The following is a 270,898-nucleotide window of genomic DNA, read 5'->3' on the forward strand; positions in this document are numbered from 1 at the left end:
TAAACCAGGTCTCTAGTAAACAGGTTGATTTCAATGGGAGCTAGGCATCTAAATACCTTTGAGGGCCTGGGCCCACATGTAACCTACCACAGGCACTAATGGGAGCTGAGGTTAAGCCCCAACCCTGCTTTAGGTGAACTTTTTTATGCAAAGCAGTATACGTCTTGCTATTTTTCATTCTTGTTAGTTTAAAATGAGTTATTCCACTTGTCTACCTATATTAATCCCAACACCTCAGGTACCCTGATACATTAGATTATTTTGTTTGTTGCAGTGTTGTTGCAGCTGTGTTGGTTCCAGAATATGAGAGAGACAAGGTGGGGGAGGTAATATCTTTTATTAGATCACTTCTGAACCCACCTTGTTTTGCTTCTGACATTCCTATTTGTGATTCAGTATACAGTTTCTTTGTGATTAGTATTCTGTCTGAATGGTCTTTCTATTTATCTACAAAGCTGCCATGCGAATTTAATCTTTTTCCTTGAGGTCGAACCCCTTTCATCTTATAGGTGAGCAGAAGAAAACTGATAGCTTTAAACTCTCTTTGAATTTTGTTGCCCAGCTGGGGGGAAACTAACCCTCTCTTTATAAATTGTGAAGCAGAATTGTCTTCACTGTAAATTTATGCCAATCTTGCACACTGAACTCCACATAATGCATAATGTCAAATGTGCAGACAGACTAGAAGATAACGACCGTTGTTTTGAATGAGTATTAGTGATACTATTATCAATTACTATTGCCCCCAAACATTTCCTGTCTCCGTTCCTTAAGGTGGTATTTTCCAAAGACTTCGGTTATTGGCCTAACTCTGCTGCCATTAAAATCAATACGAGTTTTATCACTGTCTTCAATGGGAGCATATTTAGGCCAATGCTGGATGGATTTGAAAATCTCGTCCTGGTGACACACTGATATTAAGAACAGCCCCACGGCAGAGGGCCAGGGGCACAAAAATATCTGGTAATTAATTGCAGCTGGCTTAACCAGTTCATGTGTTCCCCAAATCTTTAATGTGATGAAATGTATCTGGTAAGTGTCACGCAAGGTGTCAATGAAAAGCTCATGACTCACTGATTATTAATATCATCGTTTTGCATCTGATGCAAAGTTATGGACATCAACTGAAGTTATAATTCTTAAAATGTGTTTTCCAGCCACGCAGGAATTACCCCACCTTAGACAAAGGAATGTTATTTCCCCACCTGGAAGTTACTTCCAAAATACTTGGAAAGATAATGAGAATGTATTTACATCCCACATAAACAGACCCATCAAGCTAACAAGGGGTGAAGGCAATTGTCACACTCTGGTGTGGGGGGAAGGACATTGGCAATCACACGTCTAATGTTCATTCAATTGCACCAGTGGGGGCAGAAACTAAATAATTTGCATTTTAGCAGACAATCCAAGCAGGGGAAGATGCAGCAGAACACTCCCTTCAAGACAGACTCCATGTTGCCTCCTTCACAGCTGGAAATAGACTTTTGTCTGGACGTCTCCTTCAGAAGAATCCTCTTCAAAGCTTCAATGGACTATAAAAGAGAGGGGTCGAGAAACCCAACGTATCTATCTTTCACCTAAGAAGATAAGGGTACCAGCCTTTTGACTTTGGAGGATAGATCCTGACCCAGGCGCTCCGTCAGCCATATTGATGGAAACATGGTGAGGATTTTACCTTGAACCAAGTTTAGCGTGCTAATTTTTAGTTAGTAGAAAGCATTTTATCTATATTTCTCTTGTAACTATTGCCAACTTTAATCCTTATGCTTGTACTCACCTAACACCTCTCTCTTTGAAATGAAAATTTACTTGTTTTACTTTTAATCCAAGCCAGTCCAGAGCTGTGTTTGAACTGAACTGTTTGGTAACTCCAGTTAAAGTAACAAACTGTTGGATGTTGACTCTTTAAAGAGCAATGAATGTTAACATTCCGCTGATTGTCCGGGACAGGGCCGGACATTTCAGAATACGTGTTTTGGGGGAAATTCTGGGCTGCAGAGAGTGTGAAGTCACCTTAATAGTTGTTAACCATGGCTTGTGGGGACCAGTGGAAATCTGTAGTATTGCAGGCAGGCTTCTGGATCCAAAACATTGGACCAGGGCTGCCCAATACACAGACATAAAGCTCATGTTTGTTTCTGACTGTGGACATCCCCAGCAGAGAGCTACAGGAGCAAAGTTTTAAGGCACTTAAAGTTTATAGGGACCGAGTTGACAGCTCTTCACTGGTCTGGATTGCACCTCAGAATGTAACACACATCACATCAATGCTATTTCGTCTAATGAAGGGTCCTAGTGTAACCCCCCCATAAATCAATTGGCCTTCCCCCTCGGACCAACTTAAGACCTGGTGTGCAGGGCATAACTCCTTGGATTTCACTAGCTCCATGTGTGCTGCTCCAAAATTTAAGAAGAAAAACCACAAAGACTAAATTTCAGACATCGGGGAGGAAAAGAGAATCGTAACAGAGGCCCAGATCCTCTCCTGCTTTCTGGTTGTTTGTACTGCTGAGGTATTGCCACACAGTCAGCAATATGCCCTAATGAGCTGGCTGGAGATTTATGCCTGCTTAGGGAAATCCCCGTGAGGCATAAAGGAAATATAGCCAGCTTTATGCCAGCTGCTTCTGCCCCCCTGCATAGCAGGCATGTGGGCAGGCTGGGGAAGCTGGGAGTTGGGTCACTGGAGCACGCTGTGCTGCAGTGATCCTGAACCTGATCGAAATTCTACCTGAGCCAGCCCCTGGATCGAGCACAGTTTGAGCAGACGTCAGGCTGTGCCCCATGTCGCTCCGAGGAGAGAATTCTTCCAGACTGGAGCCAGGAATCTGAGTAGGGGAAACAGTAGGGCTGGATTAACTTGTAATTCCTGGCATGAGTGTGAAGGATACACTGGAGAGAACTGAGAAATCATAGCAATGTGTGCTTATTTTTAAAGCAAAATAATTTTCTCCATTCTTTACAGAGCCATTTGGGTTGCGGGTGGATAAGTAGCAGGAGGAATTACAGCTGGGCTGATTCTTCTCTCACTTATCCTCATGCAGGTGCAGAGCAAGGAGAAGCTCCACTGTAGTCAATGGAGTTACACCAGTGTCAGTCAGCGAGGGATCTGGCCCTATACGGTGCCTAGAGGATGCAGGCATTTTATCACTATCTATAGGTATCATTTAAATAATTAGTTGATGATGGTAAAGCACTTTGAAGATGACAAGCACTGGCTAAGTGCCAGGTATTATTATTTATTATTAGCTGTCAGTGATCACAGGTTTTGAGTTTCTTTCAAACTTTTCTTTTCAAAACTCTGCCCTCCTTCTGTCTCTCCTCCACCCCCCAAGAACTCCTCCTTCTCGGAGTGCGTCATCAAGGATGTGCAGATTATAGAAATGTACTAGTCCATTTTGTTGCTCAGAAGGCCAAACCCATGATGAATGGTTGCAATTGCATCACATCTATCATTTGGTTACATTGCTTGGACTAGTATTGAAACATTTTTCATCAAGATCACTTTTAAAAAAATGCAACCGACAGAGAAAAACTAAAGGACTAAATCATGTTAAATAATAAAAAAGAAATCTTGGATTCTTTTCACATATCGGAGACTTTTCTTATTGAATTTTACAGGGAAGGGAGGGGTATTAGTTATTTTTTTAAGAACCAAGAGTAAAATGTTCAAAAATGCCGAAGTGACTTAGGAGCCTATAGGCTTGTCTGCATGAGAAAGCCACACTGGTTGAACTAAAGGTAAGGTGTGATTTTAAACCAATTTAGTTATCACTGTGCAAACCCGTTTGAATGAGTGGCTTATTTTTGTTTAGCTTAAGTTGATTAGGAATCAGCTTAAGCTAAACAAAAATATGCCACTTTTAAACCAAAATGAGTGTCCACACAGGGGTAGAAAGAAGGACCACATGGGGAAATAATCTAGGTGGGTCAACACTTCCCATCAGAGCTGAAGACAGGACAGTGAAGGAATGGAATGGTTAACCTTTTATCTCTAGACCGCCGCTGTTACATGCAATTTCTGTGGTATATTTCCCTGTGTTCTCTCATTACTGATTCATTCAGGTGTCAGCAGTGTTTTCTGGATATCCATAGTATGTCTCCAAGGCATTTGTGCTTTTTTACATTTGGAGTTAATAGGTAGGCGATTGCCTACCCATCCTCTGAAAGTCCTGAGTTCTGAACAGTACCTTCAGTCAACATTAGTAGCACTGGGCATATTAATGTTCTCGAGGTCTGTGAGCTCTTGTATGCTTTATATTCATTGGCTTCTTTAAATATTTACATGTATCATTAATAATTGCAGCTGGCTCTGTATTTACAGCATCCGTCATGCTGTATTTGTTTTTGTTCTTAGTGGTGCAGTGGCTGACTGAATTCCCATACTCTTCTCCTCCCCTTGACTAATGGGGAACGGACTGCTCTGTGACTGTGTTCTTAACGACATGCTCAGAAGCACTTTGCCTAAAGAATAATTACGGAAGGAAATTACTGTGTTGAATCTTTCCTTTGCCTCCTCTCAGAAGAGTAATGAGGCATAGGTGATGCATGGGAGGTCATGGGGGGGTCAATTGCCCTCCCAGATTTCTTGGCTTGCCGGAGGCAGGGCTGGAAGAGGGGCTCTGTCCTCCTACTGGGCCTTCCCCCTCCCCCCAGCATGCTTGACTCCCATCCCCACCAGCATGTTTTCGGTTTGCTCGGCTTCTGTCCCCGGCAGCCAGGCCCGGGCGGGGAGTGGTGGGAGCGGGCCACTGCCAACTCCCCAGCTGGCAGCAGCCACCCTGCACAGAGTCCGCGACTTGCAGTGTCCATGAGAAGCGGCTCCATCCTGCTCCCTGCCCATGCCTGGCTACCTGGGACAGGGGCTGAACATGCTGGGGGAGGCTTGGAGGTGCAGTGGGCGGACAGTGGCCCCAGGTAACTCTGGTGCTAGGCACAGGGTGGGAGGGTACTAGGGAAGGCTCTGGGAGCAGGTTCCCCGGCTTCTGCTCAGCCAAGGCCAAGGCTGGCCCCAGCCAGGCCCAGAGGCACGTGCTCCATGCTCCTGTGGCCCCAGGAGCCGGCACGATTGGCTGCCCTGGCCCAGGGAGGTAGGGCTGGAAGTTCCTCCCAGAGGAGACACATTGAGCGGTCACAGGTCCTCCCCTTTACATTGTGCCCCTCCAGTATCAGGAGGCACCCATCGTCTGTGTAATAAGGGAAAGTCTCAGTCCTTGGCAACAGGAGCTGACCCCACAGTCTCAGGAAACACTTTCTAAAACATGCACTTGGTTGTTGTCAGGGGCGGTTCCAGGCACCAGCGCACCAAGCACGTGCCTGGGGCGGCAAGCTGCGGGGGGCGGCCTGCTGGTCTCCGTGAAGGCGGCAGTCAGGCTGCCTTTGGCGACATGCCTGTGGGAGGTGTTGTCAGATTGCACAGTTGTCACACCAGCAACTTTCACAACAACCAGGGGCGGCTCTATGTATTTTGCCGCCCCAGGCACGGCAGTCAGGCTGCCTTTGGCGGCATGCCTGCGGGAGGTCCGCCGGTCCTGCGGTTTCGGCGGCAATTTGCCGGCAGGTACGCCGAAGGCGCGGGACTGGCGGACCTCCCGCAGGCATGCCGCTGAAGGCTGCCTGACTGCTGTGCTTGGGGTGGCAAAATACATAGAGCCGCACCTGGTTGTTGTGAAAGTTGCTGGTGTGAAAACTGAGCAATTTGACAACACCCCAGCAGCAATGAAAGATTCTCCCACAAGGTCAGACCAAAGTGTATCAACACAGACCGCTAGTGGTTACAGAGAGCACTTCAGCTTCTAGGCCTGAGGGTAAAACCGGAGTAATGCCTCAAGGAATCAGGCCTGGGGATTCTGTGAAGATTGCCACCTTGACTGCTGGCGGTCAGCAACTATTCTGCTAATCATTTTGGGGATGAGGAGACAAGTCCATATAGCTCCAAATCATTCCATTTAACCTCCAATCAGCTGCCAGACAATAACAGAATTGGTCACTAGCACCCTAACCATGACTGGCACTGTAGCAATAACCCACATAACATGCACTGTGACTGGCTTCTTGCTCTAAGTCAGAAGGTCAAGTTCAAAGAGACGATGACTCCAGTCCAACTTAAATTAGGTGTGAAAATGCTTGTTAAGTTATACATGACAGCACCTATCGGTAAGTAACTTGGCTCTGAGAATCACGATGTGTAGCTGATTTAGGCCACCTGGGTTTGTGGGCCTGGAACAAGATGGCTGACTTGCAGGAGATGTACTAAGCACACTGAGGAGAGGCAGCTGCCATTAAAAGTGGCAGAAAGCTGATATAAGATGGTGATACAAATAGAACATGGACTACGTGTTGGGCTATGTATGGGTTAAGTAGAGACCTGGGAACAGGGCCGGCTCCAGCATTTTTGCCACCCCAAGCGGCCAAAAAAAAAAAAAGAAAAGAAAAAAAGCTGCGATCGGCAGCACTTCGGCAGCAGCTCTACCACCACCACTTCATTCTTCGGCGGCAATTCGGCGGCCGGTCCTTCCCTCCGAGAGGGACTGAGGGACCCGCCGCTGAATTGCCGCCGAAGAGCCGGATGTGCCACCCCTTTCCGTTGGCCGCCCCAAGCACCTGCTTGCTGCACTGGTGCCTGGAGCCAGCCCTGCCTGGGAAGCTGCTAATGTGCTGACATGACATTAGGGGACAAAGGCATAAGAAGGCTGGAGTTCTTTGTTTAATAAATAAGCTGCCATATTTTGCCCTTCCCTGTTGCTTGTAAGAATTGATAAGTGTTGCAGCTGCATAAGAAATGTGGGGATCTAAAGGATACCTTTTGGGTAAAACAGTGTTATCTCCTTCTCCCTTCCTTTCCCAGCTATATAAACAAGCCCTGGCTTATGGCCCCTTCCTCCCTCCCCTGAGAATTGCTCATGGCCCCTTCCTCCCTACCCTGAGAATTGCTGACCAGGAAGATTCGAGGCAACAAATTGTTGCAAAGAAATATATTTTCAAGGTAAAATGCCTGTGTAATATGTGTAATGCTGTGCACAATAGCTAGGGTGGGTTTACTAACAAAATGGGTGTTTTTATTACTTAATAAGGTGTTTTGGGGTGTTGTAATGGATGTGGGCGTATACATCCTAACAAACAAAAAGGATGTGCTGTAACTAATTCGGGGTTTACCGGACAATTGGGTCCAGGGGAACAAGTATCTCAATAAAGAAGCCTGTACTCATATCCGCCTCTGGGTCTGAGGTGAAGTTCCAGTGTGTTAACAGAGTGAAGTACAGAGTGCCCAATTGCACTCTTAATAAATTGTGTCTGGTTGAACTTTAACTCGATGTACACAGTGAGTTAAAGTTTAATCACTTGCAATTTATCATGAGTGGCTATTAATGCCATGTTTTATCAGCTTCTTATCTCCACAAGCCAGCCTTTCCCTAATGTGAAATACTGATGCAATTAGCAAAGAACATCTATTAGTTAAAGCATTTCAGGTTGGGCCTCAAAGTTTCAGAAGCAGAGCTATTAAAGAAAATTTAAGGCAGAGGCCAAAAACATAGGGTCCTTTTTTCTTTTGCACTCTAGCCTCTTTGTGCACTGCTCTGAGGACACGAAGTGTCTGGAAAGGTAGTAGCTCTCCCCAGTTAGTGATTCCCCCAGCTGGCAAAGCTAGCTCCTACACCACCCCTTTCCACAGACCAGGGGACAGGAAGGTTGGAGGACAGGTATAGACAGAACCTACCCACGCTGCTGAGGACCATAGGCAGCCAGCCAAACTTAGAGCAGACCCTAGATGGCTCTAAAGTATCTGGGGACAATATGTTTCTAGTCCCAGAATCAGAGGGCTGCAAGGGGCTTCTTTGCAATGCTTCTTTTCCCAGCTGCAGCCAGAAGATAGGAGTGAGAGAAAAATCTGGCTTACTGTCTTCAAAGCGTGTTTGAGTGTGTGGCTTGCTTTCTTCAAGGAGCGCTGCTCTTCGTCACATTGCTTTCACTGCTCTTCCCTTTGTGGTTTTGTCCCCAGCTCTCCTCGATGTCCTCCCACAAACACTTCTGCAGACAGTGAGAAGCTACAATAGCCCCAGTAATTTAAGCAAGGCTAATGCCAGTCAGCAGAAAACATTTGCTAATGGACATAAACTTTGTTTGATGCCTGTTCTACCAGGAAGGGGATGTGGCCATTGCAAAACTTAATGCCACTGGCTAACTGGGCCATGTTCATTGACTTCACCAGCAAATATTTGCTTTGTGGGACAAATTAGTTTTTTTTTTCAAGCTATTACAATTTTGAGTTTAGCTGAATAATCTTTTATGATGTTGATCTACATTGTTGACTTGACTATGTTGTTTAGTTTGTTCCCCTCTGATCATAAACTGTTCCCTTGATTGAGCAATAAAATGAAAGCTCTCATGTCACTGGGGTTTTTTGTTTTTCTTCTTTTCTTGTTGGTTAATTCAATTCCCCTGCTCCATGAAAGATGATGTCAACTTCTTATTAACTAATCAATGAATGTACAGTGCATCCCAGGACTCAGCAGTTGCACCCCCATATGTTCATTTTCCCCACGCCCGGTGCTTGGTAACAGATACAGTAAAACCAGGCAGATGTTCACTCGAGCACGGCATTTGGATCTGGCGTTGGTTGTTGTCTCTAGGTGGATGTTCTGCACTGTTATAAGAGAGCTCAAGCTATGGCTGTCAACTGGCCAGCACAGCCTAGGTGGGGGCCAAAACCCGCAATCTCTGTCACAGGGAGGCTGACTCTTTAAAGGGATATGAGCCTCAGCCCCATCTGGGACACAGCCATCTTGCCTCCCCAGATGGGGAAAATGGGTCATGTGACCCAAACAGACTTCTGGGGTGGATGAGGAAGAGGCCTGGGCAATGAGTGGGGAGACTTTGGTAGAGGCCGGGATAGAAATGCTGAAGGAGATGGACTTCATCTCCAGCTGTCTGATGTGCCCGGAGCGCTGGGAGAGAGGGACCAGTTATTGTCAGAGATCAGACAGCTGAAAGGGGAGGGGAAGGACTGTGGAGTGAAAAACAGACTGGCACGGGGCAAAGGAAGAAATAAAGTTTGGACTGCAGAGAGCTTGCCTCGGGGTGGGCAAGGATCTGGGGAGGGGATGGTCACAGGGTGACTGGCCCTTTGAAGGGAGATGATCCTCAGCCTCACCAGTGTGCCTCCCCCTGTGAGGGAAATGAATCAAGTGAGTCAATCAGGGAGAGACTTAGGCAGTGACAGAAACGGGAGAGAGACTTCCACAAAGGCCTGGAGAAGGCATGTGAGGAGACTCTGAGATCCCAGGGGAGAAAAGATTACAGCTTGGCAGGTCTGGGAGTGGCTGCTCTGGGAGGAGCAGTGAACAACCCAGAGGAGCCCAGGAGGAGCTGAGAAAAGACGATTCTATGGCCAGAAGGATACTCAGAATGGTGCTCACTAAATAATCTAATGAGCCCTTCTGGCCTTAAAATCCACGATGAAAAAATGTCTCTGGAAAACAGCTGGGAAACGGAGTTGAAAGGGAGAAATACATCTCTGGTGGAGCATCACTGACTTCACTGGAATTACACCAATGCATTTTTACATGTGCAGACCCCAAAAATACAGGAAGCCTTTCACCTCCCAAGAGCCACTTTCCCACAGGGAGGGGAGACTGACAGTCCAGCCGCAGGAACGACTCACGCTGGTTTGCTCTGATTTTTGTTTGTAAGCATACGCGATCTCCTGACTAGGACAACTTGTGTTTCATGCAAACAGCCGGTAGACAAAAAGAAGAGTGCAGTGCTCTAGAGTACTCCACAAGCTTTCTGCCAGTCTGGTGTCAACAGCTGACAAATCCAGCCACTGGAGCCTCCCACTAGAGAGGAAGCTTTTGGTGCTGTAGAGACACCATAAAGGTCCTATGATAGCCCTGTGCAGGAGGAGTGACTGGAGGAAAAGTGGGTGTGGCCAGGACACTTTTGAATCCAGCGGAGCCCATCTGCCATAGCAGCCCCTGGGGGCCATTAACCTTTTGGTGCTGAAGAATCTGGCATTCTCTGTCATCACCATAGAAGCAGACAACCACAGCTGTCCAGTCCCCTTACTACTTCCATCCCCTTTCTCTTCCCACGCTGAGACACATTCTGTCCCTTAATAAAGGGAATGCAAGGGGTGCCCTGTGATGTTTTCTCCTCTGTTGATTTGCTGTGAAGTTGCAGTGAACTGAATAGCCATGTGTTTGCAGCAGTTTTTGAGCAATGTGTTCAGTACTGAAGCATCTGCCTTGCCAAATGAGAAGAGACAGCTCCTTAGAGGAGGCAGAGTCTCATTTTCCCACCGCCTACCCTGTAATTTGCAAAGTACACTTCACTTTTCATGCCTTCCTGGGATGGTGAGTTTGACTCTGGCTGACAGCAGCTGTAATTGCCCGGTCCAGAATAAAGTGAACTGTTGCAAAAGTTTAACTCAATTTGCTTGCTCCCTTTTTGCATTGTGGCTTGTGTTCCCAGAGATCTATGCAGAGGACACATGAAACAACATGCTATGTTTCTACATGCCAGAGCCCGCAGAAGTCCAATGATCCCCTTGGTGAAGGTGAAAGTGAGAGTGTATTCTTTTTGAGACAATGAACCTTAACTCCCATTTCTTAGTCTCTTTCACGCTAGGAGACTTTGCTAGTAATTTTAAACTTTCCTGCTGTTTTGCAAGACAATCAATTGTCAGTGTTACTAATCTAGTTTAAACTGGCAATTTAAATTGAAGGTGTTACCCAACCATCCTTCTGCTGGGCCAAAGACATGAAAAAATTGTAAATCTAACTTCTAAAAAAGCAGAGTTATTTCTATGCTGGTGCCAAGAGACAACAAGTGGGACTTTGGAGACCTGATTCAATTTCCTGCTCTGTCACAGAGGTCCTGTGTGACCTTGGGCATGTCATGGGAGTTAGGTGCCTAGGGGCTTTTGAAACCTAAACACCGTTGAAAATCTGGTCTCTGTGTGCCTCAGTTACCCATCTGCAAAATGGGGATAACAGCATTGCCCTACTTCACAAAGAAATTGTGTGAATAAATACATTACAGATTGTGGCGCACTCAGGTACTATGGGGATGGGGCCAAATAAATATCTAAAATAGACTCATCTCTCCAGCCAAGCTCCTGAAATTGTTGGGTACAAAGAGAATGTCTATGCTGCAATAAAACACCCTTGGGCTGGCCCGTGTTATCTGACTTGGGCTTGGACTGTGGGGCTATAAAATTGCAGTGTAAATGTTCAGGCTCAGGGTGGAGCCTAGGCTCTGGGACCCTGCCCCTTGCGGGGTCCCAGAGACTGGGCTCCAGCCCTATCCTGAACATCTACAGAACAATTTAATAGGTCCGCTGCCCAAGCCCCACGAGCCTGAGTCAGCTGACATTGGCCGTCCACGGGTATTTCATTGCAGTGTATGTTACCCAGTGTTCTTTCAAGCCAAAGCTCTTGGTAACTTTTACTCTATGCGAGGTGGTGTCAGGAAATAAATCAGGGGAGACACGGCTGTCTGACTGATAGATGGCTGTCACAAACAGGCTGCTTTCACTTAAAGTTAAACTTTACTTAGTCTCAAGCGCTTACCCACGTCCCCAACCCTTGATAATTACCGAAGCTGAGTGTCGCTCTCGAGTGACACAGCAGCAGCCTTCCGGTGGCCAAATCTTCCATCTCCCAGTGGGGACTGCAAGATGTATCCAGAGAGAGAGCCTAGAAGAGTCCAATTATCTCAACCTTTTCCCCTTATTTATACATTAGTAATAGAATGACATGTCCCTTAAAGAAAACTTATTAAGTAAGCAGTTTCAGTGATCAAGCAAGAGGTTCCATCTGATTATTGATTAACCAGGTATGGGTTTTTCCAGAGTTTGCAGCCTTGAGGCCCCAATAAAAATTCCTAGGGCACATCCTGCTCTTCTAAAATGCATGTATCAGCAACTTCAACACAATTCTTATCAGGAAGGAAGTGGGGTCAAGCTGCCCTTTCTGTGGCACCCAAAACTCCCCCCCCCCCACCCGCCTTGGTCAAGCTCAGACTGCTGAATGGCCAATTTACAGTCTGCTGACTTGGCTGCTTTTAGCAATAAGCCATAGTGGTTTCAGGCACTTTACTGGTTTGCTGGCATCTCCCCGTACATAGAGACATACCCTAAGGGCCCGTAAGCTGCAAAAGGAAATTATTTCACCATTCATACACATGCTCACAGCCAAAAGCAGAGCAATATAGCAGTGAAAACAAAAATGATCCCGCTTAACCGACATGGGGCATAGAAGCCCAGAACCAATGTAACGGACCAGGTCTCTACGCGAGAGGAAATAAGCTGATCTGTTACAGAATTACAGAATCCTAGAACTGTTGAGAGTAGACGCTGCAGGACCTCCATGGCCTGGTGGCTGGGGCTGTTACCTCGCACTCCCCCATCTGGCTGCATTGATTTGTTGTCTTCTGAATGATATTTAGGTTGTAGATGCACAGAGATAGGGACCACTGTTTTGTTCTGGTTTTGTTCAGCACTTAGCACAATCAGGGCTATGACCAGTGACATAAGTAGTAACTAATAACAAATAGGACTCTGACATGAATGTCATTGTGGCATTCCCAATCCTAGATTCCATTTTTAAGTTGTTTCTTGGGTTAATTTCCTGGGACAACTATTATTTCTAACCTCTGGTCTGGAAGGCTCAAGAACATAACAACGGCCATACTGGGTCAGACCAAAGGTCCACCTAGCCCAGTATCCTGCCGTTCCGACAGTGGCCAATGCCCCAGAGGGAATGAACAGAGCAGGTAATCATCAAGTGATCCATCCCCTGTCCCCATTCCCAGCTTTTGGAAAACAGAGGCTAGGGACACCATCCCTGCCCATCCTGGCTAATATCCATTGATGGGCCTATCCTCCATGAACTTATCTAGTTCTTTTTTGAATCCTGTTATAGTCAAAGGAATGAGCCTCATGTACCATATTGAAAGCATTCATGATCTGGATCATTGGCACAGCGGCTGGCCAAGTCTAGTCTCCACAAAAGCATGTGTTCCCATTATAGGGATCATCAGTGAGGTTAGGGATGCCCCGGGTGGAAATGATAGTTTGACAGCCTATATGAGTCCTTTTTATCTGGGGTGGCATAAATACAGGCAACGTCAAAAAAAGAGAATCCTTTATAACTGGACTGATTGTGAAACATCTATTCCTGGCTATCCCATAAGGACATCTTCACCACCATCCAACTCTTTGTGCCATCCTGACTTCTGATTTACTGTGGAGAAATGGCATCCTTTCAGGAAGGAGGAGAAGCAGTGAATTTGCAAGGACAGCTGGTGATATAAATTCTATCCAAGCTGTCTTTTCAACCACACTTGTAAGGCAGGCGACGGACTGCAAACAAAGCTATAACTTCTCACATTTAAGTGCTGATGAACCTGCCTTTCTAATTGCATAAAACATGTCTTCACAAAATTTGTCACTGGGTTCTGTGCATAAAGTCATAGATTCGAAGGTCAGAAGGGACCGCTGTGGTCATCTAGTCTGATGTCCTGAATAACACTGGCCATAGAACTGCCCCCAAAAGATGCTTAGAGTAAATCTCTTAGAAAATAATCCAACCTTATTTTCAAAATTGCCCATTATGGTGAATCCACCACAGCCCTGGGTAAATTGTTCCAATGGCTAATTACTCTCACCATTACAAATGTCCACCTTATTTCCAGTCTGAATTTGTCTAGCTTCAATTTCCAGCCATTGCATCATCACTTTCTCTACTAGATTGAGGAGCCCATTGTTAAATATTTGTTCCCCGTGTAGGTGTTTATGGACTGTAATCAAGTCACCCCTTAGCCTTCTCTTTGTTAAGCTACCTGGTTTTCTAAGCTCTTTGACACACCCACATATGCTTGCCTGTGCATTTTTGACATTTTCCTCCTGGAAAATGCAGGACCTTTGTTATGTATGCTTGTAAAGCCGGTTTGCCATGAATCAGCTTTTAATCAGTGTCCCAATGAAATCTTAGGCCTGGTCTACACTACGAGTTTAGGTCGACTTTAGCAGCGTTAAATCGAATTAAGCCTGGACACGTTCACATGACGAAGCCCTTTCTTTCGACTTAAAGGGCCCTTTAAACCGGTTTCTTTACACCACCTTCGACGAGGGGATTAGCGATAAAATCGGCCTTTGCGGGTTGGAATTGGTGTAGTGTGGACAGAATTTGACATTATTGGCCTCCGGGAGCTATCCCACAGTGCTTCATTGTGACCGCTCTGGACAGCACTCTCAACTCAGATGCACTGACCAGGTAGACAGGAAAAGACCCGCGAAAGTTTGAATTTCATTTCCTGTTTGCCCAGCGTGGAGAGCACAGGTAACCACGCAGAGCTCATCAGCACAGGTAACCGTGATGGAGTCCCAGGATCGCAAAAGAGCTCCAGCATGGACCGAACGGGAGGTACGGGATCTGCTCGCCATATGGGGAGATGAATCAGTGCTAGCTGAACTCCGTAGCAGTAAAAGAAATGGCAAAGTATTAGAAAAGGTCTCCAAGGCCATGAAGGACCGAGGCCATAACAGGGACACACAGCAGTGCCGCGTGAAAATTAAGGAGCTACGGCAAGCCTACCACAAAGCCAGAGAAGCAAATGGAAGGTACGGGGCAGAGCCGCAAACTTGCCGCTTCTATGCGGATCTGTATGCCATTCTAGGGGGCACAGCCACCACTACCCCAACCATGTGCTATGACTCCATCAATGGAGAAACACACAGGGAAGAGGGTTCGGGGAACGAGGAAGATGAGGATGGAGGTAATGTAGGTAGCTCACAGCAGCAAGGAAGCGGAGAAACCAGTTTCCCCAACAGCCAGGATATGTTTGTCACCCTGGACCTGGAACCAGTAACTCCCGAACTCACCCAAGACCCTGAGGGCACACTGGGGACCTCTGGTGAATGTACCTTTGTAAATATTACACATGGTTTAAAAGCAAGCAGGTTTAATGATTAATGATTCATTTGCCCTGGCAATCGCAACCAGTACAGCTACTGGAAAAGTCTGTTAACGTGCATGGGGATGGAGCGGAAATCCTCCAGGGACATCTCCACAAAGCTCTCCTTGATGTACTCCCAAAGCCTTTGCAAAAGGTTTCTGGGGAGGGCTGCCTTATCCCGTCTGCCATGGTAGGACACTTTACCTCGCCAGGCCAGTAGCACGTAGTCTGGAATCATTGCATAACAAAGCATGGCAGCATATGGACCCGGTGTTTGCTGACATGCAAACAACATCCATTCCTTATCTCTCTTTGTTATCCTCAGGAGAGTGATATCATTCACGGTCACCTGGTTGAAATGGGGTGATTTTATTAAGGGGACATTCAGAGGTGCCCATTCCTGCTCTTCTGAACAGAAATGTTCCCCGCAGTTAGCCACGCGGTGGGGGGGAGGGGTGAAGTGATCATCCCAGAGAATTGGGTGTGGGGGGGGCGTGGTTTAGTTGGGTTTGTGCTGCATGTTAACCCGGAAACCGCAGCCCCTCCTTTTACATTGAAAACCCATTTTAAATGGCCAACCCAATTCATCCTTGATATGGGAAATGAGGGCGCTGCTGTTTGAAACCATTCCCACATGTTACCATGGCTGCCTGCAAGCTGAAATCTGTTGCCTGGCACTGCGTGAGTGAGCTCTCATACCAAACCGGCAGGCCCTCACTATAAGAGGAAAAATGCGACCTTGTAACGAAAGAGTGTACCCATTGTTCTCTAAAATGTGTCTTTTTTAACCACCTCTCCCTTCTCCTCCACCAGCTGCAAATGTTTCTCCTTCGCAGAGGCTAGTGAACATTAGAAAGAGAAAACGGAGGATGCGGGACGATATGTTCACGGAGCTCCAGATGTCCTCCCACGCTGATAGAGCACAGCAGAATGCATGGAGGCAGTCAATGTCAGACATGAGAAAAGCACAATATGAATGAGAGGAGAGGTGGCGGGCTGAATCACGGGATGAAAAGAGCAAGTGGCGGGCTGAAGATGATAGGTGGCGTCAGCTTGCAGACAGAAGGCAAGAGTCAATGCTCCGTCTGCTTGAGCATCAAACTGATATGCTCCAGCGTATGGTTGAGCTGCAGGAAAGGCAGCAGGAGCAGAGACCGCCGCTACAGCCCCTGTGTAACCAACAGCCCTCCTCCCCAAGTTCCATAGCCTCCTCACCCAGACGCCCAAGAACACGGTGGGGGGCCTCCGGCCACTCAGTCACTCCACCCCAGATGATTGCCCAAGCATCAGAAGGCTGGCCTTCAATAAGAATTAAAGTTTTAAAATGCAGTGTGTCCTTTTCCATCCCTCCTCTCCCACCCATCCCAGGCTACCTTGGCAATTATCCCCCTACTTGTGTGAGGAATTAATAAAGAATGCATGAATGTGAAATAACAAAGACTTTATTGCCTCTGCAAGCAGTGCTCGAAGTGGGGAGGAGAGGGTGGGGTGGTTGGTTTACAGGGAAGTAGAGTGAACCGGGTGGGGGGGGGTGGAGGGTTCATCAAGGAGAAACAAACAGAAGTTTCACACCGTAGCCTGGCCAGTCACAAAACTCATTTTCAAAGCTTCTCTGATGCGCACCGCGCCCTGCTGTGCTCCTCTAACCGCCCTGGTGTCTGGCTGCGCGTAATCAACGGCCAGGCGAGTTGCCTCAACCTCCGACCCCTCCATAAATGTCTCCCCCTTACTCTCACAGATATTGTGGAGCGCACAGCAAGCAGCAATAACAATGGGGATATTCTTTTTGTTGAGGTCTGAGCGAGTCAGTAAGCTGCGCCAGCGCGCTTTTAAATGTCCAAATGCACATTCCACCACCATTCGGCACTTGCTCAGCCTATAGTTGAACAGGTCCTAACTCCTGTCCAGGCTGCCTGTGTACGGCTTCATGAGCCATGGCATTAAGGGGTAGGCTGGGTCCCCACGGATCACGATAGGCATTTCAACATCCCCAACGGTTACTTTCTGGTCCGGGAAGAAAGTCCCTTCCTCCAGCTTTCGAAACAGACCAGAGTGCCTGAAGACGTGAGCATCATGTACCTTTCCTGGCCATCCCACGTTGATGTTGGTGAAACGTCCCTTGTGATCCACCAGGGCTTGCAGCAGCATTGAAAAGTACCCCTTGCGGTTTATGTACTCGGTGGCTTGGTGCTCCGGTGCCAAGATAGGGATATGGGTTCCGTCTATGGCCCCACCACAGTTTGGGAATCCCATTTCAGCAAAACCATCCACTATTGCCTGCACGTTGCCCAGAGTCACTACCCTTGATATCACCAGGTCTTTCATTGCCCTGGCAACTTGGATGACAGCAGCCCCCACAGTAGATTTGCCCACTCCAAATTGATTCCCGACTGACCGGTAGCTGTCTGGCGTTGCAAGCTTCCACAGGACTATCGCCACTCGCTTCTCAACTGTGAGGGCTGCTCTCATCCTGGTATTCTGGCGCTTCAGGGCAGGGGAAAGCAAGTCACAAAGTTCCATGAAAGTGCCCTTACGCATGCGAAAGTTTCGCAGCCACTGGGAATCGTCCCACACCTGCAGTACGATGCAGTCCCACCAGTCTGTGCTTGTTTCCCGTGCCCAGAATCGGCGTTCCACGGCATGAACCTGCCCCAGTAACACCATGATTTCCACATTGCTGGGGCCTGTGCCTTGTGAGAGGTCTATGTCCATGTCAATTTCCTCATCACTCTCTTTGCCGCGCTGCAATCGCCTCCTCGGCTGGTCCGGGTTTCGCCTTGGCATGTCCTGGCTCTGCATATACTCCAGGACAATGCGTGTGGTGTTCATAGTGCTCATAATTGCCGCGGTGATCTGAGCGGGCTCCATGATCCCAGTGCTAGCTATGGCGCCTGGTCTGAAAAAAGGCGCGAAACTAGTATCTGATGGACCAGGGGAAGGAGGGAGGGCGGGCCAAGTGACGACATGACGTACAGGTACAGGGAATTAAAATCAAGAAAGGTGGCTGTGCATCAGGGAGAAACACAAACAACTGTCACACAGAATGGTCCCCCCAAAGATTAAACTGAAAACCCTGGGTTTAGCAGGCCATTGATTTCACGGAGGGAGGGGGAAGCAAATGAATACAGAACAAATCTATTTTTTACATCTTAAGACGACGGTGCAGCGTGACTGATAGCCCTCGGCATCTTCTGGGTGCTTGGCAGCAAATACTGGGCGCTTGGCAGTTAGTGTACTAAGACTGATAGCCACATTTTTCCTGTATGATGACGATGGCCTTCAGGCCTATTGCACGATCTGCTGCTCAGGGAAGACTCTGCTAATGTGCGATGATCCAACTTGTAATAGGACGGTTACCAGTCGTAATACACCATCTACTGCCAAAAGGCAAAAGGCAAGGGGCTGGTGCAATGCAGCCCCACAGCTGCCAGCCCCACAGCTGCCAGCACCCAGATCGCCGATGAAGGCTACCAGTCATGCTGCACCGTCTACCGCCAAAAGGCAGTTAGCTGCTGCTGCTGTGTAGCAATGCAGTCCCACGTCTGCCGGCACCCAGAGGACATATGGTGACGGTGAGCTCAGCTGAGCGGGCTCCATGCTTGCCGTGGTATGTTGTCTGCACAGGTAACCCAGGTAAAAAGGCGCGAATCTATTGTCTGCCGTTGCTCTGACGGAGGGGGAGGGGCCTGACGACATGTACCCAGAACCTCCCGCGACACTGTTTTGCATCATTCGGGCATTGGGATCTCAACCCAGAATTCCAATGGGCGGCGGAGACTGCGGGAACTGTGGGATAGCTACCCATAGTGCAATGCTCCGGAAGTTGACGCTAGCCTCGGTACTGTGGACGCAGTCCGCCGACTAGAGCACTTAGAGCATTTTATGTGGGGACACACACAATCGGCTGTATACAACCGATTTCTATAAAACCGGCTTCTATTAATTCGATCTAATTTCGTAGTGTAGACATACCCTCAATCCATCCACTTTTAAGCCCTGGGTATTAGATACATTTATTCACTAACAGAAACCCAGTTGCTGTATCTCCGGGGTTCTCAAACTGGGGGTCGGGTTTGTTCTCCAAGCATTTGAAGGATTTATTTTCTCCTCACGTAGAAGGGCTAACCCCGAATGTAAGGCCCATTGGAAGAAAAGTTTTACTTTTTGTCGCATTGGCACTCATCAAAAGGGCTGTTCACATAACTGCTGATTCAGGGAGTTGCTTTTTAAAATAGGACTGAGCCCTTTACCTTTTTAGTGGAGCATTTAGTCTTCTAATATTTAGAGAGACAAATACACTTTGAGAGCAATAAGCCATCATCTTATGGCACCATTTCACATGCTTTCATTCTGGCCACTTCAAATAGCAAGGTAATAAAGAATCTCTGTAGAGCGCATTTCATTTTCCGGATGCATCAAGTGATGAACAGTCAAGTTCTCTTATTTTTCAACCAGCTTAATAAGTTTAGTGTGAACATCGTACATTTCCTTGCCCACTAAAACGCCCAATTGCAATCCCCCAGCCACCACAATATCAGACTGAAATTGCTAAATCTGCTATTTTCCGCCTACAATCCTTTCAGTTAAATCTTTATAGCACAGACAACTCAATTAGCTTGTTAAAGGGACCCTAACTTAGGTACTGAAGAAATGTTTCTGTTGAACAATAACTGCTCTGAGGACTTTAGCTCATTGCATAGTCTATTTAACTATCCAACAACAACATAGATCTTGAGTAGCCCATGCATGAAGTTATGCTGGAGTCTCCACTTCACTAAGTGATTGTTACTTTTCTTACTCATTTACCTATTTTTAATCAGTGATAAGTCATGCAGGGGACTGGACCAGATGACCTTACGAGGTCCCTTACAATCTTATGATTCTATGTGTGTTTCACAGACTCTGGGATCCAAGCAGTCATCAGACCCTGGGCTGTCTTGCCTAGATTTAGGCCTGCTCTACACTTAAAATTTAGGTTGACAAAGTCCTGGTGCACAGAGGTATGTATGCATCGTAAATAGATTGTTAACTTCTAAGTGATGGGACAGTGTGCGCTCAACAGAGAATCCTCAATCACATGCTGTGCTCAGAGCACTTGAAAAATCTGCTTCAGCTATGAAGAGAAACCTTGGGCCTGATCCTTTCATCTCTAGTCCCGTGAATTTTAAACAGGGAACATTTAAGCAGTGAACTGAGATCTTCCAAGTAATTATTTGGAATATCCTGGAAAATGCATGGAAAGACTCTAATTTTACCGCTCAGCTGCATTTTGGATTCTATTCTTTTGGGATGACTCCACAGAGATTTTTGCAAGCCAGCAGACTGATCCATCACTGCTCCAAATCTGATATAAGGACCTTGTAAGTATTTATAATGTATAATCAGGGGGTTTCAACCTCTTTCTTTCTGAGGCCCCCACAACATGCTATAAAAACTCCATGGCCCACCTGTGCCACAACAAGTGTTTTTCTGTATATAAAAGCCAGGGCCAGTGTTCAGAGGTAGCAAGCGGGGCAATTGTTCGGGGGCCCATGCCACAGGGGAACCCAACAAAGCTAAGTTGCTCAGGCTTTGGCGTCAGCCCTGGGTGGCAAGGCTCAGTACCAGCAGAGTCAGCCCTGCACGACTGGACTTCAGCTTTCTGGCCTGGGTCCCAGTGAGTTTAACGGCAGCCTGGCTTGGTGGACCCCCTGAAACATCCTTGCAGCCTCCCAGGGGGGCACCGGCCCCCTGGTTGAGAACTGCTGATGCATATAATCTTTTAACCATTCAATAATTCCCTTCTTTCCTTTTATTAATAAATCTTTAGTTGGTTTACTAAGGATTGGCTGACAGTGTGGTATTTAGGTATGATCTGAGATACCTATTGACCTCAGGATAAGTGTCTGATCCTTTGCGATTAGTAGAACCTCACATATGGTGAACTGGATTTTCAGTAATCCCTCATTATATTAGACGTGTTTGCCTAGATAGAAGTCAAGGACTGGAATGCCTAAAGGGGAATGTGTTTGGCTTCCTATTCACCAGTGTGGTACTGCAGAAGCTCTTTTGATCACTGGTTTGCTGACTATTATAGAATAAACCCCCAGTTTGGGGGATTGCCTGCCCTATTTCTTGTTCCCTGAGTGTGGCGTTCTCAGAGTGGCCCATCCTAGGCACTGGTCACAGCCCCTATAGACCTAATTACCATTGCACAGGGAGGTAGTAAAGTGATGGAAAAACCTCTTCTGTCTCTGTAGGCTGCATGCGAATGACGTAGCCACAGGTGGGCCTGAGTGGGCCGCAGCCGATCCACTTAGCATATGGACCCACCCAAATATGGCTCTCTCTGCCCATGTCAGACTGGCTCCGTGGGGCTCTGGGATCCAAAGCCCGGCTCCCTCTGCCCATGTCAGGCTGGCTTCGGGGGGATCTGGAACCAAAGCCCGGCTCCCTCTGCCCGTGTCAGGCTGGCTTCGGGGGGATCTGGAACCAAAGCCCGGCTCCCTCTGCCCGTGTCAGGCTGGCTTCGGGGGGATCTGGAACCAAAGCCCGGCTCCCTCTGCCCGTGTCAGGCTGGCTTCGGGGGGATCTGGAACCAAAGCCCGGCTCCCTCTGCCCGTGTCAGGCTGGCTTCGGGGGGATCTGGAACCAAAGCCCGGCTCCCTCTGCCCATGTTGGCCAGTTCAATGTGAAGTTCAAATACATTTATACCATGATTTTTTTTTAATGATGCATTTTATTGGGCAAATAGACAATTTTTGAAAAGACTTTAGCCATGCCTGTAAGGAAATGTGTGGGTGGGATATTGCCCGTCCGTAATAATTTGCAGCCCATACAAACGTACATTCCTAGCTACTCCACTGATGCCATGGAGTTATAGCGGCATAGTTATGGTGCCATGGCTATGGTGTTATATTCCCCCTAATGTAAACATGGCCCTAACTAATGCACCTTGTGTTAAATGATTGGGTAAATTAGCATTCTTTAATCACAGAGAATAGTTCCATCTCCTTAATGGACCTTCAATGAGGTATGGCATGTACAGGATTTAGGGTTGCCCAGCCTGGAGTTTCCAGGAATTAAAGATTGCCATGTGATGAAATCTCCAGGAATACATCTGTCATAACTATAAAGGGAAGGGTAACAGCTGTCCTGTGTACAGTACTATAAAATCCCTCCTGGCCAGAGACTCCAAAATCCCTTTCCCTGTGAAGGGTTAAGAAGCTCAGGTAACCTGGCTGGCATCTGACCCAAAGGACCAATAAGGGGACAAGATACTTTCAAATCTTGGGGGGGGGGAAGGTTTTTATTTGTGCTCTTTGTTTGGGAGTCGTTCGCTCTTGGGACTGAGAGGGACCAGACATCAATCCAGGTTCTCCACATCTTTCTAAACAAGTCTCTCCTATTTCAAACTTGTAAGTAAATAGCCAGGCAAGGCATCTTAGTTTTACTTTGTTTTCTCAACTTGTAAATGTACCTTTTACTAGAGTGTTTATCTTTGTTTCCTATACTTTGAACCTGAGGCTAGAGGGAGGTCCTCTGAGCTCTTTAAGTTTGATTACCCTGTAAAGTTATTTTCCATACTGATTTTACAGAGAGGATTTTTACCTTTTTCTTTAATTAAAAACCTTCTTTTTAAAAACCTGATTGATTTTTTTCCTTGTTTTAGATCCAAGGGGGTTGGATCTGTATTCACCAGGAGTTGGTGGGAGAAAGAAGTGGGGGATGGTTAATTTCTCCTTGTTTTAAGATCAAGGGGTTTGGATCTGTATTCACCAGGGAATTGGTGAAAGGTTTCTCAAGGCTTCCCAGGGAAGGGAATCCATTTGGAAATGGTGGCAGCGGACCAAAACTAAGCTGGTAGTTAAGCTTAGAAGTTTTCATGCAGGCCCCCACATTTGTACCCTAAAGTTCAAAGTGGGGATACAGCCTTGACAACATCCAACCAAAATTGGCACCCCTAACAGGACTGCATGTTATGACCAATCCTAGGTTGTAGCTGACTCTGTGAATTAAATAAACAAGGGCGAGACAAGATTTACCTGAGTTGGGTTGCAAATGGGTAGAATGGCACAGTGGAGGGGAAACTGAACTGCTGTCTTCTCCCGACCAATGGGAAAATAACCATTGAGTTCACCCTAGCACAAGAGCAGTGTGTAAAACATCTTTTTGCCACTGGTGAGACCCCAGAAGAAACAAGTTTCCCTCATCCCAGCTTCATGGGAAAATGCCAGCAAAATTTTGAAGTAAAGGGATTGCGATTCTTTGATGGTAAAACAACTGTTGTGACCCTCTAGGGCAGGGGTCGGCAACATTTGGCATGCGGCTCGCCAGGGTAAGCACCCTAGCGGGCCGGGCCAGTTTATTTACCTGCTGACGCGGCAGGTTCGACCAATCGTGGCCCCTACTGGCCACGGTTCGCCATCCCGGGCCAATGGGGGCGGCGGGAAGCGGTGTGGGCAAGGGATGTGCTGGCCGCGGCTTCCCGCCGCCCCCATTGGCCCGGGATGGCGAACCGCAGCCAGTGGAGGCCGCGATCGGCCGAACCTGCCGTGTCAGCAGGTAAATAAACTGGCCTGGCCCACTAGGGTGCTTACCCTGGCGAGCCGCATGCCAAACGTTGCTGACCCCTGCTCTAGGGGATCAACACTAATTACTTGACTGAGTTTAAATACGTTGACAACTTTTATTGGCAAACTTTTTAATTGTTTTAAGAGGAATTCATTGCAAGTGCAAACTTGCATCATGAATAGGAAAGTTGAGCTAGGTTCCTTGAAAGTTTCATAAACCTTTTGGGGAAGCCAGTGTCTGAAGGGTTTTTGGTTGGTCGGTTGATTGGTGTTTTTTGTTTTGTTTTTTCCCTATTTATTTAGCCATTTGTGAATCTACTGCTTAATCTTTGGGTGTACTTGCAATAGACACAACAGGCTGGATGCTGTTCTCAACTATGCTCCTGTAAATCCGGAGTAACTCTGCATTTACTGCTGGAGTTATTTCTGAGTTATCCTGGGGTCACTGAGATCAGAATCAGACCCAACAGCACTAAATGTGAACTAATGCAATCAACATGACTCTTCTCCATCACACAGAAACACAAACCCCCACCCCTGCCCAAAAAGCCCTCCTGACGATCAATAAACTCAGGGTCTGTCAGACCATGGAGCAGCAAGTCCCGGTGCTCTGCCATCTGAAGTTACCCCAGTATAGTACAGTCAGCTTGAGCATCTTAGCTGATCCCACCTGCTGTTTGGAACCTGAGTCTCTAACATATGTAGGATCCACCCATAAGGGCTTCAGCCAACACCCTGACTTGCCTCTAGAAATGAATCGGACGCTAGTGCCATCCCTGCAGTACATCCTCCTGAGAAGCACTGATAAGCAAACAGGCTGCTGAATTGTTGAGCAGCTGAAGTTTGTGTGGTCTTCAGGTGTCACCCAAGTGGCGCAAATAGCAGTAATCCAGCCTGGAGCTGACAGAGACAGAGAGAATAGTGAGTCCCACAGGTAAAGTAAAAGCTTGTTCAGTGCTTCATACTGCCACTATCTATTGCCTTGCGCCCATTGTGGCCTAAAGTGGCCTCTGTATGGTATAGCCCTTCTTGTCAGTGACACTGCTTACAGTGGCGACATTGCACCATGGTCAAGTGGTCAAGTCAGGACAAATAGCAAAGGGATCATGTACTTTCACAAAGGCTGGAAAGAAAACAGCTTAAATCCAAGAAAACCAAAGTCTTAGGGATTGATTTTCACCAATAGAACTTCACTCCTGCAGGAGATAAGAATGACTGACCGTTGGACCTCAACATTGATGCAACTTAATGCAAAACTCGCTTATTTGATCTAGATATCCCTGAGTACATCCTACACACAGTACACAAGTTCAAGTTCATTCATTCCCTCCATACACACGCCAGCAAAAAAAAGGAGAGTGAGAGAGTCCCTATGACCCAGCCGCGCTATTCCCCTTATAGGCTGGGAAGAGAGCGCTTGTTATATATTTTTAATGTTGGGAAGGTGTCCAGATACTGTGGTGATTGGGAAGTTATAGAAATTCCTAGACAGAAGATGTCCCTACGATGCGCTTGGCACACCAGCTCTGTTTTCTGGAAAGTTGGTAGGAGTCAGGTTCTTTTTGGAGTTGGGTCATTGCTGCTTGGGCATACGTGCCTTTAAAGAATTCAGCCAACACGACTTGAGATTGATTGCCGTGCAACTGTGTGTTTTGAATATGGCCAGTCATTATGTTGTGAGCATGGCTGTCACCACGTCCCATGTGCTCCTCAGCAATATGTGTTAAACTTGCAGGCTGACCATACTCATCTATCTTGTTGATTTGTTCCCTGTTTAAACCTTTTCCCGTCCTTGAGAGTTCTTGGAAGAGCCTTGGGGTGCAGTAGCGATATCGCAGGGTGATATTTCCAAGTTGCTATTTGTGTTTTTTTTATAACCCTCCTTCTTGTGCTGATCACCAAGTCCTCACCCCCTCCCAGGGCATTAAGCTGTTACCAGAGGTCTTGGGGATAGGAGGTTTAAGGGATATTGGGCTCGTGCATGTGCATATGTTTCAAAGGAGACTAGAAAAGAGCAGGCTTCCTGCATGAATTTTTAACAAGATTTTCTGTGATAAAAAAGATTTGGAAAAGTGCTGAATTTTTTAAATCTCCTATTAGTCTTCTAATTCATCTTGTCAGGCACCCAGCAGGATTCCACAGCTGCATGTATATATATTAAAGGACAATAATTAGATCATATTTGTATACTTTGGAGCCTTTTCTTCATCGTCTTTTAATTAAATTAGCCCATCAGGAACTTCTCCTTAGAGCTATGAATTGTGTTTCTGTTGGAAATTAAAAGCATGACGATACTTTCTGAGATATAGAATCATCTAAATGAAAGACTGGAAGGGACCTCAGTAGGTCAGCTGGTCTAATCCACTGCACTGAGACCGGACTAACTATTATCTAGACCAGGGGTCGGCAACGTTCGGCACGCGACTCGCCAGGGTAAGCACCCTAGCGGGCCGGGCCAGTTTATTTACCTGCTGACGCGGCAGGTTCGGCCAATCGCAGCCCCCACTGGCCACGGTTCGCCGTCCCGGGCCAATGGGGGCGGTGGGAAGCCGTGGCCAGCACATCTCTCGGCCCGTGCTGCTTCCCACCGCCCCCATTGGCCCGGGACGGCGAACCGCAGCCAGTGGGGGGTGCGATCGGCCGAACCTGCTGCGTCAGCAGGTAAATAAACTGGCCCGGCCCGCTAGGGTGCTTACCCTGGCGAGCCGCGTGCCGAACGTTGCCGACCCCTGATCTAGACCATCCCTGACACGTGTTTGTCTAATCTGTTCTTAAAAGCCTCCAGTGATGGAGATTCACAACCTCCCTAGGTAATTTGTTCCAGTGTGCAACTACACTTACAACTAGGAAGTTTTTCCTACTTTCTTCAATCTCCCTTGCTGCAATTTAAGCCCATTGCTTCTTGTCCTGTCCTCAGTGGATAAGGAGAATAATTTATCACGCTCCTCTTTATAACAATCTTTTACATACTTGAAGACTGTATCATGTCCCCCCTCAGTCTTCTCTTCTCCAGACTCACTCAAACACACCCAGTTTTTTCAGTCTTTCCTCATAGGACTTTTTTTTATGCCTTTAATCATTTTTTGTGGCTCTTTTCTGGACTTTCTACAATTTGTTCACGTCTTTCCCAAAGTATGGTGCTCAGAACTAGACACGGTACTCCAGTTGAGGCCTTATCAGTACTGAGCAAAGTGGAAGAATTACTTCTCATGTCTTGCTTATAAAACTCCCATTAATAGATCCCAGAATGTTTGACTTTTTTGCATCAGTTTTACATTGTTGACTCATATGTAGTTTATATTCCACTCTAATTCCAGATCCTTTTATGCTGTACTCCTTCTTAAGCAGTCATTTCCCATTATGTACTTATGCAACTGAATATTCCTTCCTAAGTGGAGTACTTCGCATTTGTACTTATTGAATTTCATCCTACTTATTTCAGACCATTTCTCCAGTTTGTCAAGATGATTTTGAATTCTAGTTCTGTCCTCCAAATAGCTTGCAATCTATCCCAGCTCAATATTGTCCACAAGCTTTAGAAGTGTACTCTTTATTCCATTACCCAAATCATTTATGAAGATATGGAATAAAATTGGGCCCAGGACAGATCCCTGTGGGACCTCATTCAATATGCGCTTCCAACTCGACTGTGAACCATTGATAACTACTCTCTGACTACGGTTTTCCAAACAGTTGTATAGCCACCATAAAGTAGGTTCACCTAGGCTATATTTCCCTAGTTTGCTTATGAGAAGGTCATGGGTGATAGCATCAAAAGCTTACTTAGGTCAAGATTTGCAGGGCCGGCTCCAGGCACCAGCTTAGCAAGCAGGTGCTTGGGGCGGCCACTCCGGAGGGGGGTGGCACATCCAGCTATTCGTTGGCAATTCGGAGGAGGGTTCCTCACTCCTGCTCAAAGTGAAGGACCTCCCGCCGAAGTGCCGCAGATCGTGATCGTGGCTTTTTTTGGGGGGGGGCGGGGGAGGTGGCTGCTTGGGGCGGCAAAAACCCTGGAGCCAGCCCTGAAGATATGTCACATTTACTGCTTCCTCTCCATCCACTAGGCTTGTTAGGTTGGTATATCATGATTTGTTCTTGACAAATCATTGTTAACTCTTGCTTATCGCCTTATAATCTTCTAGATCTTACTAACTAATTGTTCAAATATTTGCTCCATTATCTTTCCAGATAAGTTAAACTAACTGGTCTATAATTCCCTGGGTTGTCCTTATTCTTGTTTTTATAGATAGGTGCTATATTTGCCCTTTTCCAGTCCTCTGGAATCTCTCCCATCCTCCACAAGTTCTCAGAGATAATCACTAGTGACACAAAGATCTCTTCAGCCAGTTCCTTAAATACGTATTTCATCAGAACCTGAAAACATTGCTTATCTAAGGCCTGGTCTACGCTACAAGTTTAGGTCAAATTTAGCAGCGTTAAATCGAATTAAGCCTGGACACGTCCACACGACAAAGCCCTTTTTTTCGACTTAAAGGGCCCTTTAAACGGGTTTCTTTACTCCACCTCCAACAAGGGGATTAGCGCTGAAATCGGCCTTTGCGGGTTGGATTTGGGGTAGTGTGGATGGAATTCGACGTTATTGGCCTCCAGGAGCTATCCCACAGTGCTTCACTGTGACCACTCTGGACAGCACTCTCAACTCAGATGCATTGACCAGGTAGACAGGAAAAGCCTCGCGAACTTTTATATTTCATTTCCTGTTTGCCCAGCGTGGAGAGCACAGGTGACCATGCAGAGCTCATCAGCACAGGTAACCATGATGGAGGTAACCATGATGGCTCGCAAAAGAGCTCCAGCATGGACCGAACGGGAGGTACAGGATCTGCTCGCCATATGGGGAGACGAATCAGTGCTAGCTGAACTCCGTAGCAGTAAACGAAATGGCAAAATATTAGAAAAAGTCTCAAAGGCCATGAAGGACAGAGGCCATAACAGGGACGCACAGCAGTGCCACGTGAAAATTAAGGAGCTAAGGCAAGCCTACCACAAAGCTAGAGAGGCAAATGGAAGATCCAGTGCAGAGCCGCAAACATGCCGCTTCTATGCGGAGCTGCATGCCATGCTAGGGGGTGCAGCCACCACTACCCCAACCGTGTGCTTTGACTCCATCAATGGAGAATCACGCAACAGGGAAGTGGGTTCGGGGTACGAGGAAAATGATGATGAAGACAATGAAGATAGCTCACAGCAAGGAAGCGGAGAAACCGGTTTCCCCAACAGCCAGGATATGTTTATCACCCTGGACCTGGAACCAGTAACCCCCGAACTCACCCAAGGCATGCTCCCAGACCCTGAGGGCACACCAGGGACCTCTAGTGAGTGTACCTTTGTAAATATTACACATAGTTTAAAAGCAAGCAGGTTTAATGATTACTGATTAATTTGCCCTGGCAATCGTGGCCAGCACAGCTACTGGAAAAGTCTGTTAATGTGGATGGGGATGGAGCGGAAATCCTCCAGGGACATCTCCACAAAGCTCTCCTTGATGTACTCCCAAAGCCTTTGCAAAAGGTTTCTGGGGAGGGCTGCCTTATCCTGTCCGCCACGGTAGGACACTTTACCACGCCAGGCCAGTAGCACGTAGTCTGGAATCATTGCATAACAAAGCATGGCAGCGTATGGTCCCGGTGTTTGCTGGCATGCAGACAACATCCATTCCTTATCTCTCTTTGTTATCCTCAGGAGAGTGATATCATTCACAGTCACCTGGTTGAAATGGGGTAATTTTATTAAGGGGACATTCAGAGGTGCCCGTTCCTGCTCGGCTGAACAGAAATGTTCCCCGCTGTTAGCCACGCGGTAGGGGGGAGGGGGTGAAGTGATCATCCCAGAGAATTGTGGGGAGGGGGGGAGTTGGGTTTGTGCTGCATGTTAGCCCGGAAACAGCAGCCCCTCCTTTTACATTGCAAACCCATTTTAAATGGCCAACCCAAAGGGTGCTTGGTATGGGAAATGAGGGCGCTGCTGTTCGAAACCATTCCCACAAGTTATGAAGGTTAAAAAAGCCAAAAGACTGTGGCTTACCATGGCTGCCTGCAAGCCGAATTCTGTTGCCTGGCACTGCGTGAGTGATCTCTCACACCAAACTGGCAGGCCCTCAATATAAGAGGAAAAATGTGATCTTGTAACGAAAGAACATGCGCTGTGTAATGCGAACAGCAAAATTTAACGTGAAAGAGTGTACCCATTGTTCTCTAAAATGTGTCTTTTTTAACCACCTCTCCCTTCTTCTCCACCAGGTGCAAATGTTTCTCCTTCACAGAGGCTAGTGAAGATTAGAAGGAGAAAACGGTGTTAAAGTTTTAAAGTTTTAAACTGCAGTGTGACCTTTTCCTGCCCTCCTCCCCCACCCCTCCCGGGCTACCTTGGCAGTTATCCTCCTAGTTGTGTGATGAATTAATAAAGAATGCATGAATGTGAAGTAATAATGACTTTATTGCAGGAGTTGGCAACGTTTGTCACACGGCTCACCAGGGTAAGCACCCTAGCGGGCCGGACCAGTTTATTTACCTGCTGATGCGGCAGGTTCGGCCGATCGCGGCCCCCACTGGCCGCGGTTCGCCGTCCCGGGCCAATGGGGGCGGCAAGAAGCTGCGCAGGTGAGGGATGTGTTGGCCGCGGCTTCCCGCCGCTCCTATTTGCCCGGGACGGCAAACCGCGGCAAGTGGGGGCCGCAACTGGCCGAACCTGCCACGTCAGCAGGTAAATAAACTGGTCCGGCTCGCTAGGGTGCTTACCCTGGCGAACCGCGTGCCAAACGTTGCCGACCCCTGCTATAGTTGAACAGGTCCTGACTACTGTCCAGGCTGCCTGTGTACGGGCTTCATGAGCCATGGCATTAAGGGGTAGACTGGGTCCCCAAGGATAACTATAGGCATTTCAACATCCCCAATGGTTATTTTCTGGTCCGGGAAGAAAGTCCCTTCCTCCAGCTTTTGAAACAGACCAGAGTTCCTGAAGACGCGAGTATCATGTACCTTTCCCGGCCATCCTACGTTGATGTTGGTGAAACATCCCTTGTGATCCACCAGGGCTTGCAGCAGCATTGAAAAGTACCCCTTGCGGTTTATGTACTCGGTGGCTTGTTGCTCCGGTGACAAGATAGGGATATGGATTCCGTCTATTGCCCTACCACAGTTTGGGAATCCCACTGCAGCAAAGCCATCCACTATGACCTGCACATTTCCCAGAGTCACTACCCTTGATATCAGCAGGTCTTTGATTGCATTGGCTACTTGGATCACAGCAGCCCCCACGGTAGATTTGCCCACTCCAAATTGATTCCCGACTGACCAGTAGCTGTCTGGTGTTGCAAGCTTCCACAGGGCTATCACCACTCGCTTCTCAACTGTGAGGGCTGCTCTCATCCTGGTATTCTGGTGCTTCAAGGCAGGGGAAAGCAAGTCACAAAGTTCCATGAAAGTGTCCTTACGCATGCGAAAGTTTCACAGCCACTGGGAATCGTCCCACACCTGCAACACGATGTGGTCCCACCAGTCTGTGCTTGTTTCCCAGGCCCAGAATCGGCATTCCACACCATGAACCTGCCCCAGTAACACTATGATTTGCACAGTGCTGGGGCCTGTACTTTGTGAGAGGTCTATGTCCATGTCAATTTCCTCATCACTCTTGTTGCTGCGCTGCAATCGCTGCAATCGCCTCCTTGCCTGGTTTTGCTTTGGCATGTTCTGGCTCTGCATATACTCCAGGACAATGCTCGTGGTATTTATAGTGCTCATAATTGCCGCGGTGATCTGATCCCAGTGCTATGGCGTCTGGGCTGAAAAAAGGCGCGAAACTATTGTCTGATGGAGGGAGGGAGGGGCAAGTGACGACATGGCTTACAGGTACAGGGAATTAAAATCAACAAAGGTGGCTGTGCATCAGGGAGAAACACAAACAACTGTCACACAGAATGGCCCCCCCAAAGATTGAACTCAAAACCCTGGGTTTAGCAGGCCGTTGATTTCACGGAGGGAGGGGGAAGCAAATGAATACAGAACAAATCTGATCCATCTATTTTTTACATCTTAGGCTGGCAGCAGACGGTGCAGCATGACTGATAGCCATCGGCATCTTCTGGGTGCTTGGCAGAAGATGCTGTACTACGACTGCTAGCCATCATCGTCAAGACAGTTCAATAGGACTGCCGGCAGGACTGAGTCTCCAGGAGACAAAACATGCCTGCCCAAGTACCTCTGACCGAACTCACTGAGGAATATGACGATGACGGATATCAATCGTAATACACCATCCATTGCCAAACGGCAAGGAGCTGCTGCTGTATAGCAATGCAGCCCCACGTCTGCCAGCACCCAGATAGCCGATGACGGCTACCAGTCATACTGCACCGTCTACGGCCAAAAGGCAATTAGCTGCTGCTGTGTAGCAATGCAGTACCACGTCTGCCGGCACCCAGATGACATATGGTGATGGTGAGCTGAGCTGAGTGGGCTCCATGTTTGCCGTGGTACGTTGTCTGCACAGGTAACCCAGGTAAAAAGGCGCGAATCGACTGTCTGCTGTTGCTCTGACGGAGGCGGAGGGGCCTGACGACATGTACCCAGAACCCCCGTGACACTGTTTTTGCATCATCAGGCATTGGGATCTCAACCCAGAATTCCAATGGGCAGCAGAGACTGAGGGAACTGTGGGGTAGCTACCCACAGTGCAACACTCTCGAAGTCGACGCTAGCCTCGGTACTGTGGACGCGGTCTGCCGACTTAATGCACTTAGAACATTTTATGTGGGGACACACACAATCGACTGTATAAAACCGATTTCTATAAAACCGGCTTCTATAAATTCGACCTAATTTCGTAGTGTGGACATACCCTAAGTAATTCTTAACTTGTTCTTTTTCTGTTTTAGGCTCAAATCCTACCCCATCTACACTGATGTTCACTATCTTAGTTATCTTATCACTGCTAACTGTTTTTGGTGAAAACTGAAACAAAAAAGACATCTAATACTTTGGCCACTGCTGCATTTTCTGTTATTGACTTTCCCTCCTCATTGAGTAAAGGGCCTACCCTGTCCTTGGTCTTCTTCTTTCTTCTCATGTATTTGCAAAATGTTTTCTCGATACCCTTTATGTCCCTAGCTAATTTAATCTTGGTTTGTGCCTTGGTCTTTCTAACTTTAGCCCTACATGTTGGTGTCTTTTTTTTATATTCATCCTTTGTAATGTCCACTTTTTGTATAATTCTTCTTGAGTTTCAGGTCCTTGGTGATCTCCTGTTTAAGCCAGGGTGATTTCTGACAATACTTCTTATCTTTCCTACACATTGGGATAGTTTGCTCTTGTGCTCTTAATAATGTCCCTTTAAAAAACTGCCAACTCTCCCAAACTGTTTCTCCCTTACTCCTGCTTCCCATGGGATATTACCTACCAATTATCTGAGTTTAATAAAGTCGGCCTTCTTAAAGTCCACTGTATTTATTCTGCTGTTTTCCCTTCTACCATTCCTTAGAACCAGGAACTCTATCATTTCATGATCACTTTCACCCAAGCTGTCTTCCACGTACAAATTCTCTACCACTTTCTCCTTTATTTGTCTGACCTAGAGCAGCCTCCCTTTGTTGTTTTTTCACTTTCTGTAGTTTAAAGTTGTCTCTAGTGCATACCAATAACTAGTTGAGTAATCTGTGCCCTGCTGTTTTATTTTCCCAACAGATGGCTGGGCAGTTGAAATCCCCCATCACTACCAACTCCTATGTTTTGGATGATTTTGTTAGTTGTTAAAAAAAGCCTTATCCATCTCTTCTTCCTGGTTAAGTGGTCTATAGTAGACTCCTACCATCACATCACCCTTGACTCAGGGCAGCACAACTCCACACTGAAAACCAAGGAGACAGACCCAGCACTTTGCCAGTACACTTGCCTCCCTGCTGCATTGAGCAGAAGTTGGGCACAATAGAGACTCTGCACCAACAGGGTCAACTTATTCACGGCTCCTGAGAGCCTGAGCATAATAATGCTGTGCCTTGAAGAAGCATGGTATTTGCTTCTAGTCATACTCCCAACTGATAGGGCAAGTTAATTTGCAAAACTGTGTGTCGGCAGTTTGCAACGCAACGCTCATAAAAATTGTTGGAAAACTGACGTCATAGCTAAATCTCCAGGCAGCACATTGAAAATAAAATTCCCAGAGAATATATCGGCCTTCAACCTATTTTTGTCTTCACTTCCGCATGCAGTATTCATTTAATCTAGCTTCAAATGCAGCACACACACACAAATTCTTCAATGCCCTTGACCCCATCACCATCGCCACTTAAAATTGCAATGCCTGAAATAACCACAGAAGCACATTTTCTCCCCCTCCATCACCACCTAACAAGGGTCAGTCAGTCAGGACAAGCTGCCACTTGCTTTACATGGAATGCTAAGGTGATATAAGCAATTAACTTCTAATGTTAGGGCTACAATAGGTCAGGTTAAAATGTCCTACCATTTATATATATAAGGTGCTAAAAAAGTTTATGGCGTTGCCAGGAAGCTATGGAAAAAAAACATTCTAGGTTAGCATGACATGGAGCATGAGGTGTGAACACAGCTAAGCAGGTTCAAACATATTGCAGCAATGTCTATTTTAAATGCCTTGTTATCTTTCATCTTTAAACATTTCTGTGTTTTAAATTTGTTTTCTTTATGGTTTAATCCTTTGATCTCTGTTTCATCTTTCGCTGTTATTACCAAGCAGGAAATGCATGCTTTTTAAACTGTGAGATTATAGGGCCAAGTATCCTTGAAGGGTGGGTGGTTATGGTTTTGGGGAGAACTTTACCACAGAATAAATAACCTAAAAGCAACCTTGTTTTTGCCTGATGAAAGACCCCATCATTAGTATGTCAGGAGCAATCTCCAACGCTGAATTAACTTTGCTGAGGCCAAATCAGTGAATCCAGGTGGGAGAAGTAAAGAAGAAGGGCAAAAGAGTTGGACACAGAGTGGGAGGTTGGCAGACAATTTTGCCATACAAATGTATGTGAAATCGGGGTCCTAATTTATGTGTGACTACATATGTAAATGCACCCAGTTAGCTGATTTTGGTGGTGGCTGATTCTCCCAGCAGATGGCAGTTCAATCTGGATAAATTATCTGTGCACAAAGAGTCTAGAAATCTGGCATGAACAAGTTCTTTTATGAGTCCAGGTAGCTGTTGACAGTAATAAATACTGTAGGGTCAAATGAGCCTTGTTCATAAATTTTCAGCACTTACACAACCAGCTGCAAGTGGGAAATATAGAGTTGCACGCACATACACAAAGAGAAAGGACAGTAAAGGCCGATGGATAGGGCACTGGCCCAAGAATAGAGTGCTATCTCAGGGCAGGTCTACACTACAGCCAGGATTGATGCTCTGAGATCGACTCACCGGCAGTCGATTTAGCGGGTCTAGTAAAGACCCGCCAAATCTACTGCAAATCGCTCTCCAGTTGACCCCTCTATTCTACCCCCGAGGGGAAGAGTAAGGTAAGTTGACAGGAGATTTTTCTCCTATCGACTCACCCATGGTGTAGACCCCGCAGTAACTCGACCTAAGGTACGTCGACGCCAGTTGCGTTATTCACAAGCAGGTCACTTCACATCTCTGCTTCCCCTCCCACTGTTGGCTGTCTTGTGTATTTTGACTGTAAAATCTTCATGGGGAGATGGGGGCATCCCTTGTCCACTGCCTAGCACAGCAGACTCCTGATATTGGTTGACTGTGTTACATCTAATTCAGATAGGGCAAGAATAACCACCTGAAATGGGGTAAGAGTACGGGGTTTTGGTAGAAGGGTTAGGCAAGTGTGGTGACCAGGTCGTATGTTACCCAAACTAACTTACCATGTCTACTGAATGTGCAAATATCTAGTCACTTATCATTCATTGTTACGGTATGCATTGTTTACCTGATGCCACTGAGCTTGCCCAGAGGTCAGTAGGTATTGCCATTTTCAGCAACATTGAGTCTGATCTGTGAGGCGTCTGAGGCATTGCTGAGAAAATGATCCCAAAACCCTTTAAAAAAAACAAAACATACCTCTCAAATGGGGGCGGGGGGGAGGGGGAGGCCATACAATGTATACTTGGTGGAAGTGAGAAGGCAGAGTGGAGAGCGGAGGCTGCCGGCCAGCTCTGAAGGCACTGTTTGAATCAATGCTTACTGCTTTTACTGAGAGTGGCATGTTGATTTTTTTAAAATCGGTATATGTGCTTGTGTGGCCTGGGTGTGTGTGTAAACTACTACAGACAGCAAGAAGGGGGGAGCAATCAAATAAGTTTGCGAACCACTGGTTTAGCTGCGTGTGTGTATAGACAGGACCTTCCATGTTAAAGGGTCCTAAAGTGACCCCTTCCCTGTTTACATTGCCATGTTGAAGTGTGTGAGGAGAGGCAGCATTGCCTTGGGGTTCCAATCTGGGTCCATGCGAAAGTGCAGCCATGATTTCAGGTGGGCGTGGATGGCAGTGGGTGCCTAGCACAGAGCATTCTGCACGATAGACAGGAAAGGGGAAAATATGGCCAAGCACAGTAGGGCAAACGTAGCTGCTTTTACATAGCCATGTCAGTGTCTGAGAAAGGGAGACCAGACCTCTCGCCTTAAAAACTCAGCTGAGAGCCCTACACACACTGAAGTGAATGGAACTCAGTTCACTTGCTTTGCCAGGATGGAGGGCTGAGTTGGCGTGGCTGGTGTACTGTGACCCTAATCCTTAGACACGAAGCCTGCTCCACTTGCATCCTTCTCAATTGGTGTGGAGACAAATATTTGGCTCTCATGTTCCTCCTTGTACTGTGTTCTCAATTGAGCTGAAGGCTTACAGATGCCTGTAAACTTGTTTAACTTAGATGCCTAGGGCATTAAAACTGCCTGGGTTGCGGTTTGCATCATGATAATTTACCCTCATGAAGGAAGTAAATGCCGGAATCATTAACTCAGGTTATGATGACTTGTATAACATATTTGAAAACCACAATTACTCCTCCATCAGAGAGATTCACCGTTTGCCTCCTTTCACAGCGTGACAGAGATGCTTGGTTTATGCATTGGGCCATGCTCTAAAAATTAAAGCATTACGTTTATTGCTATGTTTGGAGCCCAGTGTCCTCAAGGTTTTCAGAACACAACTCTATTTGAATAATAAGCAACTGTTATCTTCAGCATAAATGGCAAATGTAATGACCATTGAAATTTTGCCTACTTTGTTATCAGCATTCCAGGCAGAAGTAGATCAGCTGACAGTGAGTTTCTGGACTTGATCTTACTTATAATCTGATTGCTTCTGGGTGATTGCATTGCTGGTTATCCTTCCATAAATTTCAAAGCCAGAAGGGACCTTTGTGGTCATCTGGTCTGACCTTCAGTATAACTAACAGGCCACAGAACTGCCACAAAATAATTCCTAGAGCAGCTGTTTTAGAAAAACATCTAGTCTTGATTTAAAAATTGCCAGTGATGAAGAACTCCCCACAAAACCTTGGTTAGTTGTTCTCATGGTTAATTATCCTCACTATTTTAAAATGTACACCCTATTTCCAGTCTGAGTATGTCTAGCTGATTGCTTGATTTATTTATTTATTTTTATTTTTAATTTGCACTAAGAAAGAAGGCACCCATTCTGTTAAGCGTTGAATTTTTTCTGTCCTGGAAATGGGGTTTAATTCAGAAGTGGATCAGTGGCCCTAATATACCCTTACAGGTTGTTAGGCCACATTCCCATTGGATGAGAGACAACTAAGGAGGTGTGCTCTTTATCAATATTCAGAAAATATAAATAAGAATAAATGAAACTAAACAGATATATCTGATTGATTGATTTGTATATTTTCAACTGGCTTAGGGAAATTTATAACAGTGCAATGATCAAATGAAAGTTACAATTGAGATTCAATTACTAAATCAGGGAATTAACAATAACATGAAATAAGATCAACAATTGAGCAAGTCATCTACTCAGCACAATCAATTATCAGATTATGAGGTCAGTGTAATACATCATGAATGTCACAAAAACTAAAATAAAACAAACCAATCAAATAGGCCTTGTCTCTTTCTCAACCCTGAAATACCACTACACTCCTTTGGAGCACTGTAGCTTGATTGATGTACTCTTGTTTGCTCCCCTTCCAGCTTAACTGCTCTACTTTCAATACAATGGTGAGCAGCAACTCACGATTCCCTTTGCGGTGGGATTTGTTTAAACTTTAGGTTAGTAACTAATTAATGGTGCCATTTTGAATAGCTGTACCCACATACTACTACTTAAACAGTCATACATTAACACTTAAAAAAAGCTTAAACGGCTCAATAAATTGGCAGATGTCTCTGGACAAGTATATTCAAAATAAAGAAATAAAAGGGAAAAAAATCTTATCTAGAAAAGAAAAAGGAACAGCTCTTCAGCTTGCTTGGTCGAAGTCAGATGCCATCTTGCTTGATACCACATGCTGTATGGCCTTCTCCTAACAATGTTCAATTTTTGTTTCAGTGTATCCATCCAGCTGTGTAACGCTCTCCATACTTTAGAGGACATTTCACACTACAAGTATCAGGGGGTAGCCGTGTTAGTCTGTATCCACAAAAACAACAAGGAGTCTGGTGGCACCTTAAAGACTAACAGATTTATTTGGGCATGAGCTTTCGTGAGTAAAAACCTCAGCTGCAGTAACTCATGCAGAAAAGCTGTTTCCCATCGCTTTTGGCTACCAAGAAAGGTTTCATCCTGTATATAGGAAAGTGACATGTCCTTGGGGATATAGGCACTGCTTGGGACAAATCTATCTCTGATGCAAGTCTGTTGAATACAGCTGGGGATGAATTAGGCTCCTTGTGCTTGGTCACTGCCTATCATTTTTTAAATTCCCTTCTAGCCAGCACTGCATGGCAGATCTAAGAGAACAAACCGTTTGGTTGACTCAAGAAGACAGAGACCTCAACTACCCTGGGATTTGCTCCGATTCCAGCCGTCAGTATAGCTGCACAAGTACACATGCCAATGTAGATGGGCACAGCTGCCATTTGTGTCAATGTGGTTTCCCCCTTTCAAGCAGAAGCAGCCTCCACTAGTGCAAATAGCAGCTTTGCCTGTCTACACTAGGGTCTGCTGTGGTGGAGATACACAAATGACTGGAACCAGGGCAGGCCCTTCATCTGTGCAGTTCCTAAGAAGGGGCCCACAGCTTGTCACATGTCAGAATGATACACTGGAAAATTCTTAGAAACATATTTATATCATCTTGGTCAGGTCTGCTGCGCCTGGGTGTATCCATTAGTGGAGTTTCACTATGTACCTTGTAAAATGTCAGGTGCTATTGTTACTACCATAACACTGATTAAAAGTGCAGCAGCTAAGAGGAAAAACACATTGCAGACAAGTTCTGGACTGACTTTTGCTAAATGAGTGTTGACATGCTTTGAGACTCTGACATGCCCAGGGGCTTACCTGCCTGGAAATGAGGCTATGAACCATGAAAATTGAACACAGTGTGTGTGGTGGGTGTGTATGTATATATTTTAATAGATATTGTAGTTGCTGTGCTACACCAGCCATACGAAAGAAGAATCAGCTTACATGGGGTTGATAGATAGATAGATAATTTCTTCTTCTTTCGTATGGCTGGTGTAGCACAGCAACTACAATTTCACCTGAAGTTGATGGAACTAAGTGGCTACATCAGGAGTAGCAGAATTTATTGCAGTGATGCCTCCTTCATATTTATAAATTGGGCAGTAGGTAGCGATATGTTCAATGGTCTGTCAGGGGGACCCACACTTGCACACCAGATGTCCTTGATTTTCCATTTGTGCATTCAATATCTGCATCTACCATGGTTGGTTCGAATTCGGTTCAGAGTTGACCAAGATGACCATGGAAGGTCAAACCAAGGAAACTTCTGCATGGGATCTGGCACAAGGTGCTTATTTTTTAAGTCTTGTTTAGCCCAATCTGCTTTCCAGGCCTCCTTCTGATCATAGCCTGATTGCATGAGGCTAAATGGATATTCCCAGAAAGGCTTGTGGGACTTAAGACATTGGGGAAGGGGGTAATGTCAAGGTCTTGGTGAATAGAAAGACATGTTTTCCTAGATTCACTGAGCTTCACAGAATCTTGCAGCAGTTTGGCATATCGGTGGGGGAGCGATGTTAGATAGGACAGGTAGCCATGGTGTTGGAGTCAACTTAAGGGGTCCCGTGATGCACCGCATCACTGTATTTAGCTGGGTATCCACAAGACGTGTGTGGCTGCATCTGTGCCATACCCGTGCACAATATTCAGCTGCTGAATATTAAAATGCTATTGCAGATGTTCGCAACACAGATGCTGATGCACCCCAGGTTGTACCTGCTAGTTTCTGGATTCTGTTGGCTCGTTTTTATCTTTGCAGCTACCTTCTCAAGATGATCATGGAAGGAGAGGGTGCAGTCGAGTTTCACTCTGAGATACATTGGAATATAATCGTGTTGAACGTTTTTACCACAGAAAGCTACCTTCAGTGTGTTTTTGGCACTCTTATTATTAAGATGAAATGTGCTTACTATTGTTTTTCTGGGGTTTGGAAATGTAATATTATTACCTTTGAAATGTGATTCCCCACCCCACCCCCCCCCAAGATTGAGTCTGAAGGTGTTTTAGGTTGGATATGACTGTGACACCAAGCTGGGAGGGGGCATTGCTAGCACTTTAGAGGTGAGGATTAGAATTCAAAATGACCTTGACAAATGGGTCTGAAGTGTACAAGATGAAATGCTATAAAGACAAATGCAAAGTAGTATGCTTAGAAAGGAAAAGTCAAATGTACAAGTACATAACTGGCAAGGGGGTAGTACTGCTGAAAAGGCTCTGGGGGTTGTAGTGGAGTCAATAATGTGATGCAGTTGCAACAAAGCCTAATATCATTCTGGGGTATATTAAGAGGAGTGTCATTTGTAAGACACAAGAATGTTCCACTCCACACGGTACTGGTAAGTCCTCAGCTTGAGTACCAGGTCCAGTCCTAAGGTCCACACTTTAAGATGTGGCCAAAGTGGAGCGAGTCCAGAGGAGAGGCACAAAATGATTAAAGGTTTCGAAAAACCCTGACCTATGAGGAGAGATTAAAAAAAACTGAGCGTGTTTAGTCTTGAGAAAAGACGACTCAGGGAGACCCCGGTAATTCTTCAGACATGTTAAGGGCTTTTATAAAGAGGACAAAGACCAATTGGTCTCCATATCCACTGACCATAGGACAAGTAGTAAGCAGCTTAAGCTGCAACAAGAGAGATTTAGGTTAGATGCTAACCGAGAAGCTGTATAACGATAAAGGAAAGTTAAACACTGGAACAGCTTCCTAAGGGAGGTTGTGGAATCCCCATCATTGGAGATTTTTCAAGAACAGGTTGGACAAACATCGGTCAGCAGTGGTGGATTAATCACTGGGGCGACTGGCTGAGGCCCTGGCCAACTGGGGGGCCCTGGAAAAAAATCCGCCACCGGGTGGCAGAAGCCCAGAGCCCCAGCAGCTGGGGCTGGGGCAGGGGAAATGCTCGTGCCCTGACCCCCATCCCCATCAGAAATTGTGGGATGGGGGAGCCCCCCCCAGCTGCCCCCCAACTGTGGGATGGGGCAGAAGCCGTGGGATGGGGGAAGTCCCCCCCTCAGTGGCCCCTGACCCCATCCCTGGCAGAAGCTGCAAGGTGGCAGGGAAAGCCCTGGGGTGAGCAGAAGCCCTGGAGTGAGGGGAAGCTCCCAACGGCCCTCAATCCTGCCAGTGTCTCGACCTCATTCCCAGCAGAAGCCACGGGGTGGCAGGGGACGCCCCCATGCCCAACCCCATCCCCGGCAGAAGCACCAGGCAGGCAGAGCAGGAGAAGCCCCAGTACCTGGACCGCCGCTGTGGCCCTGGGACTGGAGGAGCTCTTTCTCCTCTGTGTAGTCCGGTCTTGGGGCTGCAAGGGGGTGGGGACAGAAAGGAGCAAACAGGTTGTGCAGGTGCAGTGGGATGGGGGAGAATGGGGGGACTCTGGGTGGAGCAGGAGCAGGTTCCTGGGGAAGAGGCATAAAGGGGTGGGGCTGTGGGCAGGGATGCAGGTGGAAGGGGTGGAGTGGGAGTGGGACCACAGGCAGAAGAGGTGGGGAGCGGGACCACAGGCAGAAGAGGTGGGGGACCACAGGCAGAAGAGATGGGGAGGGCTCCCCCCCACACTTGCTCTGGCCTAGGTCCCCTTAATCTGTCTCTGCCAGTCATGGATGCCTAGGTTTACCTGGTCTTTCCTCAGAGCAGGGAGGTTGAAGTTGCGGCCCATTGGAGCTCCATTTCAGTCACACATTTCTATGATTCTATGATTGAGGGCGACATCCTGGCCCCTCTGAAGCCATGGATGTTTTTTCTATTGCCTTCAATGAGGCCAGGAGTTCGCCCTGAAACTGCTTTCCAACCAGGGACGAGACTGTGAGGGGCAGACCCTGAGCTGCTGGAAATCAGCAGAGCTGCACTGCCTCAAGGCCACTTCCACATTAATCCAGTTTAAACTATAACAGACACAAGGAAGGCCCTAGGCATGCTTCGTAATTCACTGTTCCTTTGATAGGCTCCGAAGCTCAGTCATTTTGAAATCCAAGCATTTACACTGTTGTCATGCAGACATACTGCGTATTTGGGTGTTTGTTAGAACCAGCTTGAGTCAGTGGAACTGGTTAAGTATCAGCAAAAATTAACAGGACCATTCCAGTTCGAATGCGCCTGGCTCTCGCTGGTATGGAAGCAACACAAGAAAGGCCACCGAGCTTCTTTTACCAGTTCCAGGCACTGTCTTTAGGGCTGCAGGTTTCCCAGGAGTCTTATTTCAGTAATTAGTCAGGTGCTTCAAATGAATGGTTTCAGGACACTACCCAACTGAGTAAACAGTTTCATCCACAGAGTGTAATTATATATATATATCTATAGCTTAAGGATGTGAACAGGCAGTAAGGCATAGGTGTTAACAGACCATTGTTATCCTAATAGTTGGAAATTAGTGTAATAAACCATTTGTAAACAAGTAGAGGGCAGACAGCCAGATGAGTTTCTCTATACACAGACCCTGGGTGAAATCATGACGCAGTTGAAGTCAATGGGAGCTTGTGAATTCAGTGGCGGCAGGATTTCACCCATAGGGTTGGGTGTAACTATGATAGACTTCCCTGGAAAGTCAAAAGCATAGTATGGTATGTTGTTACTTACATTTTGGTTCTTTTACATATTTTTCCTCCAAGCAATGTTGCAATTGGGAGAGTCAAGCTCCCTGTATTGGTTTCCTGTCTTATATTCTATCTGTTTTTGCCTAGCCACATCTTAACCACAGAGCTCGCTTTTGAGAGTCACAGCATGGTCTAGATACTAGACCCAGCAGCTATCACATTTTGCACAGGTGTCAGTCATATTGCTCTGAAGAATATTCAGACGTTTATAGATATTCACAGTGTAGGTTGGCTTTTTATCAAACTCTGCCCTGAAGTTACTTGCAGGCTCCCATGCATGAGTAACCAGAAAAATGTCAGTTCCAGGTAATGTGGATATCTCGTGCCAGTAGAGATTGATTCTGCTAGTGATCATTGTGTGTAAATGAATTGCGTGACTATTCACTGTTGTTATTTGCTCCACAAAGGTGAGGACGTGGTGGTGTGAAGCCAGTTGAAGGCTGGCTGTGGCACTTGGTAATTCTAATTCTCATTTCTCTTTTACTAGCATTATATGATTAATCAGTTACTGATTTGTTTGTCCATCACTTAGAGCTGCACAAAGTTTGGCTGTTAGGCCTTGTCCATGTCTGAATACTCGAAGGAAGGGTGTTGTAACTTACACAACCAAAATGATCATCTTAAGGGTGCAAATGGTTGTTTAAAGGGCCAGCTACATCGAGAGTATGTTGGAAACAGCTCTAATGACAGAGTAAACCTAAATTTGGAAGTTCACTGATTACCAATCAGTTGCAAAGCAGAGAACTGTAAGAGAAATCAGGCTGAATTCACACCTTTCTGACCCAAGTGTCTGGGAAGAAGAAAGATTTCTAAAACAAGCACCGACTGGGCTATGTATTTGATGTAGTTATATCTTTCTGTTGTGACAGAAATGAGCCTAATCCAAAGTCCACTGAGATCAACTGACATCTTCATGTTGGCTTCAATGGATCAAACCGTATGTTTGATCAATGGATCAAACCATGATCCCTTTAGGTATCGCTGCTTTCCTTTGCTCACCACATTAACAATGAGATTAGGTAGGCAAGAAGAGAAAGGGACCAAGTGACCTTCTCCGTTGGATCATATGAACTGGAACCATAAACTCCCTAAACATTAAATCTCACCAAATGAGGGTCAAGCCATCCTCATCATCATATCCATTCATTATACTCCACACCCGAACACAACCAGAAATGAACTTCATACCCTCATATCTCAATGTCTGTACTTTGAGCCATCAACCTTTTACCCCCAATCAGGGATATTGCAGATTATGTATTCCTCATGCCACCTGATCTTAAGCCAAACTTTGCACCCTCGATAATCTGTATGTTATTCCCTGATAACCAGAAACGTCTATGCTCAAACTCTGTTCACTACTTATTTTTTTTTATCATCATCTTAATAGAATTTTTAATTCCTCCCTCCCCCTCTCCCACGGTTTCCCCCCGTCTGTCATTTTTTTTACTTGGGTCACCTTCATGAGAATATGATGTTGATGGTACAGGCAGCTCCAGAGTCATGTGTTTATCAACAATGTCAAGTATAACCCTGTCCAGTTTGCTTCACTACACAACACCAAAATCTGCTCCAAGGGCCATCTATCCCACCCAGCTATTTTTGGTCCGTCAGGGGGAAATAAAATCTTTAGGCCTATCTGTAGAACACCTAGCACACCACCCATGCTATGCAAATAAATAATACCATGTATCACAAGTGCAAACCTGAGATTAAATGCGTGTATGAATAAAGTCAAGTAATAGGGCAAGAGTAAAAACGATTGTAATTAGGACTGTGTTTAGAAGGCTTATGTGATAGACTGGAAGCTACTTATCGTTGGTGCATGGGAGTTTTGAAAGAGCCTAACTGATTTTTGTGCTACTGTCCCTAGATGTGTTAGGTAATCAAATAATTTAGGAACACAAAGCCAATTAATTTTTCGCATGAATAACAGTCGCATGTTTGATCTTCAACAGGACTTGTGCTTCTCAGTGATGTAGCAGCAGGTTTTTTTAAAAGGTATTTAGGTGCCCAGGTTTTTTTTTCCCAAAATATCTAGTTGCCTAAAACTCATTGATTTAATTGAGTGTTGCACGCTGAGACGATTTTGACAATCTGACCAGGCACCTTTTAAATACCTTTAAAAATCTGGCCCTTGGTCACATGTTGGACTTTCAGTAGGACTTGCACTCTCAGGTCATTTATTGTCTTTTGAAAATCCATGCATCAAGGAAGCACTTATCAGGTTATCATATAGGCCTGCTAAAAACAGCCTTGGCTCCAAAAGTTGTTATTCTTGCTTCATTACTTGGCTTTGTTCACTGAAAATCAGCGTCACACAGACACAGAGTCTTTTGAAAATCAAAAATCTCACTTGCCAGTGAACACGTACAAATGTTGAAGGTGTTTTTAAGTCCTGATGGGGAAACAACATTTCCACTTTAATTTTTAAGCCCCGAAAACTTTCAGAAAAATTACCCTTGAGGGGGGCCAAAATTTGTCATACATGTTCTGAACCCAAAGAGAGAATGTTTTAAAGTAAAATTTAATTTGACCATGATTGAGTTATCCCATATATGAGAAGCATTTGATCCCCAAGTACTTAAACAAAATAACTTTTTTTGGCACTCAAATAAAATGAAGTTATTTTTAAAACTTGCCAAGAAGCTAGTCCTCAGCAAGTGCAGTCGACATCGCATAGTGTGGACCCCGCGGTAAGTAGCTCTAAGTACGTCAACTTCAGCTACATTATTCACATAGCTGAAGTTGCATAATTTAGATCAATCTCCCCCCGTAGTGTAGACAAGGTCTAAAATACACAAAGCTTCGAGATTAACCTCAGCCCCAATTGCCCAGCAGCTGGAATGCAATTTGACGAGCAAAGGACCCCAGTAAATTGCAATGTAGCAAACGGTGTCTTCACACAAAACCTTGCCCTGTTCTCCTGGTGTAATTTAAAATGCTGACGGAATTCCACACTCTGCTTACGTGTTCTTGTTTTTGGCCTCTGATGCCCTTAAAGCACTGGGTACACTTTTGTTACTTTGCATCTTACCAATGTACAAATCGTAAAGCCAGAGAGGAAAATAGCAAAAGGTACACAGAGCTAGGTAAGCACTTTTGCCTGGAGTGTATAAACCATGTGGACTCTTTGCCAATAAAGCATTGAGAACATCATCTAGTACTGGAGAGAGGTCAGGAGCACAATGAACTGGCATGTGCAGGAGGAAATATTTCAGTGCTTCAATGTAGTCTTCACCATAATCTTTCTTCACGTCTGGTGTGAGATTCTCCAGAAGATGCTTTTCTTGCTTAGCCCACAGCTCAGATGTACCTTGTATGCCTGGAATAACAAAGTAAAGTACCTGGGCTTTGTACATTAACTTGACAATCCAATTCAACTCGTAAATAAGTACATTGGGTCTTTTTTCCTCCCTATCTTGTTCTGCACATCTAAACTGCATTAAAAAGTTTCATTATTTGATGGTAAGTCTGAAGTTCTTAAAAATATAACAAAAGTATTGCTAAGTTTCAGCTAGAACAGGACAGGACAGCCTACTCTAAAGTATGGATTGAGGGACTTCACTCCTTTTTCTTTGCTATCAGGCTTGTACTTTGCTAACATAAACCATATCTAAACACAAAGGAACAACCAGGAAATTTGAGAGCCCTATCCCTTAAGAAAAACTCTCTCAGTAAGAAAACAACAAAGAGTCTGGTGGCACCTTAAAGACTAACAGATTTATTTGGGCATAAGCTTTCGTGAGTAAAAACCTCACTTCTTCGGATGCATCCGAAGAAGTGAGGTTTTTACTCACGAAAGCTTATGCCCAAATAAATCTGTTAGTCTTTAAGGTGCCACCAGACTCTTTGTTGTTTTTGTAGATACAGACTAACACGGCTACCCCCTGATACTTGACATCTCTCAGTAAGGCCATTCCAAGTTATTTTCCATGGAACGTGTAATGGGGGTTTACAGATAAAGAAAATTCTCTTTGCTTTTTAATGGCTTTGTAAACACAATTTTTAACTCTAATAAAAGGTGTTGGATAGATTGCACTGGAAACTCACCCCTTCCATTTTCATCACCAGAACAAGCACATCCACAGAGACTGGGAATGCGGGGTCCTCATAATGCCCTTCTACAGGCCCTCAACTGTGTTCTGTAGGGCCCATTCTCCAAGTACTTAAGCTAGCTAGCTAGTACCACTACTTTGGTCTCCGCTGAATGCCTGAAATCTCTTCTGTGACTTGCAACTTTTGTGACATGGAAAGGAATTCTGCAGAAACCTGGTTTTCTTCTCTAACAGCGCGGAGAGAAGGAGGATTTAGAGTTGAAAGAGCTACTGGAATGTGGGCCGGGGAGATTAAAAAGATAGGAGCCTCAGTTGCATAGTAAAAATGAGTAGCACCTTGAAACAATGCATCAGGACACCCATTATGCAGATGGAACCCATTACACAGGAAACCAGTTTGATAAAGAGAATCAGATCACTGTGTAGCATGCAATTGTACCTATTATTGGCCAGATTTGAAGTTCTTAATTAGTTCTTGTGACTTCCTTAATCAAGTCAAACCCACACCGAAGTTTGCTTTCTATTTTTGGCAAGACAGGTAAAAGCAAAGAGAAGAAATGATTGCCTCCCCCATCAGGAATGACTGACAAACACTTAGACGTGCCACTGCTAGTCATTCACTACATTCTATTAATTGGGAAAGGCAAACTAAGGTTTTCAATCATCCCTTGATAAAGATCATTGCCTAAAGGTTGGCTGCTTGGAAGCAAAAAAATCACTCACTGCCTATGTAGGGGGAGGTTGGTGGGGTATTTTTAATTCCCTTAAGAAAGCTGGATCTTAATTTGAGTAATGGAAGTGAAGGATAGGAAGTAACTGTGACTGCCGAGAATCGTTCACGACTTTTACTTGAGGATGTTGGTCTATAGGGAATAATCTGAAGGAAGAAGGAGAACTAGCTGAAATGTCAAATACCTACCTGTTCTGAAGCCTCCTGGATGAACTGCAGCAACTTTAATTCCCCATTTGGCAAGCTCCTGCCTCATTACTCCGGAAAACATGGACAGAGCTGCTTTTGATGCACCATATGCGGCAAACCTTGTCATCGGAATGCCTCCTACAGGAGCAATATAAACCATGATAAAGTTTGACTCCAGTGCTTTCTGGGCAACTGAAACTTCAGTTCAATAATTTAAAAGAATGATCATAGCATAACCCAAAATGATGCAGCTCTCACTGAGGTTAAAGACAAGACGTTGCGGAACTCGTTTTTTTCTGGCACAAAAAAATCTTAAATCAGCAGTAGCTCGAAGCAGCTGCAGTCAGAGTCACACCCGGCCATCAGTCACTTTTAAACACAGGGAGAGTAAATTGTATTACATTTTGGGATACAATGCAGAGAATCACAATTGCTGTTATGTTCAGAAAGGGAAATCACACAGCTAACATGTTAGATAGTGTTAATAATTAAGCAATCGTGTTTTGTTCTGTTGTTTTTAATGGGTGAATAAAGGCAGTGGATTTGAAGTCCCTGTCAGTTACACAGTCTCAATTCCAGTTTTAGGCCATGTCTACGCTACAGAATTATGACGACTTAACTTATGTCGGCATATGGCTACCACAGTTATTAAATCACTTGTATATGTCCACATTTGGCTCCTTATGTCAGCAATGCATGTCCTCACCATGAGCACTTGTATCAATTATAGTGTCAGTGTGTGAGGCAGTGTGGGATGGCTCCTGGAGGCCAGTAACAGTGAATGTAAGTAACACAGCGTCTACACTGACACTGCATCGTCCTAATTACTTTGACCATGTGTGACAGGTTAGATCACAGAAACCCCCTTGGGAGCTGCCACCCAATGTGCAAAGACTACCCCTGCTTCTGTTTTCCCTGCCAGCTCAGGACTCCAGCACCCTGTCTTGCTGAGCCAGACACTCCCGTCTGGCTCCAGACGCAGACCCAGGGTCTGAATCACTTGTCCCAAAGCTGCAAGTTTACCTGAAAACAGCTCGCAGTAGCGTGCTTGTCTTTAGCACTCAGATGCCCAACTCCCAATGGGATCTAAACCCAGATAAATCCGTTTTGCCCTGCATAAAGTTTATGCAGGGCAAACTCATAAATTGTTCGCCCTCTATAACACTGATAGAGAGATATGCACAGTTGTTTGCTCCCCCAGGTATTAATACATACTCTGAGTGAATTACTAAATAGAAAGTGATTTTATTAAATACAGACAGTAGGATTTAAGTGGTTCAAAGTAGTAACAGACAGAACAAAGTAAGTCACCAAGCAAAATAAAATAAAATGCGCGAATCTATGCCTAATCAAACTGAATACAGATAATTTCCTCACCAGTTCCAGAGTGCTCCCTTTTACAGGCTAATCTCCTTTTAGCCTGGGTCCAGCAATCACTCACACCCCCTGCAGTTACTGTCCTTTGTTTCAGTCTCCTTCAAGTATCCTGGGGGGGGGGGGTGGAGAGGCTCCTTCTTTAGCCAGCTGAAGACCAAAATGGAGGGGTCTCCCCTGGGTTTAAATAGACTCTCTCTTGTGGGTGGAGACCCCCCTCCTCCCTCCTCTGCAAAGTCCAGCTCCAAGATGGAGTTTTGGAGTCACCTGGGCAAGTCACATGCCCCTGCATGACTCAGTCTTTGCAGGCCGACGCCATTGTCCACATGGCATCTTGCATGTCTCCAGGAAGACTTCTCATGTGGATTGGAGCATTCCAAGATGCATTGTTCCCCAAGTGTTTCCTGATCAGGTACTTAACCTGGTGAATTCCTTCCTAAAGAAGCTGACCAAATGCCTCACAGAGCTTACTTAGAAATCAAGCAAGCATACAGCCAGTTATATCATACATACATTTATAAACGTCCCCCCATAAAGCCTTATGGGGTACGCTGTCACACCCTCCCCCTGAACTTACTGCCAGAGACTTGGACACTGTCCATGGTGGAGGCAGTATACCTAAAGTTCCTCTTTTCTGGACAGGGCATCTGCTACCCAGTTCTCCTTTCCTTTAATATGAGTAATCTCCATGTCAAACTCCTGTAGGACCAGGCTCCAGCGTAGCAGTTTGGAGTTGGTGCCCTTAGTTCGGTGGAGCCATACTAAAGGTGAATGGTCAGTTAGAATTCTGAACCTCCTATTAAAAAGGTAAGGTCTCAATTGTTTGACGGCCCACACAATGGCATAGCATTCCTTCTCTATGACAGAGTAATTCTGTTCGGCCGGGGACAGTTTTTTGCTCAGGAAGGCAATGGGATGCTTCTTACTGTCTTCCCCTGTCTGCATCAGCACAGCACCCAACCCTGTGTCTGACGCGTCAGTGCACAGCTCAAAAGGCTTTTCGAAGTCAGGGCTGGCCAGCACAGGCTTCGCAGACAGGAGTGCTTTCACCTTGTTGAAGCCTTTTTGGCATGCCTCTGACCAAATGACCTTATTAGGTTGATGCTTTTTACATAAGTCCGTGATTGGGGACACAACGTCACTGAACCCCACCACAAACCTCCTGTAATAGTTTGCCAAGCCTATGAAGGATTGGACTTGCCTTTTAGTCTGGGGTACAGGCCATTTCACGATGGCTTCCACCTTAAGAGGGTCGGGGGATATTTTACCCCCCCCACCCAGTGCCCCAGATAAGGGACTTTGGCTGCCCCTATCTTGCACTTGGAGGGCTTCACAGTTAGCCCAGCCTCTTTGAGCTTTGATAGCACGACTTCCAGGTGCTCTTTGTGGTCACCCCAGGTGTTGCTGAATACAGCAATGTCATCTATATACGCCCTAGCATAATGCTGTAAGCCATTTAACACTCTGTTGACCAGTCTCTGGAAGGTGGCACCCGCATTTACCAGACCAAAAGGTAACACTGTGAATTCATAGAGCCCTATGTCCGTGATAAAAGCTGATTTTTGTTGTGCCTCTCCCTCCAGAGGGATCTGCCAGTAACCCTTGGTCAGATCAAAGGTACTAAGGTACTTGGCTTGGCTCAGCACATCCAGCATGTCATCAATTCTTGGCATGGGGTATGCATCTGTTACAGTGACAGCATTGAGTTTTCTATAGTCTACACAAAATCTAACGGTGCCATCTCTTTTGGGGACCAAGACCACAGGGGAAGCCCATGCACTGTCGGAATCCTTAATTACCCCCAAGTCCAACATGCTTTGTATCTCAGCCTGAATTTGCTCCTTCACCTTGCCGGTGGCCCTATAAGGCCTGGAAGGAGGAGGTTGAGCCCCTTTCGTGAGGATCCTATGGGACAGCAAGTGCGTCCTCCCTGGTTTGTTGGAAAACACCTCGCTGTACTTCTGCAGTGTTGACAACGCTTCCCTCCTTTCGAGTGGTGTCAGCTCACTACAGATTTCTATACTTTCAAGGGACGACCCGTCTTGGCATTCAGCCATCAGATCAGTGAGTGGGTGTGCCTCAGTTTCCCCTTCGACACAACAGATCATGTTTACCTCGACCACTCTGCTGTGATAGGCCTTGAGTCTGTTTACATGTACCAACTGGGGTACCGCATCATCCAGGGGCTTTTTAACTTTGTAAGTGTCCTCATTCGCCACTTCAACCACTTCAAAGGGCCCCTCCCAGGAGTTTTGCATCTTGAACTTTTTGGCAGGGCCGAGTACCATGACCAAATCTCCTACATCAAAAGTGCGTTTACAAGTATTTTTATCATACCACGCCTTTTGCTTGGCCTGACTGCTCTGGAGGTTGTTTTGTACAATCTCCATCATGTCTTTCAACTCCCTCCTGAACCTCTGGACATACTCAGTTACAGGTTCCTCCCTTACCGTGTTGCATCCTTCCCAGGTATCCCTGATGAGATCGAGGGGTCCTCTCACTTTCCTCCCATACAGAAGGTCAAATGGGGAAAAGCCTGTGGACTCTTGGGGTACCTCCCTGTAGGCATACAGCAGGAACGGTAATAGTTCATCCCAACTTTGGCCCCTCTTTTTGGCATACATCCCCAGCATGGATTTTAGGGTCCCATTGAATCTTTCCACCAGCCCATTGGCCTGGGGGTGGTAGGGGGCCGTCTTAAGCTGTTTCACTCCACACACCTTCCATAGCTCATTGAACAACTGCGACATAAAGTTTGCCCCCCGATCAGACAAAATCTCCTTAGGGAAGCCCACTCTGCTGAATATGGTGAGCAGAGCTCTTGCCACTGTCTCGGCTTCTATGTTAGACAGTGCAATTGCCTCAGGGTACCGAGTGGCGAAGTCTACTACCACCAAGATATACTTGTTCCCTCTCCGAGTGGGGCGTGGCATAGGACCCACTATGTCTATTGCCACTCTTTGGAATGCCTCCTGGATGACGGGCAAGGGACGCAGCGGAGCCTTCTGGGGTCCCCCCGGCTTCTTCCTCTCCTGACACACCGCACAAGTCCTACAATAATCCCTCACATCGTTCTGTATCCCTGGCCAGTAGAAATTCCTCCTCAGCCTGTCATATGTCCTCTGTACCCCCAAGTGACCAGCAAAGGGACTGTCATGCGCTACCAGCACTAATTCCCCCGGTGTTGGCTGGGTACAACCAACTGCTTATAGGGTTGACCGGGACCCTGGTTTTTACCTACAGGGGCCTGCCTGTACAGTTTCCCGTCTTCTTCAAAAAACTTCTCCCCCCCCTCCCTTCCTGGAGTTCCCTCCGAGATACACTGTCTTATACTTTCAAGGGAGGGGTCCGCCCTTTGTCTAGCTGCAAATTCCTGACAGACAACCCTTGAGATAGCGTCCCCGTCCCTGGGCATTGACTGCATCTCCTCTGCCCCCACCCCTGGGAGCCTGTTGTCCTCAGCCAGACAGAGGCCTGGCTCTGTCTCTCCCATATTTGGAAGTACCCCGCCTCCCTGCACTGTCTTGTCACTGAGACCTTCCCCCAACTCCCCTATGGGTTCCAAGGTCCCCGCCCCATCCCTGGGGGCTCCCTCTGAGTCACCCACTACCATGTTCCCTGGGGCAGGAGGGGTTGGCTGTTCAGCTGCATCAGACCTACAGTCATCAGCCGGAACAGCCTCCCCCTCACAGCCTTTCTTCATGCTGCGAGTTACCACACTAACAGTCCTAGTTCTGCTGAAAAAATCATTTCCCAGCAACATGTCCGCGGGGATGTCCTCGAGCATCCCCACCAGTAAATCCCTTTCCCTACCTTCCCATTCCACATGAACCTTAGCCAGGGGCACAGGGAACCTCTGTGGCCCCACCCCCTTAATGTGGGTCGTCTGCCCAGTCAGGACACTAGCGTCGGGGACCACACTCGGTCGAACCAGAGAGAACTGAGCCGCCGTATCCCTCCACCCCAGACACTCCATGCCATCAATCTTGACGACCTTGATGTGTTCCCTGTCCGCTTCACCAGGCCCCATGTCCACCAAGCTGGTGTGATAAGAGGTGGGGGTGCCCTCTGGGCCCTCAGGGCTGAAGGCAACCGAGCTAACATGGGACAAGGGAGGTTTACTCTCCTTCAATTTGGGACAGCTACTCCTCAGGTGCCCTGGGGAATTGCAGTGAAAGCACCTTCTGGGATCCCCGGCTTGTGTAGGAAATTTGGGACGAGTAACAGGAGAATGGGGGGGTGACTGACTCCTTTTTCCCAGACCCCGGAGTAAAACGGTGATTCTGCTTTCCCCCAACCTTATACCCCTCTGCCAGTGGTTTATGTTTGATCGCGGCTTGGGCCTGTTCATAAGAGTCAGCATACTCAGCTAATTCGCCCACTGCATTTACCTTTTTGTCCCACAAATACTGTTTAACCTCATCACTGCACATATTCAGGAAGTGTTCCTGAGTAACCAGATCACACATCCCTTCAAAGCTGGTAATGCCTCTCCCCCGCACCCATTTATCTACCAAATCTCTCATTTCATTGGCATAAGCCACATTACTTAATCCAGATCCCCTCTTAAGGCTCCTGAATTTAACCCTGTAGGTTTCAGGTGTAACCTGAAACTGTTTCAAAACCAGTTCCTTAAATTTACCATAGTTTGAAGCATCATCAATAGGCATCTTATTGAATATGTCCAGAGCTCTGCCAGTCAATTTTGCTATCAATGTGGTCATCTTCTGATCTTCAGGGATGGCATGGAGGGTGCACAGTCTCTCAAAGGACTCATCATACTGTGGACATAGCCGCTCCCATTTATGGATTTTTGGGGAAGTGGAGCCAGCAGGGGGAGGGTTTCGTCTCTTTGACTCCATAACAGCCAGTTCATGCTTCCGGGCCTCCCTCTGGGCCTCCATAGCCCTCTCGTGGGCAGCTGCCTCTGCCTCCACTCTCGCTGCCGCCCTCGCTGCCTCTGCCTCCGCCCTCGCTGCCTCGACCTCCATAGCTCTCTTGTGGGCAGCCTCTTCCCTTGCATGTTCTGCCTCCATGGCACTAATTTCTAATTGTCTTAGTTCCAGCCGTCTCTTATGTTCACTTTCTCTCTCTTTTGCTTCCAACCTGGCCAGCTTTAGTTTAATAGCAGCGTCACTGGTACTCATTGTCCTGCTTTCTCGTGCTGGGCTACAACCACTCTGCAGTTCACTGGAACTGAGATCACTAGTACTCATTGTCCTGCTTTCTTGTGCTGGGCCACAACCCCTCTGCAGTTCACTGAAACTGAGATGCACTCAGCTCAGGGGATTCTTAGTTAACAGAGAGCTTCCTTTTCTGTCCCTACTTCCCTTGCCCGAAATAAGCAAACAGAAAATAACAAACCAGTAACCACTTTGTCTGTTCTCCAGCCACCACACTTAAAACTCACTTAAAATCACTACCAGTATCTCAAAGCAATCAACTATGCACAGACCCTGCTCGACTACGCCACTGTGACGGGTTGGATCACAGAAACCCCCTTGGGAGCTGCCACCCAATGTGCAAAGACTACCCCTGCTTCTGTTTTCCCTGCCAGCTCAGGACTCCAGCACCCTGTCTTGCTGAGCCAGACACTCCCGTCTGGCTCCAGACACAGACCCAGGGTCTGAATCACTTGTCCCAAAGCTGCAAGTTTACCTGAAAACAGCTCGCAGTAGCGTGCTTGTCTTTAGCACTCAGATGCCCAACTCCCAATGGGATCTAAACCCAGATAAATCCGTTTTGCCCTGCATAAAGTTTATGCAGGGCAAACTCATAAATTGTTCGCCCTCTATAACACTGATAGAGAGATATGCACAGTTGTTTGCTCCCCCAGGTATTAATACATACTCTGAGTGAATTACTAAATAGAAAGTGATTTTATTAAATACAGACAGTAGGATTTAAGTGGTTCAAAGTAGTAACAGACAGAACAAAGTAAGTCACCAAGCAAAATAAAATAAAATGCGCGAATCTATGCCTAATCAAACTGAATACAGATAATTTCCTCACCAGTTCCAGAGTGCTCCCTTTTACAGGCTAATCTCCTTTTAGCCTGGGTCCAGCAATCACTCACACCCCCTGCAGTTACTGTCCTTTGTTTCAGTCTCCTTCAAGTATCCTGGGGGGGGTGGAGAGGCTCCTTCTTTAGCCAGCTGAAGACCAAAATGGAGGGGTCTCCCCTGGGTTTAAATAGACTCTCTCTTGTGGGTGGAGACCCCCCTCCTCCCTCCTCTGCAAAGTCCAGCTCCAAGATGGAGTTTTGGAGTCACCTGGGCAAGTCACATGCCCCTGCACGACTCAGTCTTTGCAGGCCGACGCCATTGTCCACATGGCATCTTGCATGTCTCCAGGAAGACTTCTCATGTGGATTGGAGCATTCCAAGATGCATTGTTCCCCAAGTGTTTCCTGATCAGGTACTTAACCTGGTGAATTCCTTCCTAAAGAAGCTGACCAAATGCCTCACAGAGCTTACTTAGAAATCAAGCAAGCATACAGCCAGTTATATCATACATACATTTATAAACGTCCCCCCATAAAGCCTTATGGGGTACGCTGTCACACCATGTCTCTACACTGCTCGGGGAGGTGGAGTTATTAAATCGGCTTAGAGAGGCACTGACATCGTCAGGAGTCAAATGTAAGTGAAGACACTTCCACAGGTAGGTCAACGCAAGGCAGCTTATGGCAACCTAACTAGGTAGTGTAGACCAGGCCTTATAAAGCCACCTCATATACTGGCTGTAGATTCTCCATCTGTTTTTAACATCTGCTTGAAAAAGGTGAGACTGGATCTAGGAGAAATCTATTAGGCCAAACCAAACTTCATCCAACTAAAAACTACATCAGTAAGGTGCCGAGAGCCCAAAGGTCACAATTACATTGCATAAAAGGGAACAGATATAACAGAGGCAAAGTCACAGGTCCCAGAATGCATTGCTCTATTTCAATCCAACAAGCCTTCCTTAGGATCAAGAAAACGCAACAGTATACTGCATAATGGAAGAGCTGGAAAACAACAAGAATTTTCTTTAAAAACTCCAAAAGCAATTACAAATTTTCATTTTTAACAAAATTTCGGGGGAGAAAATTTCCAGTTTTTCTGAATTTTTAGTTTTTAAAAACTGAAAAATTTTAGAAAACGAAATTTTTCTGTGAAAATTTTCCTTTTGACAGAAAAATTTCAACCAACTCTCGCAGGGAACTTTAGTCTCCAAAGGCCATGCTTTTACAGTGAAGAAGAGGATGGCCGCAGGAGAGTATAGAACTCCCTGCGTCAGATTAGAATCCTCTTCCAATAGGTCATCAAGCCCAACCCCCTGCTGCACCCACAGTTAGTTTCACTGGTACTTGCAGTACATGCTCAAAATAAGACACACATAATGTAATGCATTGTTATTAAAAGGCCATTTTAACTTTTTTGATGTCTTCTAAAGGAAAAGACATTGACGAAATCTAAAGCAGATTTACTATAAACCGCCTAATCATCTACTCAGTTTCTTACTGCAATGACACAGGTTAGCCTCAAATAAAAGCAGAGAGTCCTTGTTTTTAAAACAGTCCAGTAAATTACTTATTGTCATCTGCATAATCTGAACTGACATTAACTCCTCCTTTCTTAAACCGACAACATTCCTTTCCTTTGACGTCAGTCTAACCTTAACTCTAGTTAAAGTACACCCTTCCCCCAACCAAGCACAGGGAAGCACAGACTGCATAATGCAACTTCCCTAACTGTTCTGCTAATGTTTTACCAAAAGAATGCGCACACCTTTAATATAGGCACACATTTACCAGAACTGGCCAGGGTATAAATGCAGCCATGTAAATATTTATAAGTAAAGCAGGTGTGACCAAAAGCACTCCTGGATTATTGCTCCTGTTTCCAGGTGATCACCCAAATTAGAAAAGTCAGTTTTAAAATGCTCAATACACTGTTTCCTTCACTGTAAAATTATAAGATCTCATATATATGAAAACGTGACCGGGAGATAAGTCCATCATTGCACAGAAATGTGACTTTTTTCATTGGCTTGCTGAGGGAGTACTTAATTTTTGGGTAACTAAAGTTAGGTGGAGCCACACACACAAAAAAGGGTGAAATCCTGGATCCAACAAAATCAATGGCAAAATTCTCATTAACTTCCATAGGGCCAGGATTTCACCCAGAGTACGGGCACCTGAGTTTGCTTGTACCGGAGCCAATGAGAATTTGCCATATACTTCAGTGGGAGCCAGCTAGTTGAAATACAGATCCCTTGTTATGTCACATCATCTCCAAATTTATACCAACACATTTAAAATTTGCATAAGCCAACAGTCATTGCTCAAACTAGTAAGGTGGATGATAGCCCTGACGTGGGTTCTCAAGTACCACTTACATGCATGAATTTGTCTCTTCTGTAACAAATAACTGTGCCCACAAAACTGTATTCGCAAACATGAAGGCTGGGATAAAAATACGTCCCTCAACGTGAATTGAAATCTTTTTAATTAAAAAAAAAAAGAAAGATATTTCAAGCCGTAAATTGTTACCAGGCTATTCTGCATGAGTGGACTTCAACGTTGTCATACACAGAACCCTCCTGAATGGACCCATCAGTTGTGTTGTGTTTGGGGACCACCTCATTGGATCCCCTGTGTTCTTTAAGCCCAGTGTGTCTAAATAGTGTCCAGGCATTGCCTGTGGCTGGGGTCTCTAGGCACACTCCTGGGCAGATCTTATGTCTAGCAGCCTTTTCAGAGAGCTGGGACACTGTAGTCCAATTGCCTAGTCCCTCAGACTAATGCTAACCTCTCAGAGTTCTCCGTAGCTTAAATACACCCTATCCCAGAACTCCACCTATGGGGGCACTCGGGGTCTAACTGTCCAGTGGCACACAAGTGAAAGCCAACAAACACTCACACTCTGCACCTGACTGTGTTTAACACGTGGTGTACACAGATCTAGACAAAAATCATAAACATCCTGTCAAGGCTGCTTCCCTACTTTGAATTTTAGGGTACAAATGTGGGGGCCTGCATGAAAACTTCTAAGCTTAACTACCAGCTTAGATCTGGTCTGCTGCCACCACTCCCAAAATGCTAATTCCCTTCCCTGGGTAGCCTTGAGAGACTCTTCACCAATTCCCTGGTGAATACAGATCCAAACCCCTTGGATCTTAAAACAAGGAGAAATTAATCATCCCCCTCCTTTCTCCCACCAACTCCTGGTGGATCAAGATCCAACCCCCTTGGATCTAAAAACAAGGAAAAAATCAATCAGGTTCTTAAAAAGAAGGCTTTTAATTAAAGAAAAAGGTAAAAATCATCTCTGTAAAATCAGGAGGGAAAATAAATTTACAGGGTAATCAAACTTAAAGAGCCCAGAGGAATCCCCTCTAGCCTTAGGTTCAAAGTTACAGCAAACAGAGATAAACACTCTAGCAAAAAGGTACATTTACAAGTTGAGAAAACAAAGATAAAAACTAACACGCCTTGCCTGGCTGTTTACTTACAAGTTGGAAATATGAGAGACTTGTTCAGAAAGATTTGGAGAGCCTGGATTGATGTCTGGTCCCTCTCAGTCCCAAGAGCAAACAACCCCCAAAACAAAGACCACAAACAAAAGCCTTCCCCCCACCAAGATTTGGAAGTATCTTGTCCCCTTATTGGTCCTTTGGGTCAGATGTCAGCCAGGTTACCTGAGCTTCTTAACCCTTTACAGGTAAAAGGATTTTGGAGTCTCTGACCAGGAGGGATTTTATAGTACTGTACACAGCAGGGCTGTTACCCTTCCCTTTATAGTTATGACACATCCCAATACACATTTGCCTGCCTCAGTTTCCTCAGCATCCTGGAGAGTTCTTTGGATTTGGGCGGAGTCCTCTTAGGTGCCCAGGATCCTTTCCCTACAGAATCATGGCTCTGCTCTCCCTTTCCAGGTCAGCTAGTTTTCAAGGACCGTGGTTGGTCCCACAATTAGACAGAAACCCCCCACTACAAAAGCTTGTCCCTCGCTCCTGCCCAAAGCTTCTTGATGTCTTGCTCTGTGAGTCCCTCAAGTTTATATGTGCCATGGGGCACAGGTGCCAACTTTTGTTGGCGCCGGTGTATGCTCACGCCCCCCTGGCCCCGCCCTGACTCCGCCCCCTCCCTGCCCCATTGGATCCCTCCCCAAATCCCTGCCCTGGCCCCGCCTCTTCCCCAAGTGCGCTGCGTTCCTCCTTCCCGCCCCCGTCCCTCCCAGACTGTTTCACGGCGCAAGTGCTGGGAGGGAGGGGGGGAGAAGCAGGACGCGGCGTCCCGCTTAGGGGAGGAGGCGGAGGTGGAGGTGAGCTGGGGTGAGGGAGCGGGGTGGGGAGCTGCTGGTGTGTGCTCCACACTCACCATATTTTCCCTGTGGGGGCTCCAGCCCTGGAGCACCCATGGAGTCAGCGCCTATGCCATGGGGTGCTGGAACAATTTCTAGGGGTGTTAAGAGCTATTGATCCAAACTGTAAACCCTGCATATGATAGAAACCACTTCAAGCCGTGGGTCCTGCAGTACCCCCCTGCACCTCTAGTTCCAGCACCTACATTTGTGCCCCTACCAACACCTGATTTCCTTGTTCTCCTGCTGGGGATTTTCCACCTATCATGTCCAGATCTAGGCATGCTACGTTATTATATTTGTTTCTATGGAACAAGAGTTAATTTCTCTAGGATGCTACTGTTTTTATCCCTATAAAACTCTTCTTCTTTATGGGTTGGTTACTGGAGGCAGTCACTGGACAAAATAGATGTTTCATTACAGAGGCCTATAGATAATGAAATAATAAGCAGATATGGACTTCTGAGAATTAGTAAACAGAGATGTATTGACCAAAACCTTATTCAATATTTACATCAGGTAAATGCTAAATAATTATTGGTACAGCACCATCAACTTGGAACTTTAGTTTAACTCACCTGCCATACTAGAGATATTAATTAGCCTTCCTTTGGATTTCCGAAGTAACGGTAAGAACATTTTGGTCACCTCTACATGCCCAAAGAAATTCACATCCATACACTGCTTGTAAACACTCATGGGCAGCAGTTCACCATCTGCAGGAAACCCCAAGATTCCAGCATTGTTGACAACACCCCATAACCCTGAGGAAGAGAAGGAAACGTACACTGCTGTTACAGAGTCCCTGCTGCCAAAGAAGGTTAAGTAAATATAATTTCCCTAACAAAGAGAAAGCATGACTGTTAAAATGCCAGCTTCCAGTCTGAACGGCCAAAAACAAAGTTAGGATGCTGTGTAATTGTAGGTACATGCAGGGGTGAAAGTAAAATTGAAAACTTACCAGTACGGGGGCCGACACTCCCTGGAAGGGGCGGGGCCTCAGGCAGAAGGGGTGGGGCTGGGGGTCAGCATCCCCCAGCCAGCCCTTCTAGACTGCCTGGCCCGCACCACCCGGGGCTCCAGTGGCGATTTAAAGGGCTGGAGCCCCTGGCCCTTTTAAATCGGCAGCCCCGGGGCAGCTGCTCCTTTTCTCCCTCCCCTCCTGTTGGCAGCCTGGGGGGGCAAAAGGGGCAGCGATGATAAAGCGCTGCTGGGGCAGTGCTTTAAGCAGGGTCTTTTGCTGCAGCAGCGCTCTAACGTCGCTGCCTCTTTTGTGCTCCCCCGTCGGCGGCCCTGCCACTAAGGACCCGGCAGGACTGCCGCTGGGGGGTGCAAAAGCGGCAGCACTTTAAAGTAAGGTGGTAGGGGCCAGTACCGGCGGCCACTTTTTACCGGTACGCCGTACCGGCCCGTACCGCCTTACTTTCACCCCTGGGTACATGTACCCACATTGTACCTTTCCTCCTCTCGGCCCACTTGCTTCTTGTAGGTGGCACACTAGTGTCATTTGATAAGGATCCTGTTTTTGGAGTGCTCCATAAAGGAAAAGTCTCATCATTATAACAATATAAATATCCTTACTGGTACAGAGGTGGGGTGGGAAATGCAGAACACACGCACGCACACACATACCAGGACACATTTTCAAACAGTGATGCAATGGAAGCCCCTTGTAAGAGGTATAGGCACACCACCCCATAAAATGTCACAAACTATACCTGTATTTTGCACCATCTCTGAAATTTTAAGATAGGCTTCCTTAATTTGTGCAGAATTGGTTATATCCAGTTGCAGGACACAAAGTCTCTGGGAACAGCTTCTTTTTAATTCTTCAGCCCCAGCTCCTTTTTTATTTAAGACACCAGCAAATACAACAAATCCTAAATTATCAAGGTACTTCGCCAATGCATGTCCAATCCCGGAATCGCTTCCTGAAAGCACCAAAATCAGAAAGACACCTTAGGCAAAATAAAATACAAAAACTTCTTCCTAAACAGAGCTGTAAGAATGTTTGCCGCTGCTGTTAGTTTTTTTGGTTCACTGACTGTTTAGGAAAAATAATTATTTTGAGTTGGTCTGAAATGATTTTTTTTTTTTAATTTTCATTGAACTGAAACATTAAAAATCATTTGTTTGGGTCAAATGAAACATTTTGTTCCACCCTAAAAGAAACATTTGGTTTTGTTTGAGGTGTTGTTTTTAATCTTTCAAAATAAAATTAAGATAAAACGAAGCAAATTTCAAAGTGAAACATTTCATATTGGGTTTTTAATTATTATTGTTTGGTTTTTACCATAAAAAAAATCAGTGAATTTGACACAAATCACTGACATATTTTGGGTCAACTCAAATCTGCGTGGTTTGGCCAAAAAAAACCCACGTTGACTGAAAACTTTCACCCAGCTCTTCATCATCTATTAAGAATGATATGAATGTAAAATGACTGCTGGGAAAACCATGCATACATGCACGCAGCCAAATGGAGGCTGGGTAAAGGATCCTTAGAAAATGGGTCCCTTAGTGCATCGGTGTTTAACATGCAATATAAGTAGGGCTGGCAGAATTCAAGGGGTTTTTTTTTTGTTTACTTGTTTTTAATAATTTTGATAGGTAACAGATGTTTATTTCTAAGCATTTTTTTAGATTTTGAATCTGTATAAGTTCTCACAGCTGCAGGAAATTCTGTGGCTCGGACAATTATTTAATGACAGTGTCCACAGAGATTCAAAAAGATAAACCTTTATAACCTTTCAAATACAAACTGTCAACATCACATGTCAAAATATACAAAGCAATTATCCTTCAAGCAAACTACGTTCTCGAACAGCATTTTTCATACTTTACCTCTCTGCAAATTTTGATTATTGATGACAGTATTTTTTGTTGGTTTCTGTGTGTGCTGCGAAATTGACATTTACTGATAAAAATCTAATCTACTGAAGCCAATCTGGGAGATTTTAGGCCGCTCAAAGTACGGCAGTGCAGCAGGGCTAAGGCAGGCTCCCTATATGCCCTGGCTCCATGCCACTCCCAGAAGCAGCCGGCATGTCCAGCTGTGGCTCCTAGGCAGAGGCATGATCAGGGAGGTCTATGTGTGCTCCCCCACCCCGAGCACCAACTCAGCAGCTCCCATTGGCTGGGAACGGGGAACCGCAGCCAATCGGAGCTGTGGAGGTGGTTCCTGCAGTAGGGGCGGCAGGTTTGTATAATTTTTGGTGGTGCCCAGAACGGGCCCAAGTCCCGTCCCCCCGTTTCCCCCCCCCCCCCCACCTGCCTAAGGCTCTGAGAGGAAGTTTGGGTGCGGGAGGGGTATGGGCTCTGGGACGGAGTTTGGATGCTGGGTGCAGGCTCTGGGGTGGGGCAGGAGGTTGGAGTGCAGGAGGGGGTGTGGGGTGCAGGCTCTGGGGAGGGAGTTTGGGTGCAGGAGAACAAGTGCTGCCCTTAAATCTGGAAGGGAAGCCACTGCCCTCCTTCCAGAGATCATGCCTCAAGATCCAGCCGAACGGAGTACTCAACACAGGTAGGAAAATAGGTGACCGGCTAATCCCACAGCAATTTCCCAGCCGGAGCCTGTGGCGATTGAGCAGCCAGAGGAGCAGTAGCCTTCGGCGAGGGCCGCCACACCACAGCAAGCCGCTTGGATAGGGGAGTTGGCAAGAACAGCCTCCTTCGATGACTTTGACCTCCTTGTAGACAGACTCATTAAAAACCTGTCTGCAGAAATCGTATCTGGGAGGAAGGGAACTCAGGAGAACACACCAACTGCGCACAGAGTTCCTGCATGGCGACGACATCACCACCACCACCACCACAGGAGAGAAGCCAGGAGAAGGAACATCAGTCACTGCTACGACCCAGCAGCAGCATCTGGAAGCTCTACTGGTCAAACCGCCCTAAGGCTATGAGAGAAATCCTCGACAGGCCCTCATCCTGCTGCGCAATCCTGTCAGAGAGACCATTCTCGTACTTCAAGGGGGTGTTTGACCGTGTAGCTCAGAACGACGCACAGCGTCCAGAGTGCCTTCACCCTCTACCCCGCATTGACTGTGCAGAGGACCTGGAACAAGACTTTACATCATGGGCAGTAGAGACCAGACTTACAAAGACCAAAAACACAGCCCCAGGAAAAGATGGCAATTGCTGTAGCGGTGGCTCTCAAACTTTTGTACTGGTGACCCCTGTCACATAGCAAGCCTCTGAGTTCGACCCCCCCCTTATAAATTAAAAACACTTTTTTATATATTTAACACCATTATAAATGCTGGAGACAAAGCGGGATTTGGGGTGGAGGTTGACAGCTTGCAATCCCCCGTCTAATAACCTCGTGATCCCCTGAGGGGTCCCGACCCGCGGTTTGAGAACCCCTGCGATATAACATCCTGAAAAAATGAGACCCCAGCTGCCTGGTATTAACTGCACTTTTCAACAAATGCAAACAGTTCTGCTGTACTCCCAGGTCCTGGAAGAAGTCTATGACGGTGCTCATCTACAAGAAAGGCGAGCGAGACGACCCCATCAACTGGAGACCCATCTCTCTGCTCCACCATGTAGAAGCTGTATGCCAACTGCCTCGCAGCTAGGATCACAGACTGGTTGGTGAACGGAGGAGCCTCCAGCTCCATCCAGAAAGGCTTTACGTCATGCGAAGGCTGCTACGAATACAGCTTTGTCCTTCAGACTGCCATCCACACAGCCAGGAGGGCGCAGAGGCAATGTGCCATAGCATGGCTCGACCTGGCTAATGCTTTTGGATCGATGCCCCACCAGCACATTTTTGTCATGCTGCGAGAGTTCAGGATGCCTGAAATCTTTCTCCAACTGATCGGAGAACTTTATAAAGGCTGCACCACCACCATCCGCTCCATGGAAGGAGAGATGCCTGAAATTCCTATCCATAGTGGCGTGAAGCAAGGTTGTCCCCTCAGCCACATTGTTTTCAACTTAGCCATGGAGTCACTCATTCGAGCCATCTCCAGCGGGCTAGGCAGTTTCCACATGTACAGCAACAGCGGGAATATCCTGGCCTACGCAGATGATCTGGTCCTGATTGCAGACAATCCCGAGTATCTCCAACAAATTCTCGACATCACCAGCCAGGCTGCCAACTGGATGGGACTCCACTTCAATGCTAGAGAATACACATCCCTGCATATCAACGGCAGTAGAGGAGATTCAGTCCAGGTGACGTCTTTTCAGATCGAGGGTGAACCCATGATCTTCCTCGAGGCCAGGCAAGCATACCAACATTTCGGCAGGCTGACGGGTTTCCGCGTCCAGCCATCAGGCAGCTGGTGAAGAAGTGGATGTTTCTTCTCCAGAAAGCCAGCAATGAACTAGTGTGAATCTCGCACAGGCAGGGCAGTGCCAATATCCCTAGAATGGGTGATCTGTGCAATGTGGCAGTGATCACTTACACCTTACGCCTTTTGACATGCCCGGACACCACGGTGAGGATCATCGCAGAAAGTTCTATGCGGGAGGTCATCAAAAAGCCAATCACCAGAACCCCTTACAATCAAGATGTTGCCACCTACCTGAATGGCTCGCTGGAAGGCGAATTTGGAAGAGACGGGGGAGACTTTGCTTCGCTCTGGACTTGTGCCTGCAACTCTACGCAATAACTGGAGAATCGTATCGGCTGCCGCTGGACGTGGTGTGAGGAATGCCAGGAGTTGGGAGTCCTGGTGCCAGAGGTGAAGAACACGAACCACACAATCCTCACTCTGAAAGCTAGAACCATGCTGGAGAGGACCCTGAAGGATGCCATCCACTGCCAGTATGTGGAAAATCTGAAGCGAAAGCCGGATCAGGGCAAGGTGACGTGCAAATGGGATGCCAGCAACCACTTCCTCCCCGGGGGGCGGCTTCATGTAATCCACAGGGCCCAGCTTAACTGCGTTCCTCTGAACAGAGCTGTCTGCCCTGGGAATCGGGACAAGCAATGTAGGAAGTGTGGCTATGCCAACGAGACACTACCTCACGTCCTGTGTAGTGGCAAGCCCCATTTCAGAGCCTGGCAGCTGTGACAATGGTCAGAGCCTCCCACTACTCATAGGAAAGGTTGCCATGAACTCCCTGGAACCATCTGCCAACAGCGGACATCGTTCCTCATTGGTTATGATGAAAGAAGATCATCATGGTGGACATCACATGCGCTCGACCTTCAAGAACAGGTCACCAGCCTTCCAATGCCAGAGCTCGAGAGGTGGAGAAATATGCACCTCTGGCCAACACCTTGAGAGCTAGGGGTCACCAGGTTCAGACACACGTGCTGATTGTTGGAGCCTTGGGCGCATGAGACTCGTAAAGTGTTACGAGAATGCGGAATCGGTCAACGCTACTCTCGGCTGATGCGGCAACTCATGGTGTCAGATGTCATCAGATGGGCAAGGGACATCTATGTAGAACAAATCAGTGGATATCGACAATACCAGGAGGGATGAGCTGTAGTGCCAATGAGAAGTGCAGTAAGGAAAGTAACTGAAAGACTTCCCTGATAGATGGTATTTCCTAAATGGACAACCTACCTTAATTCTCAATTACTGAGGGACAATCTCCACTTATTGATATATTTTGCTTTCAACAACCAAATCTCTGTACAACTTTAAATGAGTGATGTACCCCAATACTTGGATGCTAATATCTAAACTGTATTCTTAAATGTATTCACCTAAATGTGGGTTATTGCTGATTATGTATCATATGACTTTTAAAAACAAACTCTGTAGGGGCATTAGGGGAAGAGAGCTGAGGAAGCGTTGTTCTAAGTCAGCCATAAAAATGTTGGCATATGGTGGGGTCATGCGGGTACCTATAGCAGTCCCGCTGACTTGAAAGTATAAATTGTCCCCAAATGTGAAACAGTTGTGGGTGAGGACAAAGTCACAAAGTTCAGCGACCAGATTTGCTGTGACATTATTGGGGATACTGTTCCTGACGGCTTGTAGTCCATCTTTGTGTGGAATGTTGGTGTAGAGAGCGTCTACATCCATAATGGCCAGGATGGTGATCTTCCAGAAAACACCAATGGATTGTAGTTTCCTCAGGAAGTCAGTGGTGTCTTGAAGATAGCTGGGATTGCTGGTAGCATAGGGCCTGAGGAGAGAGTCTACATAGCCAGACAATCCTGATGTCAGGGTGCCAATGCCACTCTGAAATCTATAATATGTTACATGTTTATCATCGTCCATCCCAAAGACCCAGAAAAAGTATTTTACGAAACCTTAAACTGAAATACAAAATATGTACAAAGATCACTTCCTCCTCTACTGCAGTGCAGCCATCTCAAAAGTGGAATGTGCCTTGACTTCAATGGAAGCAAGGCTGGCCCCAAATCAGGTTTGTATGGGACGGAGGTGGATTGGCTGGAAGCTTGGTTGGAAGCGAGAGAACTGCCTAACAATCAGGTGAAAGAAATGTTGCCTTTCCTCCTTGTCATTGCTAAACCTGTCTGCTTTCCGCAACACTTCATCCTCTCCCTCCTTAAGGCTGTGCTGTAAACCTCAGCTAACAATTGCGTTAATCACAGATCTCTGTATTGTATGTTCTCACTTAACAGGCAGGGCAGAGGAGAGGGCAGGTGGAGCATTCAGCACAGATATGGGAATTCACTTCAAGAAATCGAAATAAGAAAAACCCTGTTTGATCTTAGTGACATCTGCAGCCTCTTTCATGTTTGCCTAGAGGGAATCCCAAGAACGCATTGTTCTGGCATGTCAGAGAACAGATTTAAAAACGTTATTACAGCTAATGTTAAAAAAATTATGTAATACATCGGTCGAGAAAAGAGTGTCTGTACATCTGGGCATAGTGCTTAGATTATCCACAAATGCAGAGTGTTTTTAAAAGTCATATGATACATAGTGTACATAGGAGTGTAACAGCATACAGCAACATTCCACAACAATTTAGGGGGGAAAAGTGAAGAGAAATACAGCGTGTCATTAAAGCTCTCCCTCTGGTCTTCTCTGCCTTGGAGAAAGCAACACTGAAATTGACCTTGCATCTACACTGGGGAGGCAACAATTGGTGCAACTTAACTTAGAAATGTGTTGCGGATAAACCCTGCTTTCAAGTGATTGTGTGCCAGTTGGCATTGGAAAACCTCCTCCTAGGTCAAAGAGGACAGCCTATACCTTTATTGGTTTAGGGCAGCCCTAGTGTGGATGCAAAGGCAAATCTTAAACCAACTGATGGTGGCCTGGAACTTGATTCAGTGCAATATAATCAGCTGAAGCACAACAGATTAATCCACGCAATCTAGTGGTAGATAAACCCTGAGAAACTGACGGGTTTTTAATCAAGAATGACAAAATCTAAACGTCTTGCAAAAGGTATTAGAAAGAAAGAAAAGAGAAAAGAAACTCTCCAGAGCCCGGAGTGTAAGCCTACACGTATTGCTACGGATAATCAATTCACGTTTGTGCATTCATTCACAATCATGTATTCCCTATTCACCCACTGCTCACATCCATCCTCATTCCATACACCACTGCACATGAACCATGACTGGATGCAGCAGACAGAACTTGGCTGAGCTACAAGAAAAGACGTGACCTTTCTGCTGATGTGGTTTTATCATTTGTCTTTTTTCATCTCAGTAATAACACTTGTCAATCCAAACTAAATTACTTTCCAAGTTTCCGTATAAACTCGTAGCCAAACAAATCAGCTTTACAACTCAGATTCAATCCACCCTTTCAGTGACAAAAAGAAAAAAAAAAACCAAAACCAAAAAGGCTACTAAGGCAAATGAGCAGCAGGAGATTGCTCCAGAGAAAACAGCAGATTGAAATATTTAAATGACAAAATAAAAACATTTAGCAAAAAGCAGATGAGCAACATGTCACAGCTAGTTCATACATGAGCAAAGCTCATTAGTAATGTTATGTATATGAACTTTCATTGTTAGGACAATCTCTTGTTCATTAATAATTTCACAGAGATGGACAGATAATGTACACATTGTGTATGTATATTATTTTACTGTATTGAATTGGATATTCTTTGGGACTATGTATTGTTTAAATGTATAAGTCAAAAATAATTGTATACATGTGCATAGTTTAATAAAAACATTTTCCAGAAGTAAACAAAGGCATTGCATTATGGTAACATTTAAAATGCATCTACTCATTAAAATCTTAGTTCTAAAAGATTAACAATCATAAGCAACATAATATGTATTTCACTAATAAATATTAGTTAAAGAAACTAGCAGCGCATCTTGAAAATCTATCTGTAAAATTTCTTTTCAAGAGACAAAGCCACCAAAATAATAAAATAAGCACAAAGAATGTTTTCCTATATGATTTCAGAACATTTAATTACCTGGAAAAAGAATTCTGGGAAAATTAATAAAAAGAGTAAAAAGAATACAAGATATTTAGTAAATAACCTTTAAGATTACACAAATTTGTACAGCATATCTGTTTCATGGGGCAGATTTGACTTCCCAAACTTTGCATGTTCCCTCTTACCTGTGATCAATACAGCTTTGTTGTCCACAGGTAACATTGTTTGAACTGATAAGTGAATGTAACAGATGAGACATGCCATGGAGAACAGGATTAAGCCTACATAACTTTTCAGCGTGGCAAAACAGAGTATTCCCAATAAAAGCAGAAGGAGGAGACCACGGGCAAATACACACTTTTTCCCCACCTGGTTCTTCTTGGTTTTGTAAAAGGTGATTATTCCAAATGCTGCAGTCATACTCAAGCAGAGCAAGACAGAAGGGTCAGCTATAGAGATGTAAGTGTCCATTCTCCCAGAGAGAAGGCAGACACTCATGCAGTAACAGACAACAGCCTAGCAAGGTGTTGCTAAAGGCAGAGTGAGTTTTATATGAACTGGCTGAGGGGGTGGGGCAGGGAAAGGGGAATTGGTTTAGGATCCTGAAGTAGGAAAGAAATATTGCAAAATGTAAGACTGGTTTATCTGAATCACTTCAGGTACGGGTGTAAATACTAGAACACTTCCCCTTCTCACCTCTTATTTTTATTGCCTTTCAGCTCCACCCCGATATACTGGTTGGATAATGATTGACAGAGTCAGGAATGGACATGAAGTAGCAAGCCCTGGCCTAGGGCAAAATGTAACTTTGACATGTCTGACACACTTAAATGGAGTTTCACTAAATAGAAAAATTATTTCTACTATAGTTAAAAACAGGAGTGTCCTTCCTATGAATTTGGGGGCCTGACTTCAGTGGATTTTTTCTGATTTACACCGGCATATGTTGAGAATCAGGCCTGCAGTGTTTACTCTTTCTAGTTCAAAATACGTAGTTGTTGTTGCACTAATGTTACCTTCATATTTTCTATGTTCCCATCATGCTATCATCACCCACTTTATCTCAAGGAAACACCAAAGCTAAACAAGATTGCCTTTCCTGGATTTAATGTGTTCCTTTGGATATTGACACATTCCGTACCCATATTCATCTGTTTTTGGTTGATTGAAATTGGAGGGGGTTTGCCTCATGTTTCTGAGAATATGATTCCAAATGAGCACTAGTCAACTAACTTCAGACCAAATCTTGGACTGAACTTTAAAGGTTACGTTAAGCAAGTTTTGGCAGGTGCTTGCTGTTCAAAATTCTGTTCCGCAACATGAAACTGTCATACAGTCAATAAATTAGATGAGAAATATTTAATATCTACGCTGGGGTACTTTGAAGGTTTTTTTAAATTAAAAAAAAAGTGTAGGCTAAAACAGAATTAGCTAAAATGACTGAAACATCACTTAAACCTATATCTAAGTACTAACACTTTTAAAATCATATTGGTCAATCGTGTTATAAACAGGGATTACCCCAAGGACCTGCTAACACGGTTTGAAAGGTGTTAAATTTGTGTCTACTACAAGTGCTAAGTGGTGTTTCAATCTTTTAGTTAATTTGATTTTAAGATGTACCTTTTTTTCTAGTCCATACAGAGTCTGAGAGATTACTGGGTATTAAAGTACAGCTTGGTGGCATGTGAATCCAACAAAAGATACAAATTTTTCTCCATTCATGACTTTAGTTTTAGGAGATAATATTTCTATTTGTCATAAATTCTTTTAAAAGCTAATAAAAATTTTTATGTATGGCCATTATCTAGTGTAAGTTTCAGATGAGGTCACTATTCCTTAGAAGACCACAAAGAGTCTTTATGGACAGAGCTTGAATCTCTTATTTTTGTTCTTCTGGGAGATTAATGTCCAAGTGGGTTCTGAGGATATGGAAATCTTTAATCTTCCCTTCTACTGAGTAAATGGCGTTTAGTCACCTTCACTTCCCCTTTGCTATTTTAAGGACAATTTTAAATAGATTTTGGATGGAGTTTTGAATGGTAGAGGTAGTGATGATTTGGAGGGTCATTTTAAAGCTCTCCTAGAGGGGCCATGGGATTGATTAATATCACAGCTGCAATTTTAAACTGGTCTTGTTTCTCAGGTGCTTTAGTGGTTTTTAAACTGGACTCCTTCTAAGTAAATTTCTGCCCTCTGGCTACTTTTTCCCCGAATGAATTTTGGCCAATTACATCTAAACTCCCGATTTTTGAAGCTATAAATTTGAAGCAAATTGAGATGAATCCATTAATGGTCTAAAATCAGAGAGAACTTGTATCCAGCGATTTGTTAGTTTTGAAAAACCTGCTTTTGGACCTTAGTGATCCATCACAAGCCCCCCCCTCCCCCCCCCCCCCGAGTATTGACTGAAATTATTTAAAAAAAAAGATACAGGATAATCTGACCATTTGAAAGAGAGATTTTATCCTTCAAAAGATTTTTTAAAAATCCTGTTTTATTCAACTTGCTTCAATCATAAGAAATGCCTTCAGTAGCAATGCCTGTCCGAAATAATGGTTCCCCTAATCCTATTTTATATATTCCTTAGGAGGGAATATAAAAAAAATTCTGAATTAGAAAAAGTTGGATAATCAAAGAGCCCTTTGAAGGAATTTGAATTTGTGGCCAGAGGAAAAAATTAATCTGTATTTTGGACATTGGTGACAACTACCTATGATACATGTAACTAGCTATGATTATAGTAACTAAAGAAGCCCTTATCCTCAAGCATGCTTGGGAGAGATATTTTTTTGCCTTTCATGATACCCCATTTATCAACCATATGGTACAGTCTAACTTCATAGACCCCACCTGTTGTCCCTTTCCAGAAAGACCCCAAGGCAAGTTAGAGTTTTGAGAAACTAACCACATCATAATAAAACTCCTCAGGAGGATTTTCCCTCCACAGAAGTTTATGGGGACAATTTTGATTGGTGGGCCTCATTGTTAACAAAATTATTTACTAATATAAATAATATAGGAATTTTTCCACCAGGTTGGTCCACCAGTATTATTGTTTTTCTTTATAAAAAAAGGCAATAAATGATCCTGGGAACTGACCAATTAGCCTCTTAGATATGGGTTTTTAAATCTATATCTGGGGAGATTAGAGGATTGGGTGAAGAACTGTAATTTATTTGCAAAGGAACAAGCCAATGTCAGGAATGGCTACTCTACCATTGATAACTCATTCTTCGGTCTTTTTCTCATTTGATACATAAATATTGCTCCACAGTGGAGATAAAATTTTAACAGGTGTTGCTGACCTGAAATTGCCTTTTGATTCCATTGACAGAGGTCACCTCAAGGAGCAACTTGTGAGGACTGAGCTAGATCTGGGGCACGGGTCACTTGCAGGTTTAAACTAGTGTGAATGGTGGATTCCCCGTAACTTGATTTGAGGACTTTTTTTTAAACCATGATTTGAGGACTTCAGTAACTCAGCCAGAGATTAGGGGTCTATAGGAGTGGGTGAGTAAGGTTCTGTGGCCTGCGATGTGCAGGAGATCAGACTAAATCAGGGGTCGGCAACGTTTGGCATGAGGCTCGCCAGGGTAAGCACCCTGGCAGGCCGGGCCAGTTTATTTACCTGCTGACGCGGCAGGTTCAGCCGATCGCGGCCCCCACTCACCGCGGTTTGCTGTCCCGGGCCAATGGGGGCAGCAAGAAGCGGCGCAGACGAGGGATGTGCTGGCCACAGCTTCCCGCCCCCCGCATTGGCCCAGGACGGCGAACCGCGACGAGTGGGGGCCGCAATCAGCCGAACCTGCCACGTCAGCAGGTAAATAAACTGGCCCGGCCCGCCAAGGTGCTTACCCTGGCGAGCCACGTGCCAAACGTTGCTTACCCCTGGACTAGATGATCATGATGGTCCATTCTGACCTTAAAGTCTATGAGTCTAGAACATGGGCTACTTTCTGGAACCCTTCATAGCCAAAGGGTAGCTGTTAGAATAGAGGGGCAAGGTAAGCTAATTGACCCTATTTCCACCTCAAAGAATGTCCATCAGGGTTGTTTATTAGCACATTTCCACTTAAAATTTTACAGGCTGTGATGGTTTTAGAAGGGGTGCAGCATTTTCCTTTCAAAATTGTGAACTGGTGTGTATTGGTCCCTCTTTATGTACACAACCTGGTTTTACTGTCCCAAACTCCTCTGGGCTTAAAGCATATGTTAAAGGATTTTGGTTCTTTTTGCCAGAAATCCTTGTCCACAAATTACCAGAAAACTAAAGTAATTTCCTTTGACCGCAAAGCAAGGCTGCACAAATGGATGACTGATGCTCCACTAAATTTTAATAGGTCATGTTTTTCCCATATGTTTGTTTTACATATAATAGCCAACAGGATAAACATCTGGAGGAAGTAATAAAAGAAAGTGTTAAGTTCTAGGCAAGCAGATCCTGAGGGGCAATTTAATCACTCTTTCCTCTTAGACAGTTCAAGGCTACACTCCATGACCAAATATTACGTGGTGTGGAAATCTGGGGCTGGAAAACACATAAGGGTCTTAGAAGTTGAGCAAAACCAGTTTTTAAGGAGAATGCTCAGCCTCTCTAATTTCACACCAGCTGCTCTACTTAGAGCACAGGTAGCTTTACTCGAAATACCACATCCCCCTAAGGGAATTTATATTAATTCTTGCCTGTGTATTCAGCTTATGAAACCATAGCATCTTCCAAGGCAATATCTGAAGGAACAATTTAACAAAACACATACAAAAGGCAGAGAAACTTTAGGGTAAGCCCCCGCTTCTCTCTATCTTTGGACTTCTTGGAACTTGACCTGGCAACACCTGGACAAAGTGTGAAGTGTTTAAATCACGTTTAGAGCAGAATCTATTTACAAACAATTGGATATGGAAGATATTCCTACAACAAATATCCCCTTGGCTTTCTGATTTAAAACAATATTCAGTTCTGAGAAATATTTGGACATTTTTAACAACAACATTTTAAGGAGAACTTTTGCATTTCTCTGTTTTCAAGCTATGATAGATAAATTCATGAAGGATAGGTCCATCAGTGACTATTAGCCAGGATAGGCAGGGATGGTGTCCATAGTCTCTGTTTGCCAGAAGCTGGGAATGGGTGACAGAGGATTGATCACTTGATGATTACCTCTTCTGTTGATTCCATCGGAAGACAGGATACTGGGCGAGATGGACCTTTGGTCTGACCCAGTATGGCCATTTTTATGGTTTTATGCGCTCAGCCTATCTGAAAGGGAGCTACTGTATGCTGGTATTGAGAGACAATCATCTTTTCCTGTGTAAGTGCGGCCAGATCAAAGATGTAGCACACTGTCAACTTTCCTGTAACCTGTACTGTCACCTAAGTAGTAAATGCTTAGCCCCATTCCTAGCTCAAATGCCTTTTACCACACAAGCTAAAAAACAAAAATACTTGTTATGTAGTGAAAATATCTTAATTATATGGGCTGATGCGCTATTTGCCTGGTTGGCCACAAAAACAAGTACAAGTGAAAGAGAGGTTCCTTGTGCTCTAGATCGGGGTTGGCAACCTTTGAGAAGTGATGTGCCGAGTCTTCATTTATTCACTCTAATTTAAGGTTTTGCGTGCCAGTAATACATTTTAATGTTTTTAGAAGGTCTCTTTCTATAAGTCTATAATACATAACTAAACTATTGTTATATGTAAAGTAAGTAAGGTTTTTAAAATGTTTAAGAGGCTTCATTTAAAATTAAATTAAAATGCAGAGCCCCCTGGACCAGTGGCCAGGACCCGGGCAGTGTGAGTGCCACTGAAAATCAGCTCGCGTGCCGCCTTCGGCACGCGTGCCATAGGTTGCCTACCCCTGCTCTAGATGAAATTATGTATTTTTAACTCTTGTTAGTTTATTTTCATAGACTGTGTTGGTGGGGATGATGGGTGAATTTTGTGGGTTTTTAAAATAGTTGTATATTAAAAATATGTATCCATTTTATTGAACTTTGATTTTAAAACAATGGCTATCTGATATTCATTATTACGTAACGCTAAGACGCTATACTAATCAATTGGGTTTGATTTACAGTGAATAAGCAACTGCAGATGCCCACTTTTGATATTATAAGATCTAATACTTCAAAAGGGAAAATCTCCCTCCCTTTTCAGGCCCATCGAAACTGAGCTTTGTGCCAGTTTAACTATTAGATGAACACTTTGCAAATTTTGTGCAACAGACCAAGACATCCTGAATCAGTGAAACCTCTGGTGATATGAAAACTCCTTCCTGTTTCCAAAGGAGGTTTTCATCTCTAACTCTGCAGATAACTGTCTCCCAGCTGCACGCTTTTATGAAAGCTTAATTTTTTATCAGCCCAACTGTCGCTATCCTCCAGCAACAAGGGATTAGAATTAAGGAAGTCAACGGCAATCAGGCACCCTTAAAGAGGCTGGCCAAGAATCAGCTCTGTGTCATTCTCATAAGAAATTACATTCTCCTGCCTCTTTCCTGGCAATGTGAAATGGTTTTCACAGAATTGTCATAGGTAGAGAAAGAACAGGACATATTAGCTTATTTTAGTCCACTTCCTCTGACAATGGCCAATTGCTCCAACAAAATACATTTTCTAGCACTTTGTACACATGGAGTGTACCTTGAAGCCCCCTTGAAGTCAATGGTAGCATTTAAATGTCCCAAATAATTGGGATCCCACCAGGGCAGGCCCACAACATTTTGGCACCTGAGGCGGGAGCTCAAATGACGCCCCCTTGCTCCCTCTCTTGGGCCAAAACTCTGGAAGGTCTCAATTCTGCCTTCTTCCTGTTCTACTCCTCTCATGGTACTCCTCTGCTACCTACCCCAATAAAGGAGAACTAACTACTTAAAATGCCTTGTTCAAAAATTTTAAGTAACATTTAACTTTCAAACCCCTGAACAGCAAATGTAACTTTTCTTGTCTGCATAGTAAACACTGGCTTTTTTATCTGTTTGAATAATCAAAGTGGTGCTTTCTGTGCTGCCTTGGTTGCAAAGATTTGAACTGCTTTCTGAAGGTCCAGTCTGGCCAGCTCATGCTCTATTGAGATGGTTGCAAGGCTGACCAGCCTCTCCTGTGTCATTGTGGAGCGTAGATTTGTTTTTATTAACTTCAGCTTGGAGAACATTCTTCACTGGCAACTGTTACAGGAAGTGTTGCACAGAGCAACAAAAGCATTTGGAAAGAGGGTGGTCATCTTATCTGTGCACATATATTCCAGAATAGCCTTTGGAGTTGATCCTGCTGAAATGTATCTTGAAAGGGCTTTCAGTTCATCATCTAAATCACTCGCATCAATATCACGCATGTCATCATGTGTCAACACTTTCTCTAGTGCCCTGCATTGCTGGTGTAGGTTTTCTTCAGGTATAGTGAGGAGTTTTGGAATATCATACAACATCCCAAATATAGTGCAGTGTTCCTTGAGCTGCATGAAACATTCTTCAACTGACTGTACTGCACAATCTAGCATCTGGTTAAAGAATTCAACTTTGAATTGGTGTTTGAGGTCTCTTATGGGATTATCCCATGCCTGGTAATCAAAATGTCTTCTTCTTCGGTGACTCTTGTATTCTTGAATGGGTGGGAAAATAGCTTCAGTGTGACGTTTCTCTCCCAACTTCTGTGCACTCTTCAGAACGTTTTGAAATCCCTCATCTGACCGTAAGACTGTAGGTATGATTTTGCTTTGTCCAGTTCCATTGCTCCAGATATATTAAGGTCAACACCTTGGAGTCTCCTGCTTACAACATTTATTTCAAACTGTATGTCATGCCACAACACTAAGCCACACAGAAATTTGAAGTTATGTATGTTTCTGGTGATTCCATTTTCTTCTGCCACTGTTCTCCCATGAACAGTTTCTGTCATAGCATTATCCTCCATAATGGCAACTATGCCATCATCTATCTTCCCAATTTGGTGTTTGATAGGCTTTATCGCCTCCACTCGACTTTCCCATTGTGTGGCACTTAGTGGTTTCAGTGTCAGAGAGGATATTCCCAGATGTTGCTTCAAAATTTGCCATCAATGAGTTGATGCAGAGAAAAATACATAGATGCTTTGAATTACATTAAAAAATTCAGCAGCCTCACTGGAAGCTGATGCTGCACCACTGTCCACCAAGTTCAATGAATGAGAACTGCATGGGACAAAAAAGTTTGAGGGTTTAACTCTTGGATCCGTGTCTGCACTCCTCTGTTCTTTCCTCTCATGTTAGCACCATTACCGTAGCCCTGACCTCTCATGTCAGCTATCGCAATTCCCATATCTTCCAGCTTTTTAAGAAGCACATTTGTCATACCAGCCTCTATAGTATCATCAATGCCAATAAATTCTAGAAAATGCTTTCTGATAGTCACCATTGCAGGGACATTTTCACTAGGTTCTGTTGTTGTTACAAAACGCACCATTAAAGTCATTTGTTCCGTATGGCTGATGTCAGGTGTGCAGTCCAGAATAACAGAGTAATATCTTGCTGACTTCAAATCTGCCACACTCTTCTGTTTGACTTTTGTTGCCAGGAACTGTATGATCTCATTTTGAATTGTTTTTCCAAGGTAGTGTTGTGTGTACGTTTCTTGGGTGGTGACTCTTCTTAGATGCTCCTGGAATACAGCATCAAACTCAGCCATCAGCTCCACAATTTTAAGGAAGTTTCCAATGTTTGGCACATACAGCTGATCTGAAGTGCCACGCAGCGCTAGGTTTTGGGTAGCAAGCATTCTCACAATGGCAATGAGCCTTTTCAGAACATTTTGCCAGTAAAGAGACTCTGATGCAATCTTCTCTTGATGCTGATCATCTACGGTGGCCTTTGATCTTAGTCTCATGTCAAGCTCTTTCCACCTATGGAATGCTCTCTGGTGATTTGCTGCCAGATTTCTAGCCAGATTTTTCCAGTCCTTTGTTCCTGTAGAACCCAATGTGGCTGGAATATTAGACTGGAAGAGTTTGCAACAAAAACAGTATGCAGCATTCTGGATTTTTGAGTACATAAGCCATGGCCTCTCCACTTTGTCACCATTGGGGATTTCACACCAGTAATGTGTTGGATGGAAACTTCTATTTTCATTGTCTTTGGGGAACATGAAGTTTTTCACTTGCTGTGGCCCATGCAGAACAAGGAAGTCCCTCAGGCTACTGATAAAGTGGGTCTACAGTCCTGGACCATCTAGACCAGGGGTCGGTAATGTTCGGCACGCGGCTCGCCAGGGTAAGCACCCTAGCGGGCCGGGCCAGTTTATTTACCTGCTGACGCGGGAAGCCATGGCCAGCACATCCTTCAGTCCGCACCGCTTCCCACCGCCCACATTGGCCCGGGATGGCGAACCGCGGCGAGTGGGGACCGCGATTGGCTGAACCTGCCGCGTCAGCAGGTAAATAAACTGGCCCGGCCTGCTAGGGTGCTTACCCTGGCGAGCCACATGCCAAATGTTGCCGACCCCTGATCTAGACTTAAGGAACAAGTACACGCCTCTCAGACCTATTGTTCGAGGTCCTCTGCAGACTCTCAAACATCTCTGCATCCAATAAACACAACACCATTTTTTTAAAGACTTTCCTCACAACCAGGATAGCTAGACACTTAGGCTATGTCCACACTACAGAGCCTATGTTGCAATAGCCCGGTAGTGTAGATACAGTGTACACTGAACAGAAGGAGTTTTTCTGACAGCGTGGGAACCCCACCTCCCTAAACATTAGCTGTGCCAACAGACGCACTCTTATGTTGATATAGCTGCATCTACACTGGAGGTTTTGGCCATGTAGTTATGTTGGTTAGGGGTGTGGTTTTTTCACACCTCTGACCAACATAGCTATGCCAGTTTAAGTTTTTAGTATAGACAAAGATTTTGTTGTTGTTTTTTTGTTTTTTTTTTTAATGAAAGCTGGGAATCGAGAACAAGATAGCATCTTGAGAGAGGTGTCATTATGCCAGACTGCCACATGGGTCAATCCAATCCAAGCCCTGGCAAAAGATACATCGGCACGTCTGTGGTGGCATAAGGAATCAAAGCCAGATTTCACAAAGCCCCTGGCAGCCTTCTATACAGTGAAACATCATTCCTCTTTCAACTGAAGTGGCCCTATTGGATATAGGATTAAGTGTTCAACTGTGGCAAAATGGAAGTTATCTGACACACAATCTGTTTCCTCTCACTTGAAAAACAAGTCATTTGGTTATGAACTGGGAAGTAAGCCAAGGTACATACCCTGTTAAATAATCATAACCTCACCCTGTCCATATTCATTGACTTACCTTATTATTTGTATTAAATACAAAGTGCTCCATACAAAGCATCACCCGCTATCCTTTAATGCTATTGATTTGATTTTGTTATTTTTAACACTAGTTTGTGCTGCTGCATAACTGTTTCTAACAGTGTCAATGAGAGTAAGAAGAGTTTTAGCTAAATACCATTTTTCAATAGGAAAATGCTCTGGCTGTAGCAAATATTAATGTTCCTAGTTACAATCTCTGAAATAAACCCATTTATTTTTTTGCAAGTGTAGTGACTTGTGCACATTATTTTCTGGGCTTACCTATAAGCTGAACAATAAAAAGTATCATTGTTAGATATCTGGGTTGTTGTTTTCTAATACTTTTGTGTTCCTTTATCATACTGTTCATCTTAGATCTTGTATATTATGGGTTCATCTAATGGCATGGCTACACTTGCAGATGTAGAGTGCTGTGAGTTAAACCAGCCCTTGGAAAGCACAGTAGGGAAAGCGCTGCAGTGTGTTCACACTGTCAGATTCAAGCACACTGGCTTGAATTAGCAGCTCTTGCAACGCCACAGAGAGCAGTGCATTATGGTAGCTATCCCAGCATTCAAGAGGTTGCAACGTGCTTTTCAAATGGGGGGCGGGGGGTGGAGTGGAGTGTGTTGTGTGTATGTGGGGGGAGAGAGAGTTGGTTTTTGGGGTGTTGAAAGTGTGTCAGCATGCTGTCTTGTAAGTTCAGACAGCAGCAGACCTCCCTCCCCACCGCCTCTCTCTCACACACTCACAGCAGCAACATTCCACAGTAACGGTTGCTTTGTTCCAGAGCAGATAAGCATGCCCACTGTCAGAAATGGAGCTTTGAAGGGGCATATCCACATTCCTACAGCTGAGTTCAAAACAATGACAAGAGTGGCCACTTGACTTAAGGGGATTATGGGATGTTTCCGGTGGTCGATCACAGCACAGTAATGCAACACCTTGTTCACACTGACACCTGGGCATTTCAGCCGAGGCACAGCAAGCATTATGCTTCTCGTGGAGGTGGATTACCAGGAGCGCTCCAGCTGCAGAGTCCAGGCGCTCTAAGTGCCTTGCGAGTGTGGATGGGGCTGGAGTTAGGGTGCCTGGGGCTGTTTTAATGGGCTCTGACTTGCAAGTATAGCCAAGCCCAAAGGCCCTGATTCAGAAGGTGTCTAGCTATAAGCAGATGAGTAGTCCCGTTGAAATCAAGGGAACTATTCACAAGCCTGTGTGTAACTTTAAGTACATTGTTGATTTGGGGCCTAAAGATATGTCTACACTGCAAAAACAAAACAACCCCCCCTACACACAGGGCAAAAAGCCAGGGTCAACTTGCACTTCCTTCTCCCTCTCTGATTTCAGAACTCAAGCAGGAATATCTAACACTGTTAATTTTAGCCCTATAGCTGGCGCCTGAGTCAGCTGACCTGGACTTTGAGCCTTGCTACTGCCCGTTTTCTTTTTTTTTTTCCTATTGCAGTAGAACAGGGGTTGGCAACGTTTGGCACGCGGCTCGCCAGGGTAAGCACCCTGGCGGGCCGGGCCAGTTTATTTACCTGCTGACGTGGCAGGTTCGGCCGATCGCGGTCCCCACTCGCCGCAGTTCGCCGTCCCGGGCCAATGGGGGCGGCGGGAAGCGGCGCGGGCCGAGGGATGTGCTGGCCGTGGCTTCCTGCCGCCCGCATTGGCCCGGGATGGCGAACCGCGGCGAGTGGGGGCCGCGATCGGCCGCGTCAGCAGGTAAATAAACTGGCCCGGCCCGCCAGGGTGCTTACCCTGACGAGCCGCGTGCCAAATGTTGCCGACCCCTGCAGTAGAAGTACCCTGGGGTACCAAGCCACACAAACTAAATACACACTAAGGCCTTCATCCTGCAGACATATATGTACTTAACTATATGTATTAAGTAGTCCCATTGACTTCAGTGGAATTGCTGAAAAGCTTGGTGAAGCATGTGCATGCTTGCAGGATTGGGACCTGAGAGAAGAAAACTGCCTGAATTTGATTTGATTTCTTCCCATATTGTAAGTGTTCCTCTCTACCATGACATATTCACCTTATTAAACCCATATAAAAAAATGCATGCCTCAGAACCCAATTGCAACCATATTAGGTACTTAGATGTCTATGTGAAAAAATCTGCGGTGCAAAAAAAACCCTGAAGCTAGCTTTTCTGAGGCTTTTTACATGTTTTTATGGAAAGGACTGAAATATTGCAAAGCTTTGTGGGGGGAGGAAGGGCAATCATATCTGTGTGGGTACAGAGAAGAAACTTTTCTGACTACACGTCTATACTTCTAACAAATCATTCATGGAAGAGGCTTCCTGAACTGTGAATAATCCACCATGAACAGTTTTAACAATACCATAAAGTATCACTTGACTTTTAAGTTTCATTTCAAAATTGCATTTTAACACAGTGTACTGCGACCTCACGGCCTGACTCTGCCCCAGGATCCTTGCATATAACTCTTACTGGAGTCAATGAGGGTTGCAACATGCATCTTCAAAAGTGGATTCTGACCCTATAGCTTTAATTTACTCTTAGAATACAGCTCCGTGATCCATTAAACAAAATATATCTAATAACCATCTGTCTTTATTCATCAGGCTGAAAGCAGTTAATCAAACAGACTTTTTACTTTCTTCTTTTTCTCAATTGCTTTGAACACAGATGCAGCCTTTCCGTAATTAAACTCAGCACTGCAGCTCCCAGACATATTAATTCTGGAGAGCTTGTCAGGCATGTCAACTGATATACATGTTCTGTGTCTTGTCTCCAGGCTTTTTTAAAAACATGGAGAAGCTCTCTTAGAAGTGACTGAATTAACCCATGAAAAGTGATGCCAGAGTACAGCTCTGTTCTGCAGTTGTATGCAGGTTCTCATGGGCTGACATGTTTTAGGAACTCCTCCATTTACTGTAGTTTAGCCCAAAGGCAGCAAAAATAGGTGAAATTTCAGTCTCCAGGGATTATTTCCTGTGGGCAAAGTAAATAAAGTTTAAGTGGTCCTGCCGCACTCATCATCTGCTCTACAGCCTCCTTGCAGGAACATCAATAGATTCTTCTCGATACATTTAATGAATTTTAACCCTTCACCTGAACCCTGCCATATGGGGAGTATCTTTAAGGTAGTTCATTTCCCCTCCTTTGGCTCTCCTGAGACTGCAAATAAGGGCATCAATTGTACTGATAAATATCCCTGTGGAACAAGACTGAGACCATCTGACTCATTTCACTCTTTTGCTAATTAGTGAACAGGATTTTTACTGGTTACCAGCCACCTGAATCATGTAAACATCCTAGAAGTTACATACCAAACAATAAGACCCAAGATACGGTAGATGAATTCAAACAATTATTTAAGACAGATTGTTTTAGATAGAAGTTCTGATCTCAGACACATACTATTAACTTCAGTGGGAGCAGCATACACATCCAGGGACAGAGTATAGCCCTAAATTGCTATCAATAATGAGATGCTAGCTGTTTTTATTTTCCCCTCTTTCTAAACATACCCTACAGAAGTGGTTTGCAAACTAGGGCCGCTGCTTGTTCAGGGAAAGCCCCAGGCAGGCCGGGCCAGTTTGTTTACCTGCCGCGTCCGCAGGTTCGGCCGATCGCAGCTCCCACTGGCCACGGTTCGCCGCTTCAGGCCAACGGGGGCTCCAGGAAGGGCGGCCAGCATGTCCCTCGGACCTCGCCGTTTCCTGCAGCCCCATTGGCCTGGAGTGGCGAACCGTGGCCAGTGGGAGCCGCGATCGGCCAAACCTGTGGACACAGCAGGTAAACAAACTGGCCCGGTCCGCCAGATCCTTTCTCTGAACAAGCGGCGGCCCTAGTTTGAGAACCACTGCCCTACAACACATTATAAATTTTAAATCAGAGACTACAACTATAATTATCAGAGGGGCAGCCGTGTTAGTCTGAATCTGTAAAAAGCAACAGAGGGTCCTGTGGCACCTTTAAGACTAACAGAAGTATTGGAAGCCTAAGCTTTCGTGGGTAAGAACCTCACTTCTTCTTGCATCTGAAGAAGTGAGGTTCTTACCCACGAAAGCTTATGCTCCCAATACTTCTGTGCCACAGGACCCTCTGTTGCTTTTTACAACTACAATTGTTAGGGTTAAATGTTTCCCATTTTAAAAAACCTCTTATTTCATGCCTTTCTAACTCATCTATTAAAACATTTATTCTGGGCTGAAAATTGGCATCTACAGTCTCCGCCTAGGAGCAATTTTTAATTTAAGCAAAGTTTCCATTTCAATTAGATTTTTTTCAACTGTTAAAATAAAACTGCAGTGTCATAAAAGATGTTTTAAAAATTCCAATTATTACATTTTGTTACAAAGAAGCATTAATTATCATTAATTTTAAACTAAGATTTAATTTGAATTATTTATAGTCAAAATATAATAAATTCATCACATATTGACCACCTGATGATGCAGGTCAAGACCCAGGAAAAATCCTGCTGCTTACAAACCAGGAAGAATTAGAAGGGGAAGCAAAAGTGGATGGGAACCTGGGAGGCAGTAACCATGAGATGGTTGAGTTCACAAGGAAGAAAGGAGAGCAGCAGAACACGGATCCTGGACTTCAAAAAACAGACTTTGACTCCCTCAGGGAACTGATGCGCAGGATCCCCTGGGAGAATAACATGAGGGGGAAAGGAGTCCAGGAGAGCTGGCTGTGTTTTAAAGAATCCTTATTGAGGTTGCAGGAACAATCCATCCCGATGTGTAGAAAGAAAAGTAAATATGGCAGGCGACCAGCTTGGCTTAACAGTGAAATCCTTGCTGATCTTAAACACAAAAAAGAAGTTTACAAGAAGTGGAAGATTGAACAAATGACCAGGGAGGAGTATAAAAATATTGCTCAGGCATGCAGGAGTGAAATCAGGAAGGCCAAATCACACTTGGAATTGCAGCTAGCAAGGGATGTTAAGAGTAAGAAGGGTTTCTTCAGGTATGTTAGCAACAAGAAGAAAGTCAAGGAAAGTGTGGGTCCCTTACTGGGGAGGCAACCTAGTGACAGAGGATGTGGAAAAAGCTAATGAACTCAAAGCTTTTTTTGCCTCTGTCTTCATGAACAAGGTCAGCTCCCAGACTGCTGCACTGGGCAGCACAGCCTGGGGAGGAGGTGACCAGCCCTCTGTGGAGAAAGAAGTGGTTCAGGACTATTTAGAAAAGCTGGATGAGCACAAGTCTATGGGGCTGCATCCGAGGGTGCTAAAGGAGTTGGCGGATGTAATTGCATAGCCATTGGCCGTTATCTTTGAAAACTCATGGCGATCGGGGGAGGTTCCGGATGACTGGAAAAAGGCTAGTGTAGTGCTCATCTTTAAAAAAGGGAAGGAGGAGGATCCGGGGAACTACAGGCCAGTCAGCCTCACCTCAGTCCCTGGAAAAATCATGGAGCAGGTCCTCAAGGAATCAATTCTGAAGCACTTAGAGGAAAGTGATCAGGAACAGTCAAGGATTCACCAAGGGCAAGTCATGCCTGACTAACCTAATTGCCTTCTATGACGAAATAACTGGCTCTGTGGATGAGGGGAAAACAGTGGATGTGTTATTCCTTGACTTTAGCAAAACTTTTGATACGGTCTCCCACGGTATTCTTGACGGCAAGTTAAAGTATGGGCTTGATGAATGGACTATAAGATGGATAGAAAGCTGGCTAGATCGTCAGACTCAATTGGTAGCGATCAATGGCTCCATGTCTAGTTGGCAGCCGGTATCAAGTGGAGTGCCCCAAGGGTCGGTCCTGGGGCCAGGTTTGTTCAATATTGTCATTAATGATCTGGAGGATGGTGTGGACTGCACCCTCAGCAAGTTTGCAGATGACACTAAACTGGGAGGAGTGGTAGATACACTGGAGGGTAGGGATAGCATACAGAGGGATCTAGAAAAATTAGAGGATTGAGCCAAAAGAAATCTGATGAGGTTCAACAAGACAAGTGTAGAGTCCTGCACTTAGGATGGAAGAATCCCATGCACTGCTACAGACTAGGGACCGAATGGCTAGGTAGCAGTTCTGCAGAAAAGGACCTAGGGGTCACAGTGGACGAGAAGCTGGATATGAGTCAACAGTGTGCTCTTGTTGCCAAGAAGGCTAATGGCATTTTGGGCTGTATAAGTAGGGGCATTGCCAGCAGATCGAGGAACGTGATCGTTCCCCTTTATTCGACATTGGTGAGGCCTCATGTGGAGTACTGTGTCCAGTTTTGGGCCCCACACTACAAGAAGGATGTGGAAAAATTGGAAAGAGTCCAGCGGAGGGCAACAAAAATGATTAGGGGGCTGGAGCACATGACTTATGAGGCTGAGGCAACTGGGATTATTTAGTCTGCAGAAGAGAAGAATGAGGCGGGATTTGATAGCTGCTTTCAACTACCTGAAAGGGGGTTCCAAAGAGGATGCATCTAGACTGTTCTCAGTGGTACCAGATGACAGAACAAGGGGTAATGGTCTGAAGCACTGGAATGGGTTACCTAGGGAGGTGGTGGAATCTCCTTCCTTAGAGGTTTTTAAGGTCAGGCTTGACAAAGCCCTGGTGGGATGATTTAGTTGGGGATTAGTCCTGCTTTGAGCAGGGGGTTGGACTAGATGACCTCCTGAGGTCCCTTCCAACCCTGATATTCTATGATTCACGCAGTAGCCACATAAAAAAGAATGGCAGTATGCTTTCAGAACAGCCATAAAGCAAAGTCTCACAGTTATGCCAAAACTCTGCCAAATGAACACAGATGGAATTTAGTTGGTACTGGACAAAAAAACAATGGGATAAATTCTGCCCCCAGCAACCCCCAATGTTCTTATGTACCCGAGAGCATAATTTTAGCACCATATATTTAAGTGCTGCTAAATGGTTATAATTATGCTTATCTTCCTCCAGGGGAAGATTTCCAAAGGCACAAATGGGAGTCAGGCACCCAACTCCTATTGACTTCCCTTTGCGTCCTTTTCAACTTTTAAAATCAACCTCTACCAAAAAGAGCCATTTTATACATAAATGAAAAAGCTTTTGAGAAGGGAAACTACATGGTTAATTATTCCAAGTAGTTTGCATTTAAATGATGTCTTTCATTCAGGAATGTCTTTTATAACCATAAGTGACTGAATCTTCACAAACTCCCTGTAGTCCCATGTACAGATGAGTAAAATGGGTCACGGAGAATCAAACAGCAAGCCAGCAACAAAACTCAGGAGTCATGGTGCTCTCACGTAGGCAAACATCACCTCCACCAATGTTCCCTCAAATTTTTTCCACCCATGTGCAGAATACATTTTGTTACGTGCACCAAGGTAATGTGCGGATATGCACCAGCAGTAGAAGCAAAAAACCTGGATATAATAGATATTTTTAAAAAGTTAGCAATAGGGATACTTACACCAGCCAGGACAGGTTAGGCATTTTAGAACTCACTACACAAAGAATTAAATTGAAGCGTAAGAGAGAAATAAAAATTATGAAATGCATAGACCAGTCAAAAAAATAAAAAACACAGTTTGAAAGAATAAAATTACAGAGAATATATATGCATTGTGGGAAGTACCAAGAACAGTGTTGGGAGAGAGGGAGGGCGTGTGTGTGTGTGACACACACACAGACACACAGAGACAGGGCGTGTGAGAAATAGAGGGGGGGAGGGGGAAAGACACTGTGTGTGTGTGTGTGTGTCACTTCTGAGAGACGCCCATCTGCTATCTCCCCCGCTCTGCAGAGATGGGGTACATGGGCGGGGGGGGGAGGGAGGAGAGAGATTGAGATTGTGTGTGCTGGCTGCTGGGGAAGTCTCTGAGAGACAGTGCACTGTCTTTTTAAGGCACTCACCCAAAGCCTTGTTCAGACCTCAGAGCTGCTGTGAGTCCTGATGAGCCCTTCCCCCTGTACCCTGCTCTGTGGAAATGGGGTACAGGGGCTAGGGGAAACCCTGACATCAGCACCCTCCCTTCACATCCCCCCCTCCCCCCACTCTGCACAGCCAGCAGGAGGGTCCTGGAAGCAACTGCAGTAGCAACGTGGCTGCAAAGCGGGGGCCACCCAAACATACGCTGCCTGCTGGATGTGCGTGGCTCTGCTAATCAACTGCGCGGCTGCTCAAACACAAACACAGACCTCCATTCCTTTCCACTTCTTCGGGTGCAAAAAAGTATATGGTGATTCTGCCTTAGGCAATTACTACTTATGACACCCCTAGCATGTTTGGCTTCTCAGTAATGTGTTGTAGCGGCAGGTTTCATTCGAAAGAAGAAGATGTAACTTTTTTATATTCCGTTTCTCCTGTGTACTTTCTCTTAAACCTTCATTCATATTTGCTTCACTTGCATTACTTATTTGCTATCACAAACTCAAGTATCTCACTTTCAGTATTGCCAACCCCACTATTCAAAAACCATGAATCTGGCAAAAAAGCCTAAGATTGGTTTAAAGATAATGAGAGATCTTTAAAGTTAATAAATGTGAGGGTCTCTTTAGTTGCGGTCTTGTTTTTAAGCCTTTAGGGTTATATTTTCAAGCTCTTCTTCTGAACCCCAAGTAGGGCCTTATGTAAATCACAATTCCACGAAGGGCATGGAAATCATGAAGATACCCCACACCATGATCTTTTAAATATTTTCTTTTGAAAAGGAAAATGTCTACCACAAAGTCTTTAATACAAAAAAATTAACTTAGCTAGTCAATTTCAAGGACAAAATGAATTTTACACCTCAATTAAGTCAGTTTAGGACAAATGATTACTTGTAAAAATCATTCCATCCTTGAAACTGACCGACATTACTTGTAAAATTCATTCAATGCCAACTCTGTGAAATTCAATACTTTGCTATTTACACTGTCATGCATTTTCTAAAAACGAATTGTGATTTACACAGGGTCCTAACCAGGAGGGGTAGAAACTTTTCTTTTTTAAATGAAAGATCAGGTTCTCATGACCGCAAGAACTGAGATTTTAAGAAAAGTATCAAATATTATGAGACTGGCAATAAAATCATCAGTTAGCAACAATTAATTTTGATCCACTGATTTTTAAGTATGAACACTATCTTTTATATAGTTTTGTGCTGTCTTACTATAAATGAGTCTTTTGTAAAAATGCAGGTAAAGCTCAATTTTACTAAAGTCCCAGGGAACACCCAAAACTTCTATTAAATTGAGCTGTCATAGAATCAGTGGGAAATGCCTCTATTTCCCAGAAAGATTAAAAAAAAAAAAAAAAAAAGTGTGTGGGTGGGGAATTAATTAAAAGTGGGATTTTCCTCGGACTACTACTTAATAGAAAAAATACCCCATATAGCTATTTTATGGCAAGATATAGATAATAAAGACTTGTCTGAATACTGAAGGGTTAATGTCTCCCCTCCCAGCAGGTATATACAATCTGATAACTAGCAAAACCTAAATTACCCAGCTCCACTACCCAACCCAACCCATGTCCTGAAGAGAGTGCTGGAGGCTGGGAACAGTACAGCTGGCACCATGGCTACTGCAAGTCTAGGGCTGCAGAAGTGCCACATAGCACAGCTCTGGAAAGATAAAGAGGGGGCAGATGTAATCCTGCCCCAAAGCATCCTTGTCAAGCCCTTTTCCTCTGGCTTGGTGCAGGAAAGAGGCCGGGCGCCCTTCGTACGTGCTGTAGTTTGTAATGTTCACAGTGGTATGCTTCCTTTTTTGTATTAAACTTTTCTCCGTTATGCTATTAAAAAAAGGAGCAAGTACAAGTTTCTTTTTCATAGCTTCTTTATTCCAAACACTTATCAGACTTATAACTAGTGGTCTAGGGACCAAAATGTTTTCAAGTCCATTAATTTTGTGAGCCTCACTCTTTGGTGGCTCAGCTTAAGCTACCTCAGGAGTTCTTTGCTCTTGTGTGGAGAATGTTCCTGCCAGAGGATAGTTGGAGTGTGTTGATAGCTTAATAAACATTCATGTTTATAACCTGAGAAACTTCCTTTAAACACTTAATCTAGAGGGAGAGACTGCCTCTCTCCTTATGCAAGCCTGCCACAAATGTAATTAGGGGAACTCTTGCACTGAAGTTCTCTTTGCAGGTAGAAGGAACAAAGGGTACTTTTGTTTATGAGGGCTTTCCCCCTTCCCCCAACTTTGGAATTCACTCTCATTTATTGCCTTCAGGGCATGCAGCAAAGCACATATTTTTGGGCAGATAGGTGCAGAAGGTCGAGGGATTAACAACAGGAATTTTTGTTATAAACTGGGGCTGTATCACTTGGAAGTAACAGAGGAGGAGAAGGACCTTGGAGTATTGGTTGATCACAGGATGACTATGAGCCGCCAATGTGATACAGCCGTGAAAAAAAGCTAATGCGGTCTTGGGATGCATCAGGTGAGGTATTCCCAGTAGAGATAAGGAGGTGTTAGTACCATTATACAAGGCACTGGTGAGACCTCATCTGGAATACTGTGTGCAGTTCTGGTCTCCCATGTTTAAGAAGGATGAATTCAAACTGGAACATGTACAGAGAAGGGCTACTAGGATGATCTGAGGAATGGAAAACCTGTTATGAAAGGAGACTCAAAGAGCTTGGCTTGTTTAGCCTAACCAAAAGAAGGCTGAGGGGAGATATGATTGCTCTCTATAAATATATCAGAGGGATAAATACCAGGGAGGGAGAGGAATTATTTAAGCTCAGTACCAATGTGGACACAAGAACAAATGGATATAAACTGGCCATCAGGAAGTTTAGACTTGAAATTAGATGAAGGTTTCTAACCATCTGAGGAGTGAAGTTCTGGAATAGCCTTCCAAGGGGAGCAGTGGAGGCAAAAGACACATCTGGCTTCAAGACTAAGCTTGATTAGTTTATGGAAGGGACGGTATGATGGGATAGCCTAATTTTGGTAATTAACTGATCTTTGACTATTAGCGGGAAATAGCCCAATGGCCTGTGATGGGACACTAGATATGGTGGGATCTGACTTATGACAGATAATTCTTTCCTGGGTGTCTGGCTGATGAGTCTTGTCCACATGCTCAGGGTTTAGCTGATCGCCATATTTGGGGTCGGAAAGGAATTTTCCTCCAGAGCAGATTGGCTGAGGCCCTGGGGGTTTTTCACTTTCCTCTGCAGCGTGGGGCCCGGGTCACTTGCTGGAGGATTCTCTGCACCTTGAAGTCTTTAAACCACAAGTTGAGGACTTCAATAGCTCAGACATAGGTCAGGGGTTTGTTACAGGAGTGGGTGGGTGAGATTCTGGGCCTGCATCGTGCTGGAAGTCAGACTAGAAGAATCATAATGGTCCCTTCTGACCTTAAAGTCTATGAGACAGCTATAGCTAGGCATGCCAACTTTATAATTGTGCAAAACTGAACACCCAACCCTTTGCCAAGTCCCCGCCCCTACTCCTACCCCACCCCTTCTCCAAGGCCCCGCACCCACTCACTCTATCCCCCCTTCCTTCTTCACTTGCTCTCCCCCATCCTCACTCACTTTCACCAGGCTGGGGCAGAGGGTTGGGGTGTGAGTTCTGGCTGGGGGTGCGAGCTCTGGGGTGGGGTTGGGTATGAGGGGTTTGGGGTGGAGGAAGGTATTCTGGGCTGGGGCCGAGGGGTTTGGAGTGTGGGAGCAGGCTGGGGTAGGGGTGTGGGCTCTGGCTGGAGGAGTGGAAGGGGGTGTGATGGTTCTGAATTGCATTTTTATTTGATAGTAAGGGGCCTTCAGCTTATAAATTATTAAAAAAACCTACAATAAATAAAAATGGTCCTATCTCGCAGGTTGCAACCATATTATGAATGAATCAAGCTAACATTAAGTGACTTGGTAGATACCTGCTCCTAGCACAGATAAAACACATTTCCTGAGAACAATATTTCAAAACGAGGCAAGAGATTATCGGCAGATGGGAGTTTCACTTAGTTTGGCTATAATATTAATATAATACTTTACAGGTGACAATCACTGTATAACTGCAGAGTTCAAAGTGCTTTACCAAAAGGAGGGCATTATTGTAAAACTGGGCAGGAAGAGGTGGAAGTCATTTTAACCTTTTTGCACAAGATTGTATAATATAATGCATCAGTGGCAGAACTAGGAACAGAACAAAGCCTTGGCCATATTAGATCATACTGCTACAGCACCAATTACAGAAAAAAATCCTGTGCTTTGTTAAAAACACAATGGGCAAAGTAACTAAGGTGGTAACTTTTCCCTATGTAACTTTATTCAATCAATATACCAAGAATTGTTTGGAATATAACAGATCTGTACATGTTAAAAAATAAATTAACTACGGAAGTTAGAGCTTAGAATTGAGAACACTACTAGTGCACAGCATCAGGAAATTCAATTACAAGTTGCAACTCTTCTACAATTAAAATAACATTCCCCTCTACACAAAGTCATCCAGAAATTGAGAAAGTTCAGTTTCAATTCGTCCATTGCATGTTTGATGTTAATTATACACAAATATGAATATACTTATAATTTGACTCCTACACATTGCTGTGACAGATGAAGAGTTAAACTGCTGCATGCCCTGGAACAGTTCTAGCATTTTCATTTGGCACAAATCCTGCTCTGATCGGCTGGATACTCTGTAAAAGCCAAAGGGTCGGGGGAAAGAAAGGTGTTTAAATGCAAGATTCAATCATCCTGGTTTTACTGTGTGAACTAGACAAAAAACTCATTGCTACAGGTCAGACATTCAAATTCCACAACTATTCAGCTCTCCTTGTTCCCCCAGAGCAGCAAAAAAAATTAAATTATTTGGAGTAAATCATTTACAGCCAGAACCTAAGCATGCTTGGGAGATGCATAGAGCACTCAACTTTTGTTGAGGTGAATGAAAATTGAGAAGGTATAGAAACCTCACAGGAGCAAGCCCTTAGCAAGTATTTATATGCTATTCCCAGTTCCCAGTGCTATCATATAATTAAGTTGACCACATGCATAATGAAATAGAACTGCACAGGCAAGACAGCAATGCTATTGCATTACATAATTATAGCAGATGCAAAACTGTCAATTAACAAACGGTAACTGGAACACAACAGATGCTTAGTTATTTAGAGTGGATAAAATCCCACTATACATCACATTTGAATAATTCTCATGTTACCATATTCTTGCGTGTTACCATTCCAGACAAGGCAAAGCAAACTGTACAGATAAGAGTTTCAAATGGAAAATAAATAGCTTGACAAAAGGAAGAGATGTTTGTAACATCGTAACCTTGCCATTATTCGGTGCTTTATATGGTATATTTCAAACTTGTCTCAAACTGACTCTACAGCACCTGCAACTAACTATAGATGAGTGAGAAAGCAGCTATCTCAAAGAAATTCAGGGGTGTTTTTCCCCTGGTTTCATTTAGAGTGGAATCTCAAACTCAAATTCTTTTGGAGTTTTTGGTTTTGAACAAACTCCAAACAAAGCAAAGCCACTTGATTTTGCATGGTTTGGAATGAACATGATAAATCAGTGCTGCTCAAAGGTTTATGAACTTTTGGACACATTTCCTTATGAGACATTCTCACAGGTCCATAGTCAAACTTCATTGGGCACAGAGGTAGAATATCAGGGTGGAAGATAGTGGTGCTATTGCAAATATCAGGCGGTAGTTAAGCATTTCATACGCAGATCATTTTAGATTAAATGCATTTAAAGCAAGGACTCTCGCCACTGTTTCCGCATGAATGAAGTTTTAAAATAAATAATTCCAAAACCTACCAGGGTTAAAAGCTTCAGTAGCAGGGTCATCTCCTTGAAATACAATAATGAGTCCAACCCGTCAGTTTTCAGTAAGAATGGCCCTTTGATTTTATGTTTTAAATGCCATCTTTTAAAAGTAGGCCCCCCCCACACACACACCCTCAAATTTGCATCCATTTAAAAGGGTTTTCTTTTTTGCTTTCACTTTCAATCTTCCCTCCTTCCCCCTCTGTTACCAAATTATGTCTTGAATAATATAAACTAAGTTTTTTAGCAGTGGGTGGAATTCATATGCAGGCTAAGAACTTTGCATGTTTGCTTGTTTTACATTGTTAATGCTTGAAAATTAGGAGCCCATTGTCTAAACCTCAGCCACTGTATCGTGAGGGGCATGGCAAGTGGGACAGTTGAATGCTTCTCATTTCCAGATTTGCTTTATCCCCAAGACTACGTACATCGTTTTTTGCATTGAAAACAATTTGTTAGAGCTTTCCCAATTCTGGGTTACCATTCTTCCATTTACCAATGGCTATGACAATAAGCCCACCATCGCTGTACTGTGACATCAACATCCCCTAAAACTATCAACACTTCAGGATGGGACATTACTGGATCACTGTAAAGCTTCAGGAATAGTCTGGGTATTATAGAAATACTAATGAATTTGTTTATTGATTCAGAAAGTGAAAGTATGCGCCTGTTGCATCCTAAAGGATATAACACTGAAGAAAAATAAGGGCTTTTATAAAAGAATCCAGAATACCTGTCTCACTTCCCCCACCAGACTAGCTTCCTCTTCCAGTACCAATCGTAAGGTCTACTTATGTCACCAGCACAGGGATGCTAGGGATTCTTGTTGGATCAGGATACTGACAATTGTAGAAACGCTGCTTCCTGAAACTTGGAAAAGATAGGTAATATTGTCTGCTGGACAACAGCATGGGACTTGGAAGCAGTTAGTAAGGACGAAGGGAAAGATAAATACTGAAACTTGGGTCTTGTAGAAGTACCAGTGGAATTGCTTTTCCAAAGGTGAGGGCTCAGATTTGCTCCACTTGATCTTGATTAGAAACTTTTAAAGTACGAGAAATACCTTGGATGTCCTTTCAGCATACTCTATTCGCATACACCAGATATCCCATTGGACACATTACAATTCTATATACCATGCTTTGGTTGGTCTGTCTCACAATCCTAAAGTTGTTATAAAATACAGTCATTCTGGATACACAATCTTAGAAATGAAAGGCTGGAAGGCACCTCCAAAGGTGATCTAGTTCAGACCCCTGTGCTGAGGTAGGACCAAGTAAACTAGACCATCCCTGACAGCTGTTTGTCTAGCCCTGTTCTTAAAAACCTCCAATGAGGGGGATTCAACAACCTCCCTTGGAAGCCTACTCCAGTATTTAACTATCCTTATAAACTTTTTCCTAATATTTAACCTAAATCTCCTTTGCTGGAGATTAAACGGATTACTCTTGCCCTGTCTTCAGTGGATATGCAAACTGATCACTGTCCTTTGTATAACAGCCCTTAACATAGCTGAAGACTGTTAACTGATCCCCACTCTATCTTCGATTCTTAAGACTAAACATGCCCAGTTTGTTTTGCTGGTTTTTTGTTTTTTTTTTAAACTTTTCCTCATAGGTTTTGTAAGCCTTTTGTCATTTTTGTTGTTCTTCTCTAGACTTTCTTGTTTGTCCACATTCTTCTTAGAGTTTGGTGCCCAAAACTGGACACAGTAACTCCAGCAAAGAGTTCACCAGTGCCAAGTAAAGAGGAACAATTACCTCCTATGCCTTAGATAGGACACTGCTGTTAATATACCCCAAAATATAAGCCTGTTTCGCAACTTCATCACACTGTTGGCACATATTCAATTTGCGACCCACTATAAACCCCAGATCTTGTTCAGCAGTATTAGTGTTATTCCTCATTTTGTAATTGTACATTTAATTTTTCCTTCTTAAAGTGTAGTACTTTGCATTTGTCCTTATTGAATTTCATCTTGTCAATCAGACCAATTATCCAAGGTCATGGTCCTTTTGAATTCTAATCTTGTTTTCCAAAGTGCTTGCAACCCCTCCCACTGTGGTGTCAGATTCAAGTTTTATAAGCAGACTCTTCACTCCATTATCCAAATCATGAGTGAAAATATTGAATAGTAACAGCCCCATCACAGACCCAGGTGACCATGCTAGATACCTTCTCCCAGTTTAATAGCAAACTATGGATGGATGTATCTGAAAAATCAGAAGTCTTAAGCATGTGCCATTTGGGTATTCTCTTTTTCAATACAATGCACAAAACTTCCATGCATATTTATTGGGGGGGTGGGGGGAAGGAAAGAGAATCCAGAAGTTGTAGAGGAGAGAGCTTCAAAAATGTAACCAGGAATACTCATGCTTTTTAGTCACACTGGTTATTGCTGAAATACCTCCCACATCACTGCTGCTTGTACCTACAGATTCATTGCTGGTGCAGAGTTAATGCAGTATGATGTACAGATCAAAGAGAAAGTTTGCCTTAAGATAGTTGCATATGTTGTACCTTACATGTGACCTGAAGTTTATGCAGCTGAGAGATTTTAATTTCTTCCAAGTGATCAAAGGAAGCGCATCTCCCACCTTCAATAATTAGAGCTGAGGATTCATGGCAGGCTGATTTGACACAGCTCTCAAGATGAGAAAGTGAGGTTGTCACACATCAGTGAAAACCTATGGATTCACAGATAGCTGTATGAATTACTAGCGTGTGATCAACCTTCCTTGTTATCTATTTTGTAGATCAGGGCATTTGGATGAACACCAACCACAATGGGAACTCAATTTATCATTAAACTTAATATATATTATCTCAGAATTATAAAGTCTTATTTAAATAATTGGGAGTCTAGTTTCAAGTGACTAAAGCCAAGAGATTCAAAATTGAAACTCAGATTCTGTCCTTATTTATGAGAACAGACACAGCTATGAAAATCTTGCATTAAAGTTTCTCTCTCCAACAATATTTTAAGTCTTTTATAGAAGTTTTGAATACATTTACTTTTAAATGGTTTTAGCCTCTTGGAAGCAAAACTGATAAATCCTGCAGCTCTTGCTTTTATAAGTAGCTGTGCTGAATTACTGGAACTATTCACCAAGGACTGGGTCCTTTGTACTTAAAATTACAGAATATGAAATAAGCCTCCCCCACCCCCGAAACACAGCAGCAATAACTTTACACTTCCCAATCAATGTATTTACAAACAGTAGATATTTGAACCTCACAACACCAATGAGCCAGAAAGTGTAGCATCCCTGTTAAAAATGGAGAAATTAGAGGCAAGAAAAATTAATATCAACATTTTTAAGTTGTTCACTAATTTCAGGTGCCCAGCCCGAGATATATAGAAACGTTTTAAGAGTTCCTAAGCGTCCATTCACTTCTGCTGGAGCTCAGCAGCTCTGAAAATTAGGCCCTAAATGCCTCAAATAGGGCACCCAACCACGGCGACACAACATGAGCAGCCACTTTTGAAAAGTTTGGTTAAATCAATTTGTTCAAAGTCACTCAGTAAACAAAAACAACAAGGAGTCTGGTGGCACCTTAAAGACTAACAGATTTATTTGGCCATAAGCTTTCGTGAGTAAAAAACCTCACTTCTTCGGATGCATAGAGGCATGCATCCGAAGAAGTGAGGTTTTTACTCACGAAAGCTTATGCCCAAATAAATCTGTTAGTCTTTAAGGTGCCACCAGACTCCTTGTTGTTTTTGTAGATACAGACTAACACAGCTACCCCCTGATACTCAGTAAACAGATGCTAAAGCTATAAAAGAGAAATCAGGAGTTCAGACCTTTGGCTGCGTCTTCTAGACACTAACTTGCCGCAAAATATGTAAGATTTTTTTTAATTTTTATAAAAAAATCCCAACAGATAACAAAAATGTCTGCCTTGAATGTATGTAAAAATCTATATTTTTAAAAGGAGGACTTTGATAGAGGAAAAAAGGTAAATTTTTGATTCGTCAGAATAAAACATACAATATTTCTTATCAAGCCTGAATCCTTAGAATCAAGTTCATGTGCTAAAAATATTTGTGAAAATTTTTAGAACTGTTACAGATGACCCCAAAACACTGATTTTCTAGCAGTATACATCATATAACACCACACTGAAAACTTGCTTTACATCCCGACACAGACAACAGCAACTATCCAACATAAATTGTACTGATTCTGGACCTGCATATCCAGAACAAAATAACTAACCTCTCTTTTCCTGTAGCTTGATGGTATGCTATGAATGTCCTGCCTCTAGTCAGTAGTTAAAATGCAAATACTGATGTTATGGTACCGATTATATAATTATGATAGTTATGCAAAACATCTCTGAAAGGTGTTAAATCAGGTGTGTGGTACAACAGCACCATCTGCCAGGTCAGAGCAAAAAATACAGTAGTCGCAGAGGCAACTGCCTAAATATTAAACCCACCACTTTGCTGCTGAAAAGTAAAGCCCAGGAGTGTGGTTGACTAGGTCGTAGTATGGAATCTCTTTCTGACTTGACTTCTGGCCAGACATAAAAGGATATTCATCCAAAAACTTGATGAGAACATTAGAAGCCGAGGACTGGATTGGCACTGCTGCGGTATGTCATGTTTGATATGCACTGGAAGAAATATATAGGGAATCATATACACCTCTTTGGTACTGTGTAATTCTAACCACCATAATGCAAACTATTGCACGCCACCTTTCATCCAAGGATCTCAAAATGCTTCACAAACAGCTTACAGCCTCACAAGATTCCTGTAAAAAAGAGATTACTCACGCATCCATTTTACCCATGGGTAAATTGAGGCAAATAAAGTTTGGATGACTGGTCTCAGAGATAAGTTCTTTCACAGTAAGAAGAGAAAGTTTCAAAGTTGATGATGGTATTTGCCATTTTGATTAGGAATCCTCTGCTCTAATCATCAGCTCCCACTTTCTTCCAGTCAGTGCTTGAAGTATCGTTTGCATGAAACAATACACACACACATTCTGTGCAGAAAGGTAGGTCAGAGAAAGCAATTCTCTCATCACTCTAAGATGAGCAAATATCAAGCTATTTGAATTAGTGTTGAGAAAAACAGCAAATGCCATTAACTTTAAAATCTTTTTTCCTTTTCCTGCTGTGGAACAAATAGTTTCAATAACGAAAGGATTTATTCCTGCTGGATTGTTTCTATGCTGAGATAAGTGCATTATGGGGTTTCTGCATGTCTAAACATAGACTTTCCAAGAGCAATACCATGTTAACAATAAAGACCCTTAGGTAAAGGCACGGTCTCAATTTTCAGGGTCAGACTTGCTTACGTGCCAAAAATCTGTAAGCCACATAACTGATTACTAAGTATTACTCCATAATACTCAGGAGCCTCTGTCAGGCAACAGGATCCTATTGTGCTAGGTGCTGCACAAACAGAACAAAAAGAATCTCTGCCCCAGAGAGTTTAGAATCTAAGTATAATATAAACAGACAACAGGATACAAACAGAGAAGTGCAAGGAAACAATGAGACAATACTAGTCAGCATGATCAGTAGTGGCATCAGTAACTTAACCATTGTCAAGTATTTCTGGGGGAATTCTGCGCCGCCGTGCGTGTGCATATTTGGTGACTCACCCATAGTTTTAATTTTTCTTTTTTTTTTTTTGTTGCAGAAAATAGCTTCTTCTGAAAAGTTGCTGTAGTTCTGCCTTTTTCCCCACCAGAGGATGCTGTGGTTCCTAGAACACAGCAGCCACTCCTGGCCAGCCCCAGCTATGACAGGGAAGAAAAAGAGCCCGCCTTCTTCATAGCACCTGTTGGACCAGGTCAGGCATCAGGGGATATGGGGAGACAGATAGTGTTGAGCTGCTGGGGGGGGGGGTCGGGTCAGACAGGGGCTCATAATGGCTAGTGGGGGAGGACAGACTGAGGCAGGGGCTGAATGGGAGTGGAAGCGCAGGGCCACAGGGGGGAGGGAGGTGCACATGGAGGTGAGGGGAGGGGGCTGGCTGAGGGTTGCAGGGACACATGGGCAGAGCGGGAGGAGGTGCAGAGCTACAAGGAGGAATGCTGAGTGGGGGCACAGAGACACATGGGGACAGGCCATGCAGGGACACATGGAGGTGGAGGGGGGGGGGGAAGAGCCACATGAGGATGAGGCAGGGGTACACAGACACATGGGAACAGAGGGAAAGGGTGCAGGGCCACATGGGGATGGGGCATCAGTGGGGGTGGAGGAACACATGGAGGTGCAGGGATACATGGGGACAGGAGCAGAGGTACCTGACTGGATGGGAGAGGCTAGAGGTCATCCAGGATCTGCATGGGGTGGATGCTCCCTAACAATCCCTTCCCACCCTCCAAAAAACCTGTTCCATACTTTTCCCACCTGTACCCAACCACACTCCAAATTCCAGGCTCCTTCCCAGGAATTTACTTCCCTTTCCCTCAGCTCCTGTTACCCCTGACTCCCGCAAGCCTTTGCACTGCTTCTGAGGGCTGCGAGAAATATGGTTCTGTACTGTAGTTTAAATGAATTATTACTCAGTTCTGTATTAATATACCTAGTAAGGAATCTATTTGTCAAAAAACATTTCCTGAACCTTTTGTTAGCAAGTATGTCTGTAACAATACAGACAAACTTGCTGACAGGTATTTTGAAATAAATTACCAAAATAATTGATTTCAGAGTAGCAGCCGTGTTAGTCTGTATCCGCAAAAAGAACATGAGTACTTGTGGCACCCCAAGTCTGGGGTCTAAGATCCTTGCCCCCCAGAGAGACCTGGCTCAGGGGTCGTGGTTGTACCTACAAGCTCTGCTTGGGACTGTGTTCCTGTCGTCTAATAAACCTTGTTTTACTGGCTGAGAGACACAGTGAATCGCAGGAAGTGGGGGGTGCGGGCCCTGACTCTTCCACACTCCGTGACAACTAGTGGTAGGGGTGGGATCTACTGCACCTCGTGGACAGCGCTTCCTGCAGTAAGTGACTGGGGAGCAGTAAAACGAAGGGGGATTAACGGGGACCAGGCATGCTGAAGAGTCAGCAAGAGACGGTTTCAGGGGGCAATTAACCCCTGGGAGTGTGTGACCAGCAAGAAGGACTTTTGCGTAACAGAGTCCCCCGGGGGATTGCAGCAAGCCATCCCGGGGTGAAGGAGTCTGCCGCTCGATCCTGGCAGAGAGGTGGTGACCTCAAGAAGGGCTGGCACACTAGGGGGTCTCCCTGGAAACTGTGGGGAGCAGCGAGCACCCAGGCCTGTGAGTGGCCAGCAGGAAGATGTATGCCACGCGGCTTAAAAGCGACCTCGTGGAGCTGTGCAAGCAGAGGGGGCTGTGCAGTGGAAGGCTCACCAAAGAACAGCTGATAGCCCAGCTGGAGGAGGGAGATCGCTCAAATGAACTAATCCCTGTTTCTGAGGGAAGCAGCCGGGCAGATGCAGCGCAGGCACCAGTGTCTGTCCCAGCTGGGAGTGGTCAGCTGGCTGCTGAGGGCTTCCCGAGACCCATCCATCCTATGCCTAGGGGAAGGGCGGGGAGGAACCCAGCGAATACCAAGGGCACCGTGACACCCCCGGCCAGCAGGGAATCCTCCCGGCGAAGCTCACCGGCCAGCAAGGGATCCTCCCGGCGATGCTCGGCATCTGTGGAGCAGAGGTGGCTGGAATGGGAGAGAGAGGTAAAACAGAGCTGGAAGATCGTAAAAAACAGAGGCAGCATAAAGAGAAACAAAGGCAGCATGAACTGGAGCTGGCAAGGCTAAGGGGCAGCAAGCCCCCCGGCCACGGTGAGTGAGGTGGGACCCAGGACTGCACAGAGCTTTGATAAGTGCATCCTGGCCCAGCGTAAGGAGGGGGAGTGTTGTACTTAAAGTACTGCACAGGATCTTTTATATTAAAAGTATCTGCACAAGCAGAGCAAATCATGACGCACCATTGGTATGATATTTTAAAGGTATGGTCCCCATCCTGGTCTTCAACTTTAACAATTATGTTACATCCAATTGTTGTTTTCTTTATTCTCATAAGCTTAATGTTAATTATAATGTGTGGTATGTGTTGCTGGATAAAAAAACTGTACTTTAAGCTAAAACCACAAGCTCACATTGTTTCCCAATATATAGCCTTAAAACAATTGCATAAAGTGTGACCCATTCAATACCCCTGGATTGAAGGGTCAAAAGGGGGACAATGTAGAACCAATGTGAATAAAATTGTTTTTAAGTTATCCACTGTACCATTGTAACTTCTGTTACTACATTGTAACTTTCATTACACTTGTCATTTTGCTACATTGTAACTTCTATTACACTTGCCATTTTGCCTACATTGTAACTTCTGTGCCATATTGTAATTCAAACCCCATTTTAAAATGCTTACTCCATTTTGTAAGGGCTTGCTGCAACCTTCATTTTTGCAAACCCTGCTGTAACCTTATTAGTCTAGTTAAGATGTGTGAATGAGGGATGTATGGGTGATAGAATCAACCTCCAGCACCAACCCGTCCTGATGAGATAAAAGTTCAAATACCAACGGCTAAAGAACTAGACAACAGCCCTAACTCAAGAAAGAAGCATCCACCTTAAAAAGAAACAGCAGAAGTCACGCCTGCAATTGACGGGTAATCAAGTCAAACCCAGAGGCGGCGTGACACAGCGAGACCTAGAGACTTTGAATCCAAAAACTCCTATAAAAAAGGAAGGGTGAGATGAGAGACTTTGGGTAACGTTCTGCTATCAACATCAAGGAGCATCGGTGCGCGCCCGACAGAGACCCGGCTCCCCCTCGTGCTCAGCTCTCCTGGCCAGTTAGCTGTCACGAGCTACGATCCCAAGCTGCGAACTCAAACTACACTCAGGACTGGTAACTATCCAGCAGCTGCAGAACATTTTGGTGTGTGTGTGTGTGTGTGTGTGTGACTGTATGTGTATAAGCATTGAGGTATTTGTTAATAGTTACAGATTAATAATAAATGTGGCATCTTTGCCTTGACCCCTAAAACGATCCTGTATAAGTTTGTGGGACAACATTTTGGTGGAGAATGCGAAAGGGGGAGCAAGCATAGAACCCACAGTTATTATAAAACTGGTGTGCACACCGCCAGCTTTAGCAAGCCTGGCACTATAGGAAAAAGAGCGTAAACTTTCAGTTAATTAACAAAACTCTGAAGGATATAGGAGTTTAGGTTTAAATTGTGTTGTAAAGGTACATACACCCTCAGCCGTAGCAAGACTGAGCTAAAGAGGAGAACTTAGTGTTTCTCACTCTGATCCGGGGAAGGATCTAATCCGGAAAAGGATTTGTATAATTGGTGTATGAACCCTCGGTGGTAGCAGACCAAGTAATACAGAGGGAAGCTTAGCGTCTCTCCCTCTGGCCCAGAGTGGGTTAAAAATATAAAATACAGATCTTATTCTGTTAAGCCAAACTCTGAAAAATATAGGAGTTTGGGCAGTGTAGTGTGGTTTATGTTTGTTTGTTTTGGTTTGGTTTTTTTTGTAAGTAATATTGTGGTAATTTTACAATTTTAAAAAAAATGTTTAAGAAACGGAACCAGGAAGGGTGGGGGCTTGTTAAAAAGCCCACCCTCCTTGCTAAATTGGTAGTAAAACAAGGCTTGTGCCCAGGAAAAGAAACTGTTTATTAAAAAAAGCAGGATCGGGCCCAGGCAAGCAATAGATAAAAAAACTAAAAAACAGGTTGGGTACAGAGAGTTAAAACAGCACTCTCAAATCTTACAGCAGCAGTAACATCAGAAGAAGAAACATTTGAGACCCCAGAAGGGGGCAGACCTTTGGGACCCCTCTGAAAATTGGGAAGGGGGATATTTGGGTAAATTCCTCCTCCCAGGGCCAAAATGCCATTAAAACAGTTAACAACAGTGCCTGCTTCTGCCTCAGATCTCCAGGCCATGGCAAAATGGCTGGAGATTTTAAAACAAAATTTTTTTTCTAAATAAAGTTTTAACGCCCTTTTACTGAGAGAAAGGGAGGATTTACACTCACAAAAAATGCACCACTTAATTAGCATTTGTGCAGCCCCAAGTACCAAACACACTGTGGCAGAGACCAAGCAGGTTCTGCCAGGGTGAAAGCACTGTGCTAATTTGTTTCCAAGCTTCTATCTTTCAGGCTCTGGACCAGAACATCAGGAGAGCTGGTACCAGCTAAAAAGTTATAAAATACCATGGTTATAGTGTCATGACAAAGTCTGTGTTCAGTGTTCTGTGTTGCATGTTCTGTGTCTGTCTCTGGTGGTGTCCTGTGCTAGCATTGGGTCCAGAAAAAGAGGGGATACTACACTAGACAGGGCAAATGTCTTTTCCTCTCTCTACTTCCCCCATGTCCATCCAATTTATCAATCACCACTTGTGTCCAAAACACTTTGGTCCCCAGGGCATCAGGTTTATTTGTTGTTAGGTTCTCTAATAGTCATTTTGTTGTTAATTTTTGTTATTAATACATTTGTATTGTTAGTTACATTTGCTTGTATTGTTAATTCAACACTTTCCTCTATGCCCTCCGATTCTATTTCCCCAAGCCCTGAAGGGTAGTTCTTGGGCCCCCATAACCTGTAAAACCTTGGCCCATGATTGTAGTGCACCATCTTTCAGGTCCCCAGAAACCTCTAAAAACAACTGTTAAAAACAGGAAATTCTACAACATTTTAGCAACTGAATGTTAGTTTAAGTCCAAATATTATAATTATAATTGTTTGCATTTGTGTTTATGTTATATCTGGTGTTTAGTCAATTGTAATGGTTTTAGTTGTATTCACCTGGTTATAATTGTTTGGTTTGTTTGCAACAAATACAAAAGATTTATATGGTGACCACTCAAGAATTGTTCTTGAGAGGTCAAAAGGGGGACAATGCAGATCAATCTCTGATAATTTTCATATGACTTTACATTGTGCCTCTTCATATAACCTTGTGGTGGGTCTACCCACGTGTGACCTCTGTTTTCATGGGACTTTGTATCAAAGCCTCATTTAGAAACTTTGCATTGCCCTTGGTATAATATTATAGCCCCTAAGAATAGAATAAGATAGAAGAAAAATGTCTTTTTGCTAGCAGTAGAACAAGAGCTCTCCCCCCCCCCACTCTTAATCAATTGCCCTGTTGAATAAATGAGGTGTGAATGAGCAAGGCATGGAAGGCAGCACCTCCAGACAGCCTCAACTGTTGGAGAGGGGCTGAAAGCCAGACCCAAGGACAATAAAACGTGTCAAGTGGGCTCATTAAAGACAAGCAGACATACTGACGGCCTCGGGGGTTAGAAGCAAGCACCTTCTTTTGGAAACACCCTCTTTGCAGCATTGGGACAACACTCAAAAGAAAGCAGCATAAAGGACCAATGGACACAGACACAGAGTTTGAATCTGGTATAAATTTGCATAAGAGGAAAGCTGCTATAAAAGTGAGGTGTCTTGCAGAGGACCCCGGGTCTCGTCTTGTCAACATGGGAGCATCGATCCGGATCGGCAGAAGCCCGGCTCCACCCCCTCCCCCATCTAACTCACCTGGCCAGTGAAGTTAAGGGGAGCAACTAATTGGTAACAACAAGACGGAATGGGTTTGTGTGTGTGTGTGTGTGTGAGCGTAAGTGTAATATATTATATGCATATAATACAGTGTTAATAAATACATGTACTACTAATAAATGTGGCGTTCTGCCTTATTCCCCTGAAAAGATCCTGTGCAGTACTTTAAGTACAACAGGAGGACATGAATGACTTCCTGGATGCCTTTGAGATGGCCTGCGAGCTGCACCAGGTTGATCCTGTGGACAGGCTCCGGGTTCAAAATAATTGAAACTGTTGTGATTATATTGTGTTATTTTGACAAATAAAATATGCAGAATTTTGCAGAATTTTAAAATATTGTGGGCAGAATTTAATTCTTTGGCACAGAATCCCCCCAGGAGTAATTTATAAAGCATCAACCATCTGAGGAAATCAACATGCGTTGTTGACATTAATGAATTTAGCTTGATAGCAGCAGATAAGTGCAATTTCACCCTCACTTTATAGATGAGGAAAGTGGTTTGCTCAAGGTCACACAGAAAGTCTACAGCAGAGTCAGCAGCAGAACCCATGTTGCCCAACTGTTTTATCCATAAGACCGTCCTTGCCCTCTAAACATCTTCCTTTTTAAGAAACATCAATATTTATTTCTATTTCAGACATTACAAATCTCTCTCCTCCCACAATATACTCAATTATTTCCACCTGGTTTTGTATAATTTAAACCAAACTGTTTTACACATTTTGCACTGCTAGCCATTAGGATGTCTTGGGCTCTCATAGGTTTAACGCATTTGCAATTATAAGTCTTGTTTCCCCTCTTTCCTCCAATTGAAGAGCCAAGGAAAACAAAACCAAAATTAATCAGTGTATATCATATAAAATAGCATAATTAAAGTTTATTCTCCCAATAAAAGTAAAACCTGTAAGATGGATTCTCATAGGAACTTATTGTCTTGTCCTCCATTATAGTATGGTTGGCATGCCTCGTGATTTGATGCTAATTAAGCATTTTAAATAGCAGAGAATCAGCATGCTAAAAATTGGGATATTAATGAGCTTGCTGCTCATTCTTTATAGTTTATGCGGTTCACTACAGCTGCTTACTTTGCTCCATTTAGCTGCTGATTTAAAAATCCCTATGCCTCACTGCACAGAAGTTCAGGTTCATTTAAAGCCATGACATATAAGACACCATTTACACAAGACATTTTACCATTTAAGGATTCCAGGTTAGAGAGCAATTCCTTAAAAGGGTTATAACAGCTTGATCCTCTTCACACGGGCAAGACAAGCCATGTTATAATATGTTTGGGTCTCTGACAATGTTCCCTCTAATATTTTCCATCCATGTGCAGAATAAATTTTGTTATGTGCACCGAGGTAATGAGTGGATGTGCGCCACCAGTAGAAACAAAAAACCTAGATATTATATACATTTTTTAAAAGTTACCATAGGGATAATTACTCAGCCAGGACAGGTTAAGCCTTTTAGAACTCACTCCTCAAAGAATTACATTTAAGTGTAAGAGAAATAAAAATTATGAAATGCATAGACCAGTCAAAAACTAAATTAACACACTTTGAAAGAATAAAATGACAGAGAATATATGTGCATTGCAGGAAGTACCAAAAAGCAGGGCCGGCTCCAGGCACCAGGCCACCAAGCATGTGCTGAGGGCGGCGCCTGGAGGAGGGCTCCGGTCGGGGAGAGCGGAGGGCCCCGGCCGGGCTCGCCGCCCTGCTCCCTACGCTCTGGCCGCCAGGGAGAGCGGAGGGCCCCGACCGGGCTCACCGCCCTGCTCCCGGCGCTCTGGCCGCCGGGGATTGCGGGCCCGCGGCCGGGCTCGGCGCCCTGCTCCCGGCGCTCTGGCCGCTGGGGAGAGCGGAGAGCCGTGGCCGGGCACACAGCCCTGCTCCCGGTGCTCTGGCCGCCGGGGATTGTGGGCCCGCGGCCGGACTCAGCGCCCTGCTCCCGGCGCTCTGGCCGCCGGGGAGAGTGGAGAACCCCGGCCGGGCGCGCTGCCCTGCTCCCGGCGCTCTGGCCGCCGGGGATTGCGGACCCGCGGCCGGGCTCGGCGCCCTCCCCCGGCGCTCCATCCGGTCGGGGATTGCGGGCCCGCGGCCGGGCTCGGTGCCCTCCCCTGCCATGCTGAGAGTGGCAGGTGCCTTTTTTGCCTAGGGCAGCAAAAAAGCCAGAGCCGGCCCTGCCAAAAAGTAACACCACCACCACCACAAATATATGTTGGGAGCTGAGAGAGAGAGAACAGACTGTGTGTGTACTGGCTGCTGGGGAAGTTTCTGAGAGATGCCATGCGCTCTTTAAGGTACTCACAGAAACCTCTCCAGCTCCTGACTGAGCCCTGTCCCCACTTCCTCCCTCTGCTGAGATGGGGTACATGGGCAGGGAGAGGGGGAGGGGAGAGAGAGAGAGACAGATAGACACAGACTGTGCAAGCTGGTTGCTGGGGAAGTCTCTAAGGCACTCACTCACCGCCTGGAGGCTCATTCAGACCTCAGCAGCTCTCTCCTGCTCCAAATACTGAGCCCTGTCCCCTCTCCCCTGCTCTGTGGAGATGAGGTACAGGGGCAGGGGGAGGGGGAGACCCTGACATCAGCACCCCCTCCCCTCCCGCTCTGCACAGCCAGCAAGAGGTTCCCGGGAAAAGCTGCAGGAGCAATGAGGCTGCAAAGCAGTGTGGCGGAGAGGGGCACCTGAACAAATGCTGCCGGATGTGCGCAGCTCTGCTAATCAAGTGTGCGGCACTTGAATCACTCCTGGGCCATGCAGCTTAGAGGGAACACAGGTCTCGGATATGTTGAGTACTTAAAACAAAAGTAAAATTTGAAGTGTTGACAAGGCCTATGTTTGAAGCAGTAAACCTCACCCCACCTCAGCCAATTGGAATTGCAAGATTTCAAAGGTATGTGTTCCACTGTATAAGAACAAGGAAACTACAATGAGAAGTCTATTTGTAAGATTATAGGATATAAATGAAATTAGTAAGCACCCTTAGAGTCTTAAGAAAGCCAGAGGTTTTATTTTATTAAAATGTGAGGCAGTATGCACTAGCTGACTATCCATGGGGAAGGGTCCGAAAATTATTTCCTCCCCGTACACACCTGAGTTCTAAACCCAGCTCTACCACCATAAAATGAGAATAATATTTGCCCATCTTTCTCACACAGATGTGAGGTCTAATGAGGTAATTTCCCCCCTCCTTACTCCACCCACACGCATACAGTGCTTTGATTATTTGTGGGGTTACTATTAGAAAAAATACACCACTGGCGATTTTAAGAGCAAAAGCCTAATATTTGTCTTCATTACAGTGTCCTATATTTATCAATATTTGCAACAGGTACTGTCATAACTATAAAGGGAAGGGTAACAGCTGTCCTGTGTACAGTACTATAAAAATCCCTCCTGGCCAGAGACTCCAAAATCCTTTTCCCTGTAAAGGGTTAAGAAGCTCAGGTAACCTGGCTGGCATCTGACCCAAAGGACCAATAAGGGGACAAGATACTTTCAAATCTTGGGGGAGTGGGGGGAGAGAAGGCTTTTGTTTGTGCTCTTTGTTTGGGAGTTCATTCGCTCTTGGGACTGAGAGGGACCAGACATCAATCCAGGTTCTCCCCATCTTTCTAAACAAGTCTCTCATATTTCAAACTTGTAAGTAAAAAGCCAGGCAAGGCGTCTTAGTTTTACTTCGTTTTCTCAACTTGTAAATGTACCTTTTACTAGAGTGTTTATCTTTGTTTGCTGTACTGTGAACCTGGGACTAGAGGGGGGTCCTCTGAGCTCTTTAAGTTTGATTACCCTGTAAAGTTATTTTCCATACTGATTTTACAGAGATGATTTTTACCTTTTTCTTTAATTAAAAGCCTTCTTTTTAAGAATCTGATTGATTTTTCCTTGTTTTTAGATCCAAGGGGGTTGGATCTGTATTCACCAGGGAATTGGTGAAAGGTTTCTCAAGGCTTCCCAGGGAAGGGAATTAGCTTTTGGGAATGATGGCAGCGGACCAGATCTAAGCTGGTAGTGAAGCTTAGAAGTTTTCATGCAGGCCCCCACATTTGTACCCTAAAGTTCAGAGTGGGGAAGCAGCCTTAACAGGTACCAAAAAATCTGAACTAATTTCTTAACACTCCATATAACACAGTTAACATGCTGAAGGCAAGAAAGGAATGAAAGTACATAAAACCATTACTTACAAAAGAGAGAAATCCTGATCCTACAAATTGCTCTGCATGGATAGATCTGTGAGCCTACGCAGAATACCACTGAGATTAATAGGGCCATGCTCTTGCATGGAATCCTGCTCACACAGAGCATTGTGCAGGATCAGGGCAGTAGTTAGGATAATATGGCTCCACACTGTGCTATAAGTGACTCTGAACATATTCAGGTGGAAGTACAATCTGTTTTAACAGTATAAAGTACTAATATCGCATCAGAATCCACTATGGGACAATGCTAGCAGATCTCAATTCAAATTCAGGGCTCACTTTTCAAATGTTTACCTATTAGGGACCAATCCTGCAAATAGTTAAGCATATGAATGAATAAATGTTCACAAGAGTACGCCCATGATATATGTATATAGTTAAAAGCCAAAAGAAATTTTAAATCAGGGGGCTAAAATAAATACATAATGCCTTATTAGTTTCAGATGTTATGTATAAATTTTATCTTGAAACACACTATTGATAAAATGTGAACATTATTAAAAAGGTTAACAAATAAGGTACTCTGAACAATGAATGAATTTTTTACTTTCTTCATTTTACTCTTACCAGTCATGAAGTTAAAAACAAATGAAACAAAAAGTAGCACATTTTTCATACTTTCCGCCTTAATATTTTTGAAAGCTAGAAACTATAATCATGCTTACCTGATTTAAGTAGCTCTGACACTGAATTGATTTTTGGAGTGTTTTCTGACATTCCCCAAGTGACTGAATACGTGTCTCTGAAAGAAAGAAAAGCATTGGTAATGCGATTTTACATTGCTTTTTTCGTTACGGTTAAGTTTGAGACTCCTTGGATAAGATTCTGACAAAGAGTACACTGATGTAAAGTTGTAGCGATTCTACTGAACTCTGTTACCATTATGCATCTTTTGCTTAGTAACAACCCCGTATTAGCACTGTACAAGACATAAAGGACTTGTTTACACTGGAAAGTTACATCATGGTGGAATGCAACTGTATGTATTCAGGTAAAGGATAAGACTGTTGCATGTAACATTGTCATGTGAGCCCTGGCCTACACAGAGGCTAAGCCATGTGGTAGTTACCCCAACTCCTCATGGTTGCATTCCTACTGCAATGTAACTTCCCAGTGCAGACAACTCCGAAGATGGCAAAGTTCTTCCTGATTTACAACAATGTAACGAAGATCAGAATCTGGCAACTTGCTCTAGATACAGAAAGTGATTCCAAGGGCACTGAATGACTAAAATAAAAGAACAGAGAGACAGATTCTGGCCAGACACCTGTAAAGATGACAGTCTCAAACATCTCAGACCTTTTGACAATTCAAAGGGGGCACTGCAGGCAAGGAATAACGAACAAAAGCAGTACAGATCCTGGCCATACAAACTGCAAAGATGATCGGTTTTGAATTCTAAGGTACCACCTGATTTAAATTTCCCATCGTGAAATTGGCATTTAGAACAGGCTTCATGGTCATGCTATTATTTCATTTAATATTTTGTTTTACAGTAGTACCTAAAGACCACAAGCATTTGCAGAGCTCCATTGTGTGAGACATTATACATACATATAACAAGAGACAATCCCCACCTCAAGGAGCTTACAATCTAAATAGACAATGCAGACAAAAGGTGGGAGGAAGTATTACTTATTTTATAGATTGGGAACCGAAGTACAGAAAGATCAAGGTCACACAGGCAGTCTATGGCAGACTTTGGGTGCCCAACTTGAAACATCTTGAAGCGCCTGATCTACTGAGCACCCACCTCCTGAAAAATCAGATTTCTTTAAAGGGGTCTCAGACACAGGTGCCAACTTTTCCTGGCGCCAGTGAGTACACGCACCCGGCCCCACCCCCTCCCACTCCCATTCCAACCCCTTTCCCAAAGTCCCTGCCCCAACTCCGCCCCCTCCCTGCCCCAGTGGACTCCTTCTCCAAATCCCTGCCCCGGCCCCTCCTCTTCCCGGAGCGCACCACATTTCCCTGCCTCCCCCCTCCCTCCCAGCTGTTTCGCGGCAGCAAGTGCTGGGAGCTAGGGGGAAAAGTGGGGACGCAGCACGCTAAAGGGAGGAGGCGGAGTGGAGATGAGCTGGGGCGGGGAGCTGCCAGTGTGTGCAGAGCACCCACCAATTTTTCCCTGTGGGTGCTCCAACCCCGAAGCTCCCACGGAGTCGGCGCCTATGGCCTCAGATTGAAATGACTAGTGATTGTGTGTGCCCAAACTACTGGCATAAATCTATATCTCCTGAGTCCAAACACACATAGGGCCTTAACCACAAGGCTTATCCCACCTCTGCTAGTTTCTAACACAGTTGCTTAAAACCATTGTTCATACCAGCCTTGATGCAGGATTTGGCTTTGTAGCACTGGTGATTCCAGGTTTCCCATACAGACTTAATTAGTCAGCATGGCCATCTTCTACACTTATTTAATTGCATGAACTATACATTGTAGCTCGATTTGGACTGCTCCCACAAGACTAGGCTTGGGAAGTTTTGAGAGCGCATCCAAGTTACAACAATACCAGGCTGGGGTACAGAGGAGTCAGGTTGAGCATCACAGCAGAGTTTGAGCATCATGAAAATGTGATATGCCCTTATTCAAAAAACAGACTTCGGTATAGTTCAGAAGTAGCCCTGGAGGGGGTCACTATAGGGAGGAAAGTGGCAGGCTCTGAAAACCACCAACCAGCACTGCGGACCCAGATTTTCTAATATAAGAATCTAAGAGACCAGAGCCCCACAGAATATGTCTACACAGTGCCTTAAACCTGGGCACTGCTCCGGGTTGGGCCCTCTTCCATCCACACACAAATCAGTCTGACTTGGGTCAGTGAGCACGCAGGCCCTGGTTCCTAGGACTGCATTAGTGGGGTGGGCCAAGGCCCGTTGTGACTCCAGTCCACGCCCTGCTATTTTACAGCGTGGGCGCAGCTCATGCCACATACCCCAGCCAGAAGGGCCCCGTGGTGCAGTGCGGACACGTTAGCACGACTGAGAGACCCGGGTCCAGAAGCAGTCAGGCAGGGTTAAAATGCCGTGAGTGTGGACGCTCAAGCCGGGGCTTGGAAACCTGAGGCCCCACGACCAGGTCCCAAAGGCCCGGGTCTCCAGCGTGGGCACCGGGCAGTCGGAGTCCGGGGCTCAGCCATGGGGCGGGACGGGGGTTGGGCTGATAGCATGAAAGACAGGATGGCCAACAACCCCGCGACTACCCATTGCCAACCCCCGACTAACTAGGGCGGCCTCCCTTACCCAGAGCCCGGTTGGCCGCGTCCAACCGCCGCAGCACAGAGCGCAGCTCGCTCGCCTTCAGATTCCCCGCCATGGCCCCGCAATTCCCGCTCAAGGCACGCTGGGAACCGCCATCTTGTTGTACGGAACCTGCAGCTGCGCTTCAAGGGCCCGCCTTCCTGCTGCGCAAACGCGGCTCGTGACTACGCGACCGCCGCCATGGTGTTGTACGGATTCCCAGAAGGCTTTCGGACCCGCCCTACGGAAACCCATGCAGTTCATTACAGCCCATGCTCTGCTCTTCCAGGCCGGCTACGGTGGCCCGGACACGCGCGATTGCTCCGCGGCAAGGGCTGCGCGCGGGTGGATGGGGCTAGGGCGGTGATGGGAGCAGCACGGGCTCTCCTCGGGCAGCCTCCGGAAGCAGCTCACCCCGCGGGCGGGCGGGCGGGGCAGGGCTGAGAGGGAGCGAGCCCAGAACCGGCTGGAGCTGCTGGGAGGGGAGGTAAGGGGGGGGCGGGGTAGAGGGGCTGCATCGTTAGCGTCCCCGGGGGGGGGGGGGTGCAAGCTGGTGCCGAGGGGTCCGCAGGCCCCGCGTGTAGGGAGCCCCAGGCAGGGCCGGCGCTGTGCCTGCTCCCGGCGCCGCCCTGGGCATGGCTGTGCCTTGTGCGCCCTGCTCCCGCTGCACCGATGCGGGGGGCTCAGGGCGCTTTGCAAACCGCCCCCCCCCCGGCCAGGTTGGGGTGGGGGTACTGAACCGGCAGCCCTGGCGTTAGGGGCCGCTCCCTAGGCAGGTGACTGCGTGGCAGTCAGAGCAGATCTGTCCTGGCCTATTACTGACTGCCCGCCGGGGGAAGGGATCAGGGCATGTCACGGGCAGAGCTGGCCTAGCAGGTACGGCAGGTTGTGAACGCCTGTCTCTCGCCCCGGCAGAAGCGAGTCCAATAAAAGAGATTCCCTCATGCGCCTTGTTTCTCAAATCCCCAGCAGCTAAACAAAGGTAGCGTCTACACTACGGCCCTTACAGCGGCGCAGCTGTATCGCTACAGCGGTGCCACTGTAAGGTCTCCCCTGTCGATAGCCACTCTTCGCTCTCCTGCCGGCGTAAATAAACCACTCCCAACCAGCAGCCTTAGCTCTGTCCGCAGGAGAGCGTCTCCTGCCAACATAGCGCTGTCTGCACCGGCACTTTTGTTGGTGAAACTTATGTCGGTGAGGGGGTTGGTTTTTGCACACCCTGACCGACAAAAAGTGCTAGTGCAGACAAAGCCTAAGGCCTTGTCTACACCAAAGGGAAAAGTCGATCTAAGCTACGCAGTATGAGTTACATGAATAGCGTAACTCAAATCGACGTAGCTTAGATCTACTTACCGCAGGGTGCACACTACACAACGTCGACTCCCCTTACTCTTCTCAATCAGGTGGAATACAGGAGTAGACGGGAGAGCAATCAGCAGTCGATTTAGCAGGTCTTTATTACACTCGCTAAATCGACCACCGATGCATTGATCAGTTCCATTAAGTGTAGGCAAGCCCTCAGTGTCAACCACAGCTCTCCTCCTCTGTTCCACTGAATGCATTCTATTGGCCGGCTTCATAGGTAGCATACGTATCTGGATACACATGTTGTGAAGGTTGTGTCCCAGCACATAAAAAAGCCTGCAAATCTTATGTAGACTTAGGCATTTGTATAGGTTTATGTGCATGAGTAGGCCTGTGGACTTTAGTGGGAATGTGTATAAAGCTATGCTGTGCTGAAATCATTGCAGAATTGGGGCCAAGGAAGCATACTGTCTAATGCAGGCCCTTTGTTTTCCCACTCGCTGAGTATTTTAGGGATATTTACATGTAAGTATACAGGTGAAATATACACATAATACTTTGACAGGTATAATAGTTTAGGTAGGGAATGAGTACATCAAGAATAGACCACGGTGCCATTTCTATGTAAAGCGATACACATACAAATACGTATATATGAGTACTTGGTGTATTATCTCAGTACACTGATAAAGCTTCAGGTACATGGATATTTGATACAGAATTGTTATGCAAATTTATTCAGTGTATGAATTAGTGGCATTTCTATAGTACCGTATAGTTTTGTAGTGAGTTTAATTGAATTATTCCATACACACCCGTGTAACATCAGAATATGGCCTAATTAATGAAAACTGATAACTCTCTTGCTTATTTGGCTATTAGTAGTGAGTATATTAGTAATTGTCATATTCACAATGTGGTCTTTTTGTTATTTATTTGTATATGACTTTAGAAGAATAAAGGGATGGGATCTAGTCCTGCATTACTTAGCAGATGATGCAGTCAGTCTCCTAAAATGAAAGCACAAACATATAACTTAGAATGGCTAAATATGTGGAGATGTTAAAATGCAGTGAAAATTATTTTTAATTATGCAGTTTTGTCATGCTTTTTTTTTTTTTAATCTACAGGTCAATTTGCTCAAATAAAGTAGTGCCAAAGGAAAAAGGATGCACTTAGAAAATGTGACCAAGGAAATGGTCCTTATTACAGGAGGAGGTGGTTACTTTGGTTTCCGGTTAGTGCATAAAATATTAACTTTATTTTACATTAAATATAGTAGCAAACACTTTACAGTGCAGATCTTTTTAGTGAAGTGAGTCTGTAAATATGGTATCACAGGGCTCTGTGTTTCTTTTAGTGATTCCAGTGCCTCAAATACAATGCTAAAGATCATGGGATTGAGCCTCACTTGCTCTCATATTGAAAGGCTACCTCTAGTTCACCATCTGCAAAATGAGTACCTGATTTATCGTGTTTGGGCAGAGGTGAGGTCAGCATAACTATGTCTCCGGAGGTGTGGATTTTTCACGGATCCTGAGAGACATAGCTATGCCAATGTAAGTACTCAATGTAGACCTACCCTCAGACAACTCTGACCAGCAAGAATTCAGCACTGAAATAATTTACAAGTTTCTTCTACTCATAGGTGAAATGTTTCATGTATCATTACAATATGTATAGTAGTAACATATGGTCTCGGTCATGTTTTAGTTTAGGTTGTGCCCTATACAAAAAGGGAGTTGACGTGATTCTCTTTGATGTCCTGAAGCCGGTCCAAGCTGTGCCAGAGGGAGTGAAGTTCATACAGGGGGATGTCTGCTGTCTCTCTGAAGTGGAAAAAGCTCTCAGAGATGTAATCTGTGTATTCCATATTGCTTCCTATGGAATGTCTGGCAGGGAGCAGCTGAACCGAAAACTTATAGAAGACGTTAATGTGAGAGGAACAGAAAATATCATCCAGGCTTGCAGGAAAGCAGGAGTGCCAAGTCTGGTTTATACAAGTACATACAATGTAGTCTTTGGGGGCCAAGTTATAGAAAATGGGGATGAATCTCTGCCTTATCTACCACTTCACCTTCATCCTGATCACTACTCCCGGACCAAGTCTTTAGCTGAGATGAAAGTGCTGCAGGCAAATGCCACTGAGCTTGGAGAAGGGAAAGGTGTGTTAAGGACTTGTGCTCTCCGACCAGCAGGCATCTATGGGCCCGGAGAGCAAAGGCATCTTCCAAGAATAGTTAGCTATGTTGAAAGGGGATTGTTTAAATTTGTATATGGAGACCCTCTGAGTTTAGTAGAATTTGTCCATGTAGATAATCTAGTTCAGGCTCATATCCTTGCTTCAGAGGCACTCAAAGCCGCCAAACGGCACATAGCTGCTGGCCAAGCTTACTTCATTTCAGATGGCAGGCCAATAAACAACTTTGAATTTTTCCGACCTTTAGTTGAAGGCTTGGGTTACCAATTCCCAACCATTCGTCTTCCTCTCTCCTTTGTGTATTTTTCTGCATTCCTAACTGAAATAGTCCATTTTCTTGTAGGCCATCTTTATAATTTTCAGCCTCTTCTCACTCGCACAGAGGTTTACAAAACAGGCGTCACACATTATTTCAGCATGGAAAAGGCCAGGAAAGAGCTGGGGTACAAACCTGAGCAGTTTAGTCTGACCGAAGTAGTTGAGTGGTTTAAAGCCCAGGGACATGGAAGAAAGCTCAGAATCTATACTATAAAACATCTGATTAGGGATGGAGGGTTGATCTTGCTGTTGGCCGCAGTGGTGCTCTCATGGCTTCCAGCAGCAGTAACACTCTCTGTTTGAGAGATGTTGAACATTGAGCTTGGGCTCAATGTTTTTATAGGGTGATAAAATATACAAAGAAAATTAAAATAAAATTAGATCTCACTGTGTTCTCTTAAAAAAGTGCATACATTATCAGCGATGAAACTAACTTTGCCAGTTTCAAATGTTTTGTCATTCCAGAACAATGTAATAATACATACCAGAATATTTTAGCATTGGTAGGAAATATGTTTGTTTTATGTCTACTGAAGGGACTATTCAGTTTAAATGGATTAACAGTATTGATGTGTTTTTATGACAAAATTATGTGTATATATTTATAATATAATCCACTGTACATTAAAGTGAGGCTGTTCATTGAAATAATGGCATTGCAGGTTTCCACATAAGCCTCAGTGCTTCCATATCAAATGAGAGGTTTTCTTTTTAACTGAGCCTCTTACATTCTCAACCTTCACGCTGAATGTTAAGCTTCTTTCCTTCTTGCCTATCCTCACAAGAAATAAAGGTTCTGCAGGCCAAATTGGGCCCCAGAGACATCTGCAATCCCATTGTATTCTGGCTATGCCATTAGTGCTTTCAGCAACTTGCCCAGGTATAACTGATTGGAACAGGGTGATGCTGATTTGATGGGTGATGCATAAGAAGAACAGAATCCAGCTCACATGTTTTGAGTTGTTGGAGCAAAGGACTGGAACAATCCATTTGTGTCACTAGGGTAAATAGGTGTGATCGGTGAATACACTAATAGAATGGAACTGCTGATTACAAATGTGACATTTTTTGTGTACAGTCTCTTCTCAAAGTAAAACTGCATTTTCATTTAGCAGAAAGGCACACACATGGTGTGACGGTCAATATGATTGCAAATGGCATGCTTCAAGGTGTATAACGAATAGTCTTAATTTGGCATTTTTCACATTGAGAGGATTATACCCATGATCCTTGCTACTGAGAAGATTCCTGTATCCCCATCTAAATGAACTGTATTCTGAAAAGTTCACACATTGCCCACTCCTAGCCTTCGGTGCACACAGATCTGACCACAAATGAGCTGTGATTTAAGATAGAGGGATATACCTAAAGCTTCCTCATGTACAGGGGGTGGTAAATTCACTCTAATTCCAATTCACACAGGGAATTTTTCCATTAGGATTAACATCAGAAAGGCTGAGATATGCCCAAGTGATTAATCCCTGCACATTAGTCAGTTTTGTCATACTAGATAAGATCTATTGTTTACCTCGTTTCAGTGTGATAAAGGCAGTCATCTACCCTAATAGCTCTTACTGTCACAGGAACAGTGTATTAGGTAGTGTGACAGGATCATCAGCTACACTGAGTATTGGTGGATTGTCTGAAAACATGCTTGGGAATATAAACCTCCAGTTGGTGTCAAGATTTTGCTTAAGAGTTTGTACCACGCGAGTTACTTTTGGTCCTCTCATAATGATCTGGCACACTGGTGTTAAACAGAAAGCGAGCATGTAGTAAATCCAATTTATCTAGGAAATCCGTTAGTTCTAATCCTTACAACTAGTCTTCAGGTTCTGCAGCTCTAATAGAAAGTTTGATGATTTGCAAGCTAACATTGGTGCAGCCATCTTTTCATTCAGAGGCCAAATTCATCTCTGGTATTGAATTAAGTAGAGCTGCATTACAGAAGAATTTGATTCAGTAGGTGGATTTGCTATTAACCAAGCAGTATGGTTTACACAGGAAAAAAAAAAATTAAAAACTGAACTAGAAGTTCTGAGAGTGCTTTTATGGGTTAAAGGTATTAGATGTGTAATGTCTTATTCTGGAACACACTTCCATACAGTGGGCTAATCTGTAGCAATTACTATTACAAAATGCTTGAAGAAGCTCACGTTTGTAGATTTTTCCAACTATAAAAAAATGCTTATTTAAAAATGAACGAGTTGGTTGAAGTGTTAAGTAGCTGAGGGCCTCAGTATTATCAAACAGTTAAACACCATTCAGTCAACTGGCTTCAGATAACACTTATTTTTTGTATTCCATTGTTATTCAAGCTTCTAAAAAGAGTATTACAATCATTTCCTTAACACGTAGTATCACCTCCAAAGGGACTTCATGCTTTTATATGAGGAACTATGAACATTTTATATTATGAAACTTGGAATTCCACTCACAGCAGCACTTTTGAGTAGACTATTTTTCAGTTTACTACACGGGGGAAATACTGACATGTTTTCACATCCATAATTTTGTGAACAACAATTTTGTTCCTGCCCTTTATGTTGACAAGTCAAATTCACACTTGGCTTTTTATCTTAAATTTTAAATAGTCTCGTTTTGAAGTTGGAGCTACCCTAGTTCTGATGTTTAAAAGAAATTCCCCAGCAATTTAAGTTCTGTCATCGCCTGACAGCCTCAGTTCCTTCTGCCTAGACTGCAGAGCTTATCTAGAACTCTGACTCTGAGGGGAGGGTGGGCGGCTAGTGTGAATACACAGGGGCAACTCTTGAACAACACTTATAGTAGATAACCTTTCTTTTTCAAGAGCCAATGCTCCACCTGAGGGATGGTGGCTGAGGAGTTCTTAGCTAAATAGCGGCTGTAGCACCGGTTACCCACCCCTCATTGGGGACATTGCAGTCTGTATATACTGTGTGCTGCCCAACCCCAAAACACCAACATACCCCTACACTCTGTATGTTACCCCCAATGACCAATAACTGACGCTTCAAATTTTCTGTATCGTTTATTTTTTAAATATTCTCTAATAAAATTTACATCTGCTCTTCCCAACTGGGCATCCAAGGAGCAGCATGTGATGAAAGTGTGCATCGAACCTGAAGTTGCTTTGTTTATCTCTACCACGGGGCACCCGCCTAAGCCAGGCCACTGAGGCTGTGATAGCTCCCATGGAACGGGTGTTTAAACCAGGGGGTACTGGTTTCCTAGCTATGATGCAGTGGGGTTCTATACATCTCCTAATCCATGACCTTCATGGGTCAGAGTACAAAGGAGAAGGACGGCACTTCCTCTTTTTCTTATGCCCCTCTTACAGAGAGATTCTCTCTCTTCCTACTTTTACCTTCACAGGCATCTGTAAGGACTTGCTGTGCCAAGATAGACATTGGCAGCAGAGGATAGATCTGGAATTGGTGCCAGTGGTTACTATGCCAAATGAAGAATAGGCACTGAGGGGAGTTCTTCCTGCATTGTCACTATGGCTATTGTGCCTGAATAGACTGTACTGGTTTGCTCTTCACTGCCACTTTCAATTTAACCAGTGCCAGGCAATGCCAGATAAGGGATTCATTCTTAGTGGAAGATCAAGGAAATTCCAGTCTTGGGCCCATGTTAGAAGGCAGCACTGAGGCCAGAGCAGCGAAATAAGTCGTGCCCTGTGTTTGAGGATCTTGGCTCAGAGCCTCGGAGGCAATGAAAATCTGTGCGTTTTATTATGCCTCAATGACAACTTTGCTGGGAACCTCAGGGAGATGTGCCAAAATCTTGAGTGAAAAGATTAACCAGTGACATTATTTCTAACGAGTGAAAAAGCCTGGATGGCTGTCTGGATAAAGATTATGTATAGCACTGGATTGCTTGTAGCCATTACTTATAAGAGAAGACCTGATCACTTCAACTAGATTATTTGCAAGAGTAAAGGCTCTGGGATCAGGTCCAGACTCTTCATCCAGGATGAGCAGAACAGTGAGGAAGGTAGTCTTTTCATGCAGTGAGACAAAATGCACACAAACCAAAGCAAAAAACCCCAAAAGCATATGATTTGCTCGAGGACCTCTCCCCAGTGCCTGACCAGCCTATGGAACTCAGCTGGATACAGGAGAACGGCACAGAAGCAGGCAGGATGCAGGAGGAATCATTCTCTGCTTGCCTACGGAGCAGGTCCACAGCCACTACTCCCTTCTGCTCCCTGCAGGTGGAAGGACATGTGGATCCACAGAGTGGCAGATCCTTTAGCTCCAGACCCTTTTCCTGACACATTATGCACAGGTAGAACACACCATCTTCCCAGCCCCCCAAAATAGCCTGCTCACCCACTCCCACAACCAGTTAGCTGTATGTGAGTAATATGGGGCTAATGATGCTGACCTCCCTTTGTACAGCACTTTGAGATCTATGGATGAAAAGCACTGTATACACTAGCCCATACTAGATCAGCATTTGGTATAGTCAATACTTCTGTCTTCCAGCTCTTCCTAGTAAATACAGCAAAGGACTGGTGATAGAAAGGAGTGAGGGACACCCTGCCTCTTTCAATTTTCAAAATCAAAATAGGAAACCTGCAGCTTATTAAGAAAAATACTTTTAAACATCCCCAAAAATCAGCTGCAGATGTTCCATTTCAAATGTTTTATGATGATCCTTCATCTAAGCCAGCGCCACATTTTTTTTTCCTTGTGCACCTGGGTAGAGATAAAAAACGGTTACTCACCTTTGTAACTGTTGTTCTTCAAGAGGTGTTGCTCATATCCATTCCAATTAGGTGTGCGCGCGCCGCGTGCACAATCGTCGGAGAATTTTCTACCCTAGCAATACGCAGTGGGTCGGCTGTGGAGCCCCCTGGAGTGGCGCCTTCATGGCGCTGGATATATACCCCAGCCGACCCAGCGCCCCCTCAGTTCCTTCTTGCCGGCTACTCCGACAGTGGGGAAGGGGGGCGGGTTTGGAATGGATATGAGCAACACATCTCAAAGAACAACAGTTACAAAGGTGAGTAACCGTTTTTTCTTCTTAGAGTGCTTGCTCATATCGATTCCAATTAGGTGACTACCAAGCCTTACCTAGGCGGTGGGATTGGAATGAGACATCGCTGTGTGCAAAACCGCTGATCCGAATGCAGCATCGTCTCTGGACTGCTGTACAAATGCATAGTGAGCGGTGAAGATGTGGACCGATGACCAAACCGCCGCTCTACAAATGTCCTGGATCGGGACATGAGCCAGGAAGGCAGTCGAGGAGGCTTGGGCTCTCGTGGAGTGGACGGTGAGGTGCGGCGTCGGGGCACCGGCCAGGTCGTAGCAAGCACGAATGCAGGACGTGATCCAAGAGGAGAGACGTTGGAAGGAAACCGGTAAGCCTTTCATCCGATCGGCCACTGCAACGAAGAGTTGCGTTGTCTTCCTAAATGGTTTCGTACGCTCAATATAGAAAGCAAGGGCGCTGCGTACGTCCAATGAGTGCATACGCTGGTCTTGATGGGTGGCGTGCGGCTTAGGATGGAAGACCGGGAGGAATATATCTTGGTTCACATGAAAAGCTGACACCACCTTGGGAAGAAAGGCAGGGTGGGGGCGAAGCTGCACCTTGTCTTTATGGAAGACTGTGTATGGAGGCTCAGACGTGAGCGCCCTGATTTCAGAAACACGCCTTGCTGAAGTGATGGCTACAAGGAAGGCTGTCTTCCAAGATAGGTAAAGGAGTGAGCAGGTAGCCAATGGCTCGAACGAGGGCCCCATGAGCTTGGAGAGAACCAGGTTAAGATCCCACGCTGGAACGGGTTGGCGCTGCTTTGGGTATAGCCGGTCTAAGCCCTTGAGGAATCTGACGACCATCGGGTTAGAGAAGACCGAGGAAGCGTGTTCTCCTGGGTGGAACGCCGACATAGCTGCCAGGTGAACCCTGACCGAAGATATCGCCAAGCCCTGCTGTTTTAGGGATAGGAGATATTCAAGTATAAGAGGAATAGATGCCTGCAAGGGGGCATGGCCCGCTGCTCGCACCAACAGGAGAACAGTTTCCACTTTGCTAAGTAAGTGGTCCGTGTAGAGGGCTTTTACTTCCCAGCAGAATCTGTTGCACGGGATGTGAGCCTCGTAGCTCTGTCCGATTCAGCCATGGAGCATCCACGCTGTAAGGTGGAGCGATTGCAGGTCGGGGTGACAGAGTCAGCCGTGGTCCTGAGAGTTCAAGTCTGGGCACAAGGGAAGTGTGATCGGCGTTTGTACCGATAGCTCCAGAAGCGTGGTGTACCAGTGCGGTCTTGGCCAAGCTGGAGCGACTAGAATCATACGTGCCTTGTCTCTGCGTAACTTGAGCAGCACCCTGTGGACTAGTGGGAATGGAGGGAAAGCGTAGAACAGCTGGTCTCTCCACGATAGGAGGAAAGCGTCCGACAGGGAGCCCGGAGATTGCCCTTGGAGGGAGCAGAACACATGGCACTTCCTGTTGGCTCATGAGGCGAACAGGTCGACCTAGAGAAATCCCCACCTCTGGAAGATGGAACGGATGATATCTGGGCGAATTGACCACTCGTGTGTCTGGAAGGATCTGCTGAGACAGTCCGCTAGAGTGTTCTGGACTCCAGGGAGGAACGATGCCATGAGGTGTATCGAGTGGGCAATGCAGAACTCCCACAGGTGAATGACCTCTTGGCATAGGAGAGATGACTGGACTCCTCCTTGCTTGTTGATGTAGAACATGGCCGTGGTGTAGTCTGTGAGGACTGACACGCAATGGCCATGTAGGAGACCGAGAAATGCCTGACAGGCTAGGCGCACCGCCATCAGCTCTCGAACACTGATGTGCAGAGCTAGTTGGGATGTGGTCCACAGGGCCTGGGTATGGTGCTCCCCGAGGTGAGATGAAGCGTCCGTGACCAGGTTCAGGGAGGGTTGTGGGGCATGAAATGGCACTCCTGCGCAAACTGCCTTGTGATCCAGCCACCAGGTGAGAGAGGTCAAGACCGAGTTTGGAATCGTGACCACTATGTTCAGGCTGTCCCGATAAGGACGGTACACCGACGATACCCAGGCCTGAAGTGGGCGAAGCCGAAGTCTGGCATGCCTGGTTACGTAAGTGCAAGAGGCCATGTGTCCCAACAGGCCGAGGCACGTCCTTATTGTGGTGATCGGAAAGACCTGGAGTCCTTGGATGATGTTTGTGATGGTGTGAAACCGAGTGTCTGGCAGAAGAGCTCGGGCGAGTCTGGAGTCTAAGACTGCCCCGATAAACTCTATTCTCTGGGTTGGCTCCAGAGTGGATTTTTCTCTGTTGAGTAGAATGCCTAAGTTGTGGAATGTTTGTAGTATTATCTAGACGTGAGCTTGAACTTGCTCCCTGGTGCGGCGCACCAGCCAGTCGTCTAGGTACAGGAACACCTGTATCCTTTGTCGACGAAGGTATGCTGCCACGACAGCCATGCATTTGGTGAACACTCTCGGAGCCGCGGACAAGCCGAAGGGAAGGACGGCAAATTGGTAGTGCACATTGTTTACTAGAAATCGAAGGAAGCGCCTGTGTGGGGGGTAGATTGCTATATGAAAATGTGCGTCCTTCATGTCAGGGCAGCATACCAGTCTCCAGGATAGGGATGATGGTCCCCAATGAGACCATGCGGAACTTCAACTTTACTATGAATTTGTTGAGTCCGCGTAAGTCTAGAATGGGTCGCAGACCCCCTTTTGCTTTGGGGATCAGGAAGTAGCGGGAGTAAAACCCCCTGCCCCTTAACTCTGGGGGAACCTCCTCTATGGCCCCCATAGAGAGGAGCCCAAAAACCTCCTGTGTAAGGAGATGCTCATGAGAAGGGTCCCTGAAGAGGGACGGGGAGGGGGGGAACGAAGAAAACTGGAGAGCATATCCCCTCTCCACCGTGCGAAGGACCCAACGGTCCGAGGTTATAAGAGACCAAGCACGGTGGAAACGGGAGAGGCGATCCCGAAAGAAAGGAAATGGATCCTGGGTAGTGGCTGGCACGCCGTCCTCAAGCGCACCTTCAAAAGTTTTGCCTAGGTCCTGAAGGTGGTCTAGGAGGGCCTTGGTTCTGACCGGGTTGGGGGCCAGTCGACCTGCGTCTACCACCTCTTCCCCGCCTTCTGGGGAAGTCCTGTCTCGGACGAGGAGGAGGAGGAGGGTAGAACCTTTGTGGCTGGGGCCTAAAGGGCCTGCGCTGGTGTTCTGGGACATGCATCCCCAGGGAGCGCATGATGATTCTGGAGTCCTTGAGGCTCTGCAACTGAGAGTCCGTCTTGTCCGAGAACAACCCCTGGCCCTCAAACGGCAGATCTTGCAGGGTCTGCTGCAGTTCTGGCAGTAACCCCGAAACCTGGAGCCAGGAGACGCGTCTCATGGCTATCCCAGACGCTAGTGTCCTGGCAGCCGAGTCCACTATGTTGAGGGAGGCCTGCAAGGAGGTCCTAGCCACCTTTTTACCTTCCTCCACTAGGGCCCTGAACTCTTCCCTCGAGTCCTGGGGGACCAACTCTTTAAATTTACCCATGGAATTCCATGAGTTGTAATTGTACCGACTCAAGAGCACCTGTTGGTTTGCGGCTCTGAGCTGCAGACCCCCCCGAGTAAACCTTGCGTCCAAACAAATCGAAGCGTTTGGCATCCTTTGATTTGAGCGCTGCCACCTGCTGACCATGACGCTCTCTTGCGTTCACTGAGGAGACTACCAGTGAACACGGCGGAGGGTGTGGATAGAGGTACTCATGGTCTTTAGAGGGGACAAAGTACTTCCTCTCTACACCTCTGGCAGTGGGAGGGATGGAGGCTGGGGTTTGCCATATGGCATTAGCGTTAGCCTGGATCGTACGAATGGGCAACGCCACCCGGGATGGGGCATCAGCTGAGAAGATGCTCACCACTGGGTCCTCCACCTCCACTATCTCCTCAGCCTGTAGGTCCATGTTCCGTGCCACCCTACGCAACAAGTCTTGGTGGGCACGGAGGTCGGCCTGAGGCTGTTGTACCCGCCACCGCCTCATCTGGGGAGGATGAGGACGACTCCTCAGGGGGTAAAGGATCCATATGAGGGTCCGGCTCTATGGGTCCCTGATGTGCAGGATCCCCTACACCGGGGTCTGGGGCCTGCGTGGGTGTCGGCACTGGAGCCTCCATGCCCCCCGGGGGAGGACGGGAGATAGTGGCCTCAGGAACCCTGGGCTCAGAGTGTGCCGAGCGAGAGGCCTCTGGTGGAGCCCCTTGAGCTTGGTGATAGGCCCCTGGGGTCCAGAAAGACCAATGTGCAGGGTCCTAAGGTCCTCTGCCCCCTCCTGCCAATGACCGAAGTCGTCTGCAGCCTGACCCTGAGCAGGGTATGCTGATCGGGAAGCCCCTTCCGACGAGCGAGATGCCGATCTTGAGGGCCAGGGCGGTGCCAAGTGTGGTTACAGGGGCTCGTCCTGATACGGTGCCGAGCGGTGCCGGTCCACAGGTGAGCGGTCTCTGTGCGGTGCCGGTGAGCGGTACCTGGATCGAGAATGGTGCCGATGGCCATGCCGGTACCGGGATCCAGATCTGGATCATGAAGACGAAGACCGTCTGTAGACTCGGTGCCGGGAGCGGCCTCGCGAACAGGAGCGGCGCTCATACCAGTGCCAGGAACTGCGTCTGGACTCCGACTGGTACCGATGTTCAAGTCGGTGCCGAGAAGTAGACCGGTGCCGGGAGGAAGATCTGGGCCGCGAGTACGACCGGCGCCGAGATGGAGATCGGTGCCGGGACTGCGACCTGCTCCGAGACCGGGAACGGTGCCGCGAGTCCACGCTCGGAGATGGAGGGCATATCAGGGCAGGCTTGCCCCTGGATTGCACAGTACGAAGGGCATGCGGTGCTGCAAGTTGAGATGGCGCCAGCTCCGTGAGGGTGATGAGGTCTTTCGCTGTTGCAAAGGTCTCCGGTGTAGAAGGGAGACAGGGCTCAACCACAGGACGAGGTGGTGAGCCAGTCTGCACCGGACTCAACGGCCCTACACCCGGTGCCGGAGTCAACGGCGTTGACGATGCCTGCACCCTCTGGCGCTCCGAAGCCGGACGCGGCTCTACCACCGGTGCGGGGGGAGCCGGTGCCTGTTGGACGGCAGCGTCCTGGGTCTTGCGGGGTCTTTTATGCCCCGGAGACAGGGAACAGCGCCGAGGGGCTTGCGGCGGACGCGGTGCCGAGGGAGGACGGTGCCGTGGGGCCTTATCCGCATCAGCTCGCGGTGCAGTACCGGAGGGTGCCGCTGGGGCGCTGCGCACCGAGGCGCTCGGTGCCGAGACTTGGCGCGCCGAAGGAAGATCTGGGCTAAGTGCCGCCTCCATAAGGAGCTGCTTAAGTCTAAAGTCCCGCTCCTTTTTGGTCCTGGGCCTGAAAGCCTTGCAGATCTTGCACTTGTCCGTCTGGTGAGACTCCCCTAAACTCTTCAGACAAGAGTCGTGAGGGTCTCCCATTGGCATAGGCTTAGCACAGGTCACACACGGCTTAAAGCCAGGAGCCTTGGGCATGAGCCCGGCTACGCGCCGGGGGGAAAAGGGGGGATAATAGCCCCCTTAACCCCCGCTAACTATTTATAACTACTCTACAAACTATTAACAACAAACTACTTATCTAAAGAATATAACCAGCAACTAACGAGTAAAGCTAGGGAGAGTGGAGAACAGCTATGCCGCGCTCCATAGTTCCAACGACCGTCACGGGCGGTAAGAAGGAACTGAGGGGGCGCTGGGTCGGCTGGGGTATATATCCAGCGCCATGAAGGCGTCACTCCAGGGGGCTCCACAGCCGACCCATCGGGTGTTGCTAGGATAGAAAATTCTCCGACGATCGTGCAAGCGGCGCGCACACACCTAATTGGAATCGATATGAGCAAGCACTCGAAGAAGAATTAAGGTATTACTTTAACTCGCATGCTGTGCCACAGTGTTTCCAAAATTTAGTACATTATTTGTGTTCCTGAATGTGAATTATCAGAAGTACAGCTACAAATTGAAAAAGTATCTATTGACATTTTAGAAGAAATGCCATTAAAATTTCTAGTGCTTAAACTATGTCAACAATTGACATGTCCCTCCTTTCCTGCTCAAAATATCTTTAAAGAGATGAAGCAGTGAGGCTGATATTTATAAATAAGAAGCTTAACACACTAGAGATTCATTGAGAATTTATGGCAGCTGTATAACCTGTCACAAAAGTAACAGATATCAATGCACGCACACACACTTACATACACACACACTTTTAATGCACATATATACTTATTTATTTAAAAAAAATAAATTAAATTTCAATTACCTCCACCCCAGTTCCCAGAGAACTGACTCGGTTTTTACACCCTCTGCTCCTAAAAAAACAACAACAATGCATTTTCCTTCAAAAATGTTCATTATTTTCTAATTACTGAAAAAGTTCCCACATTTTCAACAATATACCAGATTGTTTAATCTAACAATATATAACATGATCCTCAAGGAACATTGTTCTAAGCATTGGTGGTTTACACACACGGCAGAAATCCTTATCTTTAGTAGCTCTGGGAGGTTTGTTTGATTCCAAGGACTAAGATCCCAATCCAGAAAAGCACTTCCGTTAAGTCAATGGAATAACTAATGCTTCAGTTAAGCGTGCGCTTGGGACCTAAGAATGCAGATTAGCACTAAATAGAAATGGAGTTGGGACTCATCAAAACCGAACTAACAGCTTAGGTTGCACATAGGGCAAGTGTGCACTGAATCTGAAAGCAAGCTTCCCAGCTCAAGCCACGGTTGCTCTGAGCTCCAGCCCAAGCTGCAGCATCTACACAGCTATTTGTAGAGAGCTAGTGTGAGCCCCATCAACATGCGTCTGTGGACCTGGGCTGGAAGGCTCAGGCTCAGATGCTATGTAGACATGCCCATAAACACTGTTGTTACATAGGAGAAGGAAATCTTGGCTCCTGATTGGCTAAAAGCATATTATATTCATAGATTTAAAGGCCCGCAGAGGCCATTAAGATCATCTAGTTTGACCTTCTGCATGACCCAGGCTACAGATTTCACCTGCATCACACCCAGCAACATGTAGCTGAACTAGAACTGATCTGTTAGAAGGACTTCCAGCCTTGATTGAAAGACCCCAAGTGACATAAAATTTACCGCATGAGCAGGTAACTGCATGTGCTCATGCAAAGGGCATCTGCCTGTGTAATTAAGGAAACTGCATGTGCAGAAATTCGTTCCCTAATTTAATGTTTGGTGAACATCAGGATTACTGTCCTTCCAAGTAGATACAGCCTTCAGTTTTGTTTTGGTCAGACTTCACCTCTAGGGTGAATAACATCTGACATACATCAATATCAACAGTATCATAACAGTCTGAAAGCCATGAAAGAACAGACATGGAGTTTACCCCGGCAAAGTATCCAGAGATTTTTGGGTGAAAGTGCTCTAACATTAGGATAGAAAGAAATTAGGATAGAAAGAACTATTCTCAATTTTGACCAGGTCTTGAATGCCTGCAAAATTGGTAATTCAACTCTTTTTCTTCCAAGTATAGTACAATATTTGGGAAGAGTGATTCTGGAAAAGTAGCTCACTGTAAAATGAGTTGAACTTAAACATACATTCAAGGGCTCTTCTCACAACCAGTTTAACATAGCACATGTGCAGAGAATCATTTTGACATTTTGAAGTGCGATGCAATGTGCTAATTCATAAACATTTACACAGCAGTAGTAGAGAACAATATGATTCATCATACACATGGTGTTCTGTGGCAGCAATGCTTATAACAATGAGAGAAGCCAGGACAATTATGCCACATGGACAATTTATGTCCAGAAACCACAGCTGATGTTTTTTATTTAGTTTGGAATTTTTGGTAGAAAATTATTGGGCTCTTGTCCAAGGAGAATCTCTCACCTCAAGGCTCTAGCAGTCAAAACACTATATCCAAAATACTTCCCTGAGAAATGAGAACACAGCATAGCCAGGGTGTTTCCTTACATATGGCTCCAGGAGCTGCTCAAAGTTTCTTTTTTTTTTTTTTTTTTTTTTTTTTTTTTAAGGGAAGTGGATGTCCTGTAAGAAAAAACTTTGCAGGCACGCAGTGGTCTGGCATGCAAGGATTTCTGGAATTTTCTCTTTCCTGTCCTGCCTGTTAATTGGCTGCCTGGCATCAAACAAACTCCCCCATGGCAGCCCCTAGGCAATACGGTCTGTGGAGGTGATTTGGCAGGAAGCAGGATGGGGAAGAAATCTGAACCTACATGCAAAAAGTTCTTTTCCTTTTAGTCCCAGGCTGTGCATCCCAACTCCATTGGGGGACGGAATAGTTTTTCGACTTATCAGGAAGGAGAAGAGTAGAGAGCTGCCTTTAATCTACTCTCCTCTCTCATCTTTTGGATTCAGTACCTGGCATTTAATTTCCAAAAAATGTACAAGAGAAGCCCACATCTTCAGGGAGTTTGTATGCAGAGGGAAATTCGAAGCCCAACCCTAGTATTTCCTGACTCTCTGCTATAGCACTTTCATATGAAGTTAAATGAGACAGGACTGTTTTTCAGGAATAACTAAAACCTCAAGGGTGCTCCTTGAAATATCATCTGTGAATGCATAGTGGAATCAATTAACTGAATCTTGAGACAGCAGATCAGCAGAAGTGGTAGTAAGGGGAGCAAGGAAAACTGAAAACCGCTGAGGGAGTTCACTGTGCAATGAATTCCAAACCCAAACAGGATTTCAGTGGTGAGAGATCCAGCACTACCCATGTATCACTTTAAGCCTTGGGCAATTACTTAGAAGAAAAGAATCTCTTCTATACTTATTTGAAATGCACATTCAAACATATAGATTGCAAAACTCCACCCACATATGCATACTGTGACTAGTCGTTTCTTATTAATGAGTAATGTGCTGCTAACATGAAGAATCAATGCATACAAATATTAAGATGTCTGGTATCTGATACATCATCCAAAGACTGTTCTGTTCTTGCAGGGAAACAAACTTGCTGATCTAATAGGTTTTTTCCATCTATAACTTCTATGTTCCTACTAGTGACTGAAACCATAAGGATAATGTATCTGTCTGTATTTCTGCACAGTTATGTTATGGATTAAATATATTTTGGGAAAACAGACAACATTAAAAAAACAAACAGTCCTGTTTGACATTATCTTGTAAGAAGGTCTGCAAGACTACAGATGGATAGTTTGCAAACAATTCATTTGTATGCAGATTAGCAGCTGGAAGGATATGAGAAACGATGTTACACCAAAGTAAATTATCCAATTGCAGTTTAAAATACCTTTCCTGTCTAGGAGCAAAGGATAGCTCCTACCTTATGTATTAAAAATATTTTCTTGCACCGCCTTGACAGAGCTGATTTACGTGACACAAAATAATGTCGTATTTCTCTTTTTTAAAGTTTTTCATAGAATCCAACAAATAACCCATCTACAATCTTGGAGTACATTTAGTTTTAAAAAATTAACTCATTCACTGGTATTAAAAAATGTAACAAGAAAATCTATCAGAAGAAAATACAGCATAACCATCCATTACCCAGAATATTTTATGTGTGGGGGATACAATCTGCTGTATCTGATGTCACAATCATATTGTAAAAGTGCTTTTACAGCATTTAATAAATTAAACCTATTATCTGTCAATCATAAGGAGTCAGATTATTAACGTGTGTGTGTGCAAATAGTTGTGAATGCCTAACTTGTGTCCTGTGCACACAAATACTGTAGATGATTTGTACTTGCACTTTGGGTATTTTTAAGGGTAAGTAGGGCCTGCACAAATGCATGCAAGTTGTCTGCACACCCTGTAGCTGTGAAAAGCTGACCCTTAGTTTCCTTCTTACTCTAAGATTTGTGATACTGGATGCAAATAATAACTTGAATATGCAGAAAATCTAGCCTGCACTGTGTGTATGCTTTGTACAGAAGATAAATTAAACAACAATGAAAATAGTTCCTCCCATAACAAGAAAATATTAGGAAACCCATCTTTCTTCTTAGTAAATTCAGCCTGATGAGACCTTCACTGAGTACGACGATCAGGGTAAATTAATGTCTCTTCCTGAGTGACTTTCTAAAAGGTGCACCAAAAGGAATAGCTTCTCTAGGAGTAGAATTTGCTGTTACTGACTTTCTTCTCCTTTAATCTTCAAGAAAAAGAAAATTAAAGTCAACAATTGGGTCAACTCACTTAGCACCGTACAGCAACTAGTGTAACAGCAACACTATGTACTTCCGTTTCATTTCTTTAAATTAAAATCTGAACACAGTAACAATATATATATGGCACTTCAAGCTTTGTATACATACTGAATTAAAAAAAGAGCCAAAAAATTCAAAGAACAATGTCATGGACATTCCCACAAAAATGCACACATGAATTACTTTCATATTTCTCTATTTGCATGCTGAAATGCTGGTCCTTGTAGGAACATCCATTTTCCCATCTTTAAATATTTGGTCCCCAAATATTCCAATTTCCACAAACACTACAAGATAAGTGTTTCTTGGGGTGTGTTTATAATTATCACAACATATACTTACAGCACCTTCCATGCAGGAATCTCAAAAACACACCACACCCCAAGGAAGGGAGTAAATATCATCCCCACTGAACACAAAGAGTCACCAGTACACAGAAGTTATGTGGACTTATGAATAGAACTCATGAATCAACTCCCAGTCCTTTGCTCCTACCACTAGCCCATAATATTAACTAACCTCAGCTCCCCACCTTTAGCTCCACCACAGACTCACAGGGTGGTAGGATAGTTGCCAGCTGGGTTTTCCTTGGATGAATGCCAGCAGCACCTTGCTCCTACTGACCAATCATAACCTGGCTCTGCATTGAGCTGTGGCATTGGTCATTTCTCTGGTTCTAAAGAGACGTGAAAGACTGGCCTCTGATTGGCTGGGAGGAAAGGATTTGACCCCTCTCCCCGTTTTAGGCTGGGGGAGGAGCAAAGATCCATTCAGGATCTCCTCCTGCTGCAGGAAGGTCCTGTTCTCCCTGTACCCAGCCACGAGCTGAGGCAAGGCTTAGGGCAAGGGGTCTTTTTTCCTTAGGATAGAGTCTGGGTATTTAACTGACAGTTCCATGTTGTCGCTAAGACTAACCATTGCGTTTTCCTCGGTATTTGGGTCAAACCAGAACTATGTTCTGGTCCCACATGTTCCAGTATGTTTATGTCACTATGTAGTCTTTATGGTGGGTAATTTATTTGGCTGTTTGAGCTGGATGGTAGGGAAGGGTCTAAGCTCCAAAGATTGTGGCATTCAGTGAGTCACTGGGACCAAGAGATTCATCGTCATGTCTGCTGGAGTCTGGTTCAGTGGCAGCTCAAACTCCCTTTACAAGAGTGAAGCATGGCTTCTGATCCAAGCCAAGTGGGTCAGAAATTATCTTATCTTAATAAAGCTGAAGCCTTTGTTCCAAACAGGACCCCTTAGATATGAGGAGCCTTTTGGGGGGGGGGGCCCTGGGCAGAATAAAGAGGTTCAACCTACCTCCTGCTGCATGTCTCTTGGTACATTTGTAATTGGTTCTCATTCACACTGAATTCTTTTAGTAAGGCATCTCTGTTAGGGTTCCTTAAGTTCTGGTGAGTGTCATACAGGAACAGCTGGTTGTTCAGTTCTACTTGGCGCTGCCGAAGTTGCCGACACGATGAATAAAGCTCCTCTTCGCTTTCCTTCAGGAGGAAAAGAACATCAGAAACCAATTCAATGTCTTACACAAGCTATTGTTCCTTGATTTTTCTAAGTAGTAGTTTTTAAATTCATTTTTATAAGACACCTCTGGAAACAAAATAAATAACTGAGAAAACACTGAAAAAAAGAAGATGCTCATAAAAATAAGCTTTTTTAAAAAAGGTAAGGTGCTCACACACCATGGTGATCAGTGAGAAATAAATGGATTACAGAGAAAGCATTCCATGAAGTATACAGGCATGCTGAGGAAAGAAGGGGAGGAAGCTGTGTGTTACGACTGCAGTTATCTTCTAGTAGCCTTGAAACACTGGAAAGAAATTTTAATTTTTGAAGGTTACATCTGATAGAGCCCAGTATGCAAACACTACCAAGGATGGAAGTCTGCTTCCAAAGGAGTTTCTTATTAAACTGCAAAGGAAAGATCAGATTCTTCAAACACCAAACATTAAATGGGACCATTCATGGCCATTAGTACTGTGGCTGGGGGGCAGATCCGTCACAGGTGTAAACTGTCATAGCTCTATTGACTTCACTGCCGCTATGACAGTTTACACTAGCAAAGCATCTGCCCCTTAGGATATGTCTACACTACAGCCAGGAATGAGCCTCCCAATCGCAGCAGATACACTTGGCTAGTGGGACTCGAGGTAGTACATAGGCTAGCCACCCAAGTTCAGACCCAGGGGGTCAGGTGGGCTGGAGACTTCAAGCTGCCTCTCGAGCCTCTACGTCCACATTGCTATTTTTCACACGCTAGCTTGAACTATGCTAGAGTGGGTCTGTCTACCAGGCTGAGGGGTCCCAGCTGCAATGTAAACTTACCCTTAGTGTTTGCAGGATTAGGCCTTTAATTTGCATGTGTACTTGCATGTCATATTCTATAAAAAGGGCTCTCAAAACTCTTCACAAAACAAACAGGAAATCACATAACACCCCTTTGACACCGGGAACTATTTATGGACTATTTTAAAACATTATGCATATGCATAATCTCATCTGTGTAGTTACCCATCTGCATAGTTACCCATCTGCATAAATCTTGGCATATGTAATATCAAAACATCCCACACCAACAAAGAAACATGCAACCAGTAAGCAAGGCACTGTTACAGCAGACATACTAATAATCAAGCTCCTTTCACTCCTCAGCCCACTGGCTCCCCAGATGCCTAAAACAATGGATGAGCTTCGCGACGTGCTTACCAGGTTAGCAAACTGTAAAATCACAGACACATGTACACACACACGCACACCTATCCCCCTGCACTACAGCTGAAACCCTGCTGCAGCTCCCTCTCTGGGGATGTCAAGGAGCTGAAGCACAGCCTCTCTGCTCTACCCTACAAACTACGCATTTTATAAATATGGAATAAAGGGTCTCGTTTTTAAAGGGAACCAATCTTGCCTCCTTCAGTCATAAATGAAGACATGCAAATGGCCAATTGCTGATCACTTAGACATCTACATGCCCTCATTTATTCTCACAAATAACTGTATCCACCAACGTTGGATTTCAAAAGTAAGATTAAGGTGGACCCTTTGGGAATTTCTGTTAAAATACAAATGCCAGCTAAACTGATTATAATCCGAAAATGCTTCAAAAACAGTCATACTTTCCACAGCAAGTAAATCAAATTTGCAAGCAAATAAGACATGCTTCTAAATTTAAAAACTTTCTTAATACACTTACATTTCCAGACTATATGAAAAGACTCCAGTTAATTTCAGTTGGAACTGGATAAGGGCCGACACGATAATTTACACACTGTTACAACATTTTTGCATCTCTATGTCTCAACAAATTTCAAAACCATCTGCAAGCCCTTTCATAATTTTAGATTTTCTCTCCAAGTGTATGCAGATGGGATTTCTGTATAAACAGATCTGTTATTAAACTAGAACATTTTATGGAGGATTTTTTTTTAAATCAGCATAACAGATGGAAAAGACCTTGATCATTTTTATGATGCTTCTAGATTGGTTTGGCAAAGGTTCTAAAAGTTTAATGACCACGGCAAGTCTTCATTTGCTATAGACTGTCAAAAAAAATAAAAAACATTTGAAATTTCTCCCGCCACTGCATCAGCATCCTGAGGTTTCATCATTGTAAATATACATTTACGTTGCATCTTAATTTTGGTTTACCAAGCTGGAAGAAAGGGGACTGAGGCTCTGAGATGTGCTATAGTCAAAGGACTTGCTGCTGAGAAGGTTGGGAGGTGCACGGGCTGCTATGAACAACACTTTAAAAGACACCACTGCCCCAGGCAAATAACGAGTTGGATTTTTTTGAAGAAAATCACAGACACCAGAGATTCTCAGCATATTTACATGTTGAGCATGGATATCACTTTGTAAGGCACTGAGTCACTATCAGTGGGGGGTTTGTAGGAGGTGGCAACACAAAGTTCTATCTAGCCTTCTATGCCAGGCTCATCCCCATGGGATTTGAGACCTTACGGGTTTAAAAACTTTTTTTTTTAAAGGATATACATTATATTTATTTATACACACAAGTCTCATCTTATGACCCTCTCCCCCTCTTGCGATCCCTCACCTATGACCCCTTTTCTTCCTCGGGATCCTTCCTTCCCCCTCATGATCCTGCATTCCTGACCTCTTATTTCCCCTCAGACCCTCTCATTGCAACTCCTCTTTTCTCTCCCTTCTCCAGTGGGTAATGGAAAGCTACAATGGTTGCCAAGAAGCTGTGACAGGATTGCATACAGTCATTGCACAGGGGTCTCGTGAGACTTTCTACACAACTTGGAAAAAGGTGTTTCCCAACTCTTCCCAATCTGCTGCTTCTCCTGTGAAACTGAGCATGACTAAGTGCAATACCTTCCCATTCAGTGTCCACATAGCTGCAGGACTAAATCCCTCCAGAGATCCAATGACTTACTGACAAGAAGCACATAGTGTTCTGCTGTAAGAAATGCAATGGTCAGATTCTGGTGTCAGTTACAGCAGCGTGGGTTTGGAGTCACTCCATCAACTCCAATGGGCTTACACCAATGTAAAGCAGAAACAGAGTATTTTTTCCTCTGAAATTTGCAGTATGTGGGAGATCACCTTGAGTCCCTAGCATCTCACTTGTTTCATAGAGTGTCTGTCAAGCCTGGAGAATTGTGACTTGAAAATTTGGAAGGTGGAGAGAGCACTAACTATACAGGATGGATCTGGTTTAAAGTACTGTATGCAATAACTTTGGGTACCAATAGTAATTAATTGCTTGTGGCTCACCCATCTGCCTGGCTGATTCCTTGACTAGGGATTTGTAATTTTTTTCCAAGAAGAGGATTATGTGCACACAAAATTTTAGTCTTTCAAACAAACAGATGTTCTGTGAAGGCTTAAATGAGGCAGGTTTATCTGCAGTCGGATCCAGTGCTGGGTCTCTGGTTTTTATAAAATACTGGCAATTATTGTTTTTACTTTTGCTCTTTGGCAAAGCCTTCTGTTTTTTCCAGAGATTGATTCTGAAGACCAGAGAAGGAATATATTCTGTCCTGAGTATCTACCGCCAAGTAAGGCTTCAATATTAGTGAGTCTCACCTCCAAGAGGGGCATATAAGTTTGAGAAGGGCTCTTTCCTACTGCCAGAGAATTAAATTCTAGCTGGTTTAATTCCAGTCAAGGAGGCCAGCAGCAATGCTGCTGCATGAGCAGAATATTCTTAAAAAGAGTGAGACATCTCTCCACCCAGACAGCAAGCAACTGAATTCAGGTAAATGAACATTCAGGAACCAGTATGAAAAACTTAAGGGTCACACAGTATCAGGCAGAAATATGTGAGTTGAATTGTCACCGCGTGGTTACCACAAAGAATTCACTGACCCATGCTCTGGGCGTAGCGGAAGTGATGAGGAAAGTATAACACACAGGAAGTGGCTTTGCACTTACCAGAACTTGCTGCATTTCACAGAAAACCAGAAGGGAAGCCAGCTCTATATCTTCACTGTAACCATTTTTGAGAGGTACTGACCTAAAACCTGGGGAGAAGGTACACAGAGGTAATTAAAATAAAGGAGGAAGGGTTGCTTGCAGTTGGGGGCAAGCATGCATGGGACTGGGTAGTTCCTTCCACTCTGCTCACCTGCTCCATTCCTTGGAGCAGGCAGAGCTTTGAAGTTTACAAGGAAGCAGCAGGCAGAGATGGGGTGACAATGTTTTCCCACAGCCCTGCAAATCAAACCAGGACTGGAGAAATCAGACGTTAACTCAAGGGATGCCCACATTTGGATCAGCTAAAAAAACAAAGGTAGAACTCAAGATAGCAGAAGAATCTTAAGCAGTGATCTCTCCAGAACTCATTCTGGGCACACAATCACATTAATGAAATGGAGACTGTGGCAAAATGAATTAAATCACAGTAATCATTCCATAATCAAATCATTAGAAGGTAGGCACAAACACTGCACCGCTGATACTGTTACCTCTCCAAAATAAACCTATAACTGGGTGTTGGGCAGGGTGGAGAACATCGATCCTTTTTTGGCATTTGCTCTCTCCTAATCCAGAGGGTCAGATTTAAATCCATCAGTCTCAAACTAGTGGGAACAAGAATGCAGGAGCTGCCTTTACTTCCCACCGTGAAACTGATCATACTGCAGTAATAGGTAGTTCCATACTCACTTTCTCGTTGCTGATACAACTGGTTCTATGTAACTCTTTCCTCTTGCAGAAAGAATGAAAAACAATTTGGTGGTGGGTGATTCATTTAAAAGATTATTTCCAACACGGCTGACATCCTAGTTCAGAGGGAGGGTGTGCTATTTTCAGTTTACAGTAGCTATCTCCCAAGGTGTGTTGCAGCAGGATGGGCCCTTTACTACCTAAGTTTTGAGAGCAAATGCACAGTACTAGCAGTTCTAAAGACCATGTTTCTTGCTTAACACTTTATAATCCCCTATTGATCTTTACCTGATTTGACTCCTTTGATGGGGAAAGTGGCATGTGCTAAGAAGTTGGGGTCACTGAACATATCCTCCTCATAAACAACGAAGCGCAGAAACGCTAGGTTAGGATCATAAATTTCAAACTTCACTTGCTCTGGACAGGGTGCCCAAACTGGGTTAAGGCCATTGTCATCTGGAACGAAAAGAAAACTTTTCTGATACGATGCAATCACTTCCCTTCATGCTGTATATCCAAGGACACATGCTGGGATTATACATGAAGTCTGAAATGCTTTATCCCACCTGTTTTTGTATGCCCACTCAAGAAATTCGGGGGGGGGAGGGGAGAGGGGCGAAAAAATCTATTACAAAAAAATCTAAATTTAAATACATTTCTTCATATTTAATATATTTATATAAACAAACCTCCCTGGACATCTATTTTTAAAAGGTGAATTGCTTGCCACGCATTAATGAAAAACAAGACGCAGGTCTGAGCTTAAAAACAGACACTAGCATGAAACATACCAAGTAGACAGATATGCAACTATCCAGTTTGCATACTCATTGGTGGAGTTTTGTGGTGTCATCTGCATGTGTGCTGGAGGCTGAAAATCTGGCTCTCAAGATTGATCACCAATACAAAATATAAAGGTCAAAATACTCTTCTCTGGGGAACACAGTGGTTCCCCTACTGGTGCAGCTCTCTACTGAACATTCTGCACTCATTCCACTCCCAGAATTTTGCATGGCCTCCTCTGTCACAGAGGAACGTCTAGAAATGCCAAAATCAGGCAATAAAATAGACAGCCAATCAGATGGCTTAAAGTAAGAAAAACTGTGGAGTAGGACCCTCACATTTAAAATTCTTACCCCGGTTTGGCTTTTAGTGTAACTTTGGCCCACACAGATACATTTAGTAAATGAACCTCATTTGCACACACAGCTCCATGAGATCAATGGGGGTATTTCCCTGACTTTGTTGGGCTCTGGATCAAGAGGACAGTACTTTGCATGCTCCATTGCTGTATTACCACCCTTCTTGTCCAAGATATCTCCAAAGAAATTATCTAGTCTTTGAACTCAAACCTAAATATAACAGCCTCAGGACCTCAGAATCTTTCTGCTTGGAGTGCACCTTCAGAAATTGACTAGCATCTTCAGAGAGACAAGGTGGGTGAGGTAATATCTTTCATTGGACCAACTTCTGTTGGTGAAAGAGACAAGCTTTCAAGCTACACAGAGCTCTCAATATTGCATATAGCATCTTCAGAGACACTTTCAACTTACCAAGCAATTTAAAAATATGGAAATTACACACAACCAGAAACTTAACAGAAATGCACCTTATTATGAACCTAACACAGTTTAACACTTGCCTGTTTCTCTGCCTGATTTTGACACATAGTGAAGGTTCTATGGCAAGCACTAGAGTATCATTACATGAATCATCAGTTAAGAGCAATAAAGTCGCCTTATCCTTCTAGTATATGATGTTTGTAAATTATAGATAAGGAAAAATATTATTTCATGGAAGTCACGGATTCCGTGACTTTCAGAGACCTCCATGACATTTTCCGCTTCAGCCCAGGGGTTGTCAAGCCCTCCCCCCGCCCATTATTTTTAAAAGTAAAAGTCGGACAAGTCACAAGCTTCTGTGAATTTTTGTTTATTACCCGCAGCCTGTCTGTGACTTTTACTAAAAATAACCGTGACAAAATTTTAACCTTAATTATAGATAGCATGCATGATGAATGTCCTCGACCAATTTTATTTAGTGCACTGCAAGTATAACTGGACTCCCACCCAGAAGGTTGTGCAGATACTCACTCACAACAGTTGTCTTGACCTTGCTATTATCACATTCGGCCCCACAAATTTCCACTTCTACAAATGGACAAGCAATGCTTCTGCCAGGTTTAGGCAGATGGCGAGCACCTAAAACCTATAAAGGGACAATAGGTTATACCAATATTTGAAAAAAAACTTGGCACTGCAATTTATGTACTGCTAGTGGTCTACAAAACTATTAAACAGTGCCACTGAAAAAGACGAACTATTTTTCTTATCAAATAGTCCTCAAGAGAGCACGCATATAAGCACTTTCTCTCCAGTATAGATAGCTAGGTAGATATGTGTGTAGAAATATATATATTTACAAACACGCACACGTAACACTGGCACAGGTAACAACACTTATAGTTAAGCTTGCCCTACACTTTCCAATGTAAAATCCTGTTTTCAGTTGCTTATAACTTTGCATAACTCCAAGTTTAAAGCATTCAAGCTAAAATTTTCCATGCTGAGTATCTGCCTCAGGCTGATGGGGAGGAGTGGCTTGCTTGTTTATTTTAAATTTTCAGCTAAAATGATTCAGCCATTTCCGAAATGAGACTAGGGAAAAATAGGATGTTTTGTCCGTGTGAAAAAAAAAAGCAACAAACGTCTTCTAACCATTTCATTAAGAAGCTCTAGCAACTCCACATTCTGGAGCAGGGACTTGGCAAGGGGTTTTCCTGCTGTCAGGGAGGTGTCCATTGACATCCTTGTGAAAATACGTGCCAATATAGCCAAGTTATAAGCCTCCAAAAAAAATAACACGCTCAGAACAGACTTGTTAGAATTTAGCAGCTAAATTCTCCAGTAATTCTGTCTGTACTGGGCATGCTCCATCCCCTCACAGCTCTTATGTGCCAACTAGACTGTGCATGTGCCTTCCCTACAGAGTGAGTGAAAAGTTGCGGGGAGGCTGAGCAGGACTTTGCTTGCAATTGCTCTTCCCAGCTACTAAGGGGCCACTGTGGCACCAGACACAGAAACTGAGAGCAGGGAGGCTCTACCTCCTGTGCTCTCAATACTCCCCTGCAGGCATCATGGTGTAGAAGCTGGAAGCTGACTCAAATGCAGAGGAGTGAAAAATGGATAAGAGGAAAGGGAATGCAGAGGGTGGACGATGTTCTGGGAATGAATCGGTTCTGTAGCAAAGGAGGTGGTTGTCAGTAGCTCTCCTGCCTCATTTATTATGTCATTGGAAGAAATGAGGCGGGGGATTGCAGGAAGAAAGAGGATGGTCTCATGGTTAAGGAAATTGAGTGCCACCCTAGGTAATTGGATTCTACACTTGTCTGTGCCATTGAGTGCCTATGCGAGGCTAAGCAAGTGGCCAGCTGTTGGCCACTAATCGGGTGTTCATTTTCTGCATGCTAAACACGAGACCCTTGGGGTTTGATTGGCAACCTTGCTGAGTGCTCATGACTGCAACTGAATTTGACCGGAGCTGTGCTCTGGGAATATGAAGTGCTATAAAAATTCTAAATATTCTGAAAAATCAGGCCCCAGGTGTCCCAAGATTGACACCCAATTCAGTGGACCCTTTTGACAATTCTGGCCTTAATCTCTCTGTGCTTCAGTCCCCTTATCTAATTTCACAGGGGAGTTGAGAAGATTCATTCATTCATTCGTGTTTGTGGAGCACTCAGATACTATGGTGAGAGCACCTCAGAAACACCCATAAAGACATTAATTCTGTATTCAGAATAGGGTTTGTATGGTATGTGGTAATAAGACCTGGGGCCACATACTGAATGAAGAGGGAAAAATGAATACTGAATAACTACCCATTCACCGAATGAGGTGAGATTCTATGGAAAAAATAGTATGTGACTATATAATTAAAGACTGTACCACAATGTATACACAAGGGGCCTGAATCAGAGTTGCACAGGCAAACATAATTCTGGCATTTACTGATTTGTGTGTGCTTGTCTTTGAAATCTGAACATCTTTCAAGGTAGATTTTTTTTTTGATGCAATATATAGATACACACACAACCCCTCTCTCTTTCTTTTCTTTCTTTCTCTCTTGCTCATATGCATTCAAGAGAGAATCAAATTTTCAGCCCAATTTTAAGTGGAACTCCATTTTTGCAAGCACAAATAATTGCAGGTGTAATCTGGCGCGAGCAATTATTTGTCACCATAGTTCTGGTTACTTACACACGCTGGTAAATGCACTTGTAAATCAATGACAAACATCTAAGTGACCTAAATCATGAGGATAAATAACTATGGGTGCAAAAATGTGTCTGCAAAAATGGAGGACAGTGTCTGAAAATCCAGCTCTGTACACCACACTTTCACAGAACACACAGAAGATGCCTCACTTCAACTGCCACAGTTCCACTCTCACGATGACGAGATAATAGTGAGGTTCTGTACTCTTTTAGCACTTACATTTTTTAAAAAGCATTTGTTCTTTTGCTTTACTTTTATAGCCCATGTCAGCATCCAAACTGCAGTGAGAAGTGGTTACAGTGTTTGTTCGTTCCTTACCATCATTTCTCATAAAACATATGCTATTTTGGAAGACATCTCTCTTACTGAATAGCAGCTGAGAACACAAACAAGTTCAATTTACAGATGGTGCCAGAACCCACCGTAGTGTAATTTTCAAACAATAAACTTTTTTTCTTAATGAAAAATGAGATTCTGAAACGATGAAGTGTACAAAAATAGCTGCATTTTCCCCTACCGTGTTAAAGCTAACTTTTTTCCTGGCTTAGTTTCTTTTTTTCATTATAAAAATCTATTTCTGTCAAATTGGAAACCTGCTGAACTAATAAATCTGTTGCTAACCAGTCTCTAATCGGATCTTTCTAATGAGAACTAAGGTGGAGTTCAATGTAAGTTGATTTGATTTGATTTTTAATAGTTACCATATACATTCAATTTTTTCTGTTCTATATTCACTGACGTGACAGAGAGAAACTTATTTCATTTCAGGGAAAGTGGCAGAATTAGTTTTATTCCTAAAACACTGACATTTAAATAAAGCATGTTTTGGCAATTTGTCACAGCTCTTGCTCTGAAAAAAAAAATAGCTTTTTTTGTAGTCAGCCATATAGACCTTTACTACTTGTAAGAATATGTTTATAAAAGAAAAGATTTACCCTCACTGTCAAAAGCATCTGCAATTTCCTCTTTGATTCACTTGGCATTGGGTCATAGTCCTCATTTCGCATGCTTTCTGGCTGCAGAATATATCCAGTCCGTCCATTAAGTGAAAACAAGGCATGGTTTATTTGCATGTATTTATCTAGGGAGAGAATGAAATAGTCATGACAGTAGAGTTCCCCATTTTATTAAATCCAAAAGGATGACAAAGTATCAGTTTGATGGCTCTTTAGTGCCATTCCCACTGGTTGCCACTTTCACAAAGACTTAGGTGATGACTAATGTTTCACTTCAGAAATTAGAACTATTGTCCTTGGTCCACTGATAAGAAATCTGAAAGAGAGGCTTGCATTCACACAACACATTTTGCCTTGCCAATGAACTGGTCAAAATATCAATTCAGTAACAAATACAAGCTAATAGCTAGAGCTGTGTAAAGGGAAGAAGCTACTTTCAGAAAACATCTTGAGGTTTTGAAAGGAACAAAAATGGACCATTTCAAAATTCCCCATGAAAGAAAATTCTGGAATTTTTTTCCAGGTCGATCAAAACATTTCATTTTGACAAAATTGAAATGTTTTGTTTAGATTCTGACCTTTTAAAAATAGTTTTATGATCATACAAAATTAAGAAACAAAATGAAAGTGATCTCAAAATGAAAAATCTATACAATTCATATCCAAAAATGCTGAAACAGGAAATGAAATTTTTGTGCACCTGACACAATTTCATGGCGTGTGTCAATTTTAATGGCACTGTGTATTCTGACACCAAAGTTTCTCCAACCAGCTCTTCTAGTATCTCTTGATCATTAAATGGAATTACTCAGTTAATACAACCCAGTACATTGTGAGGTAAGGGGGCCTGGTCCTCAGCTGCTGTTAATCAGTGTCACTATCAAAATCAGTGGAGCTATGCTGATTTACACCAGCTGATGTTGTGGCCATACATGCCGGTCCAACACCGTTTAAAGTTAAGAGAAAGACTCGAGTATTTCAAAGGCGTTGGATCACGTCCCACAAGTGAACTCTGCAGGATATGAATTTTCTGGGATCTGCCCTCGTAGCCAATCCACAGAGTCACAAGCAAACAACTCATATAGTTTCAATCCTCTTAAGCACTCACATTCCATCTTCCATCTATTTTCCTTCTTTAGTAAGATACCAACCACAATGACCAGGGTGGTGGAGAGACTAGAGGGGGAACTTGTTAATGGTCAGTTGAAAGAATGAAAAACAATTAAAGCTCCTCTTTATGAGAATATTACCTGGGGTCTGGAAATTAAGAGACACCATCTGGGCGCCACAAAACCAGAGACGAAATGGGTCATAATTAGATGAGTCAACCCTCTGTCCTTTAGGGTAAACCCGCGTCAGTCCCTTTTGGTTGTATTTCAGCAGTTCACCAGGCTTCTGCCTGACAACACTTTCAGCCTTGTTTTCCACAAAAGAACGGACTTCTCTGAAATCAGGATTTTCTACACAAGGGGAGGGGCGGGAGGAGGGCAAAAAAAAGGAGAAAGAAACCACCATTTATTCTCCATTTCCACTGGAGCCTTGCTTTACCTCATTCTTTAACACAATAATTGACTTCTTGTTAATGCACACACCGCAAATTGGCTGAACATCAAGTCTGAAAATTAAAATAACCTGTCTGCCTGACAAGTCCTCTAATTGCTCATTGTGGTGGGACTGGATGAAGGCTACAGTTCTCATCCCGTCGCTGCTAATAATGCTCCTTTGAGCACTGCAGCACATATTTAAATAAGACATCCTTTCCTGTGTGTAAGTGGAAGAATGGAGGGCAATCCATGGTTAACAACGCCTCAAATAATGACTGCAATTATAATGTCTATCGACATTGCTGGCTTACTGCAAGCATTCACAAAGAATCTTAAGCAGGAAGGGGATATTTGTTGGGTACTCCAGGGATCTGGTTGCAATAGCAAAAAGCCAGCAAATAATCAATTTCAGAGTCAATCCAGGAATTTTTACTGATATTGCACCACATTCTCATTTACATTAAGACATCTTCATGTCACTCCAGTAGCTTCAAGGGGTCTTATTGTAAGTGACAATCAGACTGTACAGCAGAATATTACATAATGTAGAGCAAGTCTATTTTAGGGTTGAGTTTTTTTCATAAATCACAAAAGAATTCATCCACAGCCTTTTCTCATCTCTTAAAACAAAAGGAGCCAAGTGCACATTGATCTGGTGAGCTTCATAGTGTTATATTGGAAGAATGGCTTGGATAGACCAGATGGAAATTTGTCACCGTTCCAAAGCATATCTTCGCCTACATCTTCCATCATAAAGGACAATGTCACTTCCTCAACCCATCAACAGACAGCATAGCTTCCCACCCTTTGTCACTATCATTTTATTAACTTCAGAAATGCAGCACTATGAAAAAGAAAAACCTGAATGAATCATTTCTATGTTGTTCTTGTCTCAGAGCTTTTCCTCCTTCTTTATGGTCTCTTCTCTCTCTCATTTCAGTAATTTGTTCCTCATTTAGTCCCAGACTTGAGCCTCGACAGGTTGAGATGTACGCTCAAAACACTTCTGATAACTCACTAGATTTTACCTGACATTTTATCATTTGAATACTGTAATACTCTCTCCAGTGTGCAATTCCAATTTGCCACTGAAAATCCTGCCTGTATGAGCTCTCTGAGTTCTCCCAGTGCATAAAGGAGGTATTTTATTTTCAATTCTAAAATTTCAAATAATGTTTCTTTGAATAGGATCAGCATTGCAAGCAGGCAAGGCGAAATTTATTATTAAAAATAAATCACCTAAATTGTCCTTGGATTTGCTTGTAGGTTTGCAGTAGATTACCAAGTCGGATAATTCAATGGCAATTAATTGATTCTTTTCCCAGTACTTCCTCATATGCTCCTGTTTAAGATTAAAAAAATATTTTTAGATTGCACTTATGTAGAACATGATGGCACAATAAACTAGGACATATTCTAAAGAAAGGATGATAATGTTAAAACATTCCCGGATCCCTGATTTCATATTTCACACTCCACAAACGTACTTGGATGTGACATATATTTAGGGCTTCTGTTTTTCAGGGTTTATTAATATAATTTTGGGGGTTCATTTTTAGCAATTTTTGAGTTTTATGTAGGTTTCCAATAACTGGGGGTTTTCGGGTCTCTCGCTTTTATACTGTAATGAGTAATGGATATTATGTTATATCCATTACTCATTACAGTAGTACATATTGTAACAAGTAATCTCTTTGTAATGTTCCCTAAGGTGCTTTAATGTAGTGCTGTTTCAAACAGCACTATATAAAAGCACACTAGGGAGCCTTTAGTGCACAACAGCAGGGTCTACATGGACCAATTAATGCACAACACGCTATTGTGTTTTAGGAATCACACCCCTGTAGTCCACATTACTGCTCTGTGTAGACAGGTCCTTAGAGGCAAATAACCATTTACAGTGTTTATCCAGTGTTTACTAGATAAAAACACCTATTTCAATAGGATTTTGGTTCCTAAGTATCCAAATTACTTTTCAAAATGAGACTGAGACATTGCAAAGTTGAGTGCAGCAACCGTCTCAATACCTTTAAAAATCTGGGCCTAAGCACTTTCCTGAATCGGAATCGTATAAAGAAGCCTGGCAGTTAAATTACTGTTTTTATGTACATCCACATAAATCTAGCTAAATTCTTGACTCAACCCCTCATATAAATGCACAGACAAAAAAAAATGCAAACCATAATGAAGTTTCTCTCCACTTATTTATGATCTCGATCAGGATTAACTATCTCTTGTGATTCCAAGACTGAATTCCAGCTGCCTCCAAATGCAAAGCGCGCTGCTCCAGCAGTTCACTTTTTGCAAAGCAAGCCAGCGTTTCCAGGTATGAAAAAATAATTTACGATCAAACAGGCATCATTATTGAAAAGTCCATAATCTACTGCAACACTAAATGGTTTAAATCTTGGTCTTGTGGGAGCTGAATGAGGATACCTGCAACCCATTCAAATGGGAGTGGGGAAGCCAGGCTACTCCTCACTTTGGCAGGCAGCAGCCATTCATGGCCATTGCTGGTGGAGATTAGAAGCCACTGAAGTCAATGAGAGCCCAGCAGCAAGTGAAGGTAGAATTTAGCAGGAGGTGATCAAAATTACAAAAAAGATACAAGAAGTGATTGCAGGATAGGAGTCACATACTGAACAGTTACTAGCTTCAGTACAAAAGGCTACAAAGCAGTAGGAAATGGGAAATCTCCAAAAGAAATTCTCACAACAGCAGGAGGAAGGAGGAAAACAGGAGCTGCAGAGAGACGTTTTTCCAGAAGCAGTCACCAGACCAGAGACTGTGTGCTGTGGTCTAAGAAAAGCAAAGAGGAATTTAGTATTTTGAACTGACATAGCCTTGGAGAAGTGCAGATATAAGCTATTACCTCTTTGTAATACACAGTGACCCACCGCAGTGTAACATCCTAATAGACATACAACTTTCACTTGAAAGCAATGTTTTCACGAGCAACGGAGCATTTCCAGGTGCTGTAAACTCATTCTTAAAAGTACGCTTCTAAGGATAGCTAACCAGGAATGAATACCAACAAAAATAGACCATTCCTAGGACAGTTAGTGCCGATATAAAACAGGGATGACAAAGTCAATAAAGCCCTGAGTTGAGAAGCTGAAGTGGGGGGAAATCTTTAGAGATCTGGAAAACACCCAGGTGAAGATAAAGAGAGGAATTCCAAACTGCAGATTATTACTAGTATATAATAAAGTTATTGGCACAAGTAGGAAAGTGTTTTACAAATGCATTCACTGGACAGCAGAGGTAGGAAGCAAGATTATGAAGAGATGTTTAGGCAAAGGAGCTCAAATAGCACATACATTAGTGGATTTACTATAATACTTTTCAAGCTTGGTTCTCCGCTGCCTTTCACAAGGCATGCCATAACTTACACCTGTGCAAAGTGGATGTAAAACACTACTATTATCATTTTTTAGTATTTCCTATCTACTTTGCATAGATGCAGGCAACAACACAAGGCATAAAGCACAGGAGACTCAAGTTTTTCCCCTATGTTAAGTTCTCCTCACACCTTCTATGGGTCATCTCGATTATCACTTCAAAGTTTTTTCTTCTGCTGCTACTGATAGCTCATCTCAATTGATTGGCCTCTTACAATTGGTATGCGTACTTCCACCTTTTCATGTTCTCTGTATGGATAAATATCTTCTGTCTGTGTGTTTCACTCTATGCATCTGAAGAAATGAGCTGTAGCCCACGAAAGCTTATGCTGAAATAAATTTGTTAGTCTCTAAGGTGCCACGAGTACTCCTGTTCTTTTTGTGGATACAGACTAACACGGCCGCTACTTTGCAACTTGAAGGAGAACTCTGCTGAAAGTGTTAAAATTCTCTTTGATGGCTGATGTTCCGCTAACTCTCCTAAAGGGCCTGAAAATTTAGAAAACAAGACCCAGATTAGCAAGGTGTTTTACTTTAAGCCTGTAAATAGTCCCACAGAAGCCAAGTCCTGTAAAATAAATATGCAAAAGGCTTCAGGGGTTCAGGCTTTAGTGAGGCTTAGGGAGCTTAGGTGGTTCTCAAATGGCTGAAGTCTCATTATTTCCTAATTTTATAACTATCCACTGCAAAATAAAACAAAAAAATTCTTTTCTACTGGTACCTCTTCTGTAGATTTCAATGTGATTTTCCTGATGTCTTGGTACCATTCAAACAGCTCTTCCACTGTATCAGTTGCAAATTCAACAGGAGGATCTTCTGGATTCTTGGGTTCCAGTACGAAGACAAAAGCCTTGTCATGCTTCCCTTGTGGCATTTTCACTATTGGACAGCACAGTAACGACAGAGACATACAAAAATTTATCAACTCTTTTAGTCTTAACTGCATGCTGTATGAGTGGTTGGTTCAATGCAGCAGCCAACCATACAGATTTCCACTATGATAAAATCTCTTGTCAGGCTGAATAGATAGCATCATCTTTCCTGCTCTAGGGGAAACAGCCCAAATAAAGGAGGAAAACCTAGGAATCCCGCTACAAGTTCCAGAGGCTACGTACCGACATTGTATGTACTGAGGACCAATATGCCACGACACAGAGTTCCTAAGGGGTTGTCCTCAATAATCTGTGAAGAAACAATGGGTTTAATTTGATTCTCTTAATCTTTTCCCTTTTAATCAGTAGTCACAGGATGCATAACAAAAATTAAACACAAAGTTAACCACCTATAACGGCCCACAATGTCACGGAGAAACTGCCAAGGGCTCTGTTTAAAAAGTTCATTTTTAGTGAGAGGATCTCTCATTATGGATGAAAGATGACTAATGAGGCTGGGAATAACCCTGGTTCATCTGTGAGTCTTCACTTCAACTGGTTCACAGTTTTCCAACTTGTAAACATTTGCCACTTGAATTCAAAAATCAAATGCAGTGTTTTGACTATTACATTACAAAGCTACTGTCCTCGCATAATTCCTCATTTTTAAAGCTTTCCTTTACAATACCAGAAAGACCAAAGTGTTCAGATAAATTTCCCCACACACACCAAGGCATTACTGATCTGAGGGTTCATCAAACATTTTATTTTAAAAAACCAAAAGGGTTCACACAATTTAATAACTGCCTACTCAGACTTTTGCTTTCATTTGTTAGATTAAATTGCTCTTTGTCCAAGACTCTGGAACACATTTTCACATGCTTTTGGCATGCACAATTGGCTCAGTTATGTACTAGGTAACAGGGTGTGAAAACAGCTAATTAGATGCATTTGTACACCCCATTTTCCCATTTGCAAAAACCACTACAGTAACTATGTTGGCAAATTAAGTGCTTATGTGGAGCACATAATTGTTCCACACATCTATCTGAAAATCTGACCATGTACAGTAACTCCTTACTTAACGTTGTCCTGGTTAACGCTGTTTCGCTGTTACATTGCCAATGCATTAGAGAACATACTTATTTAAAGCTGCGCAATGTTTACTTATAACGTTGTTTGGCCGTGGGGGCTTGGAACAAGGGTGGGCTGGCAGCCCCACTATCAGCTTCCCTCCACACCCACCCTCAGCGCCTCCCACCCGCCAGTGGCCCACAGGATCAGCAACTCTCCCCTCCCCGCACTTCCCGCCCGCAGCAATCAGCTGTTTTGCGGTGTTCAGGAAGCTCGAGAGGAGCAAGGACATGGCACGCTCCGGGGAGGGGATGGAGCAGGGGTGGGAAGAGGCGGGGTGGGGGTGGGCCTGTGGCAAAGCCGGGGGTTGAGCACTCCCCAGCACATTGGAAAGAATATCAAGAGGAGCAGCTGGATGATCCACCCTCTTTCACACTCTGACTCCACCACCACAACCAAGCTTCACAATCATCATTGCCGAGTACAGTATTAAATTGTTTAAAATTGTTTAAAACTTATACTGTATATAATGTCTTTTGTCTGGTGAAAAAAATTTCCCTGGAACCTAACCCTTCCCCCATCGCATTTATATTAATTCTTATGGGGAAATTGGATTCGCTTAACATTGTTTTGCTTAAAGTCGCATTTTTCAAGAACATAACTACAATGTTAAGCGAGGAGTTGCTGTATGCTAATCTTTAGCCTGCGGGGAATTGCTATGGCCTTCTTATAACGCACCCCATCAACGACTCTCCCCAAATGCGGTTCCATAATGAATAACCTGCCAAGCACAACTAGTGGCATCAAGGACAGAAGAGAATTGTGTCTGCACAGTCCCAAGGACAGCAAACACTATGGCTGGTCTACACTACCCGCCTGAATCGGCGGGTAGAAATCGACCTCTTGGGGATCGATTTATCGCATCCCAACGGGACGCGACAATCGATCCCCGAATCTACGCTCTTACTCCACCAGCGGAGGTGGGAGTAAGCGCCGTCGACGGGAAGCCGCAGAGGTCGATTTTGCCGCCGTCCCTACAGCGGGGTAAGTCGGCTGCGATACGTCAAATTCAGCTACGCTATTCGGGTAGCTGAATTTGCGTCTCTTAAATCGACCCCCCCTGTAGTGAAGATGTAGCCTTAGTGTACTTTTCTACTCTGTGCTAAGGCTGCATCATGCACAACATATAGTTATAATCCCATGAATGAGAGAAACCAGCTCAGTGTGCAGAGGGCAGCACCGTGCTAATGGAAGACATGAACCAAACCCTGAACTCCTCACCTGGCTTTCAAGGTCTGCAAGGTTATCAGTTGACATGTCTTCAACGTAATTAGATGGAAAATAGTGTTGGACTTTTTCTCCATAGTCTCCTTTCCACCTGAAATTAAAAAAAGAGACAACTGAAGACCTTCAAACACAGACCATTAATTGGCAATAATCCCTCAATAAATTGGTCATTAATCCCCAAAACCAGCTTGCTAGTTGGCCATTGCCAAAATAAAAGTGACGAAGTAGCTAAAAGCTCTAACAAAGAAATCAATAACTGTGGTAGGTGATTTCAAAGGGATTGCAGCTATTGCAAACTGCAGTTAATGACTTAAGAAGCTTCCCCCTCCAGCACTAAACATGATGATGATTATGGCCTTGGCTACACTGGTGCTGTACAGCCCTGCAACTTACTGCACTCAGGGGTGTGAAAACGCCCGCCCTCCTCCCGAGTGCAGCTCTGTAAAGCGCCAGTGTAATTAGCACCTGCAGCACTGCACGCTCGCTCGCAGCGCTGCAAGCTACTCCCCTCGGAGAGGTGGAGTACTTACAGCGCCGCGGCAGCACTATGAATTGCCAAGTGTAGCCAAGGCCTATGTGGTTGATTGCTTTGTGGAAACAACTAGAGGACATTAGATTCCTAAGCATTCCAATCAACGTATAAGCCAGGTAGGAAAGAAAACTTGTGGGAGGATACTCAGAGGATGGAGATAACCTAAACCCATTTTGGTTTTCCAGGGGTGTTGTGCAAAGCCTGGAGAGGGATGCTGCACTGACACAAGGTTAGCCTTTGGAGGGTCTCCTGCAAGAAGGGGTTTTTTGGGAGGGATGTGAATGGGGCAAGGGAGCAGGCCTGACACCCTGAGATAGGGAGCATAGGTTGTTGGTATGGGGGAAGGTACAGATATGAGAGTGGGAGAAGGCAATGAAGGGAGCGCTGAGGCTGCAATAAAGGGTGATCAACAAAAGAATGTGGGTAGCAGAAAAAAAAAAATCAAGCCATGCCATACTTGGAACCACTACTGCCAGCTGTTCCAGAAAGCAGCACTGGTTTCCTTCATAGCAAGTTTTGCTATTCCCAGTGGAAGATTTTTCCCCTGCCCATTTCTCTACAAGGATACCCCTTTCCTTTGAGGGCTAGCAATGTTACTATCTAGGAGAGACAGATGGGACTCCTTTCAGATCCCATCAACCTCATTATTGGCTTGTCCACAATGCAGTTACCAAGCGATGCAAGTCACTCCCTCCTGATAAAGACAGTGACCCCTGCCATCCCAGACAGCAAAGGACTGGACCTGGGACTCAAACCTGGATGTCACACAGCAGTATAGAGTGCTATCCACAGGGTCACTCCTCTCAAAAGCTCTTTGATGGTTACCAAACACTTTACAGTACTTCTTGTCAAAAAGCCAAGCAGGAACAATGTGTGTCAAGGTGTGAAGCTGAGAAAAGTAAAAGGGGATTTTCTTTCTTCATCGACTTCTGGGATGTATAAAGAACAGCGGCTGGGTCAGAAGCAGAGATTTTAAGAACCCCCCACACAAAGCTGAATTCATTTCCCCATCACATACACTCCGTGCCGGCTCTTCTACAAGGAACTTACCAGCCTTCTGTTTCCTTTGTGACGTTATGAATTAGGGCCCCTCTGCAGAAGCTCAATTCATCACTTCTTTTAGCTTTATAGTCATATATGGCTTTCACTGTTCTCTGAGGCTTTAAAAGGAAACAAAATAAAGGGGTCAGAGAGAGGGACAGGTCACAAAATGATCAATAAATCCATCTCAAAAGAAAAAAGAAAACAGATCTCTTTCTTTATTAGAATTGGTAAGCTTACGCTAAGGTTCCAGAGTGACATCTGCTGGTGTAAGGGATTGTCACTGTTAACCAGTATTCTTCAAACACCAGCCAAGAGTACTACTTTTGTGGATGCATGGTTATACAACACAGAGAACCATGAGCTATCATCCCTGCTTACATACACCCAGATACAATCTGAGCCTTAAGGCTTGGGATGCAGTCTCTCTCTCTTCAGAGTACGTAGCAGTCCTATCATCCCCTTCAAAACCTCATCAACCGTACCACAGAATAAATTTCCTCTAGGAAACCCAAGTTTCTATCAGGACAAGCAATTTCCTTATCTTGAATTTACTTCTATCTGAATTATTTCACAGTAATTCACAATCATTAGTCACAAAGAGAAACAACTACAGCTGAATGTGCATTTAAGCCAAGCTGGCTTTTGCGAGAATTACAACTAAATATGTATTTACCATGCCATTTGTTTTTAAATGTTAAACAAATGCATAATAAAAGTAATTTTAAAAGTTCAGTGTTTTATAAAAAGTGTGCAAGACTGTCCACCTTCATTTGCATGCAAAACCCTGATCTGCATGAGTAATCATTTTTACTTGGTGCATAAATGTAGGTTCAAATTTCCAGGCACATCCACACAAGCATGCATGCGAAATCAGGATCACCTAGGCACACTGAGAAGCCAGGTGCCCAATTTCTCATCTGGATGAGTAAATACTAGCTTTGCACAGAGAAAATGCATAGGTGCAATTTTGGAGGATGGGCTGAAAAAATTATACCCCTCTTGAGTTTTATCTCCCCCCACAAGCCAGATACAAATATTGAAAGTACCAGAAAAATCAACACAAATTTTCTAATACCTTTTCAGGCACCTACAGAAAGGTTAGTTTGAAAAATCACTTGAACATAAACGTACCACTGATGGGGTTATTTCGTTAGGCTCCACATACATCTTGACATCATAGAGTGAATTAATATCTTTCTCCTAAAAATGGAGAGGAAAAAAACAGAGTTAAGGAAATATATTTTAAATCTACAACAGGACTGTTCTACCAAGTAAGGGACCTTATGTGCTGTACACACATATCTACAGTATCACTTCAGCAATTCAGAAACTGTGGGGCTGACTAGAGCTGGGAGCCCTGGCTTCAGTTAGAGGCCCATTTCTATCACTAGCTCACCATGTAGCCTTGGGAAAGTCATTTAACCTGCCCGTGCCTATCTTTGATCAAACAGTATTATAACCATACCACCTCACAGGAGTATCACTTAATTCATTAAATGCTTGTGAAGAACTTTGAGATGCTGAGCGAGATTATTATGTGGAACTGAAAAAACTAGCAGGTGGTTCTATGGCTTTGGTTCCATAATCACTGCAGGTCCCCTAGCTTACAGAAATGGTTTTCTTTAATGGACAAAAAACTAAGCTGCAAAAAGCTGCTTTGATGTACATGGTTATTTTTTTCTTTTTCTGGGTGGGTTTGGAATTTTATCTCCTTCGCCTCCTACCATGGAGGAGGATGGTGTTTATCTTCCACTGAATCACTTCGTTACAAAGGTAATCACTTGCCGTGCTGTAGCGCTCTAGCAGTTCCTCAGTCACAGGGTAACGCAGTTTCATTTTCCTATACAGCGTGTGCTTTTCATAGTAGGTCACCAGTTCGACTAAGCTTTCAAAGTAGGCAGAGGTGCCCAGCACAAAGTGGCGGCCTTCTTGTCGAATTCTGAAGTGCTTCACTTTCCCCTCAGCTCTGTGGAATTAGTACAGGTGCTGTGATACTTTAAAAGTCACTGGGGCCTAGCACAGTAAAACCTCACTTACCATGAACTGGATCATTATCCCCTGACATGTTTTAAATGTATAACAAAGTTCTACACTTTTCCAAAGCCTCATTTATCCCAATTAATTTTAGGTTCCCCCATTCAACTCACAAATAGAACAGATTCAGGAATTCTCACCCATCTCCAATATGTGGAGCATTGAAAATACCCTCATTTTTTTTTCCTGTTTTCATTGCCCCATTAACCCTCACATTCCAGACTCCTCTCAGCTTCACCAGTCATCTAGCCAAAAAGGATTTATCTGGACTAAGATTCTCTTTGGAAGGCTGTCACTGTCAATCACTATTAGGTGATGAGAAGCAGTCTCCCCAGAAACAGTGGCTACTTTATCCCTACAATACTCCTGATAGCCACTGCAATCTACTTTTAAAGGAAAAATTCCTATCCACTTAAGCAAAAAATTTTGAATTTTTGGTAATCACTGTAAAAACCACTACCCACCCACTTTTCAATACATGAGGATACCTACAAAATTTTCAAACCTACAAACTTTTCTGGCTATGAAGTGTTTGCATAAGGACACTACTGTATATAATCCATAATGGACTTTAATACCCTATCTTCCCAATAGGAGAAAGGTGAAACTAGAGCTCACTGCAGACTTGAGAAGTCTGGAAATCTTCAATGCAAAGTAAAGTACATAAATAAGACAGCAGGTATCTGTTCTCCAAGACAATATTCTATACTGCATTACAGACATGATTAAAGAAACGTAATATGATTCAAAATTGCAATAGAGTATATTACTGTTCTTATAAACACACAGTTTCAATAAGAGAAACTGTTGTTATAAAGCAGTTACCATTGGCAAGGATACTTAACAGCAGACAGATGGCAACTTTCATTTTTAGTGAGCTGCATAATGTAACAGATGCTGAATGAATGAACCTCAAATTATTATGCAACTTAACTAGGTTTCCTCTGGTCAGAGACCTGGGCTCCGCAGTGCTGATCCAGCACAGAGAACTGCACTGGAATGCAGTTTCACAGAAGTCAAGAGAGGTCCACACACACACTACAGTATGAGATATCCTGGGCCAAGTTTTTAGCCACACTCAAAATTATCCACTCCATACATGCACATATATTTTGCCCATGCATCCACTTATGTGTGCACATCAAGAAACTGTGTAGCTAACTACCTAAGCTGAAAGAGCAAACTCAGGTTTTATTTATGCAAAGGCTACAATAGGAAGATTTTCATGTTCAAAACCAGAGAGCGTGAATGGCCCTATATGTTGTACAGTCACATGTGTCTTTTCTTACCTGAACGTCATGGCAAATGAATCGGGCTCATCTCTCTTTCTAATCAGAAACGCTCCATCTCGAGGAATTCGCATCAACATGTCTTCTGCTTCTCCTCGACTCAGGTTACGGTAGTACCAACTACAGCAGAGGGAAAGAAAATGGACAAGCGATTACAAAGCTTGTCAAATTGTCACTCAATAAGAATAACTGGCGGTGTTACTAGAATTATAGCCTGAGACATTACAAGATAAATTATACATTAGATCTTCCTCATCGTGACACATATGACAGCATCTTAAAGCAAAATACTGTAACACATCAGCTTATTTGGGGTAAAACCATCAGGAAAACATCAGAACACCTTGTCTGCTTATAGTAATAGAACATAAATCAACTTGTCTTCATAGAACAATGGCAGAAAATGCTGCTTTATCTGTTCATAACCAAATGCCAGACTGGAGTCAGAGTTTTGACATGGAAGATTTTAAGGAAGAGTCCCGATATCGGCTAGGGAAAAACAGCAGACATTAGATACTTCCTTAGGACCAGATTCTGTCTCTCACAAGTACTACTCAAGATGAGTAACAATGGTAGAATCTGGCTCTGATTTCAGTGGAACTAGAACAATTTACAGTAGTTGTGGCTCTCCACCCAGTGATGTAAAAACAAAAACAGCTGAATCCTACAAGGCACCCTCAACTCACACTAACTTCAAAAGGTATCTCAGGATGTATATGACCGTACAGAATCAGGCCCCAGAACATGAAAACTGTCTAAAGTCATGGACATATGTTTTGCACACAAAGCAAACTTTCTTTTTTGATCTGTATGGACCAAAAGTGCACATGGTGAATGAACAGTAACTTCTGAATTCCCCAAATTAGTTGCCAGACCACAGGCAACAACTCAACACCTACCCTACTTGCTGAGTTCTTTAAATTAGCAAGCAAAGAAAGGGAGCAGGGACAGGAAGGACTTGGTATCCTCTGGGTGAATTACAGCTTTCACTGTTTCTCTGAATTGCATATAGTTACCAGTGAGCACCTGCTTTACCATTAGCCCCCCATGAAGCCCAGAATATAACCTGAATCTTTCAAGGTTCTTAGAAATCAGTGAAGTTTGTTCCCATGACAGCTGCTACCAAAGTGTCCCTGAATGCATGAAATCCATGGTTATATACGACAACAAAAAGTTGCACCCTTTAACATAACAACTCGAGCACTTCCCTTCATCTGTACATACTCTTTAGTTTCATGAGGTTTGGGGTTAGGCACAGCATCAGTCAGACGCAGCTCAAACTCAGCACATCGCAAGTGGGCTTCCTTGTAGTGTTGAACGAGATCATAGATACTATCAAAGGTGAGGTTGTCGGTCAGGTAATATTTCATGGTATCTCCTTCACTACTAGAACGGATACGGCAATGCTGGACCCTACCTGACCTCCTTAAGAAATGAAGAGGGAAGAAAAATAACAGTTAATAAAGATGGACGTTTAGGATGTTTTCTAACCTGCTCCTGGTTAATTCTAGTTTGTGAATTTATAAAGTTGCAGCAAATCATGTTGTTTCTTTAACAAATAATAAGATTGTTAGGAGTTGTTCTTTTCAACCTACAGAGTTTTAAATGTACCAATATGCATCACTGTAGAATTAGCGCAGAAGGCTCTCTCACCAGTAGCTGATATATTGTTACTTATAACTCCAGACTGGGAAGAATTAGGCAAAATCTTTTATTTTTTCCCCTACAGGGACATCTTCTTTTATCAACAAGATCAAACTCTGCCAATGGAAATGAACTTGGGAAACTACCTGCTCAGCTTGGAAACTGAGGATTTACACCAGTGCAAATGAGATCCAGTTTTGGCCCACATATGAAGAAATATTGTAACAAACCCTTCATGCTCCTATAGCTTTAGAGGAGTGGAAGATTAGACCAATTAGACCTCTATTACCTATTCCAATCAATGAACATAACCCCAAATGGAGCCCAATTGTGCCTAGCAACGTTAGACTAAATTGCACCTTAATCAAAAAAGTGTGATCTTTCCACAACTGCACTAAATCCCCCACTCCTACTTCCTCCCATAGCAGCTATAAAATCATATTTTCTAAAAAATATATTCTTATGCAACATAGTAGAATAAACAACACCATGATAAAAAACCAACTATACCAGAATGACAGGGTGTAATCATTAGGGAAAGTTTCACTTTCCCTAACTAGGAACGTTCCATCCTTGCCACCCATTTCAGCACAATATTCCTGGATCAGCCTCTCAGCAGTAGTTCTCCCCTCTTTCATTTTCCCATGGAACCATTTCTCGTTGCAGTGCAACTCAGTACGTTTCACGTCCTAGATCACAAGAGGAGAGTTTCCATTTTTAACTTGTATTTTACCATGACAATAAATGGTTCTGTCTCAGTTAAAAGGACTTCTACAATGGCAGGTCAATTTTCTAGCTTCCTTGAACTTTCAATACCCTCAAAAAAAAGAAGGAATGTTTGTCTAAAATCTGAAGTACGGTTTGCTATCAAATGAAAAACAAACTATTAGCCACGTGCTGTGGGAGGTTATGGCTGTTGTGCACCTTTTCTTAATATTCCTCAACAAGTTCTGTGTCAGGACTTCCATATTCCCCCTTCCTCAGCATGGAGAGGTTTATTATGGTTGTAATGTGCATTCAGGTAAGTCAGATCACTTTTCAGGTTGCTTATAGTCAAAAGATTTTCACCTTCCTAGACTTGTGCAAGTAGTTATGATCTGTGGCCAGAAACTTAAAGAACATACTCTTATAGATCAGAGCAGCTTATATTTTAGGATTTTTTGACAGGAGGATTTTAGCTAATCACAGCCCAGAATAATCATATGAGACCCTCCCACCATTAAAACCTGCATGGACAGGTGATCTAGTTTGCATGTGGCTGAACGGTGCATACAAATGTTAGTGATGAAAGAGCGCACATGCAAACTTCCATGTTGACAGATGGAAACCAGGTTGAGGCATCGCTGAAATTCCAGCCCTTATTGAGTCCTGTGCCTCAGCTTTAACATCTGTAAAATGGGGATAATAATTGCTCACCTCTGAAAGACCTTTGGATGACAAGTGCTATTTACAGAGGTGTGCTGTCAAGCCAGAGAGCTTTAAAGATTGGGAGAGCAGTGGAATACATACAGCAGTGGAGACCAGCTACCTAGTAAAGAAACTTTTCTAACTTATTTAGAGATCAAAGATCATTTTAAATGGCCCACTCTCCCATGGTACCACTACTTTCAAGATAGGCATTATGTTTCTCAACTTTCTAGCAAAACTGTCTATATAGAAAGATAACTTTAGTAGAAGTGATGGCATCTGGTCAATTAGGAAACAAAAACATTATAATTAATTTATATCAAATCTTTGCAGAAAATTTTCCTAACCAAAAATGTCCATATGTGATACACTGGGAAAAGGACCAGAATAGACAAATTATCCCAGAGGAATGGGGTTTGATCTGGAAATGAGCGCCAGCAACCTCAGAGGAGTGGCAACAAATAAAAGACAATGTCTTTAAGATACTGTTTCAATGGTTCCTTGCACCAATCAAGTTAATATATGCTGAACAGGATTACATATTGGAGAAGTTATGCTGAAGAAGGAGGCTTTATGCATATATGGTGGATATCTCCAGTCACCTAAGTTCCCTCTAAGCTGCGCAGACACACAGCAGCCTACCAAGGACCGGGCAGGTGCTCAGGGCTGTGGCGGGGAGAGGCCTCTCTCCCCCAGCCCCGGACCTTCCATGGCAGGGAGAGGTGGCTCTCCCCCGGCCCCAGCCCTGGACCTACCGCAGTGGGGAGAGGCACCTCTTGCCCAGCCCAGGAGCTGCCACGGCAGGGAGAGGCACCTCTCACCCAGCCCAGGTGCTGCTGCGAGGAGAGAGGGCTGGGGGGAGTCCTCTCTCCCCACTGCAGGCTGGGACAGCCTGCACTCCAAACCCCTCATCCCCGGCCCCACCCCAGAGCCCGTACCCCCAGCCAGAGCCCTCGCCCCCCTGCACTCCAACCCTCTGCCTCAGCCCTGAGCCCCCTCCAACACCCCTGCCACACATCACCTCCATATTGTAGCACATAACAAAATTCATTTCGCACATGCATGGAAAAATTAGAGGGAACATTGCCAGTCACTAGAAAGTATATAACCAGATATCACGAACTATTGGATATTTATTCCCAAATGATGCTTTGGAAATTCTCCTGGGGATTTCTAGTGGAAATGGTCACACAAAAGGAAATGAAGAATTAACCTTTCTTTTGTTAGTAGCTGTATGGCTATCGGTAATTTCTCATTGGAAAAGAAAGTCAGTCCTACCATAAAGGAAAGGTTAAAACAAATGAGAGGTTGTTGCTATGGGAAAATTAACAGACCGATTGTGAACCCAGGAAAATAACCAAATATCTAAGTATTTTGTTTATCTTTTAGTCAATACTCAGGCAAAGTAGATTCACTTGAAAACAAACCAGTACATCTGTCTAATTGTTTTGAATATTAACAGTTGGTAGTCATGCCTGGTCTGTTAAATACACAGAATCAGACATTTCACTCAGTTTAATAAAATCACTAGAAACTACATGTCATAGGTGTTATAACAGGGGTCGGCAATGTTTGGCACGCGGCTCACCAGGGTAAGCACCCTAGTGGGCTGGGCCAGTTTATTTACCTGCTGATGCGGCAGGTTTGGCCAATCGCAGCCCCCAGTGGCCGCGGTTCGCGGTCCTGGGCCAATGGGGGCGGCGGGAAGCCGCAGCCAGCACATCCCTCGCCCGCTCCGATTCCCGCCGCCCCCATTGGCCCGGGATGGTGAACCGCGGCGAGTGGGGGGCCGCGATCAGCCGAACCTGCTGCGTCAGCAGGTAAATAAACTGGCCCGGCCCGCCAGGGTGCTTGCCAAACATTGCCGACCCGTGTTATAATGATGCTCATTCTGAAATATGGCAACACCGCACTAGAGAGTGACTCAGGTCTATTTTCCTGTGTAATGCCTCTTTAAACAAAAGCTCACTGTTGTAATGATTATTGTTTTGTTTCTGATATTTACATAGTAAGGATTTTTAAACCTGGTAATGCTTCCTAAATAAACAGTAAAAAGGAAAGAAAAGGTGTGCTGTGTTATGTGTCATTATTTAATGAATCATCTTTTGTTTAGTCCTAGAATAGGAATAATATCCTGGCAGACGAATATACTCACAATAAAGCATTTGATTGTTGTTAAACACACCTGTTTCAGCACTAAACTGCCCACAAGCCATTTCATTGCACTAAAGATACTTTGTTTTACTGAAAACTGGATTATCAAAGTGCTTAATAAAGACCCACATTTTCATTAAGTGACTTTTGCAGGTGCACCCAATTATCTGGCACAGACCCTCCACTGAACAACTGTACGGGCAAATGATTTGTGAGTGAAAACAAATGCATCTGTAAACACTGCAGGGACAGTTTAAGAGGATGAATTTGACCTTAAATGTTAAAAAGCTTCATGTAAAACTCATCTCCCTTTGGTTTTATATTAAAGGGAGAAAATAATCTTATTCTCTTGATGTTAGCATGTAATTCCCATTGGCCAAGAGATAAGGAAGAATGGCACTCCTTTAGACAGTGTAATTCTTCTTTATATATCAGGAGTGGCCAAACTTACTGTCCCTCAGAGCCCCATATGACAATCTTCAAAAGTTCGAGAGCGGGGGCGTACCTGCCGGGGCTTGGGGCTTCAGCTCCATGGGAGGTGCCTGCCAGGACTCTGGGCTTCAGCCCCCCTCTGCGCAGGGCAGAAGCCCCTACACCCTCCTCTGCACTGCAAGGCAGAGGTCCCGAGCTTCCCTCCCCCAGTCTGGTAGGTAATCACCTTTAATGAATCGTCATCAGCGTTCTGTTCTATAGCATCACTGAATGAGAGCTTTTCATCTGCTATAGCACAATAGTGCCGAGTCCATGCCTAGAACACAAAGACAAGTGTTAGAACTGTTAACAACACAAGACGACAACTCTATCCATAAAATTAAAGAGATAAAAATAGAACTATTAACCACCACCAAGAAGCTGTAACAATAAATAGTAATTTAACAACGCAACATCTTACGCACTGTCTTTTCCATACTCACATCGGGTCAGCTAGAAGCAAATATTTTCCCCTATTGCTGTTGAGAATGCTCATTTAAATCTCGAACACCAAAGAAATTAAAAAAACCTCGCAACAAACTGCAGCAAACATCTAGGAAATAATACCTGTTCTATCGTATCCCACATGTAGAGTTCTCCTTGTTGCTTTTTCTCCTCTTTCTTGTCTTCTGGGTTCATATCTATGTCTCCCTTTGGTCCAAGTTTTTTATGCTAAAAAAACAAATAAAAATCAGATGTAAGCCTGGTCACATCACCTTGGCACATCTTGGTAATATTATCTGATGCATCCCTCCTCTTGAGCTTTTCTCCTTTGTTTGGACTTTGAGAGTGGAGGCTACATGCGGGCTTAAACATTAGGGGTAGTTTTCCGCACTGACTGCAAATTTAACCGGAGGGTTTGTCTGCATGGTGAGTTAGCGTGTGCCAAGCCAGCGTGTGAATCAACAGTGCACCAGCCTGTCACACACCGGAGATTGCAACAATGCAATAAGAACCACACACTAGGGCTTGCACTGTGCTGTAGCAATGTCCACACAGAGTCATTAGGGTTCAGCACGCCGATGTGCTATAGATTTACACCCTGGCAGTAGCTCGCCATATAGACAAGCCGAGTGCTCCTCTAACTTCCTGACAGCAAGCTTCAGATGAGGGAGACCCAGGAGCAATTACTCTGATAAGAGTCCACAATTCATTAGAGGAGACGGAAAGTTAAATTACCTTTATGTGGTAAGGAACGAATGAAGATAAAAGAGGAGTAGTTGTCAGGCCTCAAGGTGAAGAGAAAAAGATCATGAGTAAAAGGAGAGAAATTAAGGAGGAAATAGGAAAAGGATTATAAGAAGGAAACGGAGGGGATTATTTCTCAGTGTGACCAAATCCTGCTTGCTTCTCCACATAGGAATATAAAGCCCTAATCTTTTAGCACCACTACAATTCTATTGTGCAAGGGCTAAAAGGACACATGCATGCCACAGAGAAGTGCTCCATGGCAGATCTCTCTACAGCCGGGGGGAGGGAGGGGAGGTTGTACTGGGAGGCTGAAGGTGGGGACTCAGGCATGATGAGGGCACTTTAAGGGCACAGCTAGTGCATCTGTATTTACAAAATCCCACCCACTGGGAGCAAAGGGACCACATGGGTGCTCACAGATCGGGGAGGAAGAGGATTCTTGCTTCGCAAATATAGACATGAAGCTTTTTATTTTGTTCAGGGGACCAAATTTTGGCTGATGGAAAGTACATGCAAAGCATATTCCAGTACCCTGGAGAAGAGGGTTTTCAGCTTGTGTGTAATTCCAACAATGATATATGGAACAAAATCCTCGGCTATAATAAAAAAAGATGCAGCAAAGATTTAGAGGATCCCAGTGTGACACGGAGATATATAGTAAAAGGACAAAACAGCACCAAACAAAGAGAAAACAAAGTGAAGATATAACCAATGTGACTGATACTCCAGAGAAGGTTAAACAGATGAAATGGCAACAGATGGGATATTTTATGACAGGAGGTTCTGAAAGAGGAACCAGACATAGCATATGATGCACAGCAAAGTAGACAGGAAGGGTTCTTACTAGAGCTTGGCAAAAAATTTTGACCATCATTATCTCAGCAAAAAAATGTAGATTTGATAACACTGAAATATTTCATGAATTTGTGTTGACTTTGCCAAATTGTTCCAGTTGGGGGGAAAAAATCTAAGAAAAAAATCAAAATGTTTCATTTTGACATTTGTTTAGAAATAAAATGTTTCTATTTTCTGGTTCAAAATTACTTAATTTCAAAATTTCCTTTAATTTTATTTTTTAAAAATCAAAATCATTTTAAAATGGTTGAAATCAAAATGAAACATTTCAATTTTGTTGAAATGAAATGTTTCATTTGACACAAAATTATTTGTTTCAACTTTTCAATTTGCTGGAAAAAAAAATTGCCTTCACAAAAAAATTGTTTTCAGTTCAACCCACATTTTTTTCCCCCCAGAACTGCCAGTGATCTGAAAAATCTGTTATTCACTGAGCTCTAGTTCTACCCTCAGTTTCTCATTTCAGGACAATGCCGGTCATTTTTGTAATTACATTGTGCCACATATTTATTCTTTAAAATAGATTAACGGTGTTTGCATTAAATCCACTTGCTTTCAAATATTCTAGTATCCTGATCCAGTCTGAAAGAGCAGCAGCAACAAGTCTCCAGGCTTGTCTACACAGTGCGTTAGTCTGCACTGGAGAGGTGTAAATTCTAGTGTGCACTAGCATGTTGCATGTGAATCCAGCTGGCACGCACATTAACATAGTACTGTTTGAAATGGAACTATATTAACGTGCACTAGGAAATACTTAAAACACACCAGCAGGATCCACACAGGCCAGTTACTGCATGACATGCTAGTGAACACTAGAATTCACCCCCCTCTAGTATAGACTAATGCACCGTGCAGACTAGTCCTGAGTCATGGGCCACGCCTCTTTTCTACACATCCAATAGCAATAGCTGAAATGGCAAATCATTACATTTCAAATACCTAAATAATAGATCAGGGGTCGGCAACATTTGGCACGCGGCTCGCCAGGGTAAGCACCCTACCGGGCCGGGCCAGTTTATTTACCTGCTGACGCAACAGGTTCGGCCGATCGCGGCCCCCACTGGCCGCGGTTCACCGTTCCAGGCCAATGGGGGCGGCAAGAAGCCGTGTCCAGCACATCCCTCGCCTGCGCCGCTTCCCTCCACCCCCATTGGCCCGGGATGGCGAACCTCGGCTAGTGGTGGCCGTGATCGGCCGAATCTGCCACGTCAGCAAGTAAATAAACTGGCCTAGCCCGCCAGGGTGCTTACCCTGATGAGCCACGTGCCAAACGTTGCCAACCCCTGTAATAGATAAACCCAGGTTTAAATTCTCATACATCTGGTTAGTCCTTCTGAGATAAACTGAGTTCCATGAGGTTCCCTGGGTCGGTCCTTCAGATAAGTCCTTAAAAACGAACACTGAAGATCTCACTGGCATTTTTCTTCAGACTGGGAGTTTACATGAATGTTCACAGACAAAACACACTAAAGGGAAATCTGAGTCATGGGCCAAAGCTCATGGCAAACTAGTGGCCCATGTTTGGGGATTCTTTGAGGCACCCTCAGGACAGGAAGTTGCCTGATGAAACTTTTCTCTTCTACAGGTTTTACTGTAGTTTGCAAACCACTTTAGCACCATTGTCCCTACAGATTCCATAGATATAGATTATTATGGCTACATGCAAGCAATTTCTCTTCCATGCTTTATATGGTCACAAAGTGTAAGAATTCACAGAGAAGATCTAAACTTACAGATCAGAATGCTCTACTTTGTGCTCCTTTGTGACTCATAGTGGAATGCCCTGCTGCCATTTCCATGCATTTCCATGTGCTGTACTTGCACTGAATGTGTCTTTTGTCTACAAGTTTAGAATCTATGTTATTGTTTTCTAATAGGAGCTGGAAGGCAGAAGCCTTGATCAACCAGAGTTGTCATTATTATTTTCTTTTATGTGAAAACATGGTGAGTTTGCCCCAGTGTTCTTGCCAAATTCCAGCTTTCTAATTTTCTGAAAACTCCACTGCAGTTTTAACTGGAGAAGCTGTTCTTCCACTTACCTACCTAAACACTGCTGTGTGGTACTGTTGGATCAAAATGTCTGCTGAGTTCCACTGGGTGGATTGAGTGATTCTAAGAGTAACTGATCCCTATCATTAAGGGAAACCTCCATTTTTCAAAGTTGCAACCTCAACTGCATATGTAAATCACATCTTTACTCTTTTTGTGTGCCAGAGTGTTCATTTGCCTTTGCAATTTACGGTAAGTGGCACCTTTTGAAAATTCAGTCTGTAAAGTGCTTTGTGATCCATTAGAATGAAATATTAATGTGATTTTCCACTCAAGAGAACACTTTTAACATTTGTAAGCACGATGTTATTGTGCAGAAGGTCTATGATGAGCCTCTGTAGCAGTGAACCTCACTGAAATTTAATAGTGACATTTTAGAGGCTGAAAGGTTTGCTGGGAGACCTTTAGAAAAGACATTTCTTCGGGCACTTGAACCAGCAACATTAATTACAAAGAAAGCCAATAGCAAGCAATTTAGTATGTATTTTAACAAAACTCAATAAAATGTTGCCAAATGCTAGTGATGTGCACTTGCAGCATGTACCCTCTTCAAGCCCAAAGGAGCCCCAAATGCTTTACAATTAAACCAATATTATGCAAGCAATCAGAGACATGAATCTGTTAAGAGACTTATCCAAGGCCATAGAGTGTCTAAGCAGCTGAGCCAGGCATCCTGGCTCCCACTCTCCAGTTCTAACTACCAAAACACACTGGGGACTCTTAGTAAAGGAAACATGCCTTGATGATGAATTTTTCTTTCAGCTGGGTTGGCGACGGCAGCTGATCTGCACTGACTTCGATTGGCTTCATTAGGAGTTGGTTCCCGAACACCTCCTTGAATACTTTGGCCATGTGGCGCTGCTGTTCCACACTGCAGTGCTCTTCAATCGACAGGATCACTGGGAACCTTGGTAAAAGGGAACAGAAAGGCAGAGGCATAGACTCATAGACTCAAAGGTCAGAAGGGACCATTATGATCATCTAGTCTGACCTCCTGCATGATGTGGGCCACAAAAGCTGACCCATCCACTCCTGGAATAATTCTCTCCCTTGACTCAGCTGTTGAAGTCCCCAAATCATGATTTAAAGACTTCAAATCGCTGAGAATCCTCCAGCAAGGGACCCCTGCTCCATGCTGCGGGGGAAGGCGAAAAACCTCCAGGGCCTCTGCCAATCTACCCTGGAGGAAAATTCCTTCCCAACCCCAAATATGGCGATTAGCTGAACCCCGAGCATGTGGGCAAGATTCTCTAGCCAGACCCTCTGGAAAAAGTTCTCTGTAGTTACTTTTAATATCCCATCATTGACATTTGTTACTAATTACCAGCGATGGCACGTTATTGACCTATTGACTAAAATCACTTGATCCCATAAATTTCTGCTTCTGAAAAAGCCAGGGAAGGGGGGAAAAAAATCCAAAGCAAACTGAGGACTGAGTGGCTCTGGGGAAAGTCTACAGACGTGCAATCACTGGATCGCACCACCACCACCACCACACATGAGCAGTGTGAGGAAGTGCCAGTGCATTCCTCAATACATTCACTATGCTGATGGTTTGACATGTCTGAAGCACTGGACCCTATCTGCACTGTAGATGGTTATCTGAATGTCTAATCACGGCGAGGATACCCATGCAGCTCAGTAAGCCAACTGCAACAAAGAGGCTTGGGACACCCTGAATATTAAGATGCCTTTTCTTCATTATCGAGCTCCCAAAAATGAAGTGTTTCCAACCAAAATAACGATGTGCCAGATTTTGGCAACTGACAACAGGCTCAGACTCACGTAGATGGCAACAACCCCAGTGGGAGCTTTGGGAGGCATTTCATCTCCTAGAGCTCCTAGCCTGTCCCACCCACAAGAGGATGAAATACGTTCTCTCCTCTATGGCCAGCCAGTTACCTTGCATGGTGAGGAGTAAAGGAGCCTGCAACCCCAAATCTTTCTTGCCTCCTTCCTGCCAACAGGTAACACTTTTCCTATTAAAGGTGTTTTAATGTAGAGGAGAGCTGAGACACTGCTGCAGCCCATGTCATCACTGCAGGAAGCATGAGCAGGGATTCCCCATCTCCTCAGCTGCAACCTCATCTACCATGGTAAGTTTGGGGCTGTGAGCTTCCCTCTCACTGATGCTCTCCAATTCTAGTATTTTTAAAATCACATTTATTAAAGTTTTACAGCCGCAAACTCATCTTTACAGACAAGGTCTCAAGCAGGGAGATGGGGAGCCTGTTGGGGGCATTTCCTACCTGCCCGAGCAGCATTCTGACATTTTGTGGGCCTTTTCTTGAAAATAGGATCTATTAAGATCTAAAACTCTTAGTGATTTACAAAAAAAACCAACCACATTAGGGAAAAGACAGGCATCTTGGCCTTTTCAATTAACCAAACATGAATGGTTCCTTTTCTCCTAAGGAAAGCTCTAAAATCCTCTAACCCAAGTTTATACATTAACAAAAACCCACTCGGATGTGACAAATGCATGATCCTTTATTGCCTGCACCACGTCATCGAATTTGATTTTTGTTGTCCGTGTCCATCCGTGATAAATGATCGGCTTCCCGTCAGGACCATCCCAGCAATCCACTAGTGCAGACAATGGAAGAAATAAAGAGGTCATCTGAATAACTCCAATATACAGAACACAACACACATTCAGCACTCCACAGTGTTTCCTACAATGAGTCATATACTTTTATGTTATATTAAAATGATTTGCTAAGTAGATTTATATCCCTCACAGAGGAGATTAAGTTTGCATAAAGTAATGGTAATAAAAGAAAAGAGAATATGGAGGTTCTAAAAGCACACATAGCTAGGAACAGAAAAGTAGGAGTTTAGGCAGCTGAATTCTGGGTTTACTAGTGTCCACCAGAGTTTAAAGGGGCAATATGCTGTTCCAAGAGAGAGATTTAGAAAGTTTGTCCAGTTAAGTCTTCTTGATCCCAGTCCTGAAGTCCTTACTCAAGATAAACTCTTAATTATCAGAGTAAACAACTGCAGACTGGGGGCTCCTGTAATTAGGACTGAGAAGCAATCGCAACAAGCGCAACAAAGAGTCAGTGAGTGGTGCCTGGCCAGACTGAAGTGGTGAATATCATGAGGTTTTGACCAAATGCTTCTGTAAGATGCACAAGAGCAGAACTAAAGAAGCTCTTTTCTTGCAGTTAGTGGAAAACAGAGCATGGGGAAATTAACTTTTATGGGAAATTAACTTTTATAAAAAATTAGCTGGGCCAATACAAATTTTGTGACACCAACACATACAAATCTAGAGGGACTGTGGCTTTGTCTAAATTAAGAAAATATGCATCAGGGTAATTAAATCAATTAGCTGCAAACCCCTATCCTAGATGTACTGGAGAAGGGCATGCTGGGGCTTAACCAATTAATTTGGTCATTCTGGTAGCTTCATCTCTGGTGTACACTCTGGACTAGGTTTTAAAAGAGCTGTTTGAATTTTAGTGTTTCAAAGGAATAAAAGAAGAGCAAGCGAACAGGGAAATGATGGAATTCTGAAGAACGTTGGTTCTAATAGTCAGCACATCCTTTAAACAAAAAAAGAGGATTAATTTTGTGTTAAAAAAACTACAAGTTTTGGTTTTGCTGTGTTTAGCAACCACAGGAAGCTATGCAAAGGTGGAGAACAAAAGCATTCCTGTCACAAACCACTCCACAAGCTTGTTACTCACGCTCAATACATCGACATCCCATTCGAAGGCACCTGATATAAGCTTCTGGGGAAGATTCACTTCGAAGCTGGTCTCCTGTGAGGTATCTGAACAGTAAAGAGAGACCATCAGAAGGAAGGGAACAATTCTAAAAAGGGTCCCATATATTCTGTTGTAGAATTTCTGAATGTTGAATCTTTTTCTATTGTAGAAGTTTTGAATACTGAATTTTTGACTCTCTATGAAATGAGTGGACTCCTCTGAATCAGATGCTAAAGCACCTTGGCATGGATCAGTTAGCAAGAATTTCCAAGAGTTCATTCATTGCCCCTTGCCAGCTTTTTGTAGAGTAGAACATATCTCTACAATATATCCAAACTCCACCAAGTCGAGGCCAGGTCAAACAGCATACCTGTCTAGTGAAAGGAAAAGGTCCCCATATACTCCATGAGCCATTTTTTTCTTATTATACATGTTATTTAAACTCCTTGGGATATTTTCTCCACTTTTTCTTTTTTTAAAACAATGTTAGATGATAAACTTCCCCATCCCTGTAAATTAACATTTCATCTGGTTATGTTGCTGTTGCATCCAGTACTGTTTAAGTATGAAAATTAACCACCATATAGATTTGTATCTGGCCTAACAGTTTGCATGCAACAGTTCACAGACGACAAGTACTGAGAGCCTTACTACAGTTCAGAGAATTTCTACGGTTTTGACCAAACTTTCTTTGCATTGTGCCAACTGGATGTTTGCTCCAACCCTCCCCCTCTCTTCCTACCACTCCTTCGCAGTCTCTCTGCCTCAGTTTCACTCCACACCTGCTCCCCTTACCCTCTTCTCACCTGACCTGTACCTCCTCACCCCCGTTTTCTTCTCTTTCCATCTAGCTGATCCCCAAGTAAACGCACCCCAAAAAATTAATCGTGGCACTAACATGACATTTGCTGCCATCAAACTGCTCACTCTACTTGTGTTATACCCCTTCCCTTAGACTGTGTGTGTCTTGTCTATTCAGATTGCAAACTGACTGGAACAGAGACCATCTAATACTCTCTACAGCACCTAACACAATGGGGCACCATTATAACAAACATGATTCATAATAGTAAAATGTTTAACAAGAAACCCGCCCCCAAAATGGTAATTGCCAACAATTTATTAAACACAGAACGCATTTTGGTTGTACAATAAATCCAGAACAATAAGGAAGATCAAAGTAAAGGTTGCTACTTTTAATTCCGTTCCCATATGCCTTTGTATAGCAGCACCTGTGGTCCCTCTCTGCTAGAATCCTTGTCTCCCATACAAAGACCATGTAGGGCTAGTTCCTAACCAGTGGAAACGTGTTGTTTCAAGCTCCATTAGCCACATGCTTCCTCTTCCCTGAATCACCCCCTTCTGCAGTGTGAACCGTCACAGAGCTTTGGTTTGGTTCCAAGTTAAAGAAGTATGGGCTGGATGAATGGACTGTAAGGTGGATAGAAAGCTGGCTAGATCATCGGGCTCAACGGGTAGTGATCAATGGCTCCATGTCTAGTTGGCAGCCGGTTTCAAGCGGAGTGCCCCAAGGGTCGGTCCTGGGGCCGGTTTTGTTTAATATCTTTATTAATGATCTGGAGGATGGTGTGGACTGCACTCTCAGCAAGTTTGCAGATGACACTAAACTAGGAGGCGTGGTAGATACACTAGAGGGTAGGGATCGGATACAGAGGGACCTAGACAAATTAGAAGATTGGGCCGAAAAAAACCTGATGAGGTTCAACAAGGACAAGTGCAGAGTCCTGCACTTAGGACGGAAGAATCCCATGCACTGCTACAGACTAGGGACCGAATGGCTAGGTAGCAGTTCTGCAGAAAAGGACCTAGGGGTCACAGTGGACGAGAGGCTGGATATGAGTCAACAGTGTGCTCTTGTTGCCAAGAAGGCTAATGGCATTTTGGGCTGTATAAGTAGGGGCATTGCCAGCAGATCGAGGGACGTGATCGTTCCCCTTTATTCGACATTGGTGAGGCCTCATCTGGAATACTGTGTCCAGTTTTGGGCCCCACACTACAAGAAGGATGTGGAAAAATTGGAAAGAGTCCAGCAGAGGGCAACAAAAATGATTAGGGGTCTGGAGCACATGACTTATGAGGAGAGGCTGAGGGAACTGGGATTGTTTAGTCTCCAGAAGAGAAGAATGAGGGGGGATTTGATAGCAGCCTTCAACTACCTGAAGGGGGGTTCCAAAGAGGATGGAGCTCGGCTGTTCTCAGTGGTGGCAGACGACAGAACAAGGAGCAATGGTCTCAAGTTGCAGTGGGGGAGGTCCAGGTTGGATATCAGGAAAAACTATTTCACTAGGAGGGTGGTGAAACACTGGAATGCGTTACCTAGGGAGGTGGTGGAGTCTCCTTCCTTGGAGGTTTTTAAGGCCCGGCTTGACAAAGCCCTGGCTGGGATGATTTAGCTGGGAATTGGTCCTGCTTTGAGCAGGGGGTTGGACTAGATGACCTCTTGAGGTCCCTTCCAACTCTGATATTCTATGATTCTATGATTCTATCCCAGTGTCCCCACTCCCACCAGCAGCCTGCTCTTCCCCCATCTTGCTCAGAACAACCATCACAGTTCTGCTACATTTCAGGTCATATAAAGGAGGACGACAGTTTCCCCAAGATGATCCAACCATGCTAAAGTTATATTTCATATTATCTTGATTTTAGAAGCGGCCTGGGAGCAAGGACACCAGGTGCTGTCACACGCTTCTTTTGTAACTGTAGATAATATATAAGCTCTAAATACTATCGTAACCCTTCTCTAGAGGTTTATAATCACAGATGCATGCCCAACAGATTAAAATGCTGTAAAACAGGTGATGCTCAGAGTATTGGTATCTCTCGGTCAATACAAGCCACCACAGTGAAATGTAGTGGTAAATAACGTGTCCCATGGAGACTCTCTGACAGGACTTTGACACAAATTCTGCAGCCCGGTTTCAGGCAAAAGTCCCGCTATATGTCGCCAGCAGGATTTGACCCTTTAGGCATTGTAATGCCCAGGCACAATGATGCTAACTGAATAGGGCTGTAGGTGTCAGGAGGAGCGGAGACTTCTTGATTAGCATGAATTTTTGCACCCACAGTCATTCAATCCCCATCTTCTGGCATCAAGGAGTTACAGGAAGCTCACTGTGGCAGTCTGAACTCAGCTTCTGGACTACATTCTTTTAACAAACTTTCTTGTGCTCTTCTGTTGGGGGCAAAAGGGGAGATGGAGGGAAGGGGTTGTGTCTTCTGCCACTATAACTCAGTGAAAAAGTCAGTGAGTCTTATCAGATGCAATTTCTCAGGAAGGCTTCACAGATCCAGTCTGAGCACCCCGGCATAAAACTTAAACTAATATTTGCTTCTCTTAACATACACCAGGTCTGTCTCATCAGAGACTATCAAGATTTTGGAAACTTACGTGTTGTGAGAGGAAGAAATCCAGTAGTGGGACAAAGGGTTATTCATATCCTGAGCATCTACTGCATCATATTTATCATCCCAAATACTGTTTTCTTTTGAGAAAAGGTAAGTGAGAAACTAAAACATAAAAAAAGAGAGTGGATTTAAATGCATGCAATCAGAAAAGAAAAAAAGAATATAACACTAACAACAGAGTTTAGAGGAACTGTCCTCTTGCTAATAGAGGGGGATTTGCCCAGCAAACTAAATTTCAAGGAACTAGAAGAGAAAGTTAAACATATATAGAATTATAAGAAAATATTTTATCTCACCTCATCCACAAAGAGGAAGGGCTCAGTAGTTTCTCTCATAGTGTCATCTATAAACTTTGTCATTCGTTCTCGGACTTTACTGAGATCCTGTGCCCAAGACTCCTTTAAATTAAAAAAAGTTTATCATTTAAGTTGTTTTATTTTATTACCAAAAAAGGTAATAAGACTTTGTGAATGAAATTATATAATATGAAAGAGACAGACAGACACCCATAGCAGTGATTTACTAAACTGCATTCTTCACTGCCTACAGTTAACAGAACTGCAACTTTTGATGAACCCATCCAGTAAGAAAGACTCTCAGTGGTTCAGGCTACTGCTGCATTTAAAATCAGTGTCTAAGATCACATACCGATACTTGTAAGCAGGTGAAACCAGAATATCTGGAGGTTTTACAAACCTCTCTAGCTGTTTGAGTTCACTGAATTTTTCTACTGTAATTTAGGCTCATGTTTTTTTCCCCAAAGAATATTCAGGAATGTCTTTTTGTTAAATGTTTGTCCAGGGCCTAGCACAATAGTCTGGTCAGTGACTGGGGCTCGTAGGCATTACAGAAATAAAATAATAAATGATAGTTTAAAAATAAAAGATAACGTCTTTCCTAGCTGAAGAAAAACCTATGTGATGTTTTAGGGATCTAAGATGCCCTCTGTCTAAATGCTAGGCTGTCACAGGTGGGGACTCTATATATGGGTGAAATCCTGGCCCTACTGAAGACAGAGAAGATCTTCATTCTGGTCTCTCCTAACTTTTGAGTGTTTGACTTTACAACCTTTATGCTCTTTCAACATTGTTTTGTAGGGAAAAGATATTGGGTATTCCCATACAGGGAATGCATGGGAACAATGAACTTCAGTGTTTATTTGAGTGTTCAAACAAATTTGGAGTTCAGTAGTGGCTGTGGAATGTCATAAAGCTTAAATGTACAGAAGACCTCCAGACTTTCCAAAGATGTAGACTACGCACACTATAATACAGCGGGCAGCTTCAAAAATGAACTGCTTTGTTCCTTTAGAGAATCTTTGGCCTGACATTTTTTTTTTAATTAATTAATTCATTACTTTATCAGTCAAACTAAACCATGCTGTCTGTGAATCAGGATCAGAGCTGTTACAGATGAAGACAAGCCCCTTCCCAGATCACTGAACCCAACTGCCTGCAAGTACAGGGCAACTTCTTCAAAGAGAGCACCCATCAGGAGTGGAATTCCAGCCCTTTTCAAGTCAATGGCAAAACTCTCTTTGATTCCAATGGGGCTGGCACACCACCCCAAACGTTTACATTGTGCCAGCCACAATGGGGCCAGAGCCAGGATTTCAGTCCACATGTTTACATGGTGCAACTCACAATGGGGCCAGGATATCATCCTTGACATTTACATGATGTCAGTCAATAACCACCTCAGTTTATTTAGCAGCTTAGCAGAGGCCAGAAAAATCCATTTGCACACCTTTTTGTCCTTTGTGCAGTTGAAAAACAGTAGCTCAATGAAAGATCACGCCTTAATAATTAAGACCAATGGTCAGATTTAGCCCACAAGGTTCAATGCCAATTATCATCAGTCATCCTGTATGTCAAACTGTGACTCTTTGAAAAATACATAACGCTGTGAACCTTGGTGAGGAAGAATTCTGAGTTTCATAACCTTCTCACCTGCTGCTCATGTAGCAAAAATCTCTGGAAGTCATGCAAATGAACTGCTGAAGCATCTGGACGGTCAGTATTTCTAGACCAGAGGAAAGGGAAAAATTTAATGTTTCATTAAAAAAAATGGGGTAGATCAAATATCATTTAAGTCAGGGCCATCGCAGGACCATGGTAGAGAACCGAGTAAATTATATCATGAATTTACAACCTCATCCGAAGTGCACTGAAGTTGAAGGGGGTCTTTCCATTATCTTTAATGGGCTTTGGATCAGGCCCCAAAAGCAGCTGTCTAGCATCTGGATCACAAGACTTTGAATCAGAGCTTTTGGGTTTCCTTCCCAGCTTTCATAACGACTCACTCTGTCACCCTGGGCAAGTTACTTAACTTCTCTCTGTTTACCTTTTTGTAAAGTGGAAACAACACTCACCTCACTAGGATGTTGTACATCTTAATTATGGCACTATAACAATATTATTATTGTAATATATTTGCATAGCCATAATCCCACAAGCCATTTCTTCTGGATATTTATTGGATGAGCTGACATGGAGAACCAAAACCTGATGCCAGCAGTCCCAATGAGTTCAATAAATTCTACTCAGTAGGCTAAAGAATTGGGCCCTATATTAAAAGCAACCATTTCTAAAGGAACTTCTCAAATGCTTTAAACAAAATTGTAGATGTAATATTCAAAGTTATGAAAAACTAGTTTCAGAAAAGTATAATAGCAGCAATGCTTGTCACTTTTATGCTGCAGCATCTCATTTCTTCAACATGCTGTACCAACAGTTAATTTTCAACTCCCCTAAATAAATATTATACCCATTTTACAGACAGAGAAACTGAGATTCAATGACATTCCATGATTTGGGATTATAATTCTGCCCTGCTTCTGTCAAGTCCATGCACCACATGCCTCTTCAGTTAAAAATGAAACTTCTTCATCAGAAGACACAGAGACAACTTCTGTTCTAGGCTAAGCGTCAGCAGCTCTGACTGAAATCCATCTGTGGGCAAAGTATTGGCTCTTATCAACAGCTTCCTTATGCCACTTTTACTCTGTCCTTACTCAGGAAATCTTCCATTGAAGTCAGAATTTTAGGAAGAGTGTCTTAAAATGTGAGATGTTAAAATTCATATAAAATGGTACATGAAAATTTTTCATTCATCTTAATGAGTACCATAGCAACAAGATATGCCACCTCTGGTCACTAATGAAAATATCATAATAGAGAACAGTGACATCACTTAAAAATATTAATGGACTTTGAGATTCCATGAAATCTTTGGGTATGCAAAGTCCTGCAGTGTTATAACCAACACACACATGCACAAAATTATAGTAACAGGAAATCTCACCCAAGAATGAACACAGAAGAATCCTTTTTGAATTCATCAAGAATCTTAAGAGGAGGGGGAAAAAAAGAGACACACACAATGATCAGAAATATCGTAACTATTAGCAGGGACAGAAATGTCTACTTGCATTTTATACAAGCTATGTTAGCACGATAAATTTTGAGTTAAAATGAAAAGTAAGAAACAACAGACTGTCATGTGTCGTGATTACACTTCAGGCCTTCTCCATGTAAAATCACACAATTCACAGCCAAACTTGGTTTTGCTAATGCACATCATAAACACAAGCAGTCAAGTTTCCTGCTAGATTGTCCGGAAAAACTGGAAACATGTATTTTGTATCATATTTAGTCACCTGGATACAAAATCTAAACTAAATGGCCTCCAGGTTGGACCAGCAGAGTACAGAGCTTGGGAAACTTTTAGTTGTAAACAGTAATTAAGCAAGTTGAGGAGTCTCCTTGAAATGATGCACCAAGGGTGTGGACAATCAGATAACTAGTAAATCAGATAACCTCACTATACTGTGCTATGCTCTCCTCTTTAAGTAACTTTCTTCTGTTTAAGTGAAGTGTCATGAAAAGAGACATCAACAAGGTTAGCTAAACAAAGAAGTCTTTTTAATAGCAGGTTTCAGAGTAGCAGCCATGTTAGTCTGTATCCGCAAAAAGAACAGGAGTACTTGTGGCACCTTAGAGACTAACAAATTTATTAGAGCATAAGCTTTCGTGGACTACAGCCCACTTCTTCGTCTGTAGAATCTCTAAGGTGCCACGAGTACTCCTGTTCTTTTTGCGGATACAGACTAACACGGCTGCTACTCTGAAACCTGTCATTATGCAAGGCACTGCATTTAGCCGTATGGAGTGGAAATCCATCAACCTCATGAAAAAACTCGTACAGGTATGCATCCGAAGAAGTGGGCTGTAGTCCACGAAAGCTTATGCTCTAATAAATTTGTTAGTCTCTAAGGTGCCACAAGTACTCCTGTTCTTTTTAATAGCATTTTACATTACAATGATTATGCTTAATCTGCAAAGCTGAAAAAAAGAATTACTAATAAACCAAGCCCATGTACAACTGAGGATAGAAGGCTTCAGTTTTAACAATGTCCTACATATTTGCAGGCACAATTAACAGGGTGCAGAAACTAGCATTCAGATATTTATGCCAACATTTTCAAACTTGGGTGCTAAAGTGAGGCACCTAAATAAGAGCCCTGATGTTCAGAGATGCTAAACACGTACAGCTCCCATTGACTTCATGAATCTGGATGGAATGAACATTTGGAAGGAGTGATCTAATAGTTAACCAAATAAATCACTGCATAATTCCATGGCATTTGCACTGTCACAAGCATGTCATGCAGTACACCAAACATATTCACGTATCATCTCTAGACATAAATGAGAATGGCAGTGGTCATTATTTGGTGATCATGACATGTCACCGGCATAATTTAAAGAGTATCCTTTGGCATATGGGATAAATTAAATTGGGAAGTCATGCAAAAATGAAACCCTTATTTCACTTAACATTTATTAATTGCACCTGACTAAAGACATCCTACAAACTGGTCAGAAAGACTCACATGACAAACAAAATCCCATTACGTGTGTGCACACTTTCACCTTTTAAACATCTAAGAAGCAACACAAACTTCTTATCTATTTATTTTATGAATCCAATTATTGGCATTGGTTGTCACAGACACATCCAATACAATACTGTAAGTGAGGGCTTCTCTATGGTGGGGGTAAGGAGGAGAAATCAGTATTCACCTTTTATTCAAACCAAGCAGGATAATAGTATGTAGAGATTGGCTATCTATCTATCTATAAATGAGCTTACCGATTTCTGCTGTTCAAACATAATTTTCTTGTAGAACACGTGAAATTGTTCAAAGCTAAGTTCTTCTTTGGGAGCTCCTATTTCCTGTGAGGAGGAAGTATTAAACAGTGTATTTGGAATATCCTAGGTTACACCTGTACAGCAACAAATGTGACATACCCTTTCCAGGTGCCATAGTCTTCCAAGGCACATATGGCTGCCATACTTTTACTTTAATTGTTTTGACATGATGGCTAATTGATTGCTTAACAACAACATTAATATGCTAACTGAACAAACAGAAACTTGATTTGTAATACACTGTTCCTGCCCCTCATCTCTGTCCACTACCCAGGCTCAGAGTACCAGCAGGCAGTTAGCCAGCTGCTCACTTAAGAAGACGGCTGGCAGATTCTGAAGAATGACTCATTCAGTGCTCATTAGCAAGAGTACCAATAACTATAATTTGGGACTTGGAGAATAGAGAGGTATAAAGCAGGAAAAATAAGGGGATCTTTAATGTTCCTGCAGGGATGCAAAGGGGCCTCAAAAGTTATTAACAGTAGTTCACACTGAATAGAAACCAAAAGTATTGCTTCATTCATAATGCAAATTCTAGCCTTAAAACTGGCAGTGACCAGATCTTCCTACACATTTGCAGTGCCGACAAGAGGGCCATAAGCCTGATTTTTACTTTGGACAATACTGCAATATTAATACCAGTTATAAAGATAATGAAAAAAACTCTTCTGCATTACATTCAAACCTAACCTCTGAAATTAACCAATATAAATCAGATTAAGTCACATGATAAGAAGCAAAAGCCACAGGTAAGATGCTGTATATAAGAGTCAATAAATATTTTCACCAAATATTGGACATCAGGTGACTTGGATAATTACCGCAAATTTATCCTTCAAGAATTTCACGCTGCCTACTTTGAAGTTTACTAAGGGAAGTATGGTCTTCAGTTCTCTAAGGCTGATACTGAAAAACAAGAGGGCAAAAACAGCATTCTATTAGTATCTATGCAACCTACAACTATCCAGTGGCATATATTTTCATCAACACAAAAGTTAAATTATTGATACATTTTTAAAACATTCTCTGTCCATAGATCAATCCAAGTGCAACAGAAGTCTACTGACTTCTTTGAAAGTTGGACTAAACCAGGGGTAGGCAAACTAAAGCCTGCAGGTCAAATCTAGCCCGCCAGCCATTTTAATCTGGCCCTCGAGCTCCTACTGGGGAGTGGGGTCTAGACTGGGGCTTGCCCCGCTCCGGTGCTCCAGCCAGGGTCGGGGGCCACTCCGCACAGCTCCTGGAAGCAGCAGCATACCCCCCTCCAGCTCCTACTTGTAGGGGCAGCCAGGGTATTCCGCACGCTGTCCCCACCCCAAGCGCTCCCCCCCACAGCTCCCATTGGCCAGGAACTGCAGGGGCAGCACCTGTGGACAGTGTAGCATGCAGCATAGCCGCCAGGTCGTGCTTCCGCAGGAGGGAACATGCCACTGCTTCCAGGAGCCCCTTCAGGTAAGCGCCACCTGGGGCCTGCACCCCTGAGCCACACCCCAGCGCCCCAACCACCCTGCCCAGGCCGTGATACCCTACCCGCCCTCTGAACCCGTCAGTCCCATCCCAGAGCACCCTCCTACACTCCAAACCCCTCATCCCCAGCCCCACCCCAGAGCCCGCACCCCACCCGCCTATCCCAGCCCGGAGTCCACTCCTGCACTCTGAACTCCTCATTTCTGGCCCCACCCCGGAGCCGCACATCCAGCCAGAGCCCTCACCCCCTCCCACACCCCAACCCCAATTTTGTAAGCATTCATGGCCCACCATACAATTTCTATACCCAGATGTGGCCCTCAGGCCCAAAAGTTTGCCCACTCCTGGACTAACCTATACTGACCTTGTTATAAAAACAGTAAATTTCCTTTTTAAAGATACATAGGTAGCAAATGTTGCAAAACAGGTATTCTGCCATCATGCAGGAACAACACTTGTACACACATTTTTAGGAATGTGAAATCTAGAACAGCATTTGATAACTTCAGACATCAATTTCAACCGCTTTTCATTAAGGTATTACAGTTGGTTTTTATTGGTGAAAGACTGCTCATGCAACCCTGGGGCATGCTCCTATACTCCTTACTCAAGCAAAATTTGCATGTGAATAACTCCAGAGAGGGGTTCCTTTGAAGACATAGCATCATCCACACCCATTGTCCAGCTCTAGTGTCCACAATTCACATTTGGATAAATTGGAGAGGATTTAGAGAAGAGCCACAATACTCCTGAGGGAATTCTGTGCCAAAAAAATAAAAATTCTGCACCAAAAAGAAGTAAAAATTCTGCAAAATTCTGCATATTTTATTTGTCAATAAATAAATGTGGAGGCTCCAGCATGGCAGTGGGGGCCACCATGTCCCAGGGTGGAAGATCACCGTGCAGCCCCCACCCTGGGACATGGACTTGGCAGTGAGGCTGCACCCAACGCTGACAAAGCACAAGGGCCAGGTCTGCCCCAGAAACACCCCAGGGCCCTGCCCCCTCCATGCTAGGTGCACCAAGATAGCAAGCAAGAGGAACAAGCCATGTGTGGGGCAGACAGGCTCAGCCTGGCAGGATCAAAGTGTGGAGAGGCTTAGTGTGGGGATGCAGCTGTGGGGTGAGAGGGTTCTGTGTGGGGCAATCTGGGTGCAGGTGGCTCAGTGGGGTGCCTAGGTGAGGGGGAGGGGCTCTGGATGCACGGGGCTCAGTGCGGGGGTGCAGAGGGGTAATGGTCCATGTGATGGTGGTTGGGACTCAGGGGGGCTCTAGGTGTCAGGGGCTCCGGGTGCTGGAGGTGTGGGGATCTGGATGCAGCTGGTTGGGGCTCAGTGAGGTGGGGGTCCAGGTGCGGGGGGCTTGTTGAGGTGGTCCTGATGTGGGAGATGGGGCTCCTCAGGGTGGGGGTCCTGATGCAGGGGGTTCAGCAGGAGGGTAGTTTGGGTGCAGGGGGTGAGGCTCGGTGGGGTAAGGGCTCAGGTGCAGAGGGCTCAGTGGTGGGGTTCTGGGTGCAGGGGGGTCCCGATGCATGGGGGCTGAGCAAACTGTACGGAGAGCAGCTACCTCTGTACAGTGACCCCTCCCCCTGTGGGTGAGGAGCGAATGGGGCTTCAGACCTCCCACCTCCCTCATCAACTTCAGCTTTGGTTTCAGTGTATCAGAGCGGGTTTCAGTGTATCAGAGCGCCTCACAATCTTTAATTTACATATTCCCAAAACAGTGCTATCATCCCCATTTTACAGATGGGGAAACTGAGGCACACAGCGACTAAGTAGTCACATAGAGTGTCTCTGGCAGAGCAGGGATGGGAACCAAGGCCTCAAGTTCTAGGTCTTTGTTGTGACTCTTTAGATGCCAATGCTACTCCAAGCACTGGCTAGAAATGGTCACATGAGAGCAAAAAAACCAACAATTAACACTCGTAAGAAACCCTTTTGATCTTCAAAAAGTGTTTTACAAATATCCATCCACACAACTGCCCTGTGAGGTGTCGTCATCCCCATTTTGCAGACATAGAAACTGAGGCAGAGCAGTCAAGAGACATGGAAACTGAGAGATCAGTCAAGAGCCAAAGAGGGAGTCAGTATTGGAGCCAAGATTAGAACTCAGGAAGGTCCTGGTCCTGTTGTCAGACCATTAGAACACACACTTCTCCCATTGCACCCACGGGGCTGAGCACACTGCCTCTCAACAGCTCTTTCTGGACAGGCAAGCAAAGGCCTAAACCTAGGGCTGACTTCAGTACTGCATATGGCAGCAAAGCTTCCTTGCTGGGGCTAGCCAGGAAGTGTCAGCTTTATAATTAAGTGACTAAAAATAAAATTAAAAAAAAAAAAGTTAATTGCAGCATTCATCTGTTTCCTGGAGTTTTCCAAAGGTGGAAATCCTCTCTGGGTAAAATGAAAACACCATCACCTCACAATTCAGCATCCATCTAAGGGGGGTCAGTTATGTTACCTTCCAGTGGTAAAACAACTATGGAAACTAACATAACCTTAACTAGATGTAGTATCTCCTGAAGCTTCTTTGCCCTATGGCTTTCCTTTGTTTCATGGTTCTCCCCTGTTGTGGTGCTTTCTTATCAAAATGCATCAGCAACAGAGCAGGTGCCAAGTGCAGTGACGTGATCTGGCATCCAGTAAAGAATGGTGCAGCTGGCACACTTTGTCCTCCCACTCCAGACTAAGCGAGTCAGTCTCTGATATCTAAAATCTCTCTGAGCCTCTACACTTGAGAGCCCAATTCTGTTCGTGTCCTTCCATCTCCGTTTGTATCGCAATCATCTGCCCAGTACTACAGATTGCTTGCAGAATGGTGTTATTTCCTGCAGTAACATGTTTTCATTCAGACAATGAGAACGTTTTATTTTACTCTTAGGAACAGGCTAAATGAGAGGAAACAAATGTTATTTTCTGCACTGAACAAGAAGTACAAACATTAATGCTACTGGGAAAACGGGATAGCTAAGCTGCATTAAAGTGCCACCCACTGAGGGGTTAATTTCCTTCTCAAGGCATCGTACAACTTACATCAATTCTAAAGAGAAATTTGCAGCTGAATTTGCAAGAGAGCATCCTCTGCACTGCAACAGGCTATCCAGCACCTCAGCTAGCAGAGCAAGGATTCTCTCTCGCTCTTAGTCACCATAAAGGGAAATTTTGAAGACTAAAATCTACACCATTTTTTGCATGGGCCTGAAGTGAGCAGCTTCCATTTCCCACAGGAACCCAAATATGCCACCTCCATAATTACAACATGCTGCGGCTTCCTCAGCCGAGAAGCATGAATCCTGAGGTAACTCCTAAGCCCTAGGTCTCCTCCCCTGACACAGAACAGAGTAACAATCGCAAACCTCCAGGCCAGTTTCACCAAGTTCTATTTACCAAAGCAAGTTCTTGCAAGTGAGAACTCTGCAAACTCTCTGGAACACTGCCTCAGTCGTCAATCTAATTCTGAAAGACCACTGCCAGCTTCCTCCCACCTCTATGTTCAAGGACTATCTTGTGTTCCCCTTGCCTAACCTACCCCACTCCCAGGATCTCCAGGATGACCCTGCTCCATTGGTCTCTCTATCCCTACTCAGACTGTCCCCTCATGGATCTCCTTGTCCCTACCTCACCTTCCAAGGATTCCCCTGTCCTTTCACCCAATCATGCTCCCCCTCCTCAAGGCTCTGACTCAGTGAGGGGAGGAAGGACTGTGGTGGCTGCTGCTGTTAAGCCAACTCCATCTGTGCCCCTCCTCACTCTCTTCACTCTCTCAGGCAGTGCTGACGGCATAGCAGAGTCCCAGCCTCTGGGTTCCCACTTGATTAGCCTCTACAAAGGAAGCAGCTAGGTGCTGCTGGGAGTGGGGAGCTGAAAGCGGGAAGGGGAAAACATCCCCTCTCCCTACCTAAAACTACACTCATCCTAGTTCCAGCCATGATGAAAGGGCTAAAAGCAAAATGATTCAGTGGTGGTCATTTCCTTCTCTGTTACACTATGTATACACATCAGTGAATTTCATATGCTTGATGTCTCCATAACAAAACTGAACACAAATTACTAACAAAAGAGCAGGTGCAGTGTCCCGGACTCTCACATAGAATCATAGAATATCAGGGTTGGAAGGGACCTCAAGAGGTCATCTAGTCCAACTCCCTGCTCAAAGCAGGACCAATTCCCAACTAAATCATCCCAGCCAGGGCTTTGTCAAGCCGGGCCTTAAAAACCTCCAAGGAAGGTCACGTCACATGTTACCTAAGTCACATCTTTCTTATGCAAAGTGATGTTTGTTACTTTAAATTCCACTCCTATACTTCATGTAGAAAAACTGACCATGAAAACTAAGCAAAATCTAAAAAGGGTGAGATTCATACCTGTTCCTTCTAGTCTGGTCAACAGAGTAGATCTGCTTTCTCAGCCAACTTAAAAAAAAAAAACAGAAAAGTTATTTTAAGAATTAAGAGCAAACAGAGCTTGTTCAATATCACAATTTCAGTGATGAAAGTAAGCAGAGATATTTAAACTGGAAATCTAGCACATTCTGAAAAACAAGTCACAAGCATTTTCAGGTGCTGCATCTGCCCTGTTTAATTTTTGTGGCTTTACAATAATATTTTCCTATTTCTAAACAAAATGTTTTTGTCCCCTTGTTGCTGTGTGACAAGCCCACATAAACAAGGGAAATGACTAACCATACATATGGGAAACAGTGAAAATAACTGGGCTCAAAGGAGCCAGATCTTCAGCTGGTATAAACTGGCATAGCTCCATTAAGTCAATGGAGCTACACTGATTGACACTAGTTGAGGATGTGGTCTCAAATATCATCAAATGCATGAAGTAAAAATAAAAAAGAAAATCCACTTAATCTCTTTTAGCTGTAGTAATCTTTTACCTATCTTAGGTTTAAAAAACATAAATCAGACAGAAGTGTCAATTTTAGGGCCAGCATCCCTTTAATGATATTGGCAATACTGGCAGGGAAGATCTGTTTATATAGACATGTTTCATCCCAAAGAATAATCATAGCATTTCACTAAAAACTTCATATACTCTGTCTATACAGGAATCACTTTGTTGTTGCTGAAATGCAGACACCTCTAGAGTGATGCACAGCAACTGTATAACAGCACAGAGCAACACCATACAAAAGTTAAAGACAGGAAGTGAGGAATACTTTTTTCCAGTTGAAATTGGATTTAGATGGGCAGGACATCAACACCTGAGCTACAATTTGGACAAACAACTGATGAAGAAAGACAGGGTAGCAGGCCATGACTTTCCCCCACTGTTAACAAAAGGTGAAGGGGGTGAGAAAAGATCAAGTCTGGGAGGGAGCTCAGGGCCTGTTGAGAAGAGGGGAATTCTCTACCCAGGGCTGGGTGGTGGGAAGGGTGGGGTGGGAAAGAAGTTCTAGTTGTGAGATCCTGAGAAATTCTGTTTCACTTGAAACAGACACCAACACACACATAGACCAGACATTCCCATGAACTTCTTAAAGACTTTCTTTGGCATCCAAACCTGGAACCAGGCAAGTTTATATAACAAATCAACCAACCAACCATAGAGCCAAATCCATCACAGTGTAAGTAGCCATAACTTCATAGAAGACTATCAAATAGCATATGCTTCTACAAGATCTGAATTTGGACCACACTTTCTAAGCATAGCATGTGTCTGTAGAGTACTGCTCTTAATGTAACTGACAGACCACACTGGTTTCATCCTTGAAAATGTCTTTTCAGTTTTTCACTGTCAAATTGCAAAGAAGTGTCAAGTTGTTGAAGAGTCTCTCATAAACAAAGGGGGGAAATTCCATGTACCTCTCTGTGATTGCAGGTGTGGACGCGTTCATAACCTCTTGATGCAAGATATTCAAGCCACACAGCCATTTATCAGCATCATCTTTGGAATCAGCTGTAAAGATTAATACACTGTGAGAAACATTAATACATAACAAAGACATAATCTGTGATGTTTAGACAAGCCTGGTGTATGAGGTGGGTTGGCTACCCATTCTCTACGATAATCTCACTACAGAGCTTTATGCTGCCAATCCAACACATTCCAATGAAAGAATCTATGTTAATTCTTAAGGATTAAATAAAAAACTGCAAGACCTATCAAAAACATCTCCTTTTAAAACTTTGTTCATCAGAACATAAGAAGTTTCAAAGCTGCAGCAGAATTACTGCCAACCTACAACTAGGCTCTCACTGTGATACAGCAGAATTTTTGTTTTTTCCATCTTCTGTTCTCAAGGTGACCAAAGTGCATGCCATGGGCTGAATGTAGCCCAGAGCCACCCTCTCCTTTAAAATGAAAATGTGGCCAGTGGATACTGCAGATTCCAGCATGCAATGCTCTAACCCTAACCCTTAACATTTCTGAGTGGCCTGCAAAACAAATCCTTCATCCTGGCTGCCATAATCACACCACTATGCACAGTCTATGCCAGACTATGGTTTGGGGGAAAGTTAACTTCTTGCATAAGAGGTGTATTTGGGAGAAGAGTCTTTAAATTCCCTCAGACTCCTGCTGCAGAATTAGAGCTCAGATGCTTGTTCCTTTCATCCTGAGCTTTACATTTTCAGATCTATTTTCAGAAGGAAAATGGCTAGAAATTGTATTTTGTTCCAAAATGAGTTTGCATCTACACTTCTAGTATCCACAAACCAGAAGGGCCAGCTGGTGATGATCCAATCTGATCTGAGTAACTACTAGTCAGATAAAGTTCATGCACTGCATTCTGGGAGCTACAGTCCCTATGGGACACAAATTTGTATTATTAAAGGTGCAGGTGGGCTGCAATTTTCCTTTCATGCTGCAGATTAGGCGCAGCCTTTGCAGCCCTCAGTTGGGCAGAATTTGGACAGCCCCGCGGTACTGCATTCCAGTTCAGAAATTCATCAAAGCATCCCTCCACAAAAACAGTCCTCCTGAATAATTATTTCCAGCCAATATCTCCAACTTGAGCAATTTCTGCAATATCCTTTAAAACAAAAACAGTCTTTCAAAAGATACAGATTGTTTTTAAAAGTATACTTTCAAACAATGCTGTATTCTCCAAAACTGAAGCCAGAGCCCAGCTTCAGATCCCTGTGGAAATCTTTTTCAATTAGTTACTTTTTTGGGAAGGACAGACACCACCCATTGCCAGTCTAACTGTCCCAAAGCAAGCTGCCCATAAAGAAAGCTGCCATTCCCCCTTAAGTAACAGTTATTTTGTATTGTTCTCAGAAACCAAGCAAAGTGCTTTAATAAAGAAAAGGATTTTCCTGATATTGAAAAGATCAGTCATGTTGTTCTGAGAACCAGTGTTATGGCAACATACCTCCTGGTACTGATTGTTCTCAAAGCACTTGCAGAGACTAGATTCTGAGAAAAAAACAAGGGGAAAATACAGCCCAACAGTGCTGAGTGCACAATTATATTTAAAGTGATGCTGCACATTCTGAAATTTCAGGGATATTATGGGCTTAATCTAAATTCAAATCTGGTACGTGGAGCCAAATTTTCACAAGCAGCCATTAATTTTCATTGTGCATGCTCCTTCACATGTAAACCCACATTTGAGTACACCAATCCTCTGTGCAATACATTATTTCACAAGCATAAATATGGGGTTTGCTTACACACATGGGAAAGTACCTTAACTAGGGAGTGCATCACTTCCACATTTAAAAAAATCTCTATGGCTGTTAGGATTATAATGCTTACAACATACTGATCACTTCTCTACTCTACTAGGAACATCTTAAAAATTACTTCAGTTTTTATTACAACTTTGCAAGTGAATTTAATGTTTATGAAACTGACAATGTTGATCAAGCATAGGATCAAGGGAATTCCCATATGCAGTGAAACCAGCAGTCCAAATATTTCTGTACCAAGGAAGATTCAAGACCCCTTCAGTAGATAGTTATCCCCCTTCTTCCTAATCTCCATTGATTTATGCCCTGAAGTATAAGGGTTTATATCACATCCAAACTCTAGTTCTGGCTTTTTTTTTTTTTTAAACACACCCTTTTTAATGTAATTTGATGATTTCATTTTCCATAAAAATATCCAATCCATTTTTGAAACTTTCTAAGCTTTTGCCTTCAATGATATCTTGTGGCAAAGAGATTCATAGCATAATATTGTGTTGCACATAAAAAATATTTCCTTGTATTAGTTTTCAATTCCCTACCTTTCAATTAACATCCCTTCTCCTCATATAGACATACACAGCCTTATAGTGCACTTGAGCATGCAATTCACCTCCTATTCCAGTGCTTGGCCTCTCATAGAGTCTGGTCAACACTACAGAGTTAGGTCAATGCAAGCCAGCTTATGTTGACCTAACTATGGAAGTGTCTACACTTAAATTTTGCTCCCAATGTAACTGCCCTGCTATGCCAACTTAATAACTCCACCTCCATGAGGAGTGTAGTCCCAGTTGTATAGTTAGGTCAACGCAATGTCAGCGTAGACACTGCGTTGGTTACATCAACTGTTACTGGCTTTCAGAAGCCATCCCACAATGCCCCATGCTGATAGTACAATTGATTCAAGCGTTCCTGGTAAGGAAGCGCACTGCTGACATAAGGAGCAAAGTGTAGACACACACAAGCAATGTAATTACAGCCACACCCGTATGCCAACGTAAATTAGGTTGACTTAATTTTGCAGTATAGACATGGCCTAAGTAAACAGACCCTGCCAGTTGTGTGGTTGTTTTTTCTGATGTGGTCACTAAAAACTAGGCTATGGATCCTAAATTCACTTTTACTTGTGACCCCAGGCAGGTTTCAGACCCAGGGGTGAGATCCTGGCCACAGTGAAGCCAATGGCAAAATTTCCAGACTTCAATAGGGCCAGGATTTCACCCAGGTCTCCAGTGTTAAAAAAAAAAATCTCACCTGAGATATTTAACCGGAAAGGATCTACACTACTAAACATGAGTGAATAAATAAAAGATATGTACTTCATAAAAAAGACACTCTAGAATGTTCCTTCTAAAGAGGCATCAGGAAGCTGCAGGGTATAAGGAAATGGATCAACAGAAACATACACAGGGATTTACTATATATCTCCTGCTTATACCTCACACTTGTGCCTTGCAGTGAGTGATAGGCATTTCATCTTCCTAAAACATACAGTGCTGGTGTCAAGGAGGGCACAAGGCTGCTTGCAACAATTCAGACACCTAAAATGACCCACTCATAAGCCATGAAAATGATCATTTTAAACAACACAAGGAAAAAAATCTCACCTAATTAATTATTTTACTCAAAAATTACAAATGCCACAATTCAGGGGCATTAAAAGCAGTAAGGGGGAAAGGGGTGCTCTCTCTCAGCCTCCTCAATTTTAAATGTTTGGTATGTGTTAGGAAGGCCAGGGAAAAAGAAAACAGCCTAAGCTTTGCATTACTGCTCTGTCAATGCTATAAATCCCTAGTCTGGAGGGTTTACTGTTTAAGGTTTAAAGAAGACAGACACACACACACACACACAAAAAGTACCTGCTAAGCTTAAGGTGTTGAGAACAAACTGGGTACCATAAAAAATAGTGAAGCAATGCTCTTTATACTGTGTTGCTTTCCCGCGCTCAAAATCCTTTGCGTTTTTCCCAGGGCGAATTTCCTTTATTTCCATCAGATCCACTGAAAGAAAATAACATGTGTCAGTACAAACTGTGCTTACATAATTCCAGCAGAGACCAATGCAAGAAGACAAACATGTCAAAACATTTATTATTAATTATTATTATTGTATTAATTTATATGATTCTGATGTCTGGGACTTGCTATTGTGGTGACTGCCTAAATGTGTTTCAGCCCTCAAGGCTGGGCCAGGGGAGACTGGGTGAGGAAGAGGAGGCTTTTTTGCAGAAATTTGTTAGTCTCTAAGGTGCCACAAGTACTCCTCGTTCTTTTTATTCCTGGGACCATGACGCTCTCTCCACTGACCAAGTTGTATATAAAAATCAATAGGCTTGACAGGAAGAGTTGTCCGCACACTTTTGCAGGTGTGATATACTTTGGCACTGGAGTTCCCTTTTTGAATGGCAAACTGTTTGGGGGTACTCTAAATGGACAACACACCACTACCACTAGTTGATGTTACTTTATTTGCACCATGAAACCAACTCAAACTTTTTCTGGTCTGCAGAACTTGAGCAGTTTTTGTGGGAAATCTACACTTTACACTTATGTTTCAGAACTTTTTTTGGCTAAGCCTCAATGTAACCATTACGATATCTGTGAACCTTCCTCTGCTCAGATCCAAACCGGTCTCTGTCTTTTAATACAACTTTTAGCACGGCTGAGTGACCTATGCCTTCCCAAGAGCATAGCTACACTTTAAAAAAAATCATGAAAGGAGAACACTGTGCTGATATATGGCCTACAGTCAGTCCTCTGCTTATCATAGCCCGAGGCCTAGGTCTGCATAATATTTGTTAGGCAGCACTGAAATAGAATATGTGCACTCTTACGATAAGATATTTATTAGAAAACTGAGGAAGTGGTTTCGTTCTGCCTGTAGACTGGACAGAAGCACGCATGGCTCTTCCTACTTTTGACAGGTCAAGAGTTACTTGTTACAGGATGAGGAGTGAACCAAAAAAAAAAAAAAAGTTGCACAGCTGCTCTTGAAATGTGTTTATCAAACCATACAGCCTCAGAGGAAATTGACTGGGGTTTCTGTTTGTGTGTTTTACAATTCAGGGATACAGACAATGTATTTTAAAAGAACACCTCATTGCTACTAGATCACAACATATCAAATGTAGTGAAATAAAGAGGGAAAGGGCTGACCACCTGTTTCTAAAACTGTGTGGGATGATTAATTTTTATGTGATGTGGTTTGGTGTGAGGTGGTGGAGAGGGTTGATCAGCAAAGCCTGGATGGTGGAATATTCATACACCTAGGAAGTTCTTATTGTGAGTGAGACTATCCCAGACCAAACTTACTGCTCCATTTGGAGTTGTTTATCCCAGAGATGACATTGCTGCTAGGAAAGGGGAAGAAAATGATTATTATTTTGTATTGAGGTAGCCCTTATAAGCTGCAGCCTTTGACCAAGTCCCCATTGTGCTAGGTTCTGTAGAAACATGGAACAAACAGACAATCCCCGCCCCAAGGAGCTTTATTTCCCCCAGATATTTATCTGCAAGATAAAGTGACCACTCCTTCTCCCAGACTCCACCCACTAACTCCCAGTAAGAATGGTGGGTAAAAATAGATGGGAAAATCTCCATCCAAATTTTTCAAACGTGGCTGCATAGAGTAGGCCCCTAAATCTACGTTTAGGCATTGAAATATATAGCCTGAATTTTAGAGATGTTGAGCAACAAAGAGCTCCCACTGAGTGTTCAGCCCCTCTGAAATTCTTACTTAGATACCTCAAATGGATCTGAACCTATCTTGAGGTGTCTGTGATGGGTTACCGTAGCATCACAGTATCCACATTTTAAAATGTTGGTGTTACTTCCCAAGCATGTCAAAGGGAGTTTGATAAAGACACATCAGGGTGCAGAGACCAGATTTCAATTCACAGTAAAACCAACAGGAAACATTTATCAGATTCCCTGTAACTCTACTTGAGTGCCTTAACCACTCAGCCACCACTCCAGACCTCCAATCTTGAAGGTTATGGGTTTAGTCTTGACGGATCTCACAATGAAAGGCCACCTTCAGTTCACCCAACTGCAAAATGGGTACCTGATCCATGGAGTTAGGCAGTCAAAGGCAGTCTGACATGATACTGGCCACATTACTCCCTTGAGTACTGTGGGCTATGAAACTGACATGCTTTAACCATGTCAGCCAAATGAGCCATTGGCTGGGGGAAACTTTGACTTGACTGTAACTCTACTGAACACCAGAAACACAATCCAGAGATAAAAACAAAGATTTCCCAACCCTAATTGTTGTTTCCATTTTGAGTTACTATTACCCCATACTGACCTCTGACATAGAAAGAGGCAAGCTTGCTTAATTTCTTCCCTGTTGCACACATATACACACACACACACCTTCTTTTCCCTGCATTATAACTGTGATACCTCACTCTCATGTTCTCACCCTCTCTGGTGTGTGTGTGTTATTTTGGTTAGGGTGTGTGATTGTGTGATTTTTTTTTAACCAATATAGTTATACTGGTACAACCCCTAGCATGGATGCAGTTATACTGATATAAGGTACTGTTCATTCCCCTTTCCTTACAGGAATAAGCTATACTAGTTATAAGCACTTTTATACTAACAGGGGTTATACAGTTTTAACTCTATCAGCATAGTTGAAGTGGAACAAGTTTTGTGTGTGGACAAGAAGAGCCACACTGCATCCCAGGCTCTGCTCAGATGTGCTTTAGTATTCATTTAATTGGAGGACAAATCAGATAGTAAACTTATTACCCAGTTAGAACAGGTAGCTGAATAGTTAGGACCAGATTTTTAAAAAATATTTAGGCATTGTTCTGCTCAGCGTTGCAATGCCTAGAAGATTTAGGAGTCTATATCTCATTTTCAAAAGAGATTTAGGCACTAAGTGAGCACAAAAAGACTTTAAAAACCTGGGCCTAAGTGACTAAGCTCAACCATGAGGGAAGGCGGTTTATAAGGGAGGGAGAATAGAAAGAAAGAGTGATGTAGGTCAACTTCCCTATCAAGGGTTCAAATTCAGTATCTTTTATGTTCCTGGAATTATTATACTTTATTTCCCTTAGAAAAAAGTTCTATAGAATTTTATAGGGATGAAATTGCTGTAGAAACTATCCTAAATAAACCCTAGAATAGAAAAGGATAACCATTCTGTAAGGCTGTTTTTTAACCACTTTGTTGAATTTTATATAAAGATACATAATTCTGTGTTTAATTTTATGATGATGATTAAAACTAGGCCGCCCTATAGAAGGGCTATCCTTTTGTATTAAGTATCCTTTTGTATTAAGTACTATAGGGCTTTCCCATATGGCCTATATTGTGAATTGTGAGGGGGGACAACGCACTGGGAAAAAGTGCTCTCTCTAGGGCACTGTCATGGTGAAAATCATGGGCTAGACCCTCAGAGAGACAGAGGAAGAGCCACAACAGATGTGATCCTGCTGTTGTGCAGAGCTCCTCTGATTCACAGGCATAGAGCTCACTGTAGGATCAAACTCTACAACTTCACTATCCAGACTGGCTGCCCCTGACTGAATGAGAAAAGGGTATAGCCAGGAAAATACTGGAGAAAGATTTGATTTAAAATGTCTCAAATTCAGTCCGATAAGTTTGCTGTACTGACAAGAGCTTATAATCAAACATCTAGAATGCACTGGCAGTTGAACAGAATGGTCTTTTATTGGGAAATACAAATGGAAAATAACTCCTGCCCCCACAATACTTGTAGAATGCACCAGAAATTCTATCATTTGCCACCCTCTTGCTGTCTTGAAGCATTAGACCCGTTCATCTTCCCAATCGTGTGCTCAAAATATAAAGCCAAGTTCCACTCCCAGATATGCACACAGGACTCGCATTACACCAGTATGTATGTCCAAGGGTAAATTTTGAAACCAATGGCCTGATCGTGCTCCCACCATAGTTAATAGAAATAACACAGGCCCCGAAAGGTAATACTTAGAGTTTCAGGCTCCCTGTTGGTCCATAAAAGAGTACTCAGAACAAGACAACTAGCACACATCCCAAGGAAATATATAACCATAAAACAAAATCAAATAAAGCCACAGACTCAAACCCAGCAACATGAGAAAGAGGAAAACCTCACATTTATTCCAATAAATCTCATGCCAGTTTAGACAGCCAGAACGCGCTAAACCGGTTTCAAAATGTCAGGCTTCTAGTTTACATTTCATTCATTCCATTAGGTGGCTATTTCTGTGGGGTTTAAAAGGATTTACTTGGGAGGCTAGTCAGTCATCTTCTCAATTTTGACAACTTATTCAAGTGACTACTTGTCCGGACTGGATCCCGAAGCACCTTCAGTTACCATAGTATTTCAAACCCTGAGATGGACTTGTGGTGTAGTGGCCTGCGCATGGTAAGATCCAGGACCTTTCAAATTCCAGTTCCAGCTCTGCCAGCGAGATGCATGGCCTTAGGCAAGTCTTAATTTCTATGCATTGGGAAGTAGATAAATAGTATTATAACAGAGATGTTGCATGGATTATATGCACAATGCCTCCAGGAACTCCCATTGCACCAGGGCTCCAAGTTTTTTGCCTGACAACTTTTGACCCAAGAAATCTATATTTTTCTCCATTCAAATAAGTTACCAAGAGAAATACTTATTTAAATAGTAACATTGTTCAAAATATGCATTACTATTATTTTTAATACAGTAGTGCCTAGAGGCAAGGGCTAATCAGGACTGGGACTCTTATGCAGGGTGCTGTACAAACTCAGAATAAATGACAAAATTTACCCTCTGGATGTAACGAACAGTTGGAAACAGAAAATTTCTCTAAAATGTATATGCATAGGCCAGGTTCACCCTACAAGCCATCTACCCAGCTGTTACCAACAGTAACTTCTAGTGTCTTGCTTACAACACTCCTGCTAATATATCCCATAATGATGTTGGCTTTTTTTTTTTTTTTTTTGCAACAGTGTTACACTGTTGACTCATATTTAGCTTATGGTCCACTATGACCCCAAGATCCCTTTCCACCATTCTCCTTCTTAGGCAGTCATTTCCCATTTTGTATGTGTGCAACTGATTGTTCCTTCCTAAGTGGAGTACTTTGCATTTGTCCTTATTGAATTTCATCTTATGTACTTCAGACCATTTCTCCAGTTTGTCCAGATCATTTTGAATTTTAATCCTATCCTCCAAAGCTCTTGCAACCCCTGCCAACTTGGTATCATCCAAAACTTTATAAGTGTACTCTCTATGCCATTATCTAAATAATTGATGAAGATATTGAATAGAACGGGACCCAGAACCAATCCCTGCGGGACCCCACTCGTTATGCACCTTCCAGCATGACTCTGAACCACTGATAACTACTCTCTGGAAATGGTTTTCCAACCAGTTTTGCACCCACCTTATAGTAGCTCCATCTAGGTAGTATTTCCCTAGTTTATTTATGAGAAGATCATGTGAGACAGTATCAAAAGCTTTACTAAAGTCAAGATATACCATGTCTGCGGCTTCCCCCCATCCACAAGGCTTGTTACCCTGTCAAAGAAAGCTATCAAGTTGGTTGGACACGACAAATCCGTGCTGACTGTTACTTATCACCTTATTATTTTTTAGGTGTTTGCAAACTGATTGCTTAATTATTTGCTCCATTTTCTTTCCGGGTACAGAAGTTAAGCTGACTGGTCTGTAAGGATCTTGAAGATCTTGAGAAAGGATTTGAAGGAAGGAAGAGTAGTGGCTTGATGAACAACTCCACAGAGGGTGTTCTGTGCATGAGAGGTAGGCATAAAAAAGTATAAAGATGCCTGTGTAAGATGTGGACAAACAGACAATGGAGGCTGACTTCATTAGTAGGGCAGGGCTGAAGTGATAATATATAAGAACAAGTAAGTAGGGAGGGAACAACTGAGCTATGAACTGCCTTACAGGTAAGGACCAGGAACCTTATCCAAACCCCAGTGAAGTCCATCAGAGTCCTTCTAAGGACATCAGCAGGTTTAGGATCAGACCCAGAAGCCAGTTTTTGATGTGCTGGAGAAGGAGGAGCCCATGAAGGGACTCAAAGAAGGGGGTGACATGGTCAGGACAAGATGTCAGGAAGATTAATTTAGGAGCAGTGCTTTGAATTGACCTGATGGAATAAGTAGGGTCTCAGGAAGACAAGAGAGAAGACGGTGCCAGATTATAAGATGTGAAAAGAGAAGAAGTTTTGAAAACTTTAGTGGTATGGTCAGAGAGAACTATATATGTGAGTATGGATAGGAGTACACATACAGACTTAAACACATGAACAGAGGATGATTTTGCTTGTAGCCAAAATTTTGCTCATGCATTTGAGAAATGGATTTCAGAAAATATAATCAGCCTTTGCACTATAAAATGAGAAGGTTTCTTCTTGGGAGGGGCAGAAACCTGACTTGGTCCAATAGACACACAGAACTCTGCAGTGTAGGAAAGTGTGCAAATGAGCACCCAGCGAATGTAAAAAAGCTTTTTTAGTTTCCTTTTGCAAATGCACCTTGCTGTGGTTAGCAGAGACAATGGCTCCGTTCTCACTTCCACATAACCCAAGAATTAACTATCAAATTGCCACTAACAAGGTGTGCCACTGTACACCTGTTGTTTTAGTCAAAACACGAACATGGTGTAGTGCTGTGAGTGCAAAGCAATGTTTTTCATCAGAGAGTAAGGCGGCCTGACCACCTACAGACAGTACACACCCCAGAAATCTCACACACCTTGGTGCACATGCAGTATGGAAAATAATTTGACTCATGGCAGCGCTTCAATTCAACCGAAGCTGTCTGGAGCAGAGCTCTGGTAAATATTTCAAACCCATGTGGCAGAAGCACCAAGCCCCGGGGGCCCTCCAGGGGACACAAGCCCTGAGCCCCAATGCCCTTCATGGGGCATCAGCCCCAAGCCCCAGCACTCCAGGAAATACTCTATGAGAAATTAAGCCCTGATTTGAGGACAGTAAAATTTAATGAGAGGTATTATGCTGTAGTGGACTGAGCGATAATTATAAACCACAAAACCATTTGAAACACAGTTACAAAGCCCAAGGATTTGATACAACGCAGAAGACACACAGGGCTAAAGATCCAAATGACAGGGAATTTAGCCATGTGACAGACTGAAACTAGCAGGAGGTGCACAGCTAACACCCACAGTTTAACAAATTCAGGTCACACAAGAGTATGGTAAGGACAAGTACCATTTTCCTGACTATAACTATATTTTAAATAGAAGACTTCTCACTAGGCAGCTCACAAAACTTTTCTGAACTTTTTACAGTCCTCTCTAGTTTGGGATCTTTTAGATTAGGCAGCAGTCAATGTGAAAAGGCTAGGGCTTGAAATTGTAAGGCCAAGTCACGCTAATCATATAGCGGTTTCTATCCCACTTTGTAACATTTACATCAGGGGTGGGCAAACTATGGCCCGGGGGCTGCATCTAGCCCTCCAGACATTTTAATCTGGCCCTCGAGCTCTCGCTGGGAAGTGGGATCGGGGCCCACGGCTTGCCCCGCTCTGGCGATCCAGTCAGGGAGCAGGATCGGGGGCTTGCCCCGCTCTGCACAGCTCCTGGAAACAGTGGCATGTCCCCCCTCTGGTTCCTACGCGTAGGGGCAGCCAGAGAGCTCCTCCCGCTGCCCCCACCCCAAGCGCTGCCCCCGCAGTTCCCATTGGCTGGGAACCGCGGTTAATGAGAGCTACAGGGGCGGCGCCTGCGGACGGGGCAGCGCACAGAGTTGCCTGGCTGCACCTCTGCGTAGGAGCTGGAGGGGGGACATGCTGCTCCTTCTGGGAGCTGCTTGAGGTAAGCGCCATCCAGAGCCTGCACACCCCTGACCCCCTCCTGCACCCCAACCCCTTACCCCAGCCCTGAGCCCCTCCTGCCCTCCGAACCCCTCAGCCCCATCCCAGAGCCCGCACCCCCCTCCCACGCCCCAACCACCCATTTCATGAGCATTCATGGCCCGCCATACAATTTCCATACCCAGATGTGGCCCTTGGGCCAAAAAGTTTGCCCACCCCTGATTTAATGCACACAAAAAAAGGGGGGGGAGGGTTAAATCCCAAGAAGTGAAATAAAATTTACATTTAATGGAAATGAAATCCGGAGCTTTGAAGAATAAAATACTGACTGAAGTCAATGGGAGTTGTAGATGCTTGGCGCATTCATGCACATTTATGGTGCAGAAGTGCTATGAAGTTCATTTAACGCTGTCCCTGTTTCAGTGACTGGCCGTAACAGGAAGTCTGGCCTTTGTAAATTAGCATTTAAACACAAAGTGCATGAGCTGCTGAGGGAAGAAGTGATCACAGAGGAGTTAAAGGCTACACATGTTCATCTTTTCATTTTACCACAGAAACCAAGCTCTAAATACCCAGCTGAAAAAAAACACATACACACTCACACCAAAGCACTTGAAAGTCCCCTGGGTAGGAACTGAAATAGATCAGCTTCAAAAGAAAAAAAATGGTGAATTTTAACGTCTCTTTGAAAAGTAACTTCATACAAATCAAAAAGTAAATTAACTTTTTAAGGTGAGCTAATAAAACACTCAGTTGCCATTCAGGATATACAAGAAAAAGGAAGTGATGGAATGCAATTTTGAAGAGATTGGTGTGGTAAAGCTTTACATGTATGTATATACTGCTAATTAAGGAAATTCAGACAGATAAAAGAAAAAGTGGCAAGGCTCTGACGACCAAGAAAATAAAAGTTACTCCTAGAAACTGACATAATCAACCCTAAAATTCAGCCAACAGAAGCACTCCTATTGTTTTACACACTGTAAAAACCTTCACTTCTCAATAGGAAAATATGCAAAATATTCACCACTTTTTTCATAAGGTGTAGGTGGCATAAATGTTTATTTTTGGTCTTTAGATCAGTTCATATGAAGGGGAAAGAGATGAGGGTTTCCCACAATATAGCAAGTTTCCTTCAGCAAGATGATCTTGAGTAAAACTTTCAAAAGCAAGTGACCTAGGTGCCTAAGTTACATTTTCAAATGCAACTCACATGCTGAGTTGGCAAAACCCCAGTGACTTTCAATGAGATTTAGGCACCTACATCACTTTGAAAATAGCACTCACAGATGTTTTAAAAAATGTTTACCCCTGTCTCTGAAGGCTGGGGAATTGTGCACAATTGAATTGTTCTCTCATCGGAAGGCCATTAACTAAATGTAACAGTTACGTTTTCAGAGAGACACTTTGCACAACAGTATAAAGTTCATGAGTTATACAGATCACAATTTAATTTAAAAGAAATACCACTCTTAGTAATCAGAGTGGCACTATCTTTGGCACGATAGATATGACTGTATCAACATCTATATCAAACTCCTGTCCAATGATGGCTGCCAGGTCTGTCAGCTGGTATCCAGATAATTACACTATGCTTCTGTATAGTACAGCTCTGGCAAACATTGATAATCAGATATCCTCTTAAAAGGGTGAAATACTGCAAGAGACACATTTCACAGGCAGAGTTCCCTACCATACAGAGCATCAGAGGGGTAGCCGTGTTAGTCTGAATCTGTAAAAAGCAACAGAGGGTCCTGTGACACCTTTGAGACTACCATACAGAGTAATCCAATCTGAGAATGAGAACAAATTCTGCAATCTCATGAGCAGAGCCAGAAACTGCAAAATAGGACTCCTAGATTCTATTTCTGTCTGCCACTGACTCTCTGCCTTAAATTCATCCACTGTAAATACAGGTGTATATATATCTCCTCAATACTTATTCCACTCTGTATGCATCCGAAGAAGTGGGCTGTAGTCCACAAAAGCTTATGCTCTAACAAATTTGTTAGTCTCTAAGGTGCCACAAGTACTCCTGTTCTTTTCACTGTAAATACAGTAAGGTAACATGAAAATCCCACCTATCCTCCAGAAAGGAATGGGGGGGGGGGTGTTTTGTTTTAAACAGGAATTCAGTGGAATTCCCTTTGTCAGGCAGGAGGACTCTCAAGGCTCCTGGACTGCATGGGTAGAATAGTGCCTATTTACATACTTCACAGGTTGTTACAAAGCTCTTAAACCCACTTTTTCCACAATGCAATCTCTAAATCTGTGTTTGTGCTCTCACAAAAACCCATATAGTTCATGATTGTACAGCGGATAGTTGGGAGCTTAACCACCCAATTTACAAGCACAAATAATAACACCAAGCTCTTTTATAAAGCTTTCCATCAGTAGATGTCAAAGTGCTTTACGAAGAGGTCAGTATTATTATCCCCATCTGACAGACAGGGAAATTGAGGCATAGAAAGGGGAAGTCACCTGCTGAAGTCACCCAGCAGGCCAGTGGCAAAGCCAGGAACAGACCCCAAATCTTCTGACCCTAGTGCAGTTCTGTATCTGCTAGGCCACAACGCTTCCCCGAATGTTTGATATTTGCATGTGCAAGAAGGGTAACTGCAATCAGAAAACACAAGCCATACGTTATAAAGACATATTTACATGCCAATACTGGAAAGGGGAGAACTAAGAGGAAAGAGTTCTCCATAGCCAGATTTAATTTTTAGCTAGAATACTAAAATTATGTTCTTTTTACAAATGAGGAAACTGAGGCAGAGAGCAATTAAGTATTTTATTTTACTTTACTTTATACTAAAATAAAATACGCTGCACTATGGCGTTTTCACATCTTTCCACTACAAATGAAGGAAGTAGCAGACAGCAGCAAGCACAATATTCTTACATTGCATCCAGGTAGCACTGGGCTGAAGAAAGAAGAAATGGTTAATACGCTCTACTCTGAGGCATATCATCGGCATTAAAAGCCTTAATTTGGACCGTTTATATTTCAGTGTTTAGCAACTGTTAGCCCATTATCTGGGTGTCCACGTCTGCCACTCACAAACACAGCTGTTTAACATTCTAAGAAAAACAACTGCAGAAAAAATAAAGACCATTAGCAAAACCTCCTCAATGTTCTCCTTGAAACTCCTCTCTGATGTGAGGCCTACCAAAAAACACACCAGATAATGGTCTGACAGCTGATATGCTACGACCACAGTTGATGAGTCTTCATAACCATCCCATTGCTGTCTTGACTCCCCACATCTGTTTGTTGTATCTACCTGTTATCTCCAATCTGATACTTCAATTGTAAGCTCTGGGACAAGAACCATCTTTCTAGAATGCGTGTGTAAAGTGCCTAGCCCAACGGGCCCCTGATTCAGGCTCCTAGCAGCTACTACAATACTAATAAAGAGAATGATGATGAGAAAGAGGAAGAAGAGTTGGAGACTCCATTCCAAATTACATTTTGTGAGCTTTACCGTCAGTCCAGTTCTCATGCAGATCACAGACAGCTCATGAAAAGCTTGGATTTGCACAACGGCAAAACCCATGTTTGTTGCAAACTCACAGAGAGCTGACAGGGGCTAGATGTGGAACTAGCAGCCATACTGTGCCAGAAGTTTGCAGAGGGAGACAGAGAACGGACAATTTAACAATTATAAGTAATGAGAAGAGCAGACCACATCTACACGCACTCCTCTCCTCCCAAACTGTCAGCCTCCCTCTGTCCTTGACCTCCCTCCTCTTCTGCCTCTCCAACTTATCCCTGGGTGGCATAGTCCATTTTTATGGCTACAATTCCCACCTTTACCCTGATGACTCTCAAAGTCTACCTTTACCTTCTGTACAGCCACGCATGACTGACCATTTCTTTCGGCATAGCCGACTTCCTATTGAAAACTGAACTTCTCAGCTTCCTACCAAAACTTCCCCCTTCCATCAATGTCAATAATTCCATTGCCCTTCCTACACCCAGTGACGCTAACAATCTGCACGTCAGCTGTATCTCTGCCCACTTCTCCCACAACCAGACCATCACCAAATCCTGTCACTTCTTCCTTTAAACTTCATCCTTTCCTCTCCATTCTACCAGTTAAAATCCTTGTCTGTCCCTTGGTCACCTCTTGCCCTGACTATTGTAACCAACCTTCCTGTTACCTCACTCCCTGCTGTCCACACCTAAACCAACCCAACAGGTGTTCAGAGTTCTCAGAGGATGAGAACTATGCACCCTATGGACCACTCTATCAGTAGACTGGTTGAATGCTATAATTACCTAGTTAGTATCAAGAACTACTGACATACCATCTTCTAAAACAGAAGCTCAATGGTTTTGGAGCAGGGTGGATTGATTTGGATCAAGGTGGATTGATTTAAATCAAAGTGATTTAAATCATTGATTTTAATTCAGCAAGAAGGAAACCTTGATTTAATTTATCAGTTTTAAATGTGTTTTACATTTTTACTTTTTAGTTATTTTCCTTAAGAAAGACTGATTGTCATTAGTTGGTAAAACATGTTGATTTGCAATTAAATATAGCCTTTATAGTAAATTTTGTGCTTCTTTTTGCTAACCAATAAAATATACTACACCTATACACATTTATTTAAGCAATTACATAGCTTAACTTTATATTCTTAATTTTTATATTTTTTATTGTGTCAGAATATGGTGACTAATCCATTTCTTATTTCTTTTTTATTTGCAATTTGAGTCAAGCTCTGTTTGGATGGAAATTCAAATGTAATTTAAAAAGCATAAAAACAGCATTTTAATTTTATTGTTAAATGTGCTGGATACATAAGAAAAAAAACTATCAAACATATTTTTCCATGTATTAAACAAAGGAAATATTATCTGTAGTTAATTAATTACACTGATTGTTTCTGGTCACCATGTCCTTTAAGATTTTAAAAACTTGTAGGTCTCATCCTCTCACACCTAATTTTCATTCATAGATTGGAAAAGGAAAACAAGCTTTCCTTATTTTTCAACTCCCAGCTGGTTTCCTAACTTTGAATGAACTAATCATCGAACTGAACTGGTTGAATAAACTGAAGAAAATATTCTCTCTGCACCGGCAGAAGAGGCTATTGTTGTCAAAAACTGAGTTAGCCCCTTCTAGGTGCTTCGCTAGTGACTTCCGCCAGTTCAGTGGTTTGTTTGTTTGTTTAACTTGGCAGCAAAGTTAGTATTAAGTTAATGCTTAATATTTTTGTATTTAATTTAAATTATGTTAATAGATTATAATAAATTTGGGCCTTAACATACATTGTCAATTTCAAATTTAATTTTAAATACCGGTAGGTTTATTTTTAAGAAATAACCCTGACGTTAATTTAATTTTTTTAAATTAATTAATTGTTTGTTTTTTTTAATTTACCACTCTAAATTGGATATCTTTAAAATCAAAGTCTTTTTTAAATTTGACAAGTGTGAGAGGGACACACACACCTAGGAAGGAGCAAGTCCATAATATGTAGGATCAAACTACTGGCATTTATTGCCAAGAGCTAGCGAAAAGAGGAACCTTCCCAAATTTCCCCCCACTTCCCGACTAGTAGGTGTGACCTGTCCCAGTTTTATAAACATTCCCACATATCTGAAAGTTAACTTGATTTTACCACAATATGGAAGAAATCAAAAATATTGACAATCTAGGTCAGCTTCCTTTTTCTTAAAAAAAGATTGCAGAAGTCATTTTACAGAGGCTAGGAGGTGCTCTCAAAATGGCCAAGTAGATAAAGAAATGTCAAGATAGTCCACCCTTTTACCTTCAGCAAGAACTTTCTTTTTAAAATCTTTGCATGCATGCACACACACATACACACATTACTTCTTCACATTCAACTGAGACTCTATTAACTCATCTGAGTGTAAGTTCTCATAGCTGTGAATCATCCAGCTGGAAGTTAAGCGGTGGGAATCCAGGGAAAAGTTTGCGGAAAATTGCAAATCTTCCACTGACTCCAGCAGAACCTAGTCACCACAAACTTTCCCTCAAAGGCTTTCCACGAAGCAGTTCAACGTAGATAAAGGATGAAATGGCTGTTATGGTGCCCTGATCTTGTCAATTGCTTGCTTTATGATCCTGAGCAAGTCATAACTTCTCTGGGTCTCAGTTTGCTCATCTGTAAAAAGGATATAATAATACCAGGAGATTTGTGAGGCTAAATTAGATAGGCTTAGATGAAAATATTCTATTATTATAGGAAATCCTGGCTTTGGCTAGAAAAGACCAACAACAACTGCCTGTTACTCTCGCTAGCTGGTCTCATTTTACGCTAATAGAAGAGGTTGGAGCAGAAAATAGACTTTCACTAACAAACTCATGGGGGAAAAGATCTCCCATCTTTCATACAGTCCAAAAGTAGCCAGATACATACTTACTCTTAAATTAAAGGTCAGCTAGGCACTGCAAATGTACAGCAGAACTGTAAGGAAACCCGTAATGAACAAGGCTAACCAAGGTCTGCATGAGTTAGAACAGGGGTCGGCAACGTTGGGCACGCAGCTCGCCAGGGTAAGCACCCTAGCGGGTCGGGCCAGTTTATTTACCTGCTGACGCGGCAGGTTTGTCCGATCGCAGCCCCCACTGGCCGCAGTTCGCCGTCCCGGGCCAATGGGGGCGGCGGGAAGCCGTGGCCAGCACGTCCCTCAGCCCGCGCTGCTTCCCGTCGCCCCCATTGGCCCGGGACGGCAAACCGCGGCCAGTGGGTGCCGCGATCAGCTGAACCTGTCGCGTCAGCAGGTAAATAAAACTGGCCCGGCCCGCCAGGGTGCTTACCCTGGCGAGCCGCGTGCCGAACGTTGCCGACTCCTGCTCTATGCCGACAGGAGAGTGTTCTCCTGTCAGCATAAATACTCCACCTCCGTGAGAGGTGGAAGCTATGTCAGTGGAAAAGCATCTCCTGCCAACAGAGCACCAGCATAGACTGCGCTTAGGTTGCTGTAACTTGCAACACTCAAGGTTGGAGCAGTGGAAGCGTCTTGAAAGTGGGAGGGCCACAGGCACCTGAACCGTGGGAGGGCCACAGGCACCTGAACCATGGCCCTGCCCCTCCCCCCCCCAAGATCTGCCCTCGCATCTCCCCTTCTCCCCGAGCCCCTGCCCTCCCACACTGCCTCTTCCCCTGAGGCCCCCTGTTTGCCCCTCTCTCTGTTGCTCGTCCTTACGGCTAGGAAAAAGTGGGAGGAGCATGGCCCACTGGCTCACCCTGTTCCGGCACCCCTGGTTCAGAGTCAGAAAGTGTCTTTTTCCCACCCCTGAGCAACGGAAGTTAGATCAGCTTAAGTGGTAGTGTAATCCTGCCCTTTATGAGATCAGCTTCCTTATCTTGAAAATGTGTTAGATACTAGCAGCAGAGTTTGTGTCAAAGTTCAGGGTCTGTGAGCATCTCCAGTAAAAATTCAGTGGAAAGGTGCGTCTTTGTCACAAAAATCTCTCTTTGCACTTTCTCATATGCTATCCCTTCCACCCAGAATTTCTTGCCCTATCCTAAAATAACACTTTTTTTTACTCTCAAAATGCTTTACAACAGCAGTATTATTATCTCTATTTTACAGATGGAGAAACTGAGACACAGAGGTTAAGTAACATGCCTAGAGTCACAGAAGCAGAGCCAGAAATATAACCCAAGCCTCCTGATGAACAGTCCCAGTGCTCTTACACCAAAATGACCACATGGTAATCATTCAAATCTATCCGTAAAGCACACTTCTTCTGCAAAGCTCATCAGTGCAATTCCACTGAAGTAATGTGGGACCAATACTCCTATTGAAATCAATGACAAGATTCCCACTGACTTTGGTGGACGCAAGATGGAGCCCAATGTGCATAGCATTACCAAAAATTTGAAATAAAAATAAAATGAAGGCTTCTGATTACTGGGTGATCCCACATACTACTAATGGGAGGGTGTGGTATTTAAGCACAATGGGATCCAGTTTAAGGCCAAAGTTTCAGCTATCTGAAGTTAAATAATTTTTGGTTACTGCTGATATAGGATGGTTTTGAACTAGTGACTTAGAGGTTTGATAGCTGATTACCAGTACCTTCGCCCCTCTAAAATATCTTATATGTAGGACAGTTTCTAAGGTGTCAGGAGGACTATCTGGGGTGCTCTAAGAAACAGTATGTAACAACTAGCGGTTTGGGAAGAAGGCCCATTATTTTGCAGCCAATTTCTGCAGATAAATTCATCTCATTGTTTTGTATCTTGTGGAACTCGGTGCTGCACAACCAAAAAAAAAAAAAAGTTTCTTTGTGCAGAACAAAATCAAGATGGCTAAAAACACCCCAAGCATGGGTGAACATGGCCAGTGCAAGCTCAGATCTGTTTCTCACAGACAGCTATTTGCATAATACTTTGCCTTGCCACATAAGGATACACACGTTGTTGGTTTTAATTTTAATAAGTTCATGAAATCCTCTGTGCCCAGCACCTGCTGTGAAAAGCTCTCTCACAAAGGTATGCTATTTTCTTCAGTCTGCCTGGCTTTCAAACTGCACAGCAGGCTACATTTGATTTTTACACATCATAGCTAGCAGGAGGCCTAGATAGGCTATTCTGCGTAGTAAAATATTGGGAGTGGAAAGAAAAAGAACAGTGGCACCAAGAACCTTTAAGGAACACATTCAATCTAGCCAAGCAGCCTGGGACATGGAGTTGCTTGATTCCTTATTGGCAACCTCTCACCTTGCAACTAGAAGGCAAGTCTTACTCCTCTGCAACAGAGAATGCAGCCACAAAGGAAAGCAAGCAACTGATCTGGTATCTCAGTTTCAGCAGAGCTAGGATCCTGCACGTGCCAAACACAGTGCATTTGCTGGCTTTGGAATTTCTAGTGCACCTAGTAAAATCTATTTTAATCCTCTTGCCCAATCTAGATTTCCTTAGTTCACCTCAGATGCCACAGCGCTAAAGCTAGACATTCTCCAAGAGATTGATAACAAACACATCAGGGGGTGATGTCTGCTTCTTCTGTCAACAAGGCACTCTGGCAATATTAGTGCTGACGGGCAGAGTGGGAAGTAAGTTGTGCCAGAAGTGCTGGGGCACATTACTTCCTCTTCCTCCCCCCCAGAGCAAGGGGAAGCAGGAACAAGATTGCAACCTGCTATCCCTTATTCAGGCTGGATTGTAAAATCAGACTCCCCCACCTAAATAAATAAGTATTCTTAGTCCCAAAGATATTAGAAGCAGCAATCTCATTTCCATTGGGGTAATATGCATAGGCCAAACACATAGGGCCAGATTCTTAGCAGCTCTAAATCAGTGTAGCTCTGTAGAAGTCAAGGGATTTACTTGATTTATTTCAGCTGTAAATCTGGCCCAGTGATCTTTCATTGACACAGCACTTCCTTCCAAGAGAACATGACTAATCTGTAACTTTGAGTGAAAGAAACCAGAAAAAGGTTTCACACAAGACTATTTTTGTCAAAAAAAATCTCCTTTGTACACAGTGATGTTTAAGTCGTTGATACTCTCTATAATTAACAGCTCATCCAGTCAAGTTGGCAGAGGGGAGTTTTACGTTTAAAACAGAATGTTAAATACTATAATGGAGTTGAGGACTGTGAAAATGGAGATTGGCTAGCCTCTGGGTATCCTCATTTGCTATCACCTGTAAGGCCCAGGTCTCTAGGTTTTAACAGATCACCTCTTCTGGAACCAGGGAAGTATCTCCATCCAAAATTCTTTGTCCAGCAACAACCGCTTGCATTGGGCTGGAAATGAAGTGCAGCTTTAGAAACTCCACCATCCCGTTCAAGACAGACTGGTTGTTACACAGAAATGACCACAATTGCAACTCTCTCCACGAGGAAACAGGATTTCAACCACACAAGTACTGTTGTGCCCCGATACTCAGGAATTATCTAGACAGGAGATTCTTGAAGTTATACCAGTAGAAATAAACAGATTTAATTATACCCATATATCCCCCCCTGCATGGATACACTTATTTCAGAACAAAAGTGGCTTTTTTATCAGGGCCGGCTCTAACTTTTTTGCTGCCCCAAGCAGCAAAAAAAAAAAAAGCGCCGCCCCGCCGAGCCCCCCCACCCCACCCCCGCTCAGCGCCGCACTGCCGGAACCTCCTCCCCCTGAGCACCGCGCCCCACGCCGCCCCCCACGAGCGCCACGCCCCGCCGGAGTGCCCCCCCGCCGAGCACCGCGCCGCCAGAGTTCCCCCCCCCGCGGAATGCCGTGCCACGCTAACCTCCGCCACCCCAAGATTGGCTGCCCCTTACCAGGTGCCGCCCCAAGCACGTGCTTGGTTGCCTGGTGCCTGCCCTGTTTTTTATTTTCAAAATGACAAACTAAATCAGAAAAAGGTCCTCTTATATAACAGAATATGAATGTCTATACAGGGAATTATACTGTATTCACAAACAAAAGACTTCATTTAACATTAAGTTTGCTCTCATTAATGAGCAAAGCTATGAAAAGTTAGGAAATACAGAGTTAAGGCCAGTGGGAGCCGCAATCGGCCGGACCTGTGGACGGGGCAGGTAAACAAACCAGCCCGGCCCACCAGGGGCTTTCCCTACACAAGCGGCGACCCCAATTTGAGAAACACTGCAGTAGAACCTCAGAGTTATGAACACCAGAGTTACGAACTGACCAGTCAATCACACACCTCATTTGGAACCAGAGTATACTATTAGGCAGCAGCAGAGACAACAACAACAACAACGCAAATACAGTATAGCACAGTACTGTGTTAAACAAACTATTAAAGAGGACAGGGAAATCAGCATTTTTCTTCTGCATGGTAAAGTTTCAAAGCTGTATTAAGTCTATGTTCAGTTGTAAACTTTTGAAAGAACAGCCTTAACATTTTGTTCAGAGTTACAAACACTTCATAGTTATGAGCAGCCTCCATTCCCAAGGTGTTTGTAACTCTGAGGTTCTACTGTAAAAGATTACAAAGTCAAGAACTCTCAAGACAGGAAAAGCCAAAATGAACGCTGCCCATGCAACCTTAATGCATACTCACAAGGGAACCGAATTATGATACAGCCTTTAACAACATGCAGACATGAAGAAGCGGGTTCTACGGACAACAGATTCCTTCACTACACAACCCTGATTCATCCCCAGAGCACATCCATCTTGTAACCTGAAAGAATCAGGGGGCTGAATTAGGGCTGTATGGGAACATTAATTCTAATACCAATTTGAAAATGCTTGACTTTGCAACCTTTTAATCCTTAACTTTGTATTTTCTAATATATTATGGTTTCATTTATGGATGAGAGCAAACTTATCTAATGTTAAATGAAGTTTTTTGTTTGCAAATTTTCTTCATTTTTAACAGTAAGAAATCTTTTTCTGTATGTGCTATTTAAATAATAAAATCACTTACATATTTGGGTTTTCAGTGTGTATTTTATTACCAGGGTTATCTTTCAGAAGCTCCAGGTTTTGCCATACTGTGCCATCTTGCCTGATATATTGACAATTATTAAACTATATTCAAAAAACCCTTTTTTTAATGCAACTTCAGTTTTGTTGCAACTTCTACATGACTTTTTTTTAAAACTCTGTAATAGAAAACTGAGTAAGGACTCATTTTCTTGACCATTAAAATGTTCCAGATGTGGTTTTTACAATGTTAACATAACTTGTAGCTGAATATTTTTTCTGTTTTATCTTTACACATTGTGACAGGGATTTTCATTTTTTTTTAAACTATGACAAGCTTGATATCTCCACGTTATAGCTCTGAAGAAATAAAAGTTATAATTCTCTTGGATGGACTTTTAGTTCCATTGACATTTAACCACTTTGCTACATAAACTTTCAATTCATAAATTACATCTACTGCCTCAACAAAATGGAAGTCTGGATTCATATTTGTGAAAAAAGGCAAAAACAACCTGCTTTTTAAATTAAAGCTTTTCTTCATCTTAAGCAGAAACACTGTCAACCAGTCAAAGTTACAGTAATTTTAGTTTTAAGCAAATCAGCTGTGATTTGTCATTAACATGAGTTACAGCATGTCCAAAAGAAATGGTCCTACAATGGAATCTTTTGCATATTCATGACTAGGGACACTTCATATTCTCAAAATTCCATTGTTAAAAAGGGTAATTACATAACTGTGAAGTAGATTTGCATTAATACTTGCACTTACAGGGAGAGAAGCAACATGGCCCCAAGGATAAGTCACAGGACTAAGAATCAAGACACATGGATTATATTCCCAGCTCTGCTACTGACTCACTGTGTATACATAAACCAGTCACTAGGCTTCTCTGTGCCTTGGTTTTCCCAACTTAAGTGTAAAATGGAGATAATGTTGCTCATCTACCTTTGCAAATTGCTTTGGCACATTTTTATGAATGAAAAGAGCTATATAAATAACAAAGATTATTATTACACAAACCGCCGAAACTACATTAAAAGAAGGTTGCAAAGTCAATCACTGAGAAGTTAGGAAATGCCCCCTTCTGCGTATGCATTATGATACAGTCTTTAATTGCATGATCACATACTATTTGTCTCAGTCTTTCATCCGCCCACTCTCTAGCTCCCAGCACACTCACCAGTTTTGCTTCCTGGCTCCCAGTTTCAGTCTCTTTACCCAGTCAATCCCAATCTCCCAATCCTAGTTTCCCTCTTCCCTACTCACTATCAGCCTCTAGTACCAATTTCTGCCCCACCCCCAGGCTCCTTGTCCCAATACATTTTCCCTGCCACCTTCCCCTCGCACAGGTCTAGCACTTGTCCCTTCTGCATCTGAATCAAGCAGTTTTCCCCTCCATGCTACCTGGGCCCAGTAGAGAGGTCATTGAGAGCACAGGACATATATAGGCTCCCTGATCTCAGTTCAGGTGCCCAGACCCAGGATGGCCCACTGCAGCCCAGAACTGCAATTGCAAGTAGAGTCCTGCTCAGCCCTGTGCTGGAGCATGCTCACTGAGGACAGAACCTTTGGGGAATTTAGCTGCTAAAGTCTAAGTCGTGTCTGCCGAGCATGTGCAAACTGCCATTTTCCAAAGGCCTTGGCCTAACTTAAGTGGATTTTCACAGGGATGGCAAAAGGCACATCCCGGACACAAGGGCCACCTCTGTTAAATTTCAAGTCCCTGCTCCAAAGCATGGGGATGTTAGAGCTTTTCAAAGAAAAGGTCGCCAGAACTTAATGAGGGTAAAACAACATATCTAACTTCACTCCTGTGTCTGAAATTTAAAAAAAAATAATAATAATTCAACCTGAGGCAGACATCCAGCATGGAACATTTCAGCCCAACTGGTTAAAGTTTGACAAAGTTATAAGCAACTAAAAACAGGGTCTTGTAATGGGGAGTATCAAGTAACCTTAATAGGTAGCACTACCAGCCCAACCCACAATACAGTTTCTTTCATCCAAGAATCTCAGAGCACTTTGCAAATATTTATTGATTAAGCTTCAGAAAGCATCTCTGACACTACAATATACCATTTTTTACCGCCATAACATTACTGTCATACTAGTGTACAACTAAAGTAACAGAATGGTGAATGAGGCTCCAAAATCTTAGATGTTAAAAAGTGTTTCCTTATCTGTTTTATTCATAATATCTTAATGATTTTTTTTTAAACTGTGGAAGTTTAAAATTTACATTTTACAATTTATAATTTTTTTTTACAACTATATACCTGACACTTAAATTGGACAATGAAACTGAACTTGTCGGTTTGATTGTTTATAGTCACTCTCACTTTCTGACTCTTTACCGTTATCAGAATACTGTTAGTGTTAAAGAATCCAACTTTGCAGGGAAAATATTTTTTCAATTTTATATTTCAATTATATATAATTAAACCTCACATTCTGGACCTAAAATACTTAACAGCATCCCTTTCATCTTCAATTTCTTTATTGAAAGAATAAGGACGGGACATGTAAAAGCAAGCTTGCCACTACCACAGAGAGGAAAGGAGAAATTCTTCTGTATACAGGGACAGGAAGAAAATGAAAACAAACAAATTAAATACATATACATTTTAAAATATCAACATACCGTACTTATTTCTGGAAACGTGGACCAGAATTCATTATTTTAATGTCTTGAACAGGACTGACACATTTATATATCATTTTCATTTTAAATGCAACTTTACAAAAAGAATGTAAAATGTTGTCAGTAAATGTATACTGGTAAGATTATTGTCTAATTCCTGTCTCTCTCTCACACTACTACAGTCCTTTTAACTATTTTAATTTGTTTTCTTACATATTACAATATTATAATGAAAATAGGCAGACAAAAAAGGTATAGTGATAAAAAAAATGGTCCTTGAAGTATGGGATCAGCCTCAGATATTAAACCAGAATTTACGCTATATAGAAACAATGGCTAACTCAATACCTTTTAGGCCACAAATTGTGGTTTTCACTTTTACAGAAACTTGCACCACTTCGACAAAATATTTGCACCTGATATTCTGCAATCAGAGATCTCCTATATATATATATATATATATATATATATATATATATATATATATATATATATATATATACACACACACACACACCATGGGACTAAGGGAGAGGACCAGGGAAAAATTACCCAAACCCGTAAATTCCAGATTATGTCCCTAATTCTGCAAATTTAGATTCACCAGTTTAGAGCCCCATTGAAGTCAACTGGACTAACCAAATAGATTCCATTGCAGAATCCGGGCATAAGGGACTTCCTGGGCATAACGAGAAAGTAATTAGCAGTTGTCCATAATGCCTAGCTACTACAGTACTTCGAATTTACTTTCTACATTAGGAGCAACAGCAATATGAAGGAAAGTATTGGTCCTCTACTTAGTGGCAAAAGAGAGCTAAAAAATTATGACATCAAGAAGGCTGGAGTTCAATGCCTATTTTGCTTCAGGCTGCACTAAAATGGTTAATGGTGACCAGATACTCAATATAATTAATACTGACAAAGAGTAAAGAATGCAAACTAAAATAGGGAAAGAACAGGTTAAAGTCTATTTAGATAAGTTAAATGTATTCATGTCAGCAGGGGCTTATGATATTAATCCTAGGATAGTTAAAGCAGCTGATGCAATCTTAGAACCATTAGCAATTATCTCCCAGAACTCATGGAAGACGGGTAAAGTCCAAGAGGACTGGAGAAGGGCAAACAGTACATATCTTTAAAAAGAGAAAGAAGGAGGACCCGTGGCATTATAAACCAGGCAGCCTAACTTAGACACCTGGAAAGATACTGGAACAAATTATTAAACTATCAATTTGTAACCACCTAAAGGACAATAGGTTTACAAGGAGTAGCCAGCATGGCATTGTCAAGAATAAACTGTGCCAAAACAACACAATTTCCATCTTTGATAGGGTTACTGGCCTACTGGATGAGAGGAAGCAGTAGACATGATATAGTTTGATTTTAATAAGGCTTTTGACACAATACCACATGACATTCTCATAAACAAACTAGGGAAATATGTTCTAGATGAAATTACTATTAAATGGGTGCATAACTGGTTGAAAGACCGTACTCAAAGAGTAGTTATCAACAGTTTGCTGTCAAACTAGGAGGATGTATTTAGTGATCCCACAGGGATCAGTCTTGGGTTTGGTACTTGTCAACATTTTCATTAAATGACTTGGATAACAGAGTAGAGAGCATGCTTATAAAATCCATGGATGATACCGAGCTGGGAGGGGTTGCTATTACTTTGGAGGACAGAATTAGAATTCAAAACAACCTTGACAAATTAGAGAATTGGTCTCAAATCAGTAAGATGAAATTCAATAAAGACAAGTACAAAGTATTTTACTTCGGAAAGAAAAATCAAATGTACAGCTACAAAATGGGAATAACTGGCTAGCTGGTAGTACGGCTGAAAAGGATCTGGAGGTTATAGAGGATCATAAATTGAATAAAAGTCAACAATGTGATGTGGTTGTGTAACCCACACACCTTCTGGGTGTGGTGTTCTGTCCCATCTAGTGGCACCGAGACCAGTTAAAGAGAGAGTGTTAAATGATTCTACAATCTTAGCTAACAGGCAGTTGGCTTTTAGCTCACGTGGTAGAGGCTCATGCACTAATGTCCAGAGGTCCCCGGTTTGATCCCATCTGCCGATGACCAGGGTCTGTCAGCGTTACAAGTGGGGGCTCATCAGGGATTTCAACTGGGAAGTCTCTGAAGCTCAGGACACGCTTCCTCAGCTAGGGGAAGTATGTAACCTACACACCTCTTGGGTGTGGTGTTCTGTCCCATCTAGTGGCACCAAGACCACTTAGAGAGAGAGAGGGAGGTGTATTAGCAGGAGTGTCCTACATAAGACTAGGAAGGTAACTGTCCTGCTGTACTTAGTACTGATGAGGCCTCCGCTGGAGTACTGTGTCCAATTCTGAACACCACACTTTAGGAAAAATGTAAACAAATTGGAGAGTCCAGAGACAAGCAACAAAAATGACAGAAGGTTTAGAAAGATTTAAAAAGCTGGGCATGTTTAATCTTGAGAAAAGAAGACTTGAGAGGGCACCTGATAACAGTCTTCAAATATGTTAAAGGCTGTTATAAATTGGATCAATTATTCTCCATGTCCACTGAAGGTAGGATGAGAAGTAAGGGCTTAATCTGCAGCATGAGAGATGTAGGTTAGATATTAGGAAAACGCTTTCTAATTATAAGGGTAGTTAAGTTCTGGAATAGGTTTCCAAAGGAGCTTGATAAGAATAGGTTACACAAACACCTGTCAGGGATAGTCTAGGTATATTTAGTCCTGCCTCAGCACAGGGGTTGGACTTAATGACTTCTCAAGGCCCCTTCCAGTCCTATATTTCTATGACTCTTTTGTCCTTTTCTTTCAGATCCTAATGTAGTTTTTGTTGGATAGTTTCATTTTTTGAGTTACTTTTGTTGCCTGGTTTTATTTTTTTAATTAATTGTGAGTTGATTTGATTTTGAAGACTAAGAGATCCATGTATACAGAAAATATTTTTATTTTTTTAAACACAGAGCCTATCACAACAAAGCTTTTGTACAAAGGAAACACACCTCTGCACATCTAGTAAAATTTAAGGTAGGGTTGCATTTCAGACCTCTGTGCCCTACAATGAGATTGCAATTACTGGATGATCCCAGTTTGCCATTGTTACTCAGAATATTTTTCCCCTCTTGTAATGAAATGGCTCAGAATTGAAAATAACCTAAGATGCTGACTCTTAGTATAAACTAATAATCTGCAAACATTTATTTTTAAAAACGTTAATGAGTTATAGGTAAAGAAAAACAACAGCAAAGTTTGCAAGTCGGCTTTCCCAAACCAACCTCCCCAGTTCATCCAAACTGAACACACTGAAAAGGAAAAAAAAAAAAAAAAAAAAGGCTCAAAGCCCAAGTCCTTGTGTTAAGTTTCTTCCCAGTATGTTTTAAATTGGGTTGTGTGTGGTTTTTTTAGTAAGTACTTACAGCCTGATCCTACTACTTTTAATTATGCAAGTTAACCCTTACTCATGTATAAGTAAGGTTGCAAGATCAGGATCTGAATTTTTAGCCTTTGACAAAAGGCCTCTAGGAAGAAAAGCCTGAGAGTAGCAACAAGTTAGGCAGCTAGCCCTGCTGAAAGCTAACTAGTAGGAGAAACTTGGTTTACATTACAGTAAACCAACAGGGCTCACAGAATGCAATTTTTAAAGTTTAATTATGCTCTTGGGTGAAAAGAAGCAAACTGTCAAATGCTGATCTAAATGACCTTTTGTCAATTACATTTATCAGTAATAAAGTCCAAGTTTTGGCATGCCATGCCAATACTCACAGAAACCTTCAATCTTGTCAGCTGTCTTGCTCCAGGCCACCTGCCTGGTTTCCATTATGACTTGGATGGTCCTCCTTTCTGGAGTAAACTTCTTGAGACTGAACACTGTCATAACTGTTCCCAGCTCCAGAGTCCTTTTAATCTGGCTCTTCTCATACTCCGGCAGCACTCCATAGTCTGTGCTCTTTCTGGACATTTTTTAAAATCAAATTTCATCAAACTGATACGTTCCTGATGTGCTGAAAAAGGGGAGGAAAGAAGGGAGCAAAAATTAATATTTAAATAATTTTACTTTGTTTTATTTCCTTCAATTTACCAAAAAATAAAAAATAAAATAAAGGATCAGTGTTGAAAAAAGATCAAAATGAATCACTGCACTTCAGGTGCAAGCATACAGTCTCAGCTGTCCGGTTAACCTTGACAACAATCCTACCTAGGCTGTGAGGTTTTCAAGGAGAAATGTGTTTTGCTGGGGGGGAGGGATCAGTGATCCAGTGCAGCAGGACTTAGAACAATCAACTGGGTGGAGCAGCCTTAGCATTCAATGAAATATGATCTCAGATTCTAAACAACAAAACAAAAACTCCACTGTTTCATCAACAATGCAACGATAATGACTATCTAAAGTTCCACGGTAGCATAAGGCGAGCTAAAGTCATTCTGGCCCAAATATATAACAGTACGTGAACAAATGCTCTCCCTATCCCTTTGGTGCATGCAGGAAAACTGGGATTGCAAGCATGCAAAGGTAGCACAAATGCACCTGACCTTCGATTTGCATGCACACACAGTTATAAATGTGGTCTGTCTCTTTCAAATATTATCTGCGGCATTATGCAGAAGGCTCAAAATTATATTTTATACAGTGGATGATTTGATTCTCCCCAGAAACAACAGAGAAGACATGGGAGAGAAAACAGTGTAAGTGGAGACGTAAGAGATACGCTCACTGTAAGCATAGCTGTGACAAAGAGGAGAAAGCATCTGAAACTAAAAGGAGATTCATATGTACATGAGAGAAGACTGTGCCTATCTTATAACAAAGAAAGCGGCTAAAAATAATCAAGAAACCAAGTAAGTGTGAGGGATTATTTTGTTCAAATTCTAAGTCTAGGTCTATATTAGAAACTTTTGCTGGTATAGGAATGTCAGTTAGAAGGGTGATTTGTTTGCAACATTTCCAGCAAAAGCCCTAGTAAAATGCAGTTTACACTGGCACAGAAATACTTGTCAGTATATCTTATTTTCCTTACCAAACCAGTATAAACTATACCAGCAAAGGAACTTTTTTAACAGTATAAACTGTGTCAACAACAGAAGCATTTGCCAGTATAGCTATACCAGTATACCTAGACTGGCAACATTTTTCTAGTGTAGACTTGGCCTAAAATATTGATCCAAATTGTATTGCAGGGGTCGGCAACCTTTGGCACGCGGCTTGCCAGGGTAAGCACCCTGGCAGGCCGGGCCGTTTTGTTTACCTGCCACGTCCGCAGGTTCGGCCGATCGTGGCTCCCACTGGCCACAGATCGCCGCTCCAGGCCAATGGGGACAGCGTGAAGCGGCATGGGCCGAGGGATGTGCTGGCCGCCGCTTCCCGCCGTCCCCATTGGCCTGGGATGGCGAACCTCGGCCAGTGGGGGCCGCGCTCGGCCGAACCTCCCGCGTCAGCAGGTAAATAAACTGGCCTGGCCCGGCCCGCCAGGGTGCTTACTCTGGCGAGCCGCGTGCCAAACGTTGCTGACCCCTGGTGTAAACTGTCAAGGCTCCATTGAAGTTAGTAGAGTGATGACAATTTACACCAGCTGAGGATCTGACCCCATGACTCAGAAGAGGACAAGAAAGACCTCAGGGAAAAAGACAAATTACAATATTGTATTTAATGTCAGTCTTTGCACCTTTAAAGTTTTACGACCATACAGTACTTACATCTCCACGTGGTCACCTCATCTCTTATTTATGTGACAAATGGCACATGTTTCTGTACATGACAGCCATCAAGCGAGGAGACCGCTGAGACACAGTGCTTAATTTGTAATGAAAGAGGTGCAGGGGCTCAAGCAATTCGATGCCAGGGCTCAAGCAATTTTTTTACATCATAACCAATGCAGAAAGCCGAGAGGTGCCGGGGCTATGAACTGCCAAGCCTAGAGGTGACACAAATTAAGCACTGCTGAGAGACACAAGAGGCCCAATGCACATGCTGCAACTCATGAATATCAAGAGGCTTCCATGTCTCAGTCTCCTGCACATCATTGCAGCCATTAACGAATTACAGTCGCGGGTACACCTCACCCTGGTGCAGAATCCTGCACACAATGGACACTGTGGAGCCTACTCTTTCATCCATGAGCAAAGGAGGAAGTGGTTTAATTTTCGCACAAGAAGCAGTGGCTGTCACCACAGCTTTCTTGACATCCCTCTCAACCAGGGCCAGAAGTAGGAAGGGCTTAAAGCCCCTCAGAGCAGCTCCAACCACCAGCTCCAGAATCTCCTCTGGTTCTCTTCCTCTCTCCTCAATCCACTACCCTTCACCGTGAGCAGTTTCAGTTTCCATTTGGATAACCAATCTGACTCTGCTACTTCTCGCTTCCCTTCTGTAACCTCCTTCTTTAACCTAACTTCCCCTCCATCACTGTCTCCTGACCTGATCCTTACTAAATACCCTTTTCTTCAGATCTCCCCCCTCCTCTCTCTCTCACCAACACTTACTTTCTTTTCACCATCTCATCATCCACTCCTTTCACAATGTCCACTCTCCCAGCCTTCTCAAAGTTCTCTGCTACAGTCACCCTTCTCTTTCAAATCCCTTCTTAAATAATACTTCACTTAATCCTTCCTACTGCACACTGATGAAGAAGATAATGATCTGCCCTGTTATCCCATTTTACATTAGATTCTAAGCTCTCTGGAGCAGGGACCATGCCTTTTAGCCCATGTTTTGCAAAGCACTACAGAGGTTTGTGGTGTTCTGTACCCATTTATTCATATTAAATTCTTCTATTAACTCTAATGGGAGTTATATATACCAATCCCCAGGGAACGATGACAAATTACCTATCAGGATCACTGTGTTGGTAGGATTTAGCCGAAAGTGCAATCGATCCTTTTGACTCTATAGAACTAATCACATAATTAATTCATGAAATTATAGTGGATTCATATCTAGTGATCTATCCATAATCCCTTCAGTTACAATGCTTTCCAATAAAAAGAGATAATGGCAATGCATGAAGGGGAAAAAAATCAAAGGAAATCCTCTCTCTGACTTTTAAACATACAATACTGTTCTTGCTCTCTCCTTCCTTCCTCCCCCATCACACCACCCAAAATTAAGAATTGCATTAACATCAATCAGACCATAATTCAGATCTGTAGCACTGAGTCTTTAGAGAATAATTTTTAGAAGTTCATTTTTTTAAATGCTCCACTGAATTATACACAGTCAAGCGCCTGACTACTAAATTAATCTCATTTTCTTGATAATCTAACAAAACAGATCAGATATGTCTTTTATAGGGACAAACAGTAGCTGTAAAGCGAAACCTGACAAATTTATTTCATTCGAGGAATGCTTTGGGGCAGTCTCTTAACACAGGAAGTTGCTTAATAAGGATGGCCTTTTGTACACTTCTCAATGTATATGGTACATTGGTTTTAATAAATTTCTGCTCCTAAATTTTCTGAGAATTATAAAAGATTATCTTTTCCCCCTTTAAGATGTAAGCATCTTCATTGGTTATTTTATCATTAATTCTAAATTTCAAGATACATATCAGTGGTCAGGTTTGTACTGTACTCTGAAATCATCCTAAATATCTACTTCATTGAACAGTCATGGAGAAAGATCTGTTGGATGGACTAAAAAACCTTAACTTGACCAATGAAGGATTGCTCCCTACAGTATAAAACTTTCCACTACTTTTACTCTATACCATTCACCTTTCAAAGCAACCTACCCGTTTACTTTAAAGTAACTTTAAAGTATTTTAAATTAAGTAAAGTTCATTTAAAGTAACATCACAATGAGTTTCTCAACTATTATATTTATTAGACTATCCCTAAAGGAAGTGATGAAAGCACATGAGATTAGACTGGGCAAAGCACAATATATGATGTTTGTAACAATCATGCACTGACCAGTATAGAGGTACTATTTGACCTATCAGAATTTTTTTAATCTATTCATCAAAGTAGTTATTTATTATCACAGGATCTGAGCATGCCACAGTCAGTGGACTTTAGCCTCACAATATCGCTGTGAGGAACAGAAGTGTTATCCCTCTTTTACAGATAGCGAACTGGAGCAGAGAGGAAAATAAATGACCAGTGCAAAAAAAGTCTGACTGACCTGGGAATTGAACACAGTAACAGTTCTAAACACAAGTCTAGTCCCCAATCCACTAGATTATCCCTTCCTACTCCCACAGTGTGATATGGGCAGACAATTGAGTTGATGGGGGGGTCTTGCACACGTCACATTGCAGGACTGGGAACGCTGAATATACTGTATAACCTCACTAATGTGCACTAAAGGCTAGAAAAACGTTGCAAATAACTAAAAACAATAAAATAATGCAAACATAAGATATACTACCTTTATTTTTTTAAACAACGGTATTGAGTTATACTTTGTTATAGTGCTTCATAATTTGTTAAGACAACTCCTTTGTATACTAAGAGCTCTCCACACCTACCTGCTAACAGATCTTTGCTGAGAAGCGGGAGAAGAGAAAGAACTGCACTAAATGCAAATTATCACAGGTGTAGGTTACTGCAATGTTGCAGCATTTATTATGATCATTATTTCTTGTAGTTGCGCCCATGATATGTCAGGTGCTTTCCAGGCATCCTAGGTGGGACAGGAAGGATGGGGTGGCAGCAGCATCTGGAGATCTTTGAACCTCAGGCAGGTCACTCACTATGTGTTTTCCCTAAATCCCCCTTTGTAAAAGGAGTTAGTAATACCCCCCTTCACCCTGCTTTGTCTTAGCTATTTAGATCGCAAGCGCTCCTTGGGCAGGGACCGCCTCTAGCTGGGTTTGTACAGCACCTAGCACAACTGGGCAGAGCTCTCAGCAGAGGTTACCCTCAGGGTAGCTGACAGCTTCAGGCCGGCCAGAGGGGAAGGGAGAAGCAGCCCCAAAGGGCCTTTCTATACAAGTGGCCCCTGCAAGGCCAAGACCAAACACCCAGACCTCTGCCCCGCTCCCCGGCTTGTCCGCTGGCCTCCCTGACCCCGCGCGCCGGGAGCTCCGGCTGCACCAGCCCCGCCTCGCTCGGGCCGCGCCTGCAGCTGTCAAAGCTCCCAGCGCTGCAGCGTTTCCTTCCTTCTTTTTGCAGACCGGCCCCGGCCCCGGCCCCAACCCCGGCCGCTGCAGAGCCCAGCGCCGGCGAGAGCCCCGGGCCGGGGGACAGGTGCCGCCCGGGCGCTGGGCCAACCCCCGGGGGGCGCTGAGCCAACGGCCGCGGGGAGCGCGCCCCCCGCCAGCCCCCTCGCCCCCAGCCTCGGCGGCGACGGGCTGCGGCTCACTCGCCCGCCTCCTGCCTCCTGCCTCACCTGGGCGCGGGGAGCTGCAGCCCCGGGAGCCTCCCGGCCGGTGCCCTACGCTGCAGGCGGCGGCGGCGCCAAGGGGGCCGGGGCCGGGGCCGCTGCCAGGCCGGTCGGTGGCTGAGACTCTCCGAGGCTCCCCGCTTCTGCTTCTGTGGTAGCAACTGGGGGGGGTCATGTGACCTGCCCCGGCCACCTACTGGCGGTGCGGGGAGAGGAGCCTCGGCCCCGGGGGAGGCTGAGGCGGGACAGGCGCCTCTCTCCCCTCCCCCGGGCCGCCTCCGCTGGGGGGCTGGGCGGGACCCCCACGGGGCGGGGCCTGGCCGGGATCCGAGGGGAGGGGAGCCGGGTCCCCCCAGGACAAGGTGGGACCCCGAGGTAGAGGCCGTAGCGCAGCCTTCGGTCTGACCAATGCCAAGAGTTCATGTCCCTCCTCTGGCCTCCAACACCCTGGGTGTGGAAATCCCGGGGAGCTGGGGGGGGGGTTAATGAAGCTCCCCGTCTTTTCCCGCCTGCCTTCGGAGCCGGCCAGGGCGCTGGGGGGACGGGGCGAGAACTGTTCTCTGCCCCTCGGCGGGCTCGAACTGCCGTGGGGTGGGAGTAAAAGCAGAGATTCGCCCAGCTCCCGGGGGTCTCCCCAGGCGGGGGCTTTAGGGATAAGACTAACGGTGGTGCGAAGGGGTTGCCACAGGACTGATGCAGGAGCCCCCAGTTCAAGTGGGGCTCTTCCATTAGCACAGAGGGAAATATTCATCCCTTGGTCTGCTGCTAGGTGAGGGCAGCTGTGCGGCCCATTCTTTTCCATTGTTTGGAGTCAGGGGTAGCTACTGCTTGAGGAAGCAGGAAGCTGTGGCAAGGGACTGTGCCTGACCTACTTTAACAGCTCTTTGATCTCTGGTTGGAAAGGGATGGTCGAAAGACTCCAACTACCACGTTCTTCCCAGGCCCAACATTGGTCCTCAGCACCTGTCCTAGATGGATGGATGACCCATGGAAAACAGCATATAAACATATTGCCTGTAGAGACAAAATTGCTGCAGATAATGGAATCCTACATTAAGGGCATTATGTCACAGTGCCACACACCATGGGATCAGACATTCTGGCCAAGCCTGGATATTGACATGGTACCAAAACTACAAGAAAAAGGAAGTAATAGGAACCACATAAGATTTGAGATCACCTGTGGTCCAAGTTTGACCCAGATCTATTGAATTAAACTGGAGTAATTACTATTTACTAGTGGATTACTCATTCTTTCTTAAATAGATATGTTGCACAATACAATGAGTAACAATGTAATAGCACACTGTAAATGGCAGTTTGCTCACCAGAATATTCCAGGTAAGCTAATGAAAGTCATAATTCATGAGTGGCTCATTTTGGCCATTTTGTAATTATGTATCACACTATATCAGTTCTTTTCAATGCATAGATTAATAGGTTAGCAGAAAAACGGGGTGGATAAAAATCAGTGAATTTTTTTAAATCTTTTTTTTTTTACTTAAAATCAAATAAAAAAATTCAATTTATTTAAATTATAACTTTTTAAAAAATAAATCTGTTTAAAAGGAAATCTGAATTTAATGCAAAATATGTTAGGCCTAAACTTATTATAATTTAATTATAAATGTGAAATGTTTTGATGAGACGTTTATGTATCCAAAACATTTAAAGTTTGTTTGTTTAATAAAAATACATTTTATATGCTGTTTTGTGTGTTTGTTTTAATTCCAGTTACCATCCTAATATGGCACACAAATCATGAGCAAAAAGTTAATTATCTAGTAAATAAGCAATACATCATTCACCATTTTCTAACATACTAAAAATGTACAAATAATCTGAAAAATATTAATCTCTATAATTACTTAAATAAATGTAGTTATAGTGTACCCTCTTACATAGCAAAATCTACAATGTAGGCCAGATGTGGGCAAACTATGGACCGTGGGCCACATCTGGCCCATAGGACTTTTCCTGGCCAGCTCTTGAGCTCCCGGCCGGGGAGGCTAGCCCCCGGTCCTTCCCGCACTGTGCCCCGTCCCCCGCAGCCTCTGGCCCACCGCTCCTGAGGGGGCCTGTTGGGGGGCGGGGGTGTGGATAGGGGTTGGAGCAGTCAGGGGACGGGGGGGATTAGGGCAGGGGGCTCCGGGGGGGGACAGTCAGGGGACAAGGAGCAGGGAGGGTTGGATAGGTCTTGGGTTCTGAGGGGGGTGGATAGGGGGCGGGGGCCAGGCTGTTTGGGGAGGCACAACCTTCCCTACCAGGCCCTCCATACAGTTTCACAACCCCGATGTGGCCCTTGGCCCAAAAAGTTTGCCCACCCCTGGTGTAGGCTCTATTTAGTTATAAAATCAACATAGTTTAATGGTCATATCAACCAATGAGAATGCACATTTCTTTAGAAAATAACAAGTACAGATCCAAAAGTTAACTAAAATTGATTATTTAAATTGAGGTTTTCCACTTGGTGATTTAAATCATGATTTCAATTGCTGATTTAAATCAATCCACCCTGAAAAGTCAGTACAAATGGCAAATAATTGGATTTTTTTTTTTTAAAGGCAAGAAGGATTCATGGGATCAGTCTCATAAGACTGGGACCAAGAAATAGCATCCGTCGCTTACTGGTACTACACCTTTACCCTGATATAACGCTGTCCTCGGGAGCCAAAAAATCTTACTGCATTATAGGTGAAACCGCATTATATCGAACTTCCTTTGATCCGCCGATCCACATTATATCCGAATTCGTGTTATATCAGCTCATGGAAGAGGTGTAGTTTGTCACACATTCATTGCACCTCCACCCATAGATATTTCACAAATAAACAACTGGGTGTGTAAACTAAGAAAAGTAGAGAAAACTCTTTCTGGACACACCAGCTAATATCCTTATCCCTTTGAAATGTGTCACAGAATGTCTAATGACCACAAGTACTCAGGGACAGAATTGGACATTACATTCAAAAGATATCACCTCCAAAGTCCAGAGCCTGTGTTTCCTATGGCTGAGAATTTGCTGAAGCATCTACCCATTGCCATTCCCTTGATGTAGAATTGTGCTTCAGGGTCTACGTTTTTATTTAAAAATATTTCTAGCCCTCATGGTTACAAAAGAAACCCTCCAAAACTCGAGCTGAGCATAAACCTATACATTGTTGCGTACCACAGTCTATCGCTAGCCTGAAACAATAGCTCCCAGAGGTGTGGGCCAGGGGTGTTAACTGTGAAACTAAAGATGACTAGTAAACTTTCAACATTAATAACTATCTCACTGATGATTTTAGCAGAATCATTCTGCTAACTGCTTCTCACACCTTTTCAGCTGCCAAACTTTTCCCTTGACATCATCTTTGATGCAGTTATGAATTATCCACACAAAACTCTGCAGGAAATAGAAAACTGAAAATGTGGGGGGTATCAAAATAAATTGAATGTAGTATCAATAACACAGGGACTGTGCCAAGGATATTATTTATTTTCAGTTCTTAATCATTAAACCCCTCTATTTTTAATTTTAAAAGAAGCTGCCATTAAATTTTTAGTCATTTGCTCAACAGTGCAGCCGACTCCTGAGACCTTGTTGTAGAAGTTAGATACAACTTATGGCAGAGTATACAAGGCTTTGCCTAATACTATGCTAAGGCAGTGGTTCACTATTGACTCAGAAGAAAGACTAACACCCACTGAATCACCAACATGTTGCAGATTATCTTGTGATAGCACCTCCACTATACTGCACCTATACTTTGTCTTAAAGGAGAAAAGTTACATAGTCACAGAATATATTAAATATATGGAAGAGGATCAAACCATAGCTGCATAACACTACATTCCCAAGCTTTGTTGGATGTAATTAAGATCTCAGCCATATCATTGCATGGTTTGGTGAGTGTTTTTTTCCCATGTAATATTTACTTTTTGCAAACTCTAGGATTTTGCCCTTTACATTTGTGGAGATATGTGTGGGTAAAGAAAGAGGCCCACATCCACAAAAAGCAACAGAGGGTCCTATGGCACCTTTGAGACTAACAGAAGTATTGGGAGCATAAGCTTTCGTGGGTAAGAACCTCACTTCTTCAGATGCAAGACTTCTTACCCATGAAAGCTTATGCTCCCAATACTTCTGTTAGTCTCAAAGGTGCCACATGACCCTCTGTTGCTTTTTACAGATTCAGACTAACATGGCTACCCCTCTGATACTTCACATCCACAAAGGGACTTTGAGGGTTAATCTATACTGCAAAAAACAAAAACAAAAAAGCCTCAGCAGTGAGTCTCAGAGCCTGGGTCTACAGACTCGGACTCATGCTACGGCACTAAAAATATTTGTAGCTCAAGTTCTGAGATCCATAGTGCGAGCCCCATGCGCCCGATTCTGTAAACCTGGGCTTTGAGAGTTGCTGCTGTGGCTTTATTTTTGCAGCGTAGATGTATCGTTCCGTGCCTAGGAAAGCACTGGAACAACAGTGTGATCCACAGATCCCAAGTTAAGTGCCTCGGATCTATTTGAATTGAAGGAGATAGGTGCCTTAGAATGGAATTCACAAAAGCCAGCATAGTGGGCAGGGAGCTAGCCAGGAAGATGCCAATGAGAGTGGTGTGTTCTAAGTCTTGCCCCTCTCGTGGAGATAGGCATCTCTCTCTTTTTGCAATCCACAGCCAGGAACATTCCCCCTCCCACCTGTTTACAGCAGGGCTGACTCTAGGCACCAGCGTTCCAAGCATGTGCTTGGGGCGGCACTTTTCAAGGGGTGGCTCTCCAGCCCTTTGGGGGCGGCACTCCGGGTTTTTTTTTTTTTTTTTTTTTTTTTGCTTCGTCTGCGGCACTCCGGCCCTTTTTAAATTTTTTCTTGGGGCGGCAAAAAGCCTGAGTCAGGTGGCTTAGGCACCAAGTTGTTTCTTGTGAGAATGAGTTAGGCAAGAGTCATGCAGTTTAGGCTTGGAATTTCTTTAAATCAAGTGTACAAAAACTATCTGCAATTTGCATGTCAAGCACTTGTAGGGAAAGGCTGCAGTGCAGACCCAATCGGATGAATAACCATCTCAAAAAGGTTATTAGGAATAAGCAGAGAGCTATGGGGAATTGGGAAAGGTTTTGATCAGCAAAGAAAGCTTGGAGGTTAGAAAATGTGAGAATTGCTACAAGTCAAGCTGAATTAGCTCTTGCCAAGGAAATTAAAATAAATAATAAGTTATATAAATAAAAAGAGAATAAGGAAGGATTAGGTTATGCTGCTATGCAGTGTGGATGAGAGGGAGAGTAAAAATAACGTAGGTATTGCTCAAAAACTAAATGACTACTTAGCCTCAGTTTTCAATAAGGATGATAATATGAAACATGACCATGAAGGCAGGACGCTGATGGAAATGAGTGTATAGATATGGAAATTACCACATCTGATATGGGGGGAAATGTAAAGATCTTAATGCATTCAAATCAGGGGAGCCAGATAATTTCCATCCCAGAATATTTAAAGAACAGGCACATGAGATTACTAGTCCTGTAGCAAGAATTTTTAATATGTCTATCTATTCAGAGGTAGTAGCATATGACTGGAGAATAGCTAACATTGTATCTATATCTAAGGAAGGAAAAAAATGATCCAAGCTATTTCAGATCCATTAGTCTGACCTCTGTACTATGCAAAGTTTTAGAACAAATTATGATGGAAAGAATAATTAAATTCTTGGAGGTAAATGGAAAAGGAGATTAATGCAACATTACCAAAGGTAGATCATGCCAGACTAACCTGATTTGCTTCTCTAGGGTTCTGCCTGTCCTTATTCCTGTTACACCTTTTAATTGAAAATGACATCCTTTTTGGATGTTTGTAGTATTGTTGGTACCAGGATAAGAGAAGACAAGGTGGGTGATGTAATATATTTTATTTGACCAACTTCTGTTGATGAAAGATACAAGCTTTCGAGTTACACAGAGATCTTTTGCAGGTCTGGGAAAGGTACTTCAAGTGTCACAGCTAAATACAAGGTGGACCAGAGAGTTTCAAGAATTCTCAGGACAAATTATTTGGTGGCCTCAAAGTGTGGCTACCAACTCTTGCTGGTGGCTGCTCTCACACTTTTTCCTAAAATATTTAATTAGCTTTAGGAAAAACAAATAAATACCTACCATCTTCTTGCCCTCTTATAATTTGCTGATTTAATAAATACTGATTTAAGGTATACTATTCAAGTGCAGTAATGGAGAAGTTATTATGGGAGAGAATGGTATTGTGCTTTTTAATAACTGGCTGGGACATTTGTTTGAATCCCAAAATACTAAACTGCTGTTTTTATACCTACCATCTTCTTGCCCTCTTATAATTTGCAAACCTTTATGAAATTGGCTTTTTTTGTTACATGAATGTTTGGGAAATGGCTGTCCTTCATATGGATGCCCCATCCTGAAAAATCTTTTCTGAATCCTCTTCTGGCCCTCAAACAACCCCCCAACCTCTCCAAGCTGATCATCAGAAGCAAGCTCCCCACAGACCAGGACACAGGAACTCAAAGCAACACCAGACCCTGCCAGAACAACAGATGCGAAACCTGCAGACATATCACCACTGCTACAACGATCATCATCCCCCACAGCATACCAATCAAGATCCATGGAACCTATACATGCCTATCACAATATGTGATATACCTCATGAAGTGCACCAAATGTCCCAATAAAAACGATGTGGATGAGACAAGACAATCACTACTCTCTCAAATGAACTCACACAGGAAAATGATAAAAGATAAAAACATCCTGTCACCTGTGGGTGAACACTTTTCACAAAAAGAACGAGGAGTACTTGTGGCACCTTAGAGACTAACAAATTTAGCTTTCATGGGCTAAAACCCACTTCATCGTATGCATGCAATGGAAAATACAGTAGGAAGTTAGATAGATAGATATACACAGAGAACATGAAAAAATGGGTGTTGCCATACCAACTCTAACAAGACCAATCAATTAAGGTGGCTATTATCAGCAGGAGAAAAAAACTTTTGTAGTGATAATCAGCATGGCCCATTTCAAACAGTTGACAAGAAGGTGTGAGTAACAGTAGGGGAAAAATTAGCATGGGGAAATAGTTTTTACTTTGTGTAATGACCCATCCACTCCCAGTCTTTATTCAAGCCTAATTTAATGGTATCCAGTTTGCAAATTAATTCCAGTTCTGCAGTTTCTCGTTGGAGTCTGTTTTTGAAGTTTTTTTGTTGAAGAATTGTGACTTTTAAGTCTGTAATGGAGTGACCAGGAAGGTTGAATGTTTTTGAATGTTCAACTGGTTTTGAATGTTATAATTCTTGATGTCTGATTTGTGTCCATTTATTCTTTTGCATAGAGACTGTCCGGTACATTGGCAGAGGGGCATTGCTACTACTCTGAACCTTTTCACAAAGTGACCACTCTATATCTGACCTATCAGTCCTCATCCTCAAAGTAAACCTGCACAACACTTTCAAAAGACAAGCATTGGAGCTTCAATTCAAAACTGCTAGACACTAAAAATCATGGACTGAATAGAGACACTGAGTTTATGGTCTATTACAACAATCATCTGTAACCCACTAATAACCCCCAGCCCAGCTGCCTTTCTCCCATCTTCCTTTCCCTCCTATAACTGGAGAGGTGTTAATGGGCCCTTTCACCTTGTATGGTCCTTTGAAATATGTGTTAACTACTTATTCTAAACAATCCATTAAACTTTGTATTTAGTTGTGACACTCGGAGTATCTTTCCCAGACCTGAAGAAAAGCTCTGTGTAAGCTTGGAAGCTTGTCTCTCTCAGCAGCAGAAGTTGGTCCAATATAAGATATTACCTCACCCACCTTGTGTGTCTCATGTTCACACATAGCATTTTTCATCTGTAGACACAGGTGCCAACTTGACAGGAGCTCAAGCACCCAGGGGAAAAAAAATGAGGGGTGCTCAGCACCAGGGGCGGCTCTATGTATTTTGCCGCCCCAAGCACGGCAGTCAGGCGGCTTTCGGCGGCGCGCCTGCGGGAGGTCCGCCGGTATCGCGCCTTCGGCGTACCCACCGCCGAATTGCAGCCGAAACCGCAGGCAGACTTCCTGCAGGCACACCGCCGAAGGCAGCCTGACTGCCGCCCTCACGGCGACCGGCAGGCCACTCCCCGCGGCTTGCCGCCCCAGGCACGCACTTGGTGCAGTGGTGCCTGGAGCCGCCCCTGCACAGCACCCACCAGCCACAGTGCTTCCAGCCTGGGGCTGGCTGCCGATCAGTTGTTCAGTGGGCAGGACGTGCTCAGGGGAGGGGAGGCAGAGAGGAGGGACCGGCAGGCAGGTAGGCAGGGGGTTCTTGGGGTAGGGGTGGAGTAGGGGCAGGAAGAGGGCCTCAGGGGAAGGGACAGAGTGCGGGTAGTGCATCAGGGCAGAGCGGGAGTAGAGAACCCATTGGGAAAAATACAAGTCAGCGCCTGTGTCTGATGCTACAAAGAGTAATATGGGCAATGGTGGGAGAACTATTATAGACTGGCTGCTAGAATATTAACAACTGTGTCATCCAACCTGAACTTAGAGCAGAGCTAGACAATACAGTGGCTAAAACACCAGCAGCTACCAGTTCCCTGTCTACACTTGTGCTTCTACTGGTAGTGTCAGCAGTGGGAAATTTTAAGCAAAAATCTCGTGACAATCAGGCCTCAGAGGAACAAGAGAAGAATGAGAAGACTGCAGAAGAGATGACCATCAAGCTAGGCTCATACAGCCCTAAACATGTTTGAAAAGAGCAGAGGACATCAAAAGGGTGGACGTCTACACGTTTTTTGAAGAACTGATGTGATTACCCTCCTTTCTCCCACACTCCCTAGACAAAGCAGCAGAAGTTCCAAATGGAGCTTATCAGAGATCACATGAAAGAACTGTACCCAAGATTTTTCTCATACATCAATAAGACTGAAGCAGAAAAGAGCTTGTGAAGGACAATGTAAAATTTTCTTTTCTTTTTTAAGCCGATAAAGCAAAAACCTTTTGTAGGAACAAAAGTGGTGGCAGATTGCCAGCTCTGCTAAACCCGGCACCTGACAGTACTTTCAAGTGAAGAAGTGGAGCCTAGATCCACTCTCAGTAACCCCTGGATTCCTTCATTATTTACCCATTGGCAAAAGCAGTGTGGTAAGCAAATACAGGAGTAGAAATCGCTCCATTACCATCTTTAGCCTCTTGCTCTCACTCATTATCCCTGTGAGCTGCCAGAGGTGTGTGCTGGGAAGGAGAACTTAATGCAAGAGGAATGTGGGGACAAATGGAAGTGAGCAAGGTAATACACAGAGGTAATACACAGATTGTGGCATTTAGGCTGTTCTGGGGGCAGTGGAGCTAACCTGCCATGGTGGGATCTCAGGAAGGATTGTGCGTCACTAGCAGAGGGGTATTCTTGGCTATCCAACATTGGTGATGACACAACCTGCTCTATGCTTTTGGATGGTGTAGTATGCTCTCCCCTATGGCTGGCTATCTTTAGGGGTCACAGTGCATTCATAGCCCTGTTCCGTCCTCTCCAAGGGCAATTTGGGGGCACACAGAGTTTGCAGTCTGTGGGCGTCCTGGAGCACAGTGACTGTTATTGTCTCTGGCCCTTCTACAGGCCGCACAGTCATGGGAGGGAAAATACCTTGCATTCCCCTGCCACATTCATTCATGCAAAGGCCAGACCTACACCAATTTTTTTCTGTATTATAACCACAATTAAAAAAAAAATTCAAACCTTTGAAGTTCACCTTAAGTTTCCCTTTATTAAAACTACTGTGCGGATTGTAAGATCTTTTCAAGAATATTGATGCCTTCCTATGATAATCATTGTATTTACCTCATGATACACAAAGGCACCCTCAATCCGGGCCTTATCTTTTGAATATCCTGTTAAAAAGGACAGAAGAAGAACAGTGCATGCGGGAGGCAGTCCAAACCCAACTATCTTATCTAACAGAACCTTCAGCCGCCCATGAGCAGCCACTTAATCCCAGTTCTGGAAGGGATTATTGCTCTACTGAGTCACAAAGACAGCTACACTGAGTTTTCTTTTAATCCTGTGCAAAATAATAAGAGCATGGCTATACTTGCAGATGTGAAGCATTTTGAGTTAAACCAGCCTTTGTAGAGCGCAGTAGGGAAAGCGCTGCAATCTGTCCACACTGACAGCTTCAAGCACACTGGTGTGGCCACATGTGCGGCACTTGCAGTGGCATTGGGAGTGGTGCATTATGGGCAGCTATCGCAGCATGCAAGTGATTGCAATGTGCTTTTAAAATGGGAGAGGTGTGGTGGAGTGTGACAAGGAGTGTGTTGTGTGTATGTGGGGGAGAGAGAGTGGGGTTTTGGGAGGCTGAGAGCATGTCAGCATGCTGTCTTGTAAGTTCAGTCAGCAGTAGACCTCCTCCTCCCCCCGCCTCTCTCTCTCTCTCTCTCTCTCTCTCTCACACACATACAGCATTCCACAGTAACGGCTTGCATGCCGGCTGTCAGAAACGGAGCTTTGAAAGGGCATTTCTGCATTCCTACTGGAGTTCAAAACGACAAGAGTGGCCACTTGACTTAAGGGGATTATGGGATGTTTCCGGAGGCTGATCAGAGCGCAGTAACGCAACACCTCGTTCACACTGACGCCCAGGCATTGTAGCCAAGGCGCAGTAAACGTTATTCCACTCGCCGAGGTGAAGTACCAGCAGCGCTGTAGCCGCAGAGTCAGAGCGCTCTACGTGCCTTGCCAGTGTGGACGGGGAGTGAGGTAGTGCACCCGGGGCTCCTTTATTGTGCTGTAATTTGAAAGTGTAGCCAAGCCCTAAGTGACGTACTGCGGAGATACTGTAGACATTTAGGTAGACAAACAGCCTCTTATACTCTCCATTTCCAGTGAGTTAGAAGCAGATGTTAAAGCCTCTTATGCACATAGGATCTCAAATTAAGATCTGAATCAACCAGTGCCTTTGCGTTGAGGGGAATATAAATAAAACATTCAAACACTTTCACTTTTGGCAACTCTTCACATGCTAAAAACTCCTTTACCAAAAATGGAATTTGTAATAGCTGATGTTCAGCGGGGAAAAGAGGAAGTGATAAGAAAGAGAATGCACCATCAATCCTGAAGCATGACACTTCCAGCCAGCAATAATCCCTCTCACAGCATCATTAGGGATTTGACCATGGTTCTTTCATTTACAGTGATGCCAATCCCATGCATTCAAAAATCATGAGTCAGGCCCCCAAAAACCAGATTGGCTTAAAAATCATGAGATTTAAAAATATATATTTGGGGTTCTTTGTCTTTACCTCCTGGTTTCTTTGCTTCCCGTTTCCAAGCTTTTCTCTGCAACCCGGAGGGCTAGAAACATACTTTTTGAAAATTCAGATTCTCATGGATTCTGTTGATTCCAGCAGTTGGGGCTTTAAGAAAAACACCAAATATCACAAGATTCAGGATAAATCTGTGAGTGTTTGCAATGCTCATTGTTATCCCAATATATGTAAAGTACCCATAATGTACTGGACACACCTTATATGGCTTGTAAGGGGTCTCTGACATTTCCATACAAGGGTAGAAAAAGCACCACATTCCGCTACAACTGTAACTGCAAAGTAGAGCTGGGTAAAATTTGTCATCAATAAGAAATTTCAACTAAAGAATGGCTTTTCATCAAACACGACAATTTTAGTGGAATGCTTTCATTTTCAATAGAATTTTACAGGTTAAAACCTTTTAATCCCCCTCCAAATCAACAACCAGACATTTACTCTGAAAAAGGTTTTTTAAAAAACCCAAAACACAAAAAATTTGGGGTTGAGGTTATTTTTGTTGGGGGGTGGGGTTAAATGAAAACACAAAAACGAGAAAATTAAAAAATGGAATTAAAAAAAAATTCTGTGGAAAATAAATGGTATTTTTCTACCAGTTCTGCTATAAAGATAGAGAGGGCCTGATCCTCTGAGGTGCTGATCACCCTTAGCTTCCACTGATTGCACTCAGCACCTTTCAGGGTCAGGCTCTATGCCCAGCTAGTATTTCGGAGTGCCTGAGAACTGCTGAGTGTCCTCAACACCCATTGGCTTCAGTGAGTATTGCAGGTGATCAGCACCTGTCAGGATCTGGTCTCTCCAGAGAAAGCCCAAAGCAAGGTGCCTTGCAACGCTTGCTCAGTGTGGCTAAGTTTATGCTTAGATGTATTTCCAGCAGGGAAATAAGAATCAGCTTAAACCTTTTTCTGAATCTCAAACTAATCCCAAATCCTTATGGAGGTTTGAAAATTTTACAGACAAGAAATTTCTATTACATTTTCAGGCACTTCTTGATTCTGGGCAGGAGCAGCAGGACCAATCCCACATGAAAAACGATTGGTGAGATAGGCCCAACCCGACCCACACCAGAAAGAATCAGACCTCCCAGCACAGGATCCTTTTATGAGACCTCCAGAACCATCTCTTGATTGCACACGTGTGGATCAGCTTTGTCTGCACAGCTGAACATTTGGGGTGCTTATCTCAACCAAACTGAACTACAGACTTTTGAGTTTCACTCATCTCCAGTAACAATTAGGCTCCCTTGCCCATGTGGGCCACGTATTCCCATTCTAACCCCACCAGTCACCTGCCCTGGTAAGAGAAGCCAGAAAGGGTGCTCTGACCGTAGAGGCATTCTGTGATTTGACAGTATGACTAGATTATGTCCAAAGGGAAAGTATCCTCTTTAACATCTTGATTGCTGATACAGCCAAGGAACACAGGGTGAATTAAAATTGAATGGTCCCAGATCAATTCAGGTGTAATTCCATTCCCCTCCTGTAGTCGTCCAACCAAACTATCTCATGCTTAGACAGATTTTTCTGCCCATACCCCCATGCATGATCATGGTGCGGCCATCTCAGTAACTTCATCCCATGGCCTCCTGATTGCCAGCCAGTCTGCAGAGAGCTGAGGCAGATGGACCCACAGTGTGAGTGTCTATCCCCACACCAACTATGGGGGGACTCTTGGAGGCCAGTGTTCCCTGGTCCGAAATTCAGAGGCCCCTTCTGACCTCAGGGACTGGATCCTGGTGCTTCTAAAATCTTACCTTGATCTGCCACTGGGAACAAAAACCCCAAACCACATGTTCAAAGTGGAGGAAAAGCATGGATTCAGTTCTCTCTTTCTTGCTTCTCCCCCCAGGATATGTCCTCTCTTTTAATTATTAAAATAAACGTTTAGAACGTGGAAGAAACTGAATGTTCACAGTATGAGGTATGGGCTTTGCCACTGGGTGTGCTGGGAGACTGAGGGCAGCAATTTCACATTGCAGAAAGTAGGAGAAGGGGCTGCTCCTAGTCAATGAAGATCTCATCTCGTGAGTTAAAAAGCCCTTCAAAGATAGGTGGAGCAGCAGAAGAGGTGCTTTGAACAAAGGGGCCAGATTCATACAGGTTTTATCAATTCAGGCATGCACCTGACTGAGAAACTTGCAGTGGGAAGTCTACTGATCTAAGGCTATTTAAAAGCTGATCTTCACTCCACCTCTTCCAGGTTTTGAGAGATGGTATATAAGGTATGTACATGCCTTTTATGTCACCATATATACTAAACTACATTAATTGCACACTTCTCCAGAGAAGCCACTGGGCTAAATTATTCTCCCAGCATTATCTGGGTACGAGTGTAAGACCTTTGTTCAGCAAAGCACTTAAGCCAGTGGTGGGAAACCTGCGGCCCGTGGGCAGCACGTGGCCTGTCAGGGGTAATCCACTGGTGGGCCACAAGACAGTTTATATTGACTGTCCACAGGCACAGCCACCCGCAGCTCCCAGTGGCTGTGGTTTACTGTTCACAGCCAATGGGAGCTGCGGGAAGTGGCGGCCAGCATATCCCTGCGGCCCATGCTGCTTCCCGCAACCTCCATTGGCTGGGAATGGCAAACCGCGGCCACTGGGAGCTGCGGGCAGCCGTGCCTGGGGACGGTCAATGTAAACAAACTGTCTCATGGCCCGCCAACGGATTATCCTGACGGGCCACAGGTTGCCCACCACTGACTTAAGCACATGCTTAACTTCAATGGGCATTGACTTAAATGCTTAAAGTTTAACATGTGCTTAAGTGCGTTGCTGAATTGAGGCCTTTGAGAAGGAAATCAGAATAAATGGACAACCCGCTGACATTCTGTAAACCAAGTGTAAGAACAGTGCATTATTTTGAATATTTGATTCCTACAAGCATGACGTACCATACAACTTCATAAAGCATATAATCTTCTATGCAAGAGAAATCCAGTCACAAAATAACTACGGAGTCAAAACATATCAGCACAGCTAGTCAGCAGTTGAGAGTGTGGGCAAGGGAGACTAGAAGCGGTTTCAGCTGAGGTGTAAACCAGTTGAAGAGTACAGCCAATGAGGCAGCAGAATACAGGAAGGAACTGGCGAGAGAAGGAGGTTATACAGGCCAGATTCTGTGAAGTGACAGAGGATGCATGCTAGAGGAGTGGGAGAAACGGAGACAGGAGCAGTGAGAGGTGAGGTACACAGCAACAAGGCCTTAGAGGGTATTAAATAAAAGCAGGACAATTTTGATCAGGATCCTGAAATAAATGGAAACATAGGAACTGTAGTAGATTTCAGCCAGGCTCCATCTATTTTGTAATTGACAGCAGGTGATACCAGATGCTTCAGAGGATGGTACAAGAAACCCTGTAATGGACTTGCCTGCCCAGGGAGAATTTTCCTCCTAACCCTCATTAGTTAGAGATTAATCTACTTCCTGAAGCATGAGGGTTTGTATTCTTTATAAATGTTTTATCCAGTCTAATGTAGCTGTAGATGTTCTCATTCAAATAAACGTGTAATCCTACTGAGCTCTTGGCTTCATTGATATCTTGTGGCAATGAGTTCCACAGTCTGTGTTAAAATAACCTTGAGTAATAAATGCATTGTCTTTCAATGTTATTGGATGTCCTTGTACTATGAGAAAATAGGGGCACCTAATTTAAGTTCTCTAAACCTTTCATTATTTTATATACCTTTTGTTCTCTTCCCTAAACTAAACTGTACTCATTTCCTCTTGCATAAATAGCTTCATGCCAGGGGGAATTAATGGCGTTGTCAGAGGGGAACATTGATTCGAGCACACTTTTTTGTACCTGTGAGAAGACAGGAAGCAACATTCTGCACATGCCATAGTCTAGGCATGGGGGGCAGGGAGGAATTTATGGAGACCCTGGAGCAGGCAGTTGCAGTCATGCAGCTGAGAGGCCTAGATGAGGATTTCAGCATGGAGGAGGCAATAGGTAGCACTGCTGGGATAATGACTGGTAGATTTACAGATATAGAAGAGATGGGAGGAGGTATGGATGGTAGAAGTGAATGGGAGGGTTGAGTTACGGAGCAGGGGAGGGGCGAGGAATGGAATTGTCTGTGGAAAGTACTTCTGCCTATGCAGTTAACAAGAGTGATAGTGGTTTCAGTTCTGAAAGTGCTCTATCCCCATGGCATCCAGATTACAAGAAGAAAGCCTGTCCCCAACTAGCATATACACTCAGCATAAAAAAATCCTAATGACCTCTCCTCCTCCCGGTCCAGTAACAAATACATACGGAAAGAAGAAGAAAAGTGTTTCCAGCCTCCTCCACTCATCAAAGAAGGCCGTGGTTGGAGGGGGGAGGGAGACATCTGCCAATTGTACTTCTGTGTGCTGCAACGGCAGATTGAGGGCCTGGTTTTGATCTTCGTTTAAGTTTTCTACTTCACATTGTTAAACACAGACTCACTATCCCCAGGAGACAAAGTCAGTGGGAAACCAGGTGTTGCCAGATCACCCTTGATCGTTATTCTTGCTTTTTTCGCAGAGAGGAAATAATGTTCGTGCACCAGCAGGTGGTTTACATTGGGCCAGCCAGGAAATCTGTGGCAGGTTATTTTTTAATAGAGAGATAGTTGTATTTCAGGCTTCAGGAAAGATCTGTCTTTTCTTTCAGATAAAAAAATGTACATGGCTAAATTTTTTTAGATAAAAGCTACAGGGTGGCGCTTGCTGTGAAGGGAGATCACATTTTAAGTTGAAGAACATGTCCATAAATGGAACATTGAAGCTATGAAACTATTAATTGTGTGTCTGTTATTAGTTGTGTTACAGTAACAACTAGAACCCCCAACTAAGATCTGGGCTCCGTTGTCCACATAGAAGGAGACATGACAGACAAACTAGGTGTTACAGTAGCACAAATATATACTAAATTAAATAAATAAATAAATAAATAAATGTGATGGGTGCAAGGAAATATTATTAGCTTCATTCTACAGATGGGGAACTGAGACACCGAGAGATTCAACGATTTACCCATATTCACACACGCTGTAGCGAGGCCAGAAATTAAACCAAATACTTCTGAGTTCCACTCCAATGCCTTAATCATAAGACCATGCTTCCTTTCTGCAGATCAGTGATGAGTGCAGAACAAGAGTGGATTATTGTGGCTGTGTTTCTCTGTTTTAAAATGTTTGAAAAGGCTGTTGAGGGGAAAGTGGGCAGAAATGAGGGAAGAGGAGAATGCTGTAGTTTTTTTGGCTTTACAAGGGAAGTATTTTTCAGTGGCTTGTGAGTGGTCACAATTCATTTCCGTGGAGAAGGTATTCACATAATCAAAAAGCCCTGAGCAATCATCAGTGGATCTGGCATTAACTGGCAACCTCTTTGGCCATCTCAGCAAGATGACCAAGTAGTAAAGGGGCATTGGAGGCTGAATTGTTCTCTCAATCAGCTGAGGTGGTCCCTCCGGGTTGGGGTTGAGGAATACAGGTAAGGAAATGCGGGAAAGCCTGTGCTGCTGGTTCCTGGTGATATCATTTTCAGGCACAAGGAACTGTACAGTGGGCCCTCTGCAGATAACAAGAGGATTTTCATATCCCAAGATATCAGTCCAGTCTCTTTCACAGGCACCATATTCACTACAGCTGAATATTCCTTCCAACTAAAAAATACATTTCAATTTGACCATGTGTGCAAACCTTTCATGTGCATTTTCCACAAACATCAGATTAATTGGTGATCTTCACTAGCCTGGATAGTCTTGTAAAGCTAAACACAGAATGCTCAGCCTATCACCAACTGAGATATTTGAATGGCACATTTAGTTGGAATCTCTGAAATTTGAATTGCACACTACATTGGTCAGTTACATCTATCTTCTAATCAGGGAGCAGAAGCAATGCTACTACGTGACTTACGTAGTTAACCAAAACAGTGTGAGTTTTGAAGTTTGAATATCAAATATTAACATGGGACTGTTGATGAACTATTCAGAGCGTGGGAGAAGGATGACATTTTGCTAAGAAATTTATGAACGACTTTGACTAACAAATTCAATTTTGAGATTTCATAATCTGATTGCAAGGGAAAAGAAGTGAAACTGGATGAATAAATTATTTGTTACCAGTAATTCACTCAGACCAAATATTTGTGCTAAAAGGTTAAGAATGGAGCAGCTCCGGAAATGATTCCTACTCCTCTCCCCTCCATAAAAAAATTAAACAGAAAGAAAAAACCCCATCAATTTTGATCAAAAATTTTCATCAAAAATGTCCAAGTTTCCACCAGTATTATCAGATTTTTAAATTTTTTTTTTAAACAAAAACAGGATTTTTTTCACCAAAGTTGACCATTTCTTTAAAAAGCATTTACCACCAGCGAACAGTGTTGATGGAAAAGTTCTGACTAGCTGAGGTTAAGAGGGATAAAACAAAGTTGTATTTGATCCTTGTTGTGTGTGGGTCTGTCACCTTGTTTTAGCTCACCTGCCTTGGAGGATACATCTATAAGCAGGTTCCAGTTGGACATCGCTAAGGTGAAGGAGGAAAAAGGATCGTTCTGGACAGGTTTCAGCTGGGAATAGACAAGAGAAGAAGGGTTTGTATTTTCTTGTATGCACTGATGGGGTTTATCACAGGAGAAAGAGACCACTATGTCTCTGCTGTTGATTTTACAGGAAACGCTTTGTTAACAAATTGCAACGACACTTTTAGTAGCTGATTTGAACTGTTAAAAAAAAAATCCCTAACAAAAGCCTCTGTTTCTGCAGGGTATGCTGACATGGACTCTTGAAGAATTAAAAAGAAAATGTGGTTTCATACCACCAGCTTGCATTCTGAACATGAGCTGATGTGCAGCTAAGGTATGACCACTGCTGAGCCATTGAAGTTTGTAGCGGGATGGAAGTGGCTCGTTGCTTTTTCAGTAATTGCTGCTTCTTAGTTGAGCTGGGCAGTTAATAAGTTTAGTCTGAATCCTTCCTAAATGTCCTTCTGAAGTCACTGGGAGCCCTGGATGCTCAGCACTCCTGGAAATCAGTGGACTGCTTTTTATTCTAATCTGGCCCTAGTTTTTTGTTCATTGAGGACAATGGAGCTATTCTACCAGGCCTTCTGAAGCTGAAGCTATTCTACCAGGGCCAGCTGGACCCTGCTCTTGAAGGGACATTCCACTACCCAGGAGCAACCACAGAAGCCGAACATAGCATCTGGTTGTATTATCTTGCTGCCTTGATGACTACAGAGCCAATATGGGATAGCATGTGTGTTCCCCATTCCTGGTCTTCCGATTACTTCCCCAGCCTGGCATTTTTCCCCACACTGGATCCCCAGAACCTCAGAGAGTCCTCTGAGGAGAGAGGACTGACAGAGAGATGGCCAAGCCTCTTTTCTATGTGGGAGGTAGAGCTCTGGATGTGAATCTTGGGGAGCAGTTGGGCCAAGAAAGATTATGGGCCATTTTGAATGACTTCATATGAAGTTTACAACCACATGGTATTGGGTGGGTGGATAAATAACATTTTACATATAATGAGGCAGTGTGACCTGGTAGATAGAGCATTGGACCTGGGACTCAGGAGACCTGGGTTCTGTTCCCAGCTAAACTGTTAGGTGTCCTTGGGCAAGGCACTTCACCACTCGGTGCCTCAGTTTCCCCATCTGCACAATGGGGATAATGATACTTAGCTCCTTTGAGTCTCTATTCAAAAGCACTACATAAATGCTCAGTATTCATTATTATATAGAGCAATGAAGTCCAGAAAACAAATGTGTGTGAGCCCAGCACTCTTAAAACAATTTGCAACTCCGGTGACAATATGCCACTCCATCCCTATGAATTTTTCTCATATCTCATTCAGTGAAACAAGAAATCATGTCACAGCAAGAGCAAATACTGACCAATCTGGTGGTAGTAACTTTAACATTTTACTTACTGGTATCCTAAATGCAACAGACTGTGGAATAAAGGCAAGTCCATATTACAGAACTGGATGTTGAAATGAGCATGATTAATTGAGTTTAAAAATAATCTTGATCCTGTCATGTACCTAAATATAAGAGAATGGAATAGACTAGGAAAAAATACTTGGTAAGCACCACTACTAAGAATGTAACACAAAAGGAGATAGCCAAAGTAACATTTCTATTCATATATACAGTAGTCCCCGTTTGTGATAGATAGATATATCTCCACTAATGTTGCCTTACCACAAGCATTATGCTTCATATACTGTCAGCCCTCGGAGCTACAATAGAGCTTGCTTTAGCTTTGACTCCATTCCTGCTGGCTTAACTTTTCAATTATGATTCCTGATACCATCTTTTATTAACCACAACCAGGGCTGTCCCTAGATATTCTAGGGCCCTATGCAGCCCCCCCCCCCCGCACAGGGGAGGGGGCAGGCCTCTGTGGGGGGGGCGGGGCTGGCTTGGAGGTCAGGGGGGAACCACCCTCCAGCACTCACCGGCGGTGTGGCTGGGTCTGGGTCACTGCACTTCCCACCACCGGTGAGTGCAGGCCTGGCCCTGCTGCAGACTTAGGGGAGAGCACTGGCAGGCAACGCAGGCTCCCTCACACCATCCTGTCAATATGCCTATACCCTAACATGGATGGACTAACTCAATTGGGGGAGGGGCTAATTAAGGGCCTGATCCAAAGCCCACTGAAGTCTATTGAATGTCACGTACTTCAATGATCTTCGGATCAGGCCTCAAATTTTTATGCCCATTCATTCCTTGGTTGCCCTGCAGCACTGCCTGCTATTCAGTGTTTACTCATAAGGGAGTTAGAACATTTACCCACTAGGAGCTGGACTGAGGCCAGCAACTCACTTTGCATAGGCTACTGAACAGCCTTTTACCCACCTTGATTTAAACCAATGATCTGAAGGTGAAATGCCTCTTATCTCATTAGCCTGATCCACCCAGACCCCCGCTAGAGGAATTCTGAGTATCAAAATAACTCATAGGCTTTATAGTTTGCAAACTCTTTGACACTTGTTTTTTGCCTTACTTAGACAACGCATGAGCACAAGCCCTGCCCTTTCTTCTATTGCTCACTCTGTTACTCTCCCTTTTAATTATAAATTGTTAATGACTCAGTGAGCTGAATTACAAGAGCTTCTCGCTGTTGGAATCTGTGAGGTATGCTACTTATTTCAGCAAGTCAGGAAGAAGGCATATCACTTTCATTCTACGAAGGGAAGGGGGGCGGAAATTACTCAGTTTCTCTGATTAATATCAGTGAGGATTTCAGGCCAAGGAGAAAGGAACAATGAACGTTCCATCAGCAAGTGACCTTATTTCCATAATCGGCATTGTGCGCTCTTTATCTTGATGAAGCTTTACAACCAGGGCACCGAAAGAGGGTTAAGAATTCAGATCATGAGAATAATCTCTTCTCTCCTGTGCCGCTGATCTATATCTCTGCTGCGGCTAATCATCTCCTTTTATCTACCTCTTCTTCTGCGATACCAGGAGACCACACTCCGCCTGCATCCTGCTTTCTGCCCAGGCTTCCTTTTTCAGGAGGATTGCCACATCTGAACCATCATAGCAACTACCGGCTAGGTTGCTTGGGCCCTTTATTGCTGTCACTCACCAATTCAGCTTTTAAATGTTCTTGCTTCCAAAAGAGAAATAACAACACAGCACAAAAACGGGACTGGAGCAGAGAAAAAAAATCTACTGTGCCATAAGATATATGCATCCAAACTGCCTAGCATATATGAAATAATATGTACTCCAGCACTGGCAGCCATAATACCTTAATGCAAAACAAAAAGTCTCCCTTTCTTTCTCTGCCTTGGTTAACCATCCGTATACGATATAGATAATATTTCATAATATAACAATGTATTCTTTCAGACGGATTCCAAAGTGCATCTATTCTTTACAGAGGTCAAATTCCACCATGTGACTCCCTTTGGGGTGCAAAGCAGCATGTTCAGCAAGACTACCCAGAGAGGAAAGTAAAGAAAGCCTTCTCCAAAGAAGTGGGGATTTTAGGTAGGCAAGAAATTGCCCAGCAATTATGTTAATGTAAAATCTAAACAATTAATGTACAGACCAAGCCATCCTCCGGTTGGGAAACTCCACACGCTCTTGCCTGTCACACCCAAGCATTTTACTACAGCTTTCCGTTCAGCCCATTCAAAAATGAGATTCGTGGAACCTTAGGACACATTGGGTGTCCTGCAACAGATGAAGGACCCAATCCTGCAGGGCGCAAAGCACTCTTACCGGCCATGGAAGTCGGTGGCAATTGAACGCATTCATCATCCTGGTACCTTTTGTGTGAAATATACGATATTTTTATTCAGTACGCCACATCTAAACAATGCAGCGGCTGCCATTTCGAACGACTGCCAGTTGGTGGCCATTCTGGGTCTATTTTGGTTTGCCCGCTGTATTGTATCCTTACTGTACAGTGGCACCGCTAATACTCAGAACATAAACATGTAAAGCGATGCAGCAGACTTAAATGGAGAGAGGAACTGGCATTTCTTTTTGCTATTTCTAGAGGCAGAAATATCAGCGAACGTGAGGCCTCGCAGACTGAGCTTGGGGCTGCAAGCACTTGAGTCCTAATTCCAGCACAGCCGCTGATTTGTTGTGTCACTTTGATCAAGTCATTGTGGGCATGCTTACATGGCAGGCAACCACAAGAGTGATTGCAGCTTGGGCTGGCTTACCCCCAGTAGCTTTGATCTAGCTGCCACGGCTAAAAAGAGCTGTTATGTTGTGAGGGCACCAACCCCAGCATGGGGTTAGAATGCAAATATGTACCAAGGGTTTCAGGGGGCTTATATAGCTCATGCCGCAGTCCATGCCCACCGCATTGTCATTGCTATTTATAGCCATCTAGCAAGATTAAAGCTGACATGGGTATGCCAACCTGAGCTGCAATCAGACCTTCGAGTGCAATGTTTTCATACCCTTAGAGCTTGATTCAGCTCCCTCTGCAGTCAGTGACAAGACTTCCCTTGATGTCACAGGATTGGGCCCAATCCTGCAAGGTGCTAAGTGCCTTCCAAGAGGTAATGTGTGCACTCAATAGTCACTAACATCCGTGAGCGCTGGGGATGCTAAGCACTCTCCAGAGACACTTAGAGCACCGATCCCCCTAGGCTCGCTGCCTTAGTTTCTCTATCTATAAAATAAGGACGATAATAATATATAATTACCCACCTCTCAGGGGTATGATGAGTTAATTAGTCCATGCTTGTAAAAGAATATGAGACGCCATCATACAAGTACTCTGTATTACTAGAAGAGGAAAACTGAAAACTTCCCAAGTGTGTAATTCTTTATGTTCAGTGCCCATCTGGAGAACACAAGACTTACCTGATATTTGTAATCAGACATACAGGGAACTCTAGACTGTCCCCAGGTGCAAGAACAAATTGGCTTGGCTCACATAAGAGGACTGATTCTCTGATGCTTTGTACCCTGTGAGGTCATTTGTGTCTGTGCACAGTGACTGAGTGCAAAATGGATGTAAAATGGTACCACCAGTGTAAGATTGCCCAGGTGCAATGGCAAGGCAAGGTAATAGTTTAGATATCGCCAAAAAATTGATTTAACTAGCAGTGAAGACTCTAATATGGCCCTCCAGAGCCTTACCATTTGATCCATCCATTCAGGTTAATAAATGCTTACTTAACAGACTTGCTTCAGATATCTTTCTAGGTGGTTTTCAATAAAACTGGACTAAAGATCAACTTAGTTATTGATTAGCCAAACTGTTATATACTATCAGCTTGACTATGCTCTCAGACCTGCACTGCACTATTTCTTTTAGAATCATGTGGGTTCTAGTTCTTTGCATGTTAAATTTTATTGGCCATTATGAAACAGGCTCTCTCTGTGGTCTTCATAATTTCTACAGAAAGTACACACAAATATGCAGGAGAATGCAAATTTTGTCAAGAGATTTAGATACAAGGAAGTAAACAGCAAAGGAATCATGCAAATTTTTCTTTAAAATAAAGCTAACACAGCAAAAGCAAGGGACTAAAATGTTATAGCTAGCAAGGGATATACTGGGGGGTCTTGTGACATACAATACCATATTGACTGCAGGAATCCCGAGAATGGGTTAACGGTGGGTGATAGTCTTACCTCTGACTCGTCTGATGGCGTTGTTTCCACATAGTATTTGGCAACGTCTATAATGAGGTATTTTTGGCAGAAGAATGATCACCAACAGAGCAATGGTGGTGGGTAACTCTAGCGCAAACAAAGCTTCCGTCACACTTTGCACCTGCTCTGAGCAAGGTCAGATGCACTGTTTTTAAAGCTGTCTCCTGGAACCCTGTCTACACTCGTGCTTCCACCATTGTGACCCCTGACAGAGTGGCAATGGCATTAGAATCAGTGGAAACATTTTTGTCAAAAAAAAAACAACAACAAAAAAAAAAAACCACACACCACCAACAACAACCACCTAACACAGACACTGCCTACAGGCCCAAATTCTGCTATTGGATGTGTGAACATGGAGCCAATTAATTTCAGGAGGAAAAAATAAGGATGCTCTTGTGTCTAAGGTTGACTTCTGCATGACCTTAGGCGAGTCTCCTAACCTCTCTCAGTTTGCAACCAGAAAAGCAGACAATGATATTTACCTACCTTCAAGGTTGTTGGAAGGCCGAATCGATTAGCATTTGTAAAGTGCTTTGAGATCCTTGGATGAAAGGCACTATGGAGGGGCAAAGTGTTATTATAATGGCAGCTGGGTGCTCAGCCAAGGGCTTTGCCTCTTTATGTGCCGATTTTTGTTGTTGTTTTGGAGTGGGGAGAGCTGTTTGTTTTGTATTTTTGTAAACTTAAACAGCAGAGCTGAGCAGATTACAAACGTCAGAGTTAATATTGTAATTTCTTATTATTAACATATTTATTAAACCCAGTTTCAGAACACACACTTGGAGAGAATCAGTTGTTTGGTGTTATTAATATGCAAAGCTCACTTTAGTGCATAACTAGGGTTACCATCTGTCCGTATTTCCCCGGACATGTCCGGCTTTTGCGTCTCTAAATAGCCGCCCAGGAGGAATTGGTAACAAAATTAAAATGTCTAGGGTTTTTTTCTCCCTCCCTCCCTCCCATGCAGAGTGCGGCTGCTGATTGGGCGGCTGGGCCAATTGAACCGCTCCCATTGGCCTCCAGCAGCCAGAGCCCTCCCTTGCTCCCCCTCCCTCTGTCTGCAGCCCTGTGTAACACACAAACTGACCCACCGGGCAGCATGTTTTGCAAACATGTGGAGCCAGAATGGTAAAGGGAGTCTGGGGGGACAGTCAGGGAGCAGGGGAGTGTTGGATGGGTCCCCGGCCTCCACCTACCACTCCCCCACCCCAACCCGTGGGTCCCCTCCCGCCTGCCTCTCCCTTGCTTGCTTGTACTGCCAGAGCCAGCAGGAACTGCTGTCTGCTGCCCCCGGGTCCTAGCGTCCCCCATCCACTAATGGGAAGACAGGGTGCCCTTACCCTGCCCTTCCACCCTAGCCCTGAGCCTCTCCAATGCCCCAAACCCCTCAGCCCCAGCCCTCATCTCCCCACACCTTAATCCTCTGCTCCATCCCTGAGCCCCCTCCTGCATCATGAACCCCTCATCCTCAGACCCACAGCCCTCACCCCTGCATCTCCTCCTATCCCTAAACTCCCTCCCAAACCCCCTCCCCCCTTCCCACACACCCCCTCCTGCCCTCAAACTCCCTCCCAAAGCCTGCACCCCCCCCTTTGCACCGCCTCCCACCCCCAAACTCCATCTCAGAGCCTGCACCCCTCACCCCCTCCTGCATACCCACCCCCTGCCCCAGCCTGGAGCCTGCACCCAGCACCCAAACTATCCCAGAACCTGCACCCTGCACCCCAATCCCCAGCCCAGGACCTGCACCCCAGACCTCCTCCTCCCACCCAACCCCGCTCCCAGAGCCTTAGGCAGGTGGTGGGGGTGGGTTCTGGGCACCACCAAAATTTCTACAACCCTGCCACCCATGTGAGTGGATAAGGGTCGGGGCAGTCAGGGGACAGGTAGGGTCCTAGGAGTGGGGGGTTCTCAGCAGGGGGCAGTCAGGGGACAAGAAGCAGGGGGGTTGGGGTTCTGAGGGGGGCAGTCAGGGGGTGGGAAGTGGGAGGGAGTGGATGGGGGTGGGGCAGGGCTAGGGCAGGGCTTCCCCGTCCCCCCCGTGTCCTCTTTTTTGATTGTGGAAATATGGTAACCCTATGCATAACACCCGAGCTTGTACAACCAGCTGCAACCCCGCCTTAAAATACAAGCATGAAAGGCATCTTATTCAATACAGCCGTTTGAATTTGTCACACAGCCTGGTTTTTCTTTACTAGTTAATGCCACGTGAGGGCAGCAGAGATTGTGAAATGAAAAGACTGTGTGTATTTTAATAGGGCTTTGCAACTGGTTCTACAAGCTGTGATGCTACACTACAAAGGAGAAGACGATTATCAATGGAAGAAGGGGTTTCCACATAACATCATGCTGACAGGATCAGCCTCATCTTGCAGAGGAAATCTCTACTGTTCCAAGATGGATGATGCCAACAGAGAGCAGGGCCTAACCTAGATCCTTCCTGCTTTCCTATGCTCTTGGTAACCATAGAGTCCAAACCCTTGGTTGAGGCTTCCCTAGGTTTCAAAGGGGGATGGAGCTGAGGAGCTTATGATGTTTCTGCACATCTGCCCCTCCTATGGGTGGTACTTGTCCAGATTTAGTCCTTATGGGATGACCTGGCCCTGCGTAATGTAGCATTAAAAAGTATAAGATTGGGGCTTCAAACATTAATGTACGGGATAAATGTACACTTTGTACCCTGGTCAGATACACTATATATACCATATATCTAGGCTGCATCCAAAAACTATGTTAAAAGAACATTATAAAGGTTGTACCAACATTAGGAAATGGCAGAATTAAGGCTGCCTGTGTAACAAATCTGGCCACTTGTGCATGTGCATAATGATAGAGTCTTATATTTACATGGCCCCATACTATTTTATTCCACAGGATTCCTGCCCTCATTCAGTGCACAGGCTGGACTCTGCTCAGGTGAACAATCAGGGTTGTGAAGTGATGCCGATTGTTGTCTGTAGGATCCTGCTTTATGTTTTGCAGCAGCTGGATGGTGTGGAGTGAATAAGGCTATATCATCCCCTGGCTCCTATCTTTCCCCCCGCCAGCTCTTGTTGCCCTCCCCCTCTGTTGCTAACAACCTCTGGCTCCTGCAACCCCCTCCTTCCCATTCCGCTCCCCCTATTTCTCTCCCCTCTGCATTCAAATCATGTGGTTTCTCCTTCCTTCTCTACATTGCCTGGGCACCCACAGGGTACCACTGAGAGCATAGGAGAGACACTGTTCCTGCTCTCCGTTCTGCAGTCCAGCACCACAGCAGATCCCAACTGCTGGGAAGAGCAATTTCAGGGAAAGTCCTGCTCTGTCTCTGAAGCCCTGGACTGGAGCATGCTCCGTTGCTCTGTGTGGGTGGCACATGCAAAGGCTGGTCAACACGCAGGGGCTGGAGCATGCTCAGTACAGACAGAATGTTTAGAGAAATTAGGTTCCAAATAACAGCCTCTCGACTCTCTACAGAGCATGTGCAAACTGTGATTTTCCAAGGGCTTATTATCACTTGGTGAAATTTGGGTGGATTTTCACATGAACAGCAAAAAGCATCTCCCTGACACCAGGGAAACCCCTTGCCAAATTTCAAGTCCCTGCTCTGAAGCATGGAAACACTAGAGCATCTCAATGAAATGGAGTTCTTTTTAATCATGGGCAAAAACAATGTAGTTTTCCCTAGCCTTGCTCTGAGAAATAGCTGAACTGTTTGACTGGAAATTCCTCCCAAAAATTCAGTCTAAGGCAGACAACTGGCATGGAAAATTTCTTCCCAAACAGTTAAAGTTTGGCAGTCAGAATGGGTCACAGATGTGCCAAAAAAATAACAAAATTGAGACGGATTACTGAGGGGCACATTTTAAGCACAGTCTTACCAAAGCTTCTGCTCCCAGATTCTGATGGACTCCCAACACACAAACTTTTTACAGACTACTATAAACAGTGTAAGTAACTGGAAACAGGTTGTTATACCTGGAAGTGTCAGGCAACCATAACTATAGTTGGAGTTATTGGCTCCACTTGCAAGGAGAAAGATCAGCATATCATTAGTTACAAGCAAAGGTAAAATAACTCAAAGCACCTACACGTTGATGTGAAGATTTCCATGCTCTTAGGACAACACTCTAACTGCAGATCTGCAGCCACACCTTGATTCTGATATCAGACTCCCATCGCTCCCACGTAGAGAGTGAGGAGAATATCAAACTCAAGATCCCTTTTGATGGGCCAGAATCAGTGACGATATTAAAGCCCTGCAGAAAGCAACAGAGTGTTATTCAGTTAGTCTACGTTACAGGTTCTGTGTTTTCTAAATTCATGCTAATTACCACTAGATGGTGCATTGTACCATGGAACAGCAGGACATTCAAGTCCAAAAGCCATGAAAATAACAAAGAGGGGTATGGAGTCTTTGTATCCCAGCATGTTTGAAACTCTCAGCCTGACAACCAAGGCTTGTGAATGCTGAGAACCATCATGAAGCAAACAGAAAGCACTGATGTGGGTTTAGTATTATGATAAAATCATTATTGGTTGTGTGGTGGATGAGATACTTCTGAAAGGAAGCAAGGTAACAGGGAGTAATGCTGCCTCAAGGTGTGGGTAGACAATGAGTGCTGAGCCAATGAGATATGGTGTGTGTTTCATTGGTTGCATGTGTTGCTACTCATTATCCGGGGGGGGGGGGGGGAGGGTGTGTGTGTGTGTGTGTGTTGCTACTCATTATCCTGTGTGGTGTGTGTGTGTGTCATTGGTTGCATGTGTTGCTACTCATTATCCGGGGGGGGGAGGGTGTGTGTGTGTGTGTGTGTGTGTGTGTGTTGCTACTCATTATCCTGTGTGGTGTGTGTGTGTCATTGGTTGCATGTGTTGCTACTCATTATCCTGTTGGGGGGTATAGCTCATTCTAAGGGTTGGAGGATACTCTATCTTGATTGCATAAACTTGAATTAATTTCTCTTAATAGGCACAGTCGAACAGTTAGACACCGGAGCCATATTTCTAATTTGCTTCTGGCCCCTGTAACACTATGACTCCCAAATATCCATAAATTCTAAGCTTTGACTACAAGGGTACATCATGCCTCCCCTCTCCTCTAAGGGCAAGGATCCACAGCTGAACTACATCTCCCATGATACACAGTGGTCATCTGACTCCCACAATGCACCACATTGGTTCAGCTGGAGGAATACTGCTGTGCATCACAGAAGATATAGTTCATTCAGGGAATGCAGTTTATAGAGTAGGCAGGGGCTTGAGGCATCATGGCAGGTCTGGTATACACCAATTAATATCAAGTTGACCCAAAAGGAAATGTTTTGTTTTGGTTCAACAAACTGAATTACCATTTGAACCGATCCCTCACAAAACAAAATATTTAATTTATTTTGGCCAACGGAAAAATTGAAAAATTATAAGAAAATTAAAATTTTCCTGTGGAAAATTGTGATTTTGCAGAAATAGCATTTTTTGTCAAAAATATTTTGATGGAAAATTCCCAATCAGTTTTACTAAGTAATTCACAAGGTACAATGTTGACATCCCTAAAGACCATGTAATTATGATGTCGTAGTGACTGAAGTCTATAAAGGCTGCAACCCCTAATTCTAATACACAAGGATGAATGTTGGACAGCTTACTGTTAGAAACGGGTGTAACTTGTCCATAATAAAAATCTCACAGTACTCTTTTTTAAACTGGATTATAATTAAATCTCCCTCTATAAATCTTCATTTTGGTTACCTTACTGATGTGAAAATTTCCTATTTGTGAACTCATTTGCCTAAAGGTTCCACGAGCATCACTCTTTGACATCTTCTCTGCTCTTTATTTTCTGCTCAGTTTTATTAACAAGTCAGCTGAGTCACTTATTCATCTGTTCAATAAAAACCATGTGGTTATTTAATATTTGAGGAAAGAGAGCTGACTATTTGTCTATGGGAAATACTGACTATTGCTATAAAGACAGAAAAACATGTAAGTCAAAATCCGGAGAGGTAGTTTTCAGATGGAAGATGCTGACCAAATGGAATGTTGTTAGTGCAAAAAGTAAATATCTTGAATTATATACAAATATTCAGTTTCTAGCACTGTGTGACCTGATGTTGCAGTCCTTACTTGAGCATAACTCCTGTTGAAGTCAAATCATATCTATAAATTAGATCATGTTACAGAAATGTGTATTATTAGTCAGATTTGTAAAAGATGTATCAATTCAATCTCAAAGGCAACATTATGAAAAAAGACAACTCAAAGGGCTTTTTATCTGAGTAAAGACTGCACCAGGTGAATATTCACCCAAAACAGTGATCTAAACTAAGCTAAGTTAAATTTGCCTGGACTATATTTTTGTGCAGCTAATTATATATGACTATTAACCGCAATTCTAAAATGATGTCAATCCTCAACCTCTGACAAATGCTGATACTTGTACACGCAGCTTGTCGTAAAGAGAGAAAATGACATTAATGGAGCTTTGATTTTGTTTGTGAAACAGCTTTATGATGTACGTAGAATTTTTCTTATATTCATGGTATAAAGACATTTTGCAGATGTCAGTTGCATTGTAAATATAGATTCTCATAGCTCAACATAAGAAAACACAGTTAGACAGCTGCAACAGTATTTGGCTGGTTTAGATAATACAGCAAAGACATAACAAAATGACACATTGTGTAGCCAATTGGTTGGCTCAGAACACTGGTAATGGATGTGGGATCTTTTACCACTAATGTACCATTCAAACCTCACCAGGCTACTAGTGACGGAGGAGCTGTGCCATCTAAAGGCAGTTTTGTGGGCTATGTAAATCCATTCCAGCTCATAGCAAGCAGGAGTTCGTATCACAAAACCACCAGCGTTCGCATGTTGGTTGTAAACCTCAGCAGACATGCCAAGGATTGAAAGAGCATGGAGACTGCACTAATCCTCCAGATCAAAGACAAAGCACATTCCTGGGCAGTGTGGGAAAGCCTGTGTTGTGCTGTACCAGTTCTGGGGATAAATCTCCAGTTCTGTCAGTCTAGCACCGAGTGCATGTGAAGAAGCTACTGGAACAAGCTCACCCTGTTTATGCCAGGGGATGGTGGTGCCACTGGTGAAGGCTGCAACTGAACCCCTCGGATGAGCACATCTTCCGATCACTCCTTCGTTGGCAACTCTTTGGCAGTGGGGATTGGGGATAGCCTCTGTCATTGCAACTTTTCCTTCGGGGGACAGAGCACTACACTGTGGTCAGGACCAGATTAACCCTTAGGCTAATAAGGCTATAGCCTTAGGCCCTCCTATTTTTAGGCCCTACTGGTCAGGCAGGGGGCAGGACCAGGGCCGAGTGAGGGGGAGAGAGCCTGCTCACACAGCCCTGCTGGAGCGCTCCTGCCAGCAGGAAAGGCAAAGTAGCACCCTGACTTGGAAGGAGCTCAGCCAGCAACCAGCTGCTTCCGCTCCTTCCCATCTGCATCTCCCCGCGCTGCAGGAACACACTGCCAGGTAGCTGGTTAATACTGGTCACCGGACACTAAAAATCCAGTTACCATGGGAACCCGTGCCAGCCATGGGTGTAGTTTGAGCAGGCATTGTCTCCTCCTCCCCCCCTCCCCCCAGTGTTCCCCACCCCCAATTTCTCCAGAGCTCTGCTTAGCTGTCAGGGAGGGAAGAAGCTCCCTCTGTCCTTCTCCAGGACACTGCCTCCTGGGTCCTAGTGCCGATCACCGTCATCTTCTGTGTGTGCTGGGTCCCATTTCTGGACAACTGGTGAGCGCCTGTGGGTGGGCAGGACAAGGGGGTGGCGAGGGGAAGAGGCAGTACCAGAGTGGTAGGGTGGGAAGCTTGCACAGAACCTGCACACACTCTATCCAGATCCAGCCAGAACTATTGCCCCTCCCAGGTATAAGGAACAAATTCCCACACATTTGTAGGAAAAACAAAACAAAACATCCCATTCTGGATACCAGTACTTTAACTTTTACAGAACCTTCCGTCAAGGGGTTTCAGATTTATGATCCACTGTGTTCAATACTGTATTGAACTGTACTAAAAAAATCAAAGAAATCCAATTTTTTTCTTTGATGTATTTTTCTGTACTGGGATACACAGGCAACCAAGTTCTTTCCTCATGCTCAGCCTAGTTCCACAGGCCAACGCATCTTTGTATTTTTAAGGGGTTGCAAAAGCACTGGAGGAAGCTCAATACACAATGTTGTAGATTTCTCCCTCCCCTCTCCCCCAAGGATTTTAAATCCACTTCTTAGCAGGCTATTATAGAAAGGCTGGCTGAATAGACTAAAGGCAGGTTCTGTCCATTTGTTGGTTCTCTAGCAGTTCAATCCATCATAAAAGTGTCTCACTTCTGATTTCATTCCAAAAACTTAAAGATAAAAAAATCTGATGTTAGTCCTCATTTTTCTGCCCCAACTCAAACTAACGTCTTTCCCAAGTAGAAAATGTTGGGTAAGCGTGGAATGTGTGTGATTCAAGAAGGGAATGAGAACACAGGCCAAGTCCTGCTGTCAGTTACACCTGTGTAGCCTTATTGACTTCAGGGAGAATGGATTTTTGCACAAGAATAGATTTTGGTCCCTTCTGGTTTTTCACACCTGTTATAAGCAGAATCTCATTCACTTTCCTCCCCTAAACTCTGAGCACTTTAAGGGGGAAAAAATAAGCAAGGTCTGCTTGATTTACACATGCAAACGAAACAGGAAGCTCTCCCTTCATTCTACACCAGCCTTAAATAAACACCAGACCTGATGTAACCAGGGTGTCACTACAGCAGCCTTGGTTGGACTGTTCTTTTGAAAGATCCTTAATGTTTCTTTTAAGATGCTGATTTTCAATTAAGTCTTTTTGTTCAAGGGGGCAGAAAACACAACAGGGAATACTCTTTTTTGTCAACTCCTAGTCATTCAAAAACTGAAAGGCTTTAGATTAAGTTTGTTTAATGTTTGTACAGTGATTTTGAAGAGCTAACATAGTACAGAAGTGCTAAAAATTATGACTGGGCAACCATCTAAAGATCTGTGTCACTTCTAGCTGTTACCTTTTTCTTACAGAAAGCTTAAAACAAACAAATGCAAACCGTAGGGGGCTGGAGCACACAGAACTCATGCTTAAAAAACCTCATGTCAGAGCTGCTGACCACATGTTCTAGAATAGACAATACTTAGTCCTGCCATGAGTGCAGGGGACTGGACTAGATGACCTCTCAAGGTCCCTTCCAGTCCTATGATTCTATTCTATTATTCTAATTGTGGAAGAGCTTGGTGACAGAATGGCCTGGTGTGGTCAATCACTGGAGATTAACTACACAAACTGGGTAGCATCCCACAAATAATATTTGGGTTCAATGCGAAAACTGTATTTCATTGTCCTCAGCCAGTGCAACATTGGGAGGCAGCTTTCAGAGCAAGACAGCCTAAAATACAAGCCACCCGATGTAATTTTCCCACTACTACTTCCTCTACTTCAGTGGATTTTACATAATAAAAGCTGGCTGCCTCCCAGACTGCAGTCAGAGTGAGATAGGGTGTGTGGTGTAGAGTCCATAGCTTGGGGGGAAACACCTGCAAGGCTCGGCTTTCCACTGTGCCATGTGGCGAGCTGAGGGTAGAAGCACAAGTCTGAATGAGGTGGGCAGGATGTGGAATGTTGCAACGTTCAAACTCATAGATGAGCACTCCACTACCTCGGAGGAAGGAAGCCTAAGAGAAGGACAGCGTAGCATCCCTCGTGCTACCTCTTACTCAGAAGTATCTGTTTGAAGAATTGAGTGTCGCGAGAGCAGAATAAACTTGTTAATTTTACATAAATAAATAATATGTAAATGTGTGTAGAGAAATGTTTGATGACTTCATCATTTTTTTTTTTTTTTTGCCATCTGTAATTCATACTGGGGGCCTTCCCTCCCATTAGCCTTAGGTCCCTCATAACCTTAATCCGGCCCTGACTCTGGTGTATCCCACTAGAAGGAAACATGATGCAGAAGTGACTCTGGGCCCATTTCCTGGACAACAATATCCTTTTGTGGCTCACCCAGGGAATGATGATAAGAATGGGCCACAGGAGTGCAAAGGTTCTCTTTTCATTTCCCCATTCAGCCTTTCCCTAACTATGCTGATAGAGTGCTCACCTTTCCCTGTAAACAGTGAGGTCCCAGTCCTGAGTCTGGATGGAAGCCAATGGGACGTGCCATTTGCCCTTCATTAAAAGCGAGACGGACATGAAACTGAAACAGGGCATTATATACACACTGGAAATGAAAAGGGATGTTTCACTTTCTGAGGCACATCAATTTAACAAGCAGATGCACTACCCTAGCCCAGTTGTTTTCAAACTTAGAAAATTGTTGATGCCCGTGACCCAACGGAGCTGGGGCAGGGGGGTTTGGTGTGTGGGAGGGGCTCAGGGCTGGGGCAGAGGGTTGGGGTGCAGGGGTGAGGGCTGCAAGGCAGGGCTGGGGATGAGGGGTTTGGGGTGCAGGAAGGGACTCTGGGTTTGGGAGAGCTCCAGGGTGGGGCAGGGGGTTGGGGTGGGGGAGGAGGTCAGGGCTCTGGGTTGGGGGTGCAGGCTCTGGGGTGGGGCTGGGGGTGCAGGAGGGGGCTCTGGGTTTGGGGGGGCTCAGGGGTGGGGCAGGGGGTTGGGGCATGGGCTTACCTCGGGCAGCTCCCAGTCAGCAGCGCACTGGGGGTGCTAAGGCAGGCTTCCTGCCTGTCCTGGCACTGCAGACTGCACTGCGCCCCGGAAGTGGCTGGCAGCAGGTCCGACTCCAAGGCAGAGGCGCACAAGCAGCTCAGCGTGGCTGTTGCCTGCAGGCACCCCCCCCCCCAGCTCCCATTGGCCGGTTCCCAGCCAATGGGAGCATGGAGCCGGTGCTAGGGGCAGGGGCAGTGCACGGAGCCCCATGGCCGCCCTGCCTAGGAGCCAAACCTGCTGCTGGCCACTTCCAGGGCGCAGCGTGGTGTCAGAACAGGTAGGGACTAACCTGTCTTAGCCGAGCAGCACCACCGATGGGACTTTTAATGGCATTCTGCAACCTTACATCCTTACATTCCGCAATCCACTGGGTCGCGACTGGGTCACAACCCGCAGTTTGAAAACCACTGCCCTAGTCTATCAGGGAAAGGGAGCTACAGCTGCCACTCTCTGAAAATGCACCATTTGGGAAGAGGAAATTCTAACAGATTTCTGGAGGAAAAGATTATTTTTTCTTCCCCGACAAGGACTGCTGAACAGAGGTGATGCAGAAGCTCTTCCAGCATCAGTAATACCTGCTGTCTTTGTGTGACCTACCTATTCCATGCTGCCTGCACTCACAGGTTAGGCAACAGTTAATTCAGGGCCTGTAAGTGAAAAGTGTCAAACAGCGACTGCAGTGATAATTATCACGTCTGATGAATCAAATGGAAAAAAATTACTGCCCAGTGATAGAGATCCCTGGGCAATACCCCATTTCAGATGCATGTTTAAATACATATCGAATGGAAAAGCAGCCATTTTCAGATCTAAGTATAATCTTTCTAATCAGTTTATCAGCTCAAGCAGAAGTGTTTTCTAATCTGCCACAGCAAACTGCTGAATGTATTGTTTTAATGTTATCGCATAAGCCGCCCCATCCATCACCCAAAAGCAGCTGCAAGATCATGCTGTGACCCCCAATGACTGTGTGCACGTGCGTGCAAGAAAGAATGCAAATGTGTTGCATTGTATACACTGAGGAAACATTGACTTCCCCAATGACTTTAATGTGTGCAACACAACATGTATGCTGCAAAATACCACTTAGTATTATTTTAGGTCTCCATTGTTCATGTTATTAGCAGTGCCTTTCAGTAACTCTTTTGCCACTTATTTAAAGGTGACATTATTTCCCTTTTTACTGACTGATCGAAATGCTGAATTACAATTCTGTGCAAGCAAAGAAATGGAAATCACCACTTGGCTATTTGAACTTTCATAGCACTTCCGTATATTAATGCTCATGGGGGCTGGGATGGGGGAGTAGAAATGAATTAACAAGGTGATCAGAAATTTAGATTTGTAATTAATTTTTGTTAATTGCTGCACCCAATAACTGCAAACAACCACATTGTTTAAGGGTTGGTGTTTATTGTCACACTGGCTGATGCCACGGTTCTTTTTCCACCTGGAACTAAAAAAAACAAAACAAAAAACTCCGGCATTGTTTCTTGATGGGATCCCACTTCCCAGCGACACAAGACACATCACCCAATTCACAAATTAGTCAGCGTCAAAATCATCCCAAAATTACCAACAAGAAATAGAAACACGGATGGAGACGCTTTCAGCCGTAAGTCCATTGAGACTTATTTCCCCTGTTCTCCTGGGGTCCGATTCTGAACGCTTTATTTATGTGCAATAATGCTTCACTCCACAAAGCGTCCCAAGGAATCACTTAGTTTCGTTGCTACACTGCAGAAATCTTAATGTGTGCTTTGGCAACATTCCTGTCTAGCGCGAATTAAGGTGTCATGCAGCACTCCCACACACCGCCACATGTGGAAGTTGATGCACGCTGGTGCAGTCAGAGTAAATCAACGGAGCACACTGTAGCATCCTAAGGAACACAGTTTGCACCTGTTAGGTGAACTGCCAAGGAAACATACGACTTCCCTTTGATCAGGAAGCTCTGCAGCTGATCTCCAGTCAGTGAACAGAGCTGACCTATCACAATCACAGCACGGTAACATCATCAAGTATTTAATAGGCATTTACTGATGACAATTTAAGAAGTTGTGTCGGACTCTCCATTGTTATTTATAGTATTTTAAAGCATGGCTGCACACATGCTTAAAGAAAACCACCGATATCATCCAATGACGTCAATGCTATTTCTCCAAAGGGTGCACTGACTTCATAATCGCTTCTCGGTTCAGCCTATGAGCTGTGAAAGCTGTCAGAGGTTTGGGTCCTAACCCCCTGACAGAGAGAAAGAGAGACAAGATCCCTCTCTACCTTCTTGAGCGAACTTGCTGACAATCCCTCGATATGAATGCATGCGGGCTGAAGGCCAAATCTACAGCAACTGAGGATCTGGCCCGTGCTCTTCTCAGCAGAGCCAAGGCCTTTAGCGCTCTCTTTTCTCACTGCTCCAAGACAGCCCACATCTATTCACTGTCAGGGAATGATACAGGCCTGTCTCTTTCCTCAGGCTTTTGCCTGAGTGCCGTGGCTGATCTATGTATATATGATAATACAGGGAGTGGTCTATGTATAGTGATCCGTGCACTGATGTTAAGTGCTGTGCACGTGCCCAGGGACAACAGTCTCGAGGGACCCTTTTAATAAGTTTACTAACCAACATAGGCGACAACTCTGTGGGTGCTCCAGGTCCTTGGAGACTGCTTCGGGACAGATTCGCAGTAAGAGCACTACTGTGGCTCTAGCTCCTGCTTCCCTATGCAGTAGTAACAACTTAATGGCAGGATGATGGTTTCAGCCTGCCCTGTTTCTTCTACGTAAGGGACTTGAGAGAAGAAAAACAGGTGATCTCCTATTCTTCACCTAGGCCCCACACTCTTAGGTTGGGACTTTCAAGTAAACCCAAGCACATTAAATGCCTAAACCCACTGACATTCCTTTTCCTTTGAGTATCAGAGGGGTAGCCATGTTAGTCTGGATCTGTAAAAAGCAACAGAGAGTCCTGTGGCACCTTATAGATTAACAGATGTGTTGGAGCATACGCTTTCGTAGATGAATACCCACTTTGTCAGACGCATGAAGTGGGCATTCACCCACGAAAGCTTATGCTCCAATACATCTGTTAGTCTATAAGGTGCCACAGGACTCTCTGTTGCCTTTTCCTTTGAGAATCCTGTCTTAAGCCTCATTAATTTGGGTAGGGGAAATTCAAATTCAACCCATTGTCAAGGATCTACATAAGGTCCTCTGGACCCTTAACACAAAGCTTTGGTGAGGCAGAGGACATTTCATATATTCTATTGGACTGGACTGGACTAGGCTGAATTTCACCCTGACAGTAGGAATTTATACACATACTCTGACTAAACCCTTTCCAAAGGGGAAAGAACACCACACTTCTTACTCACTGATCTGACTGGTAAACATTTAGGATGGAGGATTTTTTTAGGGCTGTCCATCCAGTTGCTCTCTCTTGGGTATTTCTAATGCATCGATCATCACCTTCACACAATATCTAAATGTCATCTCCAAGAGTTACATCAAACATTCTCCAGGCACTTTTTTTTTTTTTTTTTTAAAGCAATCAAATACCTTGTCTGATTCCCTTTTCTGGAAAGATTTTTACTTGGGGTCCACAACACAGGGTTGCTAGCTTTGAGTCTTCCAGCTGGGGAGAGTAGAACTAATCACATCAAGACTTGGAGGAGGCCAATGGGGAGCAAGTCCTCCAAATCACATAACTTTTTGTCCAATTCCAGACATTGCTCAAGTACACGGCTGATTGCAGTGTATGGAGAAACAGTTGACGAAAGAGGATGTGGGCTAAGTCTTAGGCAGATTTAAAAAAAACAAACAAACCTAGAAACACACACAGGACTTTGCCATCTTTGTCAGGATAGTGAAACAGCAATGAGAAGGGTGCTGGTACAGAAGACAACCAAAGGAAACTCTACTGAAGCAAACAGGGACAAATTCACCCCTGGTGTAACACCACTGAAGGCAACTTGTCAACCAAGTCATTTATCTGCCCAGTTATTTTTCTCTGTTCGTCCTCTGACTTGTGCTTACCAGGGTGCAGAAACATTGGGCCGGATTCTCAGTTACACTAAGGCCGTTCAGGCAGAGTAATGGGGCCTTAAAGGAGGCAGAAAAGACTCCCTGGAAATACTTCATGTGTGGGGGCCTCCCTGGCCAGTGTAGAGTCATTGTAAAGACTCTACAGCCCCAGCAAAGAGGCATGCCAGGCAGGGCTGGTGCTTCCACTAGGCGATCCTAGGTGGTCGCCTAAGGCAGCAGGATTTGGGGGGCGGCATTTTGCCACCCTTGGCGGAAATTCGGTGGCGGGGGGTCCTTCCACTCCGGGTCTTCGGCGGAAATTTGGCGGCAGGTCCTTCACTCGCCCCGGGACCCGTCGCCAAAGTGCCCCAAAGACGCGGAGCGGAAGGACCCCCACCGCCGAATGCTCAGAGGAGGAGCGCTGCCGCCTAGGGTGGCAAAAACCCTGGCACCGCTCCTGATGCCAGGGCCTGACCAGACTGCTCTGCACCATGACTAGTCTCTGCTGTACAGGGCCCATAGGGGGCTATAGGGAGCAAAGCATATGTTAAAGCAGCAAACACCACATACGTGTTGGCTTGCACAAGCAGACAGGGCATGCAGAAGTCGGGTGCACACTTAAAACTTCTGGCTCTCTCTGCTCCTCTTCAAGGGCTTGATCCAGCTCCTACAGAAGTCAGTGAGGCTCTTTCCACTGAGTCTGGAGGGAGTTTGATCCAGCCCTTATTCCTCAGGGCAATGGATGATTTTGTTCACTGAGAGCTAACTCCTCACCATAACTCAAGTTACTTACTCCAGGACCATTCACAAACAGATGCCCCTGGTTATGAGGACACTCTTCTCTCTATTAGGGGGCTTTGGCGTGTGCGTGTGGTGGGGGGGTGGGGGAGTGGGTTCATACTCAGAGGCTGAAATGGAATCTGATGCCAATAGAAACACGGATTACAGAAGAAGTTGGAGTGCTGTAGCATGCGCACAGAAGTAGATGAGGCAATCCAGATACTTCATGATGACAAAGTTGAAGGAAAAAACAGGACGTGCACTCAAATGAAGTGTTCTGATGAAACAAAACATTGCACCAATACAAGAAGTGGTGTAACATGAGCTCAGCTGGGCCATTCTGGGTATGGTTCCCCCTTAGGATTTGCAATAAAGTTAATCTCTTGGGCTTGGATTTTCAATGGAGTCCAAGATGGTTAGGATCCAAAGGGAGTGACTTGCAATGGGAGTTGGGTGCCTCAATTCCTTTGGCACCTAGGAAAATGGCAGCCTTCATATTCATGAAGGAGAGTAAGAAGCCACCTGGCACCATCACAAGCAGCATCCTATAATCAGTGAAACCACCAGCACCAGAATTATAGCAGGGCTCACTTGCCCAGATAACTAAAGAATATTCATGAGATCTCTCATTATGGGAAGTCAGACTAAATGAAAGTCCTGAGAGTGGTATCTCAGTCTGGAAGCAACAAGGACCCCTCACTCGCTGGTGACTCACTTTTTCCTATATTCTGATCACAAGATGAAGAGACAGTCACCTCATCTTCCCACTGGCAAACGTCTCATGTGGCGGGTCACCAGGCTTGTGATGTCACACGTCATCTAGAGTTAGAGAAATACATAGAAGGTCACATTTTGTAAAAGCAGACTGTAACAGACCAGCAGCAGTGACTGCCAAGGAGAAGGCCAGGCTAGCAACCCAAGGTTCTGGGAGAGAGATCCCAAGTTAAGGAACATTTTGTTACCTTTCTGATGCTTTGTTAACTGTTGTCATGTGCCTGATTATAGTAAAATTGGCTCTGAGAAAAGAGTCATGACTGGCTGATGTTGTGGGGCTTTCTGCTGAGGTGTTTCACCAAAATACAGACATATAGACATCCATCTACTGGATTTGCAGGCACAATGAACTAATTAGATGTCTAAATGCTATCATTTGCACTCACAATTAATTTAACCTGAAATTTTACAGCTACAATTGGTGGTGGATGCAAAATTAGTTGAGATCCTATTCCAAATCTGTCCAAAATTTTCATCTGTGTAGTGCTAAAGACATTAATCCCATAAACATTCTTCTGCAGGAGTGGTCAGTCTTACCTGAGTGGGACTGAGCTGAGCTAACTAGATGTCTTACCTTAAGGCTGAACTCACAAAAGCAAACTGCAGAGCTAACATGACAACGGAGACAATCCCAGATTGCAACAAATGTCCCCGTGTTTGAACTAACCTGTTACTAATCCACGGCTCCCGCCCCCTCCTGAAATCCTTCCAGCACTTCCTGGCTTATTATAAACCTCCTAACGTGCATCACTGTGTGGCACTGCAGATGCCATGGGATGCAATGAGGCTTGTGGCATGCGTGCGGATCAGAGAGGAGCATTTTGCCCTAGTTAGGAAATTGCTGACACAGTCAGCGGTGACACACACTGCCAACAGGCAATGCTTCATTTTCTCCTTCTGACACCTTTCTTTGGGAAGAGAACTCGTCACTGCTGAGATCAGTGCGCAGTTACCTTATTTACTCTCCTGGGGTAGTGTGACTCAGAGGTGAGAAGTGCAGTAGGCTGAAGGGATCCCATATTCCCACGAAGTGTCAGTATGAATCACTCAGAAGGGAGCTTCTGCCAGGGTCCCTTATGGATGCCTGCTTTCGCTTACATTATATGCTGTGGAATATCCATGGACAAAAACAGCTACAGTGCCGCACAGCCACAGAATGACATCAGTGCTCCCTCCTGAAGTCTCACAAACCCGGAGACTTTCCCCTTGATCAATAATCACGCTGGCAACGTAATGTTTAGGACTCGGGCAGGAGTTTTTCTTGCACAATTTCCATGCTGCTGCTCACGAGGAAATCGCTGGATACAGTCAGAGCTGTACAAGCAGATCTATCTACAGACAAAGGCAGTATTTTGATTTCTGCCAAATGTATATAGAAGATTAATGCTACAATAATGAGGCGTCTTCCTTAACAAAAAATAATGGATGATCCGAAGCAAACTAAGAACATGATTTCCATTGCATGCTGATCTTTGGGCTCATTTTGGTTTTGCCCTGGTCATCTGTGGTTTGCACTTTCAAAACTGCAATAAAATAAAACCGTGTGAGCATGGAATGTTCCATTCCAAACTCCCAGAGCAATAGAACAAGCCCAGAATTGTTTTTGTTTGTTTGTGATGGTGTTGACCTTCCCACCCCCATGCCTTTCTCCCATTAGCAAGTATCATTTATTGGCTTCATGCAGGAATTACTGGGAGAAATTCTGTGGTTTGTGTTATACAGGAGGTCAGACTGGATCATCATAATTGTTCTGTCTGGACTTAAAAAAATCTAGGAATGAACCATTCCTACACTTTCCTTCGCTCCATCCCTGTCACCCCCGTTTTCCTTAGTACAACCTGTCTTAATGGGGATCACCATTTTCCCTCCTCATTTTCTCCAAAACTTCTCACTATCATATTGGCCCATCTCAGGCTGCAAAGAGAAAGACACTGGCAGGGAGATGGCCTAGATAAGTCTCTCATTTACTTCAACCACAAGCATCCCCGATTCAGTTCATCGTGACAAAAATTCACCTCTTGAGACCAGAAATCTCGGTATTCACCTCTAACAGGAGTAAATATCTGCTTCTCATCGATACCTCTAGAATGGTTTCCTATTATACTGTCTGGAAAAGACCAGTGCTGGCACAAGGGCCCCTTCTTCATGTTATTGTCCAAATGTTAATTTATCAGTAAATGGAAAGACAATTTACATCAGTGTGTCCATTCATAGTTTCCATTTGAACAGTCTATATAGTAAGAGTAGTGACCCTGAGTCAGCTATTTCCTTGCAGTTAATGGGTTACAATCTACACTTTCAAAAATGACTACTGAATTTGCCCAACTTGAGATACTTTAAAGATTCTTGACTGTCAGAGGTTGGGTCTTCAACACTTACTAAAAACTGGGCCTCTTCAAGGTGTCAAGTCCGGCACTCAGAAATGGGCCTTCAGTTTCTCCAGCAAGTTAACAACTGCCAGGAAATGTCCTCTGTTTCACTCACTGCATAATTAAACTGGGAAGCAATATAATTTCATCCAGGAACTGCAATGTGGCTACTTAGATTCATATATTCACACACACACACACACAAATATACACTGAAAATCTGGCAAATAGTTTTCACTGGCACAGAGCTCAGGTGGAATAGCCATGCGTGTGTGCTTATACATATGTTTCTGGGCCTAGAGACATCATTTGCCACTGAATAAACTGGGTCTGTTCCCAACTTTGAAAAATAGCCCAAGGTGACCTTCTGTCTTCTCCATTCATCCACCTGAAAACATAGCAGTGAGTCCACAGATGATATCCCTCATTTTTTGGAGTCCAGCATGATGTGTTTGGCTGCACTTACATATTTCCTGGCTTTCCCCCTGCCCCCCCTCCACAATTGGTCCATCTCATTCGAATTCTCCTTGGTGACATGACTGAAGAGGTTGATTAATTGCAGACCCCTAGTCCTCAGTCAGGCAGTAGCTCACATTCCCAGCAGATGTTTCTTTTTAAGACGGAGGGATTCTTTTCTCTCCAGCAACAGCTCACTCAAGAGCCAAAATCTTGCCTTTTAAAATAAAAGCTGAAGATCTGCCCAATTGTGTAGAGAAACAAACAGTTTTTTTCTATCCAGATGTGTACAGTTCTGTCCCAGTCACATTTTAAGGGATACAATATATTTGCCATTATAAAATCACTGAAACTTCGAAGGTGCTCAGCAAAATCCACTAAGAAATAAGACTGTTCACTGAGTGATCTGGGCCTGATTCAAAGCCCATTGAAGTCAACAGGTGCCTTTTCTATTAATTTCTGTGGGCTTTGGATCAGGCAGCCTCTTAGAAGGGAGTGGACCTGAGTTTCGTTTTCTGCAAACCTGGACACAGAGCTGTGTGTGTGTCAGTGAAGGATTTATTTGTTGTATGTGGTTTTGACCATTAGCCAGGAAAATCTATCATTTTGAGTTCATTCAAATCCAAAACTGCGCCAACCAAACCAAAGAAGAGTTGGACAAAACTCATATGAGCTGAAAACACCCTGGGTCGAATACTTTACTCACTCAAGTAGCCCCATGGAAATCAATGGACCTATTAAGGAATGCAATGACCCCTGGTGACAGAAGTCAGGGGAGTCAAGTTCTACAGGATTTGGGCCACATGTTTTGCATAGATGTAATAGAGACATGAACATGTTAATTTCCTAATTAATCACTATTCACAGTCATCCTGAGCCGAAGAGCATTTGTTGATACTTTCTCACTCCTAAAGAAAACAGATCAGAAATATGAGCCATTTGAGATCAGATCAGTCCTCCCAAAAGGGTGTCACAACATTAATATGAATTAGATGGTAATTAGCCATCTATAATATTCACCCATTAGGGACAGTTAGGGGTTTCGCATTCATACAGGGCCTGATCCATAGCCCATTTGAGTCAGTGGAAAGACACATCCTTCAGGGTGAATCACAAGCACTTTGGCACTCAGTACTTTAGTTCTGTTTTCTCTGGCAGACCGCAAAACATCCAAGATGTAAAATAAATAATACAATAAATAAAATAAATAATAAGTAAATAATAATAATATTAATAGTAGCAGCAACATTGAAAACTGTGGCTTGTTATAAAAGTCACTTACCTGGCCCCCAATAACTTGGTTCCATGATCCAGTAAGTGTTGATGTCACATCAGGTTGGAACAGGTCGTAGTGGGATTTCTCAGGACATAAACATGCTTACAAGTGTAGGGCTTGTCCACACTGAGGTTTAGTCCACAGTAAGCCAGGGTGAGGCCTGTCGCGGCTGTGGGAACCTTGCTCCAGTGCAATCAAAGTTCTGTAGTGCTCTGTAAAACAGGAGGCTGTCAAAGCGCATGATGGAACTCTTAGTGTATGGTGGAGAGTCCACATGGCTAGTAGATTCACCACCGCAGCTCGCTACGTACTAACTGATCATGTAGACAAGCCCACAGTCAGTCAGTCAGTCATTGACTGCAGCTGGTTGAAAAAAATTGAAATTGTTGATGAAAAAAAGGTACAATCTTCTCATTAATTTTTTCACCAAAAAAGTTCCAGTTTTTCAGCTAGCTCTGTTATCAATTGTTCTTCTCCTAGTGAAGGGAACTATCCAGAAGATATCGATGCAATCAGTGGAACTTCCCCTGTTTAGATATGCAGGGAACGTTAGTTCTCCATGTTCCAGACATGCCAGCCACCGTGTGTCAGAGGAAAGTTGCAAAGATCTTGAAAAAGATCATTGCCACAGGGAAGAAACAATTATGTACTGAGCTCTACAGAACTCAGATCATTCTCTTGTTTCTGGCAGAAACGAGTCGTTTCAGGGAAAGGACACTGTGACAAAGTTCCTCCTCTATCTTTTTGGGTCCTGCGTTTATTGGCGGATTTTCTTGCCTCAGAGATTCACCATGTGGGTTGGGGAACAGCCCAGAGACCTTCCTCTCTGGAAGAACCCACAGTCCAGGTCAGTTGGGAGGTTTGGGGGGAACCCGGGCCCGCCCTCTATTCCGGGTTCCAGCCCAGGGCCCTGTGGACTGCAGCTGTCTATAGTGCCTCCTGTAACAGCTGCATGACAGCTACAACTCCCTGGGCTACTTCCCCATGGCCTCCGCCAAACACCTTCCTTATTCTCACCACAGGACCTTCCTCCTGGTGTCTGATAATGCTTGTGCTCCTCAGTCCTCCAGCAGCACACCCTCACCCTCTCACTCTCAGCTCCTTGCGCCTCTTGCTCCCAGCTCCTCACACTCGCACCACAAACTGAAGTGAGCTTCTTTTTAAAACCCAGGTGCCCTGATTAGCCTGCCTTAATTGATTCTAGCAGCTTCTTCTTAATTGGCTCCAGGTGTCCTAATTAGCCTGCCTGCCTTAACTGGTTCTATCAGGTTCCTGATTACTCTAGTGCAGCCCCTGCTCTGGTCACTCAGGGAACAGAAAACTACTCATCCAGTGACCAGTATATTTGCCCTCTACCAGACTCCTGTACCCCATTGGTTTGGGTCTGTCACAAAATATTAACTCAATTCATTGAGTTTCCTCTGAATTCTTCTCCTGTGGGTGCTGGTAGAGGTTGCTCCCCCCCATCGAAGAAGCTGGGCGTTTCACCTCTCTGTCCCACACAGCCCCAAAGATCTAGGTGGGAATTGCAGGAAAAAAGGGGCAACTGATTGGAGTCACCTTCTACTGATTGCACCTTGCTTCCAAAGGCTGCCCCCTAACGTGGCTGGTACTGGAATTCCCCTTAATCAAAGCTGAAACATCTTGACTCAAGACATTTCCAGGCTGAGTTAACTGGTATTATGTTCCACCAAAAGTTGTGGTAGAAGAGCCTAACTGGTTTCTCTACCTCTCCCGATCCTGCCTGCCAGCCCTCCACTTCCATCTCAAAGAAGCGGGAACTCCATGAAGTCTACACAGAAGGTTTTCTGCGGGGTGTGCATGAGAAGAACAGATGATGGAGAATGGGTGAGGCCTGTCCCCTTTCTGTGAGAACATGTTTCTCTTCATACATGGACAAGGCTTTAAGGAAGGTGCATGCAACGAGATCGTACATGCAACGAGATCCCTTACCATGGTCTCCATTCTATTGTCTTAAGAGGCATTTATCCTCTGAGATAAACGGGGACCTGAACTGTAACATACATGGCCAGATTCCATGAACCACCTGGACTTAATTTGACCCAGTTTTGCTCCAGACTATCAAGAACCTTTGTTCAGTAACCAGTCAGACTCCAACCCTTTGTTTGAGTGTTCTTATGAGTTTGCTGGTTCACAGGAACACAAAGCAAAACTCCAGAGATGTGACTCACAAGAAGTGAAACAAACACTAAGGAGGATGGGTAACCAAGCTGCCCAGTTTCATACAGCCGTAGAGGCAGTGCACGCACGTTAATGCACACGTTGATTGTCACCTTCAGGGTAACGTCTGGCCAATAACTCATGGGAGATCAAAGAATCCAGTTGCTCCGTTAAGTCGCTTCCATTCACTGTGCAAACATGCCAGTTGTCCCCAGCTCCCGCAGGCGCTGAGAACATGCATTACCTCCCAGGAAGCATCAGCTCTTGCAGGATGGAATTAGAGGGAAAGGCCTTCAGATCTAGCGGTGCTGCCAGAGGCCACGTCAATAACAAAGCCGTGATGTGTGCTCGAGTGTGATACTTGCATTGTCACTTACAGTGGTTTCCTTGGTAGCCAGTAAGCGAACAGCACTCAGGATACCTAAGTGAAGATTTGGTCACTATGGCAACACTGATGTCATGGGCTTTGTGGCTGAGAGCGCGGAGGTAACCTCAAGTGTGACTTTTTATTTTTTTTTTCTTTCTTTTTGTGTGTGTTCAAAAATAGAGAGAACTTGGAAGGGGCAGCATAGTGAAGCTGCAGTGTCGCCCTTGTTCATCAGCCAGTGTACCACGACACACAGTTTGGGGGTTTGGGGCGCTGGCTCAGCTGAGGAAACACTTCACTGAGTAGAGAAATACAGGCAGTACTCCCTGGGGTCGGGGTGGGGGATAGGAGGGGGTGAGGGGAGTGGCAGTGTTGAAGGCGAGCTCCCTACTGGGCTAACTCTCCATCCCGGCCCCCTGGGGCCAACCCAGCAGTCGTTGCTTGTTCTTCTGCTGGCAAAGAGTGCTATATGTGCTGGACTGATAAACTCTGTGGCTTCCTATTCAAGCAGCTTCCCCCCTGAAAATCTGCTTAACAAATCACACTTTGCTCACTATACCCCCCCCTCAGTAACCACACACACACACTCTCTCTAAAGATCATTGCATGTGCACAGGCCAGGCTGTTCCTTCTTGGCTAGAAATCATTTGTTCCCAAGCCATTTCCCAGACTAACGGCCCAATCCTGCAAGGAGCAGAGCGCTTTCTGTGAAGTCTAGGATGTTCTCATTCCGCCCGACCATGCGACTTCATGGAGGGAGAGGTGCCAGTCCCTGCTGTGCTACCGTACCAATAAGCAGACTCCATGTCACGAACAAACCAAGCTGATGTCAGACAAATTGTGTGCATGGGCATATTGTCACAACTAGGGCAGGGAAGGAATCAACCAGCATTCAACCATGCCCATCATTCTGTGGTCAGCTGATTATAGGTGTAATGGGGGTCAAAAGCAGAACCAAATACGTGTAACATTGGATACCATAGACTTACTATTGACATCCTCCTCCTTTTTATCTTGTAAACTAACAAACTGTAATACCTTGCTGTACTAAGAGTATAAATTACTTCCTGCTGCCAACATCCTGATAAATTGTCAGAGACTATTTTTCTGAACAATTATTTGACTCTTCCTGGATAAGGCAGGCCCAATATGAAAGAGGTGAACGGGGCAGCATGTCGCACATCCAACTTCTCTGCAGAGAGCTGTGTTTTTCATGTGAGTGCTTGCAGATTTAGCCACAGAGAAATGCAAAACACACATTGTCAAGTGTTATTTTAAGGTGGAACTGTCAATGCTCGATTAATCTACAGGGAGTTTACCGTTAATCTAGAGATACCTCTTAAGGTAGAAAACGTGAAAAAATGGGAGAATCTATGCAATTGATATAATGCCCTAATCTGAATATTTGATAACTATGAATGATTGAATTTGCATAAATGACGCAGGCTGAATATTTGCAACTCAGAAGCTCTGCACTGCATCATCCCTGCCTGCCAGCCTTGGAGCACCTTGATAAGCCAATGCAGCTAGTATTTTGCGGGCAAGGGCAATGTACTTAATTATACACTTTTGGACTGGAGCAGGACACCACATCTGGAAAGAGGTAGAGAAACCTGAACTGAGTAGAACTGACTGAACCAAGGCCAGAATCCCCCAAGGGCAGCTGTAGTTCCAAAGGTTGACCTGCACAATGCCAAGAAAAGCGGAAACCCAGGCAGGGAATATAACAACAGTCCTTTGGAGTATTAGTGCACCTTCCACAGGAGGATCCATGCAGAGAACTGCATTGCATTAAGAAGGCTCATGTGAGCCACAGTTAAATACAGGCAAGGGCAAAGTGGTCTTAGTTGTTAGATTAAACACCTGTCAGGTATTTAATCCTGCTGCACCTTGGGGGGAAATGGGCATCTCTTGAGACCCCTTCCAGCCCTACATTTTTTGTCTGTTGCCCGAGGTAGCTGGTGATCAGTATAAAAATCTTTCACTGTGCAATGCCTGCGTTTCCTGTCACTGCATCGGGCCCTGTTGCTTTTCGGCAAGCTGAGTATCTATTCAGAATGTGCTTCTCAAGTATGGGAAAACCTCGTCTCAGCAGCCAACCTGGTCCACCCCATTACAGAGGGGTTGGTTTTCCTCTACTTCCTAAGAAATGAACAAGGGCCTCTCTATCACCATCGTATCAAGGTGCTGACACTGCTTCTGTTAGGAGGGGGCTGTATGAATAAGTATAATCCTCGTAGCTCCAACCCTCAGATGGGTACAGCTGCAGGGTGGGGAGCCTTTGTATCTCTCTGAGCCTGGGTCTGACTATTCCTGGTTGGCTAAGGCCCAATTGAAGGGCTATTTACCAGTCAGGAATTGCTGCAGTGCTGTGTACTTTGGTTACAGCCCCATCTATCTCCAGGAACACACCTGGCAGGCCATCTAGGCTGGGCACAGTAGGGGGATGCTGGTAGAGCTGGCTATACTAGACTCCATCTGCTGGGAACCCCCCAACGTGGAAGGAGAAATCCAGTCGTCTTGCAGTCCCTTTGCATCACTAGAGCACTGGAAAAGGGCCAGAGTTGGGGTCAGGATTAAACCCGGTATCTCAGGGATTGGAACTGTCGAACTCAATCAGTCAGAGCGAGCCAGTTCGAGAGCATTTGGTGTCGGCTTTGTAATTGCCTTTGGGACCCCCTAGCACACAGTACGTTTTCCTTTACTTCAGCGAACCCAGCTGCCATGTTTTTAATGGCACTTTAATAATTTTTTAAGACTAAATCCATCTTCAAATGAGGCCTGGCCTGTTTTTTAGCTGGCTGAGAAGGGAAGCAGCCGTTTGTTGTTGTGTTTAAGTTGGATTAGCCAAAAGACCCTCGGCCTCGGCGCCGTGCCTTGCGGATTGAAAAAGAAGACGCAAGGTTCTTTTATTGCTGCTGTGCTCTCCAGGAAGGTGATGCAAGGAATCGTGTGTTCAGCTAGAAATGGCTCATTTTCTAGGGGAAAAAAATGAATGGGTTTCTTATGCCAAGGGCACGCTGAAAACGATTTGTCAGCCAACGCTCTGCTGCTCTACAGCTGGGCCTGAGTGAATACTGGGACTTGTAAACATTGCCTTTTCACTACCCAAACACTGGAGAAGAGAGGATGTAAGCTGCAGTGCTTAGCCTGGGGGCTGGGCCCCTGGGATTCTATTACAGGCACTGCCATGACTTCTTGTGGATGAAATTCCCCCATAGGCAGAAGGCCCATACAAGATCCATAAGCTCTGGGAGGCCAGGACTTTTTTGTTTTCTGTGTTTATACAGTGGGTAGAGGGGTCATGGTCCATGACGGGTCCGTAGGTGCTACGCAGTACAAACAACATTTAATAAGAATAATACGCATCATTTCTGTGCCATTTCAAAGGCTTAATGAGGACTTAAGATACATAGGCCTTTTGCCAACCCTCGCTACAGGGCTGAATTTCACGCAGGGTGACCTTAGGCAAGTTCCTTAACCTGCCTGAGCCTCCTTTTGCTATTATTGTTAGCCCTTGACAAGGGCCAGAAGTCTGGCTCTACTGCATCAGAGACAATAGAACAAACGTCAGCCATTTTACTGGGAGGCTAAGGCCCAGCCAACCAACGTATTTTTGACTATGTCCACTTTGAAGCAGCTGCTGGGTTAATGAATTGGCCACCGGGTTAATATGTGGGAGCAGTGTTAAGGGAGAACCTTAGCTTTGAATTTCTTGACGTTCTAGGCCTGCTCTATACGCAGTTTGTGTAGCGGTATAATTATGCTGGTTGGGGCATGAGTTTTTTTTTTAACTGATGAACTTATCCTGAAACAACCCCCAGTGTGGACATAGTTGTACCGGTATAAAGGTGCCTTACATCGGCATAGCTTATTCCCCTCCCATACGTGAATAAGGCCAGATATACACTCAAAAGTTAAGTCGCCCCAGCTACGTAGGTCAGGGGTGTGAAAAATCCACACCCCTGAGTGATGTAGTTAAGCTAACCTGACCCATGGTGTAGAGTAGACACCATGAATAATTCCATCTACCTAGCTATTGCCTCCTTGGGCAGTGGATTAACTATGCCTTCTTTCATCACTCTAGCAAGTATCTACACTGAAGCACAATAGTGGTGCAGCTGCCTCTTGTGAATAAAACAATGATCACGTGAAACTCACGTCTTTTGTTTTATTATTATGCTCCCTTTGAAATTCAAAAGGCTCTTTTGATAAATGCACTATCCCTTCAGGTTCACAACGTAGTATTTTACTGACCAAATAACAGTAATACCTCACCTCCTATATGGAACTTTTCTTCAGTAGAACTCAAAGCCCTTGACAAAGAAAATCAGTAGAATCACTAATCTCATTATCATCATTAATAAAATTTGTCAAGCATATACCTAACTCATTATTTCCCCATTTTAAATACACCCAGAAAACAAGTTGTAGCACATAACAAACATGCTGAAAACACTTTACCTGAAGGAAAACTGGCAATACATTTTAGGCCCCATGTTTAGTTTTTTGTTGAAAAAAGGGGTTTACAAAACCTCAGAGAAGCATTTTCACGTATTACTGATTTTACTGAAAATGGCAATGGGAGCGTTGCAAAGAGAGGCCAATATAGCCTGAGATTTAACTTTCTTAACTCCTGTGTGAATCCTATCTTCAACTTCCTCCTGCAGTGTTTAACACTGTGCTAGTGTATGCCAACTGGAAAGTGAAATTAACAAGAATCTGTTTACTATATCAAGGGAAAGTGAAACAGACTAGTTTAGTTTCACTGTTCAAACAGAGTGAAAGGTGCCAAATAAACAGCAACATAAATAATGGACAGTAAATGAAAGTTTAACAATTCTTTGTTTTAATCCATGAAGGTGTTATTAGTAACATGGATATAGATATTATGAATTTTATATAGGTAATGTTCCTTGAAGATTAAATGAGCACTGTAAGATGTGTGTGTATATGTATTTGGAATTTGGAGCCTATTACAATATTAGTTTCCATCTAGTATTTTAAAAAC

General features: G+C 44.0%; 3 protein-coding genes and 1 long non-coding RNA gene across 9 annotated transcripts; 1 reads left to right on the forward strand and 3 right to left on the reverse strand.

Annotated features, from left to right (window-relative positions):
- The first annotated feature begins 19,888 nt into the window (after nucleotides 1-19,888).
- On the forward strand, nucleotides 19,889-118,618 carry SDR42E1 (short chain dehydrogenase/reductase family 42E, member 1). 4 transcript variants are annotated; one of them, XM_054048530.1, is made up of 4 exons: nucleotides 19,889-20,321; nucleotides 98,386-98,538; nucleotides 114,138-114,244; nucleotides 114,721-118,618. In XM_054048530.1, exons 3-4 carry the CDS (start codon nucleotides 114,177-114,179, stop codon nucleotides 115,826-115,828), a joined length of 1,176 nt encoding a protein of 391 aa, XP_053904505.1. In that variant the 5' UTR covers nucleotides 19,889-20,321; nucleotides 98,386-98,538; nucleotides 114,138-114,176; the 3' UTR covers nucleotides 115,829-118,618. The 4 variants fall into 4 exon arrangements, with proteins under 4 accessions (XP_053904505.1, XP_053904503.1, XP_053904506.1 ...); XM_054048528.1 differs by lacking the exons at nucleotides 19,889-20,321; nucleotides 98,386-98,538 and adding an exon at nucleotides 111,955-112,189; XM_054048531.1 differs by lacking the exons at nucleotides 19,889-20,321; nucleotides 98,386-98,538 and adding an exon at nucleotides 112,299-112,684.
- HSD17B2 (hydroxysteroid 17-beta dehydrogenase 2) lies at nucleotides 37,332-69,392 on the reverse strand. The gene is made up of 5 exons (XM_054048527.1): nucleotides 68,927-69,392; nucleotides 61,166-61,378; nucleotides 60,026-60,211; nucleotides 47,722-47,859; nucleotides 37,332-46,069 (listed from the first exon to the last, which is right to left on the reverse strand). The coding sequence occupies exons 1-5, from the start codon at nucleotides 69,237-69,239 to the stop codon at nucleotides 45,711-45,713; spliced, it is 1,209 nt and encodes a 402-aa protein (XP_053904502.1). The 5' UTR covers nucleotides 69,240-69,392; the 3' UTR covers nucleotides 37,332-45,710.
- Nucleotides 91,177-109,206, reverse strand: LOC128848561 (uncharacterized). 3 transcript variants are annotated; one of them, XR_008447071.1, is made up of 4 exons: nucleotides 109,129-109,206; nucleotides 100,319-100,371; nucleotides 93,460-93,596; nucleotides 91,177-91,579 (listed from the first exon to the last, which is right to left on the reverse strand). It is a non-coding gene; the product is annotated as an uncharacterized LOC128848561 (long non-coding RNA). The 3 variants fall into 3 exon arrangements; XR_008447070.1 differs by lacking the exons at nucleotides 100,319-100,371; nucleotides 109,129-109,206 and adding an exon at nucleotides 100,065-100,312; XR_008447069.1 differs by lacking the exons at nucleotides 93,460-93,596; nucleotides 100,319-100,371.
- Nucleotides 118,619-126,730: 8,112 nt separating the features above from the next.
- Nucleotides 126,731-219,708, reverse strand: PLCG2 (phospholipase C gamma 2). The gene is made up of 33 exons (XM_054048855.1): nucleotides 219,559-219,708; nucleotides 213,999-214,237; nucleotides 188,259-188,399; nucleotides 184,573-184,666; nucleotides 183,124-183,171; nucleotides 178,115-178,199; nucleotides 177,234-177,317; nucleotides 175,383-175,426; nucleotides 174,029-174,101; nucleotides 172,376-172,477; nucleotides 172,063-172,181; nucleotides 168,633-168,718; nucleotides 167,406-167,526; nucleotides 165,679-165,847; nucleotides 161,413-161,517; nucleotides 161,033-161,122; nucleotides 157,324-157,502; nucleotides 156,394-156,594; nucleotides 155,170-155,289; nucleotides 153,632-153,812; nucleotides 152,978-153,046; nucleotides 151,853-151,962; nucleotides 150,265-150,361; nucleotides 148,153-148,219; nucleotides 147,759-147,916; nucleotides 144,876-144,978; nucleotides 143,343-143,552; nucleotides 142,072-142,217; nucleotides 138,953-139,067; nucleotides 137,148-137,315; nucleotides 136,128-136,216; nucleotides 132,021-132,205; nucleotides 126,731-130,660 (listed from the first exon to the last, which is right to left on the reverse strand). Exons 2-33 carry the CDS (start codon nucleotides 214,192-214,194, stop codon nucleotides 130,618-130,620), a joined length of 3,798 nt encoding a protein of 1,265 aa, XP_053904830.1. The 5' UTR covers nucleotides 214,195-214,237; nucleotides 219,559-219,708; the 3' UTR covers nucleotides 126,731-130,617.
- Between the last annotated feature and the right edge of the window lie 51,190 nt (nucleotides 219,709-270,898).

The sequence above is a fragment of the Malaclemys terrapin genome, chromosome 14 (genome assembly GCF_027887155.1).
Source record: "Malaclemys terrapin pileata isolate rMalTer1 chromosome 14, rMalTer1.hap1, whole genome shotgun sequence".
Taxonomy (NCBI): domain Eukaryota; kingdom Metazoa; phylum Chordata; order Testudines; family Emydidae; genus Malaclemys; species Malaclemys terrapin.

What these genes read in the sequence shown, in the direction of transcription:
- SDR42E1 (XM_054048530.1), top strand. Translation starts at nt 114,177, where the DNA reads ATGCACTTAGAAAATGTGACCAAGGAAATGGTCCTTATTACAGGAGGA. An exon ending in GGTGGTTACTTTGGTTTCCG is followed by an intron (nt 114,245 to 114,720) that starts GTTAGTGCATAA and finishes GTCATGTTTTAG; the next exon opens with TTTAGGTTGTGCCCTATACA.
- PLCG2 (XM_054048855.1), bottom strand. Translation starts at nt 214,194, where the DNA reads ATGTCCAGAAAGAGCACAGACTATGGAGTGCTGCCGGAGTATGAGAAG. An exon ending in CAACACCTTAAGCTTAGCAG is followed by an intron (nt 184,667 to 188,258) that starts GTACTTTTTGTG and finishes TAATCTTTACAG; the next exon opens with CTGATTCCAAAGATGATGCT. An exon ending in TCTTCTGTGTTCATTCTTGG is followed by an intron (nt 174,102 to 175,382) that starts GTGAGATTTCCT and finishes CCTCTGGTCTAG; the next exon opens with AAATACTGACCGTCCAGATG.
- HSD17B2 (XM_054048527.1), bottom strand. Translation starts at nt 69,239, where the DNA reads ATGAGTGTCTGCCTTCTCTCTGGGAGAATGGACACTTACATCTCTATA. An exon ending in CAAAGCTGTATTGATCACAG is followed by an intron (nt 61,379 to 68,926) that starts GTAAGAGGGAAC and finishes TGGTGCTTTCAG; the next exon opens with GAAGCGATTCCGGGATTGGA. An exon ending in TAATATCTCTAGTATGGCAG is followed by an intron (nt 47,860 to 60,025) that starts GTGAGTTAAACT and finishes TTGCTCCTGTAG; the next exon opens with GAGGCATTCCGATGACAAGG.